Source organism: Monodelphis domestica, chromosome 5 (genome assembly GCF_027887165.1).
Source record: "Monodelphis domestica isolate mMonDom1 chromosome 5, mMonDom1.pri, whole genome shotgun sequence".
Classification (NCBI taxonomy): domain Eukaryota; kingdom Metazoa; phylum Chordata; class Mammalia; order Didelphimorphia; family Didelphidae; genus Monodelphis; species Monodelphis domestica.
In genome coordinates this window covers 34449828-34680374 of record NC_077231.1, presented here as the reverse complement: position 1 = coordinate 34680374, position 230547 = coordinate 34449828, and the positions used below count along the sequence as shown (strand labels likewise).

Here is a 230547-nt window from a genome sequence, read left to right as displayed (position 1 = left end):
GGTAGAATCAATCAATCAATGAATATTTATTAATATGACAAGCACTATGCTAAGATACAAAAAAGAAAGAAATGACAGCATCTGTCCTCAATAACATTACAATCAGCCAGATCTAATAAAGGGAGATCTTGGGTTCAAATATGGCCTCTGACACTTTCTAGCTATGTCACCTTGGACAAATTCACTTAACCCCTAGCCTTTGGCATTGCCTAGCCTTTGGTATTCTTCTACCTTGGAATCAATACATAATATTGATTCTAAGACTGAAGGTAAGGATTTATTGTTGTTGGTTTTTTAAGAAGCTAATAGTCTAAGAGAGGAGACAACATGCAAACAAATTTATACAAAGCAAGTTATATACAAGATAAGCAGAAAACCACGAATAAAGCAAAGGCACCAGAATTAAGATGAGTTGGGGAAGACTTCCTGTAGAAGTTGAGATTTTGGGGTTATTGTTCAGTCTTGTTCAACTCTTTGTAAGCTTGTGAACCACACTGTCTATGAGGTTTTCTTGGCTTCTCCAGTGGGTTAAGGCAAACAGAAGTTAAGTGATTTGCCCAGGGTCACACAGCTTGTAAGTGTCTGAAGTCAAATTTGAACTAAGGTCTTCCTAACTCAAAATCTAGAGCTCCATCCACTGAGCCACCTAGTTGCCTCCTTGGTAATTCTGACATGGTGGGGTTTTAGTTGGGACTTAAAGGAAGCCAGGGAGATCAGTAGTTGGAATGGAGGAGGGAAGAGTGTTCCAAGCATGAAGGGCAGCCAGAGAAAAGGCCCAGAACTAAGAGATGGAGTGTCTTGTTTGTGGGACATCCAGGAGGCCAGTGTTACTGAATTGGAGAATGTACTGGGAACTAAGGTATAAAAGCCTAGAAGGTTAGGCAATGGCTAGGTTAGCTAGAGCTCTGAATGCCAAAATAGTTTGGAAGTATGATTCCTCTTCACCTTCTGAAGTCATATTTGATCAATACACTGGTTATTATTCAAAGGCCTTTCAGTTGTTTTACTTTATAGTGTTGTTGTCACTTACAAACGATTCTTCTGCTTCCTCTCACTTCACTCTACATCCGTTCATTAAATCCTTTTGGGTTTCCCTGAATCTATCCCTTTTGCCATTCCTTATGGTTCAATAATATGTGTTTTATTCAGACTTTCATCTATTTCAGACATACAGTTTAGAAACAGCTGATCTTGAAAGTGGCCACCAGTTTCCACTGCTAACCAGCTCAGACAAAGAAGACAATTGACACACTCAGACAAATGACACACTGCTCCTGTTACTAAGGCTGCTATAAGGATTTAGATTATTTTTCCAGTACCACATGATTAGGGTAGGTGACTAAAACTCTGTCATTGCTAACATCATGAGAGGGAGAGCTCATAGCATCACACACACACACACACACACACACACACACACACACACACACACACACGTTTAAGGATGCCAGAGTCCTCCAAGGTCTTTTTGTCCAACCTCTTCATTCTGAGGTTGAGAAAATTGAGGTTAAAAGTGTTTAGGTGACTTACCCAAGGTCATAAGTGACAAAGCTAGTACTTTTCCCAAGACTGCCCTCTAAAGGAAAAAAGAAAGGAAAGAGATCCATTCTTAATTAAACCAGGGGCATTGGAGATGGGGGTGGGGGATAGCTGGGTGGGGAGAAGGGAAGAAGCTTAATAAAAGCACCTAGGCACAGCCAGGCACCATGCTAAGCACTTTACAAATATCTCATTATTATTCTATTTTCAGTGGCTGCTGAAGAACCAAGATGATATTCTTGGGATAAAGAGTTTCAGAGAAAGGGTCTCATCATAGAAAGTTTATGTCTAATATGGAAAAAGAATTAAGACATGATTTCTTTGATACTTTGACAACTCCCATGGTCTCATCAACATGGGGGCTTTCTCCTCTGGTGGAGATGCAACCTCTGTTGGGACACCTTTTCATGACTGACATAAAGCATCCCAAGGAGATTTGATGGGATCTGTAGGCACAGAAGTGATTTTCCAAATTCTATCCACCCTATTATCCTCTCCCTTACAACTCTGGACCAAGCTCATGGTCCCTTTGTCACACCGACCCAAATATACTGAAGGATTAATTTGATGGCTTTGTCTCAACAGGGGTTAGAGGATCATGGCCTCAGAGTCCAACCCCTTCATTTGATAGACGAGAAAAAGGAAACTCAGGAAGATCTCAGGGACTTGTCCACAGTCACATTGCCATGAACCTATCTGTTCTAAAATATTGATAGCAGCTCTCTTTGTTGTGGCAAAGATCTCGAAACTGGAGGGCTGTCCATCAGCTGGAGAATGGCTAGATAAGTTGTGGCATGTGGTTGTGATGGAATACTACTGAGCTGGAAGAAAGGATGAGTAAGTTACTTTTAGAAAAACAGGGAAGACCTACCTGAAATTATGAGGAGAAAAATAAGCAGAACCAAGAGAACATGATAGGGGCAGCTAGGTGGCTCAGAGGACAGTGAAATAAGGTAATTACATGAACTAGGATTGTTGATAAAGGTTTGTCCAGTACTGTACTCGGTTTGGGTGATCACAGGCTATAGGCCAATGTTGGGCCTCACCTGCAGAAGTTGATTTAATGCTAAACAAATTGTTCAACCAGTATTTTGTTTATTATACTTAGTAACTCTGAAGGAAGGATAGTGGACCAGGATAATGGAGTCCCCAAATCTAATCAATCTAGTTTCTCCACCCAAAATCCCAGTAGGAGTCCTTGGGAACTCTCTTTTTAGAGATGAAGGCTGCACTACTTCTACTCTCTCTCTACCAAAGAAAATCCAGCTAACTAAATCCTGAACTACTGGTCCACTAATAAATAGAGACAAGTAAGAGTTTGTCAGGATTAGCTTGCTATATTGGTGATGAGTTCACCCTTGTCACCAGGGCCACAATAAGATGGTCAGGCTTTTCTCAATAGTAGAGATACTAAGTCTTCACAACACACGCACACACACACACACACACACACACAGAATCATGATGTCACAGAAATTGCCTCAGCCACAGCATCTCAGAAGCTGATAGCTGATGTCAGGGATGGAAATACTCTCTGAAATATCTCGATGCCAGGTAACATAGGAACCTCCAGGTGTTAGTCAGGAAAATACAGTTACCTCCTTCTGGCCTATACAAGGTGGCCACAGGAAGTCAGTCTCTGCTCTCCTTGGTGTCCAGTAATCAATGGACCCCTTGGTGTTTTAGGTTCCATCTTTTATCTCTTCCCCCAACTCTGTAACTCTTCTTTCCATTCCATGCATGAGCTCAGACCTCCTGCAAACCTTTTTGCTTTTTCTTAGGCATAGTCCTGTTTTTGCAGGCTTTCCTTCATTTTCCCCCTTACAATAGAGAACCTGGTCTGGGATTGGGAGGCCCTAGATTCAATTCTGCCTTCAAAAAACTTCCTGTGTGACCCTGGACAAGTCACTTAGCCCCAGTTGCCTAGCCCTTAGCACTCTTCTGCCCTGGAACCAATATTTAGTATTAATTCTTAGACCAAAAGTAAGGGTTTAAAAAAGAGAGAGTTCCCCAATTGATAAATGGGTAAGGGACTTGCATAGGCAATTTTCAGATAAAGAAATAAAAAATATTAATAAGCACATGAAAAGTGTTCTAACTCTCTTATAATTAGAGAGGTACAAATCAAAACAACTCTGAGGTGCCACCTCACACCTAGCAGATTGGCTAACATGATAGCAAAGGAAAATAATAAATGTTGGAGGGGATGTGGAAAAATTAGGGTATTAATGCATTGCTGGTGGAGTTATGAATTGATCCAACCATTCTGGAGGACAATTTGGAACTATGCCCAAAGTACGCTAAAAGACTGTCTGCCCTTTGATGCAGTCATAGCACTGCTGGGTTTGTACCCCAAAGAGATGATAAGGAAAAAGACTTGTACAAGAATATTCATAGCTGCGCTCTTAGTGGTGGCAAAAAATTGGAAAATGAGGGGATGCCCTTCAATTGGGGAATGGCTGAACAAATTGTGGTATCTGTTGGTGATGGAATACTATTGTGCTCAAAGGAATGATAAAGTGGAGGAATTCCATGGAGACTGGAACAACCTCCAGGAAGTGATGCTGAGTGAGAGGAGCAGAACCAGGAAAACACTGTACACAGAGACTGAGACACTGTGGTACAGTTGGATATAATGGACTTCCCTACTAGCAGCAATGCAGTGATCCAGGACAATTCTGAGGGACTTATGAGAAAGAACGCTATCCACATCCAGAGGAAGAACTGTGGGAGTAGAAACATAGAAGAAAAACAACTGCTTGAACTCATGGATTGATGAGGATATGATCAGGGATATAGACTCTAAGCGAACACCCTAATGCAAATATTAATAATATGGAAATAGTTCTTGATCAATGACACATGTAAACCCAGTGGAATTGCTCGTTGGTTAGAGGAGGGGGGGTGGAAGGAGGGAAGGGAAAGAACATGAATCATGTAACCATGGGAAAATATTCTAAATTAATTAATTAAATAAAATTTTTCAGATTAAAAAAAAAAGACTTGTTTTTTTCTGACTACTTAAGCAGTTTTGTGTTTCTTCAAAGTTAACAAATGGAGAGCCAGCCAGGAATCAAAGTTATGGCTGCCCAAACTGCCTGCTAGCTGATACCAGACATGTGGTACCCACAAGAACCCACTGAGTTCAGTCAGGATTCAGCTTGGTAGGTGAGCCAGACCCTCAGCAACCAAACCTCTCTTTAGTCAGGAACCAAATAGGCAATTGCAGTTCTTTGAATGTCCCAATGTGACCCCCTAGTGGGACTGCTGCTGAGTATTTAGAGTATGGACCAGGAACCTGGGTATTTAGATGAGTGTGTAATAATTAAAATTGGTGGTCAAAATGTAATAGTTAAAATTTTGGGTTGAAAAAAATAATAATGGTTTAAAAAAAAGAATTGTTGTGGTTGCCATTTATAAAAGTTAAACTATGAATCAGTAGGCTATTAGTACTTTTATTTACAGAAAGGTAGAGATATTAAAGTGGAAAATATAGGTAGGAGGTAGAAAATATCACCTAGCTAAAAGTACCTAAAGTTCTAATCCTAGAGCCTCTAGAGCGTGAATGGGAATCTGAATGTGAATCTCACTACAATCTGAAGTCTGCATCCAAAGTCTGAATCCAAAGAGGCAAAGATGCTGAAAAAAACCTTCTAAGAACCTTCAGTGCTGTAAGAGTTTAAATTTAGATTTTATCCTGAATTTTAGAATTCTAAAGTAATATTGTGGTCACTGATTTTAAAATATTGCTTAAGTCAAAATGCAGCTTTATTTACAAAGAGGTGGAAAGAGTGAAAGTGGAAAACATGTAGATAAAGAGAAAGACTCTAATAAGACTATCAGCCCTTCTCCTGAGAAGCCAGGCTCAGCCCCAACAGGGCTTCCCCAAGATTGTCTCCACATGGATTTCCCAGTGATCCTCAGTCAGAAGTCCCAGTGGTGTCTTCAGCCAGAGTTCCACCAACACAACCTCCTCCAAAGTCAAGGCAGGAATATCAGTCACTCACTCAGCAAACTGACACAGGATTCAGGGAAAAGGTCTTCTTCAAGCCAGGAAAGGAATCTCTGGAACCAATCTCTCTAAACGCCAGGAAGAGAATGAATGCTAGACCTGCTGATCCCTTTATATAACCCTCTGAGCTTAACTTGTGGTCCCAATTCCTCATTTCCCTTAAAAATCAAGGGAGAAGAAGACATCAAGACACTTCAGGCATCTTTCACTCTTTGGACCAAGGCTGAGCTCAGAGCAATGGCTAAGGAATTCCCAAAGGCTAGAGAGAGTCCCATAGAATTCATTAAAGAATTTGAGGTCACTCTTTTTACCTATCAACCTGGCCTCTCAGGCCTTTATCAGCTTGCCCAAATATTGGTGGGCCCAGGTGATGCTGATCACTGGTTCAAAACAGATCAGTGGGATAGTCCTTTAGAGCACATAAATCAGTTAATAACTAGAAAGAATGGGCCTGAAATCCACCTCCAAGAAGCCAGGAAAATTGGGGAGGCCCTATTAGAAGCTATTCCCAAGGCCTTTCCAAAGTCTGTCAATAGGGGAAAAATTCAAGCTTGTACTCAAGATACAGGAAAAACTGTTTTTGATCTTTATAATAAGTCTCTGACCACATTTGAAGCAAATTTGAGTCTTTCCCCAGATAGCCCTGATGCTATAGTCTCATCCTTAGTTTCTAGAAGTTTTCCTTCCAGGTACTAAGCTAAGGGGCAAAGGGACAAAAGGTGTTAGTACTGTCATAAACAGGGACACATTAAGAAACATTGCAATGTGCTGCTGCATAAGTTAAAACTTTATCAGGGGAAGTTTCAGTCTTCCTCAGAAGGGCCCTCCCCCAAAGACTACATTGGGATGCCTCACAATGAAGGGTTGTTTTCATTGTATCATCATTCCCAATAAGAAGCCACTCACTTTGTGGGTGCTTCTCTCCCCCCTTGAGGCTTTCACAGACAGGGACTCATGCTGCTAATTCTTCTGAAATTGGAAGAATTTGGAGCACACCTCCAAGATGGATCCAGTTGGATCCCACATCTTGTTGGTATAGTCAGCTGGCATTTTGGTAAAATGTTCCAGCCTTTGTAGTTTACTCATAGCCAAAGGAAGGTCCAGGATTAATAACTCTGTGTGTGTGTGTGTGTGTGTGTGTGTGTGTGTGTGTGTGAGTCTTTTCTTTCTAGTCTTGATATGTTTAAAGTGAGAACTATTGTATATAAATAGCCATTTAATGATGATAGTAAGAAAATGCATTTATTTTGGGTATTGACCCTTGATTTAAGTGCTCTAATTTTACATTTTTGTTAAGCTGTTATTTCTGATTTAACATGTGTGTGTTCTGGAATATGAGAAAGTTAATTTTAGTTTGGTAAATTACAGACCTGATTAGTTCTTGTGTTGTAGATGGACCAGAAATATTTGGGGGAAAGCTTTTTGTTTAAATGGTAAGAAAACCCTGAGCATTTGAAACACAACCACCAAATTCCTCTTAGAAGCAGTTTCTGCCTTTGGCTAAAAGAGAGATTTAGGGTGTAGCTAAGAGAAATGTAATTTTCTGGGAGTCACAGGTGAAAATAGGGTAAGAAGCAAAAAAAAAAAAGCCTGATTTTTATAGTTTTTTGGGGTTTTTTTTAACGTAAATTTACAGAGTGCAATCATTACATAGATAAGTTTTTGTTTTTAAAGTCTAGTAAATTCTGATAATTATTTTTTCTATAGGGATTCACCTTTATTTTTTTCCTTTTTAAGTTGAGAAGGCTGATCCTATTCAGCATCTACCCATGAGCATTATTTTTCTCTGATAGATAACCATTGGCACAGACTACACAGTTAGGAAAGGATTTTTCCCTACAGGAAAGTCTCAAATGACACCTGGCATTTACCACTCCACTCTGGAAGGGTTGGTGAAGTTATTAGAATTTATTAATATTAATTGTGCTAGATTCTTGTGAGATTTCATTCAGGGAGCCTGCAACCTGAAGAAAGGAGTTGATAGAAGACATCTCTACATAGAAAGCATCTCTACTAGGAGACTCCAAGACACCTGAACTGGCTATGTACGTATCCCTTTTTAGATTTCTTTGGGTTGCCTTTTAGTTTTTCTGAAGCAGGTATAAAATTGGCCAATATAATTTCCCTCTGGAAATTCTGAGAGAAGTTCCATTAAGTAGAGAAGTAGAAAGGAAAAGAACTAGTCTTCAAATCTAGTTAGAGCAGGAAAAATTTCAATTCAGTAGCATTTTACTCTGTTGTGAGGTTTAATGTATTATCCGGGGATCTGAAAATTCAAAAGAACTTCCTGAGGTTTTCATTAGGAAGATTTCAGGTCATAAGAAAAACCTGGCAGACATAAATGTCAAAAAGGAGGGATTCATACATACCAATAGTAAATTCTAAGCAACATCTTTGATAAATGGGTTTTCAGATCCTGATCATCTCAACCACCACAAAGGGGGGGGCGGGAAAGGGTGTGTGAAAATGTTAGATTTATGGGGAGTTTAAAGTATTTTTAATTTTTAGACTTTTTTAATTTAACTTTTTTAATTGTTTGAAGTTGAAATTGTCATGCAAGCATTCTTAGTATGGATTTCGAGTTTTAATAATAGGATACTTAATTAGAATTTTATTTAGTAGTAGCTGATATTTTTATTTTTTCCACAAAAGGTGAAAAGGGCCATTTTCAGATTCAAAAGAAAGCCTTGATAAAACTGATGCGGATTTTATTTTTGCTTTTACATTTCTATAGTTTAGTTTGTGTCTATTTTTAATGTTGCTTTTTCTATAAGATTATCTTGGTAGAGTAAGGCAAATCTTTTCTAGTGGAGCATATAGCTGATGCACATTTGTAATTGTTATAAATAATTTTACTAGAAATAAGAGGTTAAGAACTAGCTAATGAGATTACTTTTGTGTAATAAGATTTGCTCTCCAGGGACTCTCCCTCCCAGTATCTATGTATCTATGTTATATGCTAATGTAGGGAGGCTATAGTTTTCTGGAGTTCCTCTCTTTTTCCAGGAATGTGGTTGTGGTGGCTCAGGTGAGAACTTGGCAGAAAAGTTTACCCACATATTTCAACTTTGGCTTTCTAAATTTTGTTCTGTATTTCTTCTACTTCAAGTGATTATGAATAAATCTTATAAAACATTATACTTGGAGTTATTGGATATTAATTTAAATTTTACATTGTTGGCAAGCCACAAAAATCCTTGAATTTTTTTTTAAGAAAGTCTTTGAGTAAAGGAAAGAGAGCAGATAAATTTTGGGGCACAAAAGGGGGGAGGGTCAAGTTCAGATTTACAAACCCTGAATAGCCTGTGATGTGGATTTTATTTTTGCCTTTATACTTCTATAGTTTGTAGGGTTGCTTTTTATATGATTATTTTGGTAGAGTAAGGCAATCTTTCTGATTAAGCATGTAGCTTACATAATTTAATAATTGGTGTAGAAAAGACATTAATAGGATACAAATTTAAGGTCAGCAGCTTGGATAATCTTTATAGTGAGTAGAATAAGTATATTGGGAATAGATCAAGACATGTTAAAGAATGTTTATGAATTTCTCTTGCAGCCATGAGTCCCTCTTGTACAAAAGGAGAATTCTGCCAGAGGATCTAGAAGTCTGCAGAAGAGAGGAGGCCAAAGGCATCACATAGGGACCCACCAGATGTGAAAGACTTACAGACTTTGGGGAAATGGGCAAGTGTTCTGCTAGAATTTTTGCCTAAGGCAGACTGCCTGCCTTACTGGCTCAAAAGTCAATGGGAGGTATTTGAGGCGTGTCCCCAAATATCAGTTGTCCATGCCTGTACCCCAAAGTTTTCCATCATTAGTAAGAGTCAAACCCTATATAGCCTCACTCATTTGTCCATTTCTTTGGGCACCTGTGCCAAGCCTTTGCCCAAAAGGGGGGTATGTCAACATGGAATCTAGAAACCCCAATCTTGTAGCCTAGAAAGATTTAAAGATCCCCAGTTTACTTAGTTTAAAGGTTTGACTTTGACGCATGAGTGTTCCTCCCTGATGGAAAATCCTACTTCACTGGCCTCAGACTAACAATAGACCATAGATATTTTCCATCTTTAATAACAAGGTTGAGCTCTCTTAGGCAACACCCTTTTGTCCTTTGGTGCAGTTCATGGTGCTTTGCCTTAGCCCACAAGGGAGAGGGAGGGTGTCAACTTGAAATCTGGAGACCCCAAATTAGCCCTTCTTACTTGAGAGTTTGCCTGGGGGGGAGGGGGGGAGGGGGTCTCAGACTGCCAGTTTAAGACTGAATAATGGACCTCAGAGTACTTGATTATACCAGCTTAGGTAGGGCTAGCCAACCTAAGCAGATGCTAAGTACATTTTTAGTCTTAGAAGTTTCCCCCATTGTATCCCAGAAAACCAAGGTCCATCCTTCTATTATCTATTGTAATTAGGCCATTCCCTGGTACCTCAGTCTCTGGCTAGGATTTCTTTCCCAAGTCTATGTATCCTGTCAGTGTAGCTTGGACACTCCCATTTCTTGGTAGCTATGGTAATGTCAATCAATCCTATTTCCCTGTCCCTTTAGTTCTCCCCAAAATATATAACTCCCCCAAGTCCTCTGAGACATCTTCTAGTGTGGTGATGCTCCCAGAGTCCCAGGGTGTAGACTTGTGAAGTTCTTGGCCCTGGGCTCTGTGTCCGGGCCGGATTTGGCCCTATCCCTTTCGGGTTACTTAAGTGGTTCTGTGTTTTTTCAAAGATAACAAAGAAGCTCGGGTCACTAAGTCACAGAACCGAGTGACAACACAGCACAGCGTGGCCCATGTGAAGCACAAGAAGAATGGGAAGGTGAACTTGAATGCCAAACAAAGGTCTTAAAAACCCACCCTTCCGAGGGAGTTTCCATCTTGGAATCATCTTATGTCTCGGTTCCAAGGCTAGCCTCCACAGATGTGCAGGAGTCCTTGTGGAACCTGAAGGGGGAAGCCAGGGACTGCAAAGCAATGGGAAAAGACCTAGGAAAGGATTTTAAGAGCCCTGGGGAAAAGGATAGAGGAGACACAAGACGTACAATGGGCTTGGAGGCAGTCAGCAAGCAAAAAGTCTGGCTGGCTAACCCTTCACCCAGAAGGTTAATTTGGGATGTGGATGTTTTGAGTGAGTTTTCAGGTAACACAAAAGAACCACAAAGTTCCTTATATCAGATGGCAAGCATAATTACAAAAACAATTATCCTGGAGGCCAAGAAACTGGTGTTTGGAAGTACCATCCCCCAGACTCAGTCCAAGTACCTTCCAGAGTACTTGCAGTTTTCATCCTGCTTGTTCAAATGATGATTTTTAAGCCTTTGAGATTGCAAAGATCCTTTCAGCCTGTCGGAGATTGACAATATTTCATGGGAACCTAATTGAAGGCTCCAGTATTATATATATCAACCATGTGAAATATTAGAAATATATCCAGAGAGTCTGATCCATGAACACCTCACTCATTGGCATTAGCTTTTGAATACATCTTTACAATCTTCTTGATTTGTCATTACTGTGACTTGCCCAGGGTCATCCAGTCAAGTAGTGTCTGAGGTTGAGTTTGAACTCAGGACCTCCCACCTCTAGGCCTGACTCTATCCACTGAGCCCCTCAACAAAGGATGGGATCCTGGAGGGGATAGGGAGCCATTGGAATTGAGTTTGAGGTTGATAGGGTCAGACCAGCACTATAGGGAAATCACTTTGGTGGATGAATGGAGAATGGACCAGAGTGTGGAGAGACATGTCAGGGAGTCCAACCAAGAGGCAACTGAAACAGTTCAGGTGTCCTATGATAAGCACCTGGCCAGTATCAGAGAAGGGAAGGAGTAGATGTGAGAGATGGTATGAAGGCAAAAATGGACAAGGCTTGCAGCAGGCTGAATAGGAGGGGAAATAGAAAGTGTCAGCCTGGAATCTAGAAAAACCATGGACCTTGTCCAAGAGTTTCCTCCCTAAGGGAAGGTCCTCTTTCACTGGTCTCAGACTAACAATAGACTTTAAAGTATTTTGAATGGGAATAGCTCATCCCACCCGGGGTTAAGTAGCTCTTTTGTCCCAATGGTTTCTCCCCCTAGGCTAAAGTCCTTTACCAAGGTGGCCCAGCTCCTGGCTGGATCTTTCCCTTTTGTGTCCTTTGTAAAGCATCAGCCCCACATGGTTATTCATGTCTGGAATGTATCCTTTTCCTTTCTTACCATTATAAAGTCAATAAACTGTCCCTCTCATCCCCAGCCCCCAGATTTCTCCTAGAAAGGTATTTAAACTACCCCACTTTAATGGCTCCTTGGAGTAGTCCATCTAGGGTGGTGGCTCCCCCAGGGGTCAGTGTCCAGAGCATCCAGAGCTCAATCCTTGGACTCCGTGTAGTTGTTAGCACACAGCTCTGTGTAGAGTCCTACTATCACTGAACCCCTTTTCCTTGATTAAAGAGTGATTTTTTCTGACTATTTAATAGTATAAGTCAACAGATGGGGGCTTCCCACCAAGAAAGATCCCAAGTCCAGGCTTCCTGAGCCACCCTGTTGTGCGGCTCCTTGGAGGAGGACTCCAAGACCCCATTCGGGGTGGAGTCGGGAGTCCCCTTAGCAGAGGGGCCAAGCGAGTGGCTCTCGGAAAAAGGACTCGGTCTCGTGTATTTGGGGGTGACCCACTCTTTAATGAAGCGGGCATTAAGCGGTGGGTGGGTTGTGGATTGCACAGAGAGCCGCAGCATCCAGAGCTGCAAGTCTGGTCTCCATGGGGAAATGGGGGGGGGGGCCGCCGGCAGCCCCAGGAACCCCCTAACAAAAGGGCTGCAAAGTATATATTTCACATACCGTTCAGGCAAGGGTTTGGCTAAGACGCCGGATGGTAGCAGAATTGAACCCCAAGGCAGACTGGACAAAATGGCGTCTAGCTCGACCTGACCACAAGCTCCGAGCTTGACTAGCTTTGGGGGTGCCTGTGTGTATGAGTGCAGCAGGGTCTGTGCTAGACATGGGCAAGGAGAGCCGTTAAGGGGCGTGAATGGTGGGCTGAAAGCTTTGAATGGGAAGCTTAGCCGGAGTGAGAGAGCCGCAGGGTCTGGAGAATGGCTTTGAGTCCATGAGAATAGAGTTTCCTTATGGGTTAAATGGGTGTGAATGAGCTTCTCCCGGAAGCTGAAGGACTTGAGTTCGGGGGTTTCTTCTCAGTGCTCTGTGGGGGGTTGCGGATATTGTAGGTCTGATGGATCTCTCCTAAGTGCTGGTGATGCAGATGTTAGCAAATGATGTCTAAAGTTGAGCTGGCGATCTGGAGATGGGAATATCCAGCAGGAAGACCAGAAAGGCAGGACTTGAAAGTCCCATCTTTTTTTCCGTCCCAGTTTTGGGGATAGTTGATGTGTGAGATATTGTCCATCACATACTATTGGTCGTGAGGTGCGTTTGCTTCTAGGCGTTAACTGTTATTGGGTGGCGCCACTGCCCATTTTTGTCCCGCTGGTACGTGTTTCCAAAGAGCCAGGTTCCTAGTAAAGAAAGAAAGTTCATTTTTGCTTATTGCCTGGTAAAATGACCAAGTGTTGTTTGGATAAGGGTTGCTTTCGATGGTAAAGGGACCAACTGGATTTCCTCTCAAGGAGTGGCTTTAGCCTTAGGCCAGAGGGGTGAGAGAAAGGCAAATCTGGAGCCCCGGGGAAATTAGATGAAAAAGCTACCCAGAAGGCCACAGCAAAATCTGGTCCAGGCTTTTGTCTCTCGGAGCTTTGGGAGATATCTGTCAGTGCTACAGGCGTTCTAAATACATTCCTTTTCATAAGCAGCCATCCAGCAGATTATTCCAGAACTGGGGTGGTAAAATGCAGGTGGGGAATTCCTTTCTCTAAAAGCAGTCATGTGCCAGTGATCCTCAGAAAAAAAATTGTTTGCTCACAAACAATTAGGTCTCTACTTAAAAAGGAAAATAGTTAACAATCAGTATTCACTGGGCTTTCAAAACAAACACCTATCTATTGTAATGGTCCCACTCTGGAAATTTACCTTAAAAATCAGGCCAAAGTTCGTGATCTTTTTTTATCTTATTTTTTAAGTAACCCCCCCCGCCCCCCCAATTTTCTCTCCAAACCCAAAATTTAGGGTTACTAAGGAAAAGCTTAAAAATCACCTTTAAATCAGAATACCTACCCAATTGCCTGCTTTTTATTTTTTTTTCTTAAATGATGTTAACACAGAAATAAGGCAGAACTACCAAAGTAGTCAGAAAATCCAAGTCTTTAATCAGGAAAGGGATAAGTCCAATATTTGGCCCTGTACTCAAGTCTGGCGCGCCCCAACTTTTACAGAGTTTACACCCTGGAGTCTGGGGATATTATCCCTGGGAGTGTCACCTCGCTAGAAGACTTCTCTAAGGAACAAAAGAATCTGGGGAACCTATAAAGCATTTCGGGGTTCCAGGGGCAAGGAAAGATGATGGATTGACATTACTGTGGTTACAAGGAAATGGGAGGCTCAAACCATACTGACAGAAAACAATCAAGGTTGGGGAAAGAATCATAGCCAGAGGCCCATTTAAGAGTGAATTGTAGGGGAAGATAATTGGGGAAAGGAATGCTATGGAGGAAAATTGGAAATGGCTCAGCTAGGTTTCTGTCAAGTTCTACAGAGGACTGCTGATCATTACCAACTTAGCCATGGCATTAATATTCCAAATTACTCAAGCCTTTCTCCCTCGTTTTAAGTTACTTCCCACTTTCCTCCTGTTATAGCAAATTTTCTGTAATCATATGATGAAGGAAGCCTCAGAAAGGCAAGGTCTAGAATATGGGAATTGTGAAGGCAGATAGAAATTTTTAGCCATTATGAGTGAGTAAACAAGTTTAAAGAGGTCCCTTTTCTTAAAAGGAAGAATTTAGGTCATAAGGAAAACCTGGCAAAACATCAGTGCCAAAAAGGGGGGGGGGGGAGCAACACATAAATAATGAATTCTAAGCAACATTTTTAATAAACAAGGTTCAAATAGAACACAACATTGCTCCCTAGTACTAGTAAAGTTTGTACATTTTGGAGCTTCCAGGAAGGAACAATGAGATTAGAAAAAGCCTTTGTGCCTAGGAATACTAATGAAATCACCTATAGTCTTAGGCCTAAATTCTGGGGTAATGAGCCCTTATTGCCAATAAATAAATACTCTGGAAATTGAAATGTGTACCCAAAACTAATGTAGTTAAGGCTAGAACTTGGTCAAATCAGGAGAATTATTTTAACAATTTATTTTTTAAACTCTTACCTTCTGTCTTGGAGTCAATACTGAGTATTGGCTCCAAGGCAGAAGAGTGGTAAGGGCTAGGCAATGGGGGTCAAGTGACTTGCACAGGGTCACACAGCTGGGAAGTGTCTGAGGTCAGATTTGAACCTAGGACCTCCCGTCTCTAGGCCTGGCTCTCAATCCACTGAACTACCCAGCTGCCCCCTTAACAATTTTTATATACAGACTTCACATTGGTTGACTCAGTTGCAACATTATTTTTTTTCATACATATAGTTAATAGAAGTAAAAAGTCTAAGCTATTTAAGCATGATTATAGTTAAGTAGTTAAAGGTGAATGAAAATAGTTTTTAAATCCCCAGCATTTCAACCTCCCCTAAGGGAGGTGTGTGAGAGGTTTTAAAATTAAGGAAAATTAGAAGCATTTTAAATCCTGAACTTTTGGAGTTAATTTCAAGTTTGAAACTTTAAAATTTGACTTTTTCAATTTGTTTTGAAGCTGAAATTGTCATGCAGTTTTTTTTTTTAAGATTTTGGGATTTTTGTAATAAAATACTCAATTAGAATTTTACTTGGTATTAGGTGATATTTTAATTTTGGGACACAAACGGTGGGGAGGGTCATGTTCAGATTAAAAACCCTGAATAACCTGTGATGTGGATTTTATTTTTGCCTTTATTCTTCTATAGTTTGTAGGGTTGCTTTTTATATGATTATTTTGGTAGAGTAAGGCAATCTTTCTGATTAAGCATGTAGCTTACATAATTTAATAATTGGTGTAGAAAAGACATTAATAGGATACAAATTTGAGGTTAGCAGCTTGGATAATCTTTATAGTGAGTAGAATAAGTATATTGGGAATAGATCAAGACCTGTTAAAGAATGTTCATGAATTTCTCTTGCAGCCATGAGTCCCTCTTGTACAAAAGGAGAATTCTGCCAGAGGATCTAGAAGTCTGCAGAAGAGAGGAGGCCAAAGGCATTACATAGGGACCCACCAGATGTGAAAGACTTACAGACTTTGGGGAAATGGGCAAGTGTTCTGCTAGAATTTTTGCCTAAGGCAGACTGCCTGCCTTACTGGCTCAAAAGTCAATGGGAGGTATTTGAGGCGTGTCCCCAAATATCAGTTGTCCATGCCTGTACTCCAAAGTAAGAGTCAAACCCTATATAGCCTCACTCATTTGTCCATTTCTTTGGGCACATGTGCCAAGCCTTTGCCCAAAAGGGGGGTATGTCAACATGGAATCTAGAAACCCAAACTTGTAGCCTAGAAAGATTTAAAGATCTCCAGTTTACTTAGTTTAGAGGTTTGACCTTGACATGGGAGAGTTCCTCCCTGAGGGAAAATCCTACCTCACTGGTCTCAGACTATCAATAGACTCTAAGGTAGTTTGGGTGGGAATAGCTAATCCCATCAGATATTAAACATCTCTTTTGTCCTAATGGTTTCTACCCTTAGGCCAAAATCCTTTACCAAAGTAGCTCTACACATGGCTTTCCCCTTTCTGTCCATTGTAAAGCATCAGTCCCTCCTGTAATTCCTCTTTTTCCTTTCTTACCATTGTAAAGTCAATAAACTGTCCCTCACATCCTCAGTCCCCAGGTTTCACCTAAAAAAGGTATTTAAGCTCCCCAACTTTAATGGCCCCTTGGAGTAGTCCATCTATTGTGGTGGCTCTCCCAGGGGTCAGTGTCCAGAGCATCCAGAGCTCAATCCTTGGACTCCGTGTAGTTGTTAGCACACAGCTCTGTGTAGAGTCCTACTATCACTGAACCCCTTTTCCTTGATTAAAGAGTGATTTTTCTGACTATTTAATCGTTCTGTGTTTTGTTTTGTTTTTTCCTAAGTCAACAAAGTCAATGATGAAACCTGGGTTGGGAGTCTGGAGGATTTGAGGGAGAAAAATCCTTAGTTTAGTTTTAGACATTTTTGACAGACTTTAGCCCCTCCCTGGTCCAACACCAGTGCACACTAGCAGCCCTCCCTCCCCAGCACTGTTGGAACAATGGAACAAAGGACTGTGGTTTCACCTGTTCTACAAGACAGAACATCAACATTCTTTGTTCCAGTCTGAGGGATCCAAGTCAAACAATATTCTGTCACCTGCTCAAGAACTCTTCATTCCCAGCCTCTGGAGTGTGGAGTAATCCTGAGTAACTCTCAAGGTAGTGGTTGGCTATCAATATTGATACCCCATTAAATATCCCTATAATCCCAGTAAAAACAGTAAGAGTCAGTCTCTTCCAATGAGAGACTGTGCCCAAGAGTCATAAAAGCCTAAAAGTCAGTGTGGGAATGCCATACTCTCTTAAGATATGTAGTAGAGTAAGAGGTAAGAAGACCCCTTTTAAGATCCTGCTGTAATGTAGACTACCAGTCAGTCATCTGAGTCCAGGGGTGAAGAAGATGTTACCTTTCTAGCTCTGTCTCTGTGTCTCTGTGTCTGTTTCTGTCTCTCTGTCTCTCTCTCTCTCTCTCTCTCTCTCTCTCTCTCTCTCTCTCTCTCTCTCTCTCTGTCTCTCTCTCTCTCTCTGTCTCTGTCTCTCTGTCTCTCTCTGTCTCTCTCTGTCTCTCTGTCTCTCTCTCTCTCTCTCTCTCTGTCTCTCTCTCTCTCTCTCTCTCTCTCTCTCTCTCGGCCAAATACACACCTCCCCTTCCCTTCCCTTGTGTTTAAACTCTCAGGTTGGGGCTCCCACAGCCTGCCAGATGTAAACAAAGGTGTTGAGGTCAATAGGGAAATAAAGGCTCTGTGAAAAGCAGGAGGGCAGCTTGTCAGTTTTCTGACCCACTCTCCCCTGAGGAGTCAGTGGGTCGGTGCTGCTCCCTGGTCCTGGTTATCTGTCCTGGCACCAAAAAGTTTCAGGAATTGTTCTGGGTTGCAGTTTGTACAACAGCCGACCTTTTGGTGGTCCCTAAAGCTCCCATTTTGCAAGTGTAAAAAATAGATTTGAATACAGGACTACAATCCCCACGAGCCTTTGCTCCACTTCCCCAGAATGCCTTGTAATCTCACCTGGGCCGAGAAGGTATTTAAGCTGATTCAAAGGCTTTTGAGGGTCTCTCTTGACTCTTGGACTTATGCTTTGGGGCAGGCATGGCTTTTTTTCATAATGTAGGTGAGGTTGTGTCTAGGCCTCTCTACAGCCTAGACATGTGTATCTTATCCTGTATTTTCTTTAATCCTTAATCTTCAATAAACCTCTAAAAAACTATAATACTCCTTGCAGAGAGAAACTAATTCCTACCTGCCTCAGTCTCCCCAATATCCCTAAATTTTAATCTTTACACAAGATAGTCTCATAGTTCAGAGGGGATGCCAGGATCCATCAGCAGGACGACAGCATAAAATGTAACATCACTCAATGATGTCCTGTGAACTCAGAATTGAATTTGCCCTATAAATTGGGGGCTTTGCTGTCTTTCTGTGGGCATGGCAGGCTTGAGGGAGAGTCCCCCGCTCTTGTGCAATAGTGAATAAAGTGTTTTCTTTTTTGCATTCCTAAAGGTCTCTCACTTTTATTATTTGGGTGCTCTAGACTACACCTTGGTATTGAGGAAGGCAGATTTCCCCTGCAAACACTGGGAACCCCTCCCCCTCCAAACAGCCAATGAGATTAATCCAACCTGCTTTATCCTCTACACCCCAATCCTTCCCCAACCTCTGAAAACCTATGACTTCCCTAACCTAGACAAGACCCTTTTGCTAATCCTCTTAGCATTAGGCCCCCTTACTCTCCCAAAAACTGCCATGTCCACCTACTCTGGTCTCATTCATCTCTTAGGTCAAGCCCCCATCAGTCAGAATGACAACTTAAATTGTAAGAAGTACAGAACATCCCATTCAAGATGTCTAATGAGCAGTTGGATAGAAGACACTGGAGGGCAGCAGAGAGGCTAGGGCTGGATAAATGCATCTCAGAATGATCAACATAGAGATGAGTGAATGTTTGGGAGCTGATGAGATCACCACCTGAAATAGTATGGAGAGTGAAGAGAAAAGAGCCTGGGCAGAGCTATGTGGGAAAACTGGTTAATGGTGCACTAACAAAATTATTTTCCTTAACTAAAATCTCTACCCCCAAATAATAAACAACCTGCACTCTTATCCTATCTAATACTGTCCTCCTCTAGGGGTTTAATCTAGGAAAGGAAGAGGTTTAATCTAGGAAAGGAAAAGTATACAATGAACAATTAGGAAGTTCAAAATTCAGATCAAACATATGCAAAAGAAAAACAAGCAAATAACATCGAAATCAGAAGATAAACAGCTTCCATATTTTGTCAACATCTACAAAGAGATCTAGCTAACATAACTTTCAAACATAGTAAGCTAATACATTATGTAGATGACCTGCTGCTAGCATCACCTGACCCAAAAACATGTTTGGAAGATTTAAAGAAGTTATTAATAGAACTTTCTAAAAAGAAAATCCAGTGGGTTCTCCCAAAAGTCGACTAGAATTTGTCTTGGAGGGGGGCACCAGGAAAATCTCAAGTTAAAGGATAGCAGACATACAGAAACTAGGCATCTGTAGGACCAAGAAAGAACTTAGGGCATTTCTAGGTGTGGTTGGTTTCTCAAGACAGTACATAGTAGGGTATTCTCATATTTCCAAGTGTTTAACTGACTTGACAAAGAAAGAAGTTAAAGAACCGTTGCAATTAAACAAGGAACATCTGGATGCTTTGTCACAGTTGAAAGGAGCCATTTTGACAGCTCTGGCTTTGGGAATACCGGACTATAAAAAGGAGTTCCACTTGTACGTTCATGAAGCAAAGGGCATCGCTTCTGGAATGTTAGCACAATATTTTGGCCTGAATTTAAGGACTATAACATTTTACAGTTCTATCCTCAATCCTGTTACACAGGGAATGGTGCATTGCCTGAGGAACGTTGTGGCTACTGCTCTCATGGTGAAGAAAGCATATGATATAGTACTTGGATGCAAGTTACATGTGTATTCTGTACATCAAGTAGAAAAACTGTTAAGATTGCAGAATATGCATTCTTTTACAGGTACAAGAATATCCCAGTATGAAATCATTTTGCTAGAGAATGACAACATCACTATTCATAGATGTGCACCATTAAACCTAGCTCTCTGATTCCAGATTTGCCATTAGGTGGAGAACCACTTCGTGACTGCAACCAAGTTGTAGAAATGATGTATAAACCTAACAAAGATCTTAAAGACACACCTCTTAGTGATCCCACTATGGAGTTATACACAGATGGATCCTCATACATTCACAGAGGATGCAGGGTTACAAGAGCTGCTCTAGTTAACAATGACAAAATGCTATGGTATGCATCATTACCAAGTCATGTTAGTGCCCAGGGCACCGAGTTAAAAGCTCTGCTCGAAGCTCTAGAGTTATCAAAAGGCAAAAGATTGGACATTTATTTAGATTCAGCTTATGCATTTACAACGATTCACTCATCTGCATTTATTTGGAAAAACAGAGGGTATAGAACATCAGCTGGGAAACCAATTGCATATGGCAAATGAATAGACCTTCTTATAAAAGCTGCAGAACTTCCAAAAGAGGTGGCCATAATCCAATGCAAGGCACATACTCATGGAGAAGACAGACTATCCATAGGGAATGAAGGAGCAGATATTATATGCTGCGAGATTTGGTCCCCACTGTGTGCTGAATTTCTCTCTGGTTGATAAGCATAATCTTACCGAAGCTTACAGTGGAGATGAAGTTCAGGCATGGAAAGAGCTACTAGGTGCTAAATTAATCAAAGGCGTCTGAGTTGCTCAAGAGGGTAAACCAATTCTCCCTAGAAAATTATATCAACATCTATGTACCGTGATTCATGCAAAAGGACATTATGGGGTGCAGGGTATTCTGGATATAGTATAGCATTTTTGGACAGCACCTGGAATAATAACAAATGCCATTAGAACTTGTCAGGCATGTGAAACATGTAGAAAATACAATCAAGGACATTTTAAGAACATAGCATTGGGAGGCAGACCTCTCAGTTACATGCCTTTCCAGTGTATTCAAATTGATTACATTAACATGCCCAAAGACAAGTGATACAAGTATGCATTGGTTACTGTGGATAGACTGACAACATGGGTTAAAGAGTATCCAGCCAAGAAAAATGATCCAGCCACAGTAGTAAGATTTCTACTGAAAGAAATGATCCCTAGGCATGGCATTCCCGATACCATAGACTTGGACAGGGAGGTCTCATTTCACTTCCCAAGTTCTGCAAGAAATATACAAGACCTTAGGTATCAAATGCAATTGACACGATGTCTATAGACCCCAAAGTTCAGGCCAAGTGGAAATAATGAACAAAGAATTAAAAACACAAATAGGAAAACTCTGTTCATAAACATACTTGAAATGGACAGATGTTATACCTCTTGCTTTGTTGCACATTAGAACAAGACCTAGAACTGATTTGCATATATCACCATTTGAAATGCTGTATGGTCAACCACTTCGGCATGGTAGGATAGTAAAGCCATCATATCTGTCCATGTTAAGAGTGGAATGCAAGGGGCAGCTGGGTAGCACAGTGGATTGAGAGTCAGGCCTAGAGACAGGAGGTCTTAGGTTCAAATCTGGCCTCAGACACTTCCCAGCTGTGTGACCCTGGGCAAGTCACTTGACCCCCATTGCCCAGCCCTTACCACTCTTCTGCCTTGGAGCCAATACTCAGTATTGATTCCAAGACGGAAGGTAAGGGTTTTAAAAAAAAGAGTGGAATGCATGCTTCATGAATATTTGAAGCAAATACAGTATAGGCTGGAGAAACTAAGAAAGCTAGGATTACTTGTTCAAAGAATACCATTAGATTTTTCATTGCATAAGATAAAACCAGGAGACAAAGTATATGTCAAGAATTTTAATAGAGAATCTCCTACAGAACCAAGATGGAGAGGCCCAGTAATGGGCGTAATGTTAATATCGACATCTGTAAAGGTTAAACAAAAAGATCCATGGTTTCACGCTTCATATGTAAAATTACATCATACCCATAACATTACCAGCAATGAGTATGAATAAAATAGCAGCAACAGCAAGAATAGATCTAGCAACAGTTAACAATAGTCCCTATAAAAGGAAAGCTATGAAAGAGAAACCATAAAGAATGCACATGAAAGCATTGCATACATTAATATGGAGTGCAAATAAAAACAAATTAAAACAAGCACTGCAAAAAGCAAAAATAGAATAGCTCCAGATAGACAGAAATACATACACACTAGAATTAGTTCCAATGAAAAATGTCTCTGCTAAAGTCTCTGCCAACAATCACAACAACAAGGAAAATGTAACAAAATTACTTGATTAGGAAGACGTGACTCTATGAAATACTTTATATATTCACCCACAAGCTAATAGCAGAATTCTATCTCCAAAGAAAAATGAACATCTTAGAGAAATAAACTATGCAAATAAAACCCCCTTGTGAATATCGAACATCAAATGATAAAAGATAATATCATATTTAAATTTCTAACATACATTCTAAAAACATATACAATACAACATACTACATACACCCACACATGAAGATAATCATATGTAATATCATACATCCACACATGAAGAATTAACTCTTGAACACTGACAAGCATGCATAAAAAACTCAATCCTTACTTCCATGCACAAGGAAACAGAATTCAATCTTACATACATGCAGATGGAAAGCTTAAATGAATGCATGTTCCTGAACGTTCCTGTATGTTCCTATGTGTTAAAGAACAAGGGACTTCAATCAAGGTGAGACAACAGTCAAAACGTGTATGCAGAACAGATGAAAAACCCAAGACACGTGTTTCTACAATCAACATCAAAGACATGGAAGGACTTTGAAATTTTGAACTGATGGTTAACTTCACATATAGGTACACACATATATGTGCAATTACACATAAGCACAATGTGGAAGAGAATCTCATGGACTGGGTAAGTATACAACACATTGCATAATTGCAACACACAAAATTCATACTGATATACTTATAAATTTCTGTGGAAAATTCAAACAAAGAAATTTTTCTTATCTGCATGACTTTGCACAAAAATTACAATATTGTATTATAGTTGTAGATATGTAAAATCTGTATAGATACAGCATATGTACATATGTAAATACTAATGGACTAACAAATTAATAATGTTAGGGTAATTCATTAATGTTCTAATTATGAACGACAGGGAAAGTTAAAATTTGTTCAAATTTCTAGGTGATGTAGGGACAGATGTGTAGCGTTAATTATTGAAATTAAGTTACCTAATGATCTTAGTAACAATTGCTATTCATAGAAACTTTTACTTAGAACATATTATAGACATAAGGATATAAGATAGTTACATTGTCAAAAATATTGTTTAAATTGTTATATTGTTTACTATTATGTTAAAAAACCATATTTGTGTGCTGAATCCCTATTACCTAAACCATTTTCCTACACCCAAAACTTAGCATAGAGTTAGTTAGAATAGTTGAGACAGACTAAGATTTATTTAGGGGGGAGGGGTAGTGGAATAGTTTAACATAGTATAGGGTTAAAAATTAGATAGTTAGGAATTTGTTGAGATAAACTTATGAGTTAAGTAAGGTTAATACAGAATGCAGGTTGCATTCTAAGAAAGACAAAACGGTGGATTTGTGAAAGAGTAAATTGAAGAAAACCTGCAAACAGAGACAATGGATAGAGGTTTGAAGAGTTGTCCATCAAGTAGCATTCCAAAGGAGAATGTGACAGGGAGGAGGCAGTTGAGAGAAACACCCAAAATGCTAAAAATCTCTCTCTTTCTCCTGGCACCTGAAGGAGGAAGGACTGAGAATATCCTTTCCTTGTTGGAATGATTTTTTCTCTCTACCTTATCAAGAAGTGACTCAAAGATCCTCAAACCTATTAGCCATATCCCTCATCCAAGACTCTATAATTTTATTTCTCAATTTAGGATTATTTAAGATCAGGGAAATCCTAAACCCTCTATCCTATCCAATTTCCTTTTCCTTCCCCTTCCTTAAATAAACCCCTTGTTCCAACCACTTAAAGAATGAGTTATCTATTAGATATCTCAGGCAACTTACTCAGAACTGAATCCCAGTTTGTCACCAACTGAAGAGAGTAACTGAAGTGGGAGGGAGAAGGGAGGAGGGAGGCAGATCTGATTCCTCATTACCATAATCCATAAAGGAACAACCACCTAATACATGTGTGAATGGCTTGACACAAATAGGTATATAAATCTTTTGGTAACAGAGGTTTTCCAGTGTCTTCAATCCGTATCCACTGTTCTTTCCTTGCTCCAAATTTCTCCTTCCATCTCTGAATTTCTGAGTCTATATAAGCTCTTTCTAAATCCTCAGACTCAATAGATGACAAATTCATTACATACACTGGAGCATTCTGGGCTACAAACTTAGCAGTTATATCAGCTCTATGATTTCTTTTAGAGACTGAATCCCTGCCACAAGTATCATTTCTACAATGGATCACCAGTAGCTGTTTAGGTTTCTGGATAGCATCCAACAACTCAGTTATTATTTTTGCATGTGTAATTGGTTTTCCCAATGCAGTAACAAAATCTCATTGTTTCTAGATCTTTCTTGTTGCATGACATACAGAAAATGTATAATGAAAGTCTGTAAAAATATAAGCACTATTAGTATCAGCTAGAAGAAGTGCTTGCTTCAATGCCACTAACTCTTCTCCTTGAGCACTAAGTTACTAGGTAACGAGTCATACCACAATGTTTCAAATTCTTTGACCACTGCAGCACCTGTACATCAAATTCCATCACACAAATATGAAGAACCATCTGTGAATAATACCAAGCCTGGATATTCAATAGGAGTGTCTTTCAAATCCAACCTAGGCATGTCCACTAGATCTACTACTTCTACACATTCATGCAATGGTTTACCATTCTTTGGAAAATCAGGAGGAAGTGTAGCTAGATTTAATACACTATACCTCCTTAACTGGATGTTCTCAGTACCCAGGAGAATAATTTCATATTTAGAAATTCGTTGATATGAATAAGCTTGAGTACAAAATTTCCACATTAGTGCTTCTATTTGATGTAAACAATATACAGTTAATGGACATCCCAAAACTAAATCTTCTGGACTTCTGGACTAATTTCTGGACTTCTGGACTAACACTGCAGCAGTTGTTAGACCCCTTAGATAAGGAACTGTACCAGCAGCTATTGGATCAAGCTGAAAACTATAATATGCAATTGGACAATAACTCTGTCCTAAAGTCTGTGTCAGTATTCCAGAAGCAATACCTTTAATTTCATTAACAAATAGTTGAAATGGTTTTGTATAGTCTGAGATACTCAAAGCTGGGACAGATAAAATGGCTTCTTTAAGCTTACTTAAGAATTGCAGATTTCCAGGTTTTAGTTTCAGAGGTTCTGGTTCTGTATTCCTGGTTAAGTCTGTTAGACATTTGTTAGTTCACTATACCCAGGTATCCATTGCCTACAGAAACCAGTTGTTCCAAGAACAGCTCTGAGTTGCTTTTGGGACTTAGAAGCACTCAGTTTCTGGATATCTGCTATTCTTTTCTATGTGATACTTCTGGAACCCTCCAATAACACAAAACCAAAATATTGCTCTGGAGGCAAAACCCATTGTAATTTTACCTTGGAGATTTTATGCCCACACATATATAATTCTAACAAAAGAATCTTGCTATCTCTCAGAAACACCTTAGAATTTGGGGGTGCAAGAAGACTATCACCTACAAAATGCACCAATTTACTTTCTTTGAATGTTATAGTTTTCAGATCTCTAGAATTTGTGAAAATTGCCCTGGAAAATTGGTAAATCCCGCGGCAAACAAGTCCATGTCCACTGGGTTTTTTCACAGGTAAAAGCAAAGGTCTTTTGAGAATCCTCATGAATTGGAATTGAGAAAAAAGCTGAGTATAAATCTACCACAGTGAAGTATCTAGCCTGACTTGGAATGGAAGAAATTATAGCAGCTGGACTTGGCACAACAGGATGAGTCTTGATTATATAATCACTGACTGCTCTTAAATCCCATATAAAATGATATACACTTTTGCCATTCTGATCTAACTTTGGTTTTTTGACTGCAAGAATAGGAGTATTAAATTCTAAGAAGAAAGGTATTATGATCCCTTGTTGGATTAGGGATTTAATGATTGGTCTTATACCCTCAATTTCTTTAATAAAGGGATATTGAGGTAGACAAGGAACTGGTCCTTCCTTAGTCCTCACCTTGACTGGAGTAGCTGATTTCACTAGACCTACATCTGTGGAAGACTTTGACCAAAGATCTTCAGGGATATCCTCAGGTATTGGAAAGATTGATTCTAAGTCACCTTCTGTACTGACTAAATCTAAGAACAGCAACGGAAAAGCTTTCAGAGATTCTTTTGATAGATGTAATGAGATATCACCAGTATCAGTACATTGGATTGTTGCCCTTAATTTACATAATAAATCTCTACCTAAAAGATTCATTGGACAGTCTGGCATACACAGAAATGCATGTGCCACAGATAATGGAACTAAAGTAATTATTTTTGGTTATAATTTTGCTACTCTCTGTGGTTTACCAGTAGCTCCTATTACTTCCACTGTACCGACAACTCTACAATTAGGAAAACATTGCAAAACTGATTTACTAGCTCCAGTACCAACCAGAAGATCATAAATCTGGTCTCCAATAGTTATAGACACATGTGGTTCTGTACTATTTGGTGGTTGAAATGTTTCCAACTCTAGTGCTAGCACAGTAACATCAGTACAAAGCTCAGTCATTTCTGTCCATCCAAATTTACATCTGCTTAAATTGCATGATATTCCCAGGATTTCACATCTTTAACACCATCATCAGCTTTTTCACTACTCTCATTAGTCTTTATAATCTCTACCTTGATAACATTGTTCTCATTTACAATCACATCTTTATCCAATTTACATTCTTCATTTTTTCCATTATTTCACAATCAGAATTTTCCACTAATTTTCCATTAAAATTTTCTTTTTCCTCACAATTATTAATACTAATTACATTATCCTTTGTTTCAATCACATTAGTTATAAATTCATTAACTTTATTTCCATTTTCTCTTGAGTCTTCATATACAGGAGAATTCCAGGTATACCTTCATAATGAACATGCCCCTTTGTTCTGATCACCCTTATGTTACAAATTACTTGACTGTATTTGGGTCTTGCTCCTGGTTTTACCCATTCTTGCATAGTGTTCAAATCAGGTGTTTGAGCTCCCTAAAAGCAAGCATTTTGGCAATTGTTAACATTATTTCTCCTTTGATAATTATTGTTATTCCACTTATTATTATACTGTCTATTATATCCATTATTCTGATTTAGTTGCCTAGAAAATTGCCCTCTGAATCTACATTCCCTAACAAAATGTCCTACTCGATTACATAAGAAACATTGTTGAGGTCCAGATCTTTCTCTTGACTTGTACTGGTTGTCTGGTGGCACAGATCTAAGTGCTGCCACTGTCTTTATTTCCTTTATTTCATTGTCCCTTGCTTTACTTTCAGCATCTTTTAATTTCTTTTTCAAATCCTCAATTACTGTATCCCTGTCTTCATATCTATCATCATTGTCCATGCATAAATAAGTTGCTCTTCTCCTTAATTCTTCCAAACCCATCTCTTCCCAATCTGGGCAATTACTTTTTAAAAAGAATTTTATCTTAGGACATGTATTTTTTACAGATAGTCTCTTGATGTGTGCAATTGTGTCATCTGCTAACACATCAAGGCCTAAAATTATTTCAGCAGCATCTGTGATTCTCTCTAAATTATTAGTTGGTGATTCATTTTGTTTTTGCTTAATGTTCTCAAATTTGGACCAGGAATTAGGGTGTTTGGTATGCTTCTTCATTAAATCCATTACTTCTTGGCTTGTTTTATCCTTGCATAATCAGGGGATGAATTCATATCCACACCTTCAAAATCCTGTGGCCATGGCGTCAAAGATGGATCATTTCTAGTTTCCTCTATGAATCACTTCCTTTCTCTCTTGGTTAATAACTCCTTCATTAATAAGTTAAAATCAGCATAATCAGGGTCAAAGATTTCTATAGCCCTCTGAAATACTTTTACTACCTTATTAGGTCTGAAAAGCAAGGGGTTCTATGACTGATCATTTCCAAATCCTCAGGAGTAAACAATTTATGAGTTTTAACCTTATATACTTCATCTTGTGTAACCACAGGTATATCCCTTAGAGGAAACAATGATGCCTGGGTCTTATTACATACAGTATCCTCCCTTTCCAATCTGATCATCTTCTTAATATTTCCTTCATTATTTTCCTTATTTATATCATTATCTTTTAAATCATTCAAAACACCATTATTCAAAAATCATCCTCTCTTTCATACATTGTTCCATTGACTCTAGTTTATCTTTCATTATCATAATCATCTGCTTCATCTCAGAATCTTTGGTTATCCACAAAACTATTGCCTTTAGTATATAGTCAACACCAAAAAACAAAACTCTACCTTTATACAAGAGAAGTAAATATAAACAAATCAATGGTACATAAGCTAACACAGTTCTTATAGTTAAAGATATCACTGGCTCCATCTATTCATATCCTAAAATAATATAACAATGGGAAAACAAGGTGAAAATCACATAAGGAATAATGCCATGGGCTAGGGTCCAGCCCCACTCATGGCTCCAGGTGTCCTTGGTAGGTGAAGTGGATAGGCTAAATGAGAGATGGAAGGCAGCTCTTTGTAAATGTTTCTGTCTGGGATAGGCTCCGCATGAAGTGGCTGCTTCATCATGCCCAGGTTTAGCCTTTATTTTTATACACATTTTCTTGGTACTCAGAAACATTATTCAACATGTATGTTTGAGTAAAGATAATTTAATCCATCTTGGAATCAATACTGTGTAGAAGAGTGGTAAGGTCTAGGCAATGGGGGTCAAGTGACTTGCCCAGGGTCACACAGCTGAGAAGTGTCTGAGGTCAGATTTGAACATAGGACCTTCCATCTCTAAGCCTGGCTTTCAATCCACTGAGCTACCCAGCTGCCCCCAATACATTAACTTTTAACAAACTATTTGATTAACATTCTGAGATCATTCTATACATTGATTTTGACAGGAAACACAAAGATTCTACCCAAGACAAATGATTTTGTCACAGGAGGCTTAATTTTCTCATTAACCTGTGAGGAGTTTTGAGCTTACAGACAATCAAGAAAAATCACTTATTACCTTTAATAAAAATAGATAATCAATTGGAAATTTTAGAGGCAATTCAACAATCATAGCAGTAAGGTTGAGAGATCAGAGGGGTACTAAGAACACAATTCAGATTTAATATTAGGCTGATCATTTTTCAGGGTTTAGGGAGTTTTTCAAGGAGGGTTCTGGTTGGTAGAATCAAGTCACTGAGGCTTAATGAAGCATGCTATACCAAAGCATTTTGTACAGGTCTTTATGATTGATTTATGTACTAACTTTAGGAGAATAAGTTTCTGTACAGGGGGTAGGGGATATTCTGGGCTTGGCTTGTGGACACAGCTTTTGCTGGGAATTATGTACCTAAGCAAAAATTAATCCATAATAGTCTTTTGGGTTTGGATTTGAGAGTCTGATCTTTTGGTGATATTTTGGGGAAATAGTGTGCAAGCATTTTGCTCTTATATTACTTTTTCTGAGACTAGGGAGAGGACAATAATCATGTCAATTCCATTACTAAGGGATATGGATGAGAGAAGTCATACAGAGGGAGCTGAGTGGACAATTCCATCCTGTGAAGGAGTCACTTTGTGACCTCCTGGCTTCCACAAGTGACCTTGTCAAGACGTCATGGCCTGATGGCTCCCAGAAGGATATGTAGGAAACAATCCCACAAAAAATACAAAATAACATTTGCCATGTCTCCTGACATAATAGTAAATGTGTACATGAAGTTGCTATAAAATACAGGATTCATGTTATTACTATCCACTATGATTAGTAATAACAAACACCAAATAACAGAATAAAAAAACAACAACAAAAATGACTTCCCAACACCTGTACTTTTAGGCTATTTAGAATTTAAACCTCCTTCAATGTCAATCATGAGTCAGAGTTCTGTGTCAATCAGGAGCAAGTGGTATCAGCACCTTGGAGAGCAACCAAGTGCTGGAGAGGGACAATGGAATGTTTCCAGCTGGTCCAACTGTCTTCCTGTTTTACTTTGGTCTAAATCAATTTTTGTAGGTTTGCCCTACTGATTAACCAAATGTAATTCTGAATAGAGAAATGTAATAGGGAGGGTTTTTGTACGGGATAAATAAGGGTTCAAAACTAAATAGATATATAAAAATTAACAAATTAATTTATCTAATGGGTAAAGGGGAAAAGGGAATTAGGAAATAACTAATTCTTAACCCAAACAAAGATTAAAACCCTTACACCTACTATAATTGTTCTGAACTAAATTCTTAAATTAGTAACTAAAGTTAGGGGTTTTGGCAGGAACAAAGCCAGGGCCAGAGAATCTCACAACACAGAAGTCCTCTTTGATTCAAGCAGTAATCCCAAAAGTAAGTCACCAGCATTGTTGAAATCTACTTCTCTGTAGCAGTAGTAGGCAGGAACAGGTAGAATATCAAGAAAGCCAAAGAAGAGGGAATCACTGGCTCTCTGGGTCCACTCCAGAAATACCAAACAGAAGCCCTCTGGGCTTTCCTGACTGCTAGAGGAAAACTCTTTCCAGAGTTCACCAACTATGAGTTGGTGAATCTAGCAACTGCCTGTGTCCTCAGTTTTTGAGAGTTTTGTGCAGAATTTTGCTTTGCTTGATCTCTTGCTGTCAACTTGCAAAATTCCTTACTACAATGGCCATGATCTGGAAAAAGAGCCAACAAAAAGCACTGAGGAGTGGTGAGATAGGAAGAGAACCAAAGGAGAGAAGAATCCTGAAAATCTAGAGAGAAGAGAACATCAAGGAGGCTAGAATGATCAACAGTGTCAAAAGCTTCAGAGAGATCAAGAAAGATGAGTTCTAAGAAAAACCATTAGATCTAGGAATTAAGAAATCATTAGTAACTTTAGAAAGAGCAGTTTAGGTTGAATTGTGAGGTTAGAAAACAGACTGTAGAGAATTATGAAGAAGATAAAATGTTCAAAGGAGAAGTCTGAAAGAGAAGCTTCTCCTTTGGACTTCTTTGGAGAGTTTCTTCAGACTTCTCCATTGGAGTTTGTCTTTGGAGACTCTGCATCGGTGAGCTGGACTGAAAGAGGAGACTCTTTCCCTGGATCCTGCATAGGCTTGCTAGGTGAGTAGTTGGCCTTCTTTTCCTGGCTTCTGGAGAGATTGGTTCTGGAGAGGCCTTCCTTTCTTGGAGGAGGCTGCATTTTGGCAGAACCCTTGCTGAAGACACTACTGAGACCCCCTAGCTCTTACCACAACTCCTTGTAGAGACAGGGAACTGAGAGCCCTTCCTGGGTGGTGAGCTGGACAGAAATTATAGTGTATAGACAGAAGAAAAACAACTGCTTGATCACATGGGTCAGTGGGGCAATGACTGGAAAAGTAGACTCTAAAAGATAAGCCTAGTGCAAATATTAATAATATGGAAATGGTTCTTGATCAATGACACATGTTAAACCCAGAGGATTGTGCGTCAGATACGAGAAAGGGGTGGGGAGAGGGGAGGGAAAGAACATGAATCTTGTAACCATGGAAAAATATTCTAAATCATCTAATTAAAAAAAAAAAAGAAATTATAGTGTATCTAGCTAGGCAATACTTTCTATTTCCTTTCTACATTTCTCTCTTTTACTTTATCTCTATTAAACTAAATTATTAAGAGCAACTAACAGACTCATGACTTAAAAGTTAATTTTTAAATCGGGACCACAATATTACTTTAGAAGCCTCATATTTAGCATAAAATCTAAATTTTAAATGAAGGAGAGGCATCTGTTGTAAATGACACTCTCAAAGATTTTATCCAAAAATGGGAAGAAAGCTATGGAATGATAGGGAAAAGGGATGAAGACTCAATTGAGAGTTTTTTGAGCATGAAGACACATACGCATGTTTATAGGAAATAGCAAAGCAGCCATGAGAGAGAGACAGATTGAAGATGAGTTAAAGTGGGGATAAAAGAAGGGCTCAAACTAGAGAACATGGAATAGAATAAGTAGATGTTGATGGTTTTGACTTGGCAAGAAGAGTCACCTTATTAGACAAATGGCTTTCATTTTTTCAGTGAAATATGAGGTAGTGTTTTCATCCAAGAGGGTGAGTGGAAGGGGAGTCATAGCAGCTTTGAGGAGGGATGAGAAGATTTAGTAGGGTCAGCTGTGTTGAGTAGGGCAGTGTGAACAAGGGGATGACTAGAAACAAGGAAATTTGAAGTTTGAAGAAATGTATCAGAAGAGAAGCAACTTCACAAAACCTGGGGGGGGGATGGGATAGGATTCCATCCAGGATCAAAAGCAGTTGGAGGAAAAGACCCAAGGTTCTTCTTATCTGGAACTCTGTGGAGCTGGGTGGGAGAACTACAAATCTCGAAATCCTTTGCTTGAACAGAAGAAGATCTCAATCTTTTCTTGAACAGAAGATCTCAATTCTCAACTGGAGCCAATCTTTGGGATAAAGACTCCCTTTTTCCCTTAGGGAAACCCAGAGCTTCTTCCTGAAAAGATTTCCTTGGTCAAACCCTCCAAAGCTATATAGGAAAGAAAATCTTAGAGACTTCCTCTTCCCCTCTGTCCTTTCATTATCTTTTAATTTCTTTTCCAACAACTTTATACCCAAATAAAACAGATATCTTAATTTATAGTAGAACTTGAATCAGAGTCTATGTGTTAGGAGGGAAACTTCAATCCATCAGTTAAGAAGGAGGCTGAGGGGAACCAGACTTACCCTTTAGTCTATACTGACTGACTCCATTGGTAACAGTTCAGCTTAGAGAAAGAAAGAAATGCCAATTACTATTCAATCTCCAACAGCTAAACATTGGTTCCTTCCTTTTCAAAGTCCCCCTCACTATTACAATAGTGAGTTAATTAGGGAGATGCAAAAGAGTTGCTTTGCAGCAGTGAGGGTCTACATCTCACCATACACCATGATAAAGTCCAAATGGGTACTAAGTCTATAAATAAAAGGTGATACCACAGACAAATTAGGGGAGCACAGAAAAGTTTACCTGTCAGAGTTACAGTTAAGGGAAGAATTTATGACCAAAGAAGACATTGAGAACATAACAAAAATGAAATGGATCAAGTTGATTGCATCAAATTAAAAAGGGGTTGTACAAACAAAACCAATGCAGCCAAGATTATAAGGTAAACAATAAACTGAGGAAAACATTTTCTAGCAAGTGTCTCTGACAAAAAGTCCAGGAAACTTTAATTTCATTCAGCAGCACATGTATAGGAGTGAAATAATGGTGGGAGTGACTTAAGGATCAAGATGGGGAAGGAAGGAGAGTGTTAATAGAGCAGGGACAAGGCACAACTCTCAGGGGTCACTTTAGGTAAATAATGTGCCTTTTACTGTGCTGAATATTAGTAAATCAGGTGGCAGAACCTAGGACGGCTATAGTCAATACTTTGAAAAAATCCCTGTCCCCTGTAATTTTTTTGAAACCCTATTTTTTTTTGACACAATTGCTGTGGACGTGCCAGCTCGCACACTGAGTTGTAGCTGAAGGATGTCAGTTCCAGGTGATGCTGGGTAAAGGTCTAGATATTTAAAGAAAGCCTTGGCAAAAGAGACCTGGGTGAGGTCAGTATTTACAGCAGCGTAGTCTTTGGGTTTCAGGGAAGGGGTAAAGGAGAAGAATTGTCCAAAGATTCCTGGATTGATCAAGTGAGGATTTTCCTGGTCTTGCCTGTGCTTAGAATGCCCATTAACTGGGTCCTACCAGTCTACCAAAGGCTGATAATGATAAACTTTCCCCCACTCCAAGTTCCATTCACCTCTGACTGGTGCATGAGGTTAATACTTTACTAACAGTAGTTAAAGCCTTGAGTCTAAGGCTTTTATTGGTCTACAATATATTCTGTGCTTATCTGTCCATGTTATGGGATCTTAAATTGTACATTCCTAGAGGTTAGCAATTGTGTCTACTTACCCTTGATTCTGAATTCAGAATCCTGGAGTGCCTGGAAGATAAACAGGTATTTAAGGAAGGCCTTTTTGGGATGGTTATTGTCTGAGTAGCCACACTGATGACATGAAAGGCTGTGCGTGCCTGGACTGTTCAGTAAGGTTCACATCCTCAGGAGACCTTTCAAACTTCCTCAAGTTGAATATTATTAGCCCACATTGGCCTGCCACCCCCTGGTGAATCAGAAAATCTATTAGTGGGAGGTCTGACCACATCACACACTTTTCCCATCCCACCTCCCCAACACTGTCACAGAATATATGCCACGTATCACCTGGAATATCAAATATCAAATCCTCTGGTCTGCCATTCCTACCTTTACAGTTTCCTTATACCTCCCGCCTTCCGTCAATCTGCCCCCCACCAAACGGAGGTTTAGTATTTTCTTGAATATTTATGAACAATGTATTTCCTCTTTTGAAAACTGTCAGAAAATTTAAAAAATATTAATACTTTATGTTTTGAAATTAAAGTAGTTGCCAAACAAGTACAGATTACAAGTAATGAATTAATGGAGAGTCTCTAATAGGTATACAAATGTTTATATTTAAATACTTTGTTTATAATCTTTGTCCATATATCTATTATGAATTGGATTTTGCCTCCATTATTATTTTTTTAAATCCCTAATTTCTGTCTTAGAATTGACATTAAATATAAGTTCTAAGGCAGCAGATCTGTAAGGGCTAGGCAATCAGGGTTAAGGGACTTGTCCAGGGTCACATAGTTAGCTAGGAACTCTATGTTTAGGAATAGGGATCCAGAGAGTCCCTAAAACTCAAGGTAGTTATATCCATTCTCCCTCTCTCCCCAGCCCAAATTATGACCAAAGGTTCTTTGGGGGGAGAGAGGGTATAACCCTATTACAAATATATAAGTGTTCAGTAATTTTTTTCAGTAGTATGAATATTTTTGTGACTCCATTTAAGGTTTTCTTAGCAAATATAGTAGAGTGACTTGCTGTTTCCTTCTCCAGCTCATTTTACAGATGAAGAAACTAAAGTAAACAGGGTTAAGTGACTTGCTCAGAGTCATACAGTTAATAAGAGTCTGGAGCCAAATTTTAACCCATGTCCTCCAGACCTGTCTCTCTGTCCTCTGTGCTGAGCCACCTAGCTGCCTCCTCTTATTTCTTAATTGTACCATACATATTTTAGATGTCAAGTCTTTAATCTGTAATATTTCACATTAACTTTTTTTTGTCGTTATTTTCTCTTATATTGCTTTTGTTGCATAGAATTCTTCTGGGATTCTTTTGAGGGCTGGGTTGGAACAATATCTTTAAAGCAAGCCAGTTAACTTACCTTATGCCTATGGGAAGGGAATGACTCTCCCCATTATGTTGCTTTGTTTAGATATCATCAATCAGTGACCTGGAGGTCTTTTACCATTGAAATGTGCAGAGATATCCAGGTCCTCAAAGAAAGGAAGTTGAAACCAACAAGAGGGGAAACTGATTCCACAGGCACTGTCCCCCCTCCCCCAGGCAATGCCAAGAAAATTAAGGAACTATGAGTGGTTCCTGAGATTTGAAGTGGGAGCGCTAGTGGATGGAGAAAATTGCTTATAAGGAGAAACCAAGGTTCAGCTCTCTTTCTCTCTGGTGCTCTTCTAGTGGAAGATTGGAACCTGGATGAAACCCTGTCTTAGAGGTATAGCTGCCACAACTTTGCTGATTTAGTATTGGGGTGCCCATTAACCATAATGTACCCTCATGACATCAAGGCATTGTTGCTAAAACATAGAACACAGGCATTTTCAGGTCAAAGACTTGCTAGTATGAGATAACCTTGTTAGGTAATGAAAATATTACCTTGAAACACTATACAGTCAATCGTGCCACTTTGTTTCCTGATTTATCATTTCAGAAGAAACATTACACAATTGTGAATCTTTAGTGTCCATGGCTGAAAAGCCACGAGATAATCTTGTGGATACTCCTTTAGACAACCCAGACTTAGTTTTACTCACCGATGGTTCTTCTTTCATGAAGGATAGCATACGTTACACTGGATCTGCTGTAGTCACTGAATTTGCCACTCTGTGGTTAGCTTCACTGCCCTCAAATACAAGTGCTCAAGGTACAGAACTGATAGTTCTAAAATATGCCTGTGTAATTGCCAAGGGTAAGAAAGCAACAATTTATACAGACTCTAGATATGCATTTGGAATATGTCATATGGCTCCAAGGGGGGGGTTAACCTCTGCTGAAAAATGTATCACAGATGCAGAGATAATTAATGAAGTCCTTTCTGTTCTTCAGCTACTGGAAGCCCTAGCTGAATTTAATTGCTTTGACCATACAGGTAGAACTGATCCAGTCTCTAGAGGGAACCACCAGGCAGATACTGCAGCAAAGCTTGCTGCCTTAGAAGGACTTGAATTGATTTTAACTTTGGCAACTAGAATTGACTCAAATTTATCCCTTTCTTAGAATGAACAGGAAGTGGGAAAATGAAAATAAAAGTTTAAAACAAAATAGATCAATGGGGTATGCGTGTTATCTGAAGGAAAACCCCTACTCCCTAGAAGTTTTTATCACCAAATATACTTATCCATTCACAAGAACCATCACTTTGGGACTCAGGGTATTGTAGACTCTGTTAAAAAAGTATGGAGAGCCCCTGGTATAACTACCATAGCCTCTAAAGTGTGTGTAGCCTGTCCCATTTGCCAGGCATACAATCAACATGGTTTTCATGGCAAAGTTTTTGGTGGGTGTCCTCTGGCTTACACACATTTTAAGCATTTACAAATTGACATTATTACCATGCTTAAGGCTGGACATTATAAAGTTTATCTGGTCAAAATGGATCAGCTGACCAGATGGTTGGGAGTGTTTCCTATTGCCTGAGCCACAGCAGCTTTTGTTGCTAAGATGATTTTGAGGGAGATTGCCCCTCGCTTTGGCCCACCAGCATGAATTGATTCAGACAGGTGTAAGGATGATATTAGAAAAAAATAAGTATTGTTTTATTAGTTTAGAGATAAGAAGTAAAGACCTGGCTTGAGAAAAGAACTGGAGTTTGAAGCAGAGCTGAGAGAGTATGTTAATTTGAAATGTGACAGTGATAACTGTTTTTCTATGTCAATTACTCTCTTTGGCAGTTGGGGAGTTGTTCTCTGGCAGTTGGTAGAGACACTCTCAGAGACTTGCTCTCAGGGCTGGAGTAGGTAACATCTTTGCCTCTCTGTCTAAGGGAAAGATCTGAAGGAGCTCAGTGTTTTCCTTTCCCAACTTGGGAAATACTACTGAATATCTATTGTGGTTTTTATAGATTGTTTAACTCTGAGAAGACTAAAGAAAAACCTGGTCTTTGATTTGGACTCTGAGTCCATTAAGATTCAAGAGTCCTAACTTTATTCTTATTGAGACTCAACCAGCTAGATTTTGCTATTTTATAATTTGAAGGTGAAGTTAAGATTTATAAGGATAAGGGAGCAGCTGGATACCGCAGTGGATTGAGAGCCAGGCCTAGAGACAGGAGGTCCTAGGTTCTGTTAAATTTTTTTGTGGTTGGACTTTGAATATATTATTAATTATGTGGTCACCAGGGATTTAATTTCTAAATCCCAAAATGAATTAGTAAGGTAAATGGAATTTATGATAGTTTATTTACAATATTTACAATAGAAGGAAGATATTAAGGAATGAGAGAGAGAGAGAAAAATTCTGGCTTCTTCTGATATCAGTTAGAATTTCTAAGCCCCAGTCAGGGGAAGAGAGTTTCAAGATGATGGGCCTTTCCTGGAGGCTTCACGACTCCTGAAAGGCAGGGTCATTAAGTCAGATTTTTACTCACCAGTGGTGACAGTCTAAAAGAAGTCTGGGTGTCTGTATTTTGGGTCGCTCCTCAAGGGTCTGTCTTCTAGTCACTCCTCCAAGTCAGTGCCCGAATGAATGAATAGGAATCAGATTGATCCTCCTTCTGCCTTTTGGACCTCTTTTTAAAGATCTTTTTCTCTTGTGTCACCTGCTTTAAATTTCACATCTACCAATCGCAGCAGACGCTTTTCTCCAGGACTTCCCATTCTTTAGTTCTCACTTTCCTTGGTTAGATTTTCTCCAGGATTGTCCATTCTTTAGTTCTCACCTTCTTTGGTTAGATTTTCTCCAGGAATGCCCACTCTTTAGTTCTCACCTTCTCTGGTTAGATTATATCTCTTGGGATTACTTAACACCTTTTTTGTTAAATTCACCTTTTGAAGTTACTTAACATCTTTTTATAGTTAAAAATCTAAAAATAGATTATAGCTTATAATTCTAGCTTCACTATAAAGGAAGAGCTAAGTACCTTCATTGTTACAATCATGAGATTACAATTTTATCTTCACAATAAAGAAAAAGCTAAGTATCTTCATTGTTACAATCAGGAGATAGCTAAATCCAATCTTCACAGTTCAAAAATGGCCTCAGACACTTCCCAGATGTGTGACCCTAGGCAAGTCACTTAACACCCATTGCCTAGCCCTTACCACTCTTCTGCCTTGGAACCAATACATAGTAATGATTCCAAGACAGAAGGTAAGGGTTTTTTGAAAAGATTTATAAGGCTAATAGCAATAGATTTTATTTAGATAGTATAAATTTGGGTTAGTCAGATCAGGAAGGATTAGTGTAGCCTGTGAAACACAGAAGAAGTGGTTCCTTGTGGAATCTGGGAGTTTATTTGGGTGGATTTAGAATCCCTTAGAATTAGAAATCCTTTATTTATCATTATATATTTCAATAAATACTTTATTGTTATAATAAGAGTCTCTTTAGCGTCCTTGCACCTGGCCCTGAAGGGAAGTTCACATTTGAGCTTCACTTCATCACTGAGGATACTTTTGATTACTTTTATCAAAAGTATTCAAACAGTTTGAATCTGATTGGCAGGTTAACCAGTTTTGAAAAGTTTTGAACTTATATTGGAACTGTTTTTCCATCTAAATATTTTATTTTATAACTTGCCATTTTATTTTTACAGTATGGTGCTCTAAATAGGACAAAGAACCCAACTGTCTGAATTTAAGGGTCCAGTTGTCAACTTGGGCAGTTGGAAATGTTATCTCAGCAGGGGGTCTGTGGAAGCATCTAGAGCTGAACTCTAGGTGGCTACAAAATGCATCTCTCACTCAACTTGATACAAAGAATCTCTACTCAGAAAACCTGGTGAATTAGCTACATAAAATCACCATGGGATTTTCTCTATTAGATATGACTTCTCTCATTTTCACTTTTGCACCAGAATTTATACAAAATGTAATTGCCTATGACTTTTTAATGCCAGTACTCTCATTGACTCTTCTACAAACTAATCTCTTATGTCTCTGTGCTACTATTATTTATCATGTGCTTTTACATGATGATCAAATCTTTGGCAGTTGTATTTAAACATTTAAAAGCAAGCATCAAGCAAGCTACTGCAAAGAGTGATCTAATGTTAAAAGTGAACTATCTAGATACTAAACTAGATAGAATGCAAACTCAATCTGAAGAATTACTCAAGGCTAAAGGGACAATGGCAGAAACTAAAGAACATGAAGCAACTAAATTAAAGGGTACAACTAATTCAGATAAACCAACTAAATTAGAAATGGAAACTGAAGCATTAGAAAGCAAACCAGCTCATATGTTTCCTTTAAGGGAAGTACCCATAGTGTCCCCAGAGCATAGTATAGTGAATCTCCTGTGTCACAAAAAAGTTTACACAGGCTGATAAAGATAGTTTTAAGAAAAAGACTCCATCATATGAAGAAGAACCCATGAGTGTTGTAAAGCAGTTCAAGTGTTTAATTAAGCTTTACAATCCTTTTTATGTGAACTTTGACATCCTTATGGATGAATTATTAATGAAAATGGAGAAATAGCAGATTATACAGGACACTAATAATACCCTCCTAATTGCCAATTGGTCAACTTGGGATCCTAGTTGGGAATATAACTCTTTTGTGGGGTGGATTGAGAATCCCTTAGAATTAGAAATCCTTTATTTATCATTATATATTTCAATAAATACTTTATTGTTATAAAAATAGTCTCTTTAGCATCCTTGTGCCTAACCCTGAAGAGAAGTATACATTTGAGCTTCACTTCATCATTGAGGATATTTTTGATTACCTCAATCAAAAGTATCTGAACAGTTTGAACCTGATTGGCAAGTTAAACAGTTTTGAAAAGTTTTGAACCTATGTATTGGAAAGGTTTTTCCATCTAAGTATTTTATTTTTTAACTTGCAAATTTATTTTTACACAGGGGAACTCATTTTATTGATTCTGTTTTGTCTCAAATTTATTCTTCTTTGGGGACCACTCCCCAATTCCATGAACCATATCACTCCCAGAGCTCAGGCCAAGTAGAGAGAATGAATAGAGATCTTAAAAATATGATTGGAAAATTGTGCACTGATAATCACTTAAAATGGCCCGGGGTTTCTCCCTTAGCTCTGTTAAAACAATCTATGATATTTACTTCATATCCAAACGTGAGGGCCATGATAGTGATGAGAAAGCCAAAAAATGCTTCCAGTTTCCGCAAACCTAAGGAAGGAAACATGGAGAAAGGGTTCTCAATGAGACACACTGTGTCTAAAGGGAAAAGAGGCCTTTTCTCCCCCAATACTGTTTTCTCCCTGCCACTCCCCCTTCTTCCCCAACTGCTCCTTACCATATTTGTCCAGAAAGAGAAATACAAAGGTGTCTGCTATGGTGATGAGAACTCCACCCCACAGGGGAACCCTAGGCCAGAGATCAGAAATGAAGATGAGGGGAGGTGGGAGATGAAGAGCCCAGCTCCCCAAACCCTAGGCAGGTCAGATTCCAGGTGGCAGGAGGCTCAGGACTCCCCCCCAGTAAGGAGCACATTGCCCACTGAGAAGAGAAGGAAACGGCCTAGTGCTTGGTAGGAGAGGCTGCCGCCTCCATGTGCTCCATGACTCAGAGATTCTCAGTTATACTCTCACATGCTCTCCTCACATGGAGGGGCACAGTGAAGGCTCAGCAACATTGGGAGGGACCTGAAGTTTCCCATTAATTGAAATGGGAAAAATAACTCACCTCCCGGCAGACAGGAGATTGATGGCAATAGCTGAACCTATGACTTCTTGCATATCTGAGCCTATGATGGCCGTCTCCACCATGAGCCACAGGATAATTCGGGGGACCTTGACACAAACAGTGGAGAGATCTAGTTCAAAATTCAGTAGTCATTTCAGAGAACACTTCCCTAGAGGTCCAGGGATTTCTGCACATCCAAAGTCCCCTATCTTAGCACCAGTCCAAGGGCAAAGCAACAAGTTACCCAGCTTGCTGTTGTGAAACAGGCTGGCTCCAGACCTCTCTTAACCAGATGCAGCTAGAAAGGCAAATGCGCTTCCTTTCTTATGGCATCAGGGGACAAGGAAATGGGGGACATGGGGGAGAGGGGGATAGCTGCTGCTCTGATCCACATTCCATTCAATAGCACCCACCCCTTAGGGCAGGCAGAGGCTTACCCTCCTGGCCAGCTGAAAATATTCTAAAAGTCTGAAGGACTGAACTGAGGGAAGCTATAAAGGGCCTACTTTGTGCATGTACAGTCAAAGGGGAAGCAGAAGAAAGGGCCTTGTCTAGGTGAGTCTAATTTGGAAATCAAGAGCACCTAATTGTGTTCAAGGGACCTTTAGCATAACAGATGCCTACAAGCAAACAAATAAGTATAGGCAGGGGGCTATAGGGCTGGAGGGGGTCCTGGAGGAGCAGTCAGAGCAGAGAGGGCTGATCAGGAAGAACCAGGGGCAATATCTGATTGTTACTACAGACTGGGGCACGGGGCACACAGCACAAACAGAAAAGAAGGACCTCTACCAACTGAACTGCCAATGATCCAGACTCTGGACAGGTAAGTGCCTACCACACACAGAGCACTGTCTAGAAGAAGGACAAGATTCAAGGAAAACAGAAGTGCAAAACCAAGAGCTTTGTAAGATCCAGCAAGAATGATTTCTCCTGAGATGCAGGGTGAAGTTCATCCAGGAAGACTTCTTGGAGGAGGATTGAACCCAAACTGAACTTTAAAGGGTAGACAGAAATTCAACAAGCAAAAAGGAGAATATTCTTGACAAAGGAAAGAGTGCAGGCAAAGGTAAAGTGGGAAGAGAGCAGATAAAGAGGCTGGTCTGATAGGAACAAAGAACAAAGAATGCCGTAGCTACAGAGAGAGCAGTAATGTGATGACATTATTGGCCTGGCTATGCAAGCCATAGAGTAAGAATCCTCAGAGAAGATCCTTTTTTCCATACTTCTGGAAATATAAAAGGAGGAAAGGGGGAGAGGCAGGGAGGGTGAGAGAGAAGGAGGAAGGGAGGAAGGAAGGAAGGAAAAGAGGGAGAGGACAGGAGAGAAGGAAAGAAGGGAAGGAAGGAGGGGAGAGAGGGAGGAAGAGAAGAAGGGAGGGAGAAAGGGAAGGAAAGAGGAAGGAAAGAAAATGAAGAAAGGGAAGAAGTTAGGAGGTTCTTTCAGAGGTGGGTTGCAGAGACAGCCAAAGCCCTGGGTCTGATAGTTAACAAGGATAGGACCTCCTCCTATTTCCTCTCCTATGAAATGAAGATAACAGTGTTTGCACCTCCCATAGCACAGGGAGAGAAGAGATTAAGAGGATTCAATGAGTTAAGAGAGAAGGTGTGTTGTGAACTCTAAAGTGCCGTGTAAATGTCAGCTATCATGACTGATAAGAGGGAGGACTCTGGAATCACTGCAATCGCAGGGTCATTTAAGAGGAAATAGAGTACATCCCCAGGAGAGAGACTTACAAAGGAGTCTGCAGTAGCTATCACCTGGAAGTAGAGAGACAAGAGGGATGAAAGGGGCACATGACAGGGGAGGAACAAACATGGCTTGTGTGATAATTAAAATAGTTGTGGTCATAAACTGTAGTGATTAAAATAGTTGAAGACATAAATTGTAGTAGATAAAAGAGTGGATGAGTAAATTGTGACCACAGAAAATATGTTTTCAAGACAGTGTCTTATTTTAAATCAAATATAAGGTGGTCACCAGGGGAAAATTCCCAATTATTCAATATACCCAAGTCAGCTGGGTTTTATAGAGATTTTGATTAATACAAATGAGGAATTAAGAAAGAGAGAAAGAGAGAAAAAAGGAAATAATGAGAAAAGGGCTATACCAGCCTAGGCCGGCATGAGCCAGCCTAGGAAGAGAGGGATCAGTCAGTCTTTTATCACTCACCACAAGATCTGTCCAAGCAAGGATTCAGAGGGACAGAGTCTCCTCAGAGGGAGTTCCAGCCAGAGTCAGCCTCCCTCAGACTGTCTTCAAGAGATTGTTCTCAAGAGACTGTCCTCTCTTTATAAAGGGAATTTTCTCCTATGTCTCCTCCCCTAAGTTCTCTCATCTACCAATCACAGTAGACATTTTTCAAAGGACTGACCATTCTTAGTTCACACCTGAGTAGACTAAACTTTTGAGTAATTCACACCTGAGTAGACTAGAATCTCTGAGTAAGTTCTCACCTCTTTGCTCCTTGTACCTTTATAGGTACTTAGCACCCCTTTGTATTATATCCAAAAATAGGCATGGCTTTAGAACTTTTTGTCTTACTATAAATATGGGTTTAAGTACTTTTCATTGTTCAGCAAAGAGTTAACAACTTTATCTTCCCCTAAGGCATGCTTAAGTATGGTAAAGTAGAGTTCTCACATTCCTGATTTAAGTTACTTCATTGTTTAAAGTGTGGAATGGTCTTAACCCAACCTTATGAAGTAGGGTCTGAGAATTTTTAAGGTTCACACTATAAATCTTGAAATTTCTACATTGAGGAATCCTCCATTGGAACAAATTCCCTACTGGAAACATTCCCCATTTTGATGTGAGAACTCGCCAGGATCAGAAATGGGAGGACCTCTACTCCACCCGTACTTAAGACTGCTTTAGGGGAGAAAACTCCTTGCTAAACAATGAAAGTACTTGGACCCATGCTTATGATGAGGCAGGGAGTTCTTTGAGCCAGGTCTGTTTTTAGAATTGATACAATGGGATGCTAGGTACCTATAAAGGTCGGGCAGGTTTTCTCTTGATGGGATTACTCAGCTGTGTTTTCTCTGGTTCAGACTTACTGAGGGGATTAGTAGACTTAGCTGGAATTCAGATGGGCTGTCTTTTAGAAAACATCTACAGTGATTGGTAGATGGAAGAACTTACGGGAGGTGACATAGGAAAAAAACCCCTATATAAGAAAAGGAATCTCTTGAGCAAGGGAGGCTTGGAGATCCTTGGATCCTTGGAGATAGATCCTTTTGGAGGAGGCCCTTTGAAGATCTCTTGAGAAGAAGTCCCTTGGGAGGCTGACTCTGGCTGGAACTCCCTCTGGGGAGACTCTGTTCCCCAGACACCCTTGCTTAAGACAAATCTTGTGGTGAGTGATAAAAAACTGACTGATTCTCTCTCTCTTAAGACTCAGGTCTAGGCCATGTTGGCTTAAGGCCCTTCATACTTATACTTTTTTCTCTCTCTCTCTCTTTCTTTGATTACTCATTATATTATTAATTAAATTCTCTATAAAACCCAGTTGATTTGGGCATATTCATAATTTGGGAATATATTCCTTGGTGACCACCTTATATTTGATTTAAAAACCAAGACACTGTAGTGAAACATATTGTCTGCGGTCAAATTTACTCACCCTCTCTTATATCTATCACAATTTATATCTTCCACTATTTTAACTCACTACAATTTATGACCCTCAACTATTTTAATTCTCACAGTTTACAGCCTTCAACCATTTTAATTATTTTTAATTATTACAATTTAAGGCTCCCACTCTTTTAACTGCCAGTTTACAACCACAACAATTTTAAATCTAACACTTGGCACTGTGTTGCAGGCCCTGTGGGGCAGCAGGAGGGAGTCACTGACCTTGGGATACTGGCGATGACATACTTCAGCAAGATGCAGACCCATGACCACTCCCAGTCTGGCTGCCAGGCACTGCAGCAGGTACAATACGTTCGATTGTACCACAGTGTATCAGTCTCTGTGTACAATGTTCTCCTGGTTCTGCTCCTTTCACTCTGCATCACTTCCTGGAGGTTGTTCCAGTCTCCATGGAATTCCTCCACTTTATCATTCCTTTGATCACAATAGTATTCCATCATCAACATTTTGTTCAGCCATTCCCCAATTGAAGGCAGCCCCTCATTTTCCAATTTTTTGCCACCACAAAGAGCGCAGCTATGAATATTCTTGTACAAGTCTTTTTACTTATTGTCTCTTTGGGGTACAAGCCCAGCAGTGCTATGGCTGGATCAAAGGGCAGACAGTCTTTTATCATCCTTTGGGCATAGTTCCAAATTGCCCTCCAGAATGGTTGGATCAATTCACAACTCCATCAGCAATGCATTAATGTCCGTCTTTGCCACATCCTCTCCAGCATTCATTACATTCCTTTGCTTTCATGTTAGCCAATCTGCTAGGTGTGAGGTGATACCTCAGCGTAGTTTTGATTTGCATCTCTCTGAGCCCAATCAAATTTCATCTTTGACCTGATCCAGAGAAGTAGGCAGATATCATATACCTGTCATCTCTGGATATTAATGAGCTATTAATTCAGTAGAGAAATCTTTGTTCTTAAGTCGTCCTCTGTACTATTTGGTCAGAGTTGAAATGGGACGTGTGTGCCTGTGTGTGGTGGTGAGTGGGGCAAGAGCTATGGGCTGCTTTCCTTTGGAATCAATGCCATCATCACAGCTGTGGATTAGAAACAGCCCTCCCTTTGGGTTGTGACTGCTCTGTCATTAGCTTTAGGGGCATCCATTAGATCTCTGTTCCCCAAGAACAGGAGAAAAATTAACCTCAGGTTCTCCACGTTTTCCATTAGACTTGGAGAGCACTGATAAAGTTATAGGTATGCCTCCTTCCCCACCCACCCCACACACATGCCAGTGTCAAGAAATCTGCCATGAATGGGGCACAGGGAAATGACTTAAGTGAATCAAAAATCAAAGTATGAAGCCTGGCCCTTTAAAAATGGAGAATACACAATATAGAGCTGGGGCTGATCACTGGGAAGAGATGCAAAGCAAGGAGATGACTGGGTGCCTCTGGGAGTTCCTCTGGGAGATAAGGAATGTAGGAAAGCCACACATTTTATCATCTTAAGATTATAGAATTGGAAAAGGGACTTTAGAGTTCATCTGGTCAAATTCCCCATTTATAGGAAACTGAGACCAAAGAGTTGATACAACTTGTCCAAGGTCACCTATAGATGAGCACTTTACAAATATTATCTCATTTGATCCCCACAATAACCTTCCTAGGATTTTACAGTTGAGGAAACTGAGGCAAACAGAAGTGAAGTGAATTGCCCAGGGTTAGCATTTGTACTAAGGTCTTCCTGACTCCAGACCCACTCTTTTCACTCTGCCATCTAACTGCCTCAAGTCATGAGATGCTCAATTAAATTCTTTTGCTACTGTACCCAAGAAACATTTAGAATAAATAAACATTAGTGATCAAACAGGTTATATAAATCCAAAAGAACTAATGTGGGGAATAAAAAAGATTAATTTGTTCTTCTCCAGGTATACATCCATCCTATACCCTCCATTAGGAATGAAAGTCTATTTATGCTTACAGAATAACATCTGAAGGACATTTCATTATTGCCCCAGGCCCAGTGAAGTGGGAGACATTACATTAGGCTCTCCCACCTTCTCATCTCCTCAGACCTTTAAGAGCCAGAGGAGTCCCTCCTGAGGACAGGGCTACCTCTCTATAACCTTTGTCCATGTTATGTATCTTGCTCTTTCCTGATTGAATAGATTTTCATACTTAGATTGCAAATTCATCTCCCAGATAATGGGGTATCAGATGGGGGTGGGGTGGTGATCTTGTGTCAGGACCCAATATAATGCACTATATAATCTACATTCATGCATTGGCATTGCCATTAGGGCAATTTCACCTTCCTCTTGAGAACGAATAAAGACTACTTTTTATATTATTCACTCTCTGATTGCAGGGTAATTTGGATGGATGGTCATTTCATTTTTTCTCAGTCACTAACTATGATTGTTCCCAGTCAGGTTTGCTACAGGAGTATTAGAAGAGCCTGAGGAACTCCTTCCAAGGACCCTGAAGAACAATAGAACTCTCTAATTCATCAAACTTTCAGGGTCCTGATGATTTCAGCCACCCAGTGTGGTCTTACTCTGAACCTTTGCAGAACCATGGCCCCACCAGACAACTCTCCCAAGGAATGTTGCCTTATACGTACCTATACCTGAGTATGAGGTCACTGATGAAAGGAGAGCCAAGGGAGGAAAGAGCCTGTCTGAGTTTAGCAATTTTTGAGACACTATAGATTAGTCACAATAGAATGCCTACGTCACACCGACTACTTTCTTCTCTTACAGGTCTTTACTATCTTCATGAGGGACATCTATTCTTTCTTCTCCCCAGTTTTATTACTTCATAACTTACAAGAATATCTCCCTTCCCTATTGTGGCTATTTACTTCTTTTCAAACCCTGCTCAAAGTTTTTTTCTACAAAGTCTTCTCTAGTTAATAAATCAATATTCTCTCCCCTGCCCACCCCACCACTAAACCAATTACTTTTCTCCCTCCCTCTCTGTCTCAGTCTCTTTTTGTCTCTCTATCTCTGTCTCTCTGTCTCCACCTCTTCCTGTCTCTCTCTAATAAATATTTAATTTATATTAATAATTATATTAATAAATAATAATAAATATATTATCTTTTGTAAAGAGGAATACTTTATTACTTTTTTAAATTTAAAGGGGGACCTGGAGGTCCTCTTACCATAGAGATGTATAGGGATTAACTAGCCCACAGTGACAGGAAAGAGAAACCATAGAGACAGGAAGGAGTCATAGAGACAGGAAGTAAGGTAGGAAAAGGTTAAAAGAGGTATCAGTTCCTGACAGTTGGGCAGTTGTGGGGATGTTGGCTGCTGGGCTAGTGTTGGGTTAGTTGTTGGCTTTTAGTTGCTGGAATATAAAAGGAGGGCCTGAGATTATTGAGAGGGCTTTTTGCTTTTGGACTGTTAGGTGTGTTTTTTCCTTTCTTGAACTTGTGGCTGGTGGCTGGTCTTGCTGACATACTTAATTGGGGTTGGATTAAACACTGATTGGGATGGTTTTGATTGGGCTGGATTGGGTTGGAACTTTATGGGGTGGTTGTTATAGTTAGGTATAGGCAATTTTCAGTAGTAATTATAGTATAATTAGTATAAACATTAGGAAATTTTCTTTACCTCTTTCCTATATGTCTCCCCTTTACTATATTCATTTTACCATATTCTTTTACTATCACTATTTTAATTAAACTAAGTTGTTAATTGTTAAAAGCTAGAAGTTTTCTTTTCTCTGACTTAAATAGAAAATAATAATTTATAACTGTACTATACTTTCATTAAAACTTAAATTATCAAAAGGTGTTCTCTTATTTTGTCAGGACTCCTAATTTAACCCTTAGACCATAATACAATGTATTGGTGCCTATTTTATAGGTGATCCAGGGAATTTAGGTCTGGATTTTTTTTCATCTATGTTTTGATTTTTCTGGGGTTCCAGTGAAGAGTAATTAGGAAATTAGTTACGTTTAGATTGCAATAACTATTCTTGGAGCTATTTAAGTGAAACATTAAAACTTGTGTTGATATAGAGATTTAAACTTGTCAATAGCATTTTCCTCAGAATAACATGGAGAAATGGACTGGTGCAAATATCACTGTGCCTATTTAACACATAAGGAAAGTAAGTTTCAGAGAGATGGTATAGCATGTCTCCACAACTAGTAAGTCGGGATTCAAAGTCAAGTTTTAGAACTTACTCTCTTGACAATTCATTTCTGCCTTATATTTTCATTAATACCTCTAGTAAGCATTAGCTTGTTTTCCTATGAATGAAAAAAAAATCACTATTAAGCTCTCATCATGTCCAGCACCTGGAGAACAAAAGAAGAGTTTCTTTAATGTCCTTTCTATGTAAATGGATGTAATTTTCTGGTGTTAAAACATTCAATCACGCCAAAGACATGCCAATTACTTTTGGCCAGCTTTCACAATCAATCACAATTACTTAGGAGATGGGAAACAAAACATTTTGTAGCTAGGTATAGGGTTAGAGGGTTATTGAATGACAGACCAGATTTGGGGTTTTCCTCAATTTACAAGTTCTGTTTTTCTTGTGTTGCTTTAAAGTGCCTGGCAATGTTGCTTGGTTTCTGTCCATAAAAAGAATTTAGTGGAGTGTGTCTTTAGGTGATTGGCGTTCTTGGCTTGCCTGGCTTGTAATGGGAGTGAATGTGGCTCTGTGAAGAGGGAAAGGGAAAGGGGGTAATAGACAATAATCTTTGGGTTTTAATTCTGTAAATGCAATCATTTGGGGTAATAACCTAGGGGGATTAAAGTGGGATATATATATATATATATTGATTCTATAAGTATTCGCTCTCATATTATTTCTCCTGTATTGGGGAGAGAATAATAATCATAACAAGTCCATTAGTAGGGAAAGTTGGAGAAAGAGAAGTCACAGAGTGGGGTTAACGGGGGTCTTGTTCTCTGGGTGCTGCTTTGCAGTTTCTGGTTTCCTAGACTATGACCATGTCAACCAGTGGGGGGGGGTGTCGGCTCCCCACAACCTGGGGTTTTCGGTGGGAGCAGATAGTGATGACTAGGAAGGGATTTGGCTTCCCTAAGTTTGGAATTCCACCAAATAATATTTCCCACCAGGGAAAGAAAACTCACATGTAGATGCTGACATGTTAATTAATTAATTAAATTTAAATTAATTAAAAGTAGTTTGTCATTTAAATAAATTTAATTTAAGCATACTTAATTCTTCATGGGATCTAAGAATGGGGAAGATCAGCACCTATTGATCAACCTCAAATAGCAGAGGCCACATTAGAAGTCTTCTGGGACTTTGCGTTAGGTTTGTTTCCAGGAGTGTAATATCCCAGAGATAGTGGAGATATCTGTAGATTGAGGTTTAAAACATGAAGGTCCCTGAAAGAGTGTTCTGGAAGGCTAGAATTTCTTCCCTACTAACACCAAGGTCCACTAGAATCCTCTCTTCTTTCATGATTTACTATTGTGTTCACCTAAGCCCTTACTTAGTTCAAGACCAGAGTTAAAATTCATTCACTATTAATTAATTCATTTGTTCACTCGGTCCAACAAAGTTCTAAAAATATTGTGGGGGGATAGAAAGAATTAATTTGTTCTTCAGGTGGACATCCGTCCTATACCCTCCATTAGGAATGAAAGTCTGTTTAGGCTTACAGAATAACATTTCAAGGACATTTCATTATTGTCCCAGGCCCAGTGAGTTGGGAGGCCTCTTATCTCATTTCAAGGACAAAAAAATTAGGCTCTTCTTCCTCCTTATCTCCTCTGAACTTTAGGAGTCAGAGAGGTCAGTCCTGAGGACAGGGCTATCTCTCCATAATCTTTCTCTATCCTGGGAGCCTGGGATGAGCTCATGCCAGGTATCTTGCTGTTTTCTTACTGGGTAGATTGTAATTTCAGCTCCCAAATAATGGGGTATCAGATCAGGGAGCGAGGTGGTGGTCTTGTGTCGGGACTCTATATGATGCTTATATCTGCACTCATGCATTGGTATTGCCATTAGGGAATTGCGCCTCCCTCATGAGAGGGAGGCTTCTTATACTATCCACTCTCTGACTCCAGGTTTGTAATTGTAATTTGGGTGGGTGGTCGTTTTATTTTATCTCGCTCAATATTATGCTTTAAGGCATGAGGTATAGCAAACAAATAATTGCCCTTAATTTAATCAATAAGCACTGAACTGTCCAATAGCTGAAATTACAAAGACAAAAATGAAACAGCCCTTGCCTTCTATGAGTTCACATTTATTTATTTATTTATTTTTATTAATTTTTTTTTTAAACGCTTACCTTCTGTCTTGGAATCAATACTGTGTATTGGTTCCAAGGCAGAAGAGCGGTAACAACTAGGCAATGGGGATTAAGTGACTTGTCCAGGGTCATCACATTCTTTTTTTTTTTTAAACCCTTACCTTCTGTCTTGGAGTCAATACTGTGTATTGGCTCCAAGGCAGAAGAGTGGTAAGGGCTAGGCAATGGGGGTCAAGTGACTTGCCCAGGGTCACACAGCTGGGAAGTGGCTGAGGCTGGATTTGAACCTAGGACCTCCCGTCTCTAGGCCTGGTTCTCAATCCACTGAGCTACCCAGCTGCCCCCCATCACATTCATTTTTAATGGCAAAATGAACTGTATCTAGGGAGTTACTTCTTATTTTACTTTTAAAATCGATCTCATTTTCCCCATTACATGTAAGAACAAATTTTAACATTCATTTGTTTTTTATTTTGATTTCCAAATTCTCTCCCTCCCTTCTTCATTCCCCCACCCCTTCCCTGACACAGTAATCAATCTATGTATTTTACATGTGCAATCATCTAAAACATTGTTCCATATTAGTTCTTTTTGTGAAAGAAATCTCAAAACAAAAGACAAAAATAATGAAGAAAGAAAGGGAAATAGTGTGCTTTGGTCTACATTCAGACTCCATCAGTTCTCTCCCTGAAGGCTGATGGTATTCTTCGTCATGAGGCCTTTGGGATTGATGTCTTGTATCCCTTTGTTGCTGAGAACAGCTGAGTCATTCGCAGTTGTTCATCATACAATATTGCTGTTATTATATATAATGTTTTCCTGGTTCTGCTCACTAGGCTCTTTATCATTTCATGTCTTCCCAGATTTTTCTGAAATCGTACTTCTTGTCATTTCCTATAGCTAAATTCTAAAGGTCGAGACAACATGTCTATAAGTACCTTTTGTGGCTGTTTTCCCCGCTCTCACTCACATTGGCATATTAAATATCCAGGGTTTTTTTTGATAGTGTGATTGAAACCCCCATCAAAGTTCTTTCCACTGATTATTAGCCAATTAGCTTTTAGAAATGGTATTTACTAAGGAAAGTGTAACTAAGAGAGTTGTTACAGAAACATTGCTCCCACCCAAAACCAAACAAAAAAAGAAGTGTTCACTCTCTGAACAGAATAAAGGTCACCAGAGAGCATGGGCTCAAATTTAAAGCCAAAGAATATATTCGTATGTTCTCACTGGAAGTCCTTTTTTTATTTCATGGAGTCCTAATGAAGTTCTGCTTAGTTTTCTGTCAGGTTCCTTGGAATCCAAAAGTTCTTTTTTCCTACTGTGTCCAATTTGTTCTAAGGGTTCCTCTGAGCATTGAAATAAGGAAAATATTTAAACCTGTACTGATGATAGAGGTTTGTCCAGTATAGTACTCTGTCTAGATGATAACAGGCTGAAGGCTGGTTGTGGTAGGCCAAACCTGCAGATGTTGAAGGGTTTAATGCATTCTGACTGCTTCTTGATCTTGTAAAGAGTAAATTTGTTTATTAACTACTTTTAACACAGGGAAGGGAAGGTGGGCAGGAAATGGTTTTCCTACTCTATTTCCCCTATTTCTCCTCCCTCCAGTCTATGAATTTTTCACAAAACCCTCTTCTGGTCTTCCAGCTCCCTTTCCTACACTCTCTTTCTTGAAACCCCAAAACCCTATCTAGCTTCCTGACCTATTGGCCCTCCAAACATTGATGGTGGATGAGTTTATAGTTCTTCAGGAATTGATAGGGTGAGGTAAATGATGGATTTACTCTAGTCGGCCTGAGCCCAAGATGGCTACGGCCTCACTTCCAGACAGACAGGTCAATAGGATCTTGTTGGCTTCTCTTTAGGTAGGATGAAATCTGTTATGACTCCTGCTCACAGGAACTCAGTTTACAGAAACAGTCAAACTCAGAGTGGACAGGATCTCTCTCTCTCTCTCTCTCTCTCTCTCTCTCTCTCTCTCTCTCTCAGACATGATGGTTGGGTAGATAAGTCACAGGAACAGCCAAAGTAAATCAGGTCACCAACGGCAAGAAGTGCTCTCTCCAAACTCTTGAAGAGACAGGAACACACTTCTCCCAATGACCTCTGTGAGTCTCCTTTTATATGTTCCTCACACTCTGTGGAATTTCTCCTGCTTAGTTTCATTTGTGAGCCAGCCCTTCTTCTGCAAAGCCATGCATCAGACTTCTGCAAAAGATACAACCTGCCTTCTTTCCCTCTTACAGAATCTTACAGAATCCTATGTAGATGTTGCCACCTGCTGTCACCTGCTGCTAATCTAGGATAGGCTGGTTCTAATAGACATTGCTACTGATTTCAACGGGAACTACAGATACAGATAAAGATCATGAGAATTTCATCTTGTCAGGTGAGGAAGGAAAGAGAGACCTTTTCATTCATTCATTTTTGGACCTTTATATTCAGTGTTTATTCATAGTGTGTTTTAAAAATTTGTACCCTAGGGACTTCATTTCCCAGCATTCTTTACTCTTCCTGGGGTTCCCTTTTCTTGTGTCCCTGTGTCAGGCCCCTATGTGGTTTCTATATAAATTGGCTGAAACCCATGCTGCAGGGGCTTCTGGGCTTGGGCTCAAGCAGCAGGCTGCTCAGGCTCTGGCTTCTTTTTTGTCCTCTGCTCACTAGGCTGAAGGAATCTCTTTCTTACTTTTTAAAATTTATATTTACCCTTACAATAGCCTATATGTATGTTTATGTGTCTGTGTGTATATAGATGTATATCCCATTTGTGAATTCTACAGAATCGGTGAAAGTCGTTTTTTATTTTATTTTTTATTGACAAATAAAAGATAAATATCATCAATAACAAATGTTTCCTTATATAAAGAAGAATAGGAAATGTGGATTGTTCATGACCCCATAAATCTTTACTTAATAGCTTTTTAAAAAGTATATCTTTAACTCAGAAGTTCTCGAATTGCCCTTCTTATCTATGTCCCCTTGTAAACTCCCTTCTGCTTTCTTGTGTGTGTGTGTGTGTGTGTGTGTGTGTGTGTGTGTGTGTGTGTATCTAGCACTACTCTAAACCTCCTCTTCATAACTCCTTATTCATTGGACAAAAAATGTAAAACCTTTTGTGATTATAAAATATCATCTCACATAACTAATTTAAACATTGACTTTGCCTAAAATTGTTTATTTCATTCTGTGTTTCCTGGTTTATCATCTCTCAGTGAAGAAGGTAGAATCAATCAATCAATGAACATTTATTAATATGCCAAACACTGCGCTATGATACAAAAAAGAGAGAAAATACAGTACCTGTTCTCAAGAAGCATACAAAAAGAGGGCAGCTGGGTGGCTCAGTGGTTTGAAAGCCAAGCCTAGAGATGGGAGGTCCGAGGTTCAAATGTGGCCTCAGACACTTCTTAGATGTGTGACCCTGAGCAAGTAAGTTAACCCCAGTTGCCTAGCTCTTACCACTCTTCTGCCTTGGAACCAATACACAATATTGATTCTAAGACTGAAGGTAAAGGTTTTTTTTGTTTTGTTTTGTTTTGTTTTGTTTTGAAGAGGCTAATAGTCTAAGAGAGGAGACAACATGCAAACAAATTTATACAAAGCAAGTTATATACAAGATAAGCAGAAAACCACGAAAAAAGCAAAGGCACCAGAATTAAGATGAGTTGGGGAAGACTTCCTGTAGAAGTTGAGATTTTGGGGTTATTGTTCAGTCTTGTTCAACTCTTTGTAAGCTTGTGAACCACACTGTCTATGAGGTTTTCTTGGCTTCTCCAGTGGGTTAAGGCAAACAGAAGTTAAGTGATTTGCCCAGGGTCACACAGCTTGTAAATGTCTGAAGTCAAATTTGAACTAAGGTCTTCCTAACTCAAAATCTAGAGCTCCATCCACTAAGCCACCTAGTTGCCTCCTTGGTAATTCTGACATGGTGGGGTTTTAGTTGGGACTTAAAGGAAGCCAGGGAGATCAGTAGTTGGAATGGAGGAGGGAAGAGTGTTCCAAGCATGAAGGGCAGCCAGAGAAAAGGCCCAGCACTAAGAGATGGAGTGTCTTGTTTGTGGGACATCCAGGAGGCCAGTGTTACTGAATTGGAGAATGTACTGGGAACTAAGGTATAAAAGCCTAGAAGGTTAGGCAATGGCTAGGTTAGCTAGAGCTCTGAATGCCAAAATAGTTTGGAAGTATGATTCCTCTTCACCTTCTGAAGTCATATTTGATCAATACACTGACTATTATTCAAAGGCCTTTCAGTTGTTTTATTTTATAGTGTTGTTGTCACTCACAAATGATTCTTCTGCTTCCTCTCACTTCACTCTACATCCGTTCATTAAATCCTTTTGGGTTTCCCTGAATCTATCCCTTTTGCCATTCCTTATGGTTCAATAATATGTGTTTTATTCAGACTTTCATCTATTTCAGACATACAGTTTAGAAACAGCTGATCTTGAAAGTGGCCACCAGTTTCCACTGCTAACCAGCTCTGACAAAGAAGACAATTGACACACTCAGACAAATGACACACTGCTCCTGTTACTAAGGCTGCTATAAGGATTTAGATTATTTTTCCAGTACCACATGATTAGGGTAGGTGACTAAAACTCTGTCATTGCTAACATCATAGGAGGGAGAGCTCATAGCATCACACACACACACACACACACACACACACACACACGTTTAAGGATGCCAGAGTCCTCCAAGGTCTTTTTGTCCAACCTCTTCATTCTGAGGTTGAGAAAATTGAGGTTAAAAGTGTTTAGGTGACTTACCCAAGGTCATAAGTGACAAAGCTAGTACTTTTCCCAAGACTGCCCTCTAAAGGAAAAAAGAAAGGAAAGAGATCCATTCTTAATTAAACCAGGGGCACTGGAGATGGGGGTGGGGGATAGCTGGGTGGGGAGAAGGGAAGAAGCTTAATAAAAGCACCTAGGCACAGCCAGGCACCATGCTAAGCACTTTACAAATATCTCATTATTATTCTATTCTCAGTGGCTGCTGAAGAACCAAGATGATATTCTTGGGATAAAGGGTTTCAGAGAAAGGGTCTCATCATAGAAAGTTTATGTCTAATATGGAAAAAGAATTAAGACATGATTTCTTTGATACTTTGACAACTCCCATGGTCTCATCAACATGGGGGCTTTCTCCTCTGGTGGAGATGCAACCTCTGTTGGGACACCTTTTCATGATTGACATAAAGCATCCCAAGGAGATTTGATGGGATCTGTAGGCACAGAAGTGATTTTCCAAATTCTATCCACCCTATTATCCTCTCCCTTACAACTCTGGACCAAGCTCATGGTCCCTTTGTCACACCGACCCAAATATACTGAAGGATTAATTTAATGGCTTTGTCTCAACAGGGGTTAGAGGATCATGGCCTCAGAGTCCAACCCCTTCATTTGATAGATGAGAAAAAGGAAACTCAGGAAGATCTCAGGGACTTGTCCACAGTCACATTGCCATGAACCTATCTGTTCTAAAATATTGATAGCAGCTCTCTTTGTTGTGGCAAAGATCTCGAAACTGGAGGGCTGTCCATCAGCTGGAGAATGGCTAGATAAGTTGTGGCATGTGGTTGTGATGGAATACTACTGAGCTGGAAGAAAGGATGAGTAAGTTACTTTTAAAAAAACAGGAAAGACCTACCTGAAATTATAAGGAGAAAAATAAGCAGAACCAAGAGAACATGATAGGGGCAGCTAGGTGGCTTACCGGATAGAGAACTTGGTCCAGGATTGGGAGGACCTGGATTCAAGGCTACCTTCAAAAAACTTCCTGTGTGACTCTGCGCAAGTCACTTAGCCCCAGTTGCATAGTCCTTAGCACTCTTCTGCCCTGGAACCAATACTGAGTATTAATTCTAAGACAAAAAGTAAGGGTTTAGAAAAGCGAGAGAGAAAATATTATATACAGAAACAGAAATACTATTTGAAGAATGGCTTGTGTATGTCCCGTCCCCCCCAGGGAAATAACTGATAAATAGAAGTAAGACAGACATAGTTTATATATGCCTATATCTTTTTGTCAAAAGATACCTTCTCAAATGGGAGGAGAGAAGGAAGGGATGGAGTTAACTGAGTATTTTAATGCAACAAATGAATAAATTAAAAAAAATAAAATTACAAAAGCAAAGAGATTTACTATATGAAGGGACAGGAGATACACCCCTGAAGCTTTTAGAGAAAATGTGAAGTAGAGCTACAAAGAACAGAGAGGGGGATCATATTGGTGGGGCTGAAGCAGAGAACAAAAACCCAAACCATCTTCTGGGAACTACTAGAAAACCACGGAAGGGAGAAACTTCCTACTGAGTCTGTGACTGGGAAGAGATACATTTGCTTTCAACACAGCAAGTTGCTCTAATGCCACCTTTAAGAGATCATTGCTGAATAAGCTCTCTGGGGACTTCGAGTAATGGGGTAGTGGATGGACTTGGACATGGTTCATCACCCTGGAGCCCAGGCTCAGTCCAGTTTGTTATTTAGCTTTATTTCATACTGTGAAAATAAAGCAATGCCATTCTAGATCTCAGTTTGGTTTGTTAGCATCTTGCTTTGTCTTTACAAAAAGGAAAAGATTCCGAAGAACCTAAACATTTAAGCCTGCACATATGTAGGTGTGTATTCAAATGCATATGGATGTACTAGCCCTTCTTTCACTGCTATATATTTCAGGGGGGAAATCATTTTCTCTTTGTTGTATAATAATGGTCTTGAAGGCAGCCTGAGTTTATGCCATTAATCTGCATATTTTTGTCGGTGTTTGTCTGCTTCGTTGTGTAAACCTTAAAATTTCTTAGACTTATAAATGTTGGAAATTTCACCATTGGGAAATTTCATACTTGAAAAATTTCCTATTGATAGTGGGAACTCTATTGGAATGTGAACCCCATTGGTATGGGAGGTTCCTCCTCCTCCCTTCTTAAGATTACTTTAGGACAGAAACCTTTTGCTGAACAATGGAAAGGGCTTTGACCTATGCTTAAGCATAGAACAGGAATTTCTTTGAGTCATGATTGATTTTAGAATTGATACAATAGAGATACTTGGAATGACAGAACCAGGTCTGGGAAAATACAATTTCCACCCCACTCAGTCCTAACAGGATTTAGGAAGGGCTGCAGCAAAGGATCAAGATTTAATTATTGAGAATATGACCTTCAACAGACATGTGCAAGCCACAGACCTCTGGGCGGTCCTGGGTTAAGCTAGAGCCACCATTGGCACAGGGAAGACATGGACAGTGATTGGTAGATGTGAGAACTGAGGGGAGGGAACTTGGATGGTTTCCTTAAAGATAGAGGGGCTGAGGACTGAGGGGGTTGGTTGGAGAGGTTTTTGGTCTGAGAGGTGGTGCTTTGAGGATTGGCTCTGAAGGAAGCTGAAGGTGGGGGCCTCTGAGACTGTTTCTCCATTTTGGTCACGTGAGTAATAGGGACTGATCTCTTTTCTTTGCCCCAGCTATCTAAGGGCTTGGGCCTTTTGGCCCAGCCTAAACAGAGGGGGTATTTAAGCCCTATTCCCTTCTCTCCCCTTTCTCTCTCTCTCTCTCTCTCTCTATCTCTAATTCCTTTCTTCCTCCTGTTTGTAATTAAACTCTATAAAAGGCTGACGGCTGACTTGAGTTTTCATTTAGGAATTACATAGCTGAATTCCTTGGCGACCTTAAATTAATATATATCAGTCTTTTAAAGTGATTTCCTTGTCACAGTTGATGAGTCTGTTACTCCTCTTCCATTAGACTGGGAGCTCTTGAAAAGAGCATGAGACCCACAATGGACAATCAAGTTATGCACAGGATAAATTTTAAATAATCAACAGAGGGAAGGGACGAGAATTAAGGGGGATCTAGAAAGACTTCTTGCAGAAGGTGAGATTTTAGGAAGGAAGCCAAGAAAGCCAGAAGGATGACAAAGGAGACATTCTGGGCATCAAGTAGATACCCAATGAAAATGCCTGGACTTGGGAGATGGAGTGTCTCATTGAAGAAATTGCAAGGAAGGTCACTAAGTCACATAATCCAGTGGCAATAGAGTGGGGGGATGTAAGGCATTAGAAGAATGGAAAGGTGAACTTGTGTGTGTGCAGGGTGTTTGGCAGTGGCGGTGTCCAGGTGATGAAGAACTCTGAATGCCAAACAAAGGACTTAAAAAACGACACACCTTACTTTCTATCTTGGAATCGATATTATGTATTGGTTCCAAGGCAGAAGAGCAGTAAAGGCTAGGCAATGGGAGTTAAGTGACTTGCCCAGGGTCACCCAGTCAGGAAGTGTTTGAGGCTAGGTTTGAACTCAGGACCTCCCATCATTAGGCCTGGCTCTCTATCCACTGAGCCACCTCACTGCCCCTCAACAAAGCATTTTATATGGGATTCTGGAGGGAATAGGGAATTATTGGAATTGAGTTTGAGGTTGATAGGGTCAGACCAGCACTATAGGGAAATCACTTTGGTGGATGAATGGAGAATGGACCAGAGTGTGGAGAGACATGTCAGGGAGTCCAACCAAGAGGCAACTGAAACAGTTCAGGTGTCCTATGATAAGCACCTGGCCAGTATCAGAGAAGGGAAGGAGTAGATGTGAGAGATGGTATGAAGGCAAAAATGGACAAGGCTTGCAGCAGGCTGAATAGGAGGGGAAATAGAAAGTTGATGATGAAACCCAGGTTGGGAGTCTGGGGGATTGTGATGATGGGGCTCAAGAATAATTGAGCTCAATAGTATTGAGTGGATTATTCAATAGTAATAGGGAAGTTAGGAAGAAGAGGATTTGAGGGGAAAGATCATTAGTTTAGTTTTAGACCTTTTTGACATACTTTAGCCCCTCCTTGGTCCAACACCAATCCAAACTAGCAGCCCTCCCTCCCCAGCACTGTTGGAACAATGGAACAAAGGACTGTGGTATCACCTGTTCTACAAGACAGAACATCAAGATTCTTTGTTCCAGTCTGAGGGATCCAAGACAAACAATATTCTGTCCCCCGCTCAATAACTCTTCATTCCTGGCCTCTGGAGTGTGGATTAATCCTGAGTAACTCTCAAGGTAGTGGTTGGCTATCAATATTGATACCCCATTAAATATCCTTATAACCCCAGTAAAAACAGTAAGAGTCAGTCTCTTCCAGTGATACTCCTGTCCCTGCCCTTAGCCCAAGAGTCATATGTAATAAGGGATTATTTCAGTGATAAATGATAACTTAAGATCAGATCTGCCAATCTTCTTCCTTCCTCCCTTTTTCCTCCCTTTACCCTCCCTGGTTTTCCTCCCTCCTTGTCCCTCCTCCCTTCTTCCCTGCCCTTCCAGTTATTCCTCTGTTGGTCTCTCTAAATCAACTCAGGGTGAGTTTTGTGATGTCTCAAATACTATTTCTCTTCTTTAAGATTAAGTAAGGAGTTTATTGGGGAAGAAGGGAAAGATAAGGAAATGGAAGGAAAGAGGGCTTTGAGGTTTCCATAATCACTAGAATAATTCCTAGGTTAGAGAATGGTGAAATATAGTTCAGATTGAGAAAATGGGTTAACAGGTCTGGAAATTCAGTCACTGTAACAGCAGAGAAATCAGAGAGAGCTGGACTTTTGTGCTTCTTTCTTTCTGTCCCCAAGCCAAGAGACCCAGATTTCAGTTTGTCTCCTCCTTTATCAACAGTCTTTTCTGGTCACCATTCCAATTAGAATGTTCTCTTGAGTGACAGCTCAGTAGTCCCAGCTACTCCAGCTCTGTTGCAAACTTTTACTTCCAAATCTTTCTTCCACAACATTACACATAAAAGCCTAAAAGTCAGTGTGGGAATGCCATACTCTCTTAAGATATGTAGTAGAGTAAGAGGTAAGAAGACCCCTTTTAAGATCCTGCTGTAATGTAGACTACCAGTCATCTGAGTCCAGGAGTGAAGAAGATGTTACCTTTCTAGCTCTGTCTCTGTGTCTCTGTCTCTGTCTCTGTCTCTGTCTCTGTCTCTCTCCCTCTCTCTCGGCCAAATACACACCTCCCCTTCCCTTCCCTTGTGTTTAAACTCTCAGGTTGGGGCTCCCACAGCCTGCCAGATGTAAACAAAGGTATTGAGGTCAATAGGGAAATAAAGGCTCTGTGAAAAGCAGGAGGGCAGCTTGTCAGTTTTCTGACCCACTCTCCCCTGAGGAATCAGTGGGTCAGTGCTGCTCCCTGGTCCTGGTTATCTGTCCTGGCACCAAAAAGTTTCAGGAATTGTTCTGGGTTGCACTTTGTACAACAACCGACCTTTTGATGGTCCCTAAAGCTCCCATTTTGCAAGATAGTCTCATAGTTCTGAGGGGATGCCAGGATCCATCAGCAGGATGACAGCATAAAATGTAACATCACTCAATGATGTCCTGTGAACTCAGAATTGAATTTGCCCTATAAATTGGGGGCTTTGCTGTCTTCCTGTGGGCATGGCAGGCTTGAGGGAGAGTCCCCGCTCTTATGCAATAGTGAATAAAGTGTTTTCTTTTTTGCATTCCTAAAGGTCTCTCACTTTTATTATTTGGGTGCTCTAGACTACACTTTGGTATTGAGGAAGGCAGATTTCCCCTCCAAACACTGGGAACCCCCCCCTCCAAACAGCCAATGAGATTAATCCAACCTGCTTTATCCTCTACACCCCAATCCTTCCCCAACCTCTGAAAACCTATGACTTCCCTAACCTAGACAAGACCCTTTTGCTAATCCTCTTAGCATTAGGCCCCCTTACTCTCCCAATAAACTGCCATATCCACCTATTCTGGTCTCATTCATCTCTTAGGTCAAGCCCCCATCAGTCAGAATGACAACTTAAATTGTAAGAAGTACAGAACATCCCATTCAAGATGTCTAATGAGCAGTTGGATAGAAGACACTGGAGGGCAGCAGAGAGGCTAGGGCTGGATAAATGCATCTCAGAATGATCAACATAGAGATGAGTGAATGTTTGGGAGCTGATGAGATCACCATCTGAAATAGTATGGAGAGTGAAGAGAAAAGAGCCTGGGCAGAGCTATGTGGGAAAACTGGTTAATGGCCATGGTCTGGATAAAGAGCCAACAAAAGGAACAGAGGAGTGGTGAGATAGGAAGAGAACCAAAGGAGAGAAGAATCCTGAAAATCTAGAGAGAAGAGAACACCAAGGAGGCTAGAATGATCAACAGTATCAAAAGCTTCAGAGAGATCACGAAAGACGAGGTCTGAGAAAGACCATTAGATCTAGGAATTAAGAAATCATTAGTAACTTTAAAAAGAGCAGTTTAGCTTGAATTGTGAGGTTAGAAAACAGACTGTAGAGAATTATGAAGAAGGTAAAAGGAAAGGAGAGGCATCTGTTGTAAATGGCATTCTCAAAGACTTTAGCCACAAATGACAAATGGGAAGAAAGCTATGGAATGATAGGGAAAGGGGATGGAAAGATCAACTTTGAGCATGAGGACACATAAGCATGTTTACAGGAAATAGGGAAGCAGCCTCTCTCTGAGAGAGAGAGAGAGAGGGAGAGAGACAGAGAGAGAGTGAGACTGAAGATAAGTGAAAGTGGGGATAAAAGAAGGGGGCAATCTGGAGAACATGGAATAGAATAGGTAGATGAAGATGTTTTGACTTGGCAAGGAGAATAACCACCTTATTATTTGAGATTTGATGACAGAGAGATTGGCAGAGGTAATCCATGCTGAATGACTTCCATTTTTTCAGTGAACTATGAGGTAGTGTTCTGGAGCCATAGGAGTCTGAGGAGGAATGAGATTTAGTAGGGCAGTTGTATGGAGTGTGACAGTGAGTTAATTAGGGAGCTGCAAAAGAGTTGCTTTGCAGCAGTGAGGGCCTACATCTCACCATACACCAAGATAAAGTCCAAATGGGTACTAAGTCTATAAATAAAAGGTGATACCACAAACAAATTAGGGGAGCACAGAAACGTTTACCTGTCAGAGTTACAGTTAAAGGGAAGAATTTATGACCAAAGAAGACATTGAGAACATGACAAAAAATGAAATGGATCAAGTTGATTGCATCAAATTAAAAAAGGGTTGTACAAACAAAACCAATGCAGCCAAGATTAGAAGGTAAACAACAAACTGGGGAAAACATTTTCTAGCAAGTGTCTCTGACAAAAAGTCCAGGAATCTGTCATTTCATTCAGCAGCACACACATAGGAGTGAAATAATGGTGGGAGTGACCCAAGGATCAAGATGAGGAAGGAAGGAGAGTGTTAATAGAGCAGGGACAAGGCACAGCTCTCAGGGGTTACTCTGTAAATAATGTGCCTTATACTATGCTAAATATTAGTAAATCAGGTGGCAGAACCTAGGATAGGTGTAGCAATATTTTTTTAAAATCTCTGTCCCCTGTAATTTTTTTGAAACCCTATTTTTTGACACAATTGCTGTGGACGTGCCAGCTCGCACACTGAGTTGTAGCTGAAGGTAGTCAGTTCCAGGTGATGCTGGGTAAAGGTCTAGATATTTAAAGAAAGCCTTGGCAAAAGAGACCTGGGTGAGGTCAATAATTGCGGCAGCGTAGTCCTTGGGTTTCAGGGAAGGGGTAAAGGAGAAGAATTGTCCAAAGATTCCTGGATTGATCAAGTGAGGATTTTCCTGGTCTTGCCTGTGCTTAGAATGCCCATTAACTGGGTCCTACCAGTCTACCAAAGGCTGATAATGATAAACTTCCCCCCACTCCAAGTTCCATTCACCTCTGACTGGTGCATGAGGTTAATACTTAACTAACAGTAGTTAAAGCCTTGAGTCTAAGGCTTTTATTAGTCTACAATAAGTTCTGTGCTTATCTGTCCATGTTATGGGATCTTAAATTGTACATTCCTAGAGGTTAGCAATTGTGTCTACTTACCCTTGATTCTGAATTCAGAATCCTGGAGTGCCTGGAAGATAAACAGGTATTTAAGGGAGGCTGATGACGTGAAAGGCTGTGCGTGCCTGGACTGTTCAGTAAGGTTCACATCCTCAGGAGACCTTTCAAACTTCCTCAAGTTGAATATTATTAGCCCACATTGGCCTGCCACCCCCTGGTGAATCAGAAAATCTATTAGTGGGAGGTCTGACCACATCACACACTTTTCCCATCCCACCTCCCCAACACTGTCACAGAATATATGCCACGTATCACCTGGAATATCAAATATCAAATCCTCTGGTCTGCCATTCCTACCTTTACAGTTTCCTTATACCTCCCGCCTTCCCTCAATCTACCCCCCACCAAACGGAGGTTTAGTATTTTCTTGAATATTTATGAACAATGTATTTCCTCTTTTGAAAACTGTCAGAAAATTAAAAAAAATATTAATACTTTATGTATTGAAATTAAAGTAGTTGCCAAACAAGTACAGATTACAAGTAATGAATTAATGGAGAGTCTCTAATAGGTATACAAATGTTTATATTTAAATTCTTTGTTTATAATCTTTGTCCATATATCTATTGTGAATTGGATTTTGCCTCCATTATTTATTTATTTTTTAAACCCCTAATTTCTGTCTTAGAATTGATACTATTAGCTTGGAAAAAAAAAAAAACAGAACTATTTAAGTGGTCAGAAAGACCAAATCTTTAATCAGGAAAGGGATAGGTCCAAAATTCAGCAGCGACACAGAGCCCAGCACCAAGAACTTTACAGGGCCTGCACCCTGGGACTCTGGGAACAGACCCCTGGGAGAAGACAATACGCTGGATGCTTTTTTCCAAAGAGTGCGAGAATTTGGGCGGTCATTTATACTCTGGAGAACTTGGTACAGCAAGCATGCATAGACAAACTGTAAGCAGGCTGCAAAGAGGTTGCAACCAGCAGCTGGGGTATCAGGGAGCAATCAACTATAACAGTTACAAAAGAAAGGGTCAAGCTAAGAGCTGGGCTTCCTGAGAGAGGAGTTTAATACAACATTTGACTTTATCTACTAATCTTACCCAAACTAGGGTCCCCAAACAGTTTAAGGTCTATCATTCAGCCCAAAACAGGGGTTTCTCAAAGGGCAGGGATAAACCTGGGGTGTCCAGATTTCAAGCTGACAATCCATGCTAAATATCAGTTCTAAGGTAACAGATCTGTAAGGGCTAGGCAGTCAGGGTTAAGGGACTTGTCCAGGGTCACATAGCTAGCTAGGAACTGTATGTTTAGGAATAAGGACCCAGCGAGTCCCTAAAACCGGAGGTAGTTATAGCCATTCTCCCTCTCCCCCGAAAGGACCAGCCCTGGGACCTCTTTTCTCCCTTCCCTGACCCCCTACCCATAGAAACCCTGCAGGCAAATCATCACATCCTGACATATGCCAGGAGCTGATAGACCCCAACCCCAGAAGTTCCTGTCACTCCCCCTTTTGACATGTGCCAGGAATTGATAACACCCCAGCCCCTGGAGTTCCTGTCAACTTCCTGTTCACCCCACCCCCCACCCCAGGAATTCCTGTACCCTCCTCCTACCACTCCAGGATAAAAAGCCTGCAAGCCCCAGACTCGGGGCTCCAGCCATTTTTAGAGTGCTGAGCCCAAACTGCAGCTTGTTAAATAAACTCCCTCCTGTGGGTTACATTGTTGGTCATTGTTTCATCCTTGGGATCGATTAACTGAACACTTCACCTCCAGCCCAAATTATGATTGAGGGGTTATTTTGGGGGGAGGGAGGGTATAACCCTCTTATGTTTATAGCTGTTCAGTAATTTTTTCAATAGTATGAAAATTTTTGCAACTCCATTTGAGGTTTTTGTGGCAAAGACACTAGAGTGGCTTGCTATTTCCTTCTCCAGCTCTTTTTACAGATGAAGTGAGGGAGATCAAAACAGAAGAAACTGAGATAAACAGGGTTAAGTGACTTGCCCAGAGTCATTTAGTTGATGTGTCTGGGGTCAGATTTGAAGTCATGTCCTCCAGACTCCAGACCCAGCTCTCTATCCACTTAGCTTAGCCTTCTTTTTATTTCCTAATAGTACCTTACATATTTTAGATGTCAAATTTTTAATGTTATACTTCGTAGTTGATTTTTTTTAATCTTATTTTTTCTTATGTTGTTTTTGTTGCATAGAATTCTCCTCGGATTCCTTTGAGAGCTGTGTTGGAACAATATCCCTAAAGCAAGCCGGCTTTATGTCTCACTTTATGTCCCCACCGTTAAGCAATTTCTGGAAATGACAAATAATGACTTTCCCATTTCTGTTGGAAGAGTAAAGTATGAGCTCCATTAGAAGCAATAAGTAAATACCCCTCATAACTTCATGGTGATGTGGGACCCTAGGTTTGCCTTGCACTCCCAAATTATAGAAGTGTTTCAGGCCAAACTGTAAGCAGGAAAATCCTTTGCTTCCTTGCATTCTTGTTAAGGCTAAAAAAGGGTCAGCCTGGACTTCAAAGGCTAATGATAAGAAAGACCCTTGAGAGAATTATCCTCCCTGGATCATCCTCTAGGAGGCAGCTTTCCATCTATACTATCCTCCCAGCCACATTCAACATGAGTTCTAAGTTAATAAATTTCTCTTTTTATTTCTAAGCTAAGCTATGGAGTCTTGCATTCTGGCAAAGAATACCCTTCAAGCCCCCCACAACAATGGGGTAGTCTGATCTTTCAAAAGGAAAAAAAATCGTCTTTTTGTCACAAAAATTATCCTGAAATATGGTCTCTGCCATCCATCCTGTTTCTCTCTGGGGTGTTGATTTTTTTTATCTCGATATAGGAGATATTGATATTATTTACATTTTAATTATATCAGTTTCTACTTCAAATGGAAGAATATCTTTCATCTTACTTCTGGTTTACCATTTCAGCCTGGCAAGACCTTTTGGGATCCTAATCCATCATCCAGCCTGATGACACAGGAGAGCATTGAACTGAGTCAGAGGTTTTGTATATGTATGTAGAAATTAGCTACCCACCACCTCTCTTGAGTCTTGGCATTCTCCCTTGTAAAGTGAAAGGTTTAGGCTATGACCTCACAGGCTCTGTCCAATTCTAAATTCTACCATGTTGTTCTTTTTTTTTTAAACCCTTACCCTCAATCTTAGAATCAATACTGTGTATTGGTTCTAAAGCAGAAGAGTGGTAAGGGCTAGGCAATGGGGGTTAAAGTGATTTGCCCAGGGTCATACAGCTAAGAAGTGTCTGAGGTCACATTTGAACCCAAGACCCCCAACTCTAGAATCCTACCATCTTCTTATGCATTACAGATTTCTCAGCCTCTGAGAAGGAAAGGTGGTTTGAGAAGTCACCTGGAAGCTAGGAAGACCTAAGGAGGAAGTCAATGCTCTAGGCAACCCAAGGCTCTAAGTTACAGAGAAGTGCTTAGGGAGTTGGTAGAGAGTTATTCCCCCCAGAAGTTCCCCAGACTGGTAAAACCATAAATCCCTGTTTTGCGTGGGACAAAAAATAGGTTTTCTGAAAACATGAATTACAAAACACTAGAGAAAATGGTAGCGTTATTGCAGGACCTTAAAGTTAAACCTGAACGGAACCAGAAAGATGTGAAATCCAACAAATACACAAATTTTTTTTTGACAGGATTACCAAGGAAACCAATTTTATTTTATTTTTTAACTTTATTATTTATTTATTTGGGAAATTTTTATTTAGTCAATTTAGAACATTATTTGTGGGTTATCAGAATCATATTCTTTTCCTTCCTCCCCTCCCTTACCCCTTCCCATAACCGATGCACAATTCCACTGGGTATTGCATGTGTCCTTGATCAGAACCTATTTCCATGTTGTTGATGTCTGCACTAGGGTGATCTAAATAGAGTCTGCATCCCCAATTATATCCCCATCAACCCATGTAATCAAGTAGTTGTTTTTCTTCTATGTTTCTACTCCTACAGTTTTTGCTCAGAATGTGGATAGTGTTCTTTCTTGTAAGTCCCACTGAGTTGTTCAGGAGCACTGCATTGCCACTAATGGAGAAGCCCAAAGGGCTCTAAAAGACTGTCTGCCCTTTGACCCAGCCCTAGCACTGCTGGGTTGTACCCTAAAGAGACAATAAGGAAAAAGACATGTACAAGAATATTCATAGCTGCGCTCTTTGTGGTAGCAAAAAATTGGAAAATGAGGGGATGCCCTTCAATTGGGGAATGGCTGAACAAATTATGGTATCTGTTGGTGATGGAATACTATTGTGCTCAAAGGAATAATGAACTGGAGGAATTCCATGGAAATTGGAACAACCTCCAGGAATTGATGCAGAGTGAGAGGAGCAGAACCAGGAAAACATTGTACACAGAGACTGACACACTGTGGTATAATCGAATGTAATGGACTTCTCCATTAGTGGCAATGCAGTGATCCTGAACAACCCCGAGGGAATCTATGAGAAAGAACACTAATCACATTCAGAGGAAAAACTGTGGGAGTAGAAACACCAAAGAAAAACAACTGCTTGAATATATGGGTTGAGGGGGATATGATTGGGGATGTAGATTCTAAATTGCAAAGATCAACAATATGAAAATAGGTTCTGATCAAGAACACATGTAATACCCAGTAGAATTGCAGTGGGCTATGGGAAGGGGAGGGGTAGGGGAGGGAGGGATAGACTATGATTCTTGTAACCCAGGAATAACGTTCTAAATTGACTAAATCAAATTGCCCTCCAGGATGGTTGGATCAATTCACAATTCCAGCAGCAGTGCATTAATGTCCCAACTTTGCCTCATCCCCTCCAACATTCATTACTTTCCTTTTCTGTCATGTTATCATAATCTGCTATGTGTGAGGTAATACCTCAGAGTTGTTTTGATTTGCATCTCTCTGGTTATAAGAGATTTAGAACACTTTTTCATGTGCTTATTAATTGTTTTGATTCCTTTATCTGAAAATTGCCTATTCATAATTTTTTGTACAATTGATTTAGCTGTTTTATAAATTTGAGTAATTAGACCTTTGTCAGAAGTTTTTGTTCTGAAGATTTTTTCCCAATTTGTTGCTTCCCAATTTTGGTTGCATTGATTTTGCTTGTACAAAACCTTTTTCATTTAATGTACACCAGTGTTTTGTTTTTAATAGTCCCCCTAATTCCCACCCTTATTTTACTTCCCCTTCTATCCCCCCCCCTTCTTATTCCCCTCTTATTTTCTTTACAATCTTAATCGGTGAAGTTCATCTTCCTCCCCTTTGCTGTACAGACGGGGGAAACAGGTCCAAGAATGAGGCAGGGGCGTGTCCAGGGAAAGAAATAAGGAATTATTAAGCTAGTGTTTTATAAATATTTCATTTTTGCCTCACAACCACCCTCGGCAATAGATGCTACTCTTATATTCAATTTTACAGACGGGGAAACAGAAGCAAACAGCGGTTAGGTGGCTTACTGAGGATCTCACAGCCGGTGCCTAACGCTATATTTGAACTAGTGTTTCTGACTCCAGGACCGGCGCTCTCTTCAAGTGTGGGGATCCGAGTTGGGGTCCAGAAAGCCGGGTGTAAAAGGAAAGCGAATACGCCCCTAGTCTGCATGCAGGACCAGGCATGCCCGCTAGGGGCCGCCAGGGAGCGCCCCGGGCCCGGAGTACTGTCAGCGGCCATATTGGAAGTCGACCACTGCACTTGTGCTTCTGCCTGAGGAAACGCGGGGATACTTCCGGAAGGCCGCTCCCCGGAGGGCGCACCCGACAGGTGCCTCACCTGATTTGCTCCAGTCTCTTCTGAAGTCCCTTCTTGGACAGGAGCCTAGCGTTGGGCCGAGAACCGGAGCCACCCAATCAGCTCTCGGTGGAGGCGCGTGCGCAAATGGACTCGCGACCTCACGGTAACCCTTGACCTCACGACAGCCTCTCCCCCTCCCCCAGTGTCAAGATGGCGCTGTCCAGGGTCTGCTGGAGACGCTTTTCTCTAGGCGGTCCCCCAGGACCCTTCTTCTCTCTGCGGCTGCAGCCTGGGCGCCGGAGCCCGGCCTGGGGGCCTCCTAGGTGAGGAACTTCTCCATTCCTCGCGCCCCATGGCCTTTCTCCGACATTTCCCGCGCTCAGGTTCTACGCTTCTCCCCCAGTATGGCCCCTGCATATTCAGCCCGCTCCCTACCCCAGCTTTTCTAACACCGGGAGTCCTCCCTAGCGTCCCGCCTGCACCGGTCCCCCTGCCAGGACCCGCCCCTCTTCCTCCTTCGGCTCTCTCCCTCTCCTCCCCCTTTCCTCTCTTTCCTCCTCCTCCCCTTTTCCTCCTCATCTCCTTTTTGCTCCCCCACCCCCAAACACATTCAGAACTCTTGCTTAGCATTCAGCTTCCTCCCGGCCTGCCTTGAGCTCCCTTCTCGTGGACTAGGGTCCAGCAGGGACCAGACTAGGTGAAGAGAAGCCAAAGAAAGCCGGGAACCCTGATGATTGTCAGAGTGTGTGATCTCTTCCTCCGCAGACCTTCCAGGCTTCATCTCTCCTCCAAAGTTGCCCTGAAGAGCGTTTTCTCCTCCGTGATGACCAAGGCAAAGTTGGTTAATGATAAATATAATCGCTTCTTGGAGCGTCGCTTCCCCCGATTCTATCTCGTGTATTCACTCTTCCTGCAAGGTAAAAAAAAAAAGGCAGGAATGGAAGCCGCTGGGACTGGCTCTTGGGCAATGAGCAAAGGGTAAGGGCCAGTGAGATCAGTCACAGGCTGCCTCCTGGAAGGAAGAGCTGGGCCAGAATCACCCCCACAACCTGCTGACCAAAATTAATACCTCCTGACCAGGGCCCCAGACACAGGACATCTTGGTGGTGAAATGAGAAACCACTCCTGGGCCTTCCCACTTGTGAAATCTCTTTTCCTGGCCTCAGAGCAATTGTTGCAGACCCTCTGTTAGGCTTTGAATGGGATTCTTCAGCAGTGAGGGGGAAAAGCAGCACTGTGATTTGTCTACTGAGGGAACACAGGCCTTCCCATCCAGCTTCCTATGGAGTCTGAAGCCAGTCCACAAGTAATTTAGTAGTCAAGGTGCTCAGCACTGTGCTGGTAGAAAGTAATTAGGGGGCAGCAAGGTGGCTGGTGAACAAAGAGCCTGGCCTGGAGATCTGAGGACTTGGCTTCAAATGTGATCTCAGCATTTCCTAGCATTATGACCCTGGGCAAATCACCTAATCCCAATTGCTCAGCCCTTACTGCTTTTCTGTCTTTGAATTTGTTCTAAGGCAGAAGGTAAGGGTTAAATAAAAAATTTAAAAAGTAGAGTGTGGACGCGTGTGGACATTTTTGGGAGATTATGATGTTTGGAAAATAGGTTTAAGAAAAAAGAAAGTCATAATTAGATGTGGCCCCTTCAGTAAAGCACAATGGGAAACAATAGGTACAGTGAACAGAAGTTTGTGACTGCTGGAGAGGGGAATCAGTGATTGGAATATGAAGGTTTGGGGGTGCAGAAGTGACCACAAGTGAGTATTGATTGAAACAAGAGAAGAAGATATATTGTTTATTAGATGAAAGGAAGGCAGTTATCCCAAGACAGTGCAAAAGTCTTAGTTTGACTGGAAATGAGGGGCAGGAGAGATTAGGAAAGTGTTAAAAGAGGCTTCAATGGTACTTAATAAAAGCTTGTTTTTTGGATGGGGAAGGATGAATAGGGTGGTAAAGGGTGAATGTGCTTGTAAAGCAGAGGATTCCAGCCTGGATACAACCTCATCCTCTATGTTCTTCTTTAATGAGGCAGGATTTCAGATGCTTTGGGCTGATGCAAAAAAAGCTAGAAGAATAAAGGCATTGATGGCCCAGCAAAAATTAATGTTTCATCAGCTTTCATACCGGGATATGGAGCATATGAGACAGGTATGGGTCAGAGAATTGGACTGTGTGTGGGAAATGTATTTGGCATGGTTTAAAGAACAAATCAATGATTTATTTCCTTTTCTATTTCATTGATGTTGTTGGCTATGAGACTAGAAGCTTGCCATTCCTATTTAGATGTGGGTATTCTGTAGGCATGTCACTGAGCCAGAATTATTTTTTAGAGCAAATCTCCCTGGAGCTTTAAGAACCTTTCTTTATAGCGGGGAGTTTTTTATTTAAAAAGTAAGCATGAAAATCTAAATGGGTTGCTGAACATAAAGGAAGACACCTTTAAGGGTAAACTAGTGAAAAATCCTGAAGCAGAGGATGAGGAACATTTCATGAGACATTTGAAGACATCTCTTATCCCTTCCTGGGAAACATAGAGCCCATTTTGCAGTGGGATGGGGGAGGTCCATCATAGGAAGGCACTTCCCAAGCTGAAATAGCAGCTATGTTTACTTTCTGCTCAGTTTCGACGAGATATCACCAAGTGTCTTTTCCTGGGCATCATTTCCATCCCACCCTTTGCCAACTACCTGGTCTTCCTGCTGATGTGAGTATAGACTTTAGGTTTTTAAGCCTCAGCATTTTTAGAAAGATCATAGTATTCTAGTCCAACCCCCTCATTTTGCAGATGAAGTTACTGAGGCCCAGAGAAGATTTACCCAAGTTCATATAGGTAGTTGTGACAGAACACAGTATTTGAACTCAGAACCCCTAACTTTAACTCTAGTTCTCTTTTCTTGCAGCTTTATATATTTTCTAATTTTCTAATGGAAAGCTTTTAAAGCATTTCATTTCTGAACCTTGGTGGATCTTATCAAACTAGCCTCCTCAGATATCATGCCTCAAGCTATTTGGCAGGTACTCTGAGAGAACAGGGCAAAATGGAATTGGATGGGGTAAGTAGCAATTTGTGGCCACTCATAAAAGTTCCCAAGGGCAGAGCAATTTGGGGCTCCCCTCAAAAGCAAACTCCATATTTTTATTTTATCATTGCCATTGTTGATGACTGGCCAAACGGATGCACGATCAGGTTTTTTTCATGCTGTGTGCATGGTTCTGAAGGTTGCAGCTTCAGCCCTCATGTGCAATATAGTATTCAAGACCATTTGTAACTCTGACCCTTATTCTTCACCTTGGTTCAGAAAAATCCCCTCCCTTTGATTGCTGCATGTCAGGCCAGTCGTTTCTTCTTACTTCAATGTATTTTTTTGTTCCTTAGAAACTCAGCTAGAAGAGAACAGTTAAGGAAATCAAGTATCTCCTTTTTTCCCCCAACATCAGCTCCTGAAAGCTTTAATTTCTGACAAGGATATCCTGACAGGCACTTTTCCCTTTAGGTATTTGTTTCCCCGGCAACTGCTGATCCGGCATTTCTGGACCTCAAAGCAGCAGATGGAATTCTTGGATATCTACCATGCTCTCCGCAAGCGGTCTCATCCAGAGATCCTCAGCTGCTTAGAAAAGGCCATCCCTTTGGTGTCAGATGAGGCTCTCCGGTGGCATTTGACACAGCTGTGCACCAAGGTACCTTCTGGGTTCACTTTTCCTAGGAGCAAATTCCCAGAATTTCCTTGAAACCAAGTGCCAAGCAGAGCAGACTTATGGTGGGGCCAGATGGAGGGGTGTCACTGAGGGGCCTATTTCTCACTTCCCAGGTAGAATGTCAGAGTGAATTTAACTACCACCATCTCTTGCTTTTGCAAGGTTCGGAATGGTGCTTCTCCTGGTGTACATGATCTGCAGCCTTTGAAGGAGTGTTTCTCTGACTATCCCCTGAACATGGTTTATCTTTCTACTGCACACATGGTAAGTTCTTTGAGGCTTTCTTCCCTCCTTCCCTTCCAGCCCCTACTTACCTTGAGCCCCCCTTCCTAATTGGAGGAATAACCCGTGACCCGTCCTTGTGTGCTACCATGTCACAGAAAGCCTTGAGTCGGGCCATGTTTCTCACACCTCACCTACCCTCTGTTTTGCTGAGATACCGTCTGCGTTATCACATCACTGTGCTTCACCAACTAGACAAAGCTTTGAAAAGACTGGGGATTGGCCAGCTGACTGCTCAGGAAATAAAATCGGTGAGAGCTTGGTTTTAGCTATAACCCTAAACCTTTGTGGAGCTTCGTGATCCCGCTGGGGTTTGGAGCCACAGCGAGGCTCGAGTAGGGCCCACTCCTTGTTCTTCCTCCTCCAACCCCTTGTTCATCTGTGATTACTACAGGAGCTGGGCACAGTGTCCTGGGTGCTTGGCTTTTTTTCCTCCCCTCTGGGGCACCAATCTAAAGGATACTGTAGCTCCATTGTATAGATTACCCAGCCTGCTTTTCCTCTCATTACCAGCTCTCTCTGCTGTTGGCTCCTCAACCAGCATGTGAGAAACTCAAACCTGTCTAATTCACTGGTGAAAGGTTTGTTGCAGAGACTCTTAACTTAATAAAAGGAGGTTCTCAGACTGAGCACCCATTTCCATTCTCTTGGCTCTCCTTGTCCCCACAACTACTGAGAAATTCTTCTTTGGGTATGTTTAGGCTTGCTATCTCCGTGGCCTGGATTCCACCCACCTTGCTGAAGAGAAGTGCCAAAAATGGCTGAAAGACTGGCTACAGCTTTCCTGTAGCTTGAGAAGTAAGACTCGAGTCCCTGTTTTCTTTGTGTGCTGTGACCTCTCCTTAGCTTAGCTTGGGGTTTGCCGGGGACTCCCAAGTGTCAGGTGGGAAGCGGAAGAACCTCCCTTGCTAGATAGGCGATGTCTCCAGGCAGCTGCTGGATTGAGGAGCCATAGAACCCCGAGAGAGCGATGGTGTTTAGGAGCACATTCATTTCACTGAAGCTTCTACTTAGATTAGATTAAGAGATGAGGCTGAATGGAAAGAAGACGTGCCTGGGGACAAGCTCTTAGAGTAAGAGTGGGTGGAACTCCTAGGACACTCATCTTTTGATGTCAAACCACTGGTACTAGTCAGCCTATTCCCAGGCCCTGATACCACTTTATACATGTGTATACCTCATGTCCTCTTCCCTTCCCATCCAGCAAGCTGTGGGCTTGGGGGTCAGGGCCTCTGCTCACTGCAGGACTAACACTGGTGGTGTTTTCAGGCAGCGAGATGTCCCTCCTGCTGCATGCTGTGGTCTTACTTTCTACCAGCTACCCTGGCACAAGGCGCTGAGGGAGCCACTAAAAAGAACAAGACTGTCCTAGATCTTTCTTGGATATGCAGCCTGGGACCAGGTGCCTGTCAGCCCCAGACTCCTAGACAGAGGAACAAATGCTACAGGCCTTATAGTATGGTATCCGAAGGAGGAGGAAGAGCTACTGTTTCCCTTCCAACTAGAACTGAAAACGAGTCCATTCAAATGGTGTGACTCTGGTGGGGTCTGTCCCCACACCAGTCAGTGTTATCTGGAAGCAGCCCTGTGCACTGGACCCCTTTGTGATCGTAATCAAGTTCCAGTTCTGGGAAAACAGCCTGTTTCATCTTCATTAAGGCCCTGTCTGCTGCTAGGTTCCTTCTGGCTGGTTTTCCACTGAACTAAATTCCTGTATGGTACAGGGAACAAAGCTACTTAAACTTAAGCACTTATACCCCTAAACAGTCTTCTGTCCCTTTATAAAGTTGCCAGAGAGGGATATTCTTCTTCCCTTGCTGGCCCAGTATTTTCTCCTACTCCTTTCTAAGTGTATCCCTCACAGCAGGCTACAGTAGTTAGCTCCTCTCTACCTACCTGAGATCCTGTATTGAAAGGGAAAAAGGGAAGTCTTTCCCCTTGGAAGAGAACCTTTCCCTGTGTACTCCCTTCACATGTTTACAGTTTCACCTGCTTTGTCTTAATGTCTGGGCTATTATATAGTCCCTGTGGATCTTAAGATTTCTGGCTCCTTCTACTGTGTAGTGGATAACCAACTACCTCTGCCACAGTAGCTGCAGTGTTTGGGCCACAGAGAACACTAGAAAAACACCAGTTAGTGCCTGGCTCAGTGTGTCCATCGTGGGAAGGTCTGTCCTCAAGAGACTGTAAATTGGGCTAAGTTTCTGTATGTGTACATGTCCGTGACTTATAACTTATTGTAAATGCATGAAGCAACATGTTCAACCACAAGATCTAATTAAACAAATGGCTACAAATTACTGCAATGTTCTAATCATTTTGTAAGAGACTGTCTTACCTCAAGAGACAAGTGGTCCTAAGTTGTGATTTAAGCTATAAATTACAGAAAAAGAAAGCGCTACAGACTAAAATTGTGCCTTATTTTTCCTTTAAATAATTCTTAGGGTCCTGATTGTATGTAGACAGATTTCACATTCACCAATTTGTGGACCCAAGTGTGGAAAACAAGTGGCAGCTGGATAAAGATCCCAAGAAATGAAACAAAGTGACCCCAGGAATTTAGGCCAGCTAAGGGATAAGAGAATACATGTTAAATATGAGGAGGGCCAAGAGTAAAAGATGCTCTCATAGAATAAAGAATTCTTCCCTTGTAAAATGTTGCCAGTCCTGACATTAATTCTTAGTTCTTGTATAAAATTCTGCACACACAACTAGACAAGGTGTCTGTTATTTTGCCAGGGAAAAGCATCACACACCACTCTTTTGAGCATTTGTTTAATTTTACATTTAAATATTTTCTTTAAATACAGCATTATCACAATGGAAAGAACCTAAAAGTTTTCCTCCCTCCCTTCCCAACCCCCCAAATGCAAAGAACCAGACAAGCTGCTTTGGATTCACATTGAAAATTACTACCTGCATACAGAGGGAAATTTTGAAAAGAGTCATTGAGGGGTTGTAAAGTCACTTCTTCCAAATAAGTAAAGACAGCAGAGAGGAAGCCATCTGCTTTTGCAGTCAGTGACCTAGCTGCCTAGCAACCGTGAGCCACAGCTGTTCTGTTCAAGTAGCACCAGAAACAAGTTGGGCTGGTTGGTAGACGAGGCTCACTGCTCAGCAAGACAGTTCAATTTAGCTCTCAAAAGGGAAGGGCCAATGGGGGTTAGGAATATAGGATTTTGTTAAGGAAAAAAAAAAAGAGGTTGCAAGAAGTAGTTTTCCAGGTAGAAGCCCTGGGATATGGGGCAGGTTGGACCATGTCTATGATGGAAAGCCTTTTTCTAGATCCAATGTGTCTCTCTATCCTCACCTGCCCTGGAAATCACAGAATGAGCTTTTCTCTAGAGAAGTCGACCAGTAACCCGGTCCCTACAGATTGATGGCACCTGGTAAAGGTAACTCAAGCTTGGCCTGTCTCTAAGTCTAACTGTTCAGGGGAATTGCACCAAGTTATGAAACCATATTTCCGGGAAGGAATGCCATACTTGGTTGGACAAGGCAGGAAAAATTAAGAATGTAGAAAACTGCAGAATGGGCTGAAATAATTACCGAAATGCAAGTGCTTCAGACTCAGCTAGCAGCCAAATTAAGGGGTTACAGTTCAAATGCTGCTGTGGATGAATATTAAATTCAAACCACCAGTCCTTGAAGAAGGCAGGCAGACCAAACTCATATGCATAGCACATGTTCTTCCTATTTTACTTTTTGCTAACCACAATGGGGAGTAGGGGGCTTTCTTCCTCTTTAAGAAAAGCAGAGATAAATATCACTTATAAAGAGGACATTCACTCCAAGGAGCAGGTCTTAGGAGCCCAACAGACAAATAGTCATTTCATTCTCTGCTTTAGTAAGGAACTCTATGGATCTCAAGAGATTACTCCACAAAATATCTCTAATTCCAATTCTTTAAAATTCAAAACTCTTAGCATTTGCAACCACACAACCTAGCACTCCACAACAAGCTTGTTCTGCTTTTAAAACAAGCCAAAGTATCGTCTAAACCTAAGAGACCCAATGGATATTTGCAATTCAGCTCCTACTGTGGAATGGACTGTAAAGGCTTCCCTCTTCCCTTAATCCCACATCCCTAGAAGGATTGGTGTTATGGTAGAAAAGGAGAACAAAAACTCATCACTGCAGACCCTGTTACAGGCCATTCTTTGCCCCATTAACAACAGCAGATTACCCAAAGAAGAAGCTGACTGAGTAAATGAGCATAGCCAGGATGCAGAGAAAGGATAACTGCTTGGTCCTTCTGCCCCAGGGAGGAAGGCAGACCTTCTTGAATGAAATGAAGGTACCACCCTACCTAAAGCTTCCTGGCAGAGTTGTGCATTTGTTAAATACTTAAAGAAGAAAGAGGGCCTATAAGGGCTGGAACTCCTCCCCTCCCCCCCTGGAACTTCGGGAGAAACAATTCAAGTGACAGACCAGGGATTGCCACTGTGGGGAGGAGGTCAGAGAACATCACACATTTCAAATATGAACCTGTTAACCAAATGGGAAAGTGGCTGGTTTTAAATCACTGAGGTTTCTACAGCAGAAGGCCCATTCTGGCCCTTTCCTGTCTTAGTACAGGGGACCACACGACATTCAAACCAGAAGTATCACCAGGCTCCCACAAAAGAGGTGTCAGACCAACAATGTATGGAAATGAGCTTTTATCTGGCCCCTTTGGAGGGACGGAAATTCAAGGGAAGGGGTACTTTGTTTGCCAGGCTGTTCAAAGATTCCCACCTTCTGGTCCCCTGGAAGAAGAGTGGCTTGAGTCACTCAATCCTTCCTGTCAGATCTCAGCCTCTTCCTTCCCAATGGCCAGAAATCTTGGGGGTTTAAGACAGCATAGTCCCCCCGTGCACCAAGACCCTTCAAGGGATTAAAAGTTGGGGTTTGGTCTTCTTGTGTCTGTCTTTCCTTTCTTTTAAAATATCTGTACAAACACCCCCCCACTCCCGCATATCGCTTCCACCCCCACCCCACCCCCTTCTCCACAGACCCCAACAAAATAACTTGGGAGCAGCAGTGGCTTCTTTCAGTTTTGTTTTAAAATAGTATTAGATAAAATAAGTGAATAAATAGAGATTGGGAGAGGGGCAGTGTTCCTCAGGTCACACTGGCAGAGGGAGTGCCAGAGAGGAGTCCTTAGGAGGTTGGTCCTGGTCACAGACCCCACCTGAGGTTTGCTCTATCCCACAGCCTTCCTCACTGTCTGTGTGGAACGGAAGGTTTGGTGGGGACCAGGTAGGGTGGAAATCATCACATTCAGGCCCTTCGGGGTTACAGCTTTCTGGCAGTAAGGATTCTGAAGTGGGCGATTTCCCCACCTCTGGTTTACTGAGGGCCGCTGGGTCTGTGGGGCAACAGGCCACCAGTGAGGTAGCAGGAAGAGAAAAGACACTCAAATCCTTTTCTATGGGAAATGAAGTGGGGATTTCAGATGCTTCTGAATTAGGTTCCTCCTTCATCCCCAAGACTGACCTTTGCTCCACCTGGTAATAGACCACAGGGCCACTGTTCAAGTAAGAGGGTTCATTCACTGTTGGGGCAGCTGGGTGCTCAGAGTTGTCAGCAAAGCATAAAACTGAAGAGCCTGAGGGAAGCTGGGCTTGGATGAGGATGGGGGCAGTAAGGCCTGGGCACAGCTCTTCAGGAACTGAAAGGGGCTCTTCCAAGATGCAGACGCCCAGATGGCTCTCGATGCTGGAGTCCAAGCTGGCACTGGAGCCGCTGGAGTCTTCCGCTTTGAGTCTCTCCAGCTCCTCGGCACTCTGCAGGTGCATCACGGCTGTCTCGTTTTCAGCAATGAACTCCTGAAAGTCCTGGGTCTCCGAGTCGTGAGTTCCTGGGAGGTCAGCACCGGCCACCGTCAGGAGCTCCTCCTCTGGGGCCACTGGGCGGCTCACCTGTCGCTTGTTCTCCAGCTCCAGTTTCATTATGGTGTGGAGGTAATGAGTCCGGACCCGGATTGGATTGAATTCAATACGCCCTGCCATGTTTCCACAACCATCCCGAGAACAGCCACATGGAAAGGACATGCGATCCACCTGTGTGGGAGGGAGGGGTTAAAGAAAAAGGAAAAGAAGGGATGAGGGAAAGTGTTTTATTTAAGATTTTAATTCTGAAGACAGAGGTACATTTCCTTGTTTTTAGTTTTAGCATCAGATTATAACCATGTTTAGGTTTCCTTTTTTCCTGTCTTTTCAATACTGCACAAATGTCCAGAAACTACAGGGTTAAGTAAAAGCTGCAGGCAGAGGAGGTCGAAGGTTTCACTCCTGATGGTGATCATATAGCCCCAATGCAGTGCTATCCCAGAGTGCCCTAGTCAGGTGAATTTAACTTAAAGAAAAAAAAGGGAAAAAAGGAAAAAACGAGAGAGAGACTGATAGAGGAAACAGAAAGACTAAAAAAATATTACTCGCATTTCAGCTGCTTATATGCTAGGTATTAAATTGAATATTTTTTAAAAACATTTTTTACTTTAAATCTAAAGCCAAAATTGTTTAAATTTCATTTCCCCCTTCTTTATAAACTCTTTGGCAATAGGCCAGTTACTGTTACAGATCCATTTGTCTTTCCAGCGACTTCCATATCAACTCTCTTGCTTAAAGACACAATCAATCCCCCCCTGACAATTTGCCAAAAAAATTAAAATGAAAGAACATTTTCCCTGCATAATGATATGCTGAATATAAGATAGATGCCCAAACCACTGTTCTCCCTCCCCATATATTCAGCAATATCACTGAAAGTGATTTGGTTTTGAAATTGCACAGCTCCAAAACAACATACAGACACCCATGAACTAGGGAGGTGAACTCAAAGGCATTTACTGACTCTAGGAGAGGCTGCAAAGGCAGGTTTAGGCTGGGTTTTTTTTTCCAATAAGATAAGAAACAGCTCAAAAGAACACTGTCCCAAAGGAAAACGCCACCTGTCTCCCCTCTATTGCCTAACTACAAAGGCGTCGTTATGGAATAGGTAGGGAAACTTGTCTACGAAGCAGCTCTGCAAGTGCTCCAGGGACTTCCCAGCATCCCACTTGTGCCAAGGGCCTGGAATCCACCCGTGCTGCCCCAAAGCCAGCTTTCTCTTCACCAGGACAGGCTGCCTTTCCCAGAGGGCCCTTAGGCTCTGAGGGTCTCTGTAGACATGATCTCATTTGATCGTCACAACAGCTCTGTGACTAGATATTACAAGTATGCTAATCCTCATTTTAGACGTGAAGAACCCGACGTCCAGAAGGGTCTTCCTGGCTCTCGGCCAGAGCACGTATTTCTTAGAGGAAGGATCGTGTTTCTTAAACAAGGGGCTGCTATGACCATAATTTCTAGGTGTTCAGCAATAATCGTGGAGAGAAGAAAAGGACCAGCATCTCAAACTGCCTAGGCTTCCCTTTCTTCGAAAGCCAGCAGTATCTGAGCACCTGGACACGGTTACTTGCTCATTTGCTATTGCCACCTAAAAGGGCAAAACGTATCACTCAAGAGCTTGCCCTTTCTTTGGAGCGTCTACCCACATTGCTCCAATCAGCACCTTCAGTCCCACTGACCTGACATTTGATCCCGGCTTGGCTGCAGGCACATGCCTCTGGGTCGCAGTATAGCCGGCAGTCACAGCCACACTCCTCTCGTGAAAGGCGGATGGCCCGAAGCTCCTGCTTCTCCTCCGCATCAATGCGGTGGACGCCGGAGGCCCGGAGCAGGGCCCGGCGTCGCTTGGTGGGCAGAGGCTGCAGGAAGAAGTAATCGTCCACTTCCACATTCTCTACATCGATGTCCTCATCCGACACATCATCCAGCGTCAGGCCATCGGCCTCCACGGACTCCACTGTCCCATTCTTGGTCAGCTGCCAAAAGATGAGCCGAGTTAGCCTCATGGGCAAGGTCCACACAAGCATCACCACCAGTGTGATGGCAGGCTCTAGGCAGCAGCACAAACAATGAGGAGCTAAATGACTGTAAGCTATTCATGGGACCCCCTGGGACATTAACCTCTCAAAACCCCAATTCCTCTCTTCCTTTGAGACCAAAAAGATTTTCTACGGGAAAACAAGAGTTGAATAAACAACACTATTATGAGTGGTCAGCCTCTGGGAAATGGTCCAAAGACACACACAGTCTAGTGTAGAAGTACATTGATCTTAATAGGGAAAGAAGCAGGGATGGGGGGAAGAGAATCCTGGGGAGGAAAGAGCCCAAAGTGAAACAAACTTTCTGCTCCTGAAATAGGAGAACTAGGGTGTAGGGGGATGCCCATTAAGTGCAGAGGGGCTGAAGCTGTTGTGGTGTATGGATGTCGCAGTCTATGACTGTACCAAAAGAAACAAAGAGATTTAAGAGAAGCTCGGATAAATGCACTTGCACAGTTCAACACTTTCAGAGGAAAGAAGAGCCAAGAAAACCGCAGAGACAAGTCAATAATATTGTAAACAAGCAACAACTGTGAAAGCCTTGAGGCACTGATGAAGGCAATGGCCAACTGTTTCTCTAGCAGAACTAGCAGGAACCATTTACTCCTCTCCTCACTCAAGGTGCATGACGTTTTTGGATATGGCCACTGTGTCTGGCTAATTTGTTACAAGCATTTTTTCTCTTGGTTTTCAATGGGGTATCGAGAATGCAGAAGACCAAAGAATAAAAAGCCATTGAAACATAAACACACACACACACACACACACACACAGATGGAGGTTCAAAAGGAAGCACAGACAAGCAGGTCAGTTTTGAAAGAAACGTGTGGAATTGATCAAATGCATATTTAAAAATCAAGCACTCTGAAGGGCGAAGGCTAGGGAGCCTTCTTAGCCTTTGCAAGTAGGGAAGCTGCTCCATCCCCCCTCTTCCCAGCACCCGAGGACATTTTTTGCATGCTGTCCCTGTCCAGTAATCCAAAATGAGCACTTCTTCCTTCCACTCTTTGAGGTAATGTAGGGGGCTCACAGGCAGCTTGAAATTTTAGTCTGGGAACACAAACTTGAAAACCTTTGCCAATGCTGGGATAGAGTGCCAGGCCTGGATTCAGGAACTTTGTGAGTTCAAATCTGGTCTTGGACACTTATTCACTGTGTGACCCTGAGTTAGTCACTTAACCCTGTTTGCCTCAATTTGGCATCTGTAAAAATGAGCTGGAGAAGGAAATATTAAGCCACTCAGCATCTTTGCCAAGAAACCCTCAAATCAGCTGACTGAACAAATCCCTTTTTGTATTCTGTTGCACATAAAAAAAACATTCATTTTTAGGTGTTTTAAATTCAGAATCTTAGAAATTCAATAGAATTTTTGGGAAAAAAGGAACTATTAAAGAAGCAGACAGAAAGGAGACAGAAAAGATCCAGAGTTCATTTACTATTAACTCCTTTGACATGGGATTGATTTGCCCTTTAACCCTTCATGCTTGCTCTGGGACTCCAGTGACTGAATGCTTCTTGCAAGGGATCAATACAAGTACAAATGTGGTAAGAGCCTTCGATCTTCAATGAAGACCCCAAATTTCTGTTGGCAGTCATCTGTGAGAACTTCTCCAATTCATTTCAGAACAGAATACATGATCTACCTTGGGCTCACCCAGCATTGGGTGAATTCCATGTTGATATATAGGAGAAATAAAACCCAGGATTTCTTTGGTGTATTTTCAGTGCCTATGCTGTGATCAATGCAGAATTTTCTTTTAAAAGGAATGAGAGAAGAAATGAGCTATAGCTACTAAAAGATATACTCAAAATAGACCCATCACTGAAAATAAACTAAAAGAAACTTTCAACAACTTGTTTTGATTTTCAAGAGGTGAAGGAAAGTCGCATATACACTGAATGGGATGGCCATAGATTAGCTTGGGCTCTCTGATCTAAGAACAAGTAGGTCCTCAGGAACTGAGAAGCATCAAGAAAGCTGTGGCATGGGATTCTGAAAACAGAACTCAAGGCCAAATAATCCTAAGTGCCCTGGAGGCTGCAGCCATAATGAGAGCCAAGGGACTAGAAGATTCGACTTATTCTTTCAGGACTGCCCAAGAATCCAGACACAGGAACGCGCCCTTGGGGAAAATGCTGCAACAGATGTATGAGAACCATGCCAGAGGCAGATGAGAGAAAAGCCAGTTCACCCAGGGGTTCTTTTCAGGGTCAACCTTTCTTTCATATTATGGTAACAAAGTCCACACTATGCCACTGCTATCACTTAATGAATGTTTCTCAAATTAGGATTCAAATGCAGGGGGGGTGGGGGAGGACCACCGAGACTCAAAAAAGTATTTAGTAAGGGTAGCCTATTTCTTTAAGTCCAACTAAAATCCTACTTTCTACAAAAATCTTTCCCTTTGTTGTTCAGTTGTTTGCGTTTGACTCTTCGTGACCCCATTTTGGTTTTCCTGGCAAAGCTACTAGGATGGTTCGCCATGTCCTTCTCAGCTTTTTTGTATAGATGAGGAATCTGAAACCAACAGGGTTAAGTGACTTGTTCAAGGTCACACTGCTAGTGTTTGAGACCAGATCTGAACTCAAGAAGAGTCTTCCCCTTTTCTACCAGTAGCAATGCAATGACCCAGGACAATAGAGGAACTTGTTCACACACAGAGAAAGAACTGTGGAACCAGAAATGCATTAGAAAAACATATGATTGATCACATAGTGTGATTGGGATGTGATTAGTTTCGATGTTAAAGGATCACGCTACTGCAAATATGAATAACATGGAAATAGGCTTTGAACAATGATCCATGGATAACCCCGTGGAACTGCTTGCCGGCTCATGAATCATGTAACCATGGAAAGAAAACAAAACAAAAGGTCTTTCTGACTCTGGGTCCACTGCTTTCCCCTTTAAAATGATCTTCAATTTCATTTTATATATAGCTTGCTTTGTATGTTCCTGCATGTTGTCTCTCCCATTAGATTTGCCTCCTTGAAGGCAAGAACTGATTCCTGAGCAGCCCTCTCACATGTGACCACGGCCACCCTCTTTCCTTCCTATCAGATCAAGATCCAAAAGGAGAAAGCCCAAAGGCATATGTCACACCAGAGAGCTGATGTGGCCGTCTGAAAATAAACCAAGAACACTACCCACATCTTATGGATAAGGAAAAGGGCTCCGGGTAGTTCATGTTAGTAGTAAGACAAAGCCAAGACAATGCTCACGCTATGCCAGTGCCCTGAATGCCTGAGGACTACATGCAGTTAAGACATCTGTGGCTATGGGCACCTCTCTAAGAAGGGTAATCAAGACAGCCCTTTCAAGAGACGGACGTATCGATCCAACCCAATCCCTTCTTGGCTCCGCTGCCAGTGACTTTCCTGAGATGTAGGTGTGACCACGTCACTTCCAGCATCAAACATTAAATCCAATCTTCTTCGCCAATCCCAGCTCCCACTTTTCCAGCTTTCTTCTACATTCCATCCCAAGTTCTTTGAAATCCATCAACACTGGCCTTTGTGCCATTCTTAGAACAGGACATGACATTCTCCTGACTCGGCGTGTTTTCTGACCATCGCACATCCCTCCTCATGTCTGCCTCTTGGCTTCCCTCAAACCCCAGCTACAATCCCCCTCTTCTAAGGGAAGCCTTTCCCCATTTAACTCTGGCCTCTTCCCTTTGTTGATTATCTCTATCCTGAACAAAGCTTGTCTGTGCATAATTGTTTCCACGTTGTTCTCCCTCAATCAGACTGTGAGGGCTGGGGCTATCTCTTGCCTTCTTTGGAAACCCCAATCCTTAGCACAGTGCCCAATAAACATAAAGTATTGAATAAAATATTTCCTGCCTAACTGAATTATTAGTTCATTGCTCCCTCATTAGTCCTTTATATTTAATGTTCTATAGATGATTGCACATATGGATAAAATAACTACTTTCCATAGTAGAATAAAAGTAACATCATTCTCCAGGCTAACTGAAAGCATTCTTGGGACAAGTCCAGGAGCACACCCAGTTCTGTTCTCTATAGATTTAAGAAATTAGACCTTTATCAGAGAAATTTGTTATAATCTCCGCCCCCCCCCCTTGTTTCCTTTCTAATCTTGGTTACATTGGTTTTGCTTGTACAAAAACTTTTTAACTAGGAGCATACCCAGAAGGCAGCAGGGATGCTATGTCTTTATACTGTTCTCACTTGATTTTTATCCTCTCTGCCAAGTCTCTATAAATTTTGAAATTTTCCATATACGTGTAGCTTGGAGGTTATGAGTATTTGGCAACATGGTGCCATGTTAAAAGTTTTCAGGGACCAGTGTTAGGTTGGGGTGATTAGGGAGAACACTTTGGTCTGCAATCACGCTGATTCGGGGACATTATTTTATTATTAGAGCTCTCCAGGATATCTGAAGGTCTAAACATATGGTGTGGGGATCATTAGTCCATGAAAGAAAATAAGCTTCTGAAGTATATGATTCTAGCCATCACGGATGGCAGACACCCCCATAGGAATTTTGTAGATGCTAAATTTTTAGAGTCTGCTATGAAATATGCTATACAGCTACTACCGTTTCCTTATAGAATCTACACTGAACATCAAGTCTGGGATAATCCTGTAAATTTGGTAGCAAGGACCTTGTGCTGAATTGTCATCATAAACCCTTTCATTTTCACAGAGACCTGAATGGCCCAGCTATTTGTTTCATGCTTCTTTAAGAGGCCAATAGATGGGCTTGAAGTCAGAAGCCTTGAGTTCAAATTTGGTCTCAGACGTTTCTAGCTGTGTGACTGTGGCAAATCATTTAACTCTGTATGCCTCAGTCTCCTCAACTGTAAAAGGGGGATAATAACAGCATCTACTTCAGTGGGTTTTGTGAGGGCCAAATGAAATGACTGTAAAAGCACTTAGCACAAGAGCCTGGAACACAGTAGGTACTATATAAATGCTTCTCTCTCCTGCACCCCCAAGAAAATTTGGATTGAGGTCATGCAGGGTCTTTTGATTCTATTCTTGGATTTTAACCACTTCACAGGCTTCATCTGGAGGCAAATCACTTGCAATTATATTTGAGATATATACTGCCTGGTGAAATGGTGTTTACTTAAAGCAAAAAGTATTCCTGTAGGTTCTGATGTATTTATCATGGATTTCTAATTTATTTGTCATGGGCCTTTACTTGGTCTACTAATCCTTTTCTTCCTTTTTGGCAAAGAAATGTTCACCTTTCTATAGCTGCTTTAGGGTGAGGAGTCCTGTGTTTCATTAGCATTGTATGGATTTAAAATATTGTTATTCATCACATTCTCCTCTTCTTTTTCAAAGGAATTCAGATAGAAACAGTCTAGGGAAGAGGCTATTGTTTCTTTTATACTTAATAGGTTCAACAAATAGTTGAATAAAGATTTAAGATATAAACTCATTCTCTGAAGGCTTGGTGAAACCTTCTTTGGGAGAACTCCAGTAGCAGACAGGACAAAGGGGATATATACTTCTTCCTAATCCAGCATGACTGATTTCTTCTGCTGATAGCTCTATTTTGAAAGCTCCACATACCTTGAAGGCTGTACTTGGTGTGTGGTATTTTAAGCATGAGATTTGTATATTTCAAAGATTGAGAATATATCCAGGCAACTGTAGACAACAACTAGTCTTATCATAATGATCCCATTTCATTTATTGAATTCATATGTATTTTGAGGCCTGTTTTTGTATTGAAATTTGTCATCTGTCAGTTCATGAAAGATAATGAGTTTCTGATGCATAATTCTAGCTAGCAGGAGGCATCTTGGTTAAGTCTTTGATGGGCATTTACATTTTTAAATATGCAGTGAATTTCTATAGATTCCTTGTCTAATCTGCACTGATCTATCAGACTGGTTTTCTTAAGGATTACCTTTCTATAATTTTGGATGATGCATTAGCTCTTCTATTCTATAAGCAATTTTGCTTGATTCCAGACATTTGAAGTCAAACAAAATTGCTTTTTGTCTTAAACCTAAGCCCTCCCATAGATTCCACACAGAGGAAAACCACTTCCAGCTATATTTGAGTGCTGTCAGCTTTTGCTATTGTTCAGTGAAGTGATTTCTGCTTTTCCGAAAATATTTCTCAAAGTTTTTCAAACTGATGATCATTTACATTAAGAACGTCTGTCAATCTTCCTCCTTTTTGACAACAAAGTGTTCCTCTTTTCATCGTTGCTTTTAGAAGGATGGAATCAGTGCTTCATCAAGACTTATTTTTGCAAGGATTCTTTCCAAAGCTGTTATGGATATTTTACAATTCCCAAAGTTTACTATGATTAAATTACTTTAAAATTGTTTTTTTCCCCAATGAGCTTTAACTTCAGGGTTCTAGTTAATCTCTAGACTATACAACCATAGCTTTCCCTTTGACAAAGAGCTACATGTTTGATGTATATTATCTGGAAGAGACACGAGTGTTTGAAATGCTTTTATCTAATGATTCAATTTTACCTCCAGATATGAAGCTCAAATCTGGGTATGGCACAAGTTTGCTCTACATTAAGAATTTCACACTTATTGAGTCCAACTGGCATGCTGATCTCAATGGATAGCAGATAAATGTGTGTTTTGTTTTGTTTTTGGTAGAGTCATATAAGTTGACGTCATTTATGTACATCAAGTGATTAAAAAGATATTTTGGTAATCCACCCTCTTTACCTTGAAAGGCATACTTAGTTCTAGTTAGAAGAGATAATGATGGGTTTAAGGCTAAGTATTACTATAACAGGCTTAAATTATCTCCCTGAAAGATGCCATGTTTTTTACAGAGAATAGTTTTCCATGTGCATAACAAATACTCTAGTGTTCTTAACCCATGTGGGTCTATTTTATATATTTGCAGTACATAAAATAAGACAAGTGTGGTAAATGTGTGTGTGTGTGTGTGTATACGCACATGTATGTATATATAAATCAAATTTTGTTTAAAAAATTCTACATACAGCAGTTTATGATTATTAGAATTAAAGGAGAGCTATCAAGGAGTACTCCTGAAAAAAAGACATCAAATTCCACCATAGGCAGCTTATGAGAACTACTGAAAATGTGTGGTAAAGCAATGGATCAATATCTGGCCAATTATGCACAGTAGAAAAACCCAGATAAATGCAACAACAAAAAAGTAGAAAGGAATCCAGAAAACGAATGTATATAAGAAATTCTAGATTCCTTTAATCAATACCAGAAAACAAAAGTTAAAAAGGTAGGGTGACATAAGAAGTCAAAGCCACACAAAGAACAAGATGAATAATTTAACTACAGTCTTGAGAAGTAAATAAATTGGATGTGAGAGAGAACCTTCCTAAAGAAGGAGAATTTCTGGTCATCTATATATATGGTTGAAAGAAGTCCAACACAAATGGATCAAACAAGAACTACAAGCTTATGTACCATTAACATCATAAACAAGAGAACAACACTAGCAAGGGGGATGACAAATGGCAGCTTCTCTGCTAAACTGTCAAAGCAGAGTTCAATGAAGATTCATAATTACTTGAAGTATTTCAGCAGTGAATTAGTAGCAAGGTTCCTGCTATCAGACATGAGCCTTATCCAACTTTTCTCAACATTAGGCATCACTATCTATTTCCAAAGATGAAAGTACCAATGACACTCCCAAATACCAATCAGTTAGTTATGTACTTTATACAAAGCAACCATAGCTTGCTTATTCATACACACAAAAATCTATAAACAAAGAAAACAATATATGAGTGAAAACAAAAAAAAAGCCACTGGTGTAAAAACTTATTAAAGAATTCAGTAATTACTGAACAAGCTGCCTGAAAGCACATTAGGATTTATACTGTCTTTATTCATTATTTACAAAACCTTTAACTCAGTTCTGTACTCATGGCTTATTTATGTACTGCATATACATGAAATGGGTTCAAGTATAGTAAGAAGACTAAAATATCTGTTATCCACACAGAGGATTGTTTTCTTTTGAAGCACATCACCAATACAACACTATCAAGAAAAACAGATACAAAAACAAGGTATTTTTCAAGGGGTTTAAGTTTCTTGCTGGTTCTGCCTAACCTTAAATCCAGTATCAATCATCTCTCCTAATTAGAACTTAAGTATGGCTTAAATATTAACAGTGAGTCAAACCCAAATATCTTATTAATCACCGAGTGTCCATGAATCAAGCTAAATGAATGCTGAGAAACAAATCTGGGAGAGAGCTGGCATTAATTAAACCCTTTCTATGTACCAAGCACATTAAATAGCCCTTTCATCTTATAGAATCTTTCTCCAATGATATCAAAATGCCATTTGGAGTCAATAAAGGAATAAATTCTTAATGTATGCCAAGGAAAGTTGATGACTGAGGCTTTAAGCTTGAATCTGGAAGTCTCAAACTATTGGATGAAAGCAAGATCCACAAACATATTGGTATTTGGCAAGGCAGTATGAGCATCAAGGTATTTGTCTGGGTATGTCAAGAGACTTAATGGCATCCTGAAATCAAAGCTTAATTGGAAAAACTCATGTAAAGCAATACCTATGAAATGGTGTCTGAGTGTACACTTTTAGAACTATAAAATGGCCCACAGAGATTGAGAAAAGAGTCTTACAAAAACCTGAAATATACAATATTAACAACACACAGAACCCATTGTTCTAAGGCAGCTGTAGAAAGATTAATATTGTTTCCAAAATAGGAAGCAGAGGAGTGGTATACATTCTTAAAACACATGATAAATAGCTCAAACTCTTACAGAAACACTTTGGGTGAGACAATACTTCAACAAGGAACAATAAGGACAGATAATTATATGCCATTGGATTTGTCCAGTGAAACCTCAAGACGGAGATTATGAGATGGCTAAGATCCAAGAATGGAATTCAAAGGTCTCCAGTAGGCAACTTCTACATCAACTCAGAATATACAGCTGAGTCACACAGGCCAACGCATATGGAGTTTATGATGGAGGTCCAGGAACAGGAAAACTGACACTAGGAATATATCTATAGATGAGTTATCCTTAGTACATAAGGAATGGTAAAAACTCTGTAATATATCAGTGCAGACTGTAAAAATATAGCACCTACAGACTGCCTAGCATGACGTGATGGCTAGAATCATATGAATCAGAAGTTCACTCTGACAGTCTGATACAGGACAAATGCCCACACTATAAATACAGCAGACTTCGAACACCCAAAATAAAATGTCCAGCAATCTGAGCATGACTGTAAACCAAAGTGTTCCCCCCTCGACCAATCCAACATAATAGCGATACACCAAACTTGAAGAATAATTCTAACAAATGTCATCACATCATCATATATTCAGAATCTTCAAGTTACATGAATGTGAAAAGTTTTAAAAATATGAAGCCCTGGCAGAGGAAAAAGGTAGGGAATGGGATAAAGTGTGGATCATCCTTGCTGACTCCTAGTTACTACTGGAGTTGTCCCAATGATGCTTTAGTGAGCCTGGATGAGTTTAGTATTTTTATTCCACTATGAAAAGTATGATAAATCCACTTTTATCCAGATGTGCAAGTGCCTATAGAACATTAAATATAAAAGACTCACAACAGGAGAGTGACTTGTCTGAGGACTGTTTCTGATTGAACCCCATCAAAAAAGAACAAATGAGTATGATAATGATAATGATTTTTTTAAATGACAAGACTCAGGAGCCAAAAGGTCTGATTTCTAATCCCCCCAGCTTTGCCACTTGCTAGAACTATGATTGGAGGACTCAATTCATCATTTCAGACTTGGCTTTTCTCAACTTTTAAAGAGGAACAATATTGCCTGTCTCACAAGGATGATATGAGGATCAAACAAGACAATAGATGCAAAATATTTTGTAATATGAAATTATTACTAAAACCAAAAGAAGGAAACCCCCTGAAAAAAAGGAGCAAAATGGAAATAAAAGATGAGAATTTCTCTTCTGATACATGAATCTTTATTGGATGCAGCATTAGTTGCTCTTGGCTTGGTTTCCTGCAAACAAGCAGAACTCTCAAAATAAGTCTTAGGTTTACCTGATTTTGCCCTGGGGGCTCCTACAGGGGCCAGGGTCTCCCTTAGGGTCAGGATGGAATCACTCTGGCAGGGCATCCCTCTGCCAAATTCAGGTGCCAGGACATTTCTTCTAGGGGAGAGAGGGGAGGAAGCCCATAACTCTGAATGGCAAATGGATCAATGTCTATTTGCCAAGTTGTAGTTATGGGGCTAATGATGGAGCTCTTGAACATCTACAAGCAAGGGAACACTACTAAATGTTGTGCCCATTAGAATGGAGGCAGGGCAGGCTGTAGACTCATAATGTTCAAATAGAATTGGAAATGAGATAAGGCCTCAGACAAAATTCCTCTGATCCTACTGCATTCTGTTTTCCTCCCAAAGCTTCTGAGTAAGTCATATAGACCCAAAATAAATCAGACTGAATCTAAAGCAGATTTTCTCAAATCAAGGACAAAGGTTATGATTCTGTATACTTGGATCTGCAAAGTCCTAAATGGTTTGGTGTTGGCAGCAAACTTCTGTACATAGGAACAGAGTGAAATGGTCTGCTATGGCCCTTCTTCCTAGTCTTGATGTTCTTCTGGTGTGTACAAGATGACTGTGGTATTCTCAATAGCTACCTGAGTGTTAAATGAATTTGCTAACAGTCTAGTGATAGTTGTATAGTAGTCAATAAGGGGTCATTTCCAAGGTGGGAGGGATGAGGTAGACCAAAAGGAAAAACATAGTTTTATGAGATCATAGACAAGAATTTGAAAAGAACTATAAACAGTGACAGAACTGTCACTCTATCAAGTTAGAGACTTCCGGGTCCCAAGTAAGCAAACTGGAAAATACAGGGAAGGCAAGAGGCCCTTCTTGGAGGGTAAAGCAGATCTGTTTACCTATCTGCAAAGCTCCTCACTCTATTAGAATTATGTCATAGAGCTGGACAGTGACTTTGGCCACAAACACATGACCAAGGTGTCCTTCCCCCTTCTTGGCACTGCCAGCACTGATTGAGTTCTGTCCCCTCCCCTATCCCCCAAGCACCTTCATTTTCTTGGCATGTAGCTTCTCCTCTTTCAGGTGCTCACGGAGGATCTCCCGGTGGTTGACCTCCTGCTCCTGAGCAAACTCACAAAGCGTGTAGCTTCGCACAGAATTGTGCCGCTGGGCCATGCCCAGAGAACTCCCGCCTTGACTGGGCACACTGGTGAAGCCCTGGCGCCTGGCAAAGTAGTACACTGTCACCTGATCGAAGCGCACATTCTTTCTCCGAAGTTGTTTCTGCCGCTTCAGGATAGATGTGGCTGAGGGCAAAGAACAGAGCACAATATGCAATCCAACCCAGAATGGACCAACACCTTTAATTTTGTGTCCTGAGGTGCCATTTAGAGGTAAAACCCCATCCTCTAGACCTTTCAACTCTTCTTTCTCCATTCTTATCACAAGGGATGAAAATGTTCAAAGGACAAAATGGTAAATTTAAAAGGCAGAAAAGTACATTGTTGAGAGTGACTTAAAACTGTTTTAGAATTATAGAAAAGCAAATAAAAACAAATTTGGGATGCTAATTCACATCCAACAATTTTTTCTTAGGGAAAAAAGGTAAAGGAAAATAGAAAAATTACATAAATTACATTTGGTTTAGCTGTAAATTGGGGACAATCTTTTGGGAGAGCAATCTGGCAATTTTAGCAAGTTATGTAAGCAATTATGCCTCTAAAGATCTCAATTTTAGGAATGTCATATTATTAAAAAAGGAAAAATGTTATCACGTCTAGGTCTTTTGACTAAGATCAAGTTATTAAAAGGGAAAAAAATCCATGCAAAAGCATTCATAACTTTTCAATAAAAAAATTATGTCTAATGATTAGTAAATAAATTGTGGTGCTGTTTTTCAGTCATTTTAGTTTTGACTGACTCCATTTGGGGTTTTCTTGGCATCAACATAAAATGGCAAATATAAAAAAATTTGAGAAATATTTAAAAGCCTAAGCAAAAGAAGTTTTTCAGGGCACAAAGAGTTGTGAAGAGATCATAGAATGATTTGTTATAATTTTGTTGACCTGTTTTTTCTTCCATCAAAATTTAATTTCTGTGAAGGTCCTATTTGTAGCAATGGTTTTCAAAGGCTATTTGAATAGAACTTTAGTCTTATAAAAGTCTTTCAGCAAGTTGAACAGTCTTTAAGTATAGGCTCAGTAATATTCTATATGTTTTATCCTAGCTCGATTAAGAGAGGCTCATCACGAGAAGTTCAGAGAACAATAATTTATGATTACCTCTGATAGCTACTTGTGTCAATGGAATTAAGAACTGCATTGACAAATTCATAAAAATATCAAACCTAAATAGCGTTTACCATTTTACCTGGGGTATCATTCTGCATATTGTTTGTATCTGTTGAGCTTGTCACTGGATTCATGTTTGGATTTTTTAAAGTAAGGCCTAGATAGTAAACAGTGGACTTGCATCATTTACATATTGGTACAGTTGTAGATTTCCACATTTTGTGAATCCTGGAATCTCACATGTCATAGTATAAGGAAGATTAACAGAAGCAAAGTTATTCTGAACCTAGGACATCTGAATAGTTAAATGGTCCCTGGAGAGGTTCTGTATCCAAAAAAGCAGGAAGGCTCAAGAATAGGCTCCCCAATCCCCCTAGCTGTTAGTGGTCCCTCTCTCATCAAATTACTTTGCATTAATCTATGTAAGTATTGTATATCACCTTTTATTAGAATGTCAGCTCCTAAAGGGCAAAAATGATTTCATTTTTGTATCCCCAGAACTTAGTACAGTGCCTTGTACACAGAGCTTTAATTGAACTGAAGCTGAGCAGAGGCAGTTTTCCCCAAGAGCCCACAAAATGCCAATAGCTGCACCATCCGCTCTGGGAGAGTTTAAGTACAAAGAAGGGACAGCCTACTCACGTGTAAAGCCGGCAGTGCTAGGAGGGTTGAGGCTGTCACAACTGTCAGCACTGTCACTGCTAGAGATCTCATCATCCGAGTTAGAAATGGAAGAGCCCACATCCACATCTTCGAATTTCCTCTTGAGACTCGAGCTCGTGAATGCTTCCATTGGTCTTGAAGGGGCTTCCTTGGGGAGCCCACTACAAAGGCCCTAAAGCCCCCATGCACCATCAGCTAGACAGGCTCATGAGAATCCTGCTTGGAAAGAAAGGAGTGGGGAGAAATGGGTATTAACATTATCCCTGTTATGAAACCTAGAGCCACATATGCTCCCTTGACCTCCCCACCCAATGAATGAAGGGTTTAAAGCCCCTAAGGAGACAGGGCTAGAGTGTGACCTAGACCAGTCTAAGATGGGTCTACTTATGATCAAACTCTTTCAACCTTTTTTTCTTTCCATCACAGCTCTTCCTTGTCCCCCCACCCCCAATATCCTAAACAATTTCCTTATTTTGTTTTACCTCAGCCCCTAGAGCCTTACGGAGAACACTGGAATAAGAACACACATACAGAACAGGCTGAAAATTCTGTTACAATCACCAAAAAAAAGGCAGATAAGCACACGATGAAGATTGTCGGAGATATTCATCTCCACAGTACAATTCTTTTACAATATCCTGAGTATCAGCCCACACAGACCCTCACAAAGAGAAGACACATGATCAACTTTATCAGCCCTAGGATTTTGAAGGCCCACACTTCAAGCCAGTCCTTTAGAAAGGACAGAAGTGGCTCCTCCATAAACACAAAGCCTTTGCTCCTTGGCTTTTAGAGTTAAGACATTTTGTCAATTTAAATGTTTTTTCCAGTCAGATACCCCACCCTTTTTGGGTCAGCCCTACATGTGACAGTAGAAGAGACGACTTGTCTAGCCCTCATTTGTCCCTCACTACTTCCCATGAGACTTTTTAGGTTCTCAGTTCCCTGGGATGCCACTAGTCATGAATGATCTTTCCTTAAGACTGTTCAGAATATTCTTACTAGGTTCCCCTATAAGGATTAAGACACAGTGTCAAGGCAATGAAAAGGAAGAATGAGATTAGGGGCTGCTTTATGTCTTCTTTATGTAGATAACTACTAGAGTTATATAAGCAGCCCTAGTCCTCCTGAGTTAGTCTAGTAACAACAGTTGCCCTCTGGGTCATTTGGAATTGGATTTCCCTTTCCCCTTAACTCATTCTTTTCATAAACACGCCTATTTCTGCTTCATCATCATTATTCCGTTCTTCTCTTTCACCCTTACCCATCTCTCAATCACACAGCCCCATCTTTAATTCAAGACCTGGTAACCTCTTGGCTAGGCTACTACCATATAGACACCTCACTCTCTCTCTCTTCCCTACTCCAATCTATCCTCTAGCAAGAGTCAAAATGTTTTCTTAAAACTAGGTCTAACCAAGTCACTTCAGTGATTCTATTCAATGTAGCACCAAACAGGAACTCTTCTGTGTGACAATTCAAGTCCCTGGACTCCCCTTTACACATATTACTGTCCAGCCAAATTGTTCTTGTTCCTTTCCCTCATGCCATTTCAAGTGGCTTTGTACAGGCTGTCTCTCCTCCTTGGAAGGCACTCCCTTCTCAATAATACCATATTAGATCCCCGGGCTCCTTCAAGACTCCAGCAACAGCTTCTGTATGAGGCCTTTCCTGATCTCTGTGGCTGCTGGTATTGTGGCCCCAGTTACTATCCATCTATGTCAGCATATAAGGTCCTTGAGGACAGCAGGGACTTTCACTTTGGTCATCGTTCCCACAAGTACCTAAAAGTGCTTAGGAAATGCTTGTTGATTATGACAACTCGTCATCTGTGTACAAAACTCAAGTCTTTGAGAACTAGAAAGAAGGCAGCTTGGGAAAAGAAACATCAAAAGGAGGTGAAAGAATTTTGTTCTGAGCAGATTATCTATCTCAAGAACATACACAGGTACATGACCAAAGGGTTTGTCTGAATCAGTCACCTCCAATTTCCTGGAGGATGAAAGTTGTTTCACAGAATGTCAGGCACAGAGCCTAGAAAAGCAGGTTCTCTTCCTTGGAATCAGTAATACCCAGATTGCCCAGACTATGATCTCACTGGTTGCTAATTATGCAGCAGGAATAACAACACAGTCCAGAAAGACTGGATGAATATGACTGCAGAGCAGCTACCAAGAGCATGCTGTGGTGTCAGTGTTTCCTGCCAAGGGGCCAGGATGGCCCTAGTACCAAACCTAAGTTTTTGATGGCCCACCATTGCAACTATCTCCATCAAAGGAGGACAGCTGTGTTTGGCTTCTCTCAACTGCCTGTGCACATCCCTACTCAAGGACTAATTTAACCATCTAGCCAGCTTTGGTACATTCTATATGGGAGAGTACTCATTTTGGTTTGATCAGGCCTCATCAAAATTCTGCATACTATCTTGTGAGGATCTGAACCATAAATATATGTAGATCTCGTCCAGGAACCCTCAATTGCCAGGCTTCTCAGGTATGTCAGTAAAGAAATTAAACCAGGAGGGAAAAAAAAAATCAGGCTCTAGATAAGAATTTTAATTAAAATGGAAGTGTAGCCCACAGTCCTACTAACCCTATTCTTCAGATTTCAGATGTCACCAGAACTATCAATGCCAAGACACAAGAAAGAATAGAATGAACTCAGGAAAATGATGGTATTCCCTCCAGTCAGAAGGACTCAGTTCAAATCCTAGCTCTGCCATTTATGACCCAAATGACCTTGGGAAATTCATTTAACCTCCTTAGGCCTCAATTTCATTGACTGTAAAACAAGGGAGTTGGAGGGTTCTTTTCAGATCTAAATATTAAATCTTATGAAAGCTCTGAATTAACTTAAACATCTCTTTCCACCTGATTGTCAACAATAAATTTCTTATTAAATGCATGAAAATATTAGGATAAGAGAAAAAAATATTGTCATATGAATCTAATCAGATTTTCTTTCCTATAACATTCAATAAATACTTTGGCTGCCACAAGAGAAACCAAATTAAATGGAAATTCCCACCTACTCAGATAGGGTTTAAATGCCAGGCTCAGTCTTTACTCACAGCAAGCTCTGCTGAATGCTGCAATTAGGTGAGTGGTCTTTCCCTACACTTGGGAGTAGTAAATGGATACAGGCTCAAAAATAGCTTACAGGGTATTGATTCTAAGACTGAAGGTATGAGTTTAAAAAAAAATTAAAGAAAATAGCTTATTGGCCTACTTTTGAATTCTATGTGCTTTCTATCACCTTCTAGTAACTTAGTCCACACACCCTTGTGGCTCTCATCTCTTCAGATCATTTATCTAGATGGAGAACGCTGGCAATTGTTGGTGGCCTTTACTGGCCTTTGCCAGTGTTTCTGTTATATACTTCAGGAATAAGGTTTTCCGAGTCAATGACAGGAGAAAATTGTATAGAGAAGCAACATTTTAACTTGAAAATGTTCTGAGAATGAAACAACATGTAAATTAAATGTTGGTACTTTAACTGTTTCATACATTTAAATGTTCCCATCCCAAATGTTCATTTTTGTGCTCGACCTGAGGTAGAGCCTTCCAAGTTTGTATTTGTCTGATCAGCCAGTTGGACACACTGTATGTTGTATCCAATATAGTGATGTCACTTTGGTCCTCTTCAAATATGAGGGACAATCAACCAACACCTAGATGGAAGTACTTAGGTAAATTCTAAATACTGCTTTTTATCCTAGCCTGGTCATAAATCTCTATCTATCCTAGCCTAAAACCAGTTGCAGCCTTAATTTTCAATTTACTTGCCCTTTCTCTTTTCACTAAATCTTCTCAATCCAAATATCTTGGAGCTTAACATTTCTTCGATAACATGAAGTGAGTGGGGTTTTTTTTCCCCCTTCAATATTTGGCAAAGAAAAGGTTTCAGTTCTCTTTTCACCTTACCAAATTCATTTTTCAAATCTTATGTGAAAATTCATCTTTATGCAAATAGTTTCCCTCTGCCTTCTTCAGACATACATATAAATTCAATTACCCAAATAAATCACTGCACTATTTGGAAATAAATTTCATTTCCAACATCAGAGATACAACCTATTGGCCTGTTAAAATACCAAAATGACTAAATCCCCAAATACATAATGATCTTTCAAGAATCAGAATGGGCAACTGGTATAAATGCTGTTACTTTCTATGGTGCTTTTAGAAGTCCCTTTACAACAACTATTCCCATCAGTCTAAAATTACCAAGGCAAGATCATGAAAAAAAACTAGACTAAAAAATAGGATTCCCTATACCTGAATTTTAATAAAGACTCAACATATAAAAAAGATGATACTTTTTCAGGTTCCTGAAGCTTTCTCACTCCTACCATTAGGAATTTGTGAGGCATGGGATGCTTAGGAAAAATGTTTTGAGATAACAAAAGTATATTCAGGGCTGAGTTGCTCTAAGAAAATGAAAATAATAAGGAAAGTACAGCTTTTGACTTTCTGTTACAAAGTCCTGAAGAATTTTCTTTTTGTTAAGACAAAGTGTTAAAACAAAGTTTTTCCTCATAGGATACTCTCTTTGGGATGGAGAAGAGGTTTCAGTGAAGGATCAGTGAACCAGAAAGAGTTTGGGGAGCTCCTCTTTCCAGCTAGCACTAAAAGCTCTTTTTAAGCGTTGTGATGATCCTGAGGGTTACCTGCAACTCTTGCTCAATGATGTTCAGAGATGCAGTCCCTAGTCCTTTATTTTACAGATAAGGAGGTGGAGGCCAGGAGAATACGCGTGACCTGGCCAACAAATGTCAACTTTAGCTGTCTTCTGCTTGGGTTGAAGGTCCCAAATAAGGGGGGCACTCTTGACCAGATCCTTTCTCAAACTCTTAGGATCCAACAAGCTTTAAGGAATGCTTCCTCTTATCTGAACTGGGCACTTAAAGGTGACCCATCTACTCTCATTTCTTCCTATTTTCTAAACTAAAATCCAATCGTGGACAGAGGCGGTTCTCTTTCTCAAAGTTGCCCCCATCCCCCCACCTTGATTTCAAACGCTGCTGCTTTTGGAGCACAAGCTATGGGAATAAGTCAAGATAGACACCAGGAGAGCCCAAAGGCTGGCACACAACAGTCCAGCCCTGAGGCCCTGCAGGATGAACATTGAGGACCAAGGTCGGAGGGAAGCCTCGTCCGCGGTGGGCTTAACTCGTCCAAACTGACAACTGCAGGACAAAAGCCGGGTGTACACGAGAACGCGTCTTCAGAGTTTGCAGCAGCAAGTACGCCAGCAGCTCGCTGGGGAGACTGGCACTCAAACCCTAAACAGAAGTAGGGCCCCGGTGGGCAAAAACGGAACCGGTAATGGGATAAAGACGAGGTCACCTGCTGGTACCTAAAGACTAGTGGAATGACCATCGCCGCCTTAGCAGTACCCTCCAGCGATTAACCCAGAGTCCGGGATACAGGAAGGAGACAGAAGACGAGCCGCCGGACGGACACTGGCCCGATGGGCAAGTGATGACCCCGTCTCCTTCCTGCTCATTCTCATCTCACTCCGTACTGCTTGGGGTCCTCAACAAAACCCGAACCCCCTCCCCCACCGCAGCTCCCCGATCAGCTCCCACCCCATCGCCTCCCAGGGCCCGGCCTGGACACCCCGCCGCCCCTCTTCGGAGCCTACCTGGCCTCCGACCACACCCCCTCTGGCCACCGGCCCCGCCCCCTCCTCGGCTCCCGCGCTCCGGCCGCCGCCGGCCGCCCCGCCCCGCAACCCTCAGGCCCATTACCGGCCCGACCCCGCTGCCGCTGCCTGCCTCCGCCTTCCTCGAAGGTCTCCGCCGCCCCCGCTGCCGCTGCCGCCGCCGCCCAGGCCCGGGGTAGGGAGGAGGGAGGGAGGAAGGGGAGGCGAGCCCCGGGAGCCGTGGCCACGGGCCCAGGAGCTCCGAGGGCGGCGGGGGAAGGAAGGGAGGGAGGGAGGGCGGGCGGGCCGGCCGGCGGCGGGGGGCGGGCGGCTCCAGCTCCCTCGGCTGCGAGTCCCCAGAACCGCCCCGGCTCCGACTAACAATAGGCTGCGGCCGCTGCGCCCCCACTCTTATAGGCGCCGGTACGTCCTGCCGAGCCCCAAGGCAGGCTGGGAAATGCAGTCGGCTTCCATCGACTGGAATGCTGGGAGCTGGAGTCCGCGAAAGGGGCGGACTCGTCATAAACTAGGAAGGAGTTTCGGAGTCTAAACCGCAGGGGCCTCTGGGAAAACGAGTTGCAGCGGCTGCAGAAGAGGCAGTTTCCGTCCTTCTAATCCCAATTCGAAATAGTCCCAAAGCCCCACCTTTACCCGTACGATTCCCGTCTAATATGGTCTTTAGTACCCATCTGAACTCCTGGAATAGGGGCCCCCGCCACCCTTGTAGCCCATTCCATTTTGGTGTCCTACTCCTTGTCATTGGCATCCATCGTCTCTAGAGGTAACCCCTCTACCACGTGACAATCCCTCAAATCTGGAGAGAGCGCTCTCTTCTCCGGTAGTAGTATGGCTTCAAGCTCCAACGCATAACTATCGAATCCACCCACCCCCTAGACCCATCCCAGCTCCTACAAGAGGCCATCCTGGCCGCAGTCTTTCAGCTGCAGGTTTACCAGAAGACAGAAGGGAGGATAAATTAGCAACGCCGCTGGTGGGTTGGGCTGCCAAATGTGTGGCTGAATTATATATTAAACTTGCAATTCACCAGCCCCTTTTCACCTTAATTGCTTTTTATCACTCCCTATTCTGAATTTGGGTTCAAACAGCTTATCCTCATTCCAGCAGAGATATTCTCCCATCCAATGCATCAGCTATTTTGTGGAGTTTCATGTCTTCTCCATGGCTGCACCCAGTCCTTGCAAAACCCACCAAACTACATTATACTAATACCTGGTCCATAGCTCTCCATCTTGTCCGCAGGGATATTGTGAACCTTCAAAATGCCTAGCTTTAGTAATCATTCCCTTAAAAAAGCAGCTGCTTATCACTACCCCCAGATGACTCTGTGATGGTCTCTTCCCAAATGTTCACAACAGGGCCCCTTTCTACTGACAATGTGCCTAACCTCATTTGAGCTACTCCCCTTCTTCCTCACTTGGAAAAGCAGGATATATATGTGCTTACTATAACACCTGCCATCACTACTCCTCAAAGACGCAGCAATCAAATCCACCCTAAGATACAGTTCCATCCAGGTTAGGTGACTTGACTCCTTGTAGATGCTCCTAACTAGTCTTATTTTGAATTTTAATTCCACTAAGAACCTTTATTGATATTGCCTTTCTTTTATTTTTTTAAAACCTTTACTTTCCATCTTTAAATCAACACTGTGTATTGGTTCTAAGGCAGAAGGGCAAGAGCTGGGCAATGGGGGGTTAAGTGACTTGTCCAGGGTCACATAGCTACAAAGTGCCAGGCCAAATTTAAACCTGGACCCCCTGAGCTACCCCCTCTATGACCTTTCATAGGATCATTCATTTTGGTAAAGAAACCAGAAGCAAAGTAAAAGTTTCTTCTTTCCATTATGCACTATTGATCTATCTCAAGTCCAATACTGTTCTTTTCTTAATTTTTCCTGATTCCCAAGTTAAAAAACAAACCTGCAGAACCTTTTTATTTACATTTATTTCAAGCCTGTTTGTAATGTTTTAGTTTTCATGACATTCTTATGGAACCATGCCATCTTCTGAATTTTTGTTGTTACCTACCTTTGCTTTCATCTCTTAAAACTTCCCAAATTCATCGATAGTGCCCTTTGTACCCATACCAGTCTCTCTGGACACTTCCCCTTGATCAGACTCATGTGCACCCACTGCCAGAATTCTGTTCTGGAGTATTTCCCAGCCCTCTTTTGGAGTATCACTACATGCCATGGAATTCCTACCTATCCCAGCTCCGACTCTTTGAAATCAGCTCGCCTAAAGTAAATGCCAGACAGTGACCAGCACTTCCATCCCTAGTTACCGCAAGTGCCAAGATGGCAATCACTGTCCCCCAAGGTCCCTGTCATTTCCACTTCATTTAAGTCTCCACTATCACAGTCTTATGAAAAGGAAATGACCAAAAAGGTAAAATGTTCTTCTTTGATCAAATATTTGAAGATTGTTATGTTCTGAATAATGGGGGGTGGGGTGGGCATCAGTGATTATTTTTGTTGCATTTACTAATAAAACAGGGTTTTAAGTATATGCTATGAACATGACTGCTGCCATTTTCAACCCTTCACTTCAGTAATTTAGTGGAACCAATCTGAATTTGGAACACCAGTCATCTTAAACTTTTCCTTTTTTAGCTCATACCAAATCAGCTGCCCAGTTTGAGCAGTATCTCTTGCATCCATGACCTCCTTTCCAGAGTCAGTCTAGTTTAGGCCTTCAATAACTCTTACCTGGACTACTGTAATAACCTTTAGTGCATCTCCTTGATATTAGACTTGGCTCTTCTCTAATCCAATTTTGTATATAGAATGTCACCCCTTCCTTGCTCAATTATCATCAACAATTCTCTAATGCCTATTATAAAATAATTGTAAAGAGCTTAGTATCATGCTTGGCACATGGAAGGTGCTGTATAAAAAATTTCACAATATAAATGTTAACTATTGTTGTTAGTAGTATTGAAGTCCAAATGCCTTAGGTTGGCACTCGGGACCTACCACAAGAAAAGGAGACTATTTTATCCCTCACTAGTTACTTTTCCATATCATTTATTTGAAATGTATTTTCTACTGTCTAAATACAATTTGTTCACATCACATTGGATTCAATGTTCCTTCTCCTCCCAATAACCAGCTTCCTATGCTGAAATTCTATTAATGCCCCATCTTCCAGAAAGCCTTCTTTGATTCCTTCTACAAACTCCGACTACCCTTTGTGTGTACTTCTCAGGCACTTGAAAGTTCTATTTTAGGGTTAGCCTTTTCCCTACTGTCACAATACTAAACTCTGAACTTCTAAATAATATGAAAGAGTTTATTCATCTTTGTTTTTGCAGAGAACCTAATAGTGCTTTGCATATGAATGAATGAATGACAAAACACTTATTAAGCACTTAGTATCAAGCACTGTGCCTTAAGGGCCAAGGTACAAAAATTGAAAGTGAGAAAGCCCTTATTCTGGGGGAGCTCTTTCTCTAATTGAAGGAGGCAATAACAAAATAGTTGAAGGCCCAGAAATTCTAAAAATTGTAGAAGAGGGACAGCTGGCAAGGCCCAAGAATCCTTAAAGTTAAGTCAGTGGGTCAGAGACTCAGTAAATGTTGAATGAATGAATGAAATGAAACAATTTAGGAAAAAGGAATTTATATTCCCACAAATTTAAAAAAGGAGACAGGGGGCAGCTGAGTGGCTCAGCAGACTGAGAGCCAGGCCTAGAGATGGGAGGTCCTGGGTTCAAATGTGACCTCAGATACTTCCTAGCAGTGTGACTTTGGACAAGTCACTTAACTCCTATTGCCTAGCCCTTACTACTCTTCTGCCTTGGAGCCAATACACACCATTGAAGATGGAAGGTAAGGATTATTATATGGAAAACCTCGAGGGAAAAAAAAATTAGGTTCTTAAATAAAAAATCAGAAGTCAGTTCCTGGGGAAAATAGGGGAAATTAACAATGATTAACATGAAGCTGGAATATCTTATTCTAAGCCAAGAATGAACCCCAAATCTATAAAACTTGCTTTTAAAAAATATTTTGATAGCTGCATTTCAGTATAACTTGCAATCTTATGTCTTTTTTGGATTTAAAAACATTACTGAGGGGCAGGCAGGTGGCCCAGTGGGCAGAGTTCCAGGTTAAGAGTCAGGAGATGAGGTTCAAATCTGGCCTCAGACACTTCCTAGCTGTGTGACCTTGGGGAAGTCATTTAACCTTGTTTGCTCAGCCCTTGCCCATCTGTCTTACAATTCTACTAGGGCAGGGCATAAAGTAAAAACAAACTACATTTATTGAGAAGGTATCTATAGAGGCTTTACCAGACTGCTAAAAGGGTCTTAGACACAAAATGACTGGAACCCTTACTCTAAGCCAACTAAAGTGCAGATTTACAAAAAATAAAATCAGATTTATTTATTAAATAACAAATTTTGGTGAAATTATACAAACTAAATATATTTGTAACTCAAGTAATATAATCTTTGTGGGAGAAGCATCTGTAACCCACTAGACAAAGAGCTGCTGAGTCAGAAAGTTTTGGGTTCAAATACTGCCTCTGACACATACTTAGAAGGGTCAAGTAATTTAATTCAGTGCTCCTAGGCAATTATGTAAGGCTGTAAAATTATAGAGCTAGGGACTGATCTGAATGAGTGGACCAACTTTCCCTACTAGAATGAATGGAATCATAGACCCATCTCCCTCTCCCCAACTACCAAATAAATCTCCTAAAAACCTATATTCATTGTCAGAAGAAAAAAATGAACACAAAAGTTTTGGGGCTTTGAAAATGAGAAAGTGATATGGCAGACGTCTTACACAAATAATCAGGCAATTTTGAAGTTTAACGGTAAGATGGGGAAAAGAAAAAGAATGAGGAAGAAAGGGAAGAAATTTCAAGGTGAGCCGTAAAAATAAGAAATAAAACCATGAAAATAAAAAGGAGGGGAAAAAAAGAGAAATGATTCAGTGGATGTTGGAGCCATTTCCCCTTTTCCTTAAGAACCCCTTCCTGCAATTGCTTACCTTTCTATATAGCAATCTCAGAATATTCTAGGTCCTTCCTCATTTAATCTCTGGAGTGTGAGTTAGGAAACCAAACTTTATTTACATTACTATGATAAAAATAAACCTTTTTGTAAAGGTATTACTGAAGAATTCAGGAAATATATCAATTGCCAAAAGGAGAAGCAGCAAAATAAGTGTTTTTATTCTACAAGAATTAGGGCATAAATTCTGCATAAATTCCAGCAAAGCTGGGTGGGGCATTTGCTCAAGTTCTAGTGTTATCAATAGAAGTCTTGTTTGGGCAATAGCAATGATAACATTCCTAGAGAAGAACCATGGCCAAAAACAAAGAATAAAACAAAACCCACTTTCCAGTCACAAACCAAACACCCCCCACCTGGAACTGTTAATTCTAGCTAGAAGGGGAAAGTAAAGGCAAGGAAGGAGTAATTTAGGATCCTTTAAATGTGAAAATGAAAAATTCAGCTCTTCCCAAGTGATGTAATTTTAGACTTTGAAAGAGAGGTACTGCTGTACCTCTTTCCACATTCAAACTGTGTTAAAGTAATCATGAGGTCCAAGGAAAGGAGTCTGTGGAACACTGGCCTTCATTTGTCACATCAATCTAAAACTATGTGATACCAAGACCTAAATCCTCCTTTACCTCCTGCCCACCACCTTCCCCACTACTACAGAAAGCACTATGATTCTGCCCATTCCTCTGGCTAAGGTGCCAATGGGTATCACCTACTTCCCATTTTTACCCCAAACTTCTCATAGTCCTTGCCCAAGACCCTTCATTTTTCATTTGGTCTGCTATCACCATATCAGCTCTACCTCTCCGTGACCAACTCCATCTCAAATTCAACCGTCAAAATGAGTCACGCCATGAACTTGGAAAGTATTGAGATGGGCTTGGTGTATGGGTTGTAAAAAGCCTCTCTCATTATTTTGTATTTGGCTTTGGTACATCAAACAATCATTTTTTTCTACCCCAGAACTTTGAATCAGAACTCTGGCAAGGATTCAAAAGTCTTTATTCTGCATGGTACAGATATTCTTCTGGAATTAGCTTATTCATTTTTCAAAGTACTGCTATAGGCAGTGCTTAAGTCAAGCAAACTGAGACTCCATTTCTTTTGGGGGGTTAGAAGAGGTAGGGGTAGAGCCAGACAGCTATCATACATCTTTATTTCTTCAATTGCAGTGAAACAACTATTTATTTTCTTTTAAATCTCAATTCAAGCACTGATAGGTTTCATCATTATGCCTGTCTTTTTCTGATTGACACAAAAGAGGCTTGATAAATTTTCTTGGCAATAAAGACAGCCTATTAGTAAATATGAAGGCCTCACCTTAGGAGACACGGATGCATGTGCACTCTTAGACTCTGAATACTTCAAAAAACTATGACAATCAATGTAATCTAGACAAAGATATCATGAGAGGGCACAGGAAGAAGTGAGGCCAATACTAGGGAACCTCTAGCTATGACAAACTTGAGTCCATGTCCTGTGACCATCCACAGAAAATGGGACATCTGACTGACATCCTCTTAAAGGCATGTCAGTCTAATATATCAGGCTGCTTTAGTAAAAGTCTTACAGAAGTTACCAAGAAATCATTTTAATCTTCTACCTTAAAGATTTTCAATTTGTCTTGAACCAAAAGGAATTAGACTACATTGCAGGATAACTTTAATGGACAAAAGTTTCTTTTGTATAAAAACCAATTAAGCTTTATCCAAGTGCTTAAAAAAAAAAAATCCAAACCCATACAATACAGAGTCTTTGAACATTGTCTTCTTCAGCCCTAATTCAATCTGTAAAGGGAAATCTTGACAATCTACATGTAAAACAAGAAAGGAATACCCAGTCACAGACACAAGCATTTTTTAAGTAGAACAAAAACATATGGGAAGGGTGTGAATACAAACAGGATAGAGAATTCTGGATTTCAGAACTAAAAAAGATCTTGGAGATTACATTATTTACCATCTCTTATTTATAGATGAGGAAAGAGAAGCACAAAAGGATTAAGCTGCCCAAGATCATAGCAAAGCTAAGGATTAGAACCCAGGTCTTGACTTCTAGTTTAGGGTTCCTTCTACTGACATGGGAAACTTTCTTAAAAAGTACCCAATCAAAAACACTACATAAGCATAGACACAGGGTAAAGAGAAAAAAGCCCAATACATCAAAAGAACAATCTGAGAACTTCATTGAGAAAAATTAACTTTGGGAAGTCCAGTCAGTGCTCAAATCTTGCCAACATCATTGTGTAATATTGCCAAAAGAAAAAAAAAAGAAAAAAAAGGAGAGAGCGAGCACTTCTATTTTGTTTTTCCCATCTCTGACCCTACTCATGTAATGGCCACTTTTGGCAGCTGTTTCCTCAGTCCTCTGTGGAAACTTGCATACCACCACAGCACTGCAGGATCACCCTATGGTAGCAAAAGTATCTAATGGTAAAGGGATACAGTACATGGGAAAAAATCCAAAGTTTCCATCATTCTGCTTTCCAGAAACAAATACACTCCAGCAAAAGCAGAGATTGCAGGACTATTATGGGGGGAATTGGTTGGTGGATGGTCTAAAGAACATAGATTTATTTTTATTTATATATTAGAAAAAAAATTACATGGCTCCAGATTATCACAAAATTTAACGTCTTTCAATTAAACACACAATTCCCATCATCATTATGCCCTACATAAACCTAAATGATGTGACAAGTTTCTATCAATATTCAACAACAACACAGTCCAGAAATTGTAACTAAGAAATAGCTGCAAAACTGCATGCCAGACAGAAATCTGTGTGTGCTAGGAGGGCTGGGATTCCACCTCTAGAGTGTAGCACCACCCCACCTCCACGTCAGGCTCCTGCAGCTTTCCAAATCTCTATCCACATCCCTCTGTAAGATGGGGAGTCTCCAAGAGGTGAAGGAAGCAGCAGATACCCAGCGTGGAATGTTCCCCTTCTATTTCAATATGATGTGGTAGCTATCATTGGTTTCAGCTGAAAAAGAAGCAGAAAGATCATGTCACCTCCAAAATACAGTAAGAATGGGGAGAAGTAAGGCAGGTTCTCCTACGAGAAAAAGAGATTTTGTAGCTACTATACAGATCAGTGCACTTATACCAGAAAAGCAGTAAAAAGGTATCATGAACTACTGGAGACAAGATGACTGCCACTAAGTAGTTAGAGGGGAGCTAACAAACTTTGATAATGCCATGAGACAACTTGGAGTAAATAATACCTCTCAGAGAGCGTGTTTCCTCACCAATATACTAAGTATTAATAGTACCTTCTCTTTCCTCTAAAAGTATGAAAAAAGCCCTAAATAACTTAAAGGAATATGACATCATGGCATAGTGGCTAGGATGATTTTGGGCCAGTCACTTAATTTCTTAGTTCCTTAGAGACCCTTTTTTTTTTAAACCCTTACCTTCCGTCTTGGAGTCAATACTGTGTATTGGCTCCAAGGCAGAAGAGTGGTAAGGGCAGGCAATGGGGGTCAAGTGACTTGCCCAGGGTCACACAGCTGGGAAGTGTCTGAGGCCAGATTTGAACCTAGGACCTCCCATCTCTAGGGCTAGCTCTCAATTCACTGAGCTACCCAGCTGCCCCCGAGACCCTTTTTTTTTTTTTAAACCCTTACCTTCCATCTTGGAATCAATACTGTGTATTGGTGCCAAGGCAGAAAAGTGGTAAGGGCTAGGCAATGGGGATTAAGTGACTTGCCCAGGGTCACACAGTTGGGAAGTGTCTGAGGTCAAATTTGAATACAGGACCTCCCTGAGCTACCCAGCTGCCCCCCACCCCCCGACAACTTTTAAAGACTTTAAGTGGCAGAAGTTGTGGATCTATTTTGACTGAAGGTGTTTCTTTCATCAGAATACCACAGATGAAATCACAGATCAGACCAAATGAAAAGGATAGTATTTTTATTATTCTATTACCTTTCATTGTGTCCAGAACAAAACAAGCTTCTTCCTGGAAGTTCTGAATCATCTAAAAGAAGCAACAAGATTAAGTGAAAAAAAAAAAAAACAACCATTCTGAAGAACATTTTGGAACTTTACGTAAAGGCCTATCATCACATTGTACATACCCTTTGACCCAATAAAACCACTACTAGATCTGTATCCCAAAGAGATCAAATAAAAGGGAAAAGGATTCATACATAGAAATTATTTTTAGTTCTTTTTGTGGTGGCAGAGATTTGGAAAATGAAGAGATGTCCATCAGTTGAGGAATGCTTAAATAAAAAGTGGTACATAATTTGGATGGACTATTACTGTGCTATAAGAAATAATGAAGGGGATAGTTTCAGAGAATCCTAAAAAGACCTACATGAAATGATGCTGAGAGAAGGGAACAGAATCAAGAAAACATTGTACACATAACAGCAATATTGTAATGATGAACTGTGAAAGACTATTTTATTATCCATATATATTTTAAGGCTTTATAAACCCTTCCCACTCTCCTATAAATCTTTTCCACATTTGTATTAACCAACAGTCACTGAGCCAGTCAGCGCCCAGGATACAGAACACAATGCTGTGGTTGGTGGCCTTTCGTTCCATCAGCCAATAGTGTGCCAGGATAAGTGTAACTCGGCGATACAGAATTATATATATATGTATATACATATATTCATATAAAAAATAAAAATCAAAATATAGTGAGGCTGTGATAAGTAAACTGCAATATAGCAAGGGATGACTCTATACCACTAAATAGAGAACTTATAAGAGTTCAGAGTTTAAGCTGAAGAATATATTTTTCCCATTACTTTTTTTTTGGGGGGGAAGGGGGTGCCAAACTAAAGCATAAATATGTTTGCATGACTTCATATACCTAATAAGTATTGTATTTCTTGTTTTCTCAATGGATAAAGGATGGAGAAAATTGGGTACTAAATACTTTAGCTTAGGGTTAGAAACCATCAACAAACAAATAAAAAATAAATCTTCCAACATAAGGCACTATGTTGAGCAGCATATACAAAGAGACAAGTCAGAGAGCCCTGGCCCTCAAGGAGCTTCTGTTCTAATTGAGGAGAAAACAGGTACACATGTGAGTGGATACATTATCTATACAGGATGAATTCAGGATAATTTGAGGAGAGGAGGCACACCAGGTCAGGCTTCCTGAAGGGGGCACTTGAGCTAAGTCTGGCAGGAAGCCAGCTAAGACCATGATGTAGTGAGGAAAGCATTGCAGGCATAGGAGAAAGCAAGTGCTGGAGGCATTGACAGATGGCCCCTGAGGCACGTCCTAGGTGCCAAATGTGGAGAGAACCAAGAGTCAGAGGAGGAGGAGGAGGAGGAGGAGGGTGTGAGAAGGCTGGAGAGGCAGAAAGGGGCCTCGGGTCAAACAGAGGAGTTTATCCTGGGAGTTTTAGGCTCTCCTAGAGAGCCGCTGAGTTATGAGGGGGTGGTGACACAGTCAGCCCCGAGTTACAGGAGGAGCACTGTGGCCTCAGTGTAGATGGTCAGTGGATGGAACGGAGAGAGGCTTGAGACAGAACATCATAAAAGGAGGCTATTGCTGACATCCAGGTGAGAGATGAGGAGGTGGCTGTGAGTGGAGAGAAGCAGGTGTTTGCCAGAGATGTTGTGGAGATAGAAGTTTAGGATGACACTGAGATTATTACAAACTTGGCTCACTGGAAGGATGGTGGTATTGGCAGGGTGAAAGGAATTGCCTTTGGGACATGCATTTGAGATGCCCAATGGGCAGCACTGGAATTCAGATGGCAGAGACTAGACATTACTTGTTTACTGTGGGCCAGACACTGTGCTAGGGATATTCCAACGGGGGGAGAAAATAAGTTAATGACCATGTACATATAACATACATACAGAGTAGATGGAAGAAATATTAGTAGAGGGTCCTGAGAAAGATCTCCTGCACAATGTGGAATTTTTAAACCCAATCTGGAAGGAAGGCAGGGATTTGGGAGCCATTTGCATAGAGATATTCTACTATGATAGGAAGATCTTTAATTCCTCTGCCTTGGGCAAAGCAAGTCTTGAATCGGAAGGCTATCCTGCTGAATTCATGTTCTTTAAATGGCTAGGCTTCAGAACCTTTCAGAACTACCTGCTCTTTTTGCTTACATATTTCAAGGGTGCTTGAAGAAGACATTTTAGTTTTAAGCAGAAAAAAGAAGCTCAACATACAGAATGGTCCCTAGTATATTTGACTGGTACTGCATTAGAGGATGCTTTCTGGAATATTCAATTGCTTGATGACAGAACTCTATTCAGAATTTACCTCATCACTGATGAGTACATGGATCCCTGTTGGCCCCTGTTTGTAGATCTGACTGATCTGACGAGGGGAAATACTGAAAAGCTGAGCGATTTTCTCTGTCAGCTCAACAGCAGTCAGTTCTTCCAGATAGATGGCATGGTACACTGCAAAGAGAAGAAATTGGCAGTCAGAACTAGAATGTTCCCAATGCAAGGATATTCCCACACAAATAATCAATCAATAATTACTTATTGACCTCCTATGACATGCCAGATAATGTACTAAGCGCTAAGATTACAAAGACAAAAATGGCAGTCTCTATTCTCCAGGAGCTTACATTCTAGTGGGTAAAACACATGCATATTTGGCAAACCTAAGACAGCTATAAAATAGATATATGGTCATTTTGGGGAAGGTGTTAGGCAAATGCTTCACTGGAAAAGGTGGTACTTGAACTAAGTTTTGAAGCAAACTATAGATTCTAAAAAGTAGAAATAAAGATGGGAATCTCCTCTAGGCATGAGGGGCAATTAGTGAAAAAGCAGGGAGAAAGGAACTGCAGTGTCATGCATGAGAGACATTTGATAGGACCATTGAGTGCATGAAAAGAATTAATGTGAATGAGATTTAAAAGTATTGGGGGGGGGGGGGGGGGGCACGCAGCACGTGCAGCTAGGAGCCTCAGTGGATAGAGCCAGGACTAGAAACTGGAGGTCCTGGGTCCGTCCATATGTAGCCTCAGACACTTCCTAGCTGTGTGATCCTGGGTAAGCCATTTAACCCTTATTTTCCTTACCACTTTTCCCTTGGAACCAATACTTAGTATTGATTTAAAAGAGCAAACATAGGAATTTATATATGATCCCAGAAATTAATTCTCTAACCACAGACATCTTTTTCTATAAATTCTCACATCCGTTGCTTAGTCACTTCTCATCAACCCTTTTAATCTCTCTAAATCCACCTTGTCTTCTGAATGACCTACCAAAGAAAGCACCATTTGAGTCTCCATTCTCCTGTTTCTGCTGCTGCTGCTGCTGTTGTTGCTGCTGCTGCTGCTCCCTCACTTGCAAGGATTCTTGGCAAACATAAATTGTCAGCCTGGGTCTCACCATCCTAAGAAAAAAACATCTTGTAAGCTGTAAAGTTCTCAAAGCAAGCAACTTTTATGGAGTGTTAACTTTAAAAATAACAACAGGGGCACCTAGGTAGTGGCACAGTGAATTAAAAAATCAGGCCTGGAGTTGACAGGACCTGGGTTCAAATTTGACTTCAAGATACCAGTCACTTACACCCCACCCCAGTCCTTACTGAAATTCTGTCTTAGAATTGATACTAAGACAAAAGGTAAGGGTTAAAAAAAGAAGAAAATAACATATACTTTGTTTGATGAGCTTAGTCTGCCTATATAATAGTATATAGGCAAAAGGGACTCAAAATACGACATCTGACTCAATATACTATGGAGCAGTGCTAAGACCCTCAGCAGAATGCATGGATTGGGCCACCATTTATACCACAATTCAACTTATTTTTCTTCGATAAATACATTCCATTACTTATTAGTGTGACAACACTAGATTTCTTATAAATAATGCATTAAGCCCCATTTCTTTCCTCAAAATACCACACTGTATCACCTTTTAAAAGATAAGACCTGTGATCTGGCAGAGGAGAAGGCAATAAACAATAGATGTTTACTGATAGAGAAAACGGCTTGCCAATGCATTTTGACACCTTTTTAAAAAAATAGTCTTAGAAAGTTGCCTAAAGTGGTGCAGTGGATCCCTGTCTGCTGCACACTGGCTTAGAAAACCACATGTTAACATTAATTGTTGCACTTTATATTGATCTATTTTATTAAACACTTCCCAATTGCATTTCAGTTGGATTCCCGCAGTTGGGAGTTACATTGCAAGCTGGACAACTCTGGCTTGTAAACCTTAAAATTTATGATTTATGAATGTTGGAAATCTCACCATTGGAAAATTTCATACTTGGAAAAAATTTCCTACTGATAGTAAGAACTCTATTGGAATGTGAAACCCTAGGCATGGGAGGATCCTTCTCCTCCCTACTTTTGACTACTTTAGGACAGAAACCTTTTGCTGAACAATGGAAAGGGCTTTGACCTATGCTTAAGCATAGAACAGGAAGTTCTTTGAGTCATGATTGATTTTAGAATTGATACAATAGAGATACTTGGAATGACAGAACCAGGTCTTGAAACTACACTCCACCCTACTCAGAGTAAAAGGATTTAGGAAGGGCTGCAGCAAGGATCAAGATTTAATTATTTGAGAATATGACCTTCAAAAGACATGTGCAAAGGGGCAGACCTCTGGGCGGTCCTGGGTTAAGCTAGAGCCACCATTGGCACAGGGAAGACATGGAAAGTGATTGGTAGATGGGAGAACTGAGGGGAGGGAACTTAGATGGTTTCCTTAAAGACAGAGGGGCTGAGGACTGAGAGAGGTTGAGAGGTTTTGCTTTGAGCGAGGTGGCTCTGAAGGAGGATTGAGGAGGTTGCTCTGTTGGAGGACCAGGAGAGAAGGCTGGCTCTGAAGGAGGAGAATTCTCTGGAAACATTTCTTGAAAGGAGGCTCTCTTGAAGGTGGAGCCTGAGATTGGCATGAGAAGCCTTACCTAGAGAGATCTAGGGTAAGTGATAAAACCAACTGACTGATTTATTCATAATTATTCCTTTCTTACTTTCTCTCTTTTTCTATTGATTAATCAGTGTATTATAAATTAAATTTCTCTATAAAACCCTGTTGGCTTGGGCATGTTCATAAATTGGGAATATATTCCCTGGCGACCATCTTATATTTTTATAAAACCAAGACACAGTAGAAAACATATTTCAGTGGTCATAATTGATATATATATATATTTCCCTTGCTCCCAAACATTTTAATTATCAGTTTATGGCTCCCACTCTCTTATCTACAACTATTTAACACTCAAAACTATTTTAAATCTAACAGGCTAGAACCCTAGGAGATTTGGTGCCCTGCCCAGGGTTGCACAGCCAGTAGGGGGTCAGAAAACTTGAGCCTCAGTCTTACTAGCTCTGAGGCTGGTGCTTTCTCCCCTAAGGCACACTGTGCCTTTATAACATAATATACTCTTTAAAATCCTACGCCTTCCATGAAATTCTTCACAAATTCAAATATCCTAAAAAGCACTCATGCTAGTCATGTATATAATGTTTCTCTACATAATACCTAGTACACAATAAGTATTTTTAATATTGATCATGGCACCTCTACTCCATTTCATCCCATCTTGAATTTCAATAAAATCTCTTATCCCCCCAAATCTTTTGACAATAAAATATGATAGTGATTCCACTGGGCCATAAATGAAAATGAAAATTTTTTGATAGGGCAGATAAGTATCCCTCGAAATACCCTGGACCTCAAATTCCAAAACAAACCAAAGTATGACACTCAAATTCATGCTAAAACTAATTACATACCGCCCTTTTAAGGCATTAAAGAGTCGGATTCCATCAGCAGGTCCACAAATTTGGATGACATCATCTCTGGTTAACTTCAATAAATCTGCACCTAATAAACAAAATATAAACATGGGAAACAAAGCAAAAGAGTTTCTATATTAATTAATGCTATAATAGATACCAACATGGACTTATGAATCGAATAAAAAATAGCACTGAATAGAAGACATTCACATTCTTTTCTTTAAAGTACTCTGGAAAATGGTAGAACAATAGGAAAAGTGCACTAACCTCCCCCATAAAACTCCTTGAAATAGATCTAGGAAATTCACCAGGAATTTCACTAGGAAAAACCCTAAAACTGATGGGGAGATGAAAAAAAAAAGTCACAGTGAGGAATTTTTCTTGCCCAGTCAGCATAAAAAGTCAAAGTATATGAAGGGCCTGGGGCCTGAACTGGGAACGAGATAAGAAGCAGCCCCAGGTCCACAGTAGGGCTGAAGTCTGTAGAAAATTAACCCAGGCAAGAATCTCAGGCCAAAGTGGAGCCTGTAGCTCTGTGCCCCCCCCCCCCCCCCCCCCGGAGGTACTCACATGGCTGAGGATGTTTGAACCAAGGGCAGTCATCTGTCACTCCCTGCATCAGACCACTTCAAGAGTGCTGAGAGTGATTCTTAAGCCTGACTGAGCCCCAAGATACCAGAATAACAAAATTCAATGCCCCAAGAAGGCAGCAACCAGGACCGGCCTAGCCCTAACAATACTAAAACCAGGAAGAAGGCTGGAAGAATGAGCAAACAAATAAAGAACCCTACTATAAAACAACTATTATGGTGACAGAGATACTCAAGACAAAAACTCAGAAGAGAATGATTTATAGCTCTGATATATTATTATTACTTTGTCTTAGAAGATCAAAAGAAAAAGGTCTATCTGTAAAAAAATATAGCAGCCCTTTTTCTGTTGACAAAGAACTGGGAACTGATGCCCATCAATTAGGGCATGGATGAACAAGTTGTGGTATGATTCTGATAAAATAGCGTTCTATAAGAAATAATGAAGAGGATAACTTCAGAAAATTCAAGAAAAGAGAGCAGAAGCAGAACAATGATCAACTGTGAAAGAAGTAGCAACTATGATGAATAAACTGATCCACCACAACCCCAAAGGTCTCATGATGAAAAATGCTATCCACCTCCAGATAGAAAACTGATGGACTCAGAGGGAAAACTAAAGCACATTTCCCTCCCTTCATTGTGCTTCTTGCCTTCTCACCTCCCCAGACATGGCTAATGCTGAAATATGTTTTGCATGAATTTATGCATATAATGGATCTTGTACTTCTCACTGTATTAATGGATGGAGGAGGGGATGAGGGAGAGAATTTGTACTTGAAAATAAAAATGAAATAACAAAAATTAGAAGAAAAAATATTCATTAGAAAAATCTCTAAGGAAAATGCAGCTTGGGAACATATTCAACTAAAATTCCTGAAAGCAATAAAGCAGAGTTAAAAAGAGTTCATAATGGTTTTATAAATGAAATGAAAGCACTAAAGGAATAAAAACTAGAAAATAAATGAGTCAGGGAAGAAAAAACTGGAAAGGGAACTAATAGCTTGATATAAAATGTTGCCCAAACAACACCTCTCTCAAAATTAGGAAAGACCAGATAGAAGCCAACATGAGGCAATCAGAAATATTAAAATAAAATCAAGACTTTAAACACTAGAAGAAAATGTCAAAGAAAAAACACCGTAACCTGTCAGAATGAAAGAATTTAAGCACTAAGGAGCCACAATCAGGATTACACATAAGTTCAAAAACAAAAATTATAAGAAATATAAAATATTAAAAACATTAATGAACTAAACAAAGATATATTGTAGGGGCAGCTTGATAGCACTGTGGATAGAGAATCAGGCCTAGTCAAGAAGACCTGGGTTCAAATCTGAACTCAATACACTTCCTAGCTGTGTATCCCTGAGCAACTCACTTAACTCAATTTACTTTGCCTATATTGCTCTTCTGTCTTAGAAATTGCTCTAAGACAGAAGATAAAGGCTTAAAAAAAATATTGCTGACATTCTGAAATGAAAAGATGGCAGCTCAGTCTTCTCTGAACTATATCTTTATCAGATATCAGAGAAGAAATGTAATTAGAGACAAAGCCTCAGAATGACTGTGATGTCTTGATAATCCTCCCTTAAATTTTTATTTATTTATTTAATTTAAAATATTTTCCCATGGTTACATAATTTATGTTCGTTCCCCCCCCCCCCCCCCAGTAGCCAGTGAGCAATTGGGTTTTACATGTATCATTGATCAAGATGTCTTGATAATCTTAACAGAAAGAAAAGCAATGAGGAAGGCACTGGGCAGGGTAGAAGAACATTTAGAGAAAAATGTCTCACATCATCAGGCTGTGATAGTAAACATCCATATAAAGAAGAAGGGAGAACTGCTGACACTTGAACTTTTACTTTCATCTAAACTGGTCAAAGGAGGGGGAAAATACACACATACGGTTGGCTAAAGGAATACATTTCATTTAAAAGGTGGGAAAAGGAACAAGAGAGAAGAAGGAATGGAAGGGAATATTAAAGGAGGAATTAGTTTTACATAAGACAAATGAAGGATGTACAAAAATATTTATAGTTCTTTTTCAGGTAGCAAAGACAGGAATCTAATAAGGAGTTTATCAACTAAAGAATGGATGAACAAATTATGTTACATGAATGTGATGGAATCCTATTGTATAGTAAGAAATAAATGATGATGGGTAGTTACACAGAAACCTGAGAGGACGTATATGAACTAATAGAGTAAATAAACCAAAGTAGGAGAACAATTTATATACACTGAATGACTTTAGAAACTCTCATCAGCATAATGACCAACCACCATTCCAGAGGTCTAATGATGAAACATGTTACATAGCTTCTGATGGAAAGGTAAATGACAAAATACATATACACAAATATACATATGCACGTGTATGCATCCATGTACAGATGTGTAAACAGATTTTTTTATACATGGTCAATATGGAAATTTGTTTTGTTAGAGTATATATGTTTGTAATAAGAGTGTGTTTTTCTTTCATTCTGAATTGATGTTGGGAGAAGGAAGGAAAATTTTTGCTGGTTGAAAAGAAATTTTCTTAAAGAAAAATAGAAAAAGTATTCTGTAGAATAGCTACGGTTATTAATGACTTATGTTTTCTTTCCCAAATTTTTTAGTATAATTGTGAGAGACAGAGAGAGAGACAGAGAGGGGGAGAAGGGGAGAGGGGGAGAGAGAGAGAGAGAGAGAGAGAGAGAGAGAGAGAGAGAGAGAGAGAGAGAGAGAGAGAGAGAGAGAGAGAGAGAGAGAGAGAGAGAGAGAGAAACTCCAAACCAAAAATAACAAGAAAAATGCTAAATAACTTTGAGGGTTCACTTTGCACCTAGCAAGCTGACAAAAGTGACAAATAATTAGAATGATCAGTATTGAAGGCTGTGAAAAGACTCAAACCTCTGTCAGAGCAGCATGTAAATGTACTGTTGGAAGAGGACATGATTGACAGATGAAGACCGTTGGTAGCAGAGGAATATGGGAAAAGAACGGGGACCTGGGAGAGTTCCCAGAGGAAGTCAAGGCTTTTTGAGATTGGATCTCAATGTGAAAGGAAGTGTTTTACTTTGGTAGAGATTTGTCAAGAGCCTTCTGAAGTATATTGAAGTGAATAGCCCTGTGACTTCTCCAGAAGAGTGTTACTACATCCCAATATCTCTGATAACATGAACAGAGATTCAGGTCTCATCAAACCTGTGAAGGGCCTCGGACTCTAGGTCTGAGAGCCAGATCCTTTCTCATCCCTCCTGCACTTGTCCTTACTCTTACCTTGATCCCTTTAGTATTTAATTTAGCTTAAAATGGTTGGGAGGTGAGGAGAAATTCTGATCTTGCTCTGGAGCAGATAGAAGGAAGGACCTTGGTGGGACTTAGAAATTAGGGACACCGCTACCCTCAAATCAATCCCCCATTCCAAATATCCTATATTTATTAAATCTATTCAAACATAGTCAGATTTTAAGAAGGGATTTAGTCAAAGGTGCTTTGAGGGAGTTACTCTCTGAAGTTACTGATCAGCCATTGCTAAGTGCTGATCAGGACTCGTCCCCCGCTGAGTCAGCGGACAAGGGGGAGACTTGTCTTCCTGGCTGATTAATGCTCGAGTATTTGGGGAGTACCCCTTCCATCTTCCTATAGGGAAGACTTTCTTTCAACTCCCCATCACCCACTTACCACAGGGGAACCACATTTTCCTGAGTTACACCCTCTGTACCTCAGCCTAGGAAGAGAGTGAGAGAGCATAGTAGGAATCACTCCACCTAGACGACTTCTACCTTTCCTCACTCATCTGCTCACAAATAGTAGCCTCCTTCTAGACCAACTAATACCATCCCCAAATAATCCTTACACCTCAAATAGATCTATAAGGACACTGCTTTTTGAGTTTCTCTTTCTTCTCTCTTTTAAAAAAAACCCTTACCTTCCCATCTTTGGAATGAGCAGGCTACAATTTATAATGCAATGAAAAACTCAGAAGAGCAGTAGTAAAGGATGTCATCAAGGAATTATATAAGAAAGGAGTTCAGGATGACAACTTGAGTATGCTTGCAATGTGGGGAAAGCCTGACAACTGAGTGCTTTTGTATTGGGCAAGGACTTTGCTTCTAATGGATGGGATTTTCTTTGCCATTGGAATAACAGATGAGTCACCCAAGATGGACAGGCAAGGATGAGTTATGAGTTATTAAAGGAGACTCAAGGGGGCAGCTGGGTGGCTCAGTGGATTGAGAGTCACGCATAGAGACAGGAGGTCCTAGATTCAATTCTGGCCTCAGACACTACTTCCTAGCTGTGTGACCCTGAGCAAGTCACTTGACCCTCATTGTCTATCTAGCCCTTACCACTCTTTTGCCTTGGATCCAATACACAGTATTGATTCTAAGATGGAAGGTAAGAGTTTTAAAAAAATTGCAAAACCATTAATTCCTCATGGAGAGACCAAGATAACAGTGAAAATGACAATCATACCCAAATTCATTTACCTATTCATAATCAACAAAGGACAAGCTCAATTGGCTTGTAGAACTGTTGTATTTTTTAGTTAACTAGTTTAGAGCATGTTTTCATATGCCTATATAGGACTGATTTCTTCAATTGGAAATTTTCTGTTCATATCTTTTGGCCATTTATCAATTGGGGGATTAGAAATCTGACAACATTCCCCATATATTTTAGATATGAAGTCTGAGAGGCTGTCTATATTATTTTCCTCCAAATTTTCAGCTTTCCTTCTAATTTTGTCAACAGTTTAGTTTATACAAAACCTTTTCAATTTAATGTACTCAAAATAATCCATTTTATATTTCACAGCATTCTCCATCTCTTGTTGACTCAAATTCTTCTCCTATCCACAAAACTGACATCTAGATAATATGCTCCCTGTTTTTCTAATTTACTTCTGATATCTCCTTTTATGTCTAGATAAGTATTCATTTTGATCTTATGAATGGTATAAGATATTGGTCTATACCTAATTTCTAACAAAACTACTTTCTAGTTATCTCAGCAATTTTTATGAAACAGTGATTTCTTATCCTATAACCTGAGTCTATGGTTCTGTTGAATACAAGATACTATAATCTTTTACTACTCTTTATCGTACGTCTATTCTTTCCCACTAATCTCCCTTTCAATTTCTTAGACAGCAGATAATTTTGGTAATTACTATTTATTAATACAATTTAAAATCTGGCACTACTAGACCCCTCCTTTTACTTTTTCTAAATTAATCCTTTTGATATTCTTGATCTTTTGTTCTTTCAAATGAATTTCATTATTTTTTCTAAGTCAATAAAAGTATTTTTTTTCTAATTTGATTGGGATGGTATTGAATAATTAGATTAGTTTAGGTAGGATTGTAATTTTAATTATACTGGCTCTGCCCATCCATATACAGTTCATTACCATTTCTCCAATTATTTTTATCTGACTATTTGTGTAAAAAGTGTTCTTTAATTATATTCACAGAGTTCCTGGGTTTGTTTTGGCAGAGATACTCTCAGGCATTTTATTCTGTGTGTGGTTATTTTAAATGGAGTACCTCTGTCGATCTTCTTACAAGACTCTGTTGGCAATATGTAAAAAGGCTGATTATTCATGCTACTTCACTAAAATTATTGATAGTTTTGTCTAACCTTTTAGTTGAATCTATAGGATTTTCCACATATTGTCTGCAAACAGAGGTAGTTTTATTACTTCTCTGCCCATACTGATTCCTTCAATTTCTTTTTCTCTTATTGCTATTGCTAGTATTTGTAATAGAAAGTTAAATAATACTGATGATAATGGGAATCTTTGTTTCATTCCTAATCTTATTGGGAAGGCTTCTAGTGTCTATCCATTACAAATAACATTTGCTGATTGTAGGTAAATGCTTCATATCATTTAAAGAAAAACTCCATTTAATACCTATGCTTCTTGGTGTTTTTAATAGGAATGAGTGTTATATTTTGTCAAAGGTTTCTTCTGCATCTCTTAATAGAATCAAATGGGTTTTATTATTTTTGTTCTTGTTATTAATTATGTTGATTGTTTTCCTTATATTAAAACCTTCCTCTGTACTCTAGGAATCTTATTTGGTCACAATGTATTATCTTTGTGACATATTACTATAGATTCCAAGCTACTATTTTATTTAGGATTTTTGCTTCTATATTCATTAATGAGATTTGTTTTCTTTCTCTGTTTTCACTCTTCTTGGTTTAAGTGTCAGAACCATATTTGTTTTTGTAAAAGAATTTCATAAAACTACTTTTTTACCTATTATTGCAAATAACTCACTTAATATTGGAATTAGATAATCCTTAAATGTTTGTTAGAATTCACTCGTAAATCCATATTGTCTTGATGCTTTTCTCTTAGGAAGTTCAACTGTGGCTTATTGGTTTACCTAGATATTCTATTTCCTGCTGATAGTCTTAGAAGTTTATTTTTTGTAAGTATTCTTCCATTTCTCTTCCACTGTTAAATTTGTTTTCATATAAGCAAAATAACTACTAATTGTTTCAGTTTCAGTGGTGGTATTTCACCCTTTTCATCTTTAATGTTAAGTGATTTGGTTTTCTTCTCTCTCTTTTTTAAAATAAAATCATATTAACCAATGATTTGTCAATTTTGCTGATTTTTTGAAATAAAACCAACTCCTAGACTGAATTTTCTTGCATTTAGTTTTACTGATCTCACCTAACAACAGTGGGGGCCTAGGCAACCATCTCTTTCTCTTTTGTAAATAAGTAAAAAAAAATTTTTTTAATTACTCTTTGGGCTCTTTTGGAAGTCTTCTTATGGTAATAAATTTAAATCTGTTTAACTTCTAGATAAAAATCATTTTAATTGGTGTCACTGTCATTACTATTATATTCCATTTTTATTTTTAATAAATGTGCTTATGAAAAGATAAACATACTTATACACTATTATTGGATCTGTGATTAATTCAATTGTCCTGAAAAATAATTTGGAATTTATGCAGAAAATTACTAAAATGTCCACATTTACTGATTCAGATATTTTACTTTTAGGTATATACCCAAAAAGTCAAAGAGGGGAAAATATGTCCAATATGTAACAGAATACTTAGAGCAGTATAAAGTACAAAGACCTGGAAATAAAACACTGCCTATCAATTAAGGGATTGCTGAGTAAGTTGTGAAATATAATTGTAATGAAACTTTACCAGAAGGAAAAATGGATATGTAGAACACAAGAATTTCAAATGAAATGATACAGAATAAAGTAAACAAAGCTAGTAAAATAATACACACAATAGCATAAATAGAAAGAAAAATGAAAATGTATAATTTTAATGATCAATTTTGACCTTGAGGAAGAGATATGAGACTAAATCTTCTCTTCTTTACAGAGGAGGGAAAATATGGAAACACAATGCTGCATGTGATGATCAGTTGAGAAATGATGTTTTTCCTTTTTTTTAAATCCTTTTGTCATAAATAATACTTTGTTGGGTACATTAGGAAATGAAGGTGATAAATTGAGAAAAATTTTTATAGCAAGTCTCTTTAATAAATGTCTTATTTTTCAAATACATAAAGAACTGAAGTAAAATTTATAAAAATACAAGTCATTCTCCAATTGAAAAATGGTCAAAAGATATGAACAAAGTTTTCAGATGAAGAAATTAAAACTACTGACAGTCATATGAAAAAAAATGTTCCAAATCACTAATTAGAGAAATACAAAATCAAAGATTTCTAAGGTACCACCTCATACACAGCAGACTGAGAAATATGAAAGAAAAGGAAGATGATATATGTTGGGAGAGAATGTGGGAAAATTGGGACACCTGGGGTGTGTGTGGTGATTGAGCTATTAATAGAAAAATATATGTAGAGTGGCTCTTTTTGTGGTGGCAAAGAACTGGAAATGGAGAGGATGCTTATCAATGGGAAATAGACAAACAAGTTGTGGTATATGATTGTAATGGAATGCTACTATACTACAGGAAATGACAACCAGGAGAATATTGTACACAGTAACAGTGATACAGTACAATGAAGAATTGTGAATGACTTGGATATTATCAGCAAAACAATGATCTAAAATAATCTCAAAGGACTCATGATGAAAAAGAGCCGAAGGAATCTTAATATAGACCAAAGCTGATCATTCTTCACAGCCTTTTAAAAAAAAGCCTTCTTCCACAACATGAATATGGAAATATGTTTTCAATGATAGCACATGTATAACCAATATAAAATTGCTTACTGTCTTAGGAAGAGGGGAGGGGAGAGAGGAAGGTGGAATTCAGAATGTTAGAAAATGAACGCCAAAATTGTTGGCAATTTGGAAAAAATGAAACATTACTGAAGAAAAAAAAAGATAAAAGGTCTGCTAGCTTCATAAGAGAGGAAAAAAATGATACAGAGAACATGCATGAAAGTCTTTTGTCAGAATTGAGAAGACACTAAAATGTAGTTTTCCATATCAGAAAGTCAAGGAAAAAAGATAATCCTAACCTGAGAAGTTTGTGAAAAGTCGTGAGAAGGTGGAGAATCGGTTGCGATGTAGCCACTGTTGAGCTTCCTGAGGGGTAGTTGTTGGCAGGAGAGTCTGAAAACAGGAGCACAAAACAGTAACTCTGTAACTACAGAAAGTAATCTACTACAGAGAGCACACAGCAGAGGCAATGACCAATTCACATCTAATCTGTTAATAAATTCTTTGTACCCCCAAAATTACTCTTACTAGTGTGCCAGAGTCTGAAAAATCTATTGAATATCACAGCCCTCAAAGTACTTCTAAACATAGCCAAGAGCTAGCATTCACTCACATCTGTAAGTGGAGGAGGCGGTTCTGGCTGGTGGTTTGGTGAGCCATTCCTAAAGAGACATTTAAAATAAGAGTAGTTAGTAAGCCCATGACAGTTGGAGGAAGAGGGAGGAAAGCCAGAATGTCCAACACCTCGTTTCCTCCCCTTTCTAAACAATGTTGCTTAAGATCACAACAGTTTTCAACTATAAATTTTAGTTTCATTATTAAAGCTTAAACTGCCCCAAGACTCATGGAACACCCTCTATTTAAAATCAGAGAAGTAGAGTGGCTAGAGGGCCTGTGAGACCTGGATTGGAGGCTAGCCTCTGCCCTGTAAGTGGCTGTGCTGACTCAGGCAAGACCCTGAACATCTCAGTGCTGAGGAAGCTGAGACTACAAGTTGTTGAGAAAGTGCTGATCTGCATGGGTTGAGGGTATGTCCTTACCTGGGAGTTAGTTCACTAAGCCAACAAAAGCACAGGGCCAGTCCCTATCCTCTATCTCTAGTTCGAGTCAGTATTTCTCTATTCTATGATTTGGGGTGCCCTATCCTCCCTTCTCCTTCCCTCTTGTCACATGGTATCCCCAGAGACCTGCAGCAGTTTGTGTGTGAATGATTAAAATCAACAGAATCATAGAGGAAAGAAGCAATGAGTCAGAGACAAAATGGATAAGAAAGCAAAATAAAATTAAAATCGTTAGAACTATCATTACAGGGGGTTAGCTGGGTGGTTCAGTGGATTGAGAGCCAGGACTAGAGATGGGAGGTCAAATATGGCTTCAGACACTTCCCAGCTGTGTGACCCTGGGCAAGTCACTTAACCCCCATTGCCTAGCCCTTACCAATACACAGCATTGATTCCAAGACGGAATGTAAGGGTTTTTCTTTTAAAACAACAAACAAACGAAGACTATCATGACGGGTAGCTAAGTGGTTCAGTGCATTGAAAGCCAGGCCCTAGGTTCAAATCAGAACTCAGGTAATTCCTTAACTGTGTTAACTATGGACAACTCACTTAACTCACCCCAACCCAACCCTTCCACCCCTGCCGACTAGCCCCTACCAGTCTTTTGCTTTGGAACCAACATGGAAGGTAAGAGTTTAAAAAAAAGAACAAAGAATCCCTTGAATTTGACTCCACAGATTGTTGGTTATGTTTTCTTTTATCAGATAATGTAGCCTAAATGTGTTTTCTTCTTTTTGGCCATTGGGAAACCCAGAATCAAATTTGTTAGCCACATCAGAAACTGCCCCAGATCGCTGGCAATGTCTATTAACTCTGCTACCTTTATTTGGCTCCTATTTTTATCTTTAATTGTCCTATTTTTGCATTATGCTTAATCTTATAAACCTCCTCAAAATTGAAAAAAGTCCTAAGTAAATAAAACCAAACAGTATGTAAATAGACTTCCCCCACTATTTCAAACCTGAATGAAGCCCTTGGGAAAAGCCTAGTAGTGTCCAGTTTTAAATGCTAAGAACTCTCTTCAGACAGATCTCTCTCACTTGGGCTTCCCCCTCATGTCCTGACTTGGTTTTTCCTCTCCAGTCCTGTCCGATCTAGCCAGGGTGCACTCCCCTCTCAGGGTCTCAGTTTCCTCATCTGTAAAATGAAGGGGTTGGTCTAAATGACTTTTAAAGTCCCTTCCAGTTCTAAATCACTGATCCTATAATATCACTACTTTTTTTTGGCTTCTGTGCCAACTTTCAATTACCTCTGGAAATGAGATTCAGGAGTTAAATGAAATAACAATAGCAATAGTTTGCATTTTAAATTAAGAGCACTTGTCATTCATTATCTAATAAGAGACTCATAACAAGCTCTGTGAGGTAGGTCAGGTAAGTATTACTTATCCTTGTTGTATACCAGGAAAATAGGCTCTAAGTAATTAAGTGCCCTGCCCAAGTGTACAAATTTAATGAGCCGCAGAAGCAGGCCTTAAAGCCAGATGTTCTAATTCTAAATCTAGGGCTCTTTTCTTTCCATCAAGCTCTCTTGGGTTTAACCTTCTCTCTTCAAAACACCAGTAAGAAGTGTTAACAAATGGCAAAAAGGACTAGTGAGTAACTTTCCTCTCATATGAATACTAAACAGGCAGTTAAAGAACAGGTAGTAAGATGCTGGAGAAAAAAATGCATAAATCTATCTGTACAGCGTAATGAGCACCCCATGGAATTGAAAATTGACCACAAATGCTATTTTCATAAGTAAAAAGGTTGCAAGAGCTATGGAAATGTCCTCAAATCTTGTACAGTGCTTGTCCAAACACAATGATCACATGATTGTTACCAAAACAGGGAACAGAAGTGGTATGATGAGAGAGAGGGGAAAAGGAGGTTCAACACCAACTTTCTAGCTATGTGACCTTGGTTAAGTCCCTTACCCTATAATTTCCTTTTCTTTAAAAAGAGGCAAAAATACTTGTATGCACTACCTAGTTCTTAGTGTTGTTATGAGGAAAGTGCTTTATAAACAATAAAGCACTACATTAATGTTAACTGTTATTATTAGTCTAGAAATGAACACACTGCTTCAGGAAAGGTCATAAGGGAATATATTCAAGTTAAAAACCAAGCCATTTTCATTTCTCAGACTTACCCTTCTCCAATTGAAAAACTGCTATGGGAACTGTTAAAGCCAGGTGATGGGGAATTATTGACATATGTGATCTCAGGCCATGGAGAGCACTAAAAACAAAGCACAACTCAGACATAAAATAGATTTAGTAGACTCACTCTTAATATTCTTCTGAAATGCAAGATGATTTCCCCAGAGATGCACAAGAAACACATATTGGTTCTAAAGTCAAAACTCATAAATTTTCTCTTTTCAGAAGTCTACTTAAGCATGAGAACTTCTCCCAGGACCACTGCCTATACCACCATGTGATTAAGGTAAATACAAGAATCCTATACCACTTTTTAACTGCATGGAAAAAAATAAATGCATTGACAAGCAGATGTTCTGCCTCAAATTCTCTCTATATTATTCAAATGGTCTTTCCTTAAAAAGAATAGTCTGAGGTGGGGCAACTATGTGGCTCAGTGAATTAAGAACCAGACCTAGTGACAGGAGGTTCTAGGTTTAAATCTGGCCTCCTTAGACACTTCCTACCTGTGTGACCCTGGGCAAGTCGCTGAACCCCCATTGCCTAGCCCTTACTGCTCTTCTGTCTTGGAACTAACATGCAGTATTTATTCTAAGATGGAAGGTAAAAGAACAGTATGTTCCTCAGGATCAAAAGTCAATAGAACAAAAGAAACTAAGTAAATTGCTTTGCAGGCTTGTTAGTTTTAGTTGGGCAACAGGAAAGTTATTTAATTCCCAGAGAGAAATGCAAATCACTCAGAAAAAGATCGAAACGAACCCCTGAAAAAAACTTTTTACCTCCGTGAGTATAGTTGTCTCATAGGAAGGTTGGTATTTTTCCTTTTCGTGAGGGGTTCGCTTCTCCATTTTCTCCCTGTCTGTTTTTTGCTTCCTGTCTGCACCTTTGGGCTAGAATTAGACAAATTTTGGTTGAAAAATGTGTACTGGTAGAGATTATTGGCAATTGCATGGTGAAACCATGCAAGCCTCATGGCCTTCCTCAATTCCCTAAGAGCTCTAAGAGTTACAGAACATGAGTTGGAAGGGACTAAGCAGCAATCCGGTCCAACCCATGTCTGAAAGGAATCCCTATTATAACATACTTGAAAAACAGTCATCCATCTCTGATTGAAGACCTTCAAGGAAGGATAGGTCTAAAGGATACCTCTAAAGGCAGTATATTCTGGATAACTTTGCATTAGTGGTTTTTTTAAAGACATCAAGCTAAAAAAAACTGCCTCCTTGCAACTTCCACCCACTCTTTCTGGTTCTTTCCTCTGAGGCTAATCATAACAAATCTAATTCCTTCATAGTACAACCCTTGAATACATAAAGATAACTATAATATCTCCCAATACTTCTCTTTTCCAGGCTAAACACATCCCTAGGTTCTTCAATTGAGCTCTGTATATGAACTCAAGGCCCTTTGCTATCTAAGTTAGTTTCTTCTAGATACTCTCCAGCTTATCAATGCAATGCTCATCTAAACTGTGGTGCCCAGAAATAAACACAATATTTAGAATACTATCACCTCCTTATTCTTGGAAGCTATTTTTCTTTTCATGTAGGCAAAATGGCACTAATTTTTTTGGCAGTCCACTGAAACCCTCAGATCTTCTTCAGTCAAACTGCTGACCAACCATACCTTGTCCATCTTGCATTTGTAGAGCTGATTTTTTTGTACCAAAGTATAAGATCTAACATTACTTTTTATTAAATTTCATCTAATTAGATTGAGCCCAGTGTTCTAGCCCAGGGATGTTAAATTCATGTTGACTTAAGTTTTAAAATGTAACATTTTAAAATCTGTTTTATTGCATTTTTATTCATCTTGGTAAATATTTCCCAATTATTTAATCTGATTCTGGTCATACTTAAGAGTTTTGAAGGTTGTATGTGGCCCATAAGACATGTATTTGGTATCTTTAACCTATCAAGATATTTTATATCATAACATCAATATTAGTTGTCCCTTCCACGAGGGTATCACATACAAATTTGATAAGCATGCAATCTGTTTTTCTCTAATTTATTAGCACCTCTTATAGGGGTATTTAAAATATTACTGACAACAGTTGAGCAATCACATCTGCCACTCCTCTCAGTACTGGAGGAATGTTGTTCATATGGTTAACTTGAATTGATCAAGCTCAAAAAGAGGAACCTTGTTTCTGCATCCTTACATTGAATCCAAATCACAACAGTGGTCACAATTACGTCAGCACACATCTAGTTTAGGCCACAATTTTTCCTATCGTGTATTTGAAATGAAAATTTAGGTTTCCAATTTGTTGATAACTGTTAAAACATAAAAGCAGAAAAAATGAACAGAGAGCCAGCAAAATGTTGGTAGTACCTTGAAAACTTTGATCTGACAGCTGGCTGAATGCAAGTGCTCAGTGTATTCTCCATTCTCATTCTCCTTGAAGGTGTCAATCTGAACTCGGAATGGAACACCCTTTTCTCCACCATGTTTTCTCATAGTGAACTCTGTGCTGATACAATGTACCTGGGGTGGGGGTGGGGTGGGATGGAGAGCCACTGTTCAGAGCTTAAATCATTCAGCTGACAAGTCAATCTACAACATCTTTTAAGTGCCTATTTTATGTAGAATCCTCTAACAAACTCTATGAGAAATAACATATATAATATTCTTTTCCTGTCTCTCTCCCTGTTTCCCTCTCTCCCCAGCCACCCCCATCTCCACCCCCCCAGCTGAAGTATTTACAGTCTAATGAAGGAAGTAGTTGAAGAGTAATCTGGACTAGGAAGATGGTATATATGAAAATTCCATGTGGTAGATGGCTAGGAACAAGAATGGGGGGAAAGTCGGAGGAAGTAAGCAATTCTATTCATGAAGTTCATTAACTGGAGAAATAATTCTACAACAGATTCTGTTAAAGGTGGCTTTACCAGGACTACCAGATAGTGTCCACCCCATTTGCTGTCCTTGCATGTCTACTGCAACTTGATGGGAGATGAAGGATTTACTATGCTCCCAGGGAAATGTGACCTTCTAATGCCCCTTTAAGGACCTAAGCATTTGCTCTGCCACCAAATCTTTAGGGTTTTTAGATTTCCCCAAATGTTGAGCAAATGAGCTCCCAATTACAGTGCAAATTCCTTGAGAAGAGACTTTCTCACTTTTCTATTTCTATCCCTAAGCTACAGCATTAAGTGCTTAGTGCAAACTCATTTGCTCATCCATTCATTCATTCATTCAAAGGGGTTCTAAGGCACATGCTGAGAAGTTTGTACTTGAATAAGTTGGGAGCCTCTCAAAGGGGTTATATCTTTAACATGTGATATTACTTATTCAGCAAAACAAGCAACTTGGGATATCCTTTATAATTAGACATCACTTCTTTTTACCTGAATAAACACGGATGTCCTCTTTGCAGGGTCCCAGAGGAACTCCACAGTATTCAGTTGTGTTGGATTTGCCCTGGGGTCAATTATACCTACAGACATTGGGATATCTGAAAGATAAAATATTAGTTTATCAGGGAGTTGTAGTGGTAGTAGGCTTAAATGAAAATCCACTCATTTTCACATTCCTTTCCTGAGTTAGCATGAAACTGGTTGAATCTTAAACCTATTTTTGGGTAAAAAGAGGGATTATTTCAGTAAAATTAACATCAGAAAAATTATTTACTCATTTATTTACTCTCATTAAATTATTATTCCTAACCATTTTTCATTGGGTCTGATTTTGGATGTGTTTGCTGGTTTAAAACTGAAGCAATTTAACAGCTTCATTCCTAGGATCAGATGGCAAGGGCTATAGAAAAAGGGAAGGTAGCAGACACAGTACTATATTGCAGGCTTCAGACAAGCTCTGGATTTCATTCTCCATAACACTTAATTATTTAGGAGGATACAGACTGAACTATACTACTTAATAATAGAGCCACACTAGACTAACATTATTATTACTGGCTAGAGCAACAGATCAGTGTAAAGCCAGGGATGGTAATTAAGTAGTTTCAGAAGTATTTTATTGTAAAAATTGCATTAGATTCACCCAAAGGCCAATGATTCTTGCACACACTATGCTATCTGTGTAAGAAGAGATGATCTCATCAAAATCTTGTAGCATTTATTCAGTACCAAAATATATCATCTCCCTCTTCTCCTTCACAAATAAATTCACCGTTCATCAAAAAATAGAAATGTATTGAAAGTATTATATAATCATGACTATATATGAAATTGTATAATTATATAAATTGATAGTGTCTTTACATTAGAGTGAATGTGAAAACTAAATTGCTACTGCATCTAAAGATCACCATCTTTGCTTTATATTAGGGGAAGACAATCTATATATTTCTATTTCATCTGTTTGTATTAACTTTTAACTATAAATTTAATTTTAATCAATAAACAAGAAACATACCCAATTAAAAAGAAAATCTAACAGAACCTTTTAGTAGTAAACAAAACAAAACAAAAAAACATATAAAGATAGAATTTAGGGAGCTGCTAGGTAGCTCAGCAGAGAAAGAAAGCCGGATTTAGAGATGGGGTTCAATTTTGGCTTCAGACATTTCCTAGTTCTGTGACTCTGGGCAAGGTACTTAACCCCCATTGCCTAGCCTTTACCATTATTTTAAGGTGGAAGAGGTATGGATTTAAAAATAAAATAAAATTTATTTGTTCTAAGTCTTCTTGCAAATCCAACTGAATGAAGTTCTGCTAAGTGGTTGTATTTTAAATATGTCTAAACTCAGCTGTCCTATATGTATCTTATGCTGGTTCTGATCATTGTCATCTCCTGTCTACATGCCTCTATATTCATTATACTTCTTTTTTATACTAGTATATTATTTCACATTCACATATCATCATTTTTTCAAGCATTTCTTTACTCATTGAATACAGTGTTGTTTTTTTGTTATTACAGATAAGGATGCTATGGGTTTTTTTTTTCCTTTTCATTATACTTTTGAGATCAAGTCCTAGAAATGGAATCATTAGGTCAGAGTATCATCAGCTCTATGATTTATATGTTGAAATATTTTTTTCCAGAAAATTTATAGCAAACTACAGCCAAAATGCAAAAAAAAATTTCCCATACCTCTGCCAGAATTAAATTTTATAATTCTAACAATAATTTGTCATTCTATTGAGCATAACATGGTATGTTAAAGTTATCTTGCTCTGCCTTTCTCTATGATTGCAGAATGTGAACATCATGTGATTTAACAGTTTATGCTTTTTTCAAAACTTGTGTTTTCAGAGTTTTGACAATCATTTCATTGAGTGCATTTATTATTACTTTTATGACTACCAATTCTTACAGATTCTGGATGTTATTAGGTCTTCTTGTCATTATTTTTAACCACAACATTTTATCCTAATATGCTTCTTTTTCTTTTAAATGTAATTTTTTTTATTACACAAACTCATTTTATTTATAAAATTTAGCCTGGTGATTCTGTCTACAATGCAATCTTCCATTTGTCAGCCTGATAGAAATATTCTTCCTCTGTAGCTGAGCCAAAAGTATTTTCTTCAAGGCTTTGAGGGTAATTCTCCCCACCCCATAAAGTCATTGCTATTCCAGTTAAGAGGTGATTGTGGCATAAAGTGTTAAGTATCTCTCAGATTATTTTTTCAACATAAAGTTATCAAATTTTCTCCAACATTTTTACTTAGTGATTCCATTTATCAAAGTTTTAAACTATAAAACTATAAACAGAGCATGGGGTATGGGTGTGTATGAGTGTAAGTAAAATAATTGTTTGGTAGTACATTTTGAAATCTGGTAGGTTAAGTCCAGCAAGCCAATTTTCTTTTTGATATTTCTTACTGATATTTTTTATCTTCTTTTCTATATGAATTTTATTATGACTATTATTATAAAATAGCCTATTGATATTGCATTAAAACTGCAGATTATCTTGGAAAGTACTTATCTTTTAAAACAATATTTGATTTACCCAATGATGAGTAGCAGATATTTTATTTCTCTAGTTCATCTTTGATTTTTGTTAAAAATAATTATATTGTTGTCTTTACATTTCTTATGTGCACGGTCTTTTAAATGTTTAAATATCTGGTACATTTTGTTGCTATGAAAGGTAATTCTCTATACTTATTCCTTGACAAGGACTGGAGTCACCAATGGTCTAGTGGAGCTCAAATTAAAACTAGGTTCTGGAGCTTCTTGAATTCAGCCTGGAAAGCAGCCCTGTATCATACCACTGAGGGCATAATAAAAGCTTGCAAGTTTCCCAGTCTGAGCCACCTCTAAAAATCTTGGGGAAAACAGTACTCAATGCACAGAAAAAACAGCAGCAGAAAGCCAGGGAATAAAAACCACATCCAAAAAAAGGGCACAATATTCCCTCAAGAATTGTGCTGAGTTTAGCTCTAATATAAAGACTTAATTTGGGTAGTAACGCTATAAAGAATGATAAACAAAAAAGATGGGTCACAATAAATAGCTGTTAGGCAGTCAGGGATATTTAAGATATAAACACAAGCGAAGAATTACTCTATAACATCTGTAAGCAAACCCTCAAATAAATATAATTCAACTAGAAGAAGAAATGACAAAACCCTATCATAAATTAAACAAGATCTCTTGAGTTAAAAATTAGAAAGTAAGTTATATTTGAGGAAAGATCTAAAGAGAGAATTAGTGATTTAGTACAAGAGGTACAAAAATGTATCCAAATTACAAACAAAATTAGAACAGAACAAAGAGAAGTTCATTTCTGCAAAACAACAAGAAATATTGAAACAAAGTTAAAAGATGCAAAAAAAGACGAAAATATAGAGTACTTCATGTCAGAAACACAAAATAACCTGAAAAATAAGTAAAGGAAAAAGGAAATCTTACCAGTCTATATGAAAACCACAACCAAAATAAAAAAAGGCCTTGGATGCCATATTTCAAGAAATCATGAATGAAAACTGCTCAGTCATTTGGAGCAGAGAGTACTGTGCAAACTGAAAGAATCCAACAGTCATCTCCTAAAAGAAACTCACAAAATGAAAATTCCCAGGAATGTCATAATCAAAATCTGGAGCTTCAAGGACAAAGAAAAAATACTGCAAGCAGTCAGAATAATTAGAACAAAATATGATATCACTATAAAAGCAAAGAAAGGAGATGTGATACCACAAAAGGGAAAGGAAAATTCGGAATATGATATTCCAATAGGCTTTATAATAAAGGCTAACAAAGAAAAATAACCTACCCAGGAAAACTAAAATGGCCTATTAATAAAATAAAGAGGACAGATAAGCATTTTAGACTAGAGTTGAAACTCTGAAATGCAAAAACAAGAAACAAGAAAAACACAAAAAAGTAAACTTGAGCAACTGGAAAGGACTAGACAAGGTCAAAATGCTTTCATTTTAAAGGAAGAGAAGAAACAAGTGTCCCCACAGAACTCTAATGTTCTCTGAGTTAACTAAGACAAAGGATCTAGGAGTGTTGTGTTATGTTTTGATGACATTAAAAGAAAAAAAAAAGGAACACTAGAAAAGTAATTGGAATGAAAGGGATAGAAACTAAATATTGTATTATCTAGTACACAAATATGAGATTATACAACTGTAGGAAAGGGATCATCACTTGAATTTCATTTTCATCTCACCTGGGCAAAAGAGGGAAAGAACCTACAGGATTAAAAATACATTGGATTCAATGGGAACAGGAGGGAATAGAAGAAAGGACGGGCAATACAATAGGGAGAGTATCATGAAGAATGGTTAAAAGAACTTGTAACTGATATCTGAGTAAAAGGAAGTGAGAAAAGTCAGGAGTGCAGAAATAACCTAAAACAAGCACAGATCAAGCTCCTGCTATGCCTACTTCTCATTAACCACCTTCTTTTTCTTTATAAAGAAAAGGAGTGGGAAGAGAGAGGAAAAAAAAAGCAAACTTACAAGGTTTTGCATAAACAAAACCAATATAATTAAAAGGAAAAGGAAAACAGGTAAATAACAGGGAGAAAAATCTTTGTGGCAAATTTCCTAAAAAAAAAATCTCATTTCCAAGACATATAAGAAACTGATTCACATTTTAAGATATCACTTCCTAATTAATAAATGGTCAAAGGGTCAAAATTTTCAAAAGAATAAATACAAGTTACTGATAGTCATATAAAAATGCTCTATAATTTACTAATAAGAGAAATGCAATTACAGTAACTCTGAGGTTCTACCTCAAGCTCATAAAATTGGCAAAGTAATGAAAAACAAAATCACAAATGTTAGAGTGGGAGGAAAAAAGTGGTATAATGATACAATTCAGAATGGGCTAGTCATTCTGAAAAGAAATTTGGAACTATGTCCCAAAATTACTCAATTGTGATTGTCCAAACTTTGATATTGATTGGGTCCATAGTCCGAAAGAAATCAAAGAAAAGAATAAAAATATCTGAAGAAACTTTTCATACAGGCACAAAATTGGAAATTAAAGAGTTGTCCATTAATTGGGGAACAGTTGAAAAAGATATACTACATGAAAGTAATGGAATGCTGTTATGTGCTAAGAAAGGATAAAAGCAATGGTTTCAAAGAAACCCAGAAAGACTTTTATGAACTGACCCAAAGTGAAGTGAGTAAAACCAAAAACAATTTACATAATAACAATATTGTAAAGATAACTTTGAAAGAATTAAGAACTTTGATGCAATGGCCAATCATGAGGTCCAAAATAATCATGTCTATTCATCTCTTAAAAGAAAGGTGAGGGGGCAGCTGGGTGGCTCAGTGGATTGAGAGTCAGGCCTGGAGACTGGAGGTCCTAGGTTCAGGTCTGGTCTCAGATATTTCCCAGCTGTGTGACCCTGGGCAAGTCACTTAACCCCCAACCATTCTTCTGCCTTGAGAGTCAATACTGTGTATTGACAGAAGGTAAGGGTTTAAAAAAAAAAGGTAGTTAACATACTCAAAGATGTAGAATGAGATATACATTTCTGGAAACAGCTAATGTTAAAATTTGTTTAACTTGACAATGAATATAAATATAAACAAAATATATAATAATGTGAATAGAAGTTTCTATCCCCTTCATCTCAATTTCTTTTATAGTGTATTCCTTTTTCTCTTTTAATGCCAGCAGAACATAATTGAACTATTCCTATGAATATCTGTTACAATGCTTTTGCTCATTTTCCAATTTTTTTTGGTGGTGGGAAGGAGGAAAGTCACAAGACAAAACGCATGCTTGTTAAATTGGGTGGAAAAGTTTTTCAAAAAGATATATGCAGGGGGCAGCTGGGTAGCTCAGTGGAATGAGAGACAGGGGGTCTTGGGTTCAAATGTGGTCTCAGATACTTCTTAGCTTTGTGACCCTGGGCAAGTCACTTAACCCCCATTGCCTAGCCCTTACCATTCTTCTGCCTTGGAACCAATACACAGTATTGATTCTAAGCCAGAAGTTAAGGGTAAAAAAAAAGTTTACACACACACACATAATTATGTGCTGCATCTGGTAAAACTATGGACTTGCTCTAGCTATGTCACCTTGTAACTATATAAAGAGAATTCCAAGTAGCCCCCCCAAAAAGGACTAACCTACAAATGGCTTTATTCGCATTAATCATATCTATCACAGGGTATTGTAGAAACCTAGTAAATGATCACAGAATTCTTTGTTCTAGTAACATCACAAGAGTTTAGGTGATTTGATGATATCCAATCAAATTGTAGAATGTCACATACGTAGAGAATTGATTATGTGTGTGTACCAAAAAACCTATATAATAAACGTACCATGATACTATGGCAGAGCACTGTGTGTGATCCCTGCATACGTGGGCTGAATGCACGATGTGTCTCATCTCATTCATCCGACCGTGACGTCATACTTGGGCAGACAGACCCTGGGTCCTCAGAGAGGCCGCTGGATGGACCTCTATATTCTCTCTCCACACTAAAGTTCTCTTGTGTCTGTCTGTCTGTCTGTCTGTCTCTCACACACACAAAGTTTATTCTGTACATACTTATATGTGTATAGGTTATTTCCTGAATAGAAGCTCCTATGTACCACCAGCATGAAGCACAGTGCCTAGAAATTGGTAGGCACTCAATGCTTGTGGAGTTGATTAATTAGAGAAGATAAATTACAAACTCTGCCCTTATGGAGCTTAAAGTCTAGGAAACTCTTAGTATCTCTCTGAAATAGCAAGTGCAATTATGATATAAATAACAGTTTAAAATTTCAATTTCCACTTCAATATTCATTTGTTTTTTCATGCTACTGACAAAAATAATTTCCAATTTCAATGTTTAAGCAAATTCATGAAGTATTTTGAAATAAGAGTCAAAGAAAACCACTCTTCTGGACTAATAGCATTCCCTCAGTAGCAATTCACCTATATCAAGAATTCTATCCCCAGGCCTGTTCCATCTCCATCCCTCAAGTTGTTGATGCTCAGTGTACTGCAGTCTTCTGTCATGGAATACCACTCGAAATATACTCTGCAAAAAAAGGGCAAAAACAATTAATACAGGATATATGCAACCTCCAAAGATTCTGGTAGTACAAAGGAAGTATAATTAGATGTTTCCTAAGGTCTCACCAGCTCTATGAGCCTATGAAAGGCAGCTTTGGTACATTGGGTACAAGAACTAGATATGGAGTCAAGAGGATATTGGTTCAAATCTAAGTTTTGCTGTGTGGACAAGTCATATAATCTCTCTGAGTCTCAGTTACCTCGAATCTATAAAATCAAAGAGTGGCATTAGATGTTCTTTAAAGTCCTTTCTAGTTCTAAATACTATATACTTTTAAAAATTGCTATTTCTAAAAGCAAATTAATAGAATTTATTTCTAGGCATCCAGCAAAAAGATTTGTATATAGATTAAGTCTTTTCTGGATCTATTTTTCAGTTTATTCCCTGAAGGCGAACATTCACAACTTATTCTTCAAATATTAAATCTAAGACTATACATAATGTGCTCTTGGTTCTACACTCTTCTATCAGCCACCCAGCTGCCTCCCCAAACGCCTTTTAACTATTATTTAAAATAATTTCTTTAATATTGGAAATTAGTTGACCATAATAAATGGTAGAATTCATTTGTGAATCCTCTGATCCTAATGTTTTTGTTTTCTAAAGGAAGTTCATTTATGGACCTTTCAATTTCTTTTTCTAAAATATTTTATTTAGATATTCTATTTTCTCCTCTGATAATCAAGGCAGTTTATTTTTTCCAAGTATTTTCATTTCACTTACATTGTTAAATTTATTGGCATATAATTGAGCAAAATAATTCCTAATACTTGCTTTAATTTCATCTTCATTGGTGATATTTTCATCTTTTTCATCTTTAATACTAATAATTTTGTTTTCTTCTCTCTTTTTAAAAATATATTAACTGGGGCAACTAGGTGGTTCAGTGGTTTGGTCCTGGGTTCAAAATTTGACCTCAGACACTTCCTAGCTTTGTGACTCTGGGCAAGTCATTTAACCCCCACTGCTTAGCCCTTACTGTTCTTCTACCTTGGAACCAAAAACAGTATTGATTCTAAGATGGAAGGTATGGGCCTAAAAAACATAAATAAATAACATAAATCAATTATATAAATAAATGGTTTATCTGTATAAATCAACTCCGAGATATATTAATTCATTGGGTTTTTTTTACATTCAATTTTATTGATCTCATTTTTAATTTTTAATTTAGTGTTTAATTGGGTTTTTTTTAATTTGTTCTAGCTTTAAAAAAAAAAAACACTCCCAAGGGGGCAACTGGGTAGCTAAGTGGATTGAGAATTAGGCCTAGAGATGGGAGGTCCTAGGTTCAAAGTGTGTTTCTTATAAACAGTATATTGTATGACTGTATTTGTTAAAGCCCTTCCTCCTTCCTGGCTGTACTGACAGGTAACTGAGTGATAACACAACAAAATTAACAGTGATTAGCTTAAATCCTTGATGAACTTCATTTCCATTATGGTTTTCTTTTGAGCACTGTGTTCTTATCTAAAGTCCACCCAGAAAGTTCTATATCATTACAAACCTGTTCCCTGCCCCAGATTCCATAACTGTTATGACAGTGTTATCCACCATTTGAAATTTGACTTAAATGTTAGCAATGATGGCAAAGAGGTATCCGGGATCATAACCCTAATTTTTTTTTCTTTTCTCTACTAATCACACACTACAACCAACCCAAATTTCCCAAAGAATACAAAAAATTTACCAGTTCACACAAATTGACACATTACAACTAAGTAAGCATAAAAGGAAGATATGAATACTATCTGTATCATGCTTCTTTTCTATCACTTACACTATGGAGAGCTATTATTCCATCCCATACCTCCAGGTACAGCTGTTATCATGGCAGCAATGGCTTCTATTTACCCTGTTGTTTTACCAAATATCCAGGGGGTGAAAAGACGACTAGTGGCTCTGTTTTCAAAGCTCTCAGAGAGCTTGCTTACCTTCACGGCAGCAGTTCATTTTATATTAAGCCCAGGAGACCAACACTGACTATGGAAAATCAAGACTTTCTCCATTCTGAACCTTTTTAAATAGCAGCTAGGTCTCCACTGCTCATATTAAATACTGTATCTCCCTGCCCCACATGGATTGAGTTGTCCATTACTAAAATGTCAGTAGGACTAGATCTTGGCTTCCTAAGATCTTCATATCTAGTCAGCAAACTGAAGGGGGGTGGGGTCAGTAGAAGAGTTTACAGGATGAAATTTGCTGTCTCAAAAAGGACAGAGAAATAATTGTGCAATGGGTGGTTTATTCTTTGTCCTTTACCTTCACTAACTTGCCATTGATTTCTGGGAGTTCTCCAAGTTTCCTGTTGTCCAGCATTCGGATTTCATAAGACTGTCCTAAAAGAAATATTTCATGTTTATAAGGGAAGCCAACAATTCATTTAAAAAATTTAATCAAGTTTGAAAAGTAATTTGAAAAGTTAATTTTCAAATGGTTTTATATATGATCACAAAGTAAAGTATTCTGATACAAATGTGATTACTAAAATGTAGAAAAACAACTGAACTAGAAACAAGATGGAGAAAGTGGATGGGAAAAACCAGAAGTATAAATCCATTCATTCTTTTTCTACAGTATTGGAAAGAATAAGATTTGTCATTATAACTTCGAAGATCCTAGGATAAGTAACCTTCTGACTGAACTAGACTGAACTGACAACTACAACCACCACCTTCAGAGAAAGTTAACCCTATCTTATACAATGATGTGAATGCAGAGGAGCTTAGTAATATTCATGACAAAAGGACTTTACCTTGATTGAGATATGTGAGTGTTTCATCATGGAGTTTTACTGCAGGAGAGGTAGCAGCACAAAGCACATACTGGAAAGGTAGGATTTTATTCTCATTATCAGGTGGCAAACTTGACTCTTCTTGTTTAAAAATGGGCAATGCAAGGACGTCACTAAAACAAAAGAAACAAATGACTTTCAAAAACATTGAACAATATTATAGCAAGGATTAATTCTTATTGTAGTTAGTTACATATTTAATAACTACCCCCAATTTTTTAAGAAGTGAAAATTCAACAAATATAATGTTAGGTTTGATTTAGTCTACAAAGTGAAGCTGAATGTTCAAAGAAGTTCCATTTTAATCACATTACAAATTCAAATGACATATCAATAATAACGTTGTTTATTACCAACAAAGTTCAGTAGCAAGAGATGGAAAGAAATTTCATTTAAAACAAACCTTGACAGTATAAGATATCTGGGAGTCAACTTGTAGAACAAACAAGGATTATATGAACACAGTTACAAAACATTTTTCACACTGTGGGAAATTAATATTAATTAGGATTTTTTTGTCACATAATTTTCTCTTTAGCACCCCCAGAAAAACCCTCTGATTCTAAACTGTGGCTACAGTTTCTCTCCAGGCTGTGGAGCTCAATTAGGTTCTCCTTTATTTGGTCTGCATCACGGAAGGATAACAATATTAGGGGCAGGCCCAAATAGCCATTTCACTCCCTTGTTGGGAAGTATGATGAATCTTGATTGAGTGCTCCAGGGATCCATGTTGACACTGCCCTGTGGCAGAGAGTGTAGGCATTTTCCTAGGCTCAACAAGGACTTCCCTTCCTTTAATAAACCAATGGAGGGGGGGGGGGGGGGGGCATTGAGATTTCCACGTCTACCTCCTCAGTAACTATTTACCAATCAGAAATGTCTTAGTTGTGCTATAAGCAATGATGAATCAATGGATTTCTTTAAGAAATAGAAAAACTTCCATGAACTGATGTGGAGGGAAATAAGCAGAACTAGGAGAACATTATACACATATATATATATATATATATATGAACATATATATGAAACATTGCGGATCGATCAAATGTGATAGACTTTGCTACTAATAGCAATGCCATGATCCAGGACAATCCTGAGAGACTAATGAGAAAGTTGAGAGAGAACTGTGGGAGTAGAAAAGCAGAAGAAAAACATGATTTGTCACTTGTTTTAAATGGGTATAGGATTGGGGGTTTTAGTTTTAAAAGATTACTACAAAACGAATAATATGGAAATAGGCTTTGAGTGTATAACCCAGTGAAATTGCTTGTTTAATCTGGGAGGGGGGAAGAAAGGGGGAAAGGAGATAACATGAATCATGAATCCATGGAACAAAAATTGAAAAGAATTTTTTTGAAAGTCTTAGGTCAATGATGGCAAACCTTTTAGAGAAAGAGGGCTGCCCCCACCCCATTTCCCCCTAGACCAAGTGCCATGTCCCTCCCTCCCACTGATGCACCCCACCTCCCCCTTACCCCACACAGGGGAAGGATGAAGTGCTCTCATTGGGCGGCTGGCTGGAGGGGTGGGTGAAGTGGGGAATGTCCTCAGAGAGTGTAGACAGGGGAAGGGGAGTGGCCCCAGTGCTACACTCCTCTTCCCTCCCCTCCCACACTGTCACCTGTAAGCCACCCACCTCATCCTCTGTATACTCCCTTTGGGCTGCTGGGCAGAGGGGCAGGGGGTGTGAAAAACTGCCATCAGGCGCGGTGGAGAGGGGATCCATCAGAGTCCCTCTGCCTTTCTAGTGTATAGGGGGGCAGGTGCCCTCAGAGCTCTCTGCATTCCAATCTTTGTCACCCAAGCCAGGTCACAAGGAGTGGATACCGGCCTTTGATACAGGAAAGCTCTCTCTTTTGCCCTGCTTGAGCTCCTTGGTTCATTTTTTGGAGGGAGTCTACTTTAGATTTTCTTTATTAATAAACTAACTTGAAAATTATATTGCCTCTCAACAAATTTAATCTTTACAATACACACAAAAAAATCATTGATCATATATGAGTGAGTCAAATGTATAAAAATACAAGTCCATTCCTCAACTGAAAAAGTCAATGGAAATGAAGAGTTTTTTGATGAAGCAATCAAAGCTATCTATAATCATATGTTCTAAATCACTACTGATTAGAGAGATGCAAATTAAAACAATTCCAAAGTACCTTACATACAACAGACTGGCTAATATGACAGTAAAGCAAAATGAGAAATTTTGGAGGGGATGTGAGAAAATTGGGACACTGTTGGTGTTGTGAACTGATCCAATCATTCTGGAGGGCTCTAAAACTGTGCATACCCTTTGATCCAGGACAATACCACTACTAGGACTATATCTCAAAGAGATCCAAAAAAGAGGAAAAGACCTATTTGTGCAAAAATATTTATTGCAGCTCTTTTCAGAGAGGTAAAGAATTAGAAACTATGGGGATGTCCACCAACTGGGGAGTGGCTAAATACAATGGTAAATAATAAGTAGGAAGATTTCAGAAAAAACTGAAAAGAACTACATGAACTTATACAGAGTGAAATAAGCAGAACCAAATAAACATTGTACAAACACAGTAACATCAATATTGTATGATGATCAAGTGTGAAAGACTTTGCTATTTTGAGCAATACAAAGATCTAAGAGAATTCTGAAAAACTTATGACAAAGAATGCTACCCACCTCCAGAGCAAGAGTTGATGGAGTGTGACTGCAGATTGAAGCACACTAATTTTCACTTTATTTTATGTGTATTTTTATTTTGGGGTTTGGTTTTATATGAATATTCTCTCATAATGGCCAATAGAGAATGTTGTATGATCATAGATGTATAACCTGGATCAAATTACTTACCATTTCAGGGAGGAAAAGGAGACAGTTTTGAACTTATATACTTTTAGGGGAAAACATGTGATGAAAAATGTTACTACATGTAATTGGGTAAATTTTTTAAAAAATAACACCACTGATTCATATTTACATAGTACCTAATGATTTACAAAGCACTTTCTGCTCAACAACCTGGAAACCGAAGCTTTCATCAAAATATTCAGAAAAGTACTTTTTGTGTTAGCAAGTAACAAAGTAGATACCCATCAGTTAAAAAATGGTAAAAAAAAAATCATGAAACTTAAATGTAGGAATGAAGATTGGACTCATCATTTCACTGATAAAGAGACATGAATGTAATGGAGTCTTTATCATGACAAGAAATCGAATATGAAGAATTTCAAATAAAGATAGGAAGACATGAATTGACACCCTATGAAGTATAAAAACAAAACCGGAAAATGATTGCAAAATTAAACTAGAACAATAAAAAACAAATACCTGAATACAGTGTAATTATGACAGTTTGTCCCCTAAAAAATGATGAGAAAATATAATATAGATGTGGAACACTGCATATACACAATTGCATATATTAACTACATGAATATGTTAGTTTTGCTAAACTGCCTTTTTTCTTTTCTTTTTTGCTACAAGGAAAGGCAAAATTATATTTAGAAAAGTTACTGTAAAAACAAAAGATAGTAATAAAAAAACTTAAGATGAAAAATGTTACTTAGAAGCCCAAAATTAAAATTTGACTTGGTTAATGTGAGTAACAAATACTGTGACAAGATTATGGATAGGGGTGATAGTGAAGAACCCACTCCTGGCATTTGGGGCCACCAGAGAATCCTCATGGTCTACCTAAAAAAGGATAATCCATATAGATCATATTTCAAAGGCAATAAAGTTTTTTTTATGGATAAATAAATACAAATTAAAATAATATTTAGGCATCACCTAACACAATCCTATCTCTACCTCTTAGCAGATTTTAGATTTGAACCCAAATTATCTGCTTAGTTTCTTTAACCCTATCATTGCTACTACTAGTCAGGCCAGTTTTGCAAAGCAAAGACCAATAGAACACAAATATATGGAGCATATTCTGAGTCTCATAGGTTACAATCAGAGCTAATTTTACCTAACAATTGTAGAGGATAATGTCTTGATCCTGAGAAATACTACAAATGGACTCAATCTGATTACTATTCAATTCTATTCACAATTTGGGGCTTGAAAGGATCTTAGGCAGGACAATAATTCCCAAACCAACTTTATGCACAAACAGGATATTTTCAAAGAACAATTGTATAACAAAACTCCCAAAATACAATTAACTTTCATTCACTTTATAAATTTATACCAAACATCAATCACTCTTCTGGTTGAAGTGGTAGAGGAGGGAGCAGGTGTGTGGAGCTCAAATAAACAAAAACTGAAACTCCCAAAAGGTTGGAAATAATTATTTTCTGAGTCTAGTGTGTCCCCCTGATTAAGGCTGGGCTATTTTAAAACCCTGGTCTTAGATTATGGCTGATTACATTTTCATTACTAAAAAGCTAAGTTAGATGGAATGTCAAATTCTTTATAAGTACCACATACCATCTGTACCTCCATTAAAAATACATTAATTTACTTCTTCAACACTTTAAAAGAATCATAGAACTCAAGAGATAGAAGAGTTCATCTAGTTCAACCTTATCCCTACTATTTTATAAATGAGGAAACAGAGGCCTAGAGAGGTTAAGTGATTTGCCATGGACCAGAGTCAGGACATGAATCCTAATCTTCTGACACCAAAGCCACTACACAATTTTAAGATTATTGCAGTCAGGCAAAAGTTATTGATAAAAAATGAATACACTCATATGAAATCTACAAAGAACTGGCATTTCCAGTGACAATATACCCTGATGATTTGTCTAGCCTACTAAATAAGCAAAATTTGAATAAAATAAATGCTAAAAAATATATAACAAAACTTTCCTCTCCTACTGATGCTTAAGCAGCAAAACTATCTTTGTTATTAGCTTAGTTAAGATATCAATTTCTCTACCTCCCTCCCTCCATAAGAACCAATTTATGAACTATTCAGTTTTTCCAGACTACTAAAGAAGTATTTAAGAGACACAAGAAGCAAAATCCTTTGTTTTTAAATATCTGTAGCTCTGACAAGATGTCCCTTCCAGAATAAGCTGATCTCTCCAAATCAATTCACTTAGCTGCTAATTCAAATCCTTCCAAACTTCCTCAGCCTCTTCTCCCTTCTGATTGGAGGGCTGGAGGGTAGCACACTCAACTCCCAAAGTTTTCCTTTATAGAAGGAAGGCAGCATTTTTAAAAATCCTTACCTTCCATCTTAGAAGTAATGGTTCCAAGGTAGAAGAATGGCAAGGGCTAGTAATGGAAGTTAAGTGACTTGCCCACAGTCACAAAGTTAGAAAGTATCTGATGCCAGATCTGAACCTGGCACCTCCCATCTATTCCACATGCAGCTCTGCTTAGGTGCAACTTCATGGAACAAGTAACAAGATACTCCCTAATGTTTTCCCTGACTAGCTTTCTTTTTTGTACTATCTTCCTTAAGATTAAAGGCTCCTAGAGGGCAAGAATTGTTTTTCTTTTTCTTATTTGTATCCCCAGTGCCTGGCACATAGGTACTAGATCATAAATGAAAGAGAGAAGGCATTCTTGCCCATTGGTACAGAGATTTCTTGTGAAACCAAAGATATGTTGTAGGTTGATATAGCAAAGAAACAAAGGGCACCAAAAAAAGAAAAGAAAAGAAAAGAAAAGAAAGCTGCTATACTTCTCAAAATTTCCAAGGCTCAATTTGAAAAACTTTGGATTTATATCATTAGTTTTTTACTTTAAGTAAGATTTTCCTACCACATCTCTTCCAGACACACAGATCAGTTCAGAAAAAATATGCCAATCTTTCCTCAAAAGCTCAGTGAAGATTACCTAGAATATGCTAATAATACAAATTATGGCTTCTACAAACTGGGCAGCAGTACATTGTTTTGTTTTGTTTCAGTTCATTGTTTACAAAAAAATTCCCCCCCCCCTCAAATGTCATTGCTAAACAAGTTCTGCTTAAAGTATCAATTGCTAATCATACTGGGGAGAACCTAAGCAACAACCATCATGACTTGGAAGAGCTATCATTCAGAACTCTTATTTGAGGGCTCCAGTTACTAATTTCAAAAGTAGTCTAAAATTTCTCCTAAATTTAGCTTTTTGGCACAACCAAATGATGCTGCTCTTTGTGACAAGGAAATCACTTTTAAAAGACTGATATATATTAATTTAAGGTCGCCAAGGAATTCAGCTATGTAATTCCTTAATGAAAACTCAAGTCAGCCGTCAACCTTTTATGGAGTTTTAATTACAAACAGGAGGAAGAAAGGAATTAGAGATAGAGAGATAGAGGGAGAGAGAAAGGGGAGAGAAGGGAATAGGGCTTAAATACCCCTTCTGTTTAGGCTGGGCCAAAAGGCCCATGCCCTTAGATAGCTGGGGCAAAGAAAAGAGATCAGTCCCTATTACTCACGTGACCAAAATGGAGAAACAGTCTCAGAGGCCTCCACCTTCAGCTTCCTTCAGAGCAAGCTTCTCAGAGCACCTCTCCAACCACTCAGAGCCAAAACTCTCCAACCCCCCCAGTCCTCAGACCCCTCTCTCTTTAAGGAAACCATCCAAGTTCCCTCCCCTCAGTTCTCACATCTACCAATCACTGTCCATGTCTTCCCTGTGCCAATGGTGGCTCTAGCTTAACCCAGGACCGCCCAGAGGTCTTGTGGCTTTGCACATGTCTGTTGGAGGTCATATTCTCAAATAATTAAATTTTGATCTATGCTGCAGCCCTTCCTAAATCCTGTTAGGACTGAGTGGGGTGGAAATTGTATTTTCCAAGACCTGATTCTGTCATTCCAAGTATCTCTATTGTATCAATTCTAAAATCAATCATGACTCAAAGAAATTCCTGTTCTGTGCTTAAGCATAGATCAAAGCCCTTTCCATTGTTCAGCAAAAGGTTTCTGTCCTAAAGTAATCTTAAGAAGGGAGGAGAAGGAACCTCCCATGCCAATGGGGTTCACATTCCAATACACTATCAGTAAGAAATTTTTCAAGTATGAAATTTCCCAATGGTGAAATTTCCAACATTTATAAGTCTAAGAAATTTTAAGGTTTACATCTTCTTCAGAGATTTCTGGACTATTAACACTAAATTAATTAAAATTGCTCAAATTTTTGCTGGTTCAAATTTTCTTTACAATGAAAGTAAGAGTGGTGCAAAGAGGTTAAAGCCAAAGGCAGTAATAAATCTGGATTCTGGATTCCTTTTTTATACTTAAGCCAATCCAAAAGAGATTACATTTGTAAACTAACATGTTTGTTCCCTTCTCCCCAAGGGTACATTCAGGTTGGCATAAATTCATTATGGCAGACTCCTTTAGAATATATAGTAATTTTTTAAATTTTGCACAGGAAAATGGTAGATTATAATATTATTGCCTTTATGAAAATTTAAAAAAAACACCACCAAGAATTGGCAAGAAAAAAAAACAAATTGACAGAAAACCTGGCAAGAGAGACTCAATTAAGTGAGATCATCCCAAGAGAATTAAGGTTGTAAATGGAAGGAAAATAGCATGTAAAATAAAAAAAGGAAAGACAAATTTACCAAGATGGAAGGTAAGGGTTAAAAAAAAAAAAATATATATATATACACACATATACATGGAGCTACATTAAGATCAAAAAGGTCAAACTAAACACTAGCGAACATATCTGTGAATGAAACATGAAATGAAGCATGAAGCATATCTGTGGAAAGGGAAAATTAGTGTGGTATTGTGTGAAGTAAAAATCAGTAATTAGTAGTGCCTTTTTCACAATTATGGTTAGCATTAAATAGTAGTGATAATTTCTGATCATTATCCCTGTAACTCTCCTATATAGATTAGCTCAACTAGGCCCTTCAGGGAAGAGAAAAAAAAAGTCTACCTCTACACAAGCAAACAGTACTAGTACTCCTTTAAAAGCAACCAAACACCTTTCCTTTTCTTTATTATTAATTCTCAACTGACTTGCAGTCAACATTTCAAGGGTTAAGAAAATGAAGTCCCATTGAAAATTACAGTGCAAAGAGTCCAATGAGAAGGCCATGGAACCTAGAAGATAAAAGACTGTGGCTCTGGCCTTGCACATTCCTGTATTATGACCAAAACTGAGAAAGTGTTAATTTGAGAAATACTCCCATGATTCAAAGAGCGCTGGGAAACTCTAGGAGGATGAGACAAGATAAAAAGAATATAATATATTCAGACATTATGTCACACACAAGTGTTGGGTAACTCAAGCGCCATTGTATTCATTTCCTATAAATTCTAAATTCATCTTGCAGTGCTCCCCAACCTCTTCCTTTTTCCTAAATAAAGGCCAAATTTTCTCTGCTAGCATCTAAGACTCCTGCCTATTCATCAGTGTTTCTGCAGATGCAAGCTCCCCTCCAGCAGAATTCCACTCCATAGAGTATGAAACTGTGTTTATCATTTCCTGGTAGAGATGGATTAGGTAACTTAGAAGTGGTAACGAAAGACATGCTATAGATATATTTCAACAAATCTTTTTCATTTACTGTATAGTTAGGAAAAAACTGTTTTAGGTATGAGGAATAAAAGCCTCTTTCATCTTTTTTAAAAAGCTTCCATCTTTTTTTTTTTAATTAAAAAGCCAAATAAATACAAAGATTACAATATTTGTCAAAAAGGATATTATCTACACAAACTTCCAAGAAGATCATGATAATGAGGAGAGTTTATTCTGAAGTGAAAGGGGAAATGAAACTAAAGAACTAGTAACTACCACAAACATAAAGGCAAGGAAGTCACCTAGGGCAGTTTCTGAAAAGTAACTTAAACAAAAGATGAGGGAAAAAGATCATGGCTAACAAGTGGTAACAAGAAGAAATGAGAAGCTCAAGAAGTTAGGATGTACAAAAAAATTCAACAAGAAAACAGAAGAATTTAATTCTTACTGAGGAAAGAAGGCAATGCTAGTTTCAAGAGGTAACTTGGGGAGAGGTATGGGGAGGGGGAATTATTGGAAAATCAAAGAGAATGAAGATAATAGGTTTGCTATAAATGGAAACCAGAAATAGGAATTCAGAAAAAAAGGAAGTAATAATAAGAGTAAGAGAAGTGATAGAGAAGTAAAAGAAAAAGTTCAGAGGAAGGGTTGAAGAGCTCATTAAAATCAAGTTTGATATATATATTCCTGCCTAATCTTTACCCAACCACACACACCCACACACCCACACCCACACCCACACCCACACACACACAGGATTTCAATACATGGAAAAAAGAGGGATATAGGAAACCTACATGTTTGGTTTAAGTAATTTTCTGATTCAGTAAGAATACAGGAATGATGAATGGACTTAATTTAGATATAATTTAAGTCTGAAATACTTTAATAGTTTAATCTTCTATGACTACAGGGTGGGCATATTGCTCCTTTCAACACAGCTCAAAAACTCATTCCCCTGAACAATTGAAACCCTCAGGCCAATTCTCTGATGTTGATTCCCCATGTCCCACAAAAAAGTGCCTTCAGGGTAACTGGGCCAGTCAGAGACTGAAACTCATGGACACAACCTCTAAGAAACACAGAAACATCTCAACAACAAAGAAACACTAGAACAATGCAGAACATGCTTATTTTATAAAAATATTTTACTAATGTATTTTGTCTTTCAGAGTTATTTATTTCTGGTGGGTGAGGGATCCCTCTAAGCCTCTTCAGACAACTCACTTTTGAGCAACAATTAAGAAAAATTTTCTGATACAGTGATTGAATTTTTACTGACCCAATAGTTGGAATGTTTATTTTTAAAAGGGAACTAGATAATAAGCTCCTTTTTACATGCATTAAGTAGGCAAAAGAACTCTAAAATTTACTCGATCTCAATGCTGTTCTTCTGAAGATCAAAACACATGAACATTGTAAATTACTATATAAATGAAGCTATTATAGCTATTACTACTGTGAAGAAATAGATACAATTGCATTAAAAGTGGAATTACACTTGATGAAATCTTTGGGAAGAATAATCTGGTAGTAACAAAACAATTGTTATAAAATAAAAAAATCTCTGACCAAAACTACTTATTGGGAATATAATGTAAGAGTGTTATCATAAAGAAAAAGGGCTATCTGTTCAAATCTCTTATTTTATCTGTATATATAATATTTGCAATTATTTATAATTACAAAGAATAGGAAACAAACTAAATGCACACACAGGTGGCAAAACTGCTAAATGAGCTATAGTAAGTCAACATTATGGAAAAATGCCATTAAAATAACAAATATGAAGACTATAAAGATCCATATATGAAGTAATGTGAAAACAAGAAGAAAAAAAAAACACCAGAAAACCAGTAGGTAAACTAGCAAAGACACACAGACAGACAGATAGACGCAGACACACACACACACAACTGATAAGGACTATACCTATAAATTCAGTAGTATCCAGAACTCTCAGGTGAAATTATCTATTAATGCCAGTTGACACTTTCCCTGAGACTTCTAAGTCTTAAGAGCTGTCTTGAGACTAAGAAACTGAAGAGTTTGACCCAGAATCACACGACCAGTATACATCAGTTGAGATTTGCTTCCAGTTCTCTGCCTGCTTGAGCTCTCTAACTACTATACCATACTGATAAAACACCTATCAGATTATTCCCTACATACATACACACAAACAGATGAATGAAGAAGGAAAGAAATGCAGAATAACTAATTAGCTATTATGTTATATACACAAAGATATTTTTTGGTAACTTAGTTATAAATATATGCTTATTTGTCACTGCTGTGGTTTAAAATTTAATGTATGCCTATTTTGACATGACATATATGCAAAGAAAAGATACAGGGACACGTAAAGTGAAAGTGATAAGAAAAATGTCAGAAAAGCTAGGACATTTGGCAGAAGTATAGGAAGTATTAATAAATTCCTGTTAAAACAGAATCAAGAGAACTGAACTGGTTGTCATTCCTAGCTTCTAAAGCAGAAGTTGTTAACCATTTTGTATGGACCCCTGTGGAAATTTAGTGAAGCTTCTAAATCCCTTCTTAGAAAAATTTTAGATGTAGAAAAAAAAAACACAAACAAACTATATATATATATATATATATATATATATATATATATAGGATTACAAAGAACAAATTTCTTGATATAAAGATACAATTTTTTTTTCCAATTCAAGGGTGACCAAAAAAAAGAGAAAAAGGTCCAGCAAGATAAAGGCACTATATACCAAGGTCCATGATAAAGAGAAAGAGATATATTTAAATGTGTATGAACATATATTACTACCAGCATTATTTGTGGTAGCAAAAAAAATTGGAAATAAAACAACTTTGAATTCAGTATATGCATGCAATTATGGAAATGCAGCATGGTACAGTGGTTAGAGCTAGTAACAATGCCAGAAAGAAGTGGGTTTAAGTCCTGATATTTTAGTGCTCTGGGCAACTAAGACTGTAAGTGCAGAGACAGTAACCAGCCTGCATTGGTAGAGGAGTTTACTCATAGTAGTCTATACTAATGAAAGCACAGGTCCAATCTCTGTCTCTATACCTAAAATTCAACAATATGAAGAATTCAGAAAAACCTGAGATAGAACAAAGATGATACCCAATAATTTAAACAAAAACAACCTTAAATTGCTACAGAATAACTGCTATAACCAATTCAGTTTCTTGAAAAAACATATCTCCATCATATAAGAAGTATGACCATGGTTGTGGAATGATGCATAAAGTTATGAAAGACTTAATTTTGTTGATTGATTTCTTAGAGACTTTGCTGGAAAGAGTAAGATTAAAGGGGAAAAGCAAAACATTAATTAATTGGAAAAAATAAAATCTTCATTTAAAAATGCATAAAAATCATATGTTAAAAAACAAGGTGTTCATTTTAAATGACAAAAAATACAGTTCTTTACAATACTGTATCAGGAAAAAAGAAAAGCTAGAGAGAAGTGAAGAACAAAGATGTTAACTAAATATGCATTATGAATAAAAGAAACAATTATCAGTAGACAACACAGCTAATATGAAGAAGTTTGAAGGAAAATATGCTTCTGGGTCTTCTGGCCTTAAATTTAAACAAAATCATTACAAATAATTGTATATGGAAGTTAACTGACCACTGTGTGTGTGGAATAGAGGGGAGAGAGAGAGGGAGAGAGGGGGAGAAGGAGAGAGGGAGAGGGAGGGGGGGAGAGGGAGAGGGAGAGGGAGAGGAAGGGAGAGAGAGAGAGAGAGAGAGAGAGAGAGAGAGAGAGAGAGAGAGAGAGAGAGAGAGAGAGAGAGAGAGAGAGAGAGAGAGAGAGAGAGAGAGAGAATATAATCAGCACAATGGAAGACGACCTCAACATCTATTTAGAATGTTTAGCATCCTCAACTAATTGTCACAAACACCTTTATCATGTATACATCGTATCTTAAGACTTCCTTGAGACTAATAATCAGAGGGAGAGAGGAGGAAAATAGCACTTATTAAGCACCTACTATATACTATATACCAGGCATTGTGCTAAGTGGTGTACAAACATCTCATTTCATTCTCATGACCACCCTTCCAGGTAGGTAGTTGATCTTCATTTTACAGATGATCAAACTGAGGAAGAATAGTTTTAAGTGACTTACCCAAGTTTCCATAGTGAGTAAATTTCTGAGATTAGATTGGAAGTTCAGCCTTCCTGACTTCAGGACCAGAACCTTACTTACCCAATGATCAACTGAGCAGTTGCTTCTATTAATGACTCTTGTGTAAAATTAACATATGTAGTCTTCTGTTCTACTGAATAAAATGCTATTTTATGGTTAACAAACAATAAGCCCATCAAAAAGGCCATGAGATAAATTGTGTTCCTGTAAAAATCATGGTCTACTGTAGTATACTATTTGTGAAAGATTGTTCCTTTCTCCCATTTCATTTCTGTAGAAATAATTCTCAAAATATGTCCAAATGCTTAAGCATATGATACACCAATTGCTTCAAGCTCTAGAACATTTCAGAACCTGCTAAAGAGATTAATGCTCAATGCTCATTTAAAAGAGCATGGCTTAATAATCTACATATTTTAAAAAGTCATCTCTATTAAGATGATGCCCAAATTTGCTTCTATATTCTGAACTCCTATTACATCACTAACTACCATTGGGCATCTCAAATGCATGTCCCAAAGACAATTCCTTTCACCCTGCCAATACCACCATCCTTCCAGTGAGCCAAGTTTGTAATAATCTCAGTGTCATCCTAAACTTCTATCTCCACAACATCTCTGGCAAACACCTGCTTCTCTCCACTCACAGCCACCTCCTCATCTCTCACCTGGATGTCAGCAATAGCCTCCTTTTATGATGTTCTGTCTCAAGCCTCTCTCCGTTCCATCCACTGACCATCTACACTGAGGCCACAGTGCTCCTCCTGTAACTCGGGGCTGACTGTGTCACCACCCCCTCATAACTCCAGCGGCTCTCTAGGAGAGCCTAAAACTCCCAGGATAAACTCCTCTGTTTGACCCGAGGCCCCTTTCTGCCTCTCCAGCCTTCTCACACCCTCCTCCTCCTCCTCCTCCTCCTCCTCCTCCTCTAACTCTTGGTTCTCTCCACATTTGGCACCTAGGACGTGCCTCAGGGGCCATCTGTCAATGCCTCCAGCACTTGCTTTCTCCTATGCCTGCAATGCTTTCCTCACTACATCATGGTCTTAGCTGGCTTCCTGCCAGACTTAGCTCAAGTGCCCCCTTCAGGAAGCCTGACCTGGTGTGCCTCCTCTCCTCAAATTATCCTGTATTCATCCTGTATAGATAATGTATCCACTCACATGTGTACCTGTTTTCTCCTCAATTAGAACAGAAGCTCCTTGAAGACGGGTATTATTTCTATTCTGTAAATTATATTATTTTAAAATTTCATTAAAAATTTTTTTTGAGTTTCAAATTCTCTCTCCAGCTCTTTCCCTACCCACTGAGAAGGAAAATGATATGGCGTCAATTATACATGTGAAATAATGTAAAACATATCCATATTAGTCATGTTGCAAAAAAAAAAAGGATGAAAAAGAAACTTAGAAAAAATTTGCTTTGTACTCAAGAGTATATCAGTTCTTTCTCTGAAGGTGGATGGCATTTTGATTATAAGTCCATCAATCTGTCGTGGATCATTGTCTTGACTGGAGTAACTAAGCTTTTCACAGGTGATTAGATTTACAATATGGCTGTCAATTATATACAATAATATATTGGTTTTACTCACTTCACTTTGCATCAAATCTTAAGTTTTCCCAAGATTTTCTGAAACTATCCCTTTATCCTTTTTTAAAATTTAATTTAAATATTTCTGTTATAACACCAAAACCCCAAATAAACAAGTGATATATCATATGATTTCATCTGCATTTCTACTCCAAAACTTCTTTCTCTGAAATTGGATTCTTTTTCATATGAACCCCAAAATGATCCTGGGTCATTGTATTGCTGTTAATAGCAAGTATCACATTTAATCTTTCCACAATATTTCAGTTACTGTGTATAATGTTTTTCTGATTCTGTTTATTTCACTCTGCATTGTGACAAGGAAATCAACATAGCTGAATTCCTTGGCGACTTTAAATTAATATATATCAGTCTTTTAAAGTGATTTCCTTGTCACAGCATCAGTTCATGTAGGTCATCAATCCTATTCATAATTCTTTATATCACAATAGTATTCTATAACCATCATATACCAGTTTGTTCAGTACTATTTGAGGAACATCCATTTAGTGTCCAATTCTTTGGCACTAAAAAAAGCTGCTATAAATATTTTTTTATAAACAGGTTCTTTCCTTTTTTTTTTTAAATCTCTTTGGGATACATATCAAAAGCCCTTTGGGCATAATTCCAAATTGCCCTCCAGAATGGAGGGATCAATTCACAACTCCACCAGGAATGTATTAGGTGTCCCAATTTTGCCACATTCCCTCCAACATTTATGATTTTTCTTTACTGTCATATTGGCCAATCTGATAGGTGTGAAGTGGTACCTCAGAGTTGTTTTAATTTCTATTTCTCTAATCAAGAAGGATTTAGAACATTTTTTCATATGATAGCTTTTCTTCATCTGAAATCTGCTTGTTCATATCCTTTGACCATTTAGCAATTGGGGAATACTTGGATTCTTACAAATTTGACAATGAGAACTTTATCAGGGAAATGTATCATATTAAATTCATTTTACATCCTGTAATGTTCTCTATCTCTTATTTGGTCACAAATTATTCCTTTCCCCATAGATCTAATAGGTAAACTATTCTGTGTTCCCCTAATTTACTTATAATATCACATTATGTTTAAAGTATATACCCATTTTGCTCTTATCTTGGTATAGAGTATGAGATATTGATCTAAACTTAATTTTTGTCCAGAAGAAAACATATGAATTATCACTTAATAGGTATAAGATTTGGGGTTTGGGTTTTAAAAGATTATTACAAAAATGAATATGGAAATAGGATTTGAATGAAAAAATACATATGTATATATAACCCAGTGAAATTGCTTGTCAGCTCTGAGTAGGGGGAGGGAAGAGAGGAAGGAGTCAGTAAGAATCACGTAACCATGGAGAAATTTTTAAAATAAAAATTTAAAAATAAACTTATTTTTTTCACACTATTTTCCAATTACCCCAGCAGTTTTTGTCAAAGAGTGAGTTATTATCTCAAAAGCTGGGGTCTTTGCGTTTATCAAACACAAGATTGCTATAGTCATTTACCCCTAGCCTATTCCATTGATCCACACTTCTATCTCTTAACCAGTACCAGATAGTTTTGATGATTATTTCTTTAGAGTATACTTTAAAATCTAGTACTCCTAGGCCAACATCCTTCACTTTTTTTCCTCATTAGTTCCCTTGATAAGCCTGACCTTTTGTTATTCCAGATGAATTTTATTATTTTTTCTAGTTCTATAAAAGTTTTTTGGTAGTGATTGGTATGGCCCTGAATAAGTAAATTAATTTAGGTAGGATGGTCATCTTTATTATATTAGCTTGACCTGCCCATGAATATTTAATATTTTTCCAATTGTTTAGATCTAATTTTATTTGTGTGAAGTGTTTTGTAATTATGTTCACATAATCCCTTCATTTATCTTGGTAAATACATTCCCAAATTATTTTATAATTTCAATAGCTATTTTAAATGGAGTTTCTCTTTCTAATTCTTACTGCTGAATTTTATTGAAAATATATAGAAATGCTAATGATTTATGTGGATTTATTTTGTATCCTGCAACTTTGCTAAAAGTTATTATTTCAACTAGTTTTTTAGTTGATTTTCTAGGATTCTCTAAGTACACCATCATAACATCTTCAAAGAGTGATAGTTTCGTTTCCTTATTGCCTATTTTAAATCTTCAAATTCTTTTTCTTCTCTAATTGCTAAATCTAGCATTTCTAGTACAATATTAAAATAATAGAGGTGATAATGATCTTGTTGGGAAGGTCTCTAATTTATCCCCATTGCAGATAATGCTTGTAGAAGACTTTAAATAGATATTTCTTATCAATTTAAGAAAAGTCCCTTTTATTCCTATGCTTTCTCTTGTTTTCCATAGGAATAGGTGCTGTATTTTGTCAAAGGCTTTTTCTGCATCTATTGACATAATCATGTGATTCCTGTTAGTTTGGTTATTGAAATGGTAAATTAGGCTGGTGGTTTTCCTAACATTAAAACAGCCTTCCATTCCTAGTATAAATCCAATCTAGTCATAGTGAATAATCCTTGTCATATATATTGCTATAGTCTCTGCTAGTATTTTATTTAACATTTCTGCATCAATATTCATTAACAAAATTGGTTTGTAATTTTCTTTCTCTGTTCTTATTCTTCTTGGTTTAGGTATCAGCATCATATTTGTGTCATAAAAAGAATTGTGTAGGACTCTTTGCTGTTGTTTGTTTGTTTTTTGCCAAATAAGTTTGTATATTTGAGATTGTTATTTAAATGTTTGATAGAATTCACTAGTGAATCCATCTGGCCCTTGGGATCTTTTCTTGGGGAGTTCATTGATGTTTTGTTCAATTTCTTTTTCTGATGTGAGATAATTTTCATATTCTATTTCCTCTTTTGTTAAACTAGGCAATTTATAGTTTTGTAAATATTCATCCATTTCACCTAGATTATCATATTTATTGTTATATAATAATTGCTTTAATGTCCTCTTCATTAGAGGTGAAATCACCTTTTTTTTGATACTGATAATTTGATTCTTTTTTTAAATCAAATTAAACAATACTCTATTTTGTTCCCCCCCCCACCCCGGTCTTATGTGCAATAGTTCTTTTACTTTCAATTAATTTCTCCTTTGATTTTTTTAGGATTTCTAGTTTAATCTTTAACAGGATTTTTAATTTGTTCTTTTTCTTGTCTTTTTAGTTGTATGCCCAATTCATTGATCTACTTTTCCTCTATTTTATTGACATGAGCATTCAGGGATATATATTTTTCTGAGTACCTCTTTGGCTATATCCCATAAATTTTGATATGTTGTCTTCTCACTGTCATTCTCTTCAATAAAATCAGTGATTGTTTTGAAGATGTGTTTTTTGACCTATCCGGTTTAAAGAATTAGATTCATTTCCAATTAATTTTTAATTTGCCTTTCAATGAACTCGTATTGTTTATAATTTTTACTGTATTATGATCTGAAAAAGTTTTTATGCCCTAATAGCAATGGCAAATCTTTTAGAGACCAAGTGCCCAGAATGAAACCCTCATTCCGCATGTGAGCCTCCCTACCTAATCCCAGACAGGGAAGGGAAGAAGCACTCCCATTGTGCTGCTGGGCAGAAGAGCAGGTAATGTGAAAAATGTTCTCAGAAGCATGTGGAAAAGGGGAAGGGAGAAGTCCCCTCCAGCACCATGCTGTTCTAGAACATGGCCAATCTTGTATATATACTGTGTGCCATTGAAAAGAAGGTACCATGATCCCTCACCTATCACAGGAGTTACATTCCAGAGACCCCATGATAGGTGAAAATCCACAAAGTAGTGGTGTTATATTAATTTTATTATATATATATATATATATATTTCAAGACTTTATAAACCCTTCCTACTCTTCTATAAACCTTCTCCACATTCTTATAAAAACTGAGCCAATTTGCATCCAGGATACAGAACATAGCACTATGGTTGGTCCTGTGATATAGTGAAAACTCCACAATACAGAATTATATACATATATTAACCTGCAATACAGTGAAGTGGCAATAAGTGAACCATGATATAACAAGGAACAACTGTATATTCCTTTTTATCCCTATTTGATTTTCTCTAGTTATCTATTAAATCTAGCTTTAATAAAATTTCATTCACTTTTTTCTTATTTATTTTTTGGTTAGATGTATCTAGTTCTGATACCCTATTGGTATAGTTTTACAATCTATTTCTTCCTTAAGCTCCTTTAGTTTCTCCTTTAAAAATCTGGATGCTATACCATTTGGTGCATATGTGTTAAGTACTGAAATTTCTTCATTGCATATACTACCTTTAATCAAGATGTAATTATCTTCCTTAACTCTTTTAATCATATCCATTTTTGCTTTAGCTTTGTCTGAGATCATGATTGCTCCTCCTGCTTTTTTTGTCTCAGTTGAAGCCCAAAAGATTCTGCTCCAGTCTCTTTTACCTTTCTGTGTGTGTCTACCTGCCTCAAATGTGCTTCTTGGAAACAAAAAATGGTTAGATTCTATTTTTTAATCAAATCTGCTATCTGCTTCCTTTTATGGGTGAGTTAATTCCATTTACATTCACAGTTATGATTATCATCTGTGTATTTCCCTCTATATTGATTTCTTTTTTTTTTTTTAACCCTTACCTTCCATCTTGGAGTCAATACTGTGTATTGGCTCCAAGGCAGAAGAGTGGTAAGGGCTAGGCAATAGGGGTCAAGTGACTTGCCCAGGGTCACACAGCTGGGAAGTGGCTGAGGCCAGATTTGAATCTAGGACCTCCCGTCTCTAGGAATGGCTCTCAATCCACTGAGCTACCCAGCTGCCCCCTATATTGATTTCTTTTAATCCTGCCCTTTCTCCTTTCATTCTTTCTCTCCATACCAGTGTTTTGCTTTTTTGTCACTTCCCCCCTTTCACCTCCCTTATATTGCTCCTCTTCCCATTACCTCCCTTCTTATTCCCCTCCTATTTCTCTATAGGGTCTTTTAATCACACCCCTAGCCTCTCCCTCCCTTAAGTTATTTTCTTCCCCACCACCACCTCTCCTTTCTACTTCTCTATAGGGTAAGTTAGGATTCTATACCCCAACGAAGTTGGGTGTTTGTTCCTCTCAGGAACTCCAATGAAAGTTAGATTTGAGTATTACCTATTATCACCCTCCCTTATTCTTCCAAGACAGAAGAGTGGTAAGCGCAAGGCAAAGGGGGTTAAATGACTTGTCCAGAGTCACACAGCTAAGAAGTGTGGCCAAATTTGAACTCAGGACCTCCATTTCCTGGGCCTGGCTCTCAATCCTCTGAACCAACAAACTGTCCCCTCCCTTATCCTTTCTAATAGCAGAATCACATACCACAACTTGTTCAGTTATTCTCACTTCCAATTCTTTGCCATCATCAAAAGAAGTGAGAAAAACTGCAGTGAGACCTTTTCACTTGGCATTTGTTTACCCTGTGTTTAATGTAATCAGTTTGATAAATGTTGGTTGATTGATTAAAGTGGGTGAAGAATGACTTTTATCTAGATAATTGCATGCAAATACATAGACATGACCTAATCCATCCATAACATACACTGCTGATAAACAATAAGTTGGGCCCAGATTTAAAGACTGGACTAAATTACATTTGGAAACTTGCCTAGGGTTTTCATTACCCTAAGATTTTCTCTGAAACTAAAACTCATCTTTTCGATTATGATATCAGAAAAGGAAACAATAAAAATCAGACAAGATTAAAAAGGCTAAACAGAGACACTAGATTTAAAGGTACAAGAAATAAGGATATGCAAGTGTTCTTTCCTTAACCTTAACCTCCTTGATATACTTTAGTAGTACTATACTACTAATGTGCTTCCAGTGATACTGTAAGGCTGAGAATACAAAAACACTACAATAAAAAAAAAATCAAGGGGCAGCTGGGTGACTCAGTGGATTGAGTCAGGCCTAGAGACTTCCTACCTATATAACCTTCAGCAAGTCACTTAACCCCCATTGCCTAGCCATAACTGCTCTTCTGCCTTAGATTCAATATTGATTCTAGGGTAGAAGGTAAGGATTTTTAAAAATTAAAATTTTAAAAATTAAGAAAAAAAAATTTTTAAATCAAGTTGTTTGGTGTGAAAAAGGGAAATGGTCAAGAAATATAGTTATCTTTTATTTAGCAGCACATAGTTCACACACAAAAAGATGACCATGTCCTACAGCAGTGATGGCAAATCTTTGTGAGAGGGCATGTTAGGACTCTTCCCCACCCACCCTGCCAGACCGAGCGCTGTGCCCCGCCCCCACTGAGTGCCATGCCCTCCCCTAACACTGAGTGCTGGGTGTGGACCCCTCTTCCCCAGCCCATACAGGGGAAGTAGGGAGGAAGCACTCCTATTGGGCTGCTAGGCAGAGGGGCAGGTGAAGCAAGGAAATGTCTGGAGCAAGTGAAGAGAGGGGGAAGGGAGTGGTCCCAGCACTTTGCTCCCCTTCAGATCTGCCTCCTGTGGGCCACTCACCTTAATTCCTGTGCACTCTCATTGGGCTGATGGGCAGAGGGATGTAGGAATGTGAAAAAATGTACTCAGGCATAGTGGAGAGGGGGAGGGGTCCCAAGTCCCTCTGCCTTTCTAGTAAAGTAGGCATGGGGAGGCATGCCCACAGAGAGTGTTCTGAGCACCATCTTTGGCACCCACATGCAATAGGTTCACCATCACTGTACAGGTAAGAAGAAAATCAAATTACCAGTATCAAAAATGAAAAGAATGAATTCACCACCAATGAAAAGGAAATGAAAACAATCTTTAGGAGCTATTTTGCCCAATTATTTGAAAAGAAATCTGACAACCAGCAAAAATACAAATTGCCGAGATTAACAAGAGAAGAAATAGAATACTAATTCCAAATAGTAAATAAACTATTTGGCAAAATAGGCAAAGGAGTCCTACCAAATTCTTTTTATGACACAAATATGGTAGTGTTAAGCCAGTAAGAGCAAAAACAGAGAAAGAAAATTATACACCAATTTTCATATTGCATATTAATGCAAAAATCTTAAATAAAATACTAGCAAAGAGACTACAGCAATATATCACAAGGATCATTCACTATGACCAAGTGGGATTTATGCCAAAATTGCAAAACTGGTTTAATATTAGGAAAACTATCAGCATAACTGACCACACCATTAACAAAATTAACAAAAATCACAGGATTACCTTAATAGCTGCAAAAAGTCTCTGAAAATATAACACCCATTCCTATTTAAAACACTAGAAAACATACAAGTAAATGAGCTTTTCCTTAAGATTTTAAGTAATATCTACCTTAAACCATCAGCAAATATCTGCCATGAGGATAATTTAGAAGCCTTCCAAATGAGGTCAGGCGGTGAAGCAAGGATGTCCATTATCACCATTATTAGTATTAGCAATAATTATTTAGCAATAAGAGGAGAAAAAGAAATCAAAGAAATTAAAGTAGGCATTGAGAAAACTAAACCATCACTCTTTGTAGATGATTCGATGGTGTACTTAGAGAACCCTAGAAAATCAACTAAAAAACTAGTGGAAATAATAACTATAATGGCAGGATACAAAACAAACCCAAATAAATCATTAGAATTTCTATATACTTCCAAGAAAAATCAGCAGCAAGTTAGAATGAAAAACTCCATTTAAAATAACTCTAGACAATATAAAATACTTGGAAATCTATATGCCAACACACACACAGAACTCAGAAAAGTATTTTATAGAACTGGAAAAAATAATTCATCTGGAAAAAAAGGTCAAAAATATCAATGAAAAGAACATGAAGGATGGTGGCCAAAAGCACCAGATCTTAAATGGTACTATAAATCAGTCATTATCAAAACAATCTGGTACTGGCTAACAAATAGAATTGTGGGTAAATGGAATAGATAGATATACAATATACAAGAGTAAATGAGCACAGCAACCTAGTGTTTGTTAAATCCAAAGACCTCAGCTTTTTGGATAAGAACTCACTATTTAACAAAAACTCCTGGGAAAATTGGAAAACATGGCAAAAACTAGGTATAGACTCACACCTCATACTTTGATAAGATCAAAATGGGTATCTGATTTAGACATAAAGAGGGTAATACCAAAAGTAAATTAGAGAAACAGAAAAGTTTACCTGTCAGATCTATGGAGATAAAAATTATGTCTGAGAGACAGAGTATTAGAAGTAAAATGAATAATTTTGATTAGGTTAAATTTAAAAGCTTTTGTACAAACAAAACCAACTAAGCAAGATTAGAAGGGAAACAATTGGAGAAAAAAAATTTTTTTTAAACAAATGGGGACCGGCTAAATAAATTGTGGCATGTGATCTCTTTTCCTGGTATGTGAGCAGAGTGATTTCAGGAAAACCTGGAAAAACCTACGTGCACTGATACAGAGCAAAATAAGCAGAACTGGGAGAACATTGCACATAGTACTGAAATATGATGGAATGATCAACTGTGAATGACAACTACTCTCAGCTATACAACAATCCAGGATAATTCTCAGGGACTTATGACGAAGAATGCTATCCACCTCCAGAGAAAGAACTATTAAGAGTCAGAAGGCAGATCAAAGCACATATAATTTTTCACTTTAGTTTATTTGGGGGGTTTGATTTTATGACTATTCTCTTACAAAAATGAACAATATGGAAACGTGTTGCATGATAGTACATATTAGTAAAATAAAATATCTTCATCCCCCTCAAAATAGAAATATATGTATCAAAAGGCTACAACATATTAGCAGTGAACAGCATAAAAGATCATCAAAGAGATGTATGACTGGAAAAGATAATGCTCTAGATGGCCTAGTAGATGGAATGTTGGACTTAAGAATCAGGAAATCTTGGTTTCAAATCTGTCCTCACATATCAACTGTATTTATTATAAAGTTATTTAATTTCTCTAAGCTTCAATTTGAGAATTAAATGACATAAAGAATATAAAGTACTTTGTCAATCTCAAAGAAATGTATTGTATATTGGAAAGATGTCCTTGTCATATAGGAATATTAACAGATGAATATCCCATATGTGTTCTCTGCAAGTATTCATGCATTGTAAAGATATATAGAGGAATTTGTGTTTTGGATAAAAACTGTAGGAGTTATGGCAAAATTCGTACATAAATCTCATAGGATAAAAAGGCATAAAGAAACTTCTATTTTTACCACTATAGAGGGAATGCCTACATCAATGAGATCACAGGTCTATTTCACACAACTATTATAACAGTCAAGTATATCACCTATCTTGTTAGGAAGGGCAATGTTTAATTTAACAAGCATGCAGCAAACATTGAGGACACAAAGATATATATGGCATAGTCTCTGACATCAAACTTACAGTCTAATGGGGGAGAGGAACATATAAATTACACACTATGATACAATGGAAAAGATGATAAGTACAAAGTGATTTGAGAAATGAAGAAGTAGCAATTACTTTCAGCTAGAAGAAAAAAAGATGATTGGTGGAGGAAGTAGGCCAGGGCCTTGAAGCAAAGTAGAAACTTCAACAGTCAGGGAAGAAATAAGGAAGATGGGGAAGAAACTTAATATTTCTCATAATTAGAATATTAGAGAATAGTATATCAACACAGATGATGGAATAAAGAACAGGAATCCCACAATCTTCTTGAATGAAATGGACAAAGGAGGATTGAACATATACACATAAAAAAGTTTGATACAGAAATATATTTAACTCAACAAGGAAACAGGCAGGGATGGAAGAGATGTGAAGGACAGAGTCAGAGCAGGAACAGACATGAATTAAATGAGGATGAATAGTTATGGGATCATTAAAAGGAGAAGGAAATTGTATGAACCACTGTGATTGTCTGAGTAATATGTTTAAGAGAGGAGGGGCAATGGAGAATCAATTCTACTATATATTACCAGTTCTGATTCTAATCTCTCAGCACCTTCTTCTTTGCAAAGAGGAAAGAAAGAAAATATATAAACTATGAATACGAATGGAATAAATTCACCCATAAAACAGATTAGGTCACAAAACTGAACAAGATTTTGTTTAGAAGTAACATTCTTGAAACAAAAATTCACAAGCACATAAAATGAAAGGCAAAAATTGGTAAAGCCAAAAAAGGGAGAGAGCAATTGATCATGATCTCAGACAAGGAAATCATACAAGCAGTCAAGGTTAAAGAAGTAAGGGGGGCAGTTGGGTAGTTCAGTGGATTGAGAGCTAGGCCTAGAGACAGGAGGTCTTGAGTTCAAATCTGACCTCAGACACTTCCCAGCTGTGTGACCCTGGGCAAGTCACTTAAACCCCATTGCCTAGCCCTTACCACTCTTCTGCCTATGTAACCAATGCACAGTATTGACTCCATGACCAAAGGTAAGGGTTAAAAAAAAAAAGATAAGTAAAACAACTAGATTAGATTTAAAGGCATGAGAAAGAAGGAAAAACTTATTAATACTTACTATACATGCAACAAAGTATTTAAAGGAAAAGTTAATAAAATTACAGGAGGAAATTAATAGCAAAACTATAATACAGTTGAAGCCTTCAATATGCCCCTTTCAAACATTGTACAAATCTAACAAAAAGACAAACATCCTTTACGGACGACAATGAAGTAATTATTTTAATCAATAAAATGCATTTGAGAAAGGATTCAAGGTGAAAGACTAAATAATCTGAAAGTATTCATGGTAGTAAAAAAAAAGAAAATTAAAGAAACAACAATTACATTATTTAAAATGTCAAATATACTAAAACTTTTCCCGCATAGCTAAAGCAGTCTCTAAGGGAAAATTTAAAATGTTAAACATTTTACCAACAAAAAAGAAAAAGCATCCACCAACATATTGATTAGGTGATAACAAACTAGAACACATCAAACATTAAGAAACATTAAAGAAAAAAGGTTCTGAAAATCAAATAAATAAAAGAACAAAAAAGTCAACCTACACTGAAATTATATTGGGGGGGAGGGGGGAGGGAGAACTAACAAAACAGATAAGCCATTAGCTAAATAGATTTTTTTAAAGAGTAAGGAAAACCAAGTTGCAAAAAACCCAATTCGTGACAAAATGCAAATAAACAAAAGATGTTATTAGCAACTATTTTTTCCTGGATCTCTGTATTGTTGAGAGTAGTTAAGATTATCACAGTATAACATATTTTTTTGAATCACTATGGCCAGGTGGGCCTCATAACAGGAAATGCAGGGTTTTATGGAATGTTGCTGGCAAAAAGGTGCCCTAGCCCAAAGGAATAAACTGCCCAAGGATGGTAAAAGTGGTCCAAATCAACTTAAAAAACAAAAAACTGGTTGCACCTAGTGTTGGGCCACTCAGTTTCCACTCTTCAGCCTCTCCAGCCTCTGGCTATCATGTAAAACATTTAACACTCCCATTTGCTGACCCTTCCTAATATTCCCTTATGTCTGCAAGCTCCAGTGCTAAGTAGTATCCTGGATTGCAACAATCCCCTGGCCTTAATTAAGGACTCTTGTTGCAGCTTTGGTAGTCAGTCCTCTATTTCAGGACTGACAGAACTGATGTCAGAAGTGGGATTTAGAAGGCTCCAGCCTGAATTGGATTCTGTGGTATGGCTAGGGTACATGATCTCTCAAATCTGTGAGCTCTCATCTCCAGCAGTTGAGTTCTTGATTTTTGTGTTAAAAGATCCATAGGTAATTCTGGATCCATTCTGACAGGACTTCTTAAAGGGACAGCTGCTAAAATCATAATTATAGAACAAATACTAACAAGTATATGTGATCATTCTAATAGGTTCCCTATAGGGATGGCTGTTGGGTATATGCTTTGTGCTGAACTTCTGTCTTCATGGGATACTATTTGTGTTGAGTGTGTGTGTCTCTGGGAACAGAAGTAAGGACCAAATAGAATAGTAACATGCTTGTGCAAAGGGCTAATAATTGAAAAGCCTGGCTAGCAAGGAAATATTGGAGCCACTGTCCCAGCAAATCCATCTCTCTGTGTCTTGTGATTTATTTATTTTTAGTTCTTTGAGTCTTCAGACCAAGTCTCTCTTTCTCTCTTCACATTCCTGAAATATGAAGAAGCTTTGGAAAGTGTGGAGGCAGAGACAGATAAGTAATGTTGATTATGTTTTTACAGTGTAGGCTAAATTAGAAACTGAGTTTATGATTGAAATCTAAGTTTTCTATTGTGAATAAATGTTAATTCCTGATTCACAGAAAAGAGGAAAGTTTATATAAATTAAATGAAGTTGTTTTATTGGAAAATCTAGTTGGATACTTGAGAGATTTACAAATTAAAATAAAGTAGAATAACTGTGAATTGGAGTGTTTTGGAACCAGATATTTTGCTGTAATATTATGAGACTCCTACCCATTTTTATAATAGATTATGTATCTGGATTTTTGAGAACTGTTTTGCTTTTCACCAACAAAAAGAGAAGCTTATTTAAGCAATTCTTCTGTTAAGAATATACCAGAATTGGGGGCAGCTCAGTGGATTGAGAGCCAGGTCTAGAAATGGGAGGTCCTGGGCTCAAATCTGGCCTCAGACATTTCCCAGCTGGTGACCCTGGGCAAGTCACTTGACCCCCATTGCCTAGCCCTTACCACTCTTCTGTCTTGGAGTCAATACACAGTATTGACTCCAAGATGGAAGGTAAGGGTTTAAAAAAAAAAAAAATATATATATATATATATTTATATATACCAGAATTTAATTATAGGGGTACCTGGGTTCCTTAACAATCCATCTGAAACTAATCAGCGAAACCGCAAACCCAAAACTGGCAAAAACGAAACAACAAAAAAAACCAAGGCAATTATTTCCACATGAATCAATGTAAACCCAATTAATTGGTTCTAGACACACCAAAATATATACCAAAAACACATTTTATAGATAATAAGTATAGTGTTTGATACTAAAAACAATAAGAAATTAATATAAAAGACTAATATAAAGAATAAATGAACTTAATTTAACATGTCATTTACCTTCCTGAAGACTCTCCGTGACTTATGGAACGCAGAGAAGGAGAGAGAGGTTATTGTTTAGAAGGGGAATCCCCATCCATAAGGACCTTAGATATCAAGTCATTATCTGGAAAGACTGGATAGAAGCTGACATGTAGAGGAGTTGTTACCTTGATTATGTCCTTCTTCTCAGCTGAGATACTCTGGAGGAATTTCTATTTGACTGAGATGAGATATCTCACTCCCAATGAGAGATCATTAATTTTGCATAGTCAGGCATATATTCTCCATATGCTTTATCTGATTTTCATTTTTGTTATCTATATGGATAAATGGGTTTATCTGCTTTTCATTGCATGTATTGCTCACATTGAACAGGAAAACACATGGGTCATCCTTTGTTTTTGCAAAATCAGCATCAGGGCAACCTACGAAAACCTAGACAAATTTCTCAGGGGCGGGGAAAAAAAGATGAAAACCGAAACCGATGATAACCAATGTCAACGAACACCAAGGTATCTGAATAAACCAAGCTTTTGAAATCTATTAAAGATTTTATAACTGCTGAAAGCATCTTAAAGAACAGAAAGGTCTAGGAGTTTTGGCTTTAAATGGGAAGGTGGCATGAAATGTTATGTGTTTATTTCATAAGAAACTAGATTAGCAAAAAAAATTGCAGCTTGATTTATAAATACATATGGAACCGTTATAGAGAGCAAAGAGCAAGCAATGGGACCTATATCTTGAGATTTTAAATGCTAGTATAACTGAACTTATTCTGGTCTCATTTTAAATTGTGTCTCTCTCCCAATAGAACTTAGTGTCTCAGTCAGAATTTATTTTAACATTTGTCATTAAGACAGTGTTGAGAAATCATATGGATCTGAAAATTTAATTGCAGGAGTTTAAGTTAAAACAAATTACTTCAGTTTATTAAATTGTAGTGTGGATAACATGAATCTGATAAATGTTAGTCTCACTGTTCAAATAACTTCTTTTTACATCTGTAATCTTTTAGTTATAGATTAAATTGTTATATATTCAGTTATCAGAAAAATGATATGAATTGTTTGAAACTTTCTTTGGAAACACAATAGATAATATTATTACTGTGATTTTGATGTAGCAGGAATCTCTTTAAAATATTCTCATCTATGAAAGAGTCCTAAGATCTTATCAATCTTACTAACAGTTTAAGTACAGTGTTTTAATTTCAGTTGAGAACAGAAAAGAAAAGCTTTTTAAAGAGTTCTGAAACCTTAACTCCATGTTACAAATTAAGTTAGCTGAGTCCCTGGTGTTCAGTGCACACGCATATAAATATTGGCTATTGTAATTTTTGGTGCTCTATCCTGTTTTAGACATGAGTATTATATAATACTTTGTGTTTCCTTACATCATCTAAACTGAGAATCACTGTATGTGCATTCTGTGAAAATTCTCAAGGATTCCAGGAACACCCCGTCAGACTTTGATCTAACTATTTAAAGCCTTTTTGTCTGACATGAATCATGTAACTTTGGAAAAACTTATGTGTAAATTTGTTATTGGAATAAAAAATGAGCCAAAAGATTAAAATAAATAAAGCTTTTTTGTCTGGGTCAAAAAAACAAACCCAAACACCATCCTATTACTGTACCAGTCCACCATGTGAAAATATTAGTGATAAATTTTAACAGTAATAGCTTATAATATTTAGCCCAGCATACTTTTGAGCTAACCTAATTGTAATAGTTGTGAATTTAAACCAGTAGTGTTTTATTGTATTTCTTAGAACTGTTCATATAATATTAATTGCATGCTAACATTGTGAAACTTGATAACAAGCCTGTTAGAAAAAATGCCTTCTATTGTAATTGATACATGGATCCAGTTACAAACTCCACTATTCAAGAATTGTCTGAAAGTTACTATTTCATGAAGGGTATTTCATTTCATTTGGGCTATAATGGCTTAAAAAATTTCTTGATTATTTTATCTGATATTTGGGACTTGCTATTTGGGCATAATTATAAATTTGCATCAGTTCTGCCATAAAATTGTCATCCCCCACCCCCTGCCCGCAAATCCTTATCTTCTGTCCTAATAATAACTCTAGTCCTGGCAATCTATCCACTGTACTCTCTAGCTGTCCCAAGAAAAGGTGGCTGAACCTGAGAGACTCAAGATTCAGTGGCAGAACTAGTTTCATACCCAGCTAGAACATTTATGTAGCTGTGGTAAAGTCACATCTTAACTTCATAGCAACTATGGAACCCACCAATGCTCTTCTGAAAGTTTGAAGTGAAATGAGTATATGATGCCCTACATCCATATGCAGCACCAGTGCAAGGCCATACAGAAAGGGTGGCTCTGGAAATTTCGACCCAGCTCTTTAGTCCCTCTACCCATCTCTGGACTTACTGCTCTTCTGCTGCAGAGCTTTCCCATATCTGGGAAAATTCCAGAATATGATAACTGAGAAAATGAAATCACTCCTTGTCAAAGTTTATGATATAGGAGTAGTTTATAGGACAATCTATGTTTATGAAAATTGTGAAATTTTAAACTAGGAATTGTCTGAAGTTACATCTTTGACCAACTTAATCTTAACAGATTTCAGTCTTTAAAATATTTTTTATTTAAAGGGGGTTAATAAGTTATCACATATTTGCTATCTCTATGAAGTTAAAGAACATAATTATTTTATTAAGTTCTAGTGACTGACGTTTTGCATCAGATTACTTTTAAGCTGTCTGAGAAGGAAAAATAGAAGGAATATTAAGTGAAATTTTGGGGGTTTTTGAAGGCCTGATAAATTTTTATTTACGCATTTATTGCAACAATTTGAATTTTAACAATTGAGTCCAACTGTACTATGATCAGTGATAATTTTCCAATTGAGGCAAAATCTTTTTGGACTCCTTCAGGGAATGTTTCACAACTTCAAGAAAATGGGACTGAAGTTTGAGATCTGTGGAAAGGTGTCCCTGTGGGAAAAAGTTAGGAGGGTGATTTTGGGAAGACTAAGATAGGACTCTCTGAACTCAAGTTTTCTATACAAGGAATCTTCACATCTGGTTAACTGAGAATGGCTTTAAAAATTATCTAAAATCAAATGATGGCTGTAAAATTATCTAAAATCAAATGGAATTGAGGATATTTTATTATATTCTCTATGTATCGAGTCATTTTATGTCCTTGGGCTTAAGCCTAGAGGACCAATATTGATGTTATTGTAATTATGTCTTTCCTTCTTCCTATCATGGTAAATCTCTCTAACCAGGGTTATGTTACTGTTTTCATGATGAATCCAGTTGTTGCAATACCATATCCTGAACAACTGATTAAAAGAGTATTTGGCCTTGTCATCTCCCCTTTACTATATTTGTGTATTGAAATTGGAAATTAGTTCAAGTTAAAATCAGACACATCTTCAGGGGGCAGCTGGGTGGCTCTGTAGATTGAGAGCCAGGCCTAGAGATGGGAGGTCCTAGGTTCAAATCTGACCTCAGACACTTCTCACCTGTGTGACCCTGGGCAAGTCACTTGACCCCCATTGCCTAGCCCATTACCACTCTTCTGGAAGGTAAGGGTTTAAAAAAAAAATCAGAAACATCTTCAGCTTTGTTTTAATGAAAAGAATTTTGGTGTAGTTTTCTTATAGAAGAATAATTTACAGACTCTCTTCTGTACCAATGGGAAAGTCAATTTTATTTGACTTGATTACTTAATTTGGAATTAACACCTTTTTTGAAGAATACATCCTGTGGCATAAACATGCATTACTCTGGAGAACTTATGTGATATGCACTGTTTTGTAATTTAATTAAGTTACATGTCCCATCCCAGGGATTTTGCTACAACTAATATTTGCACTCTTAAGGGAATTCATAAATATATCAGAGGTCATTTTATATAATAGTGTTGTTACCTATGCTTTTATACAAGGATTAGGTCCTTATTTGTCTCTACTACTCCTAATGGGAGAAGAATTGAATTAGATCATTTTGGATTTCTAAATTTTAAAAATTGGATAAAAATTTTAAGAAAACAAGGTCAAATGTACACATATGAAATTTTAAAGTATTCAGAAATTTGAAAGGTTTTAACATTTTTACTTCTTTAATATTCTAAATGTTTAATTTTTAAGTTTTCAGTTTGTATTTAAATTTCTTAAATATATCATTTTAATAGCATGCTCACTTACAATGTAGGAAGTTAAATGATAATGGAGTCAACCTGCCATGGGCAGCATTTATGTTTGGTGTAAGATTCAGAATAAGATAGAAATAGCAAGAAGTATTTAAAAACTGAAATTCTCTGAAGTTTCAAAATTAAACTACAGGTTGTAATTTGATGTTCTAATAGCTAGCCCTACTGTTAGTATGATCAGAATGTGTTCTGTAAAAGATTTTAACAAGACTATCTAAGGACCTATAACCAAAATAGAACCAGAGAAGCAAATCTGTTGAAAAGCTCCTGAAGGACTCTCAGAATGTTCAAGAGAATTTATTTCTAGAAAAGGTAATGACTACAAAGGACATCTGAGGTTCAAGATGGAATATGCTGATTAAATGGACATTGGGAATGTGAAAGGAAAAATAGTTCCAGCCACTTTCCTTGTACCCACCACCTGGCATTCACTCAACTACAGAATAAATGGCTGTTGTCAGCATGAGCTAGGTGTCTGCCATCATCCTAAACATCTCCAGCATCATAATGTCAGACAATGTCAGAGTGTAATGCAAATTCGGAGGATGGAGTCAGAAGAATATATCAATGGTGAACAAGGTAGCAGTTGGTCTGTTTTTTTTTTTTTTATTCTGTGTTGGTGCTAGCAGGAGACTTTTCTAAGATCTCCCTCCTTCCCTCTCTGCCTTCCTTCCCTCCCTCTCTCTCATCTTCCTTTTCTTCTATCAATAAATCATAATAAAATCATTAAGTCCCTGGACAGACTCATTTTTAATTTAAACAGGGGCATATCATGCCAAACCTATAACGGGGGGGGGGGGGGGGGGGGGGGGTGTCTGGCTTTTGGAGTAAGGCCAAGCCTGATCCTTCCCAGTGTTAGTAGATTGATGACCTTTCCAGCTGGCTCTCTGGGGGCTTGTGTTCCCTCCTTAGACCAATATTTCAGGCCCTCCTGCTTATTATTTTCCTCTTTCTCCTTTTTAGATTTGCCTTGCTTGCTAAAACTTGGGACTAAGATAACTAATGTTATCATGGTCCAGTAGCACAGCAAACTTCTTGAGGCCTCTCTTGGTCAGCAAAACAATTCATCTTGACCAAAAGGAGTGAATGCTGAATGCAGCTAGCTGTAAGCTGACCTTGCCCCAACCTGAGAGCCACAAACTATCTGAGAATGGTGGAGTTAATCCAAACCAGTTTTTAAAAAAACTTGGTTGTACCTGGAACTGGTTGTTCTGACCAAATGTTACCATTCCCCAGCCTTTGGCTATTTTGTAAAAACAACTTAACCCTTTCTCCATTGCTATTCCTTTTCAAGCACTTCTCTCACTGAACTTGGGCACTGGCTCTTCTGTACTAGTGGGAACTACATTGCTATGTGGTGTGTCCTAGATTACAATCTCCTTGCCTCAATCAAAGACCCTTGTTGTTGCTAGTTAGGTGGTCCTCTTTATTTCAGGTTGATAGTTTTATTATTAGCAAAACCAAAAACAAAATGAACAACATTAATAACAACAACAAAAAACCCTAAACAATGAAAATCATGATTATATCAACATATAAAGAAAAGGTTTTTACAAATGTTTTTTAAACATAAGAATAGGGGGCAGCTGGGTGGCTCAGTGGATTGAGGGCCAGGTCTAGCAACAAGAGGTCCTAGGTTCAAATCTGTCCTCAGATACTTCCTAGCTGTGTAGTCTTGGACAAGTCAATTGTGTAGCTCTTACCACTCTTCTGCCGTGGAACCAATATATAGTACTGATCCTAAAAAAAGAAGTTATGGGTTTAAAAAAACAAAACAAGAATAAATAGACTCTTCCTTCACATGGAAAGTAGTACTTACCTAAAACTGGAAAAAAAAACAAAGCAAAGATGTCTATTATGACCACTATTATTTGATAATAGTCTAGAAAAGTAGGTTATAGGAATAAATCAAGAAGAAAATCAAAGGAATAAAGATAAGAAAGGAAAAATAAGATTATTCTTTTTGAAAACCCTAGCAATTCCACTTAAAAATTAAATAACTTGGTAAAACAGGATAGACAACAAACCCATCTTATTTTTTAAAATCTTACCAAGTAATGAAAATTTCATTCAAAATAATGGGAGAATACATAAATGCATATACAGGAATTACAAGAATATAGCTACAAGATACTTTACAGAACGAAAGTCAGAATTAAATAACTGGAACTATATTTTAATGCTTATGGTTGGACCACTTTAATATAATAAAAATGGCAATGTCACCTAAATTAATTTGTTTCTTTAGTGCCAAACTACCAAAAAATCTCAGAGCTAAAAAAAATTACAAAACTCATACTAGACAAAAATTCAAACATCTAACGTGACATAATTTTTAAAAACAAATAGAAAAGGACCTAACAGATCTGAAATTATACTACAATATTGGTTTAAATAAACAAAAAAGTTGGGCAGAGAAATATCTCATACCACATAGCACAATAAGCTCCAAATATATATATTTATCACCTAGTATAAAAGATCATTACACATATTCAAAAAGCAGGAAAAGAGATACTTTTTGCAACTGTGGACAAAGAAAGAGATCTGGACCAAAAAAATGAAAGGGAATCTAGGAGACAAAATGGGAAAATTTTATTACACCTACATTTAATATTTCACACCAAAAAAGATGCAGTTAAAATCTGAAAGGAAACCATTAATTAGGGAAAGATATCTTTGTAACAAGTTTCTCTAATGCAGGTCATATATCCAAGAAATCTTGGGAATATATTTAAATATAGAACCAATTCTCATAAATGGACAAAAATATGTTATCAATGGTCAAAAAAATAAATAAAAATTCTCCAACTCACTAATAATTAGAAAACTGCAAATTAAAGAACTCTAGGGTTCTACCTCACACATACAAGCACAATAATTCACTGTTGGTAGAGCTATAAATTGGTCCAACGATTCTGGAAATCAGTTTGGAACTATTCCCCAAAAGTCATTAAAACGTGAAATACCCAATGGACACCACAACTAGTCATGAACCCCAAAAAGATCAAATAAGGAGGAAAAGAACCAACAAATATACAAATATTCAGAATGGTACTTAAGCAAAGAACTGAAGGATACCTGTCAATCAGGGAATGGATGAACAAATATGACATAAAGGAATATTTTTGTATCAACTAATGCTGAGCAAAACCCAAAGAGTAATTCATACAGTGACTACAACAATGTAAAGAAAAACAACTCTGAAAAACTTAAGAGCTTTTATCAAGCCAATGATTAACCAGAAAGAAGGCTAATTTGAAGCATGCTTCCCAGCTCTTGCCAGATACAAAAAGATAACATTTTCAGACAAGGCCAATGTGTGCATTTGTTTGACTTGACTATGTTTGTTTACAATAAAAATAAACATCGATAATGATACCCCCAAAAAATAAAAGAACAGGAAAAAAGGAAAAGCAATGAAATATATGAAATTATTAACTGGTATTTATATAGCACTTTAAGATTCACAAAGGACTTTAAGTATATTATCTCATTTAATCTCAACAAAACAACTCTATAAGGTAGGTGCTATTATTATCTCCATTTTACAGAGGAGGTGACTGAGAAAAGTCATGGGGCTTATCTAGGATTCTATGGTTCAAGACCAAAGAAGGATTTTAATTCAGATCTTCCTGACTCAAAGTTCAGTGATCTACTAGGTATACAAGTATATATAAATATACAAATTAGAACAAAGTTCAGAAAAAGACACAAACCACAAGGGCAGCGTTAGAATTAAAATGTTTAATTTATATATGTATACATATGTACATAGATATATTTATGAATCCAAAAAATTAATATATGCAATATTATTTTCTCTCATTTTGTTTATATCTTTTTAAAAGCAGTTTGTAGTAGGTTCATAATTTCACGTTTGATCTTCTTTTCTATTTGTTCTTTGTATATGAAACTATTCATGTTGGTCATTTGCCAAAAGATCAACATTAAAAATTATAAAAGGTAATTCAAAACAAATGGAAAAGCCTAGCCCTTACCACTCTTCTGCCTTGGAACCAATATATGGTTCCAAGGCAGAAGGTAAGGGTTTTTAAAAAAATGGAAAAGGAAGAAAAATTAGGGGCAGAAAATTAGACCTGTGATTTCATTGATATAGAGAACTCTCAAATAAGTAAGCTCCCTCTACCAATACAAGCTGGAACAACCTTCTCTGAAAATCACAGTCCTCAAAATGTACTTGTTCAAGGGCACACAGGCAATACATGTCAGAGGCAGAACTTGAATTCAGGTCTTCTTAGGTCAGAGGCCAGCTCTCTATTCATTATAGCATGCTCTCTCTATGAAGGAAATCATGAGAAATTATTTTGCCCAGTTGTAGAGCAAGCAAAATTGATAAATGAAACAAATAATTACAAAAATATCAAATCAGCAGCACATACTTTTAACCCAAACTGGGGGGGGGAGTCATAAAAGAACTCCAAAACAACAAAAAAAAAGTAGAACTAGTCGGATTTACAAGTGAATTCTACAAAATACTCAAACTAAAGTCATTCATGCTGTACTGAATAGAAGATAATCACACTAACATGGCTTTAAAAATTACACACACAAAAATTAACAGAAAGCATAATACACAAAGCACAAGAGTATACTATATAACATAATTGACATCAGCTTCCTGATTAAATGTGAATACCACAAAATTCATTGTAAAAAAAAAGGTTGAAAGAAGTTCTTTTTTAGAGCAAGGAAGTTTTTTTTTTTTTTTACAACAGACTATTTCACTCTTTAAAACCAAGCATCGATATAATATGCCAGATAAATTGCTAAAATAAGTCCCATGACTTAATGGGTTGAGAAAAGAAACTTCGGTGATAAGGGGAAAAAGCAATGGTCTAAACATCCTCTTATTTAAAAAATAAATAAATTTAAGAAGCTGAGTCTAAGGATGCAAAAAAGACAAATATGTAGGTTGAGCCCAATTATGCCACAAGCAGATGCTACAGTACTGGCAATAACAAGAGGATTAAGTACTTAAAGTATAAAAAAGCAACATCTGAAGTGATGGCTGACAAGTGAGAATTTTGGAGGGGGAAACATTAACATAAGTGTTTTCTCATTAAAAATAGTTCTAACTAAATAAAAACTGTACCTGTACATCTATAGAATAGTAGGCTGGGTCAGCAATTTAACTTTGCCTTCTGTGATGAATATACTAGATCAAAACCTTTTAGAGACCAAGTGCTCAAACTGCAACTCTCACACTGTACGTGAGCCCCCCTCCTTATCCCAGACAGGGGAGGGAAGAAGCACTCCCATTGGGCTGCTGAGCAGAGGGGTGGATGATGGAAGAAATGTCCTCAGGCACACATGTAAGGGGGAAGAAGAGCTGCTCCCTCCAGCACACTCTGGATATTCACACTCTGAGTATTCTAATGCCATGAAGATTACACTTTTTCTAATAGGCAAGAAAGCTCCCCTCAAGATTTGATTAGCCTAAAGGCATAAGGCTCAATAATAACAACAATTCACATTTATATAGTACTTTTAAGGTTCCTAAAGTGCTATACACACACGTTGCCTTATTTAATCTTCACAACTCTTATTATCTCCATTTTAAAGATGGCGAATCTGAGGAAGACAGAAGCTAAATGACTTGCCCAAGATCATCATAGTAGTAAGTGGGTCTTTTCTTTCTTTAAGTACAGCACTCTAGCCACTGCACAACCTAACATATCTACTGAAGATACAGTTTCCTGGTCATCCTCAAGGGCATACAGAAAGTCCACCCAAGTTAAATCAAGGTCTTTCTGTTTGGCAGGTGTCTGTGGACCAAACCAGAGTTTGCCATGTCCTCAGATTAAGCACTACCTACAAAGGCTGATTCCTTGCTGAAGGTCAATCTAGCTAAGGATAAAGTAAACAAACATCTTTTTGTTAATTGAAAAATGGTCTTGGGGAGGGCTGCTTTACTTCTTCAAAATTTAAACCAGAGGTACCAGATCAGTCCTGGTCTACTATACCTGGCCACGTAATATGCTACTAAAAACTCTATATATGCAATTTATATCCTGACATATTTATAATGGAAAATTTTTATTTAAATAACCATTAAAATGTTTAACTGCTATTCTGGTTAAAATAAACTTCTAATTAATAACCTCATAACAATATGAGAAATTAAAAATCATGGAAAAGAAATACAGAGGATTTGGAAATTATTAAAAAGCAGCTAGGTAGCGTAATGGATACAGCACCGGGCCTCAAGTGGGTAAGATTCCTTTGTGAGCTCAAATCTGGCCTTAGACACTTACTAGATGTGTGGCTCTAGGGAAGTCATCTAATACTGCTTGCCTCAGTTCCCCATCTGTAAAATGAGCTGAAGGAAATTAGCCAACCCCTCCAGTGTCTCTGCCAAGAAAAACTAGAAGAGGGGTCACGAGGAGTCAGGAACAACTGAAAAATGACTAAACAACACTAAAAAGCAGTTCTGTATCGAATCTAATATATACCCAGCACATGCATACACAGCTGGCTATTGCCACCCATCCATACTTACTGTTGACATGACTCTGGCATAGCTGCTAGTCTTCCATCTTCAAAGGCTGGCTCAGGAATACAGAAGCTGATCCCTGGGGAGTTCTGTTCCTACTCCTACTCTGTATGGAAACTACCCCCAAGGGGTACCATTTTCCCTCCTTTTAAATCCCCTCCCCAATCCATGGCCCCATTCCCTACTACTTTCTTTCAGAATTACAAAGACACACAATCACAGGTAACTCTGCTTTTATTTCTAAGTGGGAAAATTATTTCCTTATTCTGTGAAAGATAAGGAATAATAACCAACATATAGCAAGCACACTGAGGATTAAAAAACACATAGTAGATATTATCTGATTTGATACTAACAACAAATACTACATATATTAGTTTTCCCATTTTCTCTTGGAGGGATATGGCAAAATTGAGACACTAATGCATTGCTGGTGGAGTTGTGAATTGATCCAACCATTCTGGAGGGCAATTTGGAACTATGCCCAAAGGGCTATAAAACTGCGCATCCCTTTTGACCCTATAACACCAGTCCTAGGTCTGTATCCCAAAGACACATATACACACACACACAAAAGGGGAAAGGACCTACTTTATAAAAAATATTTATAGCTGCTCTTTTTGTGGTGTCAACAAATTGGAAATTGAAGGGATGCCCATCAACTGGGGTGGCTAAACAAATTGTGGTATATGTTGGCAATGGAATACTATTGGGCTTTAAGAAATGATGAGCAGGACGATTTCAGAAAGAGCTAGAAAGACCTACAAGAACTGATGCAAAGCAAAATAAGTGGAAATGGGAAAATGTTGTACATAGTAACCGCACTATTGTGATATGATCAACTGTGAAAGATTTGGCTACTCTCAGCAATACATTGACAATTCTGAAGGACTAATAACAAAATTCTCTTGATTTCCCTCTGCTTAGTAACTCCAATTTATCTTATATTTCTTGTGTGTCTGCATGTTGTTTCCCCATTAGCCTGTGAGCTCCTTGACTTTTATTTTTCTTTGTATTCTCAGTACTTAGCACAGTATCTGACACATAGTAGGAACTTATCAAAACTTATTAAATGACTCAATGATAAAGCTCACAACTCTTTTCAGAGAATATTTTTAAATACTTGTAGGGTTCAATTAGAGTTTATTGAAAATAAAGATGTGATTCTTTCCCATCCAAATTTAAGGACCCTTGGACTGGGGGCAGGTGGTGTGGTGTCTATGGAGGGACCTCAGGTTAAAAGCTCCTGCTATAAAGGGTTAAGAGTCTGTAGCAATAAAATAGTCAAAGTATGTGAACAAACACTGTGTAAGAAATTAAAATTATAGTCATATAAAAAATGCTCCATATCACTACTGATTAATGTAAATTAACACAAATCTGAGATATGGCCAAAAAATAAAATGATCAATTTTGGGAGAGGATGTGGGGAAATTGGGACACTAATATATTGTCAGTAAAATTGTGAAATGATATTCTGGAGAGCAATATGGAATCACACCCAAAGGGCCATAAAACTATGTATACCCTGATTTTGACACAGTAATACCACTATCAAGTCTATATTCCAAAAAGATCAGAGATAAGGGAAAATGACCTACATGTACCAAAATATTTTTAGCAATTCTTTTTGTAGTGGCAAAAAATTGGAAACTAAGGAGATGTCCAACAACTGGGGCTAACCAAGTTGTGGTATATGGTTGTTAAGAAATACTATTGTGCTGTAAGAAATGATGAAGAGTATAAGTTCAGAAAAACCCAGAAAGACTTATATGAACTGATGCAAAAGGAAGTGAGCAGAACCAGAAAAACTGTATCAAATAACAGAAATATTGTATGATGTTCAACTGAAGGACTAAACTATTATTATTGGCAAAGCAAGTTTCCAAAATATCTATAGGGGACTCATGATGACAAATGCTATCCATAACCAAAGGACTGTTGGAATCTGGTTGCAGATTAAAACATGCCTTTTTTCCCCTTTTTTTACTTAGGTGTATATGTGTCTTTTGTCATGTCATGAGCAATAAGAAATATGTAATGAATTAAAGCACAGGTATAGCCTATATCAAACTATTTGCCATTGTGGGGGAAAGCAGGGGATGGACATATGGGATAGTGACAGGTAAGGAGAAAGTTTGAATTGTAAAATGTCAGAAAACAATTATTAAGCCAGGAAGAAACAGAGAAAGAAAATTATAGGCCCATTTCATTAATGAATATAGATGCAAAAATTCTAAACAAAATACTAGCAAAGAGATTATAGCAATATATCAAAAGGATCACTTACAACGACCAAGTGGGTTTTACATCAGCAATGCATGGCTGGTTTAGTTTTAGGAAAACTATCAGCATAATTGACCAAATTATTTTTTAAAAATCACATAATTATCAATAGCTACAAAAAAAGCCTCTGACAAAATATAACACCCATTCAAATTAAAAACACTCAAGTACATAGGAATGGGACAAGGATAAATAAGGAATAAATTCGTTAAAAGTATAAGTAATAGCTACCTAAAATTATCCATTAATACCGTGATGGTGAACCTATGGCACACGTGCGAAAGATAGCTCACAGAGAGCGCTCTGTAGGCAGGTGTAGGCCCTTGGCTTGGCTGGCTAGGACCTGGCCTCACCCCCAAATGCAGGGGTTGAGTTGGAGCCTCTCTCCACCATTGCATAGCTGGCCCAGGGCTGGTAGTGTAGTGCTCCCACCATGCAAAGCAAGGGGAAGGTATGTGGCACTAGAGCCTCTTTGCAGAGCTCCAGCCTATGGTCCAGCTGGGTGGGGCACTACACATAGCCAGAGGACAGGGCATAACACAGTCTAGGGGCATGGGTGGAGCATGGCACAGGGTCCCTATAAAGTTCCAAAAGGTTCATCATCACTGAGCTAATCTGCAATGGAGATAAGTTAGAAGCCTTCTGAATAAGGTCAGGGGTGAAGCAAGGATTCCCATTATCACCACTATTATTTAATATTATGCCAGAAATGTTATTTTTAGCAATAAGCAAAGAAAAAGAAATTGAAGGAATCAAAGTGGGAAATGAGAAAACTAAACTATCACTCTTTGCAGATGACATAATGGTATACTTAGAAAATCCTAGAGAATCAACTAAAAAACTAGTTGAAATAATTAGTAACTTTAGCAAAGTTGTAAGATACCAAAAAAAAAAAATCAGTATTTTTATATATTACCAACAAAACTCTAGTAGAAAAATTCCTTTTAAAATAACTTTAGACAATATAAAATACCCGAGAATCTGAGACAAACATAGGAATTATATGAACACAATTACAAAATACTTTTCACACAAAGTTAGACAAAAACAATTGGAAAAAATATTGTGTTCATGGATAGGCCAAGCTAATAATAAAAAAATTCTAAATCAATATTAATTAGAGAAATATACATTAAGACAACTCTGAGATACCACCTCACATCTATCAGATTAGTTAACATGATCAAAAAGGAAAATTGCTAAATGTTGGAGATGTGGCAAAATTGGAACACTAATGGCATTGATAGTGGAATTATTAATTGATCCAACCATTTTGGAGGGCAATTTGGAACTAGGCCCAAAGGACTAGAAAACTGCATACCCTTTGATCTTATAATACTACTCACTCCTAGGTCTATATACCAAAAAGTTAAAAAGAAGAAAACCTACTTATTCAAAAGTATGCATAATAGTTCTTTTTGTGGTAGCAAAGAATTAGAAATTGAGGGGATGTCCATGAATTGGGGAATGGTTGAACAAATTGCAGTATAGTTGGCTAAAGAAAAGTATTGAGCAGTTTGAATGAGCAAGATGATCTAAGAAATACCCGGAAAGATCTACATGAATTGATGCAGAGTGAAATAAGCCTAACTGGGAGAACACTATACATAATAACAGCAATACTGTATGATTGATCAATTATGAAAGACTTCACTACTTCCAGCAATACACTGATCTGGACAATTCTGAAGGACTTAATGACAAAATATGCTATCCACCTCCAGAGAAAGAATTGTTGAAGTCAAATATAGATCAAAGCATACCACTTTTCATATTATTTATGATTTTATTTGGGGTTTCAGTTTTATATTCTCTTACATCAATGACAAATATGGAAGTTTGCTTTGCATGATTATATATATCCCATATCAATTTGCTTACCATCTCCAAGAGGGAGGAGGGAATGGAGAGAGGAAAACAATTTGAATTGTATAATTTTGGAAAGTATATATTAATAATTGTTGTTATATGTAATTGGAAAAATAAAATTGGAAAAATTTTGTCAAAAATTGTTTCTACCTGTAATTGAAAAATAAAAAAGTCCCCTATTAGTTTGATGTGGATGCCCTGAGAACAAGGACTTTTTTGTGGCCTTTCTCTGTATTCTCCCAATGCTTAGTACAGTGCCTGGCATATAAGAAATGTTTAACAAATTATTAACCTAGTGGTAATATTAGGCATGAACCCAAAAGAGATCCAAGGAGAGAAGAAAAAGGAGCCATATCAAAAAAGGAAGCCAAATGAATATTTATAGTGGCTAGGAAGCTCAGAGGATAGTCCTAGACTTTGGGTCATAAAGTTATGAACTCAAATCCTTCCTCATATAGGTATAGTTTCCAGGTATTATATCATCATACGAACACTTTTTTTGTAGCAAATAACAGGAAACAAAATGGTGCCCATTAATTGTAGAATGGCTGAACTTACTGTGGTATATCAAAGTGAAATTGTATAGCACCATAAGACCAACAGTTTTAAAGAAATATGGAAACTATGAGCTAATAGAGCACAAAATGTGCAAACCCAGGAGAACAATTTGCAGATGATTACAATAATAATATGCTGAAAAAAACTCACTAAATCCTACCATCTATCTCCTAAAACTATCTTGCTCCCTTTTGCAGCCAAACTCAGTTAAAAAAAAAAAAAGGCTTTCTATACTCCCTGTCTCCGCTTCTACTCCTCTCTCCTTCTGCAAACTGGCTTTGGTTTGGACCTCATCAATTGATATTGTCCTCTTTTAAGTTAGCAATGATCTGTTTTAAGGCAAAACTAATAGACTTTTCTTAATCTTCATCCCCTATTGGTCTCTCTGCAGCATTTGCCATTTTTTTAACACCCTCTTGGTTATTCTCTTCTCTTTGGATTTTCATGTGACAACCCTCTTTCCTGGTCATCCTCTTATGTCTGAATAGTCCTTTTCAGCCTCCTTTGTTAACTAATAATGCTATGGAATATTTTCCATATTACTGCCTTTAACTGAGCCAAGTCTGCCCTACACCCTTTTCTCTATGTTCTTTTACTTGATAATCTGAGTTCCCATAGATTTAATCAATCACCTCTATGTATTTGGACAATTCTTAGAATCATATATTTAACCTTAGTTTCTCTCCTGAGCTCCTATGTCACATTACTACTGCTGGAGTGCACATTCTAAACTGAACATACCAAGGACACATTAAATTCAATTCTTACTCATTTTATGCATCTAATTAGTTGTCAAGCCTTGTTTCTACATCCACAACATCTCTTGTATCCATCCCCCTGCTCTTCATTCACACAATCATAACATTATCATCTTTGCCTGCACCATTGCAATAGCCTATATTCTTGCTATTCTTCATACATGATACTCCATTTCTCATCTTAGTGCCTTTGGAAATGGATTTCTTATATGCCTGAAATGTTCTCCTTCCTTTCCTTGGTCTCTAGGGATCCCAGTTTCCTTCAAGAATCACTCTTCCTCTTCCTCCCAGTTGTCAATGACTTCTCCATAACTTTGAATGTGTATGATGTACCCATATTATTTCTCCCATCATAAGTTCAGTGAGTAAAGGAACTATTTTGCCTCCCTCTTTTTCTCCCAAGTGCCTAGCTCACAATAATCACTTAATAAATGCTCGATTGGTTGAGAATGAAATAATTAAAAGGAATATTTCATAGGGAGAAGGAAAATGTTAAACTTTCATTTATTTAACAAGCATGCATGAAACTACTATTTACAAGGCAATGGGGATAAAAAGAAGCCAACCAGATAGACTAGCTTTTTAAGGAATATACATTCTATTGGCCAGCTATAATACGAAAATGCAAAATACAGACATTCTTAAAGAGGCACATGGTCCACAGCTAGGCAAACAGCTCAAGCAGATCAACTGCAAAAGAAAAGGGCTCAAAAAAACCTAAAATATTTACAGCAGAACTTTTTGTGGTACTAGAGAACTAGAAACAAAGATGTTGATAGACTGGGTAATGGCAAAACAAATTATATTAAATGTAATATTATTGTGCTATAAAAAATGACAAAGATGACAAATGCAAAGAAGTGTTGGAAAGACATGAAATGATGAAATGTGAAGTTACGTTGAATCAGGAAAACCACATGCATACAACAATGAAAATGGAAAGAATAGCAAAGCAACTTAAATTATATTATATTCAATAATATAATTATTATAAGATTATAATGACCAAGGTTTGACCTAAAGAAGAAATGCAAAACACCCCACTATCCCCCTGCTTTTTTTTTTTTGCAAGGGGGGGAGGCTGGAACCCCAAATATGATGCTAGGTTCTTTTGGATAGGTTGGCTAATTTTGCTGAACTTTTTTATTCTTTGTTACAGGGGACAGATCTCCGGAACTGCTGAGGATCATGATAATTATAATGAAAAAAAACATATATCAGCACAAATTGATTTTTTTTTAATTATACACTTAACACAGTTTGTTGAGTGGAACTGCCTTTCATTAAAGGCGGAGTAATGGAGGCGGAGTAATGGGCCTTTTATTTCAACAAGCATTTATTTATTCAATAGTTACAGTGTGTCCAATGCTCCAGCACCTGCATATAAACCCCCAAACCTAGCTCCACTCCCCAAAGCCCCATCAAATCTCAAAACCAAGCATAGCTTTCCACCATACATGTCTGCATACTGATGAAGACCACCCCTGCGCAAGAGGCATGAAACTCCAGAACTGCCTGCTTCACCTCTTCTTTTATGCCTAGCACCCCCCAAAGGAGTAAAATTATGCCCAGAGGAAAAAAGGGGGGTAGAAAAAGGAAGAGAGAAGGGAGAAGGGAAAAAAGAAGAGAGCAGAGGAAAGGAAGAGCAAAGAGGGAAGAGAAAAAGAAAAGGGAGACAGAGGAGAGCGAAGAAGGGAGTGAAGAAAGAGAGGAGAAAGGAGAAAAAAGGAGAGGAAAGGATAGAAGAGGAAAGGGGAGGAGGTAAAAGAGAAGGGGGGGAGGAAGGAATAAAGAGAGGAGAGAAGACATAGGAGAAGAGCGGAGAGAAGGAGGGGGGAAGAGAACAAGAAGAGAAGGGAAGAAATAAGAGAGCAGAGAAAAAAGGAGGGAAAGGAGAGGAGGGTATAAAAAAGGAAACAAAAAGGGGAGAAAGAGAAGAGAGGAGGAAAAGGGAAGGGAGAGGAGAGGAGAGAAGAGGAGCCGAGCGGAGTGGAAGGAAAGGGAGAAACATAGGAGGGAGGGGAAAGGAGGAGAGGGGAGGGGAAAAAAGAAGGGGGAGGGGATAAAAAAAGGAAAGGGGGAGGAAACCGAGGAGGGGAAAGAGGAAAAGAAAGAAAAAAGGGGGGAAGCCTTCTGCCCAAACCCGGTAGAGCCACAGACCCACACCCAGAACATCTCCCCAGGAAATGGCACCTTTTGTTGTCCCAAACAACCCCCAAACCCACAAAGGCCTAACATACGGGGACTCACCTCATGCTATAGGCTCCCGCGCCCAGTTCCTGACCGATCCCGGACAGACTCGCGTCGAAGTCCTGCACCAGCCCGGACTCGATCACCTCGTCGGCCAGCGGCAGCTTCAGGGCCCAGGCCATCCCGCTTCCTTCCCTAGGGCCTCCCTGCACACACCAGTCTCTCTTGCTGCAAGCCCCCGGTCGCTGCAAATGCGAGGCCTGCACACGCCCACCCGGGCCTCAGAACGCTCCCCCGCCTCACGGTCTTTTGCCCCAGGCTACCTTTCCCAAGCCTCTAAGCTCCCAGCTCGGCCCCCGACTCCGCAGAAGCGGCGAAGACCCTCAAGGGTGCTGCAGCGTAGAGCGCGAGCGCAGGAACACAAATGCGAGGTCGCCCCGTCGTCCTACGTCCGGCTACGGCCCGGCCCCCGCGCTGCCCCCGCCCCCAGGGCAGCTCGGTCCGCTAGTCTCTCCGCTCCCCACCCACCCCAGACCCCTACCCTCCCCACAAATATCCCACCCCTCAGGATCAGTTCACTCCCCTTCCCCTCCACAGGCCTCACTTCCGGTCAGTCCTAACCTCGTTTCCGGTCACTCCTCCCCGACCCAGAAGATCCCTCAGTACTAAGGCCAAAATAAGTTTCCTCGGAATCGTGTCGGCTCGCTAAACACCCCTACACCCCCAACCCACAAAAAACTACTCCCCGCCGCCACAAAGCGTGGAGAAGGGCGTCTAGTGCTTGCCGCAAACCCAGGCCCGCGCAGACCCCTCCCCTCTGCCTGCCTCACAGCCTCCCCAGCCCGCCAATCATCGCTCCGCCTCGCCACCCGCCGCTGCCGAGCTAACCAATCCTAGCGCTTTACTTGGAATGAGCCTGCCCCCAGCTCCCGTGACGTCTCTCTGACTCTCCCCCTATGAGGGGCGTGTCTGTCGTTCTCTGCGACGGAGATTGGCAGGTTCTACGCAGCTCCCCGCCTCCGGAGGCGGGACGAAGTGGGTTTGAGGCGCGAGCACTGAAGTTGGGTACCCACTCAGTCTATCCGGGTCTTCCTCTTTCTCGTGTGTTTGGGCTCATTGTTATTTGCCTTTGCCTTTGACCGATGACCGTTGTATTGCGGGTCACGTGGCCTCCCAAATCTGGACCTGGATATTCTTAACCTACGATTAATGAATTTATTTTTCTTTTTAAAATATTTTTATGGCAACTAGATGGCTCAGGTAATTGAAAGCCAAGCCTAGAGATGGGAGATCCTGGGGTCAAATTTGGCCCCAGACACTTCCTAGCTGTGTAACCCTGGGCAAATCTCTTCCTGCTTTTCTGCCTTGGAATCGATACACAGTATGGATCAAGAGGAAAGGCAAGAGTTTTAGAAACAATAATGATAAAATAAAATTCTTATTTTTATAACCAGGCAGCTAGGTTGTTCAGTGGCTAGAGTGCTGGGCCTGGAGTCAGGAAGATACAAGTTCAAATCCTACCTCGTATGACCCTGTATGTATGTATGACCCTGGACCTGGGCAAATAACCTGTTTGCCACAGTTTTCACATGGGTTAAAAAATGGCATTTGATCATTATAAAGTGCTTAGCACATAGTCAGCAGCTATATAAATATTCTTCAAATCCTGTCTGACACTTAGCTGTGTAACCCTGAGGAAAGTCACTTGCCTTCCCTCAGCCTCAGTTTCCTCATCTATAAAAATGTGTTATAAATAGCACTTATAACAGGATTGCTCTGAGAACCAACCTGTTCAACCTTAGGTTTCTTTTGGGATCCTGTGTATTTTATTGTATGCTTTAAAAAATATCCAGAGAAAGGATTCACAGGCTACATCAGACTGCCAAGGTGTCAAGAGCTAAAAAATTGAGAACCCTTGCCTTAGCTTTAAGCACTATATTTATTCTCCCAACTTTAAAACTTCCAAAGAAAAGTAGCTCTATACTTGGTGAAAGTGGAGGTATGGTGGGGGCAGAACAAATAATCCTACAAATCAGATCATCATGAAATTGAGGCCTAGGAAGGTGGAGTGTCCTTCCTGGTCACTCAGGTAAAGGTAAAGTTTGGACTCCAGTGTTCTGACTCCAGAGGCAGTTCTCTTTCTACTTTACCATACTGACCTTGAAAAGCAAGGTAATGGTTCTACCTCTTGCTAATTTTCTCAGTGATGCCATGTAAGCTCCTCTGTGTCATTTTCCTCTTCTGTAAAAGAAGGTTATAAAAAATCAAGGGTTTGTGACCAGAGATCCATGCCATGAAGTTTTTATTTTTTCAAAATGTTTTCTTAACTTGAAATATGATTGCTTTCCTTTGTAATCCCATATTTTATTTTATGCGTTTAAAAGCATTCTTCTGAGAAGGGAGTCTATAGGCTTCACCAGACTGCAAAAGAGTCCATACCCCAAAAAAGGTTAAGAACTGCTGGACTAGATGTCTTTAAAGTTCCTTCCAGTTCAAACATTATTTCACTGAATTTTTAAAGTATGGTATCTTTAAGGAATGAGTGGAGTATTCCACAGTGAGAAGAACTGAGATCCCAAGGCCTTTCAGAAATTAATATGGTCTTGTGAGAAAAGCTCTCTGAATGCACAGCTAGGTGCTTCAGTGGATAAAGAACCAGGTCTGGAAATGGGAGTTCTTGGGTTTGAATATGGCCTAGCTATGTGACCTTGGGTAAATCACTTAACCCCAATTGCATAGCCCTTAATGCACCAAAAGAACACTCTGTTCTTTATGCATAAATGGAAATTACTGCTATCTAAAAATCGGAGTTTTTTATGTATGACTGGCTCAGTTTAGGTCAGTAGTATAGTTTATTTGGACAATGGCACACTACTGTCTTATTATAGTGTTTATTATACACTTGTGTATACATAGCAATTGAAAAAGAAATAGTCCTTAATGAGAGAATATTTGTAAAGTGCTTGCTTGGTATGTGGTAGACACTTAATAAGTGCTTGTTTCCTTCCTTACTTTTAGAAGTTTATAACCAGTTTCCCACTCCTTCCATCCTTCTAGGGTGTCAAGGGCAGAATTCTATCTCTTTTCACTGTGTGCAAAGGATTGCAAAAAGAGAGTATATTCCCTATCTGCAGGCTTTACCTAAATCCTGCCTGTTGACATTGAAGTGACACAATACATTAGGAAGATAATTTCAATTTAATTTTCAGGATCTTTCTTCCCTGATCAAGATGCTGGCTGTTTCCTAAGAAATCATTCATTTCTATGAAAAAATGTCAGATTTTCATCTTCCCCCTGTAGCTTGGCTTTCAAACTTTCATCCCTGTGAGATTCTGAGGGGTCACCTGGGCTGCCATAGTCCTTACAATATCAAAAGCAGCATTTCCTTCCAATAAGTTTGTCACAAGGCTGACAGCACAGCTTGAGAAATGGGACAAGATGTTGTAGGTGGACATAACATTAGATCCCACCCGTGGCTTGATTTTAGATTTAACATGGAAAGAGATTTTTAGTCTACTATTTGATGCCTTTCTTTCCATATGGTCAAGAACTTACCAAGGCTTATGAAATTAGGAGTTCTTGGTAAGGTCACCAACCTAAAGCTGATTGGCGTTATTGCAACCTTTGCTGCTATAACTTAAATTGGTGAAAGAAAGACTGAGAGATTTTGAAGACTTGTAGTAGTAAAGATGGGCAGCGAGTTGGCACAAGGCCGAGCTTGGAGTCAGGAAGACTCATCTTCTTGAGTTCAAATAACTAGCTGTGTGACCAAGGCTAAATCACTTCACCCTATTTGCCTTAGTTTCCTTATATGTAAAATGAGCCAGAGAAGGAAATGTCAAACTGCTCCTGCACCTCTGCCAAGAAAACGAAAACCACTCGACAACCACCACAACAAAATTGGGGAGATAGAAAAATGGAACAGAGAACAAGAACTGCTGTGGCCAGAGATGAGACGTGTTGGTGAGAGACTAGCCTTGCTGTGGGAAACCAGCATCCTGAAATCAGACTGATAGCTGCCATGCATCCTCAGGCATTGCTGAGAACATGCTGAGACATCTATCCCAACCCCAGTATAGAATAGTATTTTCTTCATTTGTTTGCAGAGGTGATCTTCTTGATATTGTTCAGTTGTTTTCAGGCCTGTCTGACTCTTCCTGATGCCTTTTAGGAAGTTTCTTGGCAAAGACTCTGGAGCGGTTCACCATTTCCTTTCCCAGCTCATTTTACAGATGAGGAAACTGAAGCAAACAGAGTAAAGTGACTTGTCCAGGTCACATAGCTAATAGGTTTACAAGGCCAGATTTGAACTCAGAAAGATGAGTTTCCTGACTCCAAGGCCAGTGCTTTATCTACCTAACTGTCCCAGAGCTGATCTTAGTAAATTCCAAACAAAATCTCTTCATTTATGATCCTTCAACCATCTTGAAAGAAGGCTGTGGTAGGTTAGGTAGGTGATTGAATGGAACAGCTTCCTTAGATTTTTGCTCTGCAACAGTATTTTTATTGTTTAAACTTTACCGCATTTCAAAAATCATATGGTCACTAAAAGTCAGAATAGTTGATAAAGAGTTAGAGGTTTCTCAAATGGAGGGTAGAGAGAGCCATATTGAAAATTTCATAATTCTCATCTTTCAGACTAATATTCCATTTCTCTTCTCTTAAACTAAAACTTTAATTGGATGTTATTAAATCTGATGCATATTAAAAATTTCCTTTTTAGTTTCTCTAGAAATATTAAGAAGTGATATTTCTCTCTGAAGCCCTTTCCACATTCTTGGAGAAAGCCAGTAAGAAAGGTGAGTGATAGACTGAGGACAAAGAAAGAAGAAAAGAAAAGCCTTTCTTTCATTAAGTAAATAGATTAAAGGGTCTTCTCCTTTCCTTATTCACTGAAGGGTCTATCTCCAGAAAGTACCTTTGTCTACTCATTCTGCCTCCCATTCAATCTAGATTCTGGATTAATTTAAATCTATGGCTGGGACCCCATTGATTTCTATATAGAAATGGTCCAAGAAGAATGGAATGGCAGCTCAGTCACTCAATTCTAGAAAGCTAATGCATATTATATTTTAAGATATTCCCTCCTCATTCAAGACTCCTATATGTATTAACTAAAATCTTCTTTGAGACAGAGTCATGTCAGAAAGAATAGAGGATTGGGAATTAAGAATTAGGCCTAAAGATGGAAGATCCTGGGTTCAAATCTGACCTCAGACACTTCCTAGCTGTGTGACCCTGGACAAGTCACTTGACCCCCATTGCCTAGCCCTTACCACTCTTCTGCATTGGAATTAATACACAGCATTGATTATATGATAGAAGGTAAGGGTTTTGTTGTTGTTGTTGTTGTTTTAAGAAGGAATGGAGGGTTATGCCAGTTTGGACATAACTCTCTTCAAGCTAAAAATGCTTTGAGATAAATTAAAATAATATAAGTTAAATCGTTTCTGACAGATGTGTCTAAGTGTTAGAGTATGCCATTAGCATCAATGTTTGGTTTTTTGGACACTAGCCCTCATAATTTTCCACCATCACTGCTCCCTCTGTGTAGTTTGGGCTTTGGCAAAGCATGCCTACTGGATGTCCTCTGATGAAATCACTCATCTGGTGATTTCAGGGTAGTGCCATCTGGTGGCCGAATCACACGCTCCACCCCTTGTTTAAGTAATGAGTAAAAACTACAGATTGCAGAGCAGCACTGGGGCCTCCACCAAGTACACACTGAGCCTCTGTCTTTACATGTTTCTGCAAAGTGGAGGAAAAGGGGGATTGATTTTTTAAAACACTTCAAGGGAAAATCTTGCAGTCGATAAGAACTGAAAAGCCATAGTAACATGTTTTACAAAGCTAGGTGATGAAAAGGCTTTCTCTAGAAGTTCCTGAAAGCAAGCAATGTAGTACAGTGGAAAAAGCACAGGCTCTAGACTGTGAGGGATTGGAACCTTGCCTTTGATGCTGACGGTGTGACCTTGGGCATATCATGTAATCTCGTATGTAAAATAAGGGGATTGCACCAAATGATCTCTACAATTCCTTCAACCTCATCCATATCATTTATAATTCTATGGATGCCTAAGGAGAGTCTTTTGAGGAAAAGATCTTAATATTATATTCTGTTATTTACAGAAATGTCTACTAGAAACAGTTTTATTAATTTAACATTACTCTATAGCCAGCCATTTCTAGTTTGGAGAGATGTCCAAACTGTCATGGTCCCCCAGGCCCTTAACCTGTCTCTGCTCCAAGATGATTTCAGATAATAGTTATGGAAATCTTAATCAAGGAAAAGAGTATCATTTTTTAGAAGGCACAATCATTTTGAGGTTAATGTTGTGCTCCCATGATTTCAGTAATCATCTCTGTATGGAAGACTTTCAGATCCACACATCCAGCCCTAACTTTTTTCTTGACCTTCAGTCTTGAGACATCTCAAACTGGATGTCCCATAGGTATTTTAAACTTCACCCTAATCCTTCCCCTTCTTGACTTCCCTGTTATGTTGAGGGTACCATTATTCCTTCAGGCTCCCAGGCTCCCAACCCAGGAATCATCCTGAACTCCTTACTCTTCCTTGCTCCCTATAGCCAATCAGCTGTAAAATCTGTACATTTCTACCTTGTTAATATCCTATATGTCCCCTTCATTCCCCTGCACTACCTTGGTGTGGGCCCTAATCACCTGGATTATCGAAAAGCCTGATGGTCGATCTTTCTGCCTCAAATCTCTTCTCACTCACACCACAAATCGATCTTCCTAAAACACTGGTCTGCTCATGTCACTCTATTCCCCACTACCACCACCACCAATATTCAATAAATATCATTGGCTCACTTTGATTTCCATGATCAAATATAAAATTCTCTACTTGGCTTTTGAAGTCCTTCATAACCTGGCCCCTTCCTATCTTTTCCATTTTCTTATATCTTCCTTTAATCTGGTGATCAAATGTTACTAACCTCTTTGCTGTTCTTTGAATAAGACATCATCTCCTGACAAAGGAGGCATAGTCATTGGCAGTTTCTCATGCATAAAACATTCTCCCTCCTCATCTCCATTTCCTGGTTTTCTTCAAGTCTCAGCTAAAATCCCACCATCTGGAAGAAGACTTTCCCAAACTCCCTTAATGCTAATGTCTTCTCTCTACTGATTTTCTCCAATTTATTATATAAATTGGAACAGACAGACAGACAGACAGACAGATAGATAGATATCTTTTTTGTATATAGTTGTTTGCATGTTGTCTCTATTAGATTGGCAATTCCTTGAAAGCAGGGACATTTTTCGTCCTACCCTCAGTACACATTATAGTAACAAATGCATGCTGACTTCACTAAGTATATAATACAAAAACCATATTACTTTCATTTTTTAAAAATATTTTTTTTCAGGAAGCAAAAATCCTTTCTCTTACTCTCTCCCTGACACCCTCCCAATTGAGAACAAGAAAGCCCCGGTTACAAATATGAAGAGTCAAGCAAAATATATTTCCACATTTTTCATGTACCTCCCTACCCTATATATATATATATATAATTCTTCACCTCTTTTATCAGGCAATGGGTAGCATATTTCACCACTGGTTCTCTGGACTGGTTGTTAGGCATTATGCCAATTAGAGTTCCTAAATTATTCAATGTATAAGTTATTCTGTTCATTTCACTCTTCATCAATTCATGCAAGTCTTCCTAGCTTTCTCTAAAACCACCACCATCATTTCTTATAGTACAATAGTTTGCTATCACATTTATATATCATAACTTGTTCAGCCATTCCCCATTTTATGGGCACCCTCTCATTTTTTAATTCTTTTTCACCTTAAAAAGAGCTATAAATATTTCTCCACATCATTAGCATTTATTTTGCTTAGGACTAATCCCTCCCCCTAGGGTATTCCTTTTCCCCTCTCCATTCTTCTCTTAAGATCATTAAGACATAATAGAACCCATTCCCAGGCCTTATCAAGATTCCTTACTATGATCCCTAAAGATGATAAGAATCAGAGAAAACATGTCTCATGATCTCATATTTGAGTGTAAGTAGTTCATTCTTGTTTAGTCCCTTATGATTGTTTATATATCTTTAACTTTTTTATATTTTCTGGGTTTGAACTTGGTAGTTTCTACTCAGCTCTGGTCTTTCCATCAAGAATGCTTGAAAGTCCTCTATTTCATTAAAGATCCATTTCCCCCCCTTCTACTAGCATTATACTCAGTTTTTCTGGGTAAGTTATTCTTGATGATGGTATTCACATGATCCAGTGATCCCTAAATTTTCTCTCCTTTGTTTGTTTTCTGGGTCAGCATTTTTATTATTTATTTCCTTCTATTTTTTAGTCATTTTACTTAGTTTTATAACATTTCTTGTTGTTTCATTGAGTTATTGGCTTTTATTTGGTTCATTTTCAGGGAATTCGTTGGTTGGCAAGGTTTCATATCTCTTCTGCCAACCTATTAATTCTTTATCCAATTCTTTCTTCCATTGCTGTTATTTCTTTTTCAAATTTTCGTCCACATTCTCATTTAATTGATACTAACATTTTGAAGTCTTTTAACAAGCTCTAGCCTCATCTTTTCCAGGAATTTTGGTTGAGTTTGTGCCCAAGCTATGTTTTTCTTTTTTAAAACCCCTTCCTTTCTTAGAATCAATACTAAATGTTAGTTCCAAGGCAGAAGATGATTAAGGAATAGGCAATTCAGGTTAAAAGACTTGTACAGAGTCACACAGCTAGGTAGTATCTGAGGTCAAATTTGAACCTCAAACCTCCCTGTCTCCAGGCTTGGTTCTGTATCCACTGAGTTACCTACCTGCCCCCCAAGTTATGTTTTTCTTTGAGGCTTTACTTATAGATGTCTTCACATCATTCTCTTCGAATATACTACTTTCAAAACTGTCCTGTTTCTCTGTATTCACCTTAAATTTCCTTCTGTTCTCTTCAATGCATTAAAAAAAGTTTCTATGGCCTTTCCTCTTTTTGCTTTCTTTTTTAAAAAATATTACTATTGCTAACTTTTCCATTTCACCTAAGTATCTTCCCCCTACCAAAAAAAAAAAAACCCTTGTAAAAATAAATTTTAAAAAATCCACAGAGTAGCCATGCTTAAAATGTATGTCACTTCCCTCAAAAAATTCTGATTCAAGTAAATAAACAAAACAAAAGTAATTAACTAGAGCAATATTGCAGTCCAAAATTCTGGGCCACAAAGAAAGATAGGACCAGTACTGATCTGCAAGAGGCTTAGTTTTCTAAATTATCTGATAAAGCTAAATGGTGATTGGGGGGGGGGGGGGGGGGGAGAGGTATAGGTAGGTGGTTTAATGTATTGAGAGCCAGGCCTAGAAACAGTAGGTCCTGAGTTCAAATCTGTCCTCAGATCCTTCCTAGTTGTGTGACCCTGAGCGAGTCACTTGACCTCCATTGCCCAGCACTTATTGCTTTTTCTGCCTTGGAACCAGAGCATAGTATTGATTTGAAGAAAGAAGGTAGGTAAAGTTAAAACAACAACAACAAAATTCTGTGTAGTACAGACAAAAGGGCACAACAAAAGGCCTTGCTCTCCTAAATTGAAGCCACTGTTAAGTCCCACTGAAAATAACTTTACAAAAAATTCCCTAATAGGACAAATGATACTCAGAAGTCCCTGGCTAATTTATATAAATAAAAATATATATAATGCAAAATACTCTTTTCAAAAGTAAAAGAGACAAATAATTAGAGAGCTAGTCACTGTTAATAATTGGGCCATGACCAGGCCTAGAGATGGGAGGTCCTAGATTCAAATTTGGCCTTAGAGATTTCTTAGCTGTGGTGAACTTAGGCAAGTCACTTAACCCCCTGTACCCCTTACCACTCTTCTGCTTTGGAACCAATACCAATGTTGTTTCTAAGGTGGAAGATAAGGGTTTAAAAAAAATTGGGCCATGCCATTATAATAAAAAATGACAATGAGTAAATTTATAGATTTAGTACTATATTAATCAAAATACAAAAGATGCTCCTTTGAATTAGACACAATCTTTTAAAAATATTTTATTTTTTCCTCAATCACATGAAAAAATTATTTTTAACCTTTTAAGTTTCAATCAAATTCTACCCCCCTCTCTCTCCCTTCCTGAGAAAGCAAGCATTTCTAATATAGTTTACATGTGCAATAATGTAAAACGTTTTTCCATATTAGTAATTTATTTTATGGAAGAGAATGCAAAGAAAAAATAAAAAAAGAAAGTGAAATATGACATTTCTCAGTCTGCGTTCAGACTCCAACAGTTCTTTTTTATGGAGGCAGATGACATTTTTCATCATGAGTCCTTAGGGATTACCTTAAATCACTGTATTGCTAAGAATAGCTGTCTGATAATTTTTCATCATATAGTATTGCTATTACTGTGTATAGTATTCTCCTGGTACTGTTTACTTCACTCTGCATCAGATCATGTAGTTGTTTCCAAGTTTTTCTGAAATCACCTTTCTCGTTATTTCATATAGCAAAATAATATTCCATTACATATCTATACTACAACTTGTTCAGCCATTCTCCAATTGATGGACATCCCTTCAATTTCTGAATTGGTCAAAATCTTAACAAAATTAATTTGAAAAAATAAAAAACCTAGAATCTCAGGGAAAATAATGAGAGAAGTCACAAATAAAGGAACCTTAGCTTTACCAATACTCGGACAATATTATAAAACAGTATGAATAAATAGATGAATTTTTAAAACATGTATTATTTAGTGTTTATTCTGTGTCAGGGATGTAAATACAAAAATGAAGACAGCCCCGTCCTCAAAGACCTTATAGTCTAAATGGGGAAGACCACATATAGAAGAGTGTTGGCCAGGAAGGAATGTTTCATTCTGGGAAATCACTGCAATAGTGAGCAGAGTCAAAAGCCAAGCAATTGATAATACATTTTGCAAGAATGATATTGTTGATTTGCTTTCAGAGTAAGAGCGGAAACTGTATGTGGGATGAGGCCATTTGCCATCAGTATCAGTAGCATATAAGGAAGATAGTGGGCTTGGTTGTGATAGGGTCTGGAACCAGTGAGATATGGTGAATGAATCCTCACCAATCAGGAGAATATAGTCCTAGAACAAGGAAAGTCATTCAAAACTATATGGGATTAAGTTAAAAGAAAACAAAACACAAAAAAGTAAATAAATGGAACAGAGTAAGTAAGCAAGAAACAAAAGCAACCAAAGCAAAATACTTCAATTATTTATAAATCTAAGAATATAATAAATTCCTGGGGGAAGGGAAGCTTAAAAAAACAACAACAAACAACTCATGAATTGATCCAACTATTTTGGAAAGCAATATGGAACAAGAACCAAAAGTCAGGGAACTGTGTATACTCTTCAACCTAGTGATACAACTACTAGGAAAAAAGACCAAAGATGTCAAAGGCAGAGGGAAAAGATGCATATGTACAAAAATATTTATAACAGCACTTTTTGTTGCAGTAGACAGTTGGAAACAAAGTGGTTGGCCATCAACTGAGGAATGGCTGAATAAATTTTGGTATGTGAGTATAATGGAATTTTATTGTATTGTAAGAAATGAAAAAGGAACAATCTGATATCGGCTAAGAAATAGAGTGGTGGATCAACAGAATACATTAGGCAATCAGTGCAAGGCAATTAATGTCCATTGCAAGTTAAAGTTTGATAAATCCAAAGATCCAAGCTTTTTGTGAAAAAACTCACTATTTTACAAAAACTACTGGCAAAACTAAAAAGCAGAATGGCAGAAACTAGGCATGGAGTAGGCATCTCACACCATGTGCCAGAAAAAAGTCAAAATGAATACTTGATCTAGAAATAAAGGATGATAGCATAAACAAATTAGAAGAATATGTAAATGTTTAACTGCTAGACTTATAGATAAGGGAAGAATTTATGACCAAAAAAAATGTGGAGAACATTATGAAAAATGAAATAGATACTTTTGATTGAATTAAATTTAAAAAGGTTTTGTACAAATAAAACCAATACAACCAAGATTAGAAGGGAAACAACAAATTGGGAAAAAATTTTATAGCAAGTATCTCTGACGCAAGCCTCATTTCTCAGATATGTAGAGAATTGAGTCAAATTTATAAGAATGCAAGACATTCTCCAATAGAAAAATGGCCAAAGGACATGAACAGGTAATTCTCAAAGGAAGAAATTTAAAACTATCTACAGTGTATGGAAAATGTTCCAAATAATTACCGATTAGAGAAATGCAAATTAAAACAACTCTGAGATCCTACTTCACACCTATCAGATTGGTTAATCTGACCAAAAGTGAAAATGATAAATATTGAAGAGAATGTGGAAAAACTGGAACACTAATACACTGTTGGTGGAACTGTGAACCATTACAACCATTCTGGAGAACAATATGGAACCAGGCTCAAAGGGCCACAAAATTACACATATCCTTTGACCTAGCAATACCATGACTAGATCTATATCCCAAAGAGATCAGAGATAAGGGAAAAGGGCCTATCTGTACCAAAATATTTTTTAGCAGTTTTTTTTGTAGTTGCAAAGATTTGGAAACTGAGGGAGTGTCCATCACTTGGGAAATGAATGGATGAACAAGTTGTGGTATACAGCTGTAATAGAATACAATTGCACCATAAGAAACAATGAATAGGATGATTTCAGAAAAAGCTGGAAAGAACTATATGAACTAATGCAAAGTTAAGTGAGCAGAACCAAGAGAACAAAGTATTCAGTACCAGAAATATAGGATGATCAATTGTAAAGGATTAAACCATTATCAGCAAAGCAAATCTCCAAGATAACCACAAGGGACTTGTGATGAAAATACTCTCTACAGTCAAAGAAGGAACTGTTGGAATCTGAGTGCCATCTTCCACTATATTTCCCTAATGAGATTGTGGGGAGGGATATGTGTGATATGTGACTTCTATCATGGCATGAGCAATGTGGAAATATGTTTTGTTTGGTTTTTAAACCCTTACCTTCCATCTTGGAGTCAATACTGTGTATTGGTTTCAAGGCAGAAGAGTGGTAAGGGCTAGGTAATGGGGGTCAAGTGACTTGTCCAGGGTCACACAGCTGGGAAGTGTCTTAAGTCAGATTTGAACCTAGGACCTCCTGTCTCTAGGCCTGGCTCTCCATTCACTGAGCTACCCAGCTGCCCCCAGAAATATGTTTTAAACGAAAGTATGGATATAACCTATAATAAGATTCTTCACTGTTGGGAGTGGAAGGGAGAAAACTTGAATTCTAAAATGTCAAAAATAATTGTCAAAAATTGTTTCTATGTATAACTGAAAAAAATAAAAAATATTGGGGTGGGAGAGAAATGACAAAGTGGCCAGATTCAGAGAAACCCAAGAAAAAAATGTTTGAATTCAAGGAGAATAAGATGAGCAAGAGACAGAATATATTTTGCAATGATTATAATAATATAAATGAAAATAACTAAGAAAAAGTTAAGAGCTCTGCTCATTACCAATATCTATCATGACTTCAGAATATTGCTAATAAACTTTGCTTCTTACCTCTAGGCAGAGAATGAGATATAGAATATGACATACACTTTCAGACATAACCAATGTCTAAATTTGTTTTGCTTAATTATACTTATGTGTTACAAGAATTTTTCTGTTGGGGAAGGAATTTAGGGAGGAGTTGGTGAGTAGCAATAGTGATACTAGAAAAAGAGAAAATGATAGAAATAATGCCAATGAAACATTTTTTAAAAGGACACAAAAAAGCAGAACCAGAAAGGGAGACATAAGCAAGTTGATTTTGTTACTATCATGGCAAGTTGAATAGAAACTTTGAAGGAACTATGTAATTGAAAGTTCAGTTTCGTATGCAAGCATTCATCCTTTGCTATTCTTTATATATTGAAATATTCATGCTGGTTTAGATTTTCCAAGTTCAGAATAAAATTTTTTAAAAACTTAAAATAGGCAGCTGCTAGGAAAACTGTGAAGAAGTTTGGCAGAAATAAGGTTTAAACCAATATCTCATAGCATACACAATAATATGTACATATTATCCTTGGCCCAAGAGAGGCACCTCTGCAACAGAGAACCCTGGTTCTGTACTCATTTAATCTTACCATTAGAGCCTAATCCCCAAGAAAAGAAATCAGGCATTTCTACTCTGGCTCAGATACACCCCTTGGCTGGGATAGTGCTGTGCTGTCAGAAAGAGCAGAATTTCTTCCCTTGGATTGCAGAAGACGGTTCTCTGGGACTTGATTCTGAGGCCTGCCATCTCCTACTCTGCTGGGTATAGGCTAGCTCCCTTTGGTTCAAGCATGGTCTGGAATCTGAAAGATATTTTCCTGATATATGTCATTGCTAACCCTGCTACTGCCATGAGTTACTTAGGCAAGGCTGAGATGGATGAAAAGTGTTTCTCTGGGTCCCTCAAACTGTCTTTATCATCTGAGATTAATCCAATGAATCATTTGAATAATTTATTTTTCTGTATTTTTCATGGGCTCCTTTAAGGTTTTATTCTCCTATTTATTTTCTGGGAGGAATAATAAATATATAAATTACCTTAGAGGCCATTGAGTCCAACCCTTTCATTTTACAAAAGAGTAAACTGAGGCACAGCAGAGAGGTTAAGCCACTTGCCTGGAACACATAGCTAATAAGCATCTGAGTCAGGATTTGAACACAGGTTTCCCTACCTCTAAGATCAATGCTTGATCTACTATACAATTTACCTGGCTATTATTCACTTGATATGAACTATATATACTTAACTTTTATTTTTATTTCCCTAGGGTAAAACTCTAGGATGGGGTCAAAGAGGCAAAAAGAGATCCCTTTGAGTTGGGCTTAGGGACCAGTCCATGTGGCTATAGCTTCTGATCTCTGACCTGTCCTCAGTAAGGAAAACAGAAGATATCGAGTTCATGAACTAGACATGCAGGAATTACCTTTTCAGTTTTTCCTGAGCAAAAAACAAACTATTCATAATCCAAGTCGCCATTTTTTTACTCCTAGGGGAAAAGAGGAAAGGAAGAAATTTTGTTCTTGATCCCGTTCTCTTGCTGCATTCTGGTCTGGAAGCCAAGGAAAAGAAAACTGAGGAGAAGAAAAAGGGCAAACTGTTTCATAGCTTAATTTCATGGTTCTCAGGAAAAGAACAGTCACTAGAAAAAAGTCAGCAAGTAAGTAGAAATGCTCATTCCATGGGTACTGCTCTCCAGATGACTCTAGGCTACTTTTTTTTTTTTTAACCAACTGTAGGTGACCCAGAGATATCTCAAACTCAACATGTCCAAAATAGAACTCAGAATCTATCAACTTCCTTCCTTTCCATCTTTCTCTTCTTCTCGTCCATCCTTCTTTCCTCCTCTTTTTCTTCCTTCTTTTCTCTCTGCCCTTTCTTCCTTCTTTTCCTCCCTTCTTTCTCTTTCTCTAGAACCCTTACCTTCTGTGGAAGTGCCTGTGGTCAATTTTGAACCCAGGACCTCCCATCTCTAGCTCTGGCTCTCTATTTACTAAGCCACCTCACTTTTCCTCCCCATATCTTTCATCTGTCTCCCAGGTTCAAAATCTCAATGTATTCCTCAATTCTTCAATCTCTCTCATCTAACATTAGTTGAGTGATTTCTACCTCTGCAACATGTCATACATCCAGCCCTTTCCCTTTACTCACAAAGCTATCATTTTAATTTTAGTTCAAGCCCTCCTACAGGCTCTCCAAGACTACTTCAAAGACCACCATATTGGCTGCTCTCACTCATCTCTTTCCACTACAGTCCAACCTCCATAACAGTCACCAAGGTTATTTTCCTTACTCGTGGATAGGAGTTTATCACATACACTCCTATTCAGTAAATCGGCGTGTATGGGGTGTTTAGCCAGGGTGAGCATCTCTGGTGTGAAGACTGCTGACCTCATTTCTCTTGATGTCCACCTTTCACTCAATTCTCCCCCGTGGCTTCTAGCTGTAGGCTGTGCAGTGGTCACACCCCAGTAAAATCATCATGGCAGATAGGCTAAACAAGGTGAAGGGTGACCAACAAGCCTCAAACCTATGGGCAAGTTAGAGGAATGTCTATACCAAGCACGTGAAGACTTCCTTTGGCAAAATGGGCTGATGAGAACAATCTATTCCAATAGCCAGGAAGGCCACTGAAGCAAATGCTGTGGAGTGCTTAGAGCTTGGTCAGACATTGAAGATGCCAAGGTTATTCATAGCACCCCAGTTCACTGCCAGTTACACCAACTTTTGTCTTGCTATTGGACTTTGATGATCATGGAAGACAGAAGACTTTGTGTAACTTTGCCTCCCTTAAATCCAATTGACATATAAGTTAAGATACCTTACTTATGATATCATTGCTCCTCTTCAAAAAAAGGATGAACTCAGTCAATTCTAGTGTCTCTCTTTCCTCTAGAATAAAACATAAACTCATTTCTTTGACTTTAGAAGCCCTTTGAACCGGACTCTTAAACTATTTTTCCAGTTTCATTATATATTATCCCCCTTCCTCCATTATACCAGGATTCTCTTTATTCTACACAGGGCATTCCACCTCCCATTTCTGTGGCCATCCCCAATTCTCCAATCCCTTCTTACTCATTCCTCATGGGATCCTTTTTATCCTTCAAGACTAAGCTCAAGTACTACATTTTAAACAAAGCCTTTGCTGATCTCTACAAATGGTGATGGTTTTGCTTTATTTTGCTCTACATCCGTTCAATAAAATTTCCCATCTTTCAAATTCTTTAGGAACTTTTTCTATTGACTTTGAATTTATTACCTTGTAATAACTTTCTATATTCTTACATTTGTACATGTTTCCTTCCCTCTTCACACCCTTTCCCCCTAACCCTGGCACTCTATAGAAAGGATAGAATGTATGCTCCTTCAGTGTAGGTGTTGTTCCTTTTTTAAAATCTGTATCTCCAGTGCCAAGCATAATATATAATGCATACTGGGTACTTAACAAACCTCATCAGATTGATTATGGAAGTCACCTAACACAAGTCTTCTTATACTAAGAAAATAACTCAGGTTTCAGGTTGGGAACAGTCAGTGTTAGAGGTACAGCAGGGGGATGAGTGTACTCATGAACAATTTGGTGGAGCTGTCAAGAAAGGCCCAACCATTCTAGATTTCAATTTGACATTTTGCAAGAAAAGTGACTAAATTGTTCACAGTCTTTAGCCCAGTGATCCTAATACTGAGCAGATAGCCAAAGTGAGTCAAGGACAGGAAAAAAAAAGTCTTACACTGAAATATTCACAGTAGCAGTTTTTATGATAGCAAAGAACTAGAAACAAAATGAAGGCCCATTCATTGGGGGATGACTCTATAATGTCTGGAAGTTAAAAAATAATCAAAATGGAGAATTTGGAGAAACATAGGAGACTTGTATGAAATAATGCAGAATAAAATAAATAGAACCAAGAGACTATAACAATGCAAATGCAAATGCCACTAAAAGGAAGTTCAACTGTGTGTGATAGAAAAAACCATTGAAGATCCCAGAAAAGAGATATTAAACATATTTCTTCTCTCACAGCTGAGGGATGAGTGATAACGAGGATAAAATATTGGATACAGTGTCAGACTTTGTCTCTGTGGTAGATTTTTTTGTTTCAATATTTTTATTTGTTACAGAGGAAGAGTTCAATCTGGAGACTGGGAAGGGAAATTACTGTGATGTAAAGACAAAAGGTATCAATAATACATTTAGTTTTCTTTCCTGGTCATCAAAATATGAACACTCAAATGGCATTGACACTCAGGCTGGCAAATCTTTATTTTTTGTTTAAGATGAAAAAAAGTCTTAATTAAAAAAGAAAAAAAATTCATTTCAAAAAGATGAATGGGATAGGGGTAGGGGACAACCACAAGGGGCCAAAGGGAACTTTTAGGCATCTAAGGGCTTAAATGAAATATTCCTAGTCCACCTCTCCTTATCCTCTTATCCTCTTCTCAGTTTTACAAACATTTCTGTGATCAAATTTATCCATCATTTTCTCCATGTGTAAGTGAAGACCATCTTTGAGGCTTAAACCAGCACCTTTTTCACAGTGTTAAGAGAGTATCACTATATCTGCTTAGGTACATTGCAGAACTACTTAGGTCATTGCTGCTAGAAGGGAGGAATACTGGGAGAAATTGAAGTGGCCTGGAAGGTTTGATAACTTCAAGAGGCCTTAGCTTCTCTTCCTATCTGGAGAATAGGAGAATTCCTATTCTCCTCCCAATCTGCTCAATTCTTTGATTTTCCTGTTTCAAGCAAGAAGCATGCCCTTCATTCTTCTGAAGTGTTAAAAGTAAGTTATTTTCCCTCCCCACCTATGGGACTTCCTTGGCTACCATAACAGGAAGTGCTATTGACCCATTCCTTAAGAGGGAGCAGGGGAGAGAAGGTGGTGAGAAGAGAGAAAAAGAGAGGGAGAAGGAACGAACAACATTTAGGGCTTCTTCTTATATTGGCTGAGAGCCACATTATACCAATCAGTTAGAAAAGGGAGGGGAGCTCCACCTCTCTTGCTGCTGATCTATCTCTGGACTAGTAGCTCTGGGTCATTTAGAATTTAGAATACATTTCTGGACATTTGGTGATTCCAGCCAGTGTACAACTGAGTGGGATCTTCTACACTTATTCTCTCAGTAGCTTTAAGCCAAGAGCTCATCGTTTGTTAATCAGCTCATAGAAAGGTGGGGATCAGAAGGGTTTGGTAGAAGTCAAGATCACAGAACTGGAAGAAATGTTGATTTCGGTGGGGTGAACTGACCCATGCTATCTTAGGATCTAGTTCAAAGGCATTGTGGTGGGGTGGAAAGAGCACCAGTGAGAAGACCTGGGTTCATGTCTTTGTTCCACCATGAAATAGCTGTGTGAGAGCAAATCCTTTAGTCCGAGTCTCACTTTCCCCATTTTCCAAATGGAGATAACTAAAAAGTTAAGGAAATTGCTTTCGAAACCATATGGCATTATATGAATGCATTATCATCCCACTAGACATTTACCCACATACTCCAGGTCAATGCACAGCTCCTGTCAGGATTCTGGAAAGAGGACTAGACTTGGCAACCTCTAAAGTCTCTTCCAACTTTAAGCCTCCCCATATGCACCAAAACATTTATAGCAGCTCTTTTTGTAGTAGCAAAAAAAAAAATAATAGCTAGCATTTACATAGTGCTTTAAGGTTTACAAAGTGCTTTATACATATTATCTCATTTTATCCTCATAACAACCCTGGGAGATAGATGTTATTCCTATTTTATAGATGAGGTTACCCTGGCAGACAGAGGTGAAGTGACTTGCCCAGAGTCACAGGTTTGAACTTAAGTCTTCCTCATTCTGGCTCTAGCACTCTATCTATTATTCCACCTAATTGTCTTAAAACTGGAAACAAAATAAATGTCCATTGATTGGGGAATGGCTAAACAAGCTATGGCACATGATATAATAGACTATTACTAGGCTGAGAATAGAAGCATAGGGGAAGATTTACATGAACTGATGCAAAGTGAAGTTAGTAGAACCAGAAAGACAATATATAGTCACCACAACATAAATGGAAACAATGGCAATAAAACAACCCAAACTGAATGCTGGGAAATGATCACGATCACATTTGTTCCCGGAGAAGAGATATCAGAACATGCCTTTCCCACATCTTTGCGGGGGCTTGGAGTGGGCAACACTGCCTAGTGTGATGTATTGGGTGAGTTTTGCTACACTTTTTCTTTCTATTGGAAATACTGGGATATGTAGGTGATATAAAAATTAGATGTCAACAATTTTTTTAAACGAATCATTGATTGTAGAATTCTTTTTATCCCAAGACCTTGCACAGTATTGGGGAGCTTTTGATTTTTCTGACAGTTATCTGATCATGGAGTGGTAGTTTTTTGGAAAGTGGGAGGAAAGGAATGGAGAAGCTCACTTCATATCAGTGAAGATTAAATAGATGTTACCAGAAAAGCAACATCAACTAGAAGGAACATTATGACTCTAAATTTCTAAGAGATACATAAGCAAGGAATGATGTTCTATTTATCCATTTCTCTCAGCTCTCCATTTAGTCTACTAAGGAAAATCCCAGAGCTAAGTGAAGCTTTATATATACTCTTCTGGAGAAGCTTGAACTCAGATACTGATTCCCATAGACTTTTTTTTTTAACACTTATATTCTGTCTTAGAATCAATACTAAGTATTGGTTCCAAGGCAGAAGAGGGGTAAGGACTAAGCAATTGGGGTTAAGTGACTTGCCCAGGGTCCCACAGCTAAGAAGTATCTGAGAATAGATTTGAACCCAGGACCTTCTATCTCTAGGCCTGGTTCTCCATCCACTGAGCCACCTCACTGTCCCTGATTTCCACAGACTCTTATTCCACTTGGTGAATAAGAAGCATCTAGATTGATACAAAAAGAAAAAAATACCGTTTATTTCACACAACTACATCAAGTGTTTCTCCTCCCCCCTCCCACCCCACAAAAATGATAGCCATTGGCCTCTATAGGGTCTGACCTTGCCCCATTATAGATAGATAAGGACGGAATCCAAGAGAGAAATGAACTTGGCAAAGTACAATCTATGAGGCAAGAGAGCATCTGGGTGTGCGTCCGCACCCGAGAAACAAGATGACTTCCTATACCCAGTCCCAGGTGGGTCTCTCTGGATGCAGATTTGTTTTGTACGTCACTCATGCTTATGACCGAGAAGCCATCGCTCCTTCAGAAAGCTGTTTCTGGGGCCACTATTCTGATCCTTTCTGAACTGGAATGCCAGTCTTTGTGCCCAGCACGGGGCTGCCACAAGGGAGCTCCTTAAAACTAAAGAATTAGGCTTTTTCCTTCAAGAGAAAGAAAAAAATGAGAAAACTAATCCTTCTCCTCCTCCCTCCCCTTATTTATGTACTCAGCAGCCCCTGGCGATAGGTCCAAGTCCAGAGAAAGGCTTCCTCCTAGCTGCTCTTGGTGCCCGACAGTGAAAAAGACTGACAGAACTACCTCAAAGGGCAGAGAGGCATTACACTAATCAAATGAGAGAAGCTAACAAGGATGACAAGCGTTGCAAATCTTAAAGCTCTAGGCAAGTGTTAGCTCCTATTTTCCCATCGGTCTGAGGCGGTCTGTATATTTTTCCTGCTCCACCATTAGGGACGTCACATTTGCCACTCCTGAGAGCCCCAGCTCAGACAGAAAAGCTCCTCCATCGGGCCATTCCCCCAGGTCACTGGGGTTCGAGACCCTCTGCAGTATCTACGCGTCCTGAGGACCACTGCGGAGGGATTCAAGCTCTAAGCGAATCCTGAGAGCAGATGTAGACTGGTGGGCCATGAACCGAACCCTTGCCTCGGCAAATCCTTGGCTGCCCCTCTCTGTTCTTGGACGTTGGCTCCTCATCCTCTCCAGCCTCTCTAGCCCTCCTCTGCAGGTGTCCTTCTGTCCTTTCTGACTCTCCTCTCGGGGGCCTGGGTCTGAACAGAGGAGAATAACCCTGCACACACCTCTCCTTAGATCCCTGGCCAGGCTGTGATTAAGAAAGGCTGACGGTGCACTGAGCTGGAAGTCTCAGCTGGGAGTTGGAAACCAGAGAGCAAACAGAGCACCCGAGCAGAATCTGGAGCAGTAAAAGGATCTCACGACTGCAACTGGTGCTGGAAGACCTCCACGGGGCCAGGTTTGGGGTGAGCGAGGCACTGCACAACCTCCTTTTGGGAGGTGGGGGTCCGTGCTAGTCATGGGAAGAGCAGGTGGGGCCTGGGGAGGGGGTTAGCCCTGGGGCTGTACCCTCTCCTGTTTAGGGACCGGGGGTGGGGGGGGCAAGCTGTGTGACAAGATCAGGTTTTGGAGTCCCCCGGCTGAAGCTATGCCAGAAGAGCGGACGAAAACCAAGTGCTCTCTTGGAGAAGGGGCGGGCTCGTGTTTTGGTTAGGTTTTGAAGCAAATCTGAAATGATTCCGGGGCGTAGCAGGGCCAGTGGGTCTGGGCCTGTGGACAAAGGGAATCTCTTCTCCAGGTCTAGGGCAAGAAGTGAACTGAGAAAGCGAAAGGTCGACCTTCTGGTGGGGGCACAGCAAGAGCGAAGAATGCTGGGAGAGACGGCCGCTCCTGCTGAGTTCTGCTCCTCCGGAGGCAGGCCCTGTAGTCTGAGTTTGTTTCTGTTTTATTTACTCTGTTCCTCTGGGGAGGCCCCTAAGTTGTGCTGGATGAGGAGGAAGGAAGACAACATTCTTTTCCTCCTTTTTTCTCCACAATTTACAGTTTGGGCGTGGGAGTTTTCCAGACCACAGTCAGCCCAAGCTTAGGTGTTAGGGGAGGAAGGAATTAGGGAAAGGCCAGGGACTGACAGTATATACAAGTCTGGAACACGGGTCGGTCCCTAAAATGGCCCAGAGTCTCTGCTCCACCTAGGGGCCTGGCCGTCACTATTTTTGAACCACGGAACAAAGGAATCTGCATTAGTGCAATTTGTTTCCAAAGGAACAAGGGGAGGGATGGGAAGGATAAGAGAGTGGGAGCAGACATGTGACAAAGGGGCTCAGAACTCAAGCTCTGGGAACCCGTCTCCTGAACAGCACCCCAAACTTCACTAATTTCTGCCCTACGGATCCTTGAAAAGGGACGAGTCACCTGACAGGATCGTGAGGACAAATGGGGCCGAGCACAGCCCCCGAGGGACCTAAGGGAGAATCGGGGTCTGGACAAGTGATGTCATAGAAGACAAAAGCATCACGGTCAGCGTCCCCCAGGACGCGCTTATCCCTCCGAGGGGTAGGCATTTGGGTTCCCAGGTGAATCCCCCCCTTCAGACCACTTTTGCAAAGTGCTTTTCTGCAGAGATCATTAGCTCCTCTGCCCAGAACCTGGGGCCCACAGGATTGGCCCCTTCCCTCTCCCTGACTTGGGGCCCGGGTGGAGGGAGGAGCCAGGCATGCAGCCCACGCTGGGTCCTGAGACCCAGGACGAATGCAGCCACGCCAAGTGCAGGGCCGGCTTCAGTCAGGGGTGGCAGTTGAAGGCTGGAGCGCCAGGGGAAGAGTCCAAAGTGCTAAAACACAGGCCCTGGGGAGGGGAGGGTCCGCTCCTCCCCGCTCTAGGGAATCTGAAAGACATTCAGCTTGCTGGTGTTCTTAAGCGTCTGGCGTCGATTGCAGAACCAGACCCTCACGACTTCTCGGTCATAGTTGAGCTCCTTCGCGATCTCCGTGATCTCCTGACCGGTGGGGAGAGGGTTCTTTTCGAAGTAGGCATTTAGGGCCTCAATGGCCTGTGGGGTGAAGGAGGTGCGGCGCTTCCGTTTCTTGGAGGGCTCGCCACCTACAAACTCCATCAGGTTCTGCTGGCCTTCCTGGTTTCGCAGTTCTGCCTCGTTTAGCCATTTCTCCAGCACAGGTTTCAGCTTTTGGGCACTCTTGGGGGTGATGTCTAACTTCTCAAACCTGTAGGTGCCCCAGCCCCAGGGAAGCAGAGATGGAAGGCTGAGGTAGTCTGGACCCATCCAAGAAAAAAAAACCCCAATCATAACCCTTCACTCCCAAAGGCACAGAGTCCTAGACTTAGAGCTGGAAAGAACCCTAGGGGCCATCCATTCCAACCCCCTTATTTTACAGACAAAGACACTGAGGCCCAGTTCGAGTAAGCTCCCTAAAGATATATAGAATTGGGATCTGAATCCAGGTCCTCTCCCTTCAGCTCAGGTACTCCTCCTCCCTGGGATAGTATCTTCCGCCTCACTGCTACCCGAGTCTGCTTCTAGAATCATCAGGCTAATTCTAACAAGGGTGCCATTCCCTTCCCTCAGTATACAGACACAAGACGGGGCTAAGATGAGTGAGGATGCACCAGAACATAAATGGTCACCTTCAAAAACAGTCACTCGGGCCCACTATACATAGATTCACTCGGCCCTTTTAGAACTCTTTTCTTGGAACCCTTTGGAGTCAGTTTATGAAGGACATAAGAAAAGCCAGTCACATTGCTTTGTCATCACACTTTGCACAGGGATGGTCTATCCTGCACCTCGGCTCCTGGTCCTCCTCCCCTAGGACTTGTTTTCTTTTGTCTTTGGATTCCTAATACCAAGACAGAGCCTTGAACACAGTTGGCACGTCTGAATGGAGGAGGAGACAGCAGCAAAGTTGGGTTAGGAGTTTTATGCTGGAGGGGCAGCTAGTTTGCATCGTGGATAGAGAACCAAGACTAGAGAGTCCTGGGTTTAAATCTAGCCTCAGACACTTCCCAACTGTGTGACCCTGGGAAAGTCACGTAACCCTTTTTGCCTGGTCTTTGCCCTTCTGGCTCAGAGTTGTTACTAAGGAAGAAAAAAGGGTTAAAAAAAAAAAGAGCATCGTGCAGGACCACGATCAAGGGATGAACGTAGGCCAGGGTTCTCAGCTTTGTGGCTAAGTACCTACTATCTCTTCTTTCTCTGGGAGCTCCAAAGGGGGAGGAAGGAGCGTGATTCTCAGTCCTTGGAGAACTCAGGCTTGAGGACATGACTTGAGGAGAATCCTAGCAGGGCAGGGGTCTCTAAAGATGGCACCACCTTTCCTTATTTTGGAAAAGCCACGAATGAGGTGTGTAGGGGACAAGGCAGGATGCATGGACATCTCTGAACTCCAGTACAGCCAGGGACTCCCATCAGCTCCCCTACCCTGCTGAAGACCCTACCTATAACTCACCGGCATATTGCTGACTGGCTATAGGCAGGTCCTTCCGTGGCAGTCAAAGCCTGGCCCACCTGAGTCTGGGTGAGGCCCAGGGAGAGCCGTCGGATCTTAAAGTTCTTAGCAAACTCCCGGATCTCTTCTAAGTTTATCCCATCTTCATCCAGACTTGGGGCTTGGGGCTCTAGGCCAGAGGAGGGAACCATGGTTGGGTGGGGTATGTAAAATGACAACTGGTACAGACAGCACTATCAGCAGCAAGAGACCACGGTAGTTGGCCACCCCAACCCTCTCCAGCCACAGGCTGGGAGGAGGGGGATCGATAGCCAACCAAGCTGACCCCCACAAGCCAGGGAGGCACTTCTAGGAGCTTCTGCCTCTGACTGTGCACCCTCCCCAATTCTCCTTGCCCTCTTCTAAGCAGTTCACCCAGAATGCCACATTCCTCAAATACTGGGTGAAAGGTTCAATACGCAAGGGCATGCCAACTGGCCTCCACCATTGTGCCCAGAATCTAGACCAACAGGAATGGAAGATGGAAAGCCAATCCCAAGAATGTTCCCTCTATTCTACCCCTTCTCTCCGCTCATTTAATCTCTGATATTAGCTACAGAAACGGCCAACAGGGGCCTTGAGGAGACCAGCCATTAGAGGAGAAAAGAGTTCCTGAGCAAACCCTAACCCTAACCCTAAATTCCTCTCCAATTCCTTCCCTGGCCCCACCTGCAGCCAAGTATACTTACTAGACACCAGCTGGCTGACAGTAGGAGTCTCTGAACAGGTAATTGGGATAGGAGCAGAGGCAGAAGGCTTGGCCACTGGGGCTGGGCTGGTGATGACCACAGCTGGTTGGGATGCAGCTGGAGTGGGCTGGATGGGCTGCACCTAAGGAGATAGCAAACCCACCTTCTGCCACCCAAATACCTGGCCTCAGGGGGATCGCAGTGATCTCCCCTGATCTCCGTGAACAGCGGGCATATGTTGGAGAGAATGGGCAGCATGAAGTCCCTGTTTCCTGAGGCCCCTTTTTCTGTACCAATAGCCAAACAATGGTCCAACATAGCAAGGCTCCCAGAGGGGCACTTCACACATGCTTCTTTTTCTTTTTAATTAGTCAGAATTCTCCAACTTTTGCTTTAATTTCTCAGTGAGCAAAAGGAATGCAGAATTGTGGAGATTTTCATATTTTTACTTGTGGACTTTGCATGTTTTGTAAAAGAATTCTACAAATCCACACAGCTTCGAGTAGAGGTTAATGCTTCTATTTCTTATAACACGAATGACTTTCCTATGTGACATCCAGTAAGAAAATCCAAAGTGAATATGCCAAACTTTAGCACACAGTATAGTAGCTGGCCTACAGTTGGCTCTTAATAAATGAAAACAGAATGAAACCTATTTCTAAGGCTTCGTAGGGAGTTCAGTTCACTCCAGGAAGAGCCCCGAGCTCCAGGCTAGTCCTCCCTCATCAACTCTGAAATAAACTCAACACCATGCTAGAAGTTCCTTTCGGACCCCGGATGAGCCAGGACATACTGCATGTCCTGTTGCCATGTCAGGCTCAGCCCAGGCGACCCCGGAGGGACCCCCGGCACTCAGGGCAACTGAAAGCCTCTTTCCCTGGATAGTAGCCGATCCACCTTTCCAGAATCGTTCAGGGAATATGCTCTGTAAGGGTCAAAGTGTATACCACGTAGGCTCTTACTATCGTCCCCAGCACCATCCCCATGACAACCAGCAAAGTCTACAGGTCTTTCCAGCTTGAGTCTAAGGGCCCAAATCCAGGCCTAAGGCACGGGCCAGCGAGCCCGTGTGGGCGCCGGCCTCCTTCATTCGGAGCGTGGCTCCAACACGGTGAGCCCCAGCCCCCGAGAGCCCACGAAGGCCTCCTCGGGGCTGGGGGCTGCCTGAAAGTCATGATCAGTGATTTGTTTGCACGTGGCTGTTTTCCTGCCGTCTCTCCCCTTACACAGACCCTTGAGAACAAGGACCGTCTTGGTCTTTCTTTGTGCCTTTGCTGCTTAGCACGGTGCCTGCCCTATGGGAGGCACTGCAGCCGTGAGGGCCCTCTCTTGCCCTGCGGCCAGGCCGATCCCCAGAGACCAGCCGAGGTCCTTACCTCACTCTTGGCAGGTGACTCTGGGGTACTGGGCTTCCGGACAGCTGCGGGGGGCAGAGGGCTGCTGGCCAGCGTGGCAATGACTTGGCCCTGGGCATTCAGTAGTAGCTGGGGGGTCACCGCTTGGACCTGAAGATTCTGTGCTGGAGCTGGGGCTGCCAGGCTGGCCGAGTTCACCACCCACGGAAGAGTTCCGATGACCTGCAAGGGGACAAGGAAGGTAGACCCGGGACTGGAGACGGGCATCGCCTTACCATCCGCTACAACCGACGCCACCAGGTCGCGCCTGGCCAGCGCCTCCTTTTCCTCATCTGGGCCCTTTCCAGCTCAGAGGTCCAGTGACTCCCCTCGGTCTCGCTGGGACACCCACCTCTGAGGCCACCTCCCCGACCCCATCCGTGGCTCCGCCGGCGGCTCGTCCACTTGCCTGCCCTTGTGCGTTGGTCAAGATCTGACTTGTGATCCCAGGCACGCTGGGAATGGCATTGGCGATCACTGGGGTGGTGGTCAGTGAGCCCAGGATCTGGGTCTGTCCCCCAAGGGAGGCAGCACTGATCTGCGGTGGGGAGGAAATGGCTAATGTAAGAACCTGAAAGACCGTGCCAGGAGAATAAAGACCTGAAGGGAAGGGTCAAGGGGAGAAGGTCTGCCCTTGGTTAGCCCGGCCACAGGCTGGGTCTGAGTGTTTGAAGCAGGACGAAAAGGGCAGAGGGCAGCCACTAGGGTCCTCTCGGCCTAATCAGTCTGCGCGCGGGCTGGTGCCGGACCCTCGCCTTTACCTTGTCCTAGAGACATCTCCTGGGACATCAGTGACCCTGAAAAGCCCCGCTCTCCTAGGCCAAGCTCTGCGGCCTGGGGAGAACCCGCCCTGGCTTCTGGGCGGGGGGGGCGCTAGGCTTCTCGGAGAGCCAGGTTCTGGCGGACCGCTGGAGAGGCTTTGGCCTGCCGTGGCTCCAAGTCCCTGGCCTGGGGGAGGCAGGAGGGGCCTCCCTTCTTCTTTGGGGGCAGCCCGGTGAGCGGCGGGTGTGGGAAGTAGCTTACGATTCCTGGGTTAAATGCGAAGCCTGCAGGCTGGACTGTGATCTGCGTAGGAGTGTCTGCTGGCTTGGGGGCAGGGGTGGCCGCAGGCTGTGGCAGGATGGCAGGTGGGGTCTGCAGCAGCGGCTGGGGCTGGAACAGCGTCTGGGCCTGGGCCGCAGAAGGCCGGGGCTGGACAGGCGGGGGGACCTGCAGGGGCGGCGCAGGTGGCACAGGAGCCGGGAGAGCAGTGTTCAGGACGGCAGCCGCTAAGGAGCAAGGCAGAGACAGGGGCGCTGAAATGTCTTGCTGCCCTCCGGACTCGTTCCATTCCCACAGGCACTGGCACACACGGGGCAGCAGGCAGGCCGGACGAGGGGGGCCGGAGGGGAGCGGGAGAGACGAAGGCATGGAGGGCGGCTGCCCTGCCGCGCTCTCCGTGGAGGCGAGGGGTCACATGCCAACATCTCTCACCCATCTGCCAGAACCACCCCCTCCCCTCAGGCTGAGACACTTTGGGCTTTAAAAGCAGAGCTGACTCTTCTTCAGGTCCTTCTGAGAGTGCTGGTCACCTGGTGACCTCTTGGAGTCTGACAGGGGATAAGGGAACAGTCACAGGCAATCGTGGTGGTGGCCCAGAGGCCTCTCTGGAGCCCCCTTGTTGGGGTGTGCGTGCAGAGGCCTCCATGGCTGGACTTCTGGGCCGTGTGCTCCAGGTTCTAGCACTGTCTTCCCAAGGACGGCCTTCGGGTTCTGAGCTCAGCATGGAGGATGCACAGGAGGGGAGGACGAAGTGGGTGTTGTCCTGCCGTTGGTGTCATTACCTTGCAAACCAGCTAAGGGCGGTTTGAAAATCCCCCCCGTGGGAGAAGCAGCGGTCAGTCCTGGGAGGGCAGCCACGGTTGCTGTAGGAATTGTCCACACGGCCAGCCCCTGCTGACCAGCCACTTGACCTGCAATACTGATGGGGATAAGAAGAGGTTGAGTAACAGCTCCTGCTGGAACCATTACTCCTGTCAGAACTGTTGCTAAGTTTTCCTGAGTCAAGACCTGCAAAAGCAAACGAGATTTCAAAAAGAAAAGAGAAAAAAATCAACGTTGACAGCCAAGAGCACCAGGCCTGCCAGGCCTGGGGGACTATAAACAATGCATTTGTGGGGCAAGGGGGAAGAGGAAAGGGCAGCATAAACAATGCACTAGGGAATAAGGGGAAGAGGAAGGGGACCAGATTGGCCAAGGGAAGCACTAAGGCTTTCAAGGCCAACTGGACTCTACATTTTTTAGCTGAGGAGAGTGGGGCTTTGACCGACCAGAACTTCCCCCTCCCCACTCCCAGCCGGACAAGAGACACAGAAGGGATGGAGCTCTAATCTCCGACCCTGGCCAGGGACAGCATCGAGATGTAGGGGCAAAGGCAGGGCTCCAGGAAGGCCTGCTCTTAGGAAAGGGTTAGACCACAGTCTCTCCTCTTCCATCCACAATGGTCAAGGATCTAGGCCTCCCAAACATTATCATCTGGGCTTCTTGGCTTGGGGACTCTTCAAACTATCCCGAGGAACAACAGAGTGGGGTTCGAAAGGGTGTAATGTGGCCAGGCCACATAAAAATCTGAGAAGCTCTAGGCTACCGGAGAAGGCCTCTACTGAGCTAGTAATTTCTTTGCTATGTGATCCTGGGTATTTATTTTAGGCACTGAAAAACATTCTTTTGAGAGGGGGTCCCTGGGCTTCAAAGGGGTTCAGGACTCAATATCTGAAAACCCCAGATTCAGGGCATCCCTGTAAGTGATCAAAGGTCTTAAAGAGACTTCAGCTGACTCAAAGAGCCAGATTCTGGCCATATTTAGGCTACTTCCAGGATCTAAATGAAAGGGCTTTAATTATTGTATTCACTGTTTGGGGTGCCAATGGGACCCTAAAAAAGTTTTTGCTTTTTCCCAGAGACTGGACTCATGGGCAAAGAGGGGTAAGGGACGACTTGGTTTCCAGTCTCCCTTGTATGTCCGTGTCTAAGATGGAGAGACTGAGGTCCTGGGCACTATATTAGGGCAGACCATAGACCAGGGCAGGGAAAAGTGTGTGATAACTATGTGTGTGTTGGAGGGGTGGGGTTGAGGGGGTGTAGAGTTGTTCTCTGGGGCTACTCCCTCCCCAAACCCAAAGCCCATTCCAAGGCCAGGCTCGTAAAAGGGCTTCATTTCAGTAACGATTTTCTCCCCTTTCTGCTGGCTTTCCCCTCTCTGCCCAAAAAGATCCCCACACGGTTCTTACCTGGGGGGCAGCTTGTACGGCCAGGGGTGTCAGGGTCTGTGGTGCTGGAGGCTGGGTAGGTGCTTGGTTAAAGGTGGAGGCCGTGGGCACAGGGCTGGGTGTGATCCCGGCCAATGACTTCACTGTATATGGGAATAAGAGAGACAAGGGAACGTGAGGGCATACGAGTCAGGGAAGAGAAACTCATCAGTTAGAAGGGCTGCTCCCCTCTCCCCCAACAACTGGCTACATGACCCTGGGATGAACTGTTGCCCACTATTTCACTAGTTTCTCTTGAAATAGAATTGAATGTGAAGGGATACCTTCTTTATCCCAGCAAAGAAAATGGAAGTTGCTGGAGAGCCCATCTTCCTACGGTAAAAATTGAAAGTTAAAAGCATCCTCCCTCCAACCTAAATAAAGTACAAATTTGGAGAGGGCTCTCTATCTGTCTCTCTCCCTCTCTTTCTCCCTTTTTGTCTCTGTCTCTCTCCCTTTTTCCCCCTTTTTGTCTCTCTCTGTCTCTGTCTCTGTCTTACACACACACACATACACACACACACTCACACACATACACACACAGAGTCAGTTGGCATCCATAGCTAGAGGGATCCTAGTATTCCAAAAAATTCAGGAACATAGTCAAATTGACTTCCTGGGTTTGCAGGGCACAACAACCTATCTTACAATCTTATAATCTCTCTTTTGATGAACCACAAGAAAACTGGGTATAGTTTGATATTGTAGCTTTTATAATTTTGCAAATATATTTATAAAAATTTACATGTTCCCTTCAATGCACAGGCTCCAAAATTTTAAAGTGAAAAAGGCTTCAGACACTGTGCGATTAGCTGTGTGACTCTGGGCAAGTCACTTAACCTCCATTGCCTAGCATTTACCACTCTTCTGCCTTAGAATCAATACTTATTAGACAGAAGGAAAGAGTTGGTTGTTTTTTTTTTTTAATAAGGTGAAATAGGACAAATGGATGGATATAGCAGTTGGCAGAAAAAGACAAGTTGATGGTCAATATTCTGGGTTTTTTAAAGAAGGTGAAGTGAAAGGAGGGATGGGGACTTAAGAAGGGGCAGCTGTCAGGGAGCTGCCCTAAGCTAAGATGACATGGTCACTGTTTAGCTTTGAGGCAGAGGGACCTAAAGATACAATCTGTTCACTTTGTGCCCAAGAAACTTTGTTCACAGGGCAAGAGAGGAAGAATGACTATGACAGTCTGAGAGATGACACTGGTTTTCCCTCTGCTGAAGGCTGACAGACAAGCCTTTAGAGCTCTACTAGGGTTGGAAAGGGCAGTGAATACCACTCTTTTCTTTCCTCTGGGATGCTTTTTGGGCCAGGAAGCTTCACTGTCTAGGCTGGCCTGGTTCTTTTCAGCCATCTCATGAACTCTCTCTGCTACCAAGGACATTGAATAATTAGAGTTTTGCTTTAGGCAAGAGTTCTTATTTACCTTCTCAGTCCACCCAGGGGTTTGAGAGTCACTATAGACTCAGAAGGACATCTGGCAAATACAGATCTCTAAGTAGGTGGCTGCCTGTAAAATCTGATCTGGAAGTTCCCCTGCCCTCCCCAATTTCTTCCCTACCATCTCAATGATACTAAAATTCCTTTAGCAGGGAACAAAGCCCTTCAAAGGATCTATAATAATGAATAATAATTCATAGTTCTCTACTAGCAGCAATGCAATGATCTAGGACAATTCTGAGGGACTTATGAGAAAGAACACTATCCACATCCAGAGGAAGAACTGTGGGAGCGGAAACATAGAAGAAAAATAACTGCTTGATCACATGCATGGGTTGATGGGGATATGATTGGGGATGCAAACTCTAACCAATCACCCTAAAGCAAATATCAATAATATGGAAATGGGTCTTGATCAATGATACATGTAAAACCCAGTGGAACTGTGTGTTGACTATGGGGGGAGGAGAAGAGGGCAAGAACATGAATCATGTAACCATGGAAAAACATTCTAAATTAATTAATTAAATAAAATGTAAAAAATAATGAAGAATAATTCAAAGGAAAATGCCCCTGGGAAAGATAACAAATTGAATCAAATTCAACGTTTAAAACAGTATAATGGATCCCTTCCTTGGGGCAGGTTCAGATTGGCAGGTAAAGGGGAGCTGGGTACCTAAAGTTTGGGAGCCACAGAGGAGCAAATGAGCACAGAATGGGGAAGCTGGGAGATGCTGAGAAAAATTTCAGTTTTGCCGAGGGTCAGCCCAGAAGTCAGACACTGGAAGTACGTTACAAAGGAAAGAGATTACTGAACCCAATGGTCTTCCTCAGGCAGGACCAAGGTATGGGGTGCCAATCAGATCCAGGGCAGCCTGGGGAGTCGTGGAAGGGGGATCTCATTCACTGATTCTCATTCCCAAAGACAAAGGGAGGCAGAGGGGGATGAGGAGGAGCAAAGGAAGGGCAGACCACAAATATGTTTCCATATGCTTTTGCACATAGTTTTGTTACTAGGCAAATGCTTGGTTAAAATGTTGCTGTTGCTTCTAGGAGGGGATCTGTCTTTTCTCACCTTTATTCATTCTCCCTTGCCCACTTACAGATCCCCAGCACCAGTGGTGGTGAGATGGAGCCTTGGTTACGATGAATGCTTTTAATAAGAGATAAACCCCAAATAGGCATAGGGGAAGAACTGATGCTCCATGGATCTGGGGGTATCCTGTGTGGCCTGGGAGGCAGTTCCTTGTAGAACTAGAGGGGATCCTGGCCTCTTCTAGAAGGAGCAGTGGGATTTAATTTGGTTGTTAAGCATATGGTACTTGGGTGACCAATGTCATGGATTTGATCCTGCAGAGGCCATTTTGCTTTTTCTCCTATTCCATGCCCTCCTAACTTTGTCCCACGACACTCGTAAGCACCTACCGCCTCATAAAAGGGTGTCATTAGTCACAGAAGGAGCCAGGTGAGGGACTATGGCTTTATCATTCCAAATTCAGGCTCACAGTTGGGAAGGATCTTCAGACTCACTCAAGCTAGTAAAGCTGGGACTTCTCTCCCAGTGTTTCCCACCCAATTTTGCCCTCTAACCCCTCTACCAATCTCCGTATTACACATCGGATTACATTTTTGGGGTGGCGGTGGGGAATAGATTTAATGGGGTTAACATGCTCTCTAAGGCGAGCTTGTTGACCCAGGAATTCATTCAGACACAAAATCTGAGACCTGTCCTGTTTCACTGTATCCTAACTCCCTGGTTTGAAATGCAAATCATTTCCTGTGGGGAAGCTGGGAGATGCTGAGCACAAAGGAATAGGCTCTGCACAGGCTATCAGCCCTTTGCTAAACAGCAAGAAGGCCAAGCTTTAGTCAGAAAACAGTGATACACAAACGGTCAGCCAGATTGTGGTGTAACCCGGGACAAAGAAGTTAATATTTTATCCAGGGGGTAACTCAAGTATGAGATGGGAGGGGAAGATCGGCTTTGTACCAGTTGCCTCTGCAGAGGGGTCCGGATGTTCTGGCCCCGTTTCTTGGATGGATTTCTCTGCCTCGGTGGGGCCACCACTCTGGGAGGTGTCAGCCGTCATACCCTCCAGGCCTTTGCCTTCACTCTCGGCTGGGAGATGGGTGTCCACTCCAACTTCCAGAACTCGGATTGTCTCGTGACCAGACATCACGATGACCTGGAAGAAAAGAGTGGGGACAGTTGACAGGAATAACAGAAGTTAAGGCCCCTGGGAGCTAGCTCTATCTACAGCGAGGGCAGGAAGGAGAAAAGGAAATCATGACTTAGGAGGGAATGCTTTATGCCCAAATGATTTGCAATTTCCCCAATGTGTAATTCCAAAGAAGATATTGCCTCTTCACCCTATTAAATGGCAGGATAACCTTTAGCAAATAGATCAAACAAGTTCCTATATTGCCTACCTATTAGGGTTAAATATTTGCTGGTGTACTAGAATGAGCTGTCTTGGAAGAGAGTAAATTTCCAAGTCACTGGATATCTTTAAGAGAAAGATGAAGAATAACTTATCAGGGGTTTTATTAGCAGTGACTGGGGGCAGCTGGGTGGCTCAATGAATTGAAAGCTATCTGGCCTTAGACACTTCCTAGCTGTGTGACCCTGGGCAAGTCACTTAACCCCCATTGCTTAGCCCTTACCACTCTTCTGTCTTAGGACCAAGAATCAGTATTGCTTCTAAGGCAAAAGGTAAGGATTAAAAAAAAAAAGGAGTGACATGCTTAAGAAGAAGTTGGGTCTCTTTTAACTCTGAGAGCATCGTTTTCCACAATTCTGCAATTTCTATTTGCTCCCTATCTCAGATTTAAAAATTGCAAGAAGTCTAGGGTCCCTCAAAGGCATATGGAGAAAGGTTCCATTTCTAATACTGTACAAATATCTCTAGATATGTGCAGGCCCCTAGCACATTACTCACAGAATGTTCTGGGTCAGGGAATCACCCTAGCTCCCAATAAGAAATTCCTCTAAGGACAAAGGATTGTTTTTCAACAATGAATGAATGAAGGAAAAAGCACTTGAGTCTTTCTTTTATTCCACTGCATATTTGGGGAGAGGGAACAGATTTCAGGGTGTTCCCAGGCCCTGAACCTGGTGCCTAGTACCAAGTACATAGCAGGCATTTGGAATGCATCTAGAAAAAAAAAATTATCCCCATTCACAAAGAGTTAATTTCTAATCGAAAGAAAGGAGGATTCCACTGAAGGGCATCTACAAAGGCCTCAGGTACTCCTTAGAGAGCAGCAACTGAGACCATGGGAAGGTTTAGGGATCTTTGGCAGGTATTGGTAGGTCGGACAGCAATACCTGGAAGTCTAGGGAGTTGGTAAGGCCTGGTGGTCTTACTGGAAGGATTATTGTTGCTTAACCAAGCAGTGCGAATAGCTATGTCCATCCTCTGGCTGGGAATGAGGAGTTGAGAGACCTACAAAACTTTTTTTAGGTTTTTTTTTAACATCTGGGATGAAGGGATGGGGTCAAAGAGCATCTCCATCACTTCATAGAATCTTATGATTGTAGGGTTGGAAAGACTTTAAAGGTCAACCAGTCCAACCCATACCTAAAAAGAATTCATTTCCCATAAGGGATACCCCATAAGGTTTGTCTTTATGGAAAATAAACCTGCTACCTCTCAAGGCAACTCATTTGCTCTTGGGACAGCTCCAATTGTTAGGAAATATTTTTTCCTTGACAGTAGGTCTAAATTTTCATCCTTATAACTTTTTCCTGGCATTGATCTCTATGGCCAAACAGGGCAAATCTAAAAAGGCAGATAGCCCTTCAAATACTTAAAGGCTGCTTTCATATCCCCCTTGAGTCTTCTCTTTTCCTTTAAACACTCTTCATATCTTGGGGATATGGGATATAGACTCTAAATGATCACCCTAGTGCAATTATTACCAATAATATGGAAATGGGTTTTGTCAATGACACCTATGAAACCCAGTGGAATTACGAGTCGCCTACAGGGGTAGAGTGGTGTGATTGGTAGATGTGAAAACTTAGGGGAGGTGACATATGAGAAAATTTTCTTTAAAAGGAAGAGGTTTAAGCCTCTGAGAAGTTCAGCTTGCCAAAGCTGAATTGGAGGTCAGGAGTCAGAGGAGGCTGCTGGGTCTCTCTCTCTCTCTGTGTGGCTGAATTTAGTTCAGCTCAGAAGCTAAACTGGAGGATCTCTCTGAACACTAGAGTTTTGCTTGGAAAAGATCTTGTGGTAAGTGGATTAAAGACTGACTGGTCTCTCTTTAGGCCTAGGCCATTCATACTATATTTCTCTTATTCTCTCTCCTTTTTCCTCAATTCCTTCATTTGTATTAATTAAAATCTCCATAAAACCCAGCTGACTTGGGTATATTTAGTATTTGGGAATTTTCCCATGGCGACCACTATATTTTTGATTTAACTCAAGACACTGTCTTGAAACCATATTTTCACGGTCATAGTTTATGACAAGCACTCTTTATCTGTAACAGTGGGGAGTGGGGAGGGAAAGAACATGAATCTTGTAACCATAGAAAAATATTCTAAATTAATTAATTAAATTAGTTATTAAAAATAAATAATCTTCATATCATATGGGATCGGATCACTTCCACAATATTGTTGCCCTCCTTTGGACGTTCTCTATCTTATCAATGTTTTGAAATCATGTGCCCAAAACTCAGCACAATACCCTAGATGACCTAACAAGAGTCTCATGGAACTTTAACTTCTTTATTCCCAGGAGCATGGCCTCTCCTAATATAGCCCAAGTGGCATTAGATTTTTTAGGCTACTCTATCACATGACTGCCTTGGACTGGATCCAGCACAAATTTAGTTTACAAGAACCTCAACTGAGCCACCATTGCTAAGCAATCCTTCTATGCCACCTTATCAGTTTACTGTTCCATCCTCTACAAGGGCTCTTGCAAACCTTTTCTTCTCTCCCTCAACCTCCTATGGATCTCTCTCCTCCTAGTTTCTCACCTGAGAACTTTGATTCATATTTTACAGAAAAAAATAAGGTTCTGCCCTGTGAACTCCTTCCCTCCTTTTCTTCAACTCCTATCACTCAGGTGCCTTCTGCCTCTCTCCTCCTTCACCCTTGTCTCACATGGTGAAGTGGCTTTGAGTGATCCCATCCCATCCCATCTCCTCCAAATGACTGACCCCTTTATAATCTTCGTTCTATCACTTACTTCTCTACTGGCTCATTCCCTTCTGCCTTAAAATATGCCCATGTCACCACCATCCTGAAAAACCCTATCCTGATGCCTACCCACTGCTACAAACTCTCCTCTGTCCTTTGTACCAAAATTCCTTGAAAAGGCTGTTTACAGCAGGTGCCTCCACTTTTCTCTCTTCTCACTCTCTCCTTAACCCTTGCAATATAGCTTTCCACTGAAACTGCTCTCTACAAAAATTATCTTATTTGCAAAATCCACTGGCCCTGACCTCTCTGCTCACCTGCAATCTGGCATCTCCAACAGGAAACATGTCCAATACAGAACTCTTTATCTATCCCCTTAAGCCCTTCTCACCTTTTCCTACCTTCCCCATTATAGTAGAGGGCAACACCATCAGCCCAAGCCCAAGCCCTCAGGTTCAGAGCCCAGCAGTCACCCCGCTCCCCACCCTTGCCATATCCAACTGGTTACCAAGACATGAAGTTCTTACCTTTGCAACATCTCTTGAATATGTTCCCTTCTCTCCTCTGATACTGCCCCCACTGTAGGACAGGCCCTCATCTCCTCTTGCCTAGATTATTATTATTTTTTTAAAACCCTTACCTTCCATCTTGGAGTCAATACTGTGTATTGGCTCCAAGGCAGAAGAGTGATAAGGGCCAGGCAATGGGGGTCAAGTGACTTGCCCAGGGTCACACAGCTGGGAAGTGTCTGAGGCCAGATTTGAACCTAGGACCTCCCGTCTCTAGGCCTGACTCTCAATCCACTGAGCTACCCAGCTGCCCCCCCCCCTTGCCTAGATTATGACAAGAGCCTGCTCCATTAAGTCCTCCATTCAGCTGCCAAAATGATTTCCCTAAAACATCTCAACTCCACCCGCTCATTTCCCTGGCTCCTTCATGTCCCAACCAAAAATCCTGTTTGACAAAAAGCTTTCCTTCTTATCCAAGTGCTCTATCTATGTTAACTATTTTCTATTTATCTTGTTCATAACTTGCATGTATTTGTTTGCATCTCATGAACCCATTTGATTGTGAGCTCCTTGAGGCCAGGGGCTGTTTCTTCTTCTTTTTTTGGTATCCTTACACATAGTAGGCACTTAATAAATGCTCACTGATGGAGTGACTGATTGGTTGAGGCCAGCTAATCCATATCTCCTTGCCATGTAATATTACCTGGGGGAGCTCTCATACTCCAAGGGATCCCATGCTCATGGAATGGTCACAAAGCTCCTAGTCTCGAAACTCTCTCCCCCAGCACTTGGCACAGAGCCTCTCTCTCCAAGGCTACACACATTGAAAAAGTATTCACATTGAGTCAATGAAGACCTAGAAGAGATACTTGAACATTTGGAAAGCTTTGGGTGAGCCCTTCCTGCCCTGCCTACCATCCTTCTTTGAGGCCATCCTAACCAAACATTGAGCCACAATGTCCTCTTTCCATGGCGTACGGACCTTAAAGCTGGTTCTACTAAATGCTGCGATGACAGGAGATGCAAGGTCTCAGAGAAATGGGGACTAAGAGGAATGATTTCTCTCTCAAAAAGCTGACTCTCCACACCGATCGAACCTTTGAGGGATTTCTGTACAGTTCCTAAGGTCACATTTTAAATCCTTAAGCCTGATCCTTCCCTGGAGGAAGGACCTCTGAAGGGTTAGGGTTTCCACAACTAGAAATTACTTGGGCTAATCAGGTGGAAAAGCCTTTAATTCAGCTCAGGAACAAAGGCCAATGCTCTCCACCTAGGTTACTGGACTGAGCTAAGCCTCTGGGAGAGCTGGGTGCCAGATGGCCAGAACAGCTCTGAATCTTCTTTCCAATACTTCACATATCCGAGAAGTAGGGTAGTCTAATGGAACAAGCACAAGGGTGTCCCAAAAGTCTTAGTGAAGTTTTAAACTATTAAAATTATTAAAGCTTCCACCTAGACTAAGATTTTTGAGATAATCTTTATTTACAAGTTAGTTGTATAACCAGAGGCAAGTCTCTTAACTTTTTTTCAGTCCGAGCTTCTTCTTTAAAATGGGGCCAATAATACTTATGCAAGGTTGTTGTGCAGAAAGAGTTGCATAAACTATGGAAATAAGTGGGTGATTCTTTTATTTTTGTCTTTGTATGCCTCCCTCCTTCCCTTGGAAGAGAAGCGGCCCAAGATAGTGAAAAGAGTAGATTTCTCATCTGACATCCTTAAATGCCAAACCTCGATTTCCTCGTTGATAAGATGAAGAAAAAAATTTGCTGACTATCTCATAGGGCTGTTGCGAAGAAAGTCCTTCATGAACATGGAAAAGCTACAAAATTGTGAGCTATGATGATTCTCACCTGTTCGTTGACAGTCAGAGATGTGTCAGGCCCTGCTCCAGGATCCATGGTCACTCTGAGAGGGTATGGTGGTGGGGCAAGCTCACCAAGCAGAGCATCCTGCAAGGGGTGGTAGAAAGAGCAAAGGGTGATGGGTTGGAGTCATGAGACAGTCCATAAAATGGGAAAGGGCAAATGGATGGGGAACTGGGCCAATGGACTGGACAAGAAAGACAGAGAATATGGAATTCTTTCAGTGTATGTGGAGGTGACAGTCTCTAAAGAAATTTGGAGGCATCAGCACTGGAGAGAGGAAAGCTGCACAGTCTTCAAGCTCCTCATGAACCAAATCTTCTCACTGTAGATTTCACTACTCAATGTAAAAAAACTGAATTTCCAGATCATAAAACACATGCACATTCATCCGTATGGGGAAAAAAAAAAAACCATTCCCAAAGCCAAAGAGAAAGATGTAGAATCTGCTGGGTTTTTCATTTTAAAATTTATGCCATGAACCTACATCACTGGGGTGGAGAACCATAAGTCAACTACAAATATAAATATGAGGCACAAAGGGGCAACTCATACCCACAGGCACACACACAAAAGCAGGCAGGAAAGCATCTGTCCTTGCCACTCTAACTCTTCTCCAAACCGCTCAATCATTATTTTTAGACAATGTGACTTGGTCTCCTTCTTGGGGAGCTGGAGTCCAGGGCTAGGACTGTTTCCTTGGGTTGGAGTCGACCAGTTCTAAAGGAAGCCCACGTAGGGAATGTAAGGAATCAAGCACTTGCCAAATACTGTCCTCGAGCAGCAAAATCACAACTCAGAGGCCATCAAAGCAAGAAATCCCCGAGGTCTTATGAACAGTATGAATGTGCCCTTCAGTCAAAGGTTTGAGGCCAATTCTGGTGGTCGAGTTCATGGAAAGACTGGAGGTCCCATCATAAGGAGATGCCCAAACCCTTTCAGGGGAAGCTGGGGAGTTACTGATTACGTAGAAGCTGTGTTGGCAATTGGGATAAACTGGGATTACCTAAGGTGCAACTACCAAGAGAAGAAGACCTGAGCAAGTTAAAAGCATCATATTCTCCCATGGTGTTTGGCGATTGCCCAGTTCCTGTCAATGAGGCACGATCCTTTCAATTTTGTTGCCCAGTCACATGACTTAGTTCAGCTCTTGAGTAACTCCCATTCCCAAATGTGGGAGACAGTCGTGGTGGCTGTGACATTACCAGAAATTTTTATTCCTAGGTTGGCTTTGTATCTGCAATTCAACCATCAGTATGCATATTCTTAAGAAAGTGGTCAACTTTAATATTAGATCAATGAAAACATAAATCGGAAAGTAAACGGTGTGATGCTAGAGATCTGCCTTTATTATCTAGCTAAGACAACACGGAATTTCATAATCCCAGGAGTAGGTAGCCAAAGAGGTCTCTCAAAGAGAGGAACAGCGTATACAGACCTGGGTAGAAGGAGGGTTATGGAACTGGAACCGTCCTACAGCATCTGACAGCTGTAGGTCAGCAGACAAGGAAGATAGGTTATTTTAACAGGTGGATAGTATGTATAACCCAGTGTCAACACTAGGAGAGAGGGAGGGGGGATAAGGGGAGGGAGAATCCAGGAATCCATCAAGGAAGTGGGGATAGAAAGGAGACAGAAGAAGTGAGAGGTGCTTTGCAGATAAGAGCATCAGCTCTTGATGACTGAATTTGGGAGGGAAAGGCAAGGGAAAGGTCAAAGGCAAAGTCATGGATAAAAGTAGGTCTTGGAGAAAGGAAAAGAAGTTCTATTTTGAATATGTTGAACTTGAAGCAGTGGTGGAACCTATCCAGGAAGAGATTGCCTATAGGCAGTGGAGGATATAGGTTTAAACAGAGTGGAAAATATTACCAGATCCCTTGTCAATCCCTCTACCCTAGTAACAAGCTTTTCACCAGTATCTCTTAAGACTTTTCAAAAAGGCTTTCTTGGGAGCCAAAGGAGCGTCTGCTGTACGTTTTAAAAAATACTTCAGTTCAAGGGCTAGATCCGCATGGCAAAGACCAATGTAAGATAACCCCAGCCTCACTCCAGCCAAACCCCAGTGTCAGTTTCCTTTTCCATCAGTGGAAAAATCAGGAATGACGCTGGGACCTAAGAAGGGGAATAGAAAGAAAACCGGAAAGTTTCAAGTTTGTGGTTATTTCTAAGAGCCTCAAGTTTACCCTGAGCCACAGAAATGAACTGGAAGGACCAGGCAGAGTTTACAGGAAAGAAGAATTGACAATAGTATGAGGAATTTCAGTAGAGAAGATCTAGTGAAGGAATGGTAGGTCAAACAGGAAACTGACATCCACCTTTCCTGACGTTCACCATCCGAAATGCTGGGCAAACAGCACTGACCGAGCTCTAATAAAAAGGCATATATATTTGTTCCTGTTTCTCCTCATCCCTGCTCTGTTCCACGCTGAGCCTTGTCAGAAGAGAGAAGAGAAGTCTACAGAAGCATTAGATTCCTGACTATGCATCTGGATGCTTTGATCTTATTCAGGATTATATTCCTGGAAGCTACTTTGAACTCTAAGCTTTTCTTTCTGTGTTTGGTATTCTGTCCTTCTCTTCAGGGTCCCTTTCACTTGAAAATGTTTTCAAGGGAATGAGTGATGAGCTAAAAAAAATTGCCCAAGTTCATAAAACCTTGAAGGCACCACTCACTCACCTAGTTCCCAAGATAGTCCATCTAAACTGTAGTCAGTGTCCACACTAACCCTACTGTCTTAATCCCATAAAACCGTTCTTGGCGGCTTCTGTCTTCTCCTTGGCAGGTTCCTAAACTGCATATAACTTTTCGGTCTGTGCCCAGTGCTTGCTTCACTCGCTGGCAAACCATTCCCGTCACCTCTTCAACCTCGACCCTCCAGTGCATGGTCAACAGCCCCAGGCTGCATAGGGGTTTGGCAAGTAAAGTTTGAATGATAAGGGTCTGGGGTGAGAAATCCAAGCATCTCTCGGAGGTACTTTGCTGTATTGGTCAATGTTACACAGACAAGAGGCAGGGAATTTATTGAATATCAAAGCAGGAAGAATAAGAATATAAGACCCGAGTCTGAAAGAAATCAGGCTTGGCTCCGGATTTCCTTCAAACTAGAATTTCTGGCATTGTTGGTCCCTTGACCTTTCCAGTTTACTTGAACAAAGCCTTGCTAAGACAGACTAGTTCTAGAAAGGCAGAAAGCTTTAATTTATTTTTTCCGACCCTCCTGACATGTTTAAGGGTGGCAATACATTTTTGGAACAGCAGCCAGGGCTAATTCCCTCCATTAAGGTGTCTTTGTTTTCTGCTTCCCAGGTAAGACCCCTGACCCAGTCCGGACTCAAAGCCTGCCGCAGCTGCAGCTGGGGTGCGCCACTTTGTGTTAAATCCTGTTTGTTGCTGTGGGGAGGGGGCCGAGGGAGACGGCTCCCTAGGGACTCCATTCTCTGCGGTGGTGGGGTACAGCAACCTGATTATTACGATTATTTATTAATAATCATTATCGTGATTAAATATTTATGAAACACTCATGCCCTATTCAGCTCCGGTGATACTCCCACTCCCCACCCTTCCAGGTACTCCCAAGGTCCCTACCCTACCCCAACCTTCCCTCGGGCTTTGCGTTTTCTATCTGCCCATCCCACGGAGCCAGAAGGGAAACTGAGGCTCATCCCACGGGGGTCGGGTGGGGGGGAGATTGACTCTAGCCCTCTAGGAACCCAGGCGTCCAGGTTTCTCGTTGGCTCACGAGTTGTCCTCACAAGGTGGGGGGCGCGAGAATTCATTGCTGTTTCTACCTCAGCTGGGTTGGGGGGGCGGGGAAGGTGGGGGACCCCAGCCCAGATCCCTCGGCGGGGCGCTCCGCCACTCGCGCCTGCCCGGGGTGGACAGTGGGCTGCAGCAGGCGCGGCCCCCCGGGCTCAGAGCCCCCCAAATCGGCGGGGAGCAGTGCGCTGTTCCTGCTCCCGCCGCGCTTGGTCCCTGAGCTCCTCGCCGCCCCGGCCCTAGCCTTTTTCTCTTGCTCTGTCTCTCTCTTCTCTTTATCATAAATATATAAATTATGCTAATTACGGGCATTGCATATTAACCAAACCCGAAACCTCCCCTGCCCAGCCCCCCTCCCCCCCTCTGCAAACCCCTCCCCGCCTCGGACCCCGCTACTCACCGGAGCCCGAGCAGCTGCCGCCTCGCCCCTGATGCTCAGCAGCCCCCGATTAGGGATTCATCTCACAGCCCGGGCCTGGGGGCCCGGGGGCCCGGGGGCCGGGGCCGCCAGCAGCCCGCAGACAAAGGAGCCAGCGCGGCCGGGCTCGCCTGGGCTCGGCTCGGCCGCTGAGCCGGCCCGGACCCGCAGCCCGCGCGCCCCTTAGCCCCCCGGGCCGCGCTGGGTGGGAGTGGGAGCACTAGTGGAAGTGGGGGAACTCTGAGGGCTGTCAGGGGCTGGGGGCGCCGCTGGGGAGCAGGGAGGGAAAGAAGGGGGGCAGTCGGATAGATATTTTTCTTTTCTTTTTTTTTAAACCTTTCTCTCTCCCCTTCCCCCCCGCCCCCCCCCCCTTTCCCTCCTGCTACTTGGGAATTTTTTTAGCTGCTGCGTCATGAACATAATTTATGCAAAGAGCTTTGCCGCATGCTGTACTGCCCCAGCTGGACGCCAGGGGGCGGCGGGATGGGTTGGGTCCTGGGAGGGGGGAAGGTCTGTTGAGATTGGGGTGCAGGAGGTGCGGGGGGAGCAGGAAAAGCCTGGGATCTGACCCCAAGGCTTTCAAAGTGAGAGCATCTTCTGCGGAGTTCTAAGTGGAGCGGCTTCATCTGCAAGCCCCAGCGTTTGCTCCAAGTACGCTTTCTATTTCGTCACGGTCGGCCAGCTCTAGAGAAGGGACGCTGTCATTGGGTGGGGGAAAGAGGGGGTACAATAAAGGCTGCGACCTCGCTCTTCCCCCCAGCCCTGGGTCCCCTGAAAATCTTGGCCAACTTCCGTGCCCAATGAGATTCAAGGTCAACTCCCTTCTTCCTTCCCTCCCTCTTCAGGCAGGCGAGGAAGGGACAGCAGGGAGAATATCACGCCTGACTCAGCAGCTGCCCAGTTTTTCTCTGCTCCTGCCCCTACCCCGAAGCTTCGGGATGGGCACCGGCCCCGCAGCACCGTTAGAGGAGGAGAAAAGGCCGCCCGGGGAGGAGAAGGGAAGGGAAGGGAAGGAGTACAACAAAGGACTTTTTAACATTCCGTTCCTAAATGCACCTCTGTTATTAAAAAAGAATAAAGGTGCTGAGCCACTCAAAGCTGCCCTCCTTAGCCCCGAGCTATTTATTTGGGCTGCGGGATTGAAGTTGCAGGCTCTGGTGCAATACCTTGGGGAGCCGAGAGAGGGGCAGCAGTAGGCACTGAAATGTTCGCCCCTTGCCTCGGTTTGAACAGCTGTTCTGTCGGAGCTCTGGGCTGAAGCTTGCTTTTCATGCAGACCACTCTTCTAAACCTTGGCTTTGGCCCACATTGTCCTAGTTCACAAATAATCCCCAAGTGGCCCGACTGCATTAGCGGCACCATAAATACGTGAAATTGAAGCCAAACATATGAGAGAGAGAGAGAGAGAGAGAGAGAGAGAGAGAGAGGAGAGAGAGAGAGAGAGGGAGAGAGGGAGAGAGGGAGAGAGAGGGAGAGAGAGAGAGGGAGAGTGAGGGATGGAGGGAGGGAGAGAGGGAGGGAGGAAGGAAGGAAGGAAGGAAAGAAAGAAAGAAAGAAAGAAAGAAAGAAAGAAGAAGAAAGGAAAGAAAGAAAGAAAGAAAAAAGAAAGAAAGAAAGAAAGAAAGAAAGAAAGAAAGAAAGAAAGAAAGAAAGAAAGAAAGAAAGAAAGAAAGAAAGAAAGAAAGAAAGAAAGAAAGAAGAAAGAAAGAAAGAAAGAAAGAAAGAAAGAAAGAAAGAAAGAAAGAAAGAAAGAAAGAAGAAGAAAGAAAGAAAGAAAGAAAGAAAGAAAGAAAGAAAGAAAGAAAGAAAGAAAGAAAGAAAGAAGAAAGAAAGAAAGAAAGAAAGAAAGAAAGAAGAGAAAGAAAAGAAAGAAAGAAAGAAAGAAAGGAAAGAAAGAAAGAAAGAAAGAAGAAAGAAAGAAAGAAAGAAGGAGGAAGACCATGTTAAAAATGGGGACTGAGAGAAAGAAGACTGGCTCTGGAAGTGGGTTGTCTTCATGCTGCCTGCTTTTTGTTTTGATTTATTATTATTTTCCCACGCCTTTTTTG

The 230547-nt window shown here is 39.8% G+C and overlaps 6 protein-coding genes and 3 long non-coding RNA genes across 20 annotated transcripts; 5 read left to right on the top strand and 4 right to left on the bottom strand.

Moving 5' to 3' along the window:
• The first annotated feature begins 16843 nt into the window (after positions 1-16843).
• Positions 16844-18877, top strand: LOC103097294 (uncharacterized). The gene is made up of 2 exons (XR_472310.2): positions 16844-16937; positions 18555-18877. It is a non-coding gene; the product is annotated as an uncharacterized LOC103097294 (long non-coding RNA).
• Positions 18878-40222: 21345 nt separating this feature from the next.
• Positions 40223-45028, bottom strand: LOC130453601 (natural resistance-associated macrophage protein 2-like). Its single transcript, XM_056801002.1, has 4 exons — positions 44821-45028; positions 40963-41069; positions 40574-40644; positions 40223-40446 (listed from the first exon to the last, which is right to left on the bottom strand). The coding sequence occupies exons 1-4, from the start codon at positions 44863-44865 to the stop codon at positions 40319-40321; spliced, it is 351 nt and encodes a 116-aa protein (XP_056656980.1). The 5' UTR covers positions 44866-45028; the 3' UTR covers positions 40223-40318.
• Positions 45029-59763: 14735 nt separating this feature from the next.
• LOC130454453 (uncharacterized) lies at positions 59764-66647 on the top strand. The gene is made up of 4 exons (XR_008912056.1): positions 59764-59854; positions 61572-62859; positions 65826-65994; positions 66563-66647. It is a non-coding gene; the product is annotated as an uncharacterized LOC130454453 (long non-coding RNA).
• A 2418-nt stretch (positions 66648-69065) lies between these two features.
• LETMD1 (LETM1 domain containing 1) lies at positions 69066-75999 on the top strand. Of its 6 annotated transcripts, none has more exons than XM_056798225.1 (9): positions 69066-69687; positions 70130-70281; positions 71397-71512; positions 71986-72068; positions 72859-73045; positions 73226-73327; positions 73444-73596; positions 74047-74143; positions 74615-75645. In XM_056798225.1, the coding sequence occupies exons 1-9, from the start codon at positions 69575-69577 to the stop codon at positions 74683-74685; spliced, it is 1074 nt and encodes a 357-aa protein (XP_056654203.1). In that variant the 5' UTR covers positions 69066-69574; the 3' UTR covers positions 74686-75645. The 6 variants fall into 6 exon arrangements, with proteins under 6 accessions (XP_056654203.1, XP_056654206.1, XP_056654204.1 ...); XM_056798228.1 differs by having other exon boundaries at positions 69073-69527; XM_056798226.1 differs by lacking the exon at positions 74615-75645 and adding an exon at positions 75790-75999 and having other exon boundaries at positions 69539-69687.
• A 105-nt stretch (positions 76000-76104) lies between these two features.
• CSRNP2 (cysteine and serine rich nuclear protein 2) lies at positions 76105-100282 on the bottom strand. Of its 3 annotated transcripts, none has more exons than XM_056798218.1 (5): positions 99962-100282; positions 94189-94425; positions 92303-92562; positions 80898-81194; positions 76105-79389 (listed from the first exon to the last, which is right to left on the bottom strand). In XM_056798218.1, exons 2-5 carry the CDS (start codon positions 94337-94339, stop codon positions 78454-78456), a joined length of 1644 nt encoding a protein of 547 aa, XP_056654196.1. In that variant the 5' UTR covers positions 94340-94425; positions 99962-100282; the 3' UTR covers positions 76105-78453. The 3 variants fall into 3 exon arrangements, with proteins under 3 accessions (XP_056654196.1, XP_056654197.1, XP_056654198.1); XM_056798219.1 differs by having other exon boundaries at positions 99971-100282; XM_056798220.1 differs by having other exon boundaries at positions 99989-100269.
• On the top strand, positions 98009-100980 carry LOC130454452 (uncharacterized). The gene is made up of 2 exons (XM_056798231.1): positions 98009-100051; positions 100273-100980. Exons 1-2 carry the CDS (start codon positions 99693-99695, stop codon positions 100403-100405), a joined length of 492 nt encoding a protein of 163 aa, XP_056654209.1. The 5' UTR covers positions 98009-99692; the 3' UTR covers positions 100406-100980.
• A 4893-nt stretch (positions 100981-105873) lies between these two features.
• TFCP2 (transcription factor CP2) lies at positions 105874-186108 on the bottom strand. Of its 4 annotated transcripts, none has more exons than XM_056798221.1 (16): positions 185916-186106; positions 185355-185554; positions 139800-139951; positions 139307-139383; positions 136903-137008; positions 129935-130041; positions 128919-129071; positions 127361-127471; positions 126572-126660; positions 123991-124039; positions 123677-123770; positions 114604-114694; positions 112108-112238; positions 111144-111286; positions 108818-108869; positions 105874-107873 (listed from the first exon to the last, which is right to left on the bottom strand). In XM_056798221.1, exons 2-16 carry the CDS (start codon positions 185474-185476, stop codon positions 107836-107838), a joined length of 1515 nt encoding a protein of 504 aa, XP_056654199.1. In that variant the 5' UTR covers positions 185477-185554; positions 185916-186106; the 3' UTR covers positions 105874-107835. The 4 variants fall into 4 exon arrangements, with proteins under 4 accessions (XP_056654199.1, XP_056654200.1, XP_056654201.1 ...); XM_056798222.1 differs by having other exon boundaries at positions 185355-185500; XM_056798223.1 differs by lacking the exon at positions 127361-127471 and having other exon boundaries at positions 185916-186108.
• Positions 186109-187019: 911 nt separating this feature from the next.
• Positions 187020-205462, top strand: LOC107650476 (uncharacterized). The gene is made up of 2 exons (XR_008912055.1): positions 187020-190093; positions 200288-205462. It is a non-coding gene; the product is annotated as an uncharacterized LOC107650476 (long non-coding RNA).
• Positions 205463-205683: 221 nt separating this feature from the next.
• On the bottom strand, positions 205684-229146 carry POU6F1 (POU class 6 homeobox 1). 2 transcript variants are annotated; one of them, XM_007506275.2, is made up of 11 exons: positions 228482-229141; positions 224313-224411; positions 218792-218987; positions 215341-215462; positions 213895-214120; positions 213095-213339; positions 212481-212609; positions 212054-212254; positions 210678-210819; positions 209950-210118; positions 205684-208707 (listed from the first exon to the last, which is right to left on the bottom strand). In XM_007506275.2, the coding sequence occupies exons 2-11, from the start codon at positions 224358-224360 to the stop codon at positions 208362-208364; spliced, it is 1824 nt and encodes a 607-aa protein (XP_007506337.1). In that variant the 5' UTR covers positions 224361-224411; positions 228482-229141; the 3' UTR covers positions 205684-208361. The 2 variants fall into 2 exon arrangements, with proteins under 2 accessions (XP_007506337.1, XP_056654195.1); XM_056798217.1 differs by having other exon boundaries at positions 208587-208756; positions 228482-229146.
• Between the last annotated feature and the right edge of the window lie 1401 nt (positions 229147-230547).

Excerpts from the sequence above, each read along its gene's own strand:
- LOC130453601 (XM_056801002.1), bottom strand. The coding sequence starts at position 44,865 with ATGGGTCTGCATCTTGCTGAAGTATGTCATCGCCAGTATCCCAAG. Across the intron at positions 40,645-40,962 it reads AATCTCCTGTCTGCCGGGAG|GGTTCCCCTGTGGGGTGGAG; the intron begins GTGAGTTATTTT and ends TCTCTGGCCTAG. Across the intron at positions 40,447-40,573 it reads TCTCTTTCTGGACAAATATG|GTTTGCGGAAACTGGAAGCA; the intron begins GTAAGGAGCAGT and ends TTCCTTCCTTAG.
- TFCP2 (XM_056798221.1), bottom strand. The coding sequence starts at position 185,476 with ATGGCCTGGGCCCTGAAGCTGCCGCTGGCCGACGAGGTGATCGAGTCC. Across the intron at positions 129,072-129,934 it reads GGACATCCGTGTTTATTCAG|GTACATTGTATCAGCACAGA; the intron begins GTAAAAAGAAGT and ends CCCCCACCCCAG. Across the intron at positions 112,239-114,603 it reads TTTAATGCCTTAAAAGGGCG|GATGGTGAGACCCAGGCTGA; the intron begins GTATGTAATTAG and ends TTTTTTTCTTAG.
- POU6F1 (XM_007506275.2), bottom strand. The coding sequence starts at position 224,360 with ATGGATCCTGGAGCAGGGCCTGACACATCTCTGACTGTCAACGAACAG. Across the intron at positions 214,121-215,340 it reads CCGTACAAGCTGCCCCCCAG|GTCTTGACTCAGGAAAACTT; the intron begins GTAAGAACCGTG and ends TTGCTTTTGCAG. Across the intron at positions 210,119-210,677 it reads TGTCAGCCAGCTGGTGTCTA|AGCCCCAAGCCCCAAGTCTG; the intron begins GTAAGTATACTT and ends CCTCTGGCCTAG.
- LOC130454452 (XM_056798231.1), top strand. The coding sequence starts at position 99,693 with ATGACCCCGTCTCCTTCCTGCTCATTCTCATCTCACTCCGTACTGCTT. Across the intron at positions 100,052-100,272 it reads CGCCGCCGCCCAGGCCCGGG|GCGCCGGTACGTCCTGCCGA; the intron begins GTAGGGAGGAGG and ends CCACTCTTATAG.
- LETMD1 (XM_056798229.1), top strand. The coding sequence starts at position 69,575 with ATGGCGCTGTCCAGGGTCTGCTGGAGACGCTTTTCTCTAGGCGGTCCC. Across the intron at positions 70,282-71,396 it reads GTATTCACTCTTCCTGCAAG|GATTTCAGATGCTTTGGGCT; the intron begins GTAAAAAAAAAA and ends TTAATGAGGCAG. Across the intron at positions 72,069-72,858 it reads TACCTGGTCTTCCTGCTGAT|GTATTTGTTTCCCCGGCAAC; the intron begins GTGAGTATAGAC and ends TTTTCCCTTTAG.
- CSRNP2 (XM_056798218.1), bottom strand. The coding sequence starts at position 94,339 with ATGGAAGCATTCACGAGCTCGAGTCTCAAGAGGAAATTCGAAGATGTG. Across the intron at positions 92,563-94,188 it reads TAGCACTGCCGGCTTTACAC|CCACATCTATCCTGAAGCGG; the intron begins GTGAGTAGGCTG and ends CTTTGCCCTCAG. Across the intron at positions 79,390-80,897 it reads AAGCCGGGATCAAATGTCAG|GTGGATCGCATGTCCTTTCC; the intron begins GTCAGTGGGACT and ends CCTCCCACACAG.